This window comes from Anomalospiza imberbis, chromosome 13, assembly GCF_031753505.1.
Source record: "Anomalospiza imberbis isolate Cuckoo-Finch-1a 21T00152 chromosome 13, ASM3175350v1, whole genome shotgun sequence".
Classification (NCBI taxonomy): Eukaryota; Metazoa; Chordata; class Aves; order Passeriformes; family Viduidae; genus Anomalospiza; species Anomalospiza imberbis.
Window position 1 is genome coordinate 359737 of NC_089693.1, and position 218430 is coordinate 578166.

The following is a 218430-nucleotide window of genomic DNA, read 5'->3' on the forward strand; positions in this document are numbered from 1 at the left end:
TGCTGCTGTGCTGCTGCTGCCTGGGGCACAGTCCAGGTCCCCACCTGTGGGACACGCTGGGGCTGCCCTGGGCACAGGGGGTCCCAGCCCACCGGAGTTCGGCCCCAGCCGTGCCCCTCCTGGGGTTTCATGGAGGACAGGGTCCAACCATGCCCACAGCAGCTTGCTTTCCCCTCAGATCTGAGCAGAGCTGGAGCCTGGGTCAGGTTTGTACCTGCTTTAATTGGGACCCTGATTTCACCTGCTGGAAAAATGGGTGTGCTGGAGATTGATCAGCTAGAATCCATTAGTCAGTGACAGCCCTGCCACCTCCTGTGGCCGTGCAGCGCCACACACTGCTGCTCCCTGGCTTTGACCAGGCAGTTGAGCTGGCCATGGTGAGACCTTGTCCAGCATGGCAGCACCTTGGTCAGGCTGGGGGAGCAGCAGCTCACCCCAGCCCGGGGCACCGGGAGTGAGGGATGGAGCAGGTATCTGTGTGACCCCACATCCCGTGGCATTGCCAAGGGCACGGAGGCTGGCACACACCTGTGGGACCAGAGGGGGTGTCCCAGGGGACCTGAAGTGGGTGATGCCATGGGTGATGCAGTGGGTGATGCAGTGGGTGATGCCGTGGGTGATGCAGTGGGTGGTGATGCAGTGGATGATGCAGCAGGTGATGCAGTGGGTGATGCAGTGCTTCTGGAAGAGACTGCATCACCCAAGAGCAGCTGCATCATCACGGGGAGCGGCTCTGATGTCTCTATAGCAACCGGGGGGTAAAAATAGTGCAGCAGCTTTAGGGAACTGTCAGGGCCTGGCAGGGATTGCTGCTGGGATGGGTGCGTGGGGAGCACAGGCCCAGCAGGGAGCAGGGCTTGCCGTGCTGCCAGGAGCTGCTGCCCTGCCAGGGCTGCTCTGGGGCCTTTGACAGCCCAGGGAAGGAGGGAGGAGGGTGCTCCGGGTGTGGGGCTCTGGGTGTGGGGCTCGGGCAGTGAGCACAGCAGCACAGAACCCCTGACTGCTCCTGCACTGACTTCCCTGCGTGTCCCCTGTCCCTGGCTCCTGGCTGAGGGGACAGTGACAGCTGTTTGCACAGCAGGGTCTGTAGGTGCCCGAGAGTGGAGGATTCCCCGTGCCCCGATCACGCTTGCACCCTCACTGCCGTCGTGGTGAACTCGGATCCAAGGCTGGATCTGGGTCAGACTGGCAGCTCTGTAGCTGCACTGGCACCATGGGCCTCACAGGTGGCTGTGCCTGCTGTCCCCTCTTTGAGCTGGGGACTGCCATGCCCGTCTGAGGCTTGAACAGAGTTTCAACCTTTCCTGTAAGCGGTAGGGTTTGGGGATGGGTGGGGTAGGGATCTCTCCAGACTCTGCTCCACAGTGGGGCAGCTGGTTTGACTCAGACTAGCAAATTGTGGAAAGGTCTGAAAATCACACTGTGGTGGTCTGTGTCACTGAGCGGCCAGAGCTGCTCCCCTCGGAGTCACCGGTGCCATTTGCTCAATTGCTGGGCCTTGGAGAGTGGCAGCTTCTGTCCCTTGCTGGGCTCTGGGGATGCTGTGGGGCCCTGAATCATCCTCCCTCACTGGGAGCAGGGCTGGGAGCTGTCCTGGTGGCCAGAGGGGCAGGGTGTTTGTCCTCACCCTTGGCTTCTTGTGCCCCTGTATCCACCACCAGACCCCTGGGCACCCCTGTTCCCCCTCCTTCCCTCTCCCGGTCCTGCAGTTGCTGTTGCCTTGACAACACATCTCTCCCTACATGATTTCCCCTTTGTAATCTGCACATTCTTGCACCTCCACGGTGGGCTTTCCCCCTAGGTGTGCTCCAGAGGGGCAGCAGAGAACCCCTTACGTCAAAAGGCTGGGAATGTCCTTGATAGCAGGGTGGAAATCTCCAGATCCTGACAGGAGGGAACGAATCTCTGTGGGTGGCGGCGGAGGATGAGGCCACTTGTGCTGTCATGGGTGAATCACTGAATCCCAGAACGGGTTGGGTTGGAAGGACTTTAAAGCCCATCTCATTCCACCCCTGCCCTGGCAGGGACACCTCCCACCGCCCCAGGCTGCTCCCAGCCCCATCCAGCCTGGCCTTGGGCACTGCCAGGGGTCCAGGGGCAGCCACAGCTGCTCTGGGCAGGCATAGAAGGGATGGAGTGACAGTGCAATTTGTGTGATTATTTACTAATTAAGGTGAGAGTGTGCTGTGATGGGGCAGGGAGAAAAAAATGCTTGGACTCTCTGGGCACTGTGTTTTTTGCTTGTGGCAATGGGCAATAAATTCCTTGTGGCTGGGGTGGTCTTTCTGGGGGTTTTCTGGGTTTTGCATAGGTGATTCTCTGCTCTGAGCTCCTGGAATCAGTGCTGCAGCTCTGATGCTGGCAGGGCACAGGCACAGAAGTCCAGTATGTGCCTTGCACACACATGGGATGGGGATGCAGTGCTCACCCAGCACTGTCCTGTATTTTCTTAATATTATTAAACTAAGTTTTATAAATGCTCATGGCAAGAAAATCAATGTAAAAAACCTTCCATTATCTTATTTTCCTTTTTTAATTTTAGAAACTCATTTTCTCTTGAGAAGCCATTACAATGCTCTTTGGGTTGTGTTTTACTCCCAATTCTGAGGAATCCCCATGGGAAACAGCAACAGGAAAAAGTCACTGCCTGGTCCCTGGGGATGGCAGAGATGTGGGGCTCCAGACTGAATTGGAGATAAAGCCCAGGATCTGGGCTGCTGGATGCTGACTCAACCAAAACTGAGGGATTAAATGTCTTCAGCCTGGAGAAGAGAAAGCTCTGGGAATACCTTAGAGCTGCTTCCACTGCCTAAAGGGGCTCCAGGAGAGCTGCCGACGGACTGGGGACAAGGGCCTGGAGTGCCAGAACAAGGTGGACATGGAATGGCTTCCACTGCCAGAGGGCAGGGATGGATGAGATATTGGGCAGGAATTGTTCCCTGGGAGGGTGGGCAGGTCCTGGCACAGGGTGCCCAGAGCAGCTGGGGCTGCCCCTGGATCCCTGGCAGTGCCAAGGCCAGGCTGGACAGGGATTAGAGCAGCCTGGGATAATGGAAGGTGTCTCTGCCCGCGGCAGGGGGTTGGAATGAGAAGAGCTTTAAGGTCCCTCCCAACCCGAAGCACATCGCATCCTCTGCCGCCGGGGTGACACAGCCGCCGCTGCTGAGCCGTGCCTGCTGGCAGTGAGGAGAGGCGCTGAGCGGAGGCAGAAGATCCGAGTTTGCACTGCTCGGAGTGCGTGTCGGAAGAGAGCGGATCCGTGTTTGATGACAGAGCAGCGCAATAACCTGCAATTAGCTGTGCTCGGTGCCTGTGGGGGCGGCGCTCCCCGGCAGCGCCGGGGTGAGCGATGCTGCGCTGTGCCCGGGGCCAGTGCCACTGCCCTGCCCTGGGCTGGCAGGGCCCCCACCCAGCGCAGCCCCCCGTGGGACCCTGGCCTGCCGTGTGCCCTGCTGGGGGCTCGGCTGCTGGCCTCTGTGTGTCTCCTGTCCCTGGGCTCACCCTGAGCCCTTGACTCCTGTGCCCCAGTGCCTGTGCAGCCGTTGCTGGGGGCTGAGGCAGGGCTGGCAGGGGCAGGGACACGAGGGACGGTGGAATGTGCACACGCGTGTCCCCGCGGCCTTCCCTCGCCCTGTGCCGTGCTCCGGGTGCTCGGCCCCGGCTGCCCCGAGGGCTGCATCAACTTTAATATCTCTGCTGAGTGAAATTTCCTGGTGCGGCTTTCATGTCCGCTGGGACACTTATGAAATATCCGGCTTCTGTTTTTTTCTCTGAAGAAGTGGAATTTCCTATTCGAGACTTTAATATCAGGGCTACGTGCTCAGGGCGAGAAGCGGCAGCGGTCCCGGTGCTGGCTCAGCCCTCGCCCCCTCTGCCCCGCCCGGCTGTCCCGGCCGGGGCCGGGCCGCGGCCGGCGCGGGGAATTCGGCTGCCTCAGGAGTTTTCCGGTGGCGCTAAGCCGTCTTTTCATGGCTGATCACCCCACCTGCCACCGGGGAAAGCCAAATACACACTGACAACCCGCCGGCGGCTGTTTGCAGAGGGATCACATGAGGTCCCGGCCCCCCGCTGAACCCCTCATGCAGAAGCGGCTGTCAGAACGCATGCACTCACATATGGGGCTCCTGGCGGCTACAGGCGCTCACCCTACACATTTAGGGTTCCCGGTAGCTTCAGGCACTCACCCTGGCCAGTTTGGGGCTCCCGGAAGCTCCTGCTGCTCTCCAGGGAAGGTCCCCGGTGCCGAGGGATGCCATGACCGCTCCAGGTCTGCCCCTCGACCTGCTCACGGCGGGATGGTGGGGACGACCCTCCTCTTCCCTCACTTCGTTTTGTGCGTTTACCGCCACCTCCACACCTCCCTGGGCAACGGGAGCAGCCAGAAGGGCTGCGTGGGCTGTGTGTAGAACAGTCCTGGGACACCCAAGTGCTCCGAGCCCACTGGTGCCAGCCCACTGCGGTGTGTGCCCTGAGCTGTGGCGTGGCAGGGTCACATCCTGTCCCGCTGGCCTGGGTCTGGAGTCACTGGGGGGGACAAAAAGCTATCGACAAGGGGTGACAGAGCCTGTCCCAAATACTGACCCTTCCCCCTCTGCTCCAAGGGGATGCTCGGGTTTCTGGCAGGGACTGGCTGTGGCACAGGGGCACAGCCCAGCTCACCCCAAAGGGCTGCAGCGGGACAAGGGAGCCGTGCCTGGCATGCAGCAGTGTGGCCACCACTGTGGCAATGTGGCAATGAGCCTGGGGGGTCAAGACTCCCACCTTGGGGCTGAGTCAGTGTCTGGGGCCGAGACAGGGGTCAGGATGGGGCCCCAGCTCAGGAGCAGAGGGGCTGGCTTTAGGGGGTGCACCTTTGGGGGTGGGTTTAGGGGTGCATCCCCTCCCCCGGCCAGCCTGTGCATGCAGTGCCTGACATGGAGCTGTGCCTCCACTTTGCTCCCTGCCCTGATGCCTGCACCTGGGAATTCAGGAGATCTCGGGCACCCACCCCTGTGAGGATGGGGATCCCCCCCAAGCCTTTGTCAAGCAGCAGGGTGTGCAGGGAGCTGCAGGGCAGTTCTGTGGGGGTGGCGGTGTTTTGGGGAGCCCCGTGGGGCTGCAGCAGTCGGTGGCTGTGGGGGTCACGGGGGGCCAGGGCAGCCCTGGGGTGTGGGCCGTGCAGCCCAGAGGGTTCAGCCAGGCCAGGCTGTATCCCCTGTGGAAAGAAACCTCCTCCCTGTGCTGGTGCTGGCTCTTTCCTCTCCACCCAGCTACACATCCATGGGCAAGCACCCCAGATTGCCAGCGTGCTGGCACACACTCTGCAGAACACTTCAGTGGAGGCAGGAAAGATCTGACTGGTGGGAATAGCTGGAGAACTGGGAAAAGGAGGATGGACACATGAAGGGATTCTGGGGTGCTTTAGAGCATCGGTTTGTCATGCAGGGGCAGCCCCTGTGGGACCCCAGGCTGGGCAGGACATGGGTTGTGGCACCCCAAGGGGGATGGGAGCACAGACACCCCCTTACCTCATCCTGGGGTTCGCTGCCCTTGTCCCTCTGCAGTGCTCATCATTGCCTCCGTCTGCTGTGCCTGGAGGTGGCTGGCAGGAACTCACCTAGAAACCCAGGGAAATGTTGGGAATAAATAGCTATAAACGGGAACAATTCCAGGCACAGGAAAGCACAGGAGTTTTACACTAATTTCTTACTTTTATAATGATTCTTTACATTGATCCCAAAGAATCCCAAGCTAACTTCGCTGAAACACAAGCAAACAGTAACACATTAAAAAACATTTCAAGACCTTTTCCAAAAAGATGCATTTTCCTGCTGGAGACCTGCTGCAGATGCTGAAAGGGAAAATCCCGGAGTGACGGGACCTGCCAGGTTTTAGTGAAAAAAGGTACTTCTGTATCCCCTGCATTTGATTTGCGGCCGGTTTGTTCTGAGCCCACATCTGGAGCTGCACAGGCACGGATGCCTGCTGCAGCCGGAGCCGGGATAGCCCGGGGGCCACCAAGAGCCAGCGCGTCAGGACGGTCGCTCGTGTCACTCGCATACCCTTATCAGTTCTCCGTCCAACAATCAGAGTGCAGAAGCTGGGCTGGAAAAGTGATAAGGGCACGAGAGCGGCCTCAGGAGACTCCCCTGGAGCTGCGGGGTGTGACCCGCAGGCAGCCGGCCGGTGCGGTGCCGAGGGGACGGAGGTCGGGGTATCACCGAGTGCCTCTTGTCGCGGTCGGCGCTGTCTGCGGGGAGCGGGACGGCGGCGGGAGGCGTCCTGGGGACCTCGGGGTGCCGCAGCCCAGCCTGCCCGCGCTGCCCGCAGCGAGTGCCCCGCGCCCCTGGGCTCCGTCTGCTCCAGCCCCCCGGACACTCCCCACTGACAACTTTCATAACTCAGTCCCCTCCCTGCGGGGAGGGACCGTCCCCCTGGGCCGCGCGCCCGCGGGGCTGAGCCGGCACCCGGCCGGCGGGGCGCGGGTGGGACCTGCCCGCCGCCGGATTAAGCGGAATAAATCGCGGGGGTGCAGCCGGGCGGATTCGTCTGACGCTGCAGAAAGGCACCCACAGCCGCCACGGACCCCAGCCCAGGCAGGAAAACCCCATCGCAGTGGCAGGAAGGGTCTGCTACCGCTGTTCCTGCTCCAGCTGCTCGGAGAGGTGTTGGGGCGCCTGTGCCAGGGGTGATGCCCCGTCCTGTGCCCCAAGGCTGGTCCCCCTGTGTCCCACGCTGTCCTTCACATCCCTCCCGAGTGGTTCCTCCCGTCACACGCTCAAGGAGAGCAGCTGAGCCTGGTCTGTCCTGGGCAGTCATGGGCATTCCTTGCCACGCAGCGGAGCCAAGGATGTCTGGGGGCCCGGCCAGCCCTGGCCACCAGCACCCTCCCTCTGGAGCGCCCCAGACCTCCTGTTCTCAGCTGCAGTGCAGCCGAGTCTGCAGCGAAGCAATGCAGACCTCCACTCCCAGCCTGGGCATGTGTGAGCGTGCCGTGGCACCGGGCCGCTGCATGCGGGCGCTGGCCAGGGCAGGAACGGGCCCACACCAGCAGCGAGGGGCCTTGGGCTGGGCCAGAGACTCTCCCGGTGTGAGTCAGTGGCACACGAACCCCAGAGCTCCGGGGTGTGCCAGGCAGGTTGTCCTGTCCTACAGCCAGGGACTTGCTGTCCTTCGGCCATGGATACATGCGGGGTTTGGCAGCAGCGGTGAGAAGGGTGGAGGTGACAAAGCAACTGTCAACACCAGTGCCTTGGGCTGATTCAGGTGCCCTGCATCCTCCCTTCCTTTCTCCCAGCATCCCCTTCCTCCTCACTCACTGCTTCCCAGGGCTTTGCTGCCCTTTCCTAAGCATGGAGCTAGCACAAGATGACATTTCAGGTGGAAATAGCATTTTTTCCCAAACAAAAACACCTCTATAGTTCCTGTTGGAGGACAATGAGCTGTGGGAACTCCTGCACGTGTGGGACATCAAGGCCTATGTTGGCTGTGGGCTCTGAGTGGCTGTGGCCACCATTCCTTCTGGTCTAGGTTTATTTGCTGCTCAAAGGACAAAAGATGATGATGGGCCCAGTACACCTGGCACAGGTGGAACAGGGAGGCAGCTGGAGCCACTTGGCAGCACTGTGCTTCCTGTGTCCCCGGGGGCTGGGACACTGTCCTTTGCCCCTTGACCCCACAGAGTAAGAGAGAGGGGGAGATGATGACAATCATGTCCCCTCTGTTTTGGATGGTGTGAGATAGAGGAGTTTGACAAACCAGGGCAACAGCAAAGGGCTGTGAGAGCATGCCACTCGTGCAAGGGGTCCGTGTCCAACAAGCACCCCCTGTCCAAACTTCCCCTGGCAAAAGACCCCCAGCCTAAGCCAAGGCATGGCCACAGCCCTTCTCCTCCCAGCTGTGAGGAGTTCCAGGCAGTTTTGGGAAAGCCTCGTGTTCCAGGGACAGCCAGCCCCAGCCCCGCAGCACCGCTGGCGGCTCTTGGGGCGCTCCCGCCTGCCCCAGCATCGCCGAGTCCCTCCGGGCACGGTGGGAACCGCAGCAGCCAGACAGGGCCTGCGGGGCTGGCTGCGGCCGGAGCCAAGGCTTTGATCTCCCGGAGCGGCGCTGGGCGAGCACAAAGACACAGCGCAGCCGCAGGTCCCGTGTTGGTTTAGGTGATTATGTAGCTGAGCGGCTCCCGGGATGTGAACATTCAGTGCAGAGTAAACAAGGCTTGCTCTCGAAACGGGCTGCTTGGCACGGGCTGCTCGTTCCCGTGCTGGCAGAGGGGCTGCTGTGCCCAAGGCAGGGCGGCGATGGGGCCGGGGGGCAGAGCAGGTGGGGCTGTGATATCCCGTCAGGTCCCAGATCTGCAGGGCTAGGATTGTCCCATCATCTCCTGGCTCTGTGGCAGTCACGAGGGGCTGGTGCCCTGTGTGCCAAGCAAACGTCTGCCACTGCTGCTCCCATCAGCAGGTTTATTTGTGCTGCCTGTCCCCCCCACCTCAGTTATTAAAGAGTGAGATCTCTCCCGCTGCCACTGGAGAGCGGGGGGAGGCCTGGCGGGGCGGGGGAATCCCCCTGAGGTGGGAGGAAATTGCAAATACCTCCGAACACATCCCTCTCCCGGCGCTCCCTGCTCAGAGCAGCCGGTTGGGACCCCTGCGGGTACGGAGGGCCCTGGCGTGTCCCACCAGCCTCACAGATAACAGCAGCCTCGTGTCCTGTGGGCACCTCGGGGTGATGTGCCAGGACTGGCAGCAGACTGAGCTTCCCGAAACTCCAGCTTAGGTCTGTGCTCGTCTGCTTGGAAGGGACCCCACACACCATCTCGTTCCAGCCCTCTGACACGAGCAAGATCTAACCCAGACCTTCCACCAGGCCAGGTGGCTCCAAAACCCGTCCGACCTGGCCTTAAACATTTCCAGGGAAGGGGCAGCCACAGCTTGTGCCCTGGCGAGGTGCCCGTGGTGGCGGTGGGGCTGCACTGCTTCCCGCAGCCGCTGGATGTCACCTGCAATATGGGCTGTGCGGGCACGGCTCTGACCCCGCGCGGCTCGGACCCGCACGGCTCTGACCCCATAATCTCTGACCCCACACAGCTCTGACCCCACACAGCTCTGACCCCGCACATCTCACGGCTCTGACCCTGCCGGGCTCTGACCCCACAGAGCTCTGACCCCACAATCTCTGACCCCACACAGCTCTGACCCCGCACAGCTCTGACCCCGCACATCTCACGGCTCTGACCCTGCTGGGCTCTGACCCACACAGCTCTGACCCTGCCGGGCTCTGACCCCACAGAGCTCTGACCCCACAATCTCTGACCCCACACAGTTCTGACCCTGCACAGCTCTGACCCCGCACATCTCACGGCTCTGACCCCACACAGCTCTGACCCTGCCGGGCTCTGACCCCACAATCTCTGACCCCGCACATCTCACGGCTCTGACCCCACTTGCTCTGACCCCCCACGTCTCACTGCTCCTCCCGCTGCTCTTGATACCACAGTCACTCCACGAGGCTCGGCTCCTGCTCGACTGATCCTGGCCCGGAATTGTCTCTCTGGTCCCACTGACATGTTTCCCATCTGATTTCCCACTTGGGGTTTCCCATGTGGGATTCCCACATCCCCCACTGGCCGTGGGGCGGTGGTCGCAGTCTCCTGGGCTCTGTCCCGGTGTCTCAGGGGGTGTTTGCACATGTGGTGGGTGAGACCTGCGACATCAGTGACTATAACAGCATGGGCTGGGAGTACCGCATGCTTCCATTTGGCACTTTCTCCCCTAGAGGGTAAATCATTCCTTATTGAGGTTCATTTTGCCATCCACATTGTTCTGCTGTGCTGGGATGCTGCCTTTTAACACTCAGGTTTAGGAATTGCAAGAGAATCACAGAATCCTGGAATGGTTTGCGTTGGAAAGGACTTCATGGACCACCTCATTCCACCTCTGCCATGGCAGGGTCACCTTCCACTGTCCCAGGCTGCTCCAAGCCCCGTCCAACCTGGCTTTGGACACTTCTGGGGATCCAGGGGCAGCCACAGCTGCTCTGGATAACCTGTGCCAGGGCCTACCCACAGCCACAGGGAAGAATTTTGTGCCAAGATCTGACCCAAACCTGCCCATACCTAGCCCGGTGCCATCCCAGCCCGGTACCCACCAGCTTGAGGGGGCATAGCTAATGCACCCGCAATGCCAAACTTGCTTTTCCCAAGCTCAACCGAAGTAAGCAAAACCCTGCCCCTGCCGGGTTTCCAGCAGGATGAGGCAAACGCTGGCTCGGCACAGCCGGGGCTCCCGGCGGCCGCTGGGGCTGGGGCCGGCTGCCGGTGCCGGCAGGGCGTGGAGGGGCAGCGGCGGCACCGGGAACCGGCTCTGCGGGCACGGGGGCCCTCCCCCGGCACTTGCAGCAGAAACTGTGCGAGGGAAGGGAATGAAACTGGCACCACGATCCTTGGGAGAGAGGAGCAGCGTCGGGCCGTTGCTGAGCTGTGCGATGAGATGCAGGTGGAGCCAGAGCCAAGTGCTGCAGCTGAAAGTGCTGGGATTTGGGAAAACATGTTTTTTCCGTAACCTCCTACTCAGCTGTTGCAGGAGGAGGGTGAGGAGCTGCAGCGTGCCCGACACTCCGACTGCCCCTCTCCCCAGTCAGCCTGAGCATCGTGACTGCAGAGGGGTCGGCTCTGGGAACATCCGGGGAGAAGAAGCCAGGGGCCCTGTGTCCAGAGCCTCGTCCCGGCACTCAGAGCCCGGTCCCGGCAACCAGAGCCGGTCCTGGCACTCACAGACCGGTCCCTGCACTCAGAGCCCCCTGCCCTGCACTCAGAGCCCCATCCCGGCACTCAGAGCCCCCTGCCCTGCACTCAGAACCCGGTCCCTGCACTCAGAGCCCCCTGCCCTGCACTCAGAGCCCCATCCCGGCACTCAGAGCCCCCTGCCCTGCACTCAGAACCCGGTCCCTGCACTCAGAGCCCCCTGCCCTGCACTCAGAACCCGGTCCCTGCACTCAGAGCCCCATCCCGGCACTCAGAGCCCCCTGCCCTGCACTCGCAGCCCCCCGCCCTGCACTCGCAGCCCCCTCCCAGCACAGCCCTGCGCTGGCTGCCTGGGCAGGCGGCGGCGGCGCTGTCTCGGCCTCCTCCCTGCCGCCAGTGTCAGGGCATCCTCCGCGTCTCTGGGCTTTCCAGAAGAATGCAAATTGAATAAAGGATCAAAGGTCAGTGAGCAGGAGAGCAGAGTATTTCTGGAAAGCCCGGGAGCGGCGATTGCTCACAGCCTGGCGCACATGGCCGGTGCTGGCTGGGCACGGCTGGGCTGGCAGAGGGAGGTGACAGCCGAGGGTCCCCACGCCGGCATGGCAACCCGACCTGAGTGCACAGGGTTGTGGGGACAGCCCTGGGTCACACGGGGTCACCCCTGGCCTCGGGTGGGCGTTTGGAAAATGAGGTACAACCTGTTGGAGCAAGACCAGGCGAGGCCATGAAGCTGCTCCAGGGCTGGAGCCCCTCTGCTCTGGAGCCAGGCTGGGGGAGATGGGGATGCTCACCTGGAGAGGAGCAGGATCCAGGGGGAGCTCAGAGCCCCTTCCAGAGCCTAAAGGGGCTCCAGGAGAGTTGGAGAGGGACTGGGGACAAGGCCTGGAGGGATGGGGCACAGGGAATGGCTTCCACTGCCAGAGGGCAGGGATGGATGGGATATTGGGCAGGAATTGTTCCCTGGGAGGGTGGGCAGGTCCTGGCACAGGGTGCCCAGAGCAGCTGGGGCTGCCCCTGGATCCCTGGCAGTGCCAAGGCCAGGCTGGACAGGGCTGGGAGCAGCCTGGGATGGTGGAAGGTGTCCCTGCCATGGCAGGGGGTAGAACAAGGGGGTTTGTGAGATCTCTTCCAAGGCACGCCATTCTGGAATTCTGTGATGTGGCAGCTGTTTTCCCCTCTCCCGAGCTCAGAGTCTCTCACAGGCAGAGCCTGTGCACAGCTGTGCTGCAGGTGTCTCTGAAGCAGAGCTGAGTGAGCTCCAGAACTCTGAACTCCCTGCACTTTTCCAATTACAAACTGGATTAAAGTAGAGCCTAATATTCTATAGGATAAAAGAATATCTTGACAATGGACCCACATCACGAGGAGCTGGTGCAGTCAGACGGTCCCTCCTCATTTCAGAGACGCTCCCTGGCTCATGAGCCAGACTCCATTTCCCAGGCAAAGCCCCCTTGTGCCCCTGCCCCACAGGACAAACACTCCCAGTGCCTCCAGCTGGGCACAGGGCTTGGCCAGTGGCACCCCCAGGATGGGGTGACCGTGAGACCAGCCCTCTCCCCCAGCCCACCTCCACCCCGGTCCCCTGAGGCTCCAGGGACTCCGGCTGCATGTGGGCTCAGCCCACAGGCATTTCTCCCTAGTAGCTTCAGCGGGGGACGGGCTCCTCCTCTTTCCTCATTCCCATTTATTTTTGGCTCCCAAGTTGTCATAAATGATTTGAGCTCAACAGTTTTTAAAATTTGAACTCCAAACAGCTATTTAAAGCCTTGACAGGATGCAAGAGTGTATTAGGAGCTTATTTTTAGAGCCTTTCTTAGGGTGAGAGGCTCACTCAGCATCACTTGCTCCCCAGTGACGGGCTGAGACCAGCATGGGAGCCCCTCTGAGCACCGTGGGGCTGTCAGGGGTGATGTCCTGGGTGGGGGGAACGGCAGAACCCCCGTTTCTCAGTGCCAAGAGAAGCCACGCAGGCACAGAGTGCCCAGTCACCAGCTGCTTGGGATCGAGCATTGCAAAGCCAAATGGATTTGATTGGAGAGGGCTTTGAATGTGTCGGTCCTCAAAGTTCTTGTGATTAATATAGCAATTAATTAGCATGTTGAAGATTTTAAAACTTTTGTTAATTAGAGGTTGATGTTACTCTGTGTCCCAGTGCTTCAGGATGGAGGAATCTTCCCAAGCAACACCATCTCTCTGTGCACTGTTCCATTCTGAGCTTGTGCACATGGATTCTCCTCCCAGTGTGCGCCATTTCTGGTGGCCTCACACATTTTTTCATTTTATTTTATTTTATTTTATTTTATTTTATTATTTTATTTTATTTTATTTTATTTTATTTTATTTTATCCTGACTATTGTTCTGATCTGGGATATTTTTTTGGCCTGCATTTAATTAGTCATAATTCAGAGGTTTTCATAAGTCACACACTGCACATGCTGAAGTGCTAATGAGGCATTTCCATGCTGAATCACCACTAATGATTTACCAGCATGATTTTGTTATTAAATCCCAACCCCTGGCTCTGGCGAGCAGCGCTGGGAGACGCCTGTTTGCTAATACACGGAGACAGTGGAATGCAAGCAGAAAATATTATGAACTCGTCATCAGAGCGCTGACATATTGATGTGGCACCTGCACCTGCCTGCAGGGTTTTCCAAAAAGCGCCGGTGAAGAAGCCTGACAGATTGGTTATCCGCAGAGCCAGGCTCGTGCTCCACGCACCGCAGCCAAGCTCCCGCACAGCTGGGGACACGGCTGTGGGAGGGGAGGCAGTCACGGGCACTCACCCCATCCCCCGTGGGACCCTCGGGCCAAGGGGGCTCGCAGGGGCTGGGCTCTGCCCCACCCTACCTCACCACGGTGCCACTTCCAGGCATGGGGGTAGCCGAGCCTCGGGGTACCCAAGGGCATCCTGGTACCCCAGTGCATCCCAGTACCTGTGGGCATCCGGGTACCCAAGGTCATCCTGGTACCCACGGACATCCTGGCACCCGAGGACATCCTGGCACCCCGGTGCATCCCGCCTGGCTGAGGGGATGGCAGTGAATACTCCCACCAGGTTCTGGCCTGTGCCAGGGTGCCCAGTGCAGCTCAGTGGTGATGGGGCCAGGGTGGGGGCTCAGCCAGGGTGGTGGGGTGGGAAGAGGGCTCCTGCTGCCCCAGGGGTGCTGCCCAGGCTGTGGGCTGGCTAGCTGAACCATATTTCCCAGGGCCATATTTCCCGGTGCTGCCGTGCAGCGGCAACGTCTCGGACGCCGTGCTGTCCCCCACTGGCAGCAGCACGGACACGATGCCACTTGTCTCTTCATCTTCCCCCTGTTGCTGCTGCTCCTTTGGCAGGCTGGGGCTGACTCTGCTCCCAGCACGGGCGCCGGGAGCCAGAGCCATCTTTTGCAGGCTGCAGCACAGCTGGTGCCTGGCGCCGAGCTCCCGCTGCCGCGCCGGGGGAAGGTGAGCGCTCGAGATGGAATTCTGAGCCAATTCGCTCGCTGACACTCGCACGCCGCAGCCCAGCGGTTCCTGCTGGTGGAAACATCTCCACGGGGGATCGGGGAAGTGATGCATTTAGAGGGATTCTAGCAAGAAATTGCAAGAATGCCTCCCTGGGGCCGAGGTAAAGGGTTGTTAGCGGTGGTGTTTATTCATGAGCACAGCCAGCCAGGGAAGGATGAATCTGGGAATTGTTCTGGGAACAGAGCGGAGAGGTGCATCCATTTCTCTCCCTGCTCCACCTGCACTGACAGTTCCATGTCTGGGCGGAGGGCAGGTCCCATCCCAAGGGGCTGAGGGAGAAATTTCCCTGGAGTGACATGAGGGCTGGGACCAGCCAGATATTTTTGTTGCTGCAAGAATCCGTGTGTGCCAGGGAAGTTTGTAAATGGATGGGCAGGGAAGATTCTGATTAAAGACCCAGTTCACAATCAGCTGATCTAGGTGGTGAGAAGGGGTATTTTGTGGATCAGTAGTGCTCTGTTTTGGGCAAAAGGGCAAAGAAGTGACAGAGCCCTGTCATTGTCCCTGGTTTGTGTACAATTGTGCAAGTGAATAAATCTCTGGATCCCAGAACAGTTGGGGCTGGAAAAGACCTTAAAGCTCATTTCATCCCACTCCTGCCATGGGCAGGGACACCTTCCACTCTCCCAGACTGCTCCAAGCCCCATCCAGCCTGGCCCTGGGCACTTCCAGGGATCCAGGGGCAGCCACAGCTTCTCTGGGCACCCTGTGCCAGGGCCTCACCCCCTTCAAGGGGTAGAATTCCTTCCCAAAACCCCATCTAACCCTGCCCTCTGGCAGTGGGAAGCTATTCCCCCTTGTCCTGGTACTCCAGGCCCTTGTAAACAGTCTCTCCGCCCTCCTGTACTCTCCCAGTCCATGGATATTTGGAGAGCAGTGGCTGTGCACGGTATGCCGGTGCCCTGAACTGCTCTTCTCCTGCCCTGGCACCTCCAGCTACACATTCACCTTCTATTTTGGGAGACCATTGTCTCTCCTTTTGCTGTTGCTGTGGTCCTGGGACTGAGGCAGCTCCCAGACCTGTGGCTGTCTGCCAAGCCTGGGTGCTGGCCCCATGGGTGCTGCAGTGGCTTTGGTGGGACCCCGAGCCTCATGGTGACTTTAGTGGCACCGTGAGCATGGCAGTGGTTTTGGGGTGACCCCCATGGTGCACCAGCCCCGGGCTGCATTAACCCTTTCCCACAGCCCGTGCAGCCGGGCAGTGCTGGCACCCTGCGTGTTGCCAAGGCCGGGCAGGGCGTGCGGGAAGCACAGCAGGAATGCAGAATGAGATGAGATGTGACAGCCCGTCTTCCTGGGAACATCGATGTAATCTGCACCAGAATGTGCTCAGCCAGCTGGAATCGCCGTCAGCCAGAGCTCGGTGCCCGGGCGGGACCAGCCCCCGGGCACCCCGGGGGTGGCGGGGCGCGGGCGCGGCCCCTGCGCGGTGCCCGGCTGCCCTCCCGCGTCCGGGACAAGGGCCAGCAGCGCTCCCTGCTCCGAGCTCCGGGGCAGGGCTCCAGGCGGGCCCCGGCCCGGCTCCTTGCAGCCCCAAAAGCAGGTGGGGCCCCTGCCGGGCTGAACCCGGAGTGCACAAACACGGGGCTGTCTGACCACGGCGGCTGCTGCTGCCTCAACTGCTCTGCAGAGACCGAGAGAGCCCTGCCCTGCACTGCAGGGTGGGTGCGCGATGATGGATGGACCCGCTGGGCTCATCTGGGTCAGGGCTGCCCGTCTCCAGCCTCAGGAGCATCTCCGCGGGATGCCGGGGGCGTGGGCTGGCAGGGGGCTGGCAGTGAGGCTGGCAGTGGGCAAGCAGCTCTGCCTGCAGGGCTGGGCTGCCAGGGACTGCTCCAAAGTGTCACTGCCCTCCTCGGCATGTGATCCTGTCAGATCAGGGACAATCCTGGCCTGGGAGCCTGGGCACTGTCCCAGCAGAATTGCTCAGGGCTTGGCTGCAGTCCTTGTTCAGACACATGGCATGAGTTTTCATTCACCACAGAGTAGCTGTGGCTGCCCTGGATCCCTGGCAGTGTCCCAGGCCAGGTTGGACAGGGTTTGGAGCACCCTGGGACAGTGGGAGGTGTCCCTGCCATGGCAGGGGTGGCACTGGATGGGCTTTAAGGCCCCCTCAACCCAAACCAGTCTGGGATTCGATGGAACTTCTCAAGCATTAGTGCTGGAACCTGGGGGTGGAAAGGCTGGGGGCAGCTGAAGGAGAAAAGCCCTTCCTGGCCACACCAGGCTGCTGGTGCCAGCACCGGGGAGAGAAGGATGTACGGGGATGCAGCGGGGAAGTGGACGCGAGTCACCATGGCAACCGGGATGGAAACATCATCAAAATGTGTCAAACGAGGGGAATTACAAAAAATAGAAAGTCAGCGTGGTGTGGGCAAACATTGCAGCTTCATGGGGCTGCTCCTGACAGTACCTTGGCAGCCTCCCCGTGCTGTGGTGGTGGTGCCACCACCGTGCTGTCACCTGGGGCATCTTGTGGCCCCCAGAGCATCCATGAGCGGACCCCCGTACCTCTGGACCAGCCGGCCAGCCCCTGGCTCCTCACGAGCACAGGGACACGAGCCCTACACTGCCAGCTCCAGTGAGGGCACAGCCAGGCACAGACACGGCCGGCACCTCAGCTGGCACCATGGCACCTTGAGTGAATCCCCCAAAAACTAATTAATTTGTAATAATAAGCCATATGCCTGTTTCCAGCTGTTTTGGTTTTGATTTTTTTTTTAAAGTAAATGGATTTGTAACCAATTTGTGCTATTTTATCTGTCACTTATGCTCCCAGGATTTGTAATTTTAACGCATGACATCAGTTAATCACAATTCTCTTCCAGCAATAGTTTTAATTAAAACCACGTTCCCTTTTTTTGGCTCAATCAGTGCTGTCACTGAGGGCTGCAAATGAGATCACAGGCTGGTGGTTGTTGTTGCTGCTGTTTTATATTCATCACTGACGTTAGGAAGTGGGGAGGACCAGGGATGGAGCAGGGATGGGGCAGGGATGGGGCAGGGATGGAGCAGGGATGGAGCAGGGATGGGGCAGGGATGGAGCAGGGATGGAGCAGGGATGGTGCAGGGATGGAGCAGGGATGGGGCAGGGATGGAGCAGGGATGGAACAGGGATGGGGCAGGGATGGAGCAGGGATGGAGCAGGGATGGGGCAGGGATGGAGCAGGGATGGAGCAGGGATGGTGCAGGGATGGAGCAGGGATGGGGCAGGGATGGAGCAGGGATGGAACAGGGATGGAGCAGGGATGGAGCAGGGATGGGGCAGGGATGGAGCAGGGATGGAGCAGGGATGGAGCAGGGATGGAGCAGGAATGGAGCAGGGATGGAGCAGGGATGGGGCAGGGATGGAGCAGGGATGGAACAGGGATGGAACAGGGATGGAGCAGGGATGGAGCAGGGATGGAGCAGGAATGGAGCAGGAATGGAGCAGGGATGGGGCAGGGATGGAGCAGGAATGGAGCAGGAATGGAGCAAGGATGGAACAGGGATGGAACAGGGATGGAGCAGGGATGGAGCAGGGATGGGCAGGAGCCCGCTGGGGTTGCCCATCCAGGACTGCGGGACCCAGTGATGGCCCCGGGGCTGGAAGGTCCCTGCGAGGAGCCTGAGCGTGCCGGCACTGCCATCCCCAGTCGCGGGAAGAGCCTTTACCCGCAGCTCAGTTTTTCAGCTGATTCCTCACCGAGCCAGGAGCCGCCCGCTGCTCCGCAGTGACCCTGCCCTGGCTGAAGGAGTTCGGTGCAAGCGCTGGAGCAGGAGCAGCTTTGTCAAATCATGAGCTATAATTGCCTCAACTTCACGGCCGACATCACACGCTGCTCATTGCAGACACGGCTCCTGATTCCCAAATCCATCCCCAAAACAAACAGCTCCGACACCTGATCTGCTATTCAGATCCACCAGCGCTCCCTGTTCTGACAGGCTGCTAACGAGCTTCCCCAGCAGCCAAGAGCCGGGATGAGCCCTGACAGCCGCTGCTGAACCCGCAGCGGCGCCGGGATCGCAGCGCGGATCCAAACCTGGATTCGCGGCAGCCTGGTGGTGACGGGGACAAGCTGTGTACGGTCCCCTCAGCAAGCGGCCGGGGTGTGCACCAGCTTCGGCGCTCTCCAGCCCACCCTGGACCGAATCCCACCGCTGCCGTGTCCTGGCACGTTCCCGGGGTGCCTGTAGCACGGCCGGGGGTCCCAGAGCGCCGCTCCCGCCGGGTGGGGAGGCATCACCGAGCCCCCCAGACCCTGCTCCTGGGTGGGCAGAGCCTGGACCAGGCGTCCCAGCAGGTCTGCCCGTGTCGTGCTGAGCTTGTCCGGGCATTGAGAGGGGGTCTGACCCTCCGAGCAGCACATCCTGCCCTGGCCACCCTCCCTCCCGCGCAGCTGCTGGGGCTGGCTCCATCCATCACATTCGGGTACTGTAGGGTGCTGCCACCCCGTGCTAACACTGTGACCACCCTCCCAGCTGCCCTTCTCCCGGACTCACTTTCCCAGCGGATATTTAATTTGCTTCACTCTTGGCAGATTAATTTGTTGGGTTTAAAAAAAAAAATCTCCCTTTTTTCTAAACTGCATTTTAGTTAGCCAAAGTGCAGTGATGCTGAGGTCGGATTTACATCTCCCCCAGTCCTGTGCCCGGCCTGGTGTCCCTGCTAATTGTGTGCACACCCAGAGATGGGTCCAACGGGTGGCATTTGGCATCCGGAACATTTTTAACTTGGAAAATGGGAAAAAAAATCAAGCGATGACAAGCGTATTTATTTGTGCAGCCGACGCTGCCAACGGCTGGGGTTTAAAGGCATATTTTTGCCATTTACTGAAGTCAGTTGGAACAGAGAGACCGAATCCAACGTGGTGACAACTCTGACGGCTTGGAAGGGCTCCTTCAGCTGCAGCAAAGCTCAGCAGGTTTGACATTTGAAACTCCCTCATTCCACTGCCAGGCAAAACCTAGGGCCTTTGCACTGTATTTTTCCTGCTGTTCCTCAGTGCAAGAATTCCTGCTTTTTCTGGTTTCACACCATTATGTACACACCAGCTCAGGAAAAAAAAAAAATCTGCTGTAATGATAAAATTGGCTTTGGAATAGCAGAAATCTGGCTTGTTCATGTGGTGCCAGGCTCTGGGGAGCTCTTGGATACCAGGGCTGCAGTCAGTTGTGTCACTGTTCCGAACACAAAACCACCGGGAAAGTGAGATTTTAAAGGATTGTTTGATGTTCGGCTTTTCAGGATTAATTCCTAAACTAAACAACAATCCCTGAGGTGCTGCCACAGGCAGGAGGAGACTGTCCCCTGTACCTGTCCCCCTTCTGTGCTGCTCCTGCTCCCCAGGGCCCGCTGCTGGAGGGGATGGAGATTTGTCCCCCCTCCCTTCAGAGCCGGCAGCTGGGGACCCTCCCTCCCCCGGTCCCTTCCTGCTGGCGCAGAATTCTCCTCTCTGGGTTCAGCCTGGGACAGCGGGAGCGAGGCAGGAAGGATGCGGTGGGGGAGGAATGCAGTGGAAGGGATGTAGGAGGGATGCAGAAGGAGGGAGAGATGCAGAAGGGACGTAGGAGGGGTGCAGCAGGAGGGGTGCAGTGTGCACCCTTGACCCTTTCCAGCACCTCACCCTGCTGCTGCCTCCACTCTCCGGCCACATTGCCTTGGTTTCTCCTCCTGGGGCTGAGACAGGTCCTGCCAGGTCTGAGTGAGGCTGATGGGACCAGTGGGAAACCCTGGGATGGGGGATCAATGGGCAGAGCAGCTCCAAGCTGGGAAGCCACGGGGTGAGAGCTGAAGGCTCATTAGCTCTCATTAGCCCTCATTAGCAATGGACTCCCAGGTGCATGAAAGGCAATTCACCAGGCACAGGCAGCATCACTGCGGGTGTTTCTGGGTCATTTTCAGGCATAAAAAGGCAAACGCTGCCCAGTGTGTGCAGTGGGGTCTGTGGGTCTGGGACATGTTTGTGGGCAGGTAATGCTGCTGCACAGGCACCACCTGAGCCAAGAGCTGGGCATTCCCAGGGGAATCTCCCTCTGCAGCTCCAGCTGTGCATGGAAGCTGATCAGGAGCACAGGATTCCTGTCGGAGGTGATCTCCAGCGCAGCCTGCCCGGGGCCAGGTGAGCTCCGCGCTGCGTGTGCTGCCGGGGGTGCTCGTGCTGGGCGTGTCCGAGGTGCTGGTGCAGCTGGAATGTGCTCCCAGGTGATGCCAGCACCTGCCCTGAGCCGATACCCCGGTGGCACCCACTGCTGTCCTGTTTTGGGTTTTTGATCAGCAGGTTAGAGGGAAACAGGTCGCTGCTGCTGAGGTTCCTGGGTTACATAAATGCTGGTGGAGTGAGCCAGGTTGTGCAAGAGCCTGGCTTGTCTGAACATGTGCTGTGGTTTGGAGAATCCTGAAGGCAGGGATCTGGAAACAGGTCAGTTTAGGTGAGCTCTGAGGAAGAAACTCTTCCCAATGAGGTTGGTGAGACATTGGCACAGGCTGCTCATAGAAGCTGTGGCTGCCCCATCCCAGAACTGTTCCAACCCAGGCTGGATGGGGCTTGGAGTGACCTGGGAGAGCGGGAGGTGTCTGTGCCCATGGCAGGGGTGGAATGGGCCTCAAGGTCCCTTGTGACACAAACCATTCTGTGATTCTATGAAACAAGGCTGCCCGGTAGCAGGAGCAAGGAAAGCACCCCTTAGCAGGGAATGGCAAACCTGCATTCACGGCAGAAGCTGCGGCTGGTGGGAGCTAACACAGCCCTGTGTGTGTAACAGCGTGGCCAAGCTGGGGAGGATCTGGCCTGTGCATGGAGAGCAGCTCTGGCTTTGTGTGCTCTGCCTCGGGAAGGATGCCTGAGAGCAGGAGGGGTCCCAGGACAGAGCCACGGGGTCCTCCAGCCCATCCCCGTGGCAGAGCAGGAGGTGAGGTGGGATCCTGCGGGGCTGCCTGTGGGTCCCAGGGAAGGAAGCAGGGAGGGAGGAACGCCGCTGGCTCTGTCGGATTTGAGCAGGCTCTGCTCTCCCAGAGCTGCATTTTGCTGCCGCGAGTGCTAACTAGGTCAGGCAGGACGAGCCGTACCTGTCCTGCGGCACCGCCCGGCATGGCACGGCACAGCGCAGAGCGCAGCGCTGAACCGGGCATGGCACGGCGCAGAGCACAGCGCTGAACCGGGCACTGCCTGGCACGGCACAGAGCGCAGCGCTGAACCGGGCACTGCCTGGCACGGCGCAGAGCGCAGCGCTGAACCGGGCACGGCGCAGAGCGCAGCGCTGAACCGGGCACTGCCTGGCACGGCACAGAGCGCAGCGCTGAACCGGGCACTGCCTGGCACGGCACAGAGCGCAGCGCTGAACCGGGCACTGCCTGGCACGGCACAGAGCGCAGCGCTGAACCGGGCACGGCACAGCGCAGAGCGCAGCGCTGAACCGGGCACTGCCTGGCACAGCACAGAGCGCAGCGCTGAACCGGGCACTGCCTGGCACGGCACAGAGCGCAGCGCTGAACCGGGCACTGCCTGGCACGGCACAGAGCGCAGCGCTGAACCGGGCACTGCCTGGCACGGCACAGAGCGCAGCGCTGAACCGGGCACGGCACAGCGCAGAGCGCAGCGCTGAACCGGGCACTGCCTGGCACAGCACAGAGCGCAGCGCTGAACCGGGCACGGCGCGGCGCAGAGCGCAGCGCTGAACTGGGCACTGCCTGGCACGGCACAGAGCGCAGCGCTGAACCGGGCACGGCACAGCGCAGAGCGCAGCGCTGAACCGGGCACTGCCTGGCACGGCACAGAGCGCAGCGCTGAACCGGGCACGGCACAGAGCGCAGCGCTGAACCGGGCACTGCCTGGCACAGCACAGAGCGCAGCGCTGAACCGGGCACGGCACAGAGCGCAGCGCTGAACCGGGCACTGCCTGGCACGGCACAGAGCGCAGCGCTGAACCGGGCACGGCGCAGAGCGCAGCGCTGAACCGGGCACTGCCTGGCACGGCACAGAGCGCAGCACTGAACCGGGCACTGCCTGGCACGGCACAGAGTGCAGCGCTGAACCGGGCACGGCGCAGAGCGGGGCGCAGAGCGCAGCGCTTAACCGGACACTGCCTGGCACGGCGCAGAGCGCAGCGCTGAACTGGGCACGGCGCAGAGTGCAGTGCTGAACTGGGCACTGCCTGGCACGGCACAGAGCGCAGCGCTGAACCGGGCACGGCGCAGAGTGCAGCGCTGAACTGGGCACTGCCTGGCACGGCACAGAGCGCAGCGCTGAACCAGGCACCGCCCGGGGTGGCACTGGAGCCGCCAGCGAGTGGCGGCAGCCATGCGGCAGCACTGAGGGGGGCCGGAGGGTACGGCAAAGCCCTCGGGACCCTTGGGCAAAACCTTTGGTGCCTCCATCGTGCCCGGCTGTGCACAGCGAGGCAGCAAGCAGATCCCCTACAGCCTCTTCCTCCTCTTAGGGCTGAGCAATACTCTTGCTAAAAACAGGAATTCTGCTATTTTAAATGCCAGCTTGCGGCATGATTCAGTGTCTGCTCAGGCAGACACAAGGCAATAAGGATGTTGATCTCAAGCCTTATTTTAGGGGGAACCTCTTCCTTCTGTGCTGGGTGTCCCCAGCAACGTGGTGAGATGGAAATCCCCAGGACACGGGACAGGGTCCAGTGGCTCCCCTGGGCTGGGACCATGAGGTGCAGCTTTCCAGGAGCAGGAGAACAGGGATCCCCTGCAGCAGGATCGCCTCTCCAAACCTTCTCTGTCAGCGGTCTGCACAGCCTCTGCTGTCCCTGCAGCTCTGGCAGCTTCCTGTACCTTTGGAGCAGGATCTTCCCTGCCAAATTTTCATTGTCTTGCTGCTTTTCCTTGTGCTATGTCTCCGGCACATCCTCCCTCCTCCAGATGGGGAGGTGAAGGTGCTGGGGTGCTCCAGCCCTGGTCCCTGACCCCCTGCTTTCTGTCCTGGGGTAAAACCCTTCCTCCAGCTGCTGCCAGAGCTCTTACATGGATAATGTGACTGGGAGCAGTAGGCTTTAGTAGAAAATTCCCTCTTTCAGATGTGATTGATTTGGATTCCCCCCAGTCCTGGTTTCCAGGCACCAGCGGCTGCTGAAAATGCTCTCCTGGCGACAGAAAATCCATGGGAAAGCAGGCAGCCTGATGAAGTATTCATGGGGATTTTTATCACTGGTGTTTACCCGCTGCAGGAAAGTCAGCTTTATTTTTAGTGAATGATGGACCCAGCAGAAACACAGGAAAAATACTCCATCTCCCTTGCAGCTGCATGGGGGACATTGGAGAGGGCCTGTGCCTGGGAATGGGAACTAAACAAACCATCTCCTAAGTGTTTCCTGGCTAATTCTGGAACCATCAGAACACCTTAATGAGGCTGTGGCTGATCCTCTGCTGCCCCAAGTGCTGCAGCTGTGGCTCCTGCTGGACCCACGGCCACAGTGCTCCTATGGGCTCCCTAATCCACAACCTGCCTCTGTCCCAGAGAGAGCAGGACAGTGAATCACAGCTGATTAATTTGCCTTATCCAGAAGAACCTCCCTGAATTAGCAAATGTTTTATTTGTTTCTATAATGGACAGGAAAACATCCCTCGGTGCCCGGCAGCTGCCCCCACGGCTGTGCCAGCCCTGCCAGTATGAGCCCCGGGAGTCCTGGTGTCACTGAGCCCTGACGGGACACTCACATCTGGCTTCAAATGATCTTACAACGTATTTCTGAGCCAGCCAAGCCACTGCCTTCCCAGGGTTTTCCCACTGCCTTTTCCCCACGGGCACTGCTTGCTGCCTGGCCGGTGCTGAGATATGCTCTGTCAGCAGCAGATGCTTAATCTGTTTAAAAATAAATCCATCACTCTCCTGTGACTGATGGGAATCTGTTGCAGCAAATCCCACTGTAATGTGGAACCTGGCCACGGCTGCCAGAGTTCAGCACTTTCTTCCCTTCTTTGCTGGGCTCCAGGGGAGGGCTTGGGTCCCTCTGCTGTGGGTCTGGGGCAGCTCTGGAACTCGCCGTTCCCTGCCCGTGTTTGTGCCCATTTACTGACACAGCCACAGGAAACTCCCGGTGGGGACAGAGACCCCTGGGCCCTGTCCTTGCTGTGGCAGGGATGACCTGTCTGTGGCCCGGTGTCCGAGGGATGTGGGCCGGCCGTGCAGTGGCCGTGGGCTCCCCACCGTGCCCTTGGGGCGGATAATCCCAGTGCCCTCTAAGCAGCTCCTGCTGGGAGTGACTGGGAGCCTTTGCCCTGCAGCAAGTGGGGCAAGAGCGGGTTTGGGGAGTGACCCCGTGCGCTGCCCAGGGCCTCCTGTGGCACTGGGTGTGCTGAGTGTCAGCTGCAACTGGGGCCTGCTTCACCCCCCAGAAACAGAATAACATTTCCTGTGCCTTCTGCAGCTCCTTGAGCCATCACCTCATAGCAGGTACCCGAGTGTCTTCCTGTGCTCCCAGCCGGCTGGTGGAGAGACAGGGAGAAAGGATTCCTTGGTGGCAGTAAGGAATGAGTCAGCTCCAGAGACTGGGATATTAAATCCTTAATTAGCAACAGACTTTGGTGTGCAAGAGCCCAGCAGGACTCTTCCCAGGAGTGCTGGCAGAGCTGCAGAGCTGGCCTTGCTCCCCCAGGCCGATCGCAGTGGCCCTGGGGATCACCTGCTTGGACACAGCGTGTCCAGCCCCAGGACAGATTGCCCAAGGTGACCCAGCCGTGCCACCTGCACCTTCCTCTTGGGCACACGTGCCCAGCTTGGAGCCAGGTGATCCAGCCAGGCATGGGGGATGGGGATGGCTGTGCCTGATGACACCTTGTACCTGTAGGGACAGGAAGCAGCTTTAAAATCCCGAAATCTTATCGGAAATCAGGCGACCCCCGACGGGAAGAAATGATGAGATTTGGATTTGGATTAGAAAGTTGAAGAATAGATTTATTAAAACTATACTATATTATATTAATATTCTATTTAAAGAGATAGTATCTTATTCTATATACCTACTTTTTACGTACCTATTTAACTAATTTGTGATTTTGTGTTGAGAGTTTGAGACACAGCTGGATCTGATTGGTCAAACAACCTTCATCAGAATTTAATCAAGTAATCCCTTCAGGTAAACAATCTCCATACCACATTCCATGTGGAGAAAACGAAGGAGCAGGGATAAATATTGTTTTCTCTTCTTCTCTCTGTGCTTCTCTCCTGAGAGACAGAATTATGTCTCTCTGTCCAGAGAATGGGAATGTCACAAAGCCTCGGCACCCGGGGGGTTCAGTGCTGTTCTGCCTGTCGGGGGGCAAACCCCACGTGTGACAGCAGGGACCTCGGCCGGTGGAGTGCAGCATCACATGGTTATTGAAACCCCTCTTGGCTACCACGCCTTCTGAGGGCTTGTAAAACACAGCAGTGCCTAACAATACCTGGCTGCCACATCCCTGCTGCGGCTCTGTGCTCGCAAGGTGTCTGTGCTGCTCGGGTGGCCCCGAGGGGGATGCTCTGGACACACCACCTGCAGAGCTCCCATCCCTGTCCCTGCTCCCCCGTGCCCCTCTGTCCCCCTGTCCCCGCTCAGTGCTGGCCATGGCTCCGTGTGGGGCAGGACACAGCCCGGCTGCTGGTGTGTGCTCTCCATGGAGACGGGAACGACTCGCAGCCAGCCATGCAAACCTGGCTGTGGGCATCCTCCCGCAGCCCTGGGGACACGGCTTGGGGTGACACAGGGCCTTGGGGCGCTGCAGGGGCTCCACAGGGGGTGCTTGGTGTCTCTGGCCTCTGCCTGGCCCTGTCCCGGGTGGAGGTGACTCTCTCTGTGACCGGGCACCAGGTGCTGTTGCTGGGCTGGGCAGGTGCTGTGTCCCTGTCCCAGTGCAGCAGGGTGGCACAGGGACAGCCATGGCCAGGGCAGTGCTGTGTCCCTGTCCCAGTGCAGCAGGGTGGCACAGGGACAGCCGTGGCCAGGGCAGTGCTGTGTCCCTGTCCCAGTGCAGCAGGGTGGCACAGGGACAGCCGTGGCCAGGGCAGTGCTGTGTCCCTGTCCCAGTGCAGCAGGGTGGCACAGGGACAGCCGTGGCCAGGGCAGTGCTGTGTCCCTGTCCCTGTGCAGCAGGGTGGCACAGGGACAGATGCACAGACCTATCAGAAACCCCACCACTGGCCACCCCAGGAGACAGGCAGTCCCCAGCGAGGGGAAGCTGCCCACCAGGGCCAGGGCTGTGTGGAGAGGCTGCCTGAGGCAGGCAGGGTCCCCTTAGTGCCATGGAAGGGCAGGGCTGAGACCCTCGGGGCTGCTGTGCCTCTCTCTGTCCTGTGCCCCTGCCAGGGAGAAGGACCCCAGCAAGCCCTGGCTTGCTGCAGTGTGGGAAGGCAATTCCTCCCCTCCATCTCGCAGGAGAGATAGCTGGCACCCCAGCCAGGAGCTAGGAGTGGTGTCAGAGCCCTCTCCATGGGCTCAGGAGCGAGTGAGAGCTGCTGGCATAAATTACCAGGCTGTCATCCCCGGCGCTGAGATTCCCAGGGAATAGCTTAGCGGTTCAAAGGGCTGCTGGAACAATTTTGCATCGCATGATCACAGCCCCAGAGCTCTGACGTTAAAAAATGTCAGCAGTGAGGTGATTTCTGCAGCGGGGCTGCCCGTGTTCCCAGGGGGCTGGGCACAGCCGGCCCTCCCCGGGCCCAGCAGAGGGTGTGGTGCGAAGTGATAAATTGCCCTAATGAGCAACTTGAGCTGGTGAGGAGCTCTCAGTTCAACATCCCCATGCCCCCAGTGCTGCTGGCAAGTGGAACCGAGCCCGCGCAGCTCCAGTGGGACCCGAGGGACAGGGAGTGACACCCATGCTGGTGGTGACGCTGGTGGCACGTGTCTAGGCTGGCATGGAGAGGATGCGGCTGCCAGCCTCAGGGGGTGTCCCCCACCCTGCCCTGGTGCACCACCAGGATTTGTTTTAGCCCCAAGAGGAGAGAGAGCTCTGGGTGAGAGCACCGAGAGACTCCGTGCCACACTGGGGATCAGGGCAGTGGATCCTGACTGAGACTCTGACACCCCCGGGTCAGCTCCCTGCTCCTGCGCCTCCTCCCTCCTGGTTCAGTGGTTGCTCTGCCCTGGTCCCCTGCCCCCACCACGGAGGGTTCAGAGGTCTCTGATGAGGACTGTGCCACTCCCAGAGCTCCCCTGCAGCCTCCCCTGTCCAGAGCAGCGTCCCAGGCCCCCTGCTCTCCATGCCAGCTGTGCCCTCGGGTGCTGCTCAGTTCCTGCCCCCACTGCCTGGGGACTGTTCAGGTTGTGCACAGCACGGGACCCACAAGAGCCACTTCCATGTTTGTTTAACACCTCAGTGAGGAGCAAAGAAACCACAGCAATTAAAGCACTTGGAAACCCCGGCAATCTTTGCTCTGGGCAAACTCCCTGTCCCACGGCCAGCACGCTGAGGCTGGCTCTGCTGGCACTCAGAGGTGTGAGGAACACTTCCCTTGGCTGCCGGGCCAGGAGGGTCACACTGCAAACCCCGCTGGAATCCACAGCACCTGCAGGAAACACACCAGGGATCAAACTTGTCACAGCTTGAGCCTTGGGAGCTCTCAGTGGTGTTTCCATCACCCTCTGTATCTTCCAGAGGGAGTCTGAACTGAACCAACACCATTGGGAAGTCCAGAGGCTGGGCCTGGTACCAGCCCCAGCACAGTCCAGCGCTGCCTGTCCCCAGTGCTGGAGTGTGCTGTCCTTAGGGCACCCTCACCCCGTGAGCAGTGGGCACACTGGGCCTGTCCCTGGGCACTCTTCATGCCCAGGTACGCCATGTCCCCCAGCACCTTGCCCCTCCAGGCACATCCCCGTGTCTGGTCAGAGGGCTTGGCAGCTCCCATCCATACAATAATTATACAGTTATTATTAATGCCAGCTTCCCGGCTATTATTTCATCCAGGACTTTATCAGGCTGCCACAAAGGGTCTCTTTCTGTGCCACTGAACTGTTCATACGTGACAGCTTTGGCACGGGGAGCACCTTCTGCTTTGTGCTGGGAGCCATCTCTCACCCCAGCGGAGGCTGCAGCAGTGAAATGGGATGTGGGACCTCGCTGATGAGGCTGGAGAAATGGGAAGGGAGAGAGCCCTGGCCATGGAGAGGGGCTGGCCATGCTGCTGGGATAGCCCTGGAACTGCAAATCCACCTGCAGCTGGGCACAGGGGCACACTCAGCCAGGGACAGAAGTGGGAGGGTGAGGGGCAGGGGCCGGGGCAGTGGGTGGCCCCAGTCCTGCTCTGCCCCTCTCTGGCACTGACCCGGTGACAGCAGGCCCTGGGCCGTGTCCCTTGAGGCAGCCATGGGCACGTGTTCCAGCAGTAGCCAGGCCAAGGAGCTTCATCCTGGCAGTGCCAGCACCCTTCCCAATTCCAGCCTGTTCCCTCCCGTTCCCATGGCAACCTGTGACCTCACCGGGTTCCTTGGAGCTCTGCCAGCATTTTCAGCAGAAATTAAGCCAACGACCAGGGTTGTCCTGCTGTCCTCCCTGCTGTAGGGGTCTGTCACACCTGGGGCTCAGGTCAGGGCTGGCTCTGCTGCAGGACTGCTGTGCCACATTGCAGGTGTCACACTCGGTGCCCGTCACTGTGGCATCTGGCTGACGCACCACTCCTGGCTGTAGAAGGCCCTGGGGTAGAGGGGCACCAGAGCACTCCCTTCCCTGCGCAGGCTTCAGCTGCAGCCAGTGCCCAGGTCTCCAAGTGCCCAGTCTTCCCAGTTTTGCCCTGCTCAGCAGAGCACACAAGGTCAGGATGGAGAAGAGGGGTCGAGAGTGAGACAAACGGGAATAAAAACTGGTCCCTCTGCTCTGCCTGCTGGTGCCACTTCTCTCAAGGTCCTACCCTGCCTGTGTCCCTTTTGGCCTGGGATCCATTTCCCCAGGGCTCCCATCTGGTCTAGGGTCCCTCCCTAGGGGCTCTGTCTGTTCCTGGGGTCTCACATGCCCAGGGGTCCCCCTTGCTCTCGGGGTTCTGTGTGTCTGGAGCTGTCTCAGCTCTGGCTGTGCCTGGGGGTCCCTCTCGGGGTTCCAGCCGTGAACAAGATTCTGTGCTGGCCCGAGGGTCCCACATGCCCGGGGTTCCCTCTCGGCCCGGGGGTCTCTCTGGGTGAGGGGTTCCCTCTCGGCCCGGGGGTCCCTCGCGGTGCGGAGCGGTGCTGGCGCTGCTGACGGTGACGGTGCTGGCGGCGGCCCCGGCATACCGCGGCCCGGGGGCGGCCCCGGCGAGCGCAGCGCGGCGCGACCACCCCCGCAGCCGGCGGCAGCGAGGGAGGCACGGGAGAGCGGCAGCGAAGGAGGGCCGCGGCTCCGCTCGGCTCGGCGCGGCTCCGCTCGGCGCTGACGGTCCCCGGTGCCGCCGCCGTCACTCGCCCCGCCCGTCCGCGGCTCCGCGCGGCGGGTGCGGGACGCGGCGCTCACCGGCACAGCCGCGGCCGGGGGCTCGGCGGGGCCGGGCCGCGGGATGAGCGCCCGGCGGCTCCCCGGGGGCAGCGGGGGCCGCTGATGCTGCGGAGACCGCGGGGGCGGCGGGGGTGGCTCGGCGCGGCCCCGCCCGCGGCGGGGGCCATGTGAGCGCGGAGCCGGCAGGATGCAGAAGGGGATGCGGCTCAATGACGGGCACGTCGCCCACCTGGGGCTGCTGGCGAAGAAGGACGGGGCCCGGCGCGGATACCTGAGCAAGCGGAGCGCCGACAACACGAAATGGCACACCAAGTGGTTCGCGCTGCTCCAGAACATGCTCTTCTACTTCGAGACCGACTCCAGCTCCCGGCCCTCGGGGCTCTACCTGCTCGAGGGCTGCGTCTGCGACCGCGCGCCCTCCCCCAAGCCCCCCCTCTCGGCTAAGGACTCCTTGGAGAAGCAGGTGGGCGACACGGGGGGCCCCGCCGAGGGGGAGGGAGGATGCCCCGCGGGGGTCCAGGCCCCGCAGCCCCGGAGCTTCCGGCGCCCGTGACCTGCCCCACGCGTGACCGGGGTGGGGAGGTGAGGATGAGGCCGGTCCGTGCGGGGGAAGGAGGATGATTGCCGGGGCTGCAGTGCCGGAGCAGCGGGCGGGTTCATTGTGGGGGTGTCGGGCTCTCTCCGGGGCACCCCCACTCCCCCTCCCGTGTAATTAACGCCGGTAATTAGCGGGGGGCTGCGGGGCGCCTCCCAGCGGCCGCGCTGGGCGCTGCAGAGCCCCGCGTCCCCCCCGGCCCGGCGGCTTTGGGCTTTGGGGTTTGGGCTTTGGGCTTTGGGGTTCGGGACAGCGGCCCCGGCGGGGCGGGGGCGCCGCGGGGCTCCCGTGGGGCGGCCCCCGGTACACGGCCTCGCTGTTTCTCAAACCCCGTCTGCCCCTTCCGTGCCCCGTGGTTTGCCTGGCAGCTCCTCCGGCCCGGCGGTGCGAGCAGCCTGCGGTGGGTGCGTAGTGCTCGGCGGGGCGAGCTCAGGGCCTTGTTTTCAGGCACATTTCACGCTATTCCCGCTCGCCACGTGTGCGGTTTACACCTCCATCCCCGCTCCTGGCGGGGAGAAAAGCAGAGTGCGGGTGCTCCGAGCCCCCCGTGCTGGCGCTGGGCTCCAGTGTCCTTTGCCACCGCTGATGGCTGCGGGCGATCAGCGCGGAAGCACCAAAGCCCTTGCGAGAGCCGGGGACAATCCAGGTGTCCCCCAGCCCCAGGGCTGCTGTGGTCCCAGCCGTGAGGACCACAGCCCCTGACGGGCTCCGCGGGTGGGTTTCTCCCACCAGCTGTGCTTTTCCTGGCTGGGCAGGGTATTCCTGGAACAGCACGGCGTGGAGGGAGGTTGGCAGCCCCTTGGCGTATTTGTCTGGGGTGGTTTGCTGGAGCTGGGATGTGCCGCAGCGGCCAGGAGAGAGGGGATGGTACCAGGCAGGGGGAGAAGGGCTGGCTTCCAGCTGCGGGGGCAAATCTCCATCCATCGCTTCCAGAGCCACCCCCAGTCTTATCAGCGGGGACGGGAGCCAGCTGGATTCACCCTTTGACTCGCTGGTGGCGTGTGGAGCGTGGACGTGTGCCCTGTGGGTGGCACAGCGGCACCGGGGCCCCTCCGTGGAGCAGCGGGGGGGTCCCGGCAGCACCGTCCCGGGCTGGGCACGTGCGGGAGGCCCCGCACGTTTTGGGTCCGGCTCTGCAGGGCTTGCATAATTACTGCCTGGCAGGCTCTGGGAGGCGCTGGGAGTGCTGCCGGCAGACTGCAGGATGGGGCCCCGGGGCACCCCCGGCACCCCAGGGCATGGGGTGGAAATCGGCCCCCTAATTCTGGCTGTTCCTGGCAGCTGGAAAACCCTGCCAAGAGAACCAGGCATGCAGCACCACTGCTCTCTGGAACATCCCCTCCCTCCTGGCTTGGAGCACAGGAACATTTCCTTGTGAAGAGGAAAATACTGTGGGCTTTGCCCAGCCGGGTCTCCTTGCAGCCCAGCTGGGGGGAGTGGCGGCGAGGGGGGTCTGTAGTTGCAAGAGGTCACAGTGCTGTGGTTGTCACTGCTGTCCCTTCAGTAACAGACCTTGTGTGCTCCTAGTTCAGCTTCCATGAAGTTTACCAACCAGGCTGTAATCAACCCTCCTGGCCAGGCTGGAATCAATCTCGGAATCGGGGCTCTGGGTCCTCATGTTTGCGCAGGAGGGATTTTCCACCATGCAAACACCATGGGGAGGATGTCACATCCCCTCTCCAGTTCCAAACGCACCCAGAGTGTTGATCCTTGCTGTGAGTGAGGGGCTGCTGGCACAGGGAGCTCCTGCCGTGGCAAACGCATCCCCTGCCACGGCTGCGCGTGGATTTGCCGCGGTTCAGCGCCTGCCTGGGATTCTGTGTAATTCCTTAGGCCAAACGGGACTGGAAGCCGAAGTGCTGGATGCCCGCTGCTCTGCAAGCTAATTAATGGCCCAGGGATGAGATAAGCGGCTAATATTGATGGTGCAGATCCGCAGCCCGGCGGGGCGGGAGGAGCAGGTGGCACACACTCTGGGCAGGGTCTGTGCCCCCCACGCCAGGGAGAACCTCGGCGCCAGGCTCACCTGAGAGCCAGCCGTGCCATCAGCCTCCAGAGGGAAGGTGCTGAGGAAATTTCCAGCATTGCCCGTGATCCCAATTAGCTGTGTTCTGAGGGTATTTTTCTACCCATGCAGTTCCAGCTCTGAGGACAGTGTTCCTTGCAGCAGAGGAGCTCCAGGTTTGGATTCCTTCCTTGCTGGAGTGCAACCTGAAAGGTTCCCAGTACTCTGCAAAGGAGAAACTTTAAGAGGTGGGGCTTTCGAACCCCCTTTTTAATGCACACGTATCTTGCTTTGGGGAGATTTTTTTCCCTGGAACACAGTGAATTTTAGCATTGGTATATGTGAGAATAAGGGAGAAAATACATGTGGAAAACTGGAACACCAAAGAGGGTTTGCTGCCTCTGGAAACTTTGTTTTGTTTTTCCAGAAATGAATTTTCCTTCCAACCAGTTGGATGGGGAAGATAATTTCCTGCTGGGTGAGGTCAGGCTGTGGCCTGGGGAAGGGTCTGTGGGGTCGGGCTGGGGCTGGGGAGCTGTGACCGGGCTGCTCAGGGCAGCAGTGCCAGCGGTGCTGGGAGGAGCCGGGCTGGGAGAGAACCCCCTTTCCCCTGCTGTGGTGTCTGGGCTGTGCCACACCCCAGCCCTGCTGCTCCCGGCCCCTGAGGTGTTGGAGATGGGATGTGCTTTCATGGGGTCACCTCTCCCCTCCCTGGGCAGGATGTGGGGTGCCCCAGGTGGGAGGGGCACAGCCAAGGTGAGATCCTGGTAGAGGAGCTGAGCAGGTGCAAGGTCCACAGCTGATCCGACCCCAACCCCAAAGACACCCCAGAGTGGGGTGAGGGCCCCCCTTTGCATGCCGGTTGGGCAGCAGGAATCACGGCTGGGTTTGCTCCATGGATCCAGCCTGGAGCTGGATTTAGAGTCCCAGCATCACTGGGGTTGGAACAGCCCTCTGAGGCCACTCAGTCCAACCGTTCCTCCAGCAGTGCCGAGGCTGCCCCGGCTCCGTGCCCCAAGTGCTGCATCAACGCAGCTTTTGAACATTCCCAGGGATGGGGACTCCACCACTGCCCCGGGCAGTCTGGGCCAGTTTCCAGACCCATATCCCAGTGCCATGGGCTGTTCCTGAGCAGGAGCGCTCAGCCAGAGCCAGCGTGGTGCTGAGTCAGGCAGTGGAGCCCTCGGCTCCAGGCTCTGTGGCTCAGGAGCTGAGCTGTGTTCCCCCAGCTGGGGCTGCTCCTGAGCACGCACTGCCCATGGATGGGATTTCCCTCCCCCTCTCCTTTTCCAGGGATGGGGCCACGGAGCACCGAGATCACCCTGTCCTGTGGCCCCCACTCCTGAGACACTGGCAGTCTGGAATATTTGGATGGCCTGAGGACTTGCAGCAGCCCCTGCCAGCCCGGCAGCTCCAGCTGTCCCAGAGCCCGGGCCTGGCTGCTGGAGCCGTTCCTGGCAGGGCCAGAGCTCGGGCAGCTCTCCGAGGTGCAGCAGTGGGGCCACGGCACCCAGCCGTGCCCGTCCCTGCACGGGGCTCCGCCTTGGAAGCCCACAAGGGCTGTGGAGGGTGCTCAGAGGGGCCAGACCCCGTCAGTGGAGCGGGGCTGAGCAGGTCACCCATGGACATCCTGAGCAGGGCAGCTCCCAGGCTATTCCAAACTTTGGGATTGATGTCCCGGGCACTGGATCCCCAGATGCCAGCGCTGGCTGCAGGTCCATGAGCATCAGCCATCTGGGACAGTGAGAGTCCTTCTACCTGAATGTCATTCCAGGCATTCTGATTTTTTGGAGACTATAAATCATAATTTGTGGACTTAAACCTGAACTATTCTTCAGCGTTGAGGTGACACTGGGTTTTTAATTAATTGGTGTATTGAGTGATGCCATGTGGGGATTTCTGAGGGGGATGCTCATAGTGTTAGTCCCAGCCATGCCTGCATGCCTGCCTGCCAGCATCACCGGATAAAATCAGGGGAAACATTGATTTATTTTAATTATTTTATGAATATTTCTGCGCATGACTCCTGAGCCTCCTCCACAAGGGTGATGCTCACCTCTAGTATCCATTTCCAAATATTCTGACAGCCCATACTGAAACAAAGAGGGGAAATTGCAGCCTCTGGGATATTTTTTCCTTATTGTCAGCACGGAAATGAGCTGCTGGAGCATCCAACTCTGAGGTCCTGTTTTCCCAGAGCACATAGTATGTAGGTCAGGGATGTTAAAAGCTGCCATGGCTGGCTGTGGATTTTTAGACTCATCCATCCAGAGCAGGAAAATTCTCCTCCTCTTGCCCTTTGTGTCAGCTGGAATAACCATCAGCTTCACAAACAGGCGGATGTGGATCTGCCCACCCGGGGAGGGTGGAGGGCGGCAGTTCCGAGGGTGATGGGGGCATCCCTGTGAGGGGAAAGCCCCTGTGATGGCACAACAAAGCCAGGAAAGGATGGCAGCCACTGCTTTGCTATTGCTGGGGTGCCTCTCTCGTGGTCCCCCCACACTCACGCGTGCAGTGACAAGCGTGAGGGTGCTGGGAGAGCACCCACCCCCAACCACCGCAACCCACGGGGTCTGGTGGGTTGTTCCGGCTGAAAAAATGCCCTCCTGCAAATTCTAAAAAATTCTGTGAGAGGTTGATTTTCCACTTTGGAAATAACGTGTCGCTTTAAAGCTTATTTGAATTTATTTCGGAGTCTTTCTGCACACCAGGGGCCTCGGGAACGCCACCCCCCGCAGCAGGCAGGGCCTGCGGGGAGCCGGGTGACGGTCACGGGGCTGCGGTGGCCCGGGGGGAGCCGGGTGACCGTCGCCCGGCGGGGTCACGGTGCTGTGGGTGCCCCTGGAGGTGCTTTCATGTTTCCCGTGGTGACCTGGAACTCTCCCGAGTCATCATTTCGGGCAGAATTTTGCGTCCCCTGGGGCTTCCTGGGGGAAATCCCCAGGTTCGGGTACCTGGGTATCCCCCAGAGGCGGCTGCAGGAGCCGTGTGTCCTGCGGGGCCAGACGGACACACGGCCCACGGCGCCGGGCTCCGGGGGCTCTGCCGCCCGCAGCGGGGGCTCGGCAGGCACCATGGAAACAGGGGAGGCTGGAAAACCCCGCAAGGAGGGATCCTCCAGGAACCGCATCTGCTTATTTTGGCGAGAGCAGAGCGAGGGGGATGGGATGGGATGGGATGGGATGGGATAGGGGGGGTCTGGTCCCGGGGCTGGGAGTTATTGAGGTCATAAATGAACAAAAAACGGGTGTAAGGAGAAGCCGAGCGACGCTGTGTGTGGGCAGCTCGTGCCCTGCCCTGGGCAGCACGAACTGCCCCGGGGACGCTGAGCTGGGGCCGTGGTGGAGCTGGGGGCTCGCACTGGTACTCCCAGCCCTCGGCCTGGTGCCGTGAGCAGCTGGTCCTGTGCCGGGTGTGTCCGTGGCTCTGGTGCCATCCATGGGTCTGGTTCTGTGCGCGGATCTGATCCTCAGGACGCAGCCAGTGCCGGGAAGCGCTCCCGGGCTGTTGGTGCGATGTGTCACTGCGATGGCAGAGAGGGATCATCTTTTAGGCAGAGATAAAAGGTGGTGGGAGTTTTATTATTCAAATATAAAATAACTTCCTCCTTCCCAGCACACTGCACTTCCTGGGAATTGTGTGGGGATAAACCGGAGCAGCACATGCAGGGTGTGTGTGCTGGCAGGAGCCGGGCTGGGCTCGCAGCCGTGGGACAGATGTGGGACAGAGCGGCCCTGGCCACAGCTCTGCCCTGGGGTCTCGCAGCCCTCCCCATGGGCTCTGCTGCCAACAGCCTCTGACAGAGCCCTCAGGAGTCCCTGGGCTGGAACTGGATCACACGGTCAGGTGCTGATGTGCTGGGAGCTGCCTCGAGTGGGTGAAGGGGGCAGAGGCAGTGGGACAGGGGGGCACCTGTCCAGGCCACCTGCTCCAGGTGCCCGCCCCAGGTCCTGTCCTGGGCTCTGCACCCCTTGTTTCACCCTCGGACAGGCCCCGAGGCTTTCCCAGGGTGCTGGGGAGGTCAGGACGCTCCAAGCCAGGCTGTGCTGTGGACACAGGGCTCTCAGTGGGTGCCCTCACCCACAGTGGCACAAAGGGCACCGTGGGAGCACACACGGGTGTCTGCCAAGGACAGGGCTCGCTATCTCCTGCCCTCCTGCTGGGCAGAGACTGGTGTGGGGGCTCCTGGAAGTGTCTCCCTGTGTTTCCAGTCCCAGGGGACTCAGCCAAGCTCGGGCTGCTGGTGTTGGGTCCTGGAGAGGGAATGGGCACACTGTGCTCTTGTTCCTGCGGCACCGAGAGCTGCCGGGGCCACCAGGGCCTAGAAGGGCCCCCCCCACTTCTTGCTGGTGTTTAGGGGGGCATTTCCAGCCTTGCCAAGCTGACAAGCTCCTCTTGATGCAGTTACAAGGGAAGGGATGTCAGGTGGGTGTAAAGCTGGCCTACAGAACACCCCCCATAGGGATCACAGATTTTTGGTGAGTTTTCCCTCGGAGCTGTCTCTTTGCCAGTAAAAGCCTTTGGGAGTGGGAGGGAGGGAAGGGGGGTGGGATGTGAAGGCTGGGGAGCTGCTGCAGCCCCAGAGGTGTCCTGCAGGCAGCCACGGGGCTCTGGGCAGCCTGAGCACGGCAGTGGAAGGGGTGGGCGATGGATGGTGGTGTTTGACATTGGGGTGGGCGATGGATGGTGGCGTTTGACATTGGGGATGGCTCTGTAAGGAGAAAGCTTGTCCACAGGATCAGCAGTAAAGGCTCCTGCGCTCAGAGGATCCATGGCAGAAGTGAAGGGGCTGCATCTTCACCAGGGCCCTGCAGCTGCTGCCCAAGGGCGAAAGCTATTTCTGGAGGAGGGCCCTGCTGTGCCCATGGGCAGTGTGGGCTCCCGGCCCCCCTCTCCTCCTCTGCCGGACCCGGAGGGGCTGGGCAAGTTCCGAGGGTGCCACCCCGAGCCCTCAGCCCTGGGTGGGCACGGGCTGGGGCTGCTGGCTCTGTCTGTGCTGCTGTGCCCTGTCTCCCCATCATTCCGGGCTTGCCCAGAGCCTCCTGTGCCTGTCTGGGGTCCTTCTCCCCAGCACACCTGGGCCTGCTCGGGATGGGAAGGGAAGAGCGTTGTGGTGCCCATCGGTGCTTTTGTGGCACACGTGGCACAGCTGGGGGCTGCCGTGTCCTGCCAGGCTGTGCTCCTTGGGTTTGAGGCAGTTTTTACCTGTGAATTCAGGTCCCTCATGAAACCCAGCAGAGGAGCAGATGATGTCAGGATGAGCTCGTTCCAGTGGGTTTGGTTTAGCCCAGTTATTCCGGGCAGTATCCGGCACTGCAGCGTGGTACCTGTTTCCTTGGAGACTGCAGGGAAGCAGAGGAGCGGCACAAACCCGGCGGCGGCAGCACCGCACACAATTAGCACAAACACTGGAAATGTCAAGGGAGGCTAAAAATAGCCCCGCACCGCGGCCACCCCCCTGGAGCCCCGGGGAGCGGGACACGAGGGACCCGGGCTCTGCCCGAGGGACCCGGGCTTTGCTTGGCATCACCTCCAGGCGGCCGCGGGGCTCCAGCCGTGCCTGAGGGGCTCGCTGGCCACACGGGCAGGGATGCAGGCAGGGAGCACAGGATCAAGGAAGCATTGAGGCTGGAAAGGACCTCTAAGGCCATCAAGTCCGAGCATTAACTGTGGATGTGGGTGGGGATGCGAGGGCAGCTCAGCATCCTCGCTCCTCTGCCCCTTGCCCAGGTGAGGGTGGCCCCAGGGCGGTTGCCACAGGTTCAGCACTGCTGCGCCCTCGCCTTTGGTGGGTTTGGTGGATTTAGGTTCTCCTGGAGCTGGGTCTTTGCCCAGCAGGATTTCCCCCTGGATTTTCCTCGCCAGTGGCATGGCTGTGCTGAGGGCACATCGTGGCCAGGCTCCTGGCGTTCCCAAAGCTGTTTATTTCAGTGACGCAGCCTGTGGTGGGTCAGGAAGCGCTTTCTGCCAGCCCTGTGCAGGGCGTGACGTGTCCCCTGTGCAGGCCGTGACTGTGACCGTGTCCCCTGTATGGGGTGTGACCGTGTCCCCTGTGCAGGGTGTGACCAAGTCCCCTGTGTGGGCCGTGACCGTGACCCCAGTGTGGGATGTGACCATGTCCCCTGTGCAGGGTGTGGCTGTGACCCCTGTGCAGGGCATGACCGTGACCCCTTGTGCAGTGTGTCACCGTGACCATGACCCCTGTGCAGTGTGTCACCGTGACCATGACCCTTGTGCAGTGTGTCACTGTGACCATGACCCCTGTGCAGTGTGTCACTGTGACCATGACCCCTGTGCTCCCCCCCGCAGCACTACTTCACCGTTAACTTCAACCACGAGAACCAGAAGACCCTGGAGCTGAGGACCGAGGATGCCAAGGACTGCGACGAGTGGGTGGCGGCCATAGCTCACGCCAGGTGTGCCCTGTGCCCCGCGGCCGGGGGGTCACGCTCACAGTGACACTGAGGTGAAGCCGTGCTGAGGGTGGCTGGGGGGCAGGGTGAGCTGGACACTGCCAGCAGGCAGAGCAGGACACTTCTGTCCCCCAGCCTCATGCTGGAGACCCCGATGCTGAGTGGGGGCTGTGTTCAGTTGTTCCCCTGTCCCCGTTCCCATCCCAGTCCCATGCCACCGGCCACCCTGGCACTGCCTGTCCCAGCCTGCAACCAGAGGGATTCACCCTCAGGCTGAAAGCCCGTGGGGAAGGGATTCTCCTGGGATGGCAAAACTGCTCAGGACAGGGATTGTCCAGGCTCCTCTCTGTGCCCTGGCAGTGCTGGCACAGCCCAGCTGCCATGGAGAGCAAGCAGGAGCCTCTGGGGAAGGGAGGTGCTGGTCTGTGAGCGAGGTGTGGGATCAGGTGGGATCTGTGTGCAGGGAATGGGAGAAACTCCATCCCCTGCAGCCCCTGCCAGGAGCAGGGCTTCAGAGGAGCTTGTGCCACGGGTGTCCTTCTTAAACTCTGGGAACGTGGCAGGTTACAGAGGTTTGGCCATGGGTGTTTGGGGGTCCTTTTCGACTCCTGGGATTTCATTAAAGTTTGCTCTGTCCTTTCTGTTTGCCCCTTGTGGGAGCCCATATCCTGCCCGGATGGGCCCTTTGGGAGCCGCAGCATTCCCAGCTGCAGGAGCTGCCCCCAGGTGTGCTCCCCTGCCGGGCTGTGAGCCGGGGCCCGGCGAGGAGGAGCCCGAGCCCCACGGCCGGTGCCGGTGCCGGTGCCGGGGCGGGGGCGCGGGGCCGGCTCTGCGGGGGAGGGCCGCTCACGGCCGTGTCTGCTGCAGCTACAGGAACCTGGCGACGGAGCACGAGGCGCTGATGCAGAAGTACCTCCATCTCCTGCAGATCGTGGAGACGGAGAAGACCGTTGCCAAGCAACTCCGGCAGCAGATCGAGGACGGGGAGATCGAGATCGAGCGCCTCAAGGCCGAGGTGAAGCGCCCGGCGCTGCCCCGAGGATGCACCGACGCTCCTGGGGTGGCCCGTGGGGGGCGGGTGGCATCCCCGTGTGGGCAGGGGCCGGCGGTGTCACCGCGGGTGGGGTTCTGCTGCTTTTAGTGACACTGGGCTGGCCCTTCTCCCGCAGGGGGGCGAGGGCAGCGCCTCCCTTGGGGATTTTCCTGGCAGGAGCGGTGCAGCAAGGGGCCGTGGCTGTGCCACCCCAGCACTGAGCCTGTGGGGGGCTCGGAGGACCCCTGGAAGTTGCTGCAACACGGGAGGGCTGAGGCCAGCAAGGAGCACTGGGGAGCGGGCTGGGGAGCCGCTGCTTGCCTCTTGCGGGAGAGGAAAACTCGCTGCATCCCAGAAAGCCAGAACGGTTGGGGCTGGAAGGGATCTCACAGACCCTGTCCCACCCTGCCCTCCCCGTGTCCCCCTCTGGAACCACCCCAGCAGCTCCAGGTCCTGCTGGGGTCCCAGAGCTGGGGCAGCTCTGCAGTGGGGCTCACCCGAGCGGGGCAGAGGGCACCTGGAGCTCCCTGGATGCCAGGGCATTGCTGTGCTCCATGCTGGGACCCCCCAGCTGCTGTGACCCCCCCCAGCTGCTGCTCCGGGCGGTGCTGTGGGACCAGCCCGGGCAGCCCCCGCCTGCTGCGTGCCCCCGAGCCCCGGCAGCAACTCCCTCGGCGTCGGGTGAGGGGAGGGTGACACGAGGCCGGGTACAGACGGCAGCGAGGTGCACAGATGACTCAGCAGGCGGTGCCGAGGGACACGCGTGTCCCTGGGGCACCTGGAGGAGGAGGAGGAGGCTCAGGAGATGCCTGGCAGCGGGGGTGACGCTCCTCGGCGCGGGGGCTGCTCGGCAGGGGGAGAACGCGGAGTGCTCAAGGTGCTGTGGGGGTGCTCCTGGCAGGGGGGGTGCTGGCAGTGGGTATCCCCTGTTTCCTGGCCATCCCCGTGCTGCCCGACTCTGCCTGCAGGACTGTGCCCTCACTGCCTGGGCTCTGCCCACGGGTGGGTGCTGGCACTGCTGGAGTGGGGTGGGCAGTGGGGACAGCGGGTGTGGGGCACCCTGGGGCACCCCGGAGCCAGTGCTGCTGCCAGGCTGTCCTCACGCCTGGCACGGCGTTGGGCAGCGGCCTTGGGGTGCAGGCAGCCAGGAGTGGGCTGGCAGGGCTGAGACCTTGATGCCAAATCACTCAGAACCCCAACATCGCCCCAGGAGGAGCATCTGAGGAGGCAGTGAGGGCAGCTTCACCTGTCCTAATGGTGGGCTTTTCCTTAAGTTTTGAATTTTTGTGTTCAAATGTGCAGGTCAATAACAATCCCTGACCATGTGTTGGGGTGCACAACAGGCTCTAAAACCTCCTCTAATATCTGATCCATATAATGAAATGGAATGAAACAGATGTGTAGAAGCTGGATCAGTGACCATGAGCCTGTGGCCACCAGCTCTGGCATGTTCCTGCTTTTTCTAAACAGTCCAAACTCCACCTTTTTTCCTCCTTTCTGTCCAAAATGGGACATCTTCCCCGTCCCCCCCAGGAAAGTTCTCTTTCCAAGTTTCCTTCTGTTCTCTTCTGTAAAATCAAAATCCAGATCACATTTTCCCGATTTCCCACGTTCTGGACGCACACGTGCTGTTTCTTGCATTTTCCTGTCACTTTCCAAATGGTTTTGGCCGTGGGGGCCGGGACACGCGGTGAGCAGAGGAGGGAGAGAAAGTACAGGGAGAAACAGTGAAACCAAAGCCCGGGAGCTGATGGCTCCGATCCCACATGTGCGGGAAGCGCTGGGGGGGCTGCTCCCCGCCTGCACGTTTTGGGGTCCAAATGCTCAAGATTTTTCTGCCATTTTCTGTCTGAGTTGTGTTCACTGAGTTGCTGTGAAGGCTTTTTTGGGAAACGGGGATGGGGTTTGGATTGGGCACCCATCAGGATTTCCTGGTGCCAGTCCTGGCAGGGCTCAGAGGTACTGAGGAGTCGGTGACAGCTCAGGAGCCCTGGCAGCTCTGCACCTTTCTTCATCTGCTTCATCCACTGATTGAGTGCCCACCCCTGGAGGGGTTTAAAAGCCGTGTGGATGTGGCACTTGGGGACAATGGGGGTTAGTGGCAGTGTTGTGATCGGGTGGACTTTGTGATCTCAGAGGGCTTTTCCAGCCTGCAGCACTCTGTGAGTCTGTGACGCCCATTAGGACAGACCAGCACAACGTGTGCCTGTGTCTGCCATTAGCCCAGAGGCTCACGCTGTTCCCTGGCACAGTGGCAGCCCGGGATGCCCCCGGCCCCTGGGCTGTGCTCAGTCCCTGGGATACCCCTGGGATGCCCTTGGCCCCTGGGATACCCCCAGGATGCCCCTCAGCCCCTGGGATACCCCCAGGATGCCCCTCAGCCCCTGGGATACCCCCGGGATGCCCCTGGCCCCTGGGCTGTGCTCAGCCCCTGGGATACCCCTGGGATGCCCCTCGGCCCCTGGGCTGGCTGTGCTCAGTTCCTGAGATACCCCCAGGATGTGCCCGGCCCCCGGGATGCCCCTGGCCCCTGGGATGCCCCCGGGCAGTGCGGGGCAGCTGCTCACCCCTGTGCCCACAGATCGCGTCCCTGCTCAAGGACCACGAGCGCATCCAGGCCAGCCAGGGCAGCGCACCCAGCGAGGACGACAGTGACATCAAGAAGATCAAGAAGGTGGGTGGTGGTGAGGGTTGGCGCCCGGGGGGCCCAGCAGGCACGGCAGGCGCGCTCCCTGGGGGGCTGAAGGAGGTGTCTGAGCAAGTGCTTCTGTCAGCAGGGTTTTTTAGGAGGATAATGTGTTCTGCCCAGGCGGGAGCCCATCTGTTGGCAGGGCACTCCCAGCATTGCCAGCAGCACGAGGCGTCCTGGCCAGTGCTGGCTCCTGCACCTCCAGCCCCTCTGACTTTTGTTCCCATGGCTGTCGCAGCTTTTATTGTGGCCAAGGAAAAGCCATCACCCCGGCAGCATTCCCACAGGCAGCTGGGCACTCCCGGCCCTGGGTACCCCCTGTCCTGGGGGCCGGAGTGCTGGGCACAGAGCAGGACGTGCTGCAGGTGCCCAGCTACACAAGGAAGGGGTCTGGAACCTTATCTCCTTCCACCCCCTGTCGTGGGCTGGGACACCTTCCACTGTCCCAGGCTGCTCCAAGCCCCAACCTTCCCTTGACCACTCCAGGGATGGGGCAGCCACGGCTGCTGTGGGCAGCCTGTGCCAGGAATTTGAATGAGTTGTTGGATCCCCAGCCTGGAGGGTTCAGAGCAGCACCAGGGAGAGGCAGCAGCACACACACCTGGGTACAGAGCCAGGGACCTCCCGGCTGTCCTGTGCCAAGTCAGGGTCCCTGCCTGGCCCCCAGCCCCGTCCTTAACCGCAGCCACTGCTCCCTCAGGTGCAGAGCTTCCTGCGGGGCTGGCTGTGCCGGAGGAAGTGGAAGACCATCATTCAGGACTACATCAGGTCCCCCCACGCTGACAGCATGCGCAAGAGGAACCAGGTGGTGTTCAGCATGCTGGAGGCCGAGGCTGAGTATGTCCAGCAGCTCCACATCCTCGTCAACAACTTCCTACGCCCGCTGCGGATGGCCGCCAGCTCCAAGAAGCCGCCCATCACCCACGACGACGTCAGCAGCATTTTCCTCAACAGGTGAGCTCTGTCCTGGGCTCCGGGAGCTCTGTGGTGTCTGGACACCCGCTGCCCTCCCTGGTGCTGGCAGTCTGCAGCTCCAGCATTCCCTGTGCCTCCAGGCACCCTCTGCACTGCCTCCAGCAGCTGCCCCGCAGCCAGCCCAAGGGCTGCCCTGCTGCCGCCGGGCTGGGGATTTTGTCTAATTCCTCCTTATTTACCTCTCGTTCTTCTGTCTGTTCTTGGTTTGGCTTAGTCCTCTCTTGGTTCCTCTTCCAGCGAAACGATCATGTTTTTGCACCAAATTTTCTACCAAGGCCTGAAGGCGCGGATCTCCAGCTGGCCCACGCTGGTGCTGGGTGAGTGCTGCTGCCTCCTCATCCTCCTCATCCTCCTGCTGCTGCTCCTTCTCCTTCTCCTTCTGCAGCTCCACAGGCATTTGCCAACCAGCAGCAAAACACGCTGTACACCATGTCCTCGCCTGGTCCCGTCAGCCACAGAGTACAAACCCCAGAGTGACCAAATTCTGGCACTCCTGCTTCTGCAGGGAGGTGGGACTGGAGCGTGCACAGGGAGGCTGGTGCTGGAGAGCATCGCTGTGTCCCTCAGACCCTCTTTAGCTCAAACCGGGCAGAGCTGGGGGGCACGAGGAGCAGGAGACCTCGGGTGGGTGGGGGGTCAGGGGCTGTGCCGGGCTCCCCGGTGGGGCTGGAGCAGCCCACCCACGCCCTGCTCCGCCTGCAGCCGACCTGTTCGACATCCTGCTGCCCATGCTGAACATCTACCAGGAGTTCGTGCGGAACCACCAGTACAGCCTGCAGATCCTGGCCCACTGCAAGCAGAACCGCGACTTCGACAAGCTGCTCAAGCACTATGAGGCCAAGCCTGACTGCGAGGAGAGGACCCTGGAGACCTTCCTCACCTACCCCATGTTCCAGGTGACCGCTGCAGCCAGGGCTGGCCCCAGGGATGCTGGGGGTGATGGGATGGACAGTGCAAACCCCATCCTCAGAGCTGGCATTGCATGGTGGGAGGCAGAGCCTGGGTGAGGGTGGCCTGCGGCCGGACCCTGGTGGTCCCACATGGCTTCCGGGCCTGCTTGGGCCATCACTGCGGGAGGGCTCCGGGTGCTGCTGATTCCCCAGTTATCCCACACCTTTGGGACTGGGACAGGGAACAGCAGGGTCCTGGGCACAGCCCCACGGTGCTCCCCCTCCTCATTCAGCTTTGGCACAAGGAGCTTTGAAGCTTTAGCTGCTCAGGTCAGAATGTCCCTGGCCAGGATGTCCCCAGCCACGGCAGGAGCAGCCCAGGGTGGGCCCCTGCTGTCCCCAGTGCCCCCACTGACCTCTGCTCTCTCCCTCGTGCTGCAGATCCCCAGGTACATCCTGACCTTGCACGAGCTGCTGGCTCACACACCCCACGAACACGTGGAGAGGAACAGCCTGGATTATGCCAAGTCCAAGCTGGAAGAGCTGTCCAGGTGAGAGCTGCTGATCCATCCCTGGGCTGTGGGACGGGTTCTGGCTGCTCTGGCCAGGGGCAGTGTTTCCCAGGGCTCCTGGACAATGAAATGAGGGCTTTGGAGGACTGGGATGGCTCCAAGTGTCTCGTTCTGTCCTCTGTTCAGGGATGGCAGGACTGGTGGGGCTGCCCCATGGGAAGGCACTGAGTGCCTCCAGGATCTCCACATGAGCACTTGGGAGTTGGCCATAATTCCCCTGCTTTTTATCCTCTTCCTCCCCAGCCATGGACTGCTCTGGAGTGTTCTGGATGTCGGTGCCAAACCCACCCGCACACTTTAAGTTCTGTAAAGAGTTTCCATCCCTTTTCCCACTCCCCAAGGAGCAGGGATATCAGAGGGGGCTGGCGATGGGGGGATCTGTCTGCCCTGAATCTGAATTTTGTGATTTCCAAGCACTCACATTTCAGTATTTATCAGCCTGGAGGCACAGTCTGGTACAGGTCACCTCTGGAGCTCCTGGCTCTGTCTGGGTGGATCCTGCTGCAATTCCCTTGATATTCCTTCAGTTTTGGTTTTACCTGCTGCAGCCGCACCACATGTCCAAAGGGGTTGGGAAAACTTGTGCAGATCCCACCCCAGCTCTGATTTTCTCCTCTCCATCCTTCAGGATAATGCACGATGAAGTGAGTGAAACTGAAAACATTCGGAAAAACCTGGCAATAGAGAGGATGATCATCGAGGGCTGTGAGATCCTGCTGGACACCAGCCAGACCTTCGTCAGACAAGGTCTGTGTCAGTGCCAGCGTCCCTCCCCTCTGTGGTGAACGTGAGCCCCGTGGCCCTGTCCCTGTCCTGTGTGCTCTGCTGGCCTGTGAAATTTAAAAATATAACTCAGTTCCGAGTTTTCACTGATCAGAGGCACATCAGGTCCGGGCAGCTCTGGCACTTTTGGGTGGTTTTGTCCCTGCCCTTTCCCTCATCACGGCTTGGGAGGCGCACCTTGGCTGTTAGTGATGCCCCAGCGGGGAGGCAGCAGGAGCACGCTGAGCTCTGGTCCCGGAGCAGCGCCCTGGGCTGGGGGTGCAGGCTGGGCTGGCACCGTGGCTGGTGCCATCTGGCTCTGGGTGGCCCTAACCCGGGGCTGGTGGCAGCCCTGGCTGCCGGGGCACGGGCGCAGCCGCGCCGTGCGGGGCTGACGGCGCGTCCCCCGCAGGCTCCCTGATCCAGGTGCCGATGTCGGAGAAGGGGAAGATCACGCGCGGCCGGCTGGGCTCGCTGTCGCTCAGGAAGGAGGGCGAGCGCCAGTGCTTCCTCTTCTCCAAGCACCTCATCATCTGCACCCGCGGCTCCGGGGGGAAGCTGCACCTCACCAAGGTGAGAGGCCGAGGGCTGGGGGCTGCTGCTGCTCCCTGCCCGTGGGGACGGCCAGAGGGTGGCCCAGCTGTGGCCCGAGCTGGCCGGGCTCTTGGCGACTTAGGGGTCCAGGGACCACCTCGGCCTCCCCTGGCACAGCCCCAGGGGAGCTGGGCTGGGAGCCTGCGGCCACCTGGATTTATTCCACGTGGTCCTTGTCAGAGCTGAGTCACAGGGGAGATGAGAAACTACACGATCTTGATAAAAGCATTTACCCTGATTTGCAGCAGAAACGTTGACAGTCCGTTCTGGAAGAAACTGGAATCACAGCCCGGGCTGTCTGTAGCTCTCCCAGCTCCTCTGGTTGCTCCCTGGGTGCCTGTGTTTATTTGGGGAAGTTTGGCAGTTAATTGAGCAAGAATCTTACAGAAATTGCTTGTTACTGGCATTAAATTATCAGTTTGAAGAATTACAGTCCGTGGCAAAGAGCTGATAATTGCAACAACAGACTTTGGGAAAATTAAATTTAAAGCTCCTATTAAATAATTTATAAACAAATTAGTTGATCAATTTGACAAGGAAAACCCAGAGATCCCAGCAGGCACAGATCATTTTTCCCATGAAAGCAGGCGCTGGGGGTGTGTCCCCTTCCCCTGAGGTGTCCCCTGGGACATTGACCTGTCCCCAGCCCTGGGGTGGGGGACAAGGACGGAGGAGCCGCCAGCCCCGGGGGGGTCCCACTGCTGAGCCCGGACTCCCGGCCTGGTGGGGGCTGTGCTGGGGCGCCGGGGGATGCCCAGCCCCCGGGGTGGCAGTGCTGAGCCCCCTTTGTCCCCTGCAGAACGGTGTGATCTCCCTCATCGACTGCACGCTGGTGGAGGAGCCCGAGAGCACCGACGAGGACGGTGGGTGCTGGGGAGGTGGCTGGGGCGTGGTTGGTGAGTGGGTCAAATTCAGGTGCCAACAGATTCCAGGAATCCATGACTGAGGTTTAATTAGATTAATTATTTACTGCGACTCAAGCAGACCCACACTGAGACAGACTTGACCTTCCTGGGGCAGCCAACAACCCACAACAACCTGAATAAACCCTTCTTGAAACCTGGCTGGGAGAGAGGGGATGGGAAAGGCTTTCCCAATCACTGTGTGGGGTTTTTCTGTTCCAAAGCCAAAACATCAGGACAAGACATTGACCACCTTGACTTCAAAATCGTGGTGGAGCCGAAAGATTCCTCGTCTTTCACCGTTATCCTCGTGGCCTCGTCCAGGCAGGAGAAGGCTGCGTGGACCAGTGATATCAGCCAGGTAGGACCCAGCAGGGAGGGGGTGTGGAGCTCTCAGCACCAGGAGCTGCCACGGGGTCCCTGCTGGGCCGTGGCATCGGCTTGGGCACGCAGGTAACACCGGGTCTGCCGTGCGCCCACCGCCCACCCTGCGCCTGGGTTTGCACCCCGGGAGCTTTCCTGGTGCCCTTGGGCTGTGGGGACCTGCAGCGGGCAGGGATGGGGCTGCCCTGGGGAAAGCCCAGCCCTGACTGCCTCCACCTGCCGCCCGTGTCTCTCGCAGTGCGTGGACAACATCCGCTGCAACGGCCTGATGATGAACGCCTTCGAGGAGAACTCCAAGGTCACCGTGCCCCAGATGATCAAGTGAGTGCGGAGGTGGCCGGGACACAGCTCCTGTGGCAGCCAGGAGCCTCGGGACCACTGGGACCTCCCTGGGACCTCACAGCCTCCCCGTGTGCTCCGGGGGCTGTCCCAGTGCGGTGATTAGCAGCGTTAATTAGCTGCTGAGGGATTCGTGTGTGCTGGGGAGGCGGGAATGCCAAAGGGGAGAGTTCAGAGAAAAATAGCAATAGTCAAGAGGGGGTAAAAGGGCCAGAAGGGAGGGGCACGGGGGCTGTCGTCCCTGTAGGTCCTGGGGTGTGGGATGAGGGGGGCTGTTCCCAGCCGGGGGGATGGGGCAGCACGGGGTGCTCTTGCCCCATTCCCTGCTGCCAGGCAGGGGAGGGGGCTTGGCCTGTGTGCCCCTGGGGATGGCCCATCCACATCCCTTTGCCCGCTGAGCACTGCACCCATTCCAGGAGCCCATCCCAGAGTGTGGATTTCTGGGTTTTCCCCTGGGAGCATTCCCACCGTTTTCCATGGGGACACCCCGTACGAACAGGGCTCCTTCCTGCACCGCTTCCCATGGTCTCTTGGTTTCGTTCCAGGCTGGAACCACAGATATCTTGTTTCTCTGCAGGTCTGATGCCAGCTTGTATTGTGATGATGTTGACATTAGGTTCAGTAAAACGATGAATTCCTGCAAGGTCCTGCAGATCCGCTATGCCAGTGTGGAGCGGCTGCTGGAGAGGCTGACGGACCTGCGCTTTCTGAGCATCGACTTCCTCAACACCTTCCTGCACTCCTACCGCGTCTTCACCACCGCCCTCGTCGTCCTCGACAAGCTCATCACCATCTACAAGAAGCCCATCAGTGCCATCCCTGCACGGTGAGGCTGCCCATCAGTGCTGCCAGGGACCTGTCCTGTCCCTGCTGCCACCCTGGGACTGTCACTGCTCCCTGTGAGCTGGGAAGGAGATCAATCAGGAGATCAATCAGGGGAAGGAGATCAGTCCAAGCTCTGCGGGTGTCCCTGCTCCTGGGAGGGCCAAGTGCTGCCCGTGGGGTGGTGGGGCTCACGTTGGCTCTGCTGTGCCTGGGGGGACGTCCTGGGGTCCCAGTGCCACGGCGGGATCCCCACCTCCTCCTGGGCAGCGCAGGTGCCAGCTCAGCCTCTCCCTGTCTCTGCAAGGTCCCTGGAGCTGCTGTTTGCAAACAGCCAGAACAACAAGCTGCTCTACGGGGAGCCCCCCAAGTCCCCCAGAGCCAACCGCAAGTTCTCGTCGCCGCCGCCGCTGTCCATCACCAAGTCCTCGTCCCCCAGCCGCCGCAGGAAGCTGTCCCTCAACATCCCCATCATCACGGGGGGCAAGGCGCTGGACCTGGCGGCGCTGAGCTGCTCCTCCAACGGCTACGCCGGCGTCTACTCCTCCATGGCCCCCTTCAGCAAGACCACTCTGGACATCAACAAGCTGTACGTGTCCAGTAGCTATCCCAATAAGATCCCGGACGAAGGAGAAGCGGCCTCGGAAAAGCAAGAGGAGCCCCTGCCAGGCAAGCCAAGTGAGTGCCTGTGGGTTTGGGCATGGGGGGCTCTGGCACAGAGGGGCTGGTGTAGGTGCATGCACAGAGAACTCCTGCCTCCTGAAAACTCAGTAATTTTTAATAACAAAACCAAAAGAACACCCAACCCCCCCCCCTCACCTGAAGGAAAAGTCCTGTTCCAAAGTATCCCACAGAAATGGCAGAACTCTGTACCTTTCCCATACATGGTGGCTGCATCCCAAGCTGGAATCGGCCAGACTTGAGGAAAAGGGGGAAGAACTAAAAGGTGGCTGCATTTGTGTGCAGCGGGTGTAAAGGGGTTCCCTGTTGCTCCCAGGCTCAGAGGTGTCTGTCAGGGAGGAGTCAGACACGGATCCCAACCACAGCGATGAAGCAGAAGCTGAAGCTTCCCCAACGAAATCTCCGACGACTCCCAAGTCCATCAAGTGCAAAAATTCATCAGGTAACGAGTGAGGTCTGGGGGGTACTCGTGTATCGGGGAGCTGGCACGTGCGGGGCCCTGTCTGGGCAGCGGCGGTGCCCACAGGGCTGTGGGATTTCTTCTCCCGCAGATTTCTCGCTGTTTTCCTACAACAACGGCATGGTCATGACATCCTGCCGGGACCTGGACAGCACCCGCAGCGCCCTGTCTGCCACCTCCGCCTTCGCCATCGCCACGGCGGGGGCCAACGAGGGGACCCCCACCAAGGAGAAGTACCGCAGGATGTCCCTGGCCAGCGCAGGTACCTGGCCCGAGGGACTGCCTTTGGGGTGCCCTCTGCCACCAGAGGGGCTTCCCTGCAGGCACACTGTGGCCAGGAAGAGCCGTGCCGGGGGAGCCCAGAGCCCCCAGAGCCCAGTGCCTGCTCCAGGCCGTGTCCTGGGAGCCTGGGCACGGCACTGCCCCAGGGCTGTGCAGGACCCGGGGGGCCCCGGCTGTCCCACTGCCTCCTGACACAGCAGCTCAGGGAAGGGGGTGCTCCTCTGGCAGCCCTTCCTGAGGGAGCTGTGCCGTGCTAAGGGCCCACTGGCAGTTTCAGGCTTCCCGACGGACCAGCGGAACGGGGACAAGGAGTTCGTGATCCGGAGAGCGGCCACCAACCGCGTCCTCAACGTGCTGCGGCACTGGGTGTCCAAACACTCCCAGGTGGGCAGCGCCTCCTTCCCTCTCTCCTCCCGCCCTGCCAGCGGATTCTGCTGCGTGCTGGCAGCTCTGCAGCATTTGGCTGAGAAGGCAATTTGGCACGGAGGTTCCCATGAAGCAGAGCAGCGTGGAGGGCGAGGAGCGGGGAGCTAGGGTCCCCGGCAGGGGAACAGGGGTCACATCCAGTGTTTGCACAGCTGGGCTGCAGAGGAGGGGAGCTGGGCCTGCCGCCACCCCCTGGCTGCGTGCAGAGCAAGGGGAGTCTCTGGGTTTGCTGCCTGTTGGGATGCCCAGGATGGCGTCAGGGCTCGGGCACTGGGAGCTGTCCCTGCTGTCCTGTCCCTCCTGCACTGGTGATGGGGCAGTGGTGGTGGTGCTGTACTGGTTGTTACTGGGAGCACACAGCTCTCCCAGGCCTGGTGATGCTGATGCAATGGAACTGAGTGAGCCTGCTGCCCTCCCGTGCTGGGATTTTGGGAAGAGGCAGCCCCTTCCCCAGGCGGGAAGGAAGCAGCTCTGCTGGGATCAGTGTCACTCCCAGCACAGTAATCCCAGGGCTGTGCTGGCTTGGCAGGACTTCGAGACCAACGAGGAGCTGAAGTTCCGGGTGATCGGTTTCCTGGAGGAGGTCATCCACGACCCCGAGCTCCTGACACAGGAGAGGAAAGCGGCCGCCAACATCATCAGGTGAAGGGCTGCGGGCAGGAGGTTTTGTGTCAGGCTTTTCCTGCCACTGCCAGCTGCTGGCTGTTCCTGCTCTCACCTGGGAGCACGGCAGGGCTCAGCAGGCACTGTGCCGGGGGTTGGGAGCGGCCAGGGAGGAAGATGAGGAGGAGGCTGGGTGGTGCTGGCTGCACTCAGCCTCAGGACGCGGTGGGTGTGACCCCCTTGAGGTTCAGAGTCGAGCCCAGAGGGTGCTGGCCCCTGCTGCTGTGTGGCTGCTGAGCCCAGAGGGTGCTGGCCCCTGCTGCTGTGTGGCTGCCGTGTGCCCTGGTGTGGCACCGTGGCTCCAGGGCAGGGGCTGTGCTGAGCAGGGCGGCTCTGGCACTCAGGGTGTGCCCACCCCGTGCTGAGGGCAGGGCACTTGTCTTGCAGCAGGGGTGACACTTGTGGGGCCGTGTGGCCTCGGCTAAGGAGTGTTTTTCTCTTTAAAATGAGAAATGGGACTGAGGGGGTCTCCTGAAACACCGGCTGAGGGTTGTAGCCGTGCAGATGCCCGGGGCCACGCTGCCTTGCTGCAGCTGTGTGGGTCTGGTGCTTTCCCAGCTGCAGTAATCCTGTCTTTGCGTGCCACAGGACCTTGACGCAGGAGGATCCAGGAGACAACCAGATAACCCTGGAGGAGGTTGTGCAGATGGTAAATACTCCTTCCCTGCCTGCCTGCCCCCGCTCCTTGGCTGGTGGAAGGGGAGCAGCCAAAGGTCCTGATGCTCACTCAGGGAAGAGTGAGCCTCCAAGCGCGGTGCCAGGGGTGCAGCTGCAAAGCAGGAAAGGCTTTCTGGGGAGGGGCCAGCTGTGAGCACAGCTGGATCTGTTACGGGCAGGGGCAGCACCAACCAGCCCACAGGCAGATTGTTCTCCCTGCAGTCAGCAGAATGGTGGAGAGGGCACGGAGACACCTGCCTGCTGCTGCCTGTGCCGGCTGCAGGGACATGGGAACGTCCCAGGGGCTCCCATCGTGTCCTCTGTGTCCCCAAGCCTGTTCCAGTTCCAAGTGAGGGGCTCTGGCTCAGCCAGCGTCACTGCTGTTCCCTGGAAAGAGAGCCCTGGGAATGGGCCATGGATTTAGAACACCAGGGTGGCTGCAGAGCACCTGCTGCCCTTCTGCTTTGAAAAAACCCAACCAAACCTGTTCCCAGAAGAACACGAGAGCCACTTGAAACTGGCCTGGAGCACCTGAAACACCCAAGATTCTGTCCCCTGGCTCTGCTGGTGGCTTCTGGGAGGGGCAGAGTTCCTCCTGGGCTTTGTTCGACCTGTTGCCCATAACGGTGTGTTCTGGAAACTTCCTCTGAAGAGGAGAGAACAAAAGAGCCCTGAGGGCTTCGCTGTGCCCCTCAGGCTGAGCTGTAGCGCCCTGCAGTCAAAGGGTGCTGGGAACATGAGGGTGCCCTGGGGTTTGGGGTGCACCTCATGAGCAGGGGGGCTGTGCTGTGCTGCCTGCAGCCCCCTGCCCTGTGCAGGTGCCACTGGTGCCACCTCCCCCAGGCTCTGGTGGGGTGTGCCCCACAGCGGCACCCCCAAGTGCCCCTGCAGCCACTCCAGGGGCCCTGGAGCTGTGGAGGAGCCCAGACAGTGTTTGTTTGCTGGAGCTTTCCCAACCCCTGTCCCAAGGGATTGTGCAAGGGGCTCTTGCTGTGTGCTGGGCTCTTGTGTGTGTTTGTTGATCTTGGGGGGTTCTTCTGTGTCGTCAGGGCTGTTTGGGGTTTATTTGGGCGGGACACTGGTGGGGTTTGTTATTTTTGGTGGCTGATCTTTTCCCTGAAGGCGGCGGGGTGGGGGTGCTGCAGGGAGTGGCCCCAGCCCCGTCTGAGCGCTGTTTGTGGGGTACTCTGGGGTGTGTTGGGTGACCCTGAGCTGTGCCCAAGGACTGCTCTCAGTGACCATGTCTCTGTGACGGATTGAGGACAGCCACCAGCCAGTGACTCCGTGCAGTGTGGACCTCAGGCTTTGGCTGTCACCCCCAGGGTGGCTCCGTGTGGGGGGCAGCCTGAGCCCTGCCTGTGCCTGCAGTGCTGCTTGGCCAGAGCCAGGCAGTGGGCACAGAGCTCATCCCTGTCCCCCTGCTCTTCTGGAAATCCCTTGGCAAAGCCATCTTGCCCCTCCTGAGCAGGGGCAGCGGGGCTCCAGCTGGGATCCCTGGGTGCTTTGTTAATTAAACGGCCAAAAGGCTGTGTGATTAAATCCCCGGGGTTCTCCAGGCTGGCAGGAGCTCGGCACAGGCACGGTGTGGGCTGGGGTGCCTCTGGAGCACTGCACACCCCGGCTCTGCTGGGGAAAATTCTTTGGCTTGGGAGCCTGGCTTGGCTTTGGGCTTGTGTCCATGGCACGTGGGAGTTCTCACTGCGCTCCTGCCTGGTGAGCCCCACTGTTCCTCTGTCCCGCAGGCCGAGGGGGTCAGAGCAGAACCCTTTGAAAACCATTCAGCCCTGGAGATCGCAGAACAGCTGACGCTGCTGGATCACCTGGTCTTCAAGAAGATCCCATATGAGTGAGTGATGCCCGTGGGTCAGGAAAAGGTGGCTCTGGTCAGCCAGGGCCTCACGGGCAGCCTGGCTGGGCTGACCCCAGAGAGTGCAAAGCCTTCCTGGGCTTTGCCAGTAGCCCAGTCTTGGCTCAAGAGCAGATTTGGAGCCCTGTGGCTTCTCTGCTTTTATGGGATGTCCCAAGGTGATCGGCTCAGGGAGACTCTCCCACAACCATCACTTTTTCAGCCACATCCACGTGGTCCCTTTCCAGCGGTGTGGGGGCAAAGACCCTGGGATCCCCATCCTGTGCGGATGCAGTGGAGCTTGCAGGGCTGGGACATCCCACAAAACTGGGAAACAAAAACTGACCTGACCACTGTGGTTTGCAGAGAATTCTTTGGGCAAGGCTGGATGAAGCTGGAGAAGAACGAGAGGACTCCATACATCATGAAGAACACAAAGCACTTCAATGATGTAGGTGCAGCTGAGGGGCACAGGGAGATGGGCACAGGGGGGGCAGCTCAGCCCCCTCCCCAGGGCTGGGGTGTGGGAGGGTCACCTGCCCCACGGGCCCCGCCTGCCCCGGGGAGCCAGTGCAGGTGGAGCATCTCCTGGTGCAGCTGCTCCCTGTGGGGCCGCTGCAGCGCAGGGAGGTCTAAAACCTGCCGTGAGGCTGGAGCACACGGAGCTGTGCCTGAAGCCACGCTGAACCCCGGGCTGGGGGCCGTGTCTGCCCAAGGTCAGCAACCTGATCGCGTCGGAGATCATCCGGAACGAGGAGATCAACGCGCGCGTCAGCGCCATCGAGAAGTGGGTGGCGGTGGCCGACATCTGCCGCTGCCTGCACAACTACAACGCCGTGCTGGAGATCACCTCCTCCCTCAACCGCAGTGCCATCTTCCGCCTCAAGAAAACCTGGCTCAAGGTCTCCAAGCAGGTAGGGGTGGTCCCCTCCCGGGGAGGAGGGCTTCGGTGGGGTGGTGTTGCACGATGAGATGCGTTAAGAAGAGTTAGAAAACGGAGAAAGGTGTTTCAGGTTGTTCTCAGGAGGGAGGTGGTGCGTGGACAGGCAGGCTTTGTCTTGGAGTTGGGTTTATTCATGGAGTCACAGGATTGTTTGGGTTAGAAAAGCTCTCTGAGACTGTGCAAGTCCAACTGTTCCACCACTAAGCCGTGTCCCCAAGTGCCACATCCACATATCTTATAATCCCTCCACTGACTCCACCACTGCCCCGGGCAGCTGTGCCAGGGCTGGACGGCCATTAAGAAATTTTCCCAGTATCCAATCTAAATCTCTCCTGACACAACTCCTTTCCCCTTGTCCTGTCACTTGTTGCCTGTGAGAAGACACTGGCCCCACCCTGCAAGCCAGACGTGCAGTTAAACCTCTCCACCAGGGCCCCTGTAGCTGCACACACGCAGAGTCTCTCTTTAACTGCTTTTCTGGGCTCATCATGGATGAGCAGGATGAATTCCTGTTTGAGGTACGTGGTACAGGAGTAGCTGGCACCGACTGGTGCACAGCCAGACACAGGGAGCTGAGCTGGCACCACTGTGGGCTCCCATCAGCCAGGAGCAGTCGTTTTTGCTATAAAATGATAAAACGGAATGAAAAATGATAAAACGGAATGAAAACAGGCACTGGCGAGGGCAGAGGTGGGAGCAGGGGGAGGCAGCGAGGGAACAGCCTGCTCCCCAGCAGCCAGGTGTGACGGCCAGGGCACACTGCACCTGTGGAGGTGCAGGAACAGCTGGTGGGGTGAGGTGCCCTGGGCAGGGTGGGCTGGAAGCGCCCCTGTGGCTCTGCAGGCTGCCCCCCCGGCCGCAGGGAGTGGGGGCTCTGCCAGGGCCCCAGCCAGCAGCATTCTGGTTTCTTGCAGACGAAGGCTCTCATTGATAAGCTCCAGAAGCTGGTGTCATCGGAGGGCAGGTTCAAGAACCTGAGGGAGGCACTGAAAAAGTGAGTGAATGGTGCTTCTCCTCCTGCTCCTAGCTGTTCTGGGGCCTGCAGGATGGGGAGACCTGAGCTCTGCTCCCAGGATGGTTCAGAGCCTGCACTGAAGGGTGTCCTGTGGAGCCAGCACAGTGGCTGGCAAAGCGATCCCCAGCTGAGCTGCTCCTCTGTGCAGCATGTGGAAAGATGGGAATAAAAGGGACTGCAAAGGGAAAAAATCACTGCCAGACACCAGAGAACAATTTCCCCCAGCACCATCATAGAATCATCAAATCCCAGAATGGTTTAGGTTGGAAATGGCCTTAAAGCTCATCTTGTTCCATACCTCTCTGTGGGCAGGGCCCCCTTCCACTAGACCAGGTTGTCCATGGAAGCTTCCAGAGGTCTTCCTGACCCTCTGTCAAAGCTGTCCCAGCTCATCTCCTGCATGCCACGGCACAGCCACAGGTCCTGCCTGTCCTGCTGTGCTGGTGGGGATGAGGCCCAGGAGAGCAGCAGCCTTCCCTGGTAGAGCCTTCCTATATTAGAGAGAATCCTTCCACCTCTGCTGACTCCAGAGCTGTCCCCTTCTGCCCTACCCTGCCTAAGGCTCCAAAGTGAGAAACTTTTACTCCTCATTTCTTTCTGGTTCACTCCCGAAGTTGTGACCCTCCGTGTGTCCCCTACCTGGGCATGTACCTGACTGACCTGGCGTTCATCGAGGAGGGCACCCCGAACTACACCGAGGATGGCCTGGTGAACTTCTCCAAAATGAGGATGGTGGGTGCTCCAGCCCACTGGCGTGGGCACAGGGGGCTGGGCTGGGGTGATGTGGTTGTGGCCAGGTCTGTGTCCCCTCAGCCTTCACCTGCACGGCACCAGGAGGCCACACATTTCCCCTGCACACACCAGTGTCTGCAAGAGACAAAAAGGCCTTTGCATTGTGCTGTGCTGGGTGCCCCTGCCCTCCTGGGCGCTGGGACGGGTTCTCTGGGTGATGGCAGAGCCATGAGCACCTCCTGTGTTTTATCCCTGCACAGATCTCACACATCATAAGGGAGATCCGCCAGTTCCAGCAAACCTCCTACAAGATCGAGCACCAGCCGAAGGTACAGCCTTGTCCCCAGAGCCACGGGCAGGCTCTGCCCCTCACCTCCCTGTTCCATCACAGCATCTAAGCCTTCAGCACCTGGCAGCTCCGTGCTGGAATCTGTTGGCAGGGGTCAGGGGGTGGAGGGAGGCTGCGGGGCTGCAGCAGGCTCCCCCCGTGGCCCCCACGGGGCAGTTGCAGCAGAGGTTGTCCTCGACGGACCCCCGGAGTGCTCCAAGGGGTGCACCCTGGACGCGCTAGGAAACGGCGATTTAGGGGCAGCACGCCCTCCCCAGGGAGCAGAGCGTGTCCTGCCGCCCCACTGCCAGCACCGGCTGGCCCCTGCCCCACGCTGGCCCCAAGGTGTGACGAGCTGAAAGATCTCAGAGCCCGCTGTGGCGGGTTTGGGTGCTGTCAGGGCTCTGTTCCTCCCGGCCCGCTCACGGCCCCGCTCCGTCCCCAGGTGACGCAGTACCTGCTGGACCAGTCGTGCGTGATGGACGAGGAGTCCCTGTACGAAGCTTCTCTGCGAATAGAGCCCAAGCTGCCTTCGTGAGCGGCGCGGCCGCCGGACACTCGCTGTACCCCCTGTACATAGCCACGCTCCAGGGCGCCCTGGAGCGACCCCCGGTCTGCTTCTCCGGCCCCCGCCCCCGCCCCAGGCCGCGCCTCGCGTAGGATTCCCCGCCCCGTTACGGTTTAACGCGCGACACTTCGCTGGAGTCCCGGGTTCTTTTCCATGATGTTACTTTTGTCATTCGTCCCTCCTGGGGGGCTGGTGGTCGGGCAGGTGAGTCTCTGTGTCCCCGTGGGGCAGGTGAGCCCTGTGTCCCCGTGGGGCAGGTGAGTCCCTATGTCCCCGTGGGGCAGGTGAGTCCTGTGTCCCCGTGGGGCAGGTGAGTCTCTGTGTCCCTGGGGGGCAGGTCATCCCTGTGTCCCCGGGGAACAGGTGAGCCCTGTGTCCCCGGAGGATAGGTGAGTCCTGTATCCCCACTGGACAGGTGAGTCCCTGTGTCACTGCGGGGTCCCCATTGGGCAGGTGAGTCCCGTGTCCCCACGGGGCTCTGGGGCAGCACAGAGCGGCTCTCACTCGGACAGTGGTGGCGGTTACATCCCGACTCTGTAAGGTGGGAGAAGGGAGCACATTAAAGGTTGTCCCTCGGTGTGAGCTGCCCTCTCTGTGTGTGCCACGCTCGTGCTGGCCGGGCACGGGGGGCCCTGGCTGCTGCCCTGGTCCCCCCGAAGTTGGGAAGATGGAAGCATCCCCTCGCCTCTCCTCGCTGCATCCGGCTCCTGTTGATATGCTGTAGATCCGTTCCCTTGTGCCCACTCTGAGTACCATGACGTAGAGTTAGAGATGACGAGTGTTTTTATTACATCTACTGTAATCCTGGCTAACCACCCGCTAGCAGGATATAGTAATGTAGTGCTTATTCTGTGAATAGTACCTGGGTTTTTTACATTGTACAGTCCCTGACACGGTTCCCCGGCAGTGGCAGGCATGCTCCACTCACACAACACTTGCTGTAAGCAATACCTCGTGGTATGGGAATTCTCTTTCAAGCCCTAAAACTATTTCAACTTACAGCTTGTTTGGGAAAAAGAAAAATTTCCATTTTTTTTGTAAAAATATATGTTTCCTGATTACCTCTTGCTAATAAATCTATTCTATCTCAGGGTGAACCGGGGTTTGTGATAGTTTTACGGGCGGGATAACGCCGGACCCGCCGGGCCGCGGGCCCCGCCCGGTGCCGGTGCCACGCCCGGTGCCGGTGCCACGCCCAGTGCCGGTGCCACGCCCAGTGCCGGTGCCACGCCTGGTGCCACGCCCACTGTCTGCCCCGCCCACCCCGCCCCTTGTCCCGCCCCCTGGCAGCGGCTCGGCCCGTTTCGACTCCGTCCGGCCGCGCTCGGCTCGGCTTGGCCCGGTTCGGCTCCGCCGCGCCCCGTCCGTCCCGGTTCGGCCCGGCCCGGCCATGGGCTGGCCCGTGCTGCTGAGCGCGGCCGCGCTCCTGGCCGCCGCCGCCGCCTGGGAGCCCTCGGCCGAAGGTACAGGGGCACCGGGAGGGCAGGAGGCGATTGGCCTGGCCTGGCCCGGCCCGGGCCGGCACGGCTCGGCTCGGCTCGGGCCGGCCCGGCCCGGCCCCGCGGTGCAGCGGGAGGCGGCGGCGGAGGCGCGGCGGTGCCGCCGCTGACGCGCCCGTTCTCTCCCGCAGAGGAGCGGCTGTTCAAGGCCTGGATGCTGCAGGTGAGGCTCGGGCCAGCGGCGCCGCGGGCGGGCACGGCCGGGCCGGGCCGGGCCGGGCCGGGCCGCCCGAGGTCGGGGTGCGCTGACGCGCGGTGTCCCCGCAGAACGACCGGCGGTACGGCCCCGAGGAGTACCCGCGCAGGCTGCGCATCTTCCTGGGCAACAAGCGGCGCATCGAGGAGCACAACGCCGGCAACCACAGCTTCCAGAGTAGGAGCTCCGAGCCCCGCCTGGCCACGGCCCGTGCCGGCTCTGAGCGCCACGCCTCGCTGAGCGAAGTGTCCCCTTTCTCCCCCTTCTAGTGGGCCTGAACCAGTTCTCGGATCTGACCTTCGCGGAGTTTAAAAAGCTGTACCTGTGGAGTGAGCCGCAGGTAAATGCTGGGAGTGCAGGTGGGCAGGGAAGGAGGGGGTGCAGGTGCACCCCTGAGGGGGCTCTGCAGTGACCTGCACCCGCTGCTGGGCCAGCACCGCTGGCGGTGCTGCCTGCAGTCCGCTGGGATCGGGTCACATCGTGTGCCACCAGCACTGGGGTAAGAGCGAGGTGAGCCCTGTTCCCCACCCTCACGGCTTTCCCTGCCTCCACCCTGCCTCCAGCCCAGCTGTCCCTTCTGCTGTCAGCTCCCTGAGCATTGGGCTGCAGGCTGCTGGTGACTCCCTGCCGCAGTGGCCAGTGTGTGTGGGCTGGTCGCCAGCCCTCACCCCGGGAGGGTGGCTGTTGTGGGCCACTGGCCTGGTGGCTCGCCACAGCCCTCCCGCCCCGCTTGCAGAACTGCTCAGCCACCAAGGGGAACTTCCTGCGCAGCTCTGGGCCGTATCCCGACTCCATTGACTGGAGGAAGAAGGGGAATTTCGTGACACCCGTGAAAAACCAGGTGAGGGGCATGTGGCACGGCCAGGGAGGGGCCGATGGCTGCGGGCAGGCGCCGTGCCCGAGGAGCAGTGCTGGGTGCCCGTGCCAGGGGGGCTCCCCCGGAGCTGTGCCGTGCTTGCCGTGTGCCCCGGCAGGGGCTGAGCAAAGGCCAAGCCCAGCTGCTGGCGGGGAGTGGAGGCTCTGCACTGCTGCCATGCCCCAGTGTTTTGGGGAGGCTGGTGAGCTGCAGCACCGGGAGCAGTTCCTCTCCCGTTCCTCATACAGGGTGCCTGCGGGAGCTGCTGGACCTTTTCCACCACGGGCTGCTTGGAGTCTGCCATTGCCATTGCCACGGGAAAGCTGCTCTCTCTGGTGAGAGGTGTTCCTGGTCTTGGGCAGAGCCCTTTGGGGAGCAGCATGGAGCCAGAGGGGCTGGAGGCTGCTGGGAGCAGGCGTGGGGAAAGAAGCCGTGCCTGGCCTTGCCCTCCAGACTCACTGCAGGCAGCACACTGGGACATGTTGATTTTTCAGCTCCCAGAGGATTTATATTGCTGAAGAACTAGAAAGACAGTAGCCACTTGCACAACTTAGCAGAATAACTGAGGGTTGGGTGTGTTAAAAACAAACATGACCTTTGGAAGACATCTCAGCCAGTCCTTCTGGGGGGGGATGGATTCTGGCAGGCATGAGGAGGAATGCCTCTGGCAGCCAGGGCATCCCAGGCTGCTGGCTCCAGGTCTTCCTTGTGTGCCTCCCTGGGACATGGAGTCACTTCCAGGTGACTCCCTCGGGTAAACCTGTGCTGTGGTGGTCGTTACAGCCAGCTGCAACGATCAACCAACTCTCAGTTCCTGCTGTGCAGTTGCTTTTTGTGTCACTGACTCTGAGCACAGCTGTGGGACAATCACTGACTCAAAACCCTTCTCTGCAGGCAGAGCAGCAGTTGGTTGATTGCGCCCAGGCCTTCAACAACCACGGCTGCAGTGGGTAAGTCAGAGAGGGTCAGAAAGAACAGAAATTACAGAAATTACTTGCATGCTGTGGTGGGCAGCCTTCCTCCAGATGTAGTGTCAGGATCCTTCCACATTATGGAATGGCTTTTGTCTTCCCTTAGCTGCAATGTGTCAGGGAAGGCAGCTTTGGATTTGGTTGCTTATTTTAATTTCACCCTCCCGAGAGGTTAGGATGTTTCACTAAATCCCCAGCATTTCCCAACCTCTGTTGCTCCTCATTTGTTAGTTTTTATCTGAGACGTTTCTCACACGGCTCTGATGGGCTCTGGGACAGCAAGGGGACTTCTGGCTGTTGTTCTGCGTCGGGTCACGTGCGCCTCGTGGCACCCTGAAGAACCCACAGAAACTTCAGCTTCCCCTTTGGGAAGTTCCTTGTGGCTTTGCTAGAGAAGGCAGAGAATAGAGCTTTCTGACAACTTCTGTTTTCTGAGAGATAAACTGTCCTAGAGGGACGCTTGGAGCTGAGCAAAGCCACTCTTGGTGCTTTTTATTTTTCTTGTGACTCCTCCTTAGGCGTTTCCACATCAGCACTCCCTGATCATCTCTTTTCTTCCCTCCTGAGATGTGCTTCTGGAAGGTGGCCAGGGAAGGGAGCAGCTGCTTGCTGGAGATGTGGGTGTCTCAATGTCCCCCAGCCAGGCTGGGCAGAGGGCACCAAAAAAGCATGGTGCCTTTCAGCATGCGAGGCTGGTGCTGTGTGGGCCAGCTGACCTCACAGCATCTGGACTCCTGGCGTTCTTCTCCAGGGATCTGGCACCTGGGGAATGAGGCGTGACCATGCCAGACTGCCCAGGCAGGGAGATGCTGCAGGCACAGACTGGAGTTTGTGCCTCTGCAGGCTCTGGGATAGTCACTGCCCTTCCCTGTCTCCCTGGCTGGTGGGAGTGGTGTGCAGAGTGGGGAATGCTGATGGCTTTGCTCTGCAGAAGCTGTGGCGCTACCATCTAAATTCATCATTAGCCTGGGAAAAATCTTTCTCTTTTTCTCCCTGACTGAACTGAGAATATCCACACACCATGACCATCCCAATGAGCTGCTAGCATCCTAACGGAGCTGTTGTCCCGCAGGGGCCTGCCGAGCCAAGCCTTCGAGTACATCCTGTACAACAAAGGGCTCATGGGGGAGGACAGCTACCCGTACCGGGCCAAGGTACTGCAGCACTGCCCGGCGTGGTGGGGGAGCAGGGCCTGGCACAGGCTGCCACAGCTCCTCTCTGTCCCCACAGAACGGCACCTGCAGGTTCCAGCCAGAGAAGGCCATTGCCTTTGTCAAGGACGTGATCAATATCACGCAGGTGAGGCCCCAGGGCTGCGTCTCCAAACTGCCAGGGCTGTGCCACGGGGGGCTGCTGGGATGCCCAAGGCGTGCTGGGCTCAGCAGCTGCAGTCTGTGTGCTCCTGGAGAGAGAGCTGCTGGGCACACTCCTGCTCAGCTGCAGCTGCAGCCTGTGTGCTCCTGGAGAGAGAGCTGCTGGGCACACTCCTGCTCAGCTGCAGCTGCAGCCTGTGTGCTCCTGGAGAGAGAGCTGCTGGGCACACTCCTGCTCTCCTGCAGCTGCAGCCTGTGTGCTCCTGGAGAGAGAGCTGCTGGGCACACTCCTGCTCAGCTGCAGCTGCAGCCTGTGTGCTCCTGGAGAGAGAGCTGCTGGGCACACTCCTGCTCTCCTGCAGCTGCAGCCCGTGTGCTCCTGGGAGGGAGCTGCTGGGCACACTCCTGCTCTCCTGCAGCCTGTGTGCTCCTGGAGAGAGAGCTGCTGGGCACACTCCTGCTCAGCTGCAGCTGCAGCCTGTGTGCTCCTGGAGAGAGAGCTGCTGGGCACACTCCTGCTCTCCTGCAGCTGCAGCCTGTGTGCTCCTGGAGAGAGAGCTGCTGGGCACACTCCTGCTCAGCTGCAGCTGCAGCCTGTGTGCTCCTGGAGAGAGAGCTGCTGGGCACACTCCTGCTCTCCTGCAGCTGCAGCCTGTGTGCTCCTGGAGAGAGAGCTGCTGGGCACACTCCTGCTCTCCTGCACACCTTTTGGAAGGAGGTGCTGGAGCCAAAACACAGGCCCTGGGTTCCTGCCTGCTTCCCACAGTGGGTGCCCCTCCAGGCTGGGACAGAGTCCCAGTTCTCTTACATACAGCTCAGCACTGGGTTCCTTGTCCTGCAGCACACCAGGGTTATCCATCCCCCGTGTCCTGGCTGCTGGGCCTGGACTGTCCCAGCACAGCCAGGAGATGATGAGGAGGATGACCCTGGATCCTCTCTTGCAGTATGATGAGGATGGCATGGTGGAAGCTGTGGGGAAGCACAACCCAGTGAGCTTTGCCTTTGAGGTGACGAGTGACTTCATGCACTACAGGAAAGGAGTGTATTCCAAGTGAGTGTGTGACCCTCATTTGGTGAGGTGAGGGCAAGGGGAACGTGTGGGGCTGGAGTCACTTGTCTCCCTGTTTCTCCTGCTGGATGCAGGAACACTGCACTGCATTCTCACACTTCTTTTGAGTAGAAAATAGGAAAAAAAAAAAAAAGGAGTAAACAGAGCCTTGATTTACTGGTTCCTGAGGGGATGAGAGTGCAGCACAGGGAGGAGGGCTGCAGGCTAGGAACCTGTCCAGCCTGGAGACCAGGGTGAGGTGGAATGAAGGTCAGTGAGTCAGGCAGCTTGGGAGACTCTGCAGCTCCCCATGGGGCTGGGGCTGTCCCAGGGCTGTGTCTGGGCTGGGACAGAGGCAGCTGTAGAACACATCTGGTTGCTTAGGGTAAGCCCCAACCAAGGAGGATTTTCCGTGGTATCAGGGCAGCTCCCGCAGTGCCAGAGCTCAGAGGGGCGGGGGTGAGAAGGGTGGCTGCCCTCACCCTGCCCCGCACCTGAGCTGGCACCTGGGCAGGTGGTGCTTTTCAGCATTGCTGCTCTCCACAGGGCAGCTTCTGCAGCACCTCGCCTCAGTCCTGCCACGTGGTCGGTGGAAAACAGAGAGAAAAGCCAGCTTGGGACACGAAGCAAGTGTCGAGCGTGGGGCCAGCTCCATGGCCAGGGCAGAAAGCCCTTGGAAGGCTGATCAAAGCTGAGAGCTGAGCGAGGCGGCACAGACACTGTTACCCAACAAGGGGGAAAGTGTGTGTTTGCAGAAATAGAAAAATACTGTGGAGTTATGAACCCTCAGACTCGCAGAGCTGCAGGGAAAATGCAGGGGAGAGGCTGAGCCTGAGGGATGTGCCCCAGGGAGCTCTCAGGAAGGAGCAGGTGGTGATTCCAGAGGCTTTGCTGGGCCAATAGCCACTGAAGCCAGCCTGCCCTGTGCCAGCCCTGGGCAGATGTGAGCTGTGAGGGCAGGGACATGGTCAGAGGAACATGCCAGGATAAGTTTTCCTGTGGATTTACAGTCTGAGGTGGATTTGAAATCAGAGTGCATGGAATAATTGGTGCTCCAGTGCTTTCGGCCCAGAGCAGCTGTTAACAGATCGGAAAAAAAAGAAAATCTGAGGTGGATTATTGATCTTTTCCTGTGATGCAGTTTGAAAATGTTTAAAAATAGATGCTCTTGAGGTGGGAGCATGTACCATGAGCTGTCTTCTTTCACACCACAGGCAGCAGCTTTCAGCAAGTGCAGTTTAAAGGTTGAAAATTTAGAGGAAACACATATTTAGACCCAAGAGCTTGCCGTTCCTGTGCAAAACACGAAGCAGTGCCCTTGAATTTCAGGGCAGTACAAACCAGCACTGGGAGGCACTAAGAGCTGCCGGTTCCAAGTGGGAAAATTCCTTTGTAGCTTGTCTTGGTGGGCCAGGAGCTCTAAAGTCCATGGATCCCCTAACTCCAGATATGGCCGGTAACTTCAGAGTGGAAAAACACAGCAGTGTCTCCTTTCCGTGCCTTCCCTCCCTCCTCTCCACAGCTGGGGGTTCAGAGCACCCCCAGTCCTGTCTGCAGAGCGTGGTCAGGACTGCTGGCCCAGCCAGTCCCAGGCTATCTGCAGGCTGCTTCTCACAGCACAGCCGTGTTGTCTCCCCTGCAGCCCCCGCTGCGAGCACACCCCTGACAAGGTGAACCACGCCGTGCTGGCCGTGGGCTACGGAGAGGAGGATGGCACTCCCTACTGGATCGTCAAGAACTCCTGGGGCCGCCTGTGGGGCACGCAGGGGTAAGGGGTCCTGCTGCCCACCACGCTCTGCCTGCGCCTGGGGACAGGCCCCACGGGCTGGGATCTGGGATGCCACCCACCCTCAGCCCCGGGCCACCCTCAGCTCTCCTGCTGAACTCTGGCAGCTGGGAGGACACGGGGAATGGTGCCAGGCTGGGCAGGGACACGGCTCACCAAGCCAGCCCTGGGGTCACTGCTCCAGCAGAGCCTTGGCTCAGTGGAGCTGCCGAGGTGCCCAGGGCTCAGCCAGCCTCTCCAGAGCTGCTGGATCCCTGTGGTGCCCAGGGCTCAGGGCACATTAAGGGTCTCCCGAGCCCCTGGTTCCCTGAGGTACCCAGGGCACATCCAGCCTCTCCAGAGCCCCTGGTTCCCCCGGCTCCTCCCTGCTGGTCACACAGCCAGGGAGCCCAGCTTGCACCAGGAGTGAGATCCCAGCTTCACAGGTGTTCCCAGCTGCAGGCGGGGTTCTCGGGAGTGAGATGTGAATTCTGGTTCGTCCGGGGTGTGAGGGGCAGGGGATGGCATTGCCTGCAGAGCTGAGGGGGAAGGGACCTCACAGCCCAGCCAGTGCCACCCTGCCAGGACAGGGACACCTCCCACTGTCCCAGCTGCTCCCAGCCCCATCCAGCCTGGCCTGGGACATTCCAGGGATCCAGGGGCTGCCCACCCTCACCTGCCACAGCAGGGAACGCTCACGCACAGCCGTTTCCCTCCCTTGCAGGTATTTCCTCATTGAACGAGGCAAGAACATGTGTGGTCTGGCCGCCTGTGCCTCCTACCCCGTTCCCCAGGTGTAGCACAGCGCCGGGGGACGGGGCTGCAGCGGCTGGGGGCCGAGTGCCGGCAGCGGGGAGGCGGAACGCGTGCCACACCCGCCTGCCGGAGCGGTCACCTGCGGAGCTGTCACCTGCTGGAAGTGTCACCTGCGGAGCTGTCACCTGCAGGAAGTGTCACCTGCGGAGGTGTCACCTTCCAGAGCTGTCACCTGCGGAGGTGTCACCTGCCGGAGCGGTCACCTGCGGAGCTGTCACCTGCTGGAAGTGTCACCTGCGGAGGTGTCACCTTCCAGAGCTGTCACCTGCCAGAGCTGTCACCTGCGGAGCTGTCACCTGCTGGAAGTGTCACCTGCGGAGCTGTCACCTGCAGGAAGTGTCACCTGCGGAGGTGTCACCTTCCAGAGCTGTCACCTGCGGAGGTGTCACCTTCCAGAGCTGTTACCTGCCAGAGCTGTCACCTGCCAGAGCTGTCACCTGCGGAGCTGTCACCTGCTGGAAGTGTCACCTGCGGAGCTGTCACCTGCGGAGCTGTCACCTGCCAGAGCTGTCACCTGCGGAGCTGTCACCTGCTGGAAGTGTCACCTGCGGAGGTGTCACCTGCAGGAAGTGTCACCTGCGGAGCTGTCACCTGCCAGAGCTGTCACCTGCGGAGGTGTCACCTTCCAGAGCTGTTACCTGCCAGAGCTGTCACCTGCGGAGCTGTCACCTGCTGGAAGTGTCACCTGCGGAGGTGTCACCTTCCAGAGCTGTCACCTGTGGAGCTGTCACCTGCTGGAAGTGTCACCTGCAGAAGTGTCACCTGCGGAGGTGTCACCTGCCAGAGCTGTCACCTGTGGAGCTGTCACCTGCCAGAGCTGTCACCTGCGGAGCTGTCACCTTCCAGAGCTGTCACCTGCGGAGCTGTCACCTGTGGAGGTGTCACCTGCGGAGGTGTCACCTGCAGGAAGTGTCACCTGCGGAGCTGTCACCTGCTGGAAGTGTCACCTGCGGAGCTGTCACCTGTGGAGGTGTCACCTGTGGAGCTATCACCTGCCAGAGCTATGACCTTCCAGAGCTGTCATCTGCCGGAGCTGTCACCTGCGGAGCTGTCACCTGCCAGAGCTGTCACCTGCGGAGCTGTCACCTGTGGAGGTGTCACCTGTGGAGCTATCACCTGCCAGAGCTATGACCTTCCAGAGCTGTCATCTGCCGGAGCTGTCACCTGCGGAGCTGTCACCTGACAGAGCTGTCACCTGCTGGAGCTGTCACCTGCGGGCGGCTTGGCTCGCACACCCCTCCTGCACCTGCCTGCTCCAGCCAAAGCCCGGCGTGCTGCTGCGCCCCTGCCTGGTTCCCTCCTCCTGCTGCCGTGCCCAGGCGTGCCCAGGTGTGCCCAGATGTGCCTGGGTGTGCCCCGGCATGCCCCGGTGTGCCCAGGCGTGCCCAGATGTGCCCAGGTGTGCCCGGGCGTGCCCAGGCGCGCCCAGGCGTTCCCAGGTGTGCCCAGATGTGCTCGGGTGTGCCCAGGTGTGCCCCGGCGTGCCTCCACCCGCCCGTCCCCACCTGTGGGGAGCAGAGGGACCGCCCGGTGCCGGGACACCCCACAGGGTCCGATGTGGGGCACACGGAGCTCCCCCCGCCCCTCGGGTGGCTTTCTTTTTGTTTTTGTTTTTTTGCAATCACCAGGCGTCGATTTTAGCGATTTTAAAATTTTCTTTAAAGGTAATTTCCCTGTTCTTTAAAGGAAGGATGAATGGGTGCTGTGATTTGTACACTTTTACCGATTTTCATGAAATGCCTGCTATATTTTGTAGTAAAAACCAGAGTGTTTTAATGCACACAGAGAAGAAACGGGTGATTTTTATTTAACCCACCAACGAAGACGCCAGAACCTCGGTGCCGGTTCTGGCCAGGCGCTGGGGAAACGAAGCCGCGTGTCAGCAGGGGCACGTCTGTGCAATTTCACGGTGAAATGCCTCACTGACGGCAAAGCTGCCTCGTCACCGGAGCGCTGAGCCGCGACCTCCGAGCGGGGCGGCTGAGGGGCTCGGGCCCCCGGCGCGGGTATGACCGCGCGGAGCGCTGAGCGCCTCTCGGGGCTCGGGCCCCCGGCGCGGGTATGACCGCGCGGAGCGCTGAGCGCCTCTCGGGGCGGCTGAGGGGCTCGGGCCCCCGGCGCGGGTATGACCGCGCGGAGCGCTGAGCGCCTCTCGGGGCTCGGGCCCCCGGCGCGGGTATGACCGCGCGGAGCGCTGAGCGCCTCTCGGGGCGGCTGAGGGGCTCGGGCCCCCGGCGCGGGTATGACCGCGCGGAGCGCTGAGCGCCTCTCGGGGCCGCGGGGCGGGAGCGGGCCCGGCCTGAGGGCGCCGCCGCCATTTCCGGCGGCACCGCCGTCCCTTCCGCCATGGTGCCCGCCCCTTCGCGCGTCACTTCCGCCCCGTCCCTCCCGGCCAATGGGGGCCGGGGCCGGTTTTGGCGCCGAATGCGAAGCGCGGGCGGGAGGCGGCGGGCGCGCAGCGCGCCCCCTGGCGGCGGGGCGGCCCCGCGATGGCGGCCGTGCCGCAGAACAACCTGCGGGAGCAGCTGCGGCGGCACTCGGCCCGCGGGGCCCTGCGCGCCCCGGGCCCGCCGCGGGACCGCCCGCCGTGAGTACCGCGCCGGGCCGGCGGGGCGGGGCGGCCGCCGCGGCCGGGGAGTGACGGGGGCTCGTCTCCTTGCAGGGGCTTCACCTTCAAGAAGGCGCCCCGGGGCCTGGCCGCCGCCGCGGTGCTGAGGGACAAGGACGTGAACACCTCGCTGGCGCTGCCCGCCCCGGCTCCGCCGGACGCCAAAGCGCCGCCGCGGGGCTGCGTTCCGCCCCCCGGTCCGCGGCCAGCCTGTGCCCCGCCGAGCCCCGCCGGGGCGGCCAAGGGCCCCGCGGCTCCCGGGGCGAGGCCGGCGGGCGCCGCTCCCGCCGGGAAGGCCGGCCCCGGCTCCGCTGCCGGCCCCGGCTCCGCTGCCGGCCCCGTTATCACCATCGGCGATGAGTGGGATGACATCGACGACTTCGACCTGTCGGGCATCGAGAAGAAGTTCTCCCGGCCGCCCGTGGTGTCCCCCAAGGGGCCGCCGGCCCGCCGCCGGGAGTCCCCGCGGCCGAGCCCCGGCCCGGCCCCGCGCGGCTCTCCCGGGGCCGCGGCGCCCGAGGCCGAGCCGCGGCCGTGCTCGCAGCGCTCCGTGGTCTGCCTGGAGGACCCGGCTCCCTGCAGCGGCAGCTCGGCTGCGGAGCTCGGCTGCGGGGAGGAGGCTCCTGCCGAGCCCCCCCGGGATGCGGACAGCGCCGGGGCTCGCCCAGGTAACGGCTGTGGGAGCTGCCGAGCTGGAGGAGCAGCGCTGTCTGCAGCCGGGGCTTGGCTGGGCCGGGCAGCACTCACGGGCAGCTGCGTGCTCGGCACTGGCAAGCAGCCCTGATTCCGTTCTGGGTAGCCGCAGCCTGGGAGCCGGGCAGCGTTCTGCCCGTGCAGGAGCAGCAGCTGCTCATGTCCTGCGGTTACGAGACTTATGGCATTCCTGAAATGGTCAATAATCTATAGGGATGCTATGGAGACAAAAGCACTTAGAAAATTCAGACGGGAGAGACATAAAGTCATCTTACACTTAAATGAAATAGTGAACCAGAAAAAGTGATGGCTCTCCATTTTTAACACAAACATAAACACCACCAAAGAACTCCAACCCTCAGTTATGATCACAAAATTCCTGCTTGTCATTGCTTTGGCACCTCTGTCCCACAGAACTGCTTTATTTTAGATTCCTTACCCGCTGTGTTTTGAAACTTTGGACCATTATTTGGAAAATTAACATGTTTGTGCAACTGAATAATATCAAAGAGTGTTCTGGGATGCTGCCCTTACACTGAGTGGTGAAAAGATTTGTGAACTGTGTTTTTGCTCTTAATATTTTGTTGTCGTTTCCTTTTTCTGTGAAATTAATTTTAATAAGTTAATGATATTGACCTCTCTTCGTAGGATTTGTCCTTTAAGACACAATACATGTTCATTTACCTTCCAATTCCAGTACAGGGATTGTGCCAGCTGATGACTCTGCACTGTTTTAAGGCTAGGATTTAATATAATAGGAGCTTTTTATAGAAACAGGTGTTTGTAGAAATAGTTTTTATAGAAAACTATTGCAGAAAAATAGACCTCTTCAGTGTTTTACTTCTGCCAGGGACAGGTGACTGTAGGTGTAGCTGTATCACTTTTCCACTTAAACGAGGCTTTGTGGGGATTTGTCTGTCTGTTTTAATGGGGGAGAAAAGGGAGCAGCAAGTTCCATCCTTTAAAAGTCAGCAGCTGTATCAAAGGAGTGTTTTGAAATCTGGCTGCTCATCTTCCCCCTCTGTTTGTGGCAGGCTGAGTGTGCAGTGTTGCCCAGCAATATCAGTGCCCTTCTCTTGCAGCTGCTGGTGCTGAAGGGCGTCAGGACCAGGAGCCACCGAGGGCTGGGAACAGCTCCCCAGAACTGGACGAGGCCACCTGGCCGTGGGCAGGTGCTGAGCTCGAGGAGGATGACCTGGACATCATCCCTCCCTCCCCTGAGGAGGAGCTGCCTGCCTTCTCCCCCTCTGTACAAAGCGCCAGGTAATCACAGCTCACTGCTGAAACCGGCTGGTGCGTGAGTAGAAAAGTACCAAAACCAGCCCCAAGCTCCTGCTTGTTAAAGAGGCGCACCTCGGGCTCGTGTCTCTCTGCTGCTCGGCAGGTTGGTGCCTGGCAGCTGCAGTTAATGCTTTATCAAATACTAGTTTTGTGGCCGATGTTTTGGGTGGCTTTCACTCCAGAAAAAAGCAGAGTGACTTTGATAGGGGGATGGGAGGAAATTCCACACGTTGGTACACAGGATGAGTGACTGCTCGGCTCTTGGGTTCTACCTGGGCCTTCAGGAATTTATCTTTTCCACGCATCTTAAATCCCGCTGTTCTGTGGAAGTGCCTCAGTTTACAGAGATCTGTATTTTCAAGGCTTTTTCTTTTGGTGTTAGCAGTGTTTTCAGAGACTCTCCCACTGGTGGAAGGTGCACAGCTGGCAGCTCCGAGACCAGGCAGGAGAAAGTTCCCACAGCACATCCTGGAGGTGACCCCAGTGCAGGGGATTCAGGTACACAAAATGGTTTGGAATTTCATCTGTCTGATTTTGGGGATAGTTTGCAACTATTTATTATCCTGTGTAATGCAAGAACGTTAACTAACAGATGGAGAATGAACATCTGTAGATGGAGAGTTAACATAAATAGTTGGATTATACACAGATAATAAAAGACAAGGTCAAAAATATGTAGATTCATTGGGTTCCTGCACACAGACACAGTTTCTTTATGCACATGGACTAAAGATATTGGAAGTAAATTGTCTAGACTGATTTACTGCAATGCACTGTCCTCTGGGAGAGTGGTATCCTCCTGACACCTGTTCTGATGACAGTGACTGTGCTGAGCTCCCTCCCTGTGGCAGGTGAGGCCGTGCCTGTGGCCCCGCGGCTGTACGGAGTCATGGAAGCCATCTGTGAGCTGGTGGATGCCATCCCCCTGCAGGAGCTGCAGGGCCTGGGCTGTGCCCGAGCCCTGCTGCAGCACAGGGACCTCAGGTAGGCTGGAGCAGCTCCGTGTGGAGCAGGGAGCTGCCTGCAGGTGTCCCCAGCACACTGGAGAGCGAGGCAGGAGGGGCTTTAGGGAGCTTGGAGCACTGGCTGGGCGAGGAACAAAATACTGCCAGTGTTAGGGCTCCCTGTGAGCTGCGGGAGGGAGGATCCAGTTCCACAGGCAGCCTGAGGAGCTGCCTGGCACCGGCTGCTTCTGCACCCACAGGTGATGTGATGTGATGTGATGTGACCTGCCAGGTGTCTCCTCAGGTCTCCTGCCACGGGCATTCAGCTGCTGTTGTCTCCCCTCTCGCTGACTGCAGGGATGGTGATTTCTCCTATTGTCCCTGAACTTGTCACCTTCCAATGGAATTATTGCTGCCACAACCTGCTGCTCTGTCTGCTGCGTCATCTGATGGCACAGTGCATGGACAAAGTATTGGGATTTGGGGTTTTGGTTAGATTCTTCCTGGACTGGGACCATGAGCTTCTGTAAATGTTCTCAGTACAGCAACTTATTTTATTTCTTATTGCCGTAGTCAGACATCATCTTTAGAAAATACCAAAAAACATGATTTGGTTCAGGCATACTTTTAACTTCAGGTTTTGCCTCTAGGGATTTATTTTTTTATATTCTACCTTGCCTGGGTCTGTTCCTTGCTTTTAGGAATTCATTTATTTGTGTCTGTAGGGATGATGTCACAGTTTTGTCATTAGTTTCTTCTGGTGGTAGTCTCTCTTCCATAAATTTGTTTGAAATAATTTTCAAACATGGTGACTCAGAACACGGTGGAACCACCATATGTTTAATAGCAGCGAGACAAAACTGTTTAATGACTGCTGTAGAACTTGGTAAATCATGGCTTGTGACTAAATACATATTTTTTTCGTTCTTCTTTCCCTTATCTCTCCCAGGAGAAAACTGCTGGCTAGTTCTGTCAGTTTGAACCAAAACGGCACGAACACCACGTTTCCTAGAAGCTGGAAGTCTCCCATGGAGCAGGGCCCTCGTGTGTGTCCGGGTGCAGGTCCAGGTTCTGGCCCAAGCTGGAGCTTCTGTTCTGACAGGAACTCCCCCAAATCCACAAACCTCCCATCGGTGCTTTCCGTTCATTCCAGCAACTTTTCTGCCCAAACAAACCAAACCTTGGACAGCTCTTGTGCCTCAGAGCAGAGTGCTGAGGAGATGCCCTGCCCAGGCACTGCGGAGCTGCCTTGTCCCAAGGGAGGTGGCAGGGAGGGAGCTTCCCTCAGGCTCAGCCTCCAGTCCTGCGACAGCAGCTGGGACCAAAGTCCAGGAAGGAGGAATGGGATCCAGCCCCTGAGCAGCACAGCCCTGAAGGCCCGGAGCACAGCTCCCACTGGCAGTCCTGCAGGGAGCAGCTTGGGTGCAAACGATCCCGACTTGGAGCTGGACGCCTTTGACATCGATGACTTGGATGAGGACTGGGAGAGCTCGCTGCCCGCTCCGGCCGCCGCAGCACCGGCCACGCCGCTGTGCCCGCCTGTCCCCAGGGGGCCACCTGCCAAATCCCTCTTGTCCAAGATAATGTCCAGAGCCAAAGGGTCGGCTGTGGGATCCAGTCCTGCTGCTCCAAAGCCAGGCCTCCCGATGGCAACAAAGAACCATCCAGGTGAACTATACTCCTGAGGATTATTGAGATTTTCCATTTTTAAATTCTTATTTGTTTCTTTTTGAATCTAAGACCAAGTAATTACTGCAGATCACATCCATGTATTTTGTTTCTGTGGAGGTTTCTTTTGGTTCATTTTTTGCAAAGTCATCTTGGGGTTTTTTTCCCCACTAAATAATGCCAGACTTGAATATTCCCTTCCTGTGTAGGTTTCAGGCTGCTGGAAGATGAAGCTGCTAAAATTGGAAATGAGGGTATTTCTGTGCTTTAGTTAAATAATGATTCTGCAGCTTTTGATTCAAAGCTGTACAATGGTTTTCACTGCAAAAGGTTCCAAAATGGGTTTGTGGAAGCAAACTCCGTCCCCCTGGGGCCCAGGGTTGGTCAGTGTCATTTCAGGTTAATGTAGGGACAGGCTGGCAAAAGGGGAGGTGAAAATCTGAGTCACAGAATGGTTTGGGGTGGAAGAGACCTTAAATCCCACCCAGTGCCACCCCTGCCATGGCAGGGACACCTCCCACTGTCCCGGGTGCTCCAAACCCTGTCCAGCCTGGCCCTGGGCACTGCCAGGGATCCAGGGGCAGCCACAGCTGCTCTGGGCACCCTGTGCCAGGGCCTGCCCACCCACAGGGAACAATTCCTTCTGTAACTCGATGTCATAACTTATTCTAATTACATTTTTTTTGTCTTCCAGATCCAGTGGTTCATAACCCTGCACTGGAGCGTTTCAGGGGTATGAAATTTCCCCATTCTGCAGAAATGATGAATATATTCCACAAGAAGTTTGGATTGCACTGTTTCCGGACAAACCAGCTGGAGGCCATCAATGCTGCTCTGCTGGGGGAGGATTGTTTCATCCTCATGCCCACAGGTACAGGGTACAGACCTGCAGCTCCTTTTGCAAGCTTTGGGACAAGCTCTTCTCTTCCCCTGAGCTGCTGGAATTCTGTGACTGCAGGATTTCAGGAGTATGGTTGCACTGGGGTATTTTGAGTGAGGGGATTGAATTCCTGCCTTCCTTAATAATTCACACACTAACTGTTTCTTATCCTACAGGTGTCATTTAGTGACAGGCATTGGTAGAAAAGTATTGTTTCCAAAAGTGCTGTAAAATGGGAAATAAGGAGTAGGTTTCCATCCCTTTTCTCTTGCTACCCAGCACTTGCTGTGTTGTGTCTGACCCTCACAGGAGGTGGGAAGAGCCTGTGCTACCAGTTACCAGCCTGTGTCTCTGCCGGGGTCACCATCGTTATTTCTCCGCTGAGGTCGCTGATCATCGATCAGGTTCAGAAGCTGAAGACTTTAGATGTAAGTTCCAGCAGCTTTATTGAGTGAAGCTGCAGGTAACTGGATTAGAAATCTGAAATTTTACAGCAAATCTTGTGTCTCCCAAATATAAACTGCGTAAATAGATTAGATGGACGCTGTGAACGGCACAGGAAGTTGCCTGGGAAGAGCTAAATTGGATGAACTAAAATATCTCTCTAAGAGATCTTAGAGTTCACCTTGTTTCGCCGCTCACCACAGGCAGGGACACCTTCCCCTAGCCCAGGGTGCTCAGATGTGTGTTCCAAACGTGTGTTCCCAAGGCTGACTGCTTAGGAACTGGTTTGTAAGGAGAGATTGAGCTACATTTGGAAGTTCTGTTTTGCATGTAATAAAAATCAATATGTATTTATATGTTTTGTATAGATTGCTGCAACATACCTGACTGGTGACAGAACAGATGCTGATGCCTCAAAAATCTACATGCAGCTGTCAAAGAAAGACCCTGTCATAAAGCTGCTGTATGTCACCCCTGAGAAGGTCTGTACTTCATCTTCAGTTGTAAAACCGTAGGGGCTACGAGGAGGGGATTGCTGTGAGGTGCTAAAAAACTGCACTCAGAGTAGGCTTCTGGGGAAAAAAATGCTGAGTTTTAGATAACTCATTAAGAGTCTATACAGATGTAACTAATTTCGATCAGTAATTAGCCAAGAATAAGAACTGAGTATCTGTAAAATGTAAATTCCTAAAACAAGCTCCCATGCCCAGCTGTTTCAATCTATCTTGATAAATATTAGTGTTAATCACTGTCCAGTAGCTACTAAATCCTCACTGCTCTGAATAGGGTAATACAGGAAAAATGCAGCATTGTCAGGGTGTTAGGAGATTGTCAGAGCTTGCCTTGGGCTGCATTATATACTGCCTTAAAAATATGTTATTGCACAGGAGCTTTGTAAGAGGGGGCTGGTTAGTGTGCTGGTTGTGTTTCTCTCTTCAGCATTATTTTTCTGTGTTTCCTAAGTAATTTAAATTTACTGAAATTTCCTCAGGATGAGGGGCCTTGGGATAGGTGATCCCAGAAGCTGGTGGGAATCCCACAGCAGCTGCTTGGTTAGAACGCAGCTGACTGGGATCACCTCTGTGCCTTGAGGACTCGGCTGCGCAGGGCAGGGCGGTTCTGCAGCGTAGGACAGTTGTTTCTGTACTCTCAGCCAGGCCAGTGACACTTTTAGCCCAGGTATTTTGCTTTCCATTGCCACTGGTGGTGTGTCCCAGGTGTGTGCCAGCAGCCGCCTGATGTCCGCCCTGGAGAACCTCTACGACCGGAAGCTCCTGGCGCGTTTTGTCATTGACGAGGCCCACTGCGTCAGCCAGGTAAAACCTCCCCGTGTTTTCAGGAGTGCCAGAAGACTTGAGTTGCAGCATTTAACTCAGTTGCACTTAAATTGTGTTTTCCAACCAGTGGGGCCATGACTTCCGACAAGACTACAAGCGCCTGAACATGCTCCGCAGGAAGTTCGGCTCCGTGCCCATGATGGCCCTCACTGCCACCGCCAACCCCCGCGTGCAGAAGGACATCCTGAACCAGCTCGAGATGCTCAAGCCACAAGTGTGAGTTGCTCAGCAGGTTTCTGAAACCGTTTGTGCCACAGAAATTTCGAGTGGAAAACTTAGTGAAGTAAAAAAGCCTCACAGGCCCATCTGAAATCCTTGTGTAGCTGTATCTGATTAAATTAAATTAAATGAAATGCATGCATGGAATTTATTAGGAGGTAGATAAAAAATATTAACGTAAGAAACAAGCTTTCCAAGCCCTTCCTTGCATGCTGAAGGAAGCTGTTTAACACAACATAACTGTACCCATAAGGCTGACAAGCACCATGAACTGTCGCATTTCAGGTTTACAATGAGCTTCAACAGGCATAACTTGAAATATGATGTGTTGCCCAAGAAGCCAAAGAAGGTGGCGATGGATTGCTTGGAATGGATTAAAAAATATCACCCCCGTGAGTACTCAGCAGCCTGTTGCCCACAGGCCTTTTCGTGAGCCGCTTCTCAAGGCAGTAAAAGCTTTTATAATGCTGTAATAGTGATATATTTACCAGAAAAGCAAGATGAAGGTAAAGTGATGTTACTGAAAATGGGAATCAGATTTATGTGTGCTCTAAAGTTGAGAATTTAAGATGGAAAAGTAAATTATGGTGATGCTCTTGAATAAACCCTTCTGGAGCTGGCAGAGCTTTTAGGATCATGTCTTCAGAGCATAAAGGTCACCCAATATCTTAATTGTTTAATTGTGTTTGTCTGCTTATCTGTATTTCCCCTTGAAGTTATCTTCAGAGATTCCCATCTTTCTAGGCTCACTTTGGAGTCCTGCAGCTCCTGCTGCTGGAACTGGATTACACCAATCTCCCTCAGAACTTCTCCCATGCTGTACCCTCAGAGAGCATTTACTAGACTGCTGTAACTCTTGAATTATATAGGTTTTGTTCATGTATTCGAAATCCTGACATTGCACAATACTGATGAGGAAAGCATTTATTTATTCCACCTCACCAAAAGCCCAAAAAGACTGTGTAGGAAAAACTGTCAAGACTATCCGATACTAATAAAATAAGTTCTATGGTGGAGCAGTTATATCTTTACTCTTATCTTTATTCCAGCGGGGAGAAGTCGGTGTCTGCTTGGCAGGTTGAGCAGGGAAAGGAAATAAAACTGTATTGTAGTTCAGATTTCTTTTCCCCTCTCTTTGCAGATGACTCTGGGATAATCTATTGCCTTTCCCGGCACGAGTGTGACACCACAGCAGCCATCCTGCAGAAGGAGGGGCTGGCTGCCCTGGCCTACCACGCCGGCCTCACCGATTCCAACAGGGATCTTGTGCAGCAGAAGTGGGTTAATCAGGAGGGATGCCAGGTGAAGAAAAACCGGGAGGAAAAGGGGAGAAAATCTGGGCACTTCTATCCCTCTTGGCCTGGGAAATAATAGGGAAATTGTGCAGTGTTATCACCAAGTGCAGTATTGAATAACTGATCCCAACAGACCTGCTGGGGCACGGCAGCCACCTTTCAGTGGGAATTTTGTGAATTAAAGGTTGTAGCACTGTACCGAGGCGTGGTACTCCAGCAGGGAGGACCTGAGCAGTGCACGGCTTCAGAAACAGCTCCTGGCACGCTGCTGTGCAGAGACTGGAATTTGGGTTTTTCCTGTGTCTGGAGTGGCTCCTCGGAGAGGAGGGGAGGTTGTTGCTGGTTTGTGCTTGTTCTGCACCGTTACAGCTGAAATTCTGGGTCCTCCAGGTTTCCTAATCCAGGTCACTCGTCTGCAGTGTTGCCAGGAGTGATTTCCATAATATGTGACTAGAACTTTATGATCTCCTTCCCAGGTGATATGTGCAACAATTGCCTTTGGAATGGGCATTGACAAGCCCGACGTGCGCTACGTTATCCACGCGTCCCTTCCCAAATCCATCGAAGGTTACTACCAGGAGTCTGGCAGAGCTGGCAGGGATGGAGAGATGTCCCACTGCCTGCTCTTCTACAGCTACAGTGACGTGACCAGGCTGAGAAGGCTCATCCTGAGTGAGTTCTCCTCTGGGAACTTGGAGATGACATTACAGCAGTCACATTGTCACTGGTCTCATTTAGCCTGTGTTTCTTCTCTTTTACAAGTGCTGTGGACAATTCAGTATTGCAGGGAGGGGAGAACTGGGTATCCTTACCTAGATGGTTTTCATTCAGGTGTCAGGAGCAGGACTTTTGTCACTTGTACTTAATTTTGGTCAAAACCACTTTGCCTCACAGAATCATGGAATTGTTAAGGTTGGAAAAACCTTTAAGATCCTCAAATCCAACTGTCAGACCAACTCCACCCCCCTGTTTGCCACTAAAACATGTCCTCAAGTGCCACATCCACAAATTCTTTGAGCACTTCCAAGCATAGTGACTCCATTCAGGGCATTCTGTGCCAGGGCTTTGCTACCCTTTCTATGAAGAAACTGTTCTTGATACCTAATCTGAACCTCTCCTGACACAGCTTGTGGCCACTTCCTCTCATGCTGTCGCGCTTACCCTTCTCTTGACTTTTGTCATCCTAGCCTTATTTCCCTTCTCCAGTTCTCTAAAACTTCAGAGATAAAATCTGTCCTACATGTGTTCTGTGCTATCCCACTCATCTTTTCTTGAGCAAAGCCAATATTGCGTTTTCAGCCAAGCCAGTATTGTGGGTTTTTTAAGCAAAGCCAGTTTTTTCCGCGGTCCATGGAGACGCAGAGGTGCAACTTTAACAAGCACCATTGAATCTGCTGTGTTTCAGTGGAGAAGGATGGGAACAGCCACACGAGGCAGACCCACTTCAACAACCTGTACAGCATGGTGCACTACTGTGAGAACGTGGTCGAGTGCCGCCGCGTCCAGCTGCTCGCCTACTTCGGGGAGACCAACTTCAACCCTACCTTCTGCAAGGATCACCCAGAAGTGATTTGTGACAACTGCAGTAGAAAGAAGGTAAACTGCACAGGTTTTATTTGTAGTGGGTTTAAACTGAATTTGAATTTAGCTGCATCAAGAAGTGCTTACACGACCTTTGGGAAGGCAAATGGAGAAAATGAATAAAAGTCCTGTATTTTTGAGATGCTTCCAGGTATTTTCAGGGTTTAACCATGGACTTGTGATGCTCCTCTTCCTGTCAGAGGCATAAGGATGTTCCCTGTAGGAGGCAGGAGCTCAGATCAGATCCACTGCAGTGACGATGGGGAAATCCCTTCGGCTGCTGTCCTGGTGTTTTCAGGGCAGCTCTGTACTGCCAGAGCAGCATGAGGGCCACATTAGGTGTGCACTGCTGAAGGTGGTCCAAACATATGGGGTTATGCAAACTTAGTAGCAGAAGCAGAAGGGAAGGCGGCTGTGGAGGCCAGTAGGGAAGGGATCCTGATCAGTTTTGTACCTGTGGATATTGTTTCTCAGCTTTGTGTTCGAAGCATTCCCTTATACAGCTGTGATTGTAACCAAATTTGACAAGGATAATGCATATTTAGTCTCATTCTAATGTTCTAGAGCATGGCAAAATAATTACAGGAATGCTTTCCAAATGATTTACCTTGATTCCCAGTATTTACCCAGCAATCTTGCACCTCACTCTACACAAATAACCCCAGGGAGATTATATACAGTCAGCTGGACTGGTTTTGTGTTATCACATCCAGAATCCCTGTGACTGTATCGCTGTAGGTTTCTAACTAGGAAATCACGGTTTCTTTATTTGGAGCAAACTCAATTCACAGCTGAGAAAAGCTCAATAATGAAAACTGAGGTTGCCAGTAACAACTTGGATTAGGGCAGAAGCACGTAGTGGCACGTCCTGATCAGGTCTGACTTAACAGGATTATAAATCACGGAATGTGACCGAGGACGTGAAGGGCATCGTGCAGTTTGTGCGCGAGCACTGCGGGCAGGCAGGGCGGATGAACAGCAGGAGGAATCCAGGCTCTGGCAGGTACACCCTGAACATGATGGTGGACATTTTCCTAGGTGAGTCTGTTCTCCCAGAAACTCCTGAATAACCTGGTGCACAAATCCCTGACCAGGAATCAAGAGGGTTGTGCAATGCCAGCAGGTGTTTAAAAAAACCGTGTATTTTGCAAAGTTAATTTTCCCAAGAATCTCTTGGTGGTAAGTCATCCAAAATAAATGAAACTGAAGATTTAATCTATTTCAGGTTGCTATAGTGATAATATTGGTTTTCCAGTGTTTAAAGGCTTTTTTGACTGTGAATAGACTGCCTTGGGAATCTCCCACAGGTCTGTAAATGCATGTACATGGGCTTTGTGAGCACGGGCTCATCCTATGCTTTCTGTTGCACAGGTTCAACGAGTGCCAAGATTCAGTCTGGAATATTTGGGAAGGGGGCTGCCTATTCGAGGCACAATGCTGAAAGGCTGTTTAGAAAACTGGTCCTGGACAAGATCCTGGATGAGGATTTGTACATCACAGCTAATGACCAGGCAGTGGCATATGTCGTTCTGGGAGAGAGAGCTCAGGCTGTGCTGGATGGGTCACTCCAGGTGTGCAACTATTTAGCTTCTTGAAGGCACTGTTTTAAGGAAGGTGCTGCAGTTTTCCTTTAGCATATCCCCTCGGGTAGCTTAAACACAGTTTGCCTCCAGCTGAACTAACGTCTGGTAGATGTGAGGAACAGAATCCAACGCATGCGATTCCTAGCCCAGTATTCCAGTATTAATGTTGTGGGGCAAAAAGTGAGTTTGAGAGGCTTGGAGAGGTCTAAATCTTTCTCTTCTTCCCCACCCATCTGATTCCTGCTGGACAGCGAAGGAAAGTTCTGACCCCCACAGAAAGATGGCCAAGAAGAGAAAAAGAAGAACCAGCACTCCCTTCTTCATTTTCTAGTCTGTTTTTTCCTAGTCATTGGTGGGATCTGGTGGAATAGGCACTTTGTGAAGGTCATGGAACAGTCCCAGGTTTCTTGAGGCAACACCTCCTCTGCCTTAGTGCTGTGTTTGGAGCAGGACAGAGCCCTCAGCATTACCCCAGTGACCTCTGTTTGAAGCCAGCTCGGAACTGGGCTCTTGGAAGGTTTTCCTTCTCTCTAAACTCTGCCAGCCCTTGGTAGAAGAAATTGGGGTGTGGTTGAGTAGCCTGTAAAAACTTACTTTAAAAATGTGTGCTGGGTGAACAGCTTTTTTTGGTCCACCAGAGGATACTCCCTGTTTCCTGTGCTGTGTTCCTGTGTTACCAGTCAGGGTGTGCAGGAGTTCCCTGGCATCAGTTATGGATGGCTCGTTTTAACAGGTGGAGTTCCACGAGACAGAGAGTGCCAGTGCCATCAGAAGGCAAAGGGCTTCCATGGCAAAGATGTCCCAGCGGGAAGAGGTGGTTAAACAGTGCCTCAGTGAACTTACAGACACCTGCAAAACCCTGGGCAAAGTCTTTGATGTGCATTACTTCAATATTTTCAGTACTTCCACCCTAAAGAAAATAGCAGGTAAGGTCAGCTTTCTCAGAAGTCCTTTTGGGTTGCTACATTGAGGGGCATGGAAAGGAATTTCCTTCAGGGTATCTTTGTAAAAAGTTATTTGTTTGACATGTCTGAGGGGTGCTTTGTTGTGCTGCAGAAACCTTGTCCTCAGACGTGGAGGTGTTGCTGCAGATCGATGGTGTCACAGAAGACAAACTGGAGAAATACGGTGCAGAAATAATTAAAGTGATGGATAAGTACTCAGAACGCTCCATCCCAGGTGTGCTTTGTAGCTCAACGTGTACTTCCTGTTCAGTGCCTGTCTCTCCTCCTCTAGCAGATGGTTGGTTTGAAAGTTACCATGATTTAATCACAAATAACTCATTTTTACAGTTCAATAAATTCAAAAGGGAGCAATCACTTTCAGAATACACCAAAGTCTTTCTGCCTTCCCACTAGAGGTAAATTCAGGGTGTATCCAAAAAACTGGGGATGGGGCAGTGCAGAGGAGGTGAGGAACAGCCAGGACAGATGTTGTGACACCACCAGTGTGTTCTGGTGATACCTGAGTTAATTTTCCCTCTCTGCCGGGGGATGGGGATGGGGCCATGCAGAGGAGGTGAGGAACAGCCAGGACAGATGTTGTGACACCACCAGTGTGTTCTGGTGATACCTGAGTTAATTTTCCCTCTCTGCCTGTGTGCAGAAGATGCTGCCTGCCCAGGGGGGGACACAGCCACGGGGAGCACGGGCTCGCTGGGGAGCGATGGAGAAGCAGAGGATGTAGGCACAACCTCCAGCTATTTTGGCAATAAAACGAACCAGAGGAGGAAAAGGAAGCGGCCGCCGACCTCTAGGGACTCCAAGAGGAAAAAGACGAGTGGTGGTGGCAGCCAGCAGTTCCACCCCAGAGGGTATGTGCCCGGGCTCACTCCTCACTTCTCTTTGCACAGTGATGATCCCAGAACTGCAGTTACCCCGCTGCAGTTTCTTGGGTGTGGGCTTAAATAACGATGATAAAATTATCTGGGTGCCTGGTCAGAACTGCTCTGCTGTGCTTTTCTGCATGCTTGCCTTTTAAAGCTGGTGAGGAAGGATGTTTAACAGTTGTGCTCACACTTGACTGCTGCAGGCTATGCAGGGAACACTACATTTCAGTGCTCTGCCTTAGCTAGCATTAGCAGGCTCACCGGGTTCCTTGCTTGAAATGATAAAGAGGTCTTAAAACTTTGAACATTTGACGGAATGTTTGAACTTCAGCCCCTTGTTGATTCAGATTCTCCTTCTGACTGTATCATGCCAAGCAACACCTGCACCTGCTGTTGGTTGGTCTTGAGCTTCTTGGGCAGATCTGCTACTTCCCAAGGATTTCCCCTTCCCTGCCCCAGTTTTTTGTCATTCTCCTCCCTGTTTTTTGTAGCAAATGGTTTTCCCAGCCCAACAGGTTTTGTCCCACCCTTGGCACTTTCCCATCTACTGGAGTATCTGTCATTAGCTGCTGCTGCCTCTGAAGTGTCACTTGCTGTTGCTGCTCACCCTTGGGTAAATCCCAGAGCAACAGCTGTGCTGTTGGCGTTTCAGAGGTCGTTTCGCAGCCATGTGTGTTAAAAAACAAGTCAATTTTACAAAATGAGTGTGTAGTCCTCTAGAAAACGCAGTGGTGGTGCCAGTGTGAGCGCTGGATGGTGCGGGGGCCAGGGCAGGTGCCACAGGTGTCTCACACACACATTCTCTGATTTTTGCAGTGGCTACAGCAGGTACAGAAGGACCAAGAAGCTGCCGAGTTCGAAGGCTCCAGCTTCCTCTGGTGCCAGCTCCGTGTCCTACAGCATTGGTGGCACACAGGGAGCTGCTGGGAAGCTGGCCATGATGGCACTGCCCAAACCCAAATCCAGGAGCTTCCTTCAGCCTTCGTATTCCATACTTTAGCTGGGAAATGCAATTCCTGGATGAATTTCCCGAAGATGGAATCACTGTTTATTAAATTTTTTGTTTCATTTGCTGCTGCTGAACCTTCTGGGACTTGTGTATTTGTTGAATACAAAAGCTCACATTAAATAAGTATTTTTTAACTTGTCAGTTTATTTGTGCCTTTCTATTCTGAGTGGTTCTGGGAACTCTACCCTGTTGGAGACGCTCTTCCCTGTGACCCTGCTTTACGGCCCCCTTAGGGACATGATCATGACCACAGCTGCTGGGGGCTGCATGTCCCCAAAGCTGTGGCTTGCTCCTGCCTCAGTGCTCCAGAGCTGGGAGCTGGGCTGCTTCTCTGGGAAGAACAGGTTGGGAAGGAAAATGGATGTTTTTAACTTTCCTGTTTGACTCCCCACATCCTGGAACTGGGAGTGTCTAACCCTGCCCCGGGTGTGCTTTTTTCCTCTTCCTCTGGTTTTCTTTTTAAACCGCGATCCTGCCGGTGCCGCGGCACAGGGCGCAGGAGCTGCCCTGGGCCCAGGCGCGGCGGTGCCGGTGTGAGGGCGGCTGTGCAGCGGGCAGGGCAGGGCCAGACGGGCCTTCCCCTGCGCGCCTGGAGCCCAGGATTTCATCCGCTGCTCCCGGGCAACGAGTCCGCACGGCTGGGCTTGGGGGGACCTTAAAGCTCGCCCCAGCCACGGTAGGGACACCTTCCACCATCGCAGGCTGCTGCCAGCCCCCACCTCCAGCCTGGCCTTGGGCACTGCCAGGTGTGCAGGGGCAGCCACAGCTGCTCTGGGCACGCTGTGCCAGCGCCTCACGCCTTGCAGGCGGGGATTTCTCGTCCCCGCGGCCGCGGGTGCCCTGCGGCGGCGGGAGCCGCGCGCTGCCGGCGCTGCCGGCGCTGCCGGCGCTGAGGGCGCTGAGGGCGGGCCCGGCCGCGCCGCCCCGCGCGGGCGGGAAGCGCCGCTCCGCCCCGCGCGCGCCATGGCGCTGTCCCAGCCCGGGCCGCGGCAGCCCCAGGAGCCGTCAGCGCTCAGCCGGCAGCAGCTGCAGGTCCGCGGCCGCGGGGACGAGAGGCGCCGCGATGGGAGGGGACCCGGGGTCTGCCAGGCGAGGGGACACGACAGGAGCTGGGCTGTGAGGGGAGAAACCGGGGGAGGTGAGGAGCGGGGCGGGCCGGGTTCAGGGCCCGGCGGTGCCGGGGGTCCGGCCGCGGGTCCCCGCCGACTGCCGTTCGTCCCCGCAGGAGCACTCCTCGCCGGGCCCCGCCGACTCCCGTTCGTCCCCGCAGGAGCACTCCTCGCCGGACCCCGCCGACTCCCGTGCGTCCCATCAGGAGCACTCCTCGCCGGGCCCCGCCGACTCCCGTGCGTCCCATCAGGAGCACTCCTCGCCGGGCCCCGCCGACTCCCGTGCGTCCCATCAGGAGCACTCCTCGCCGGGCCCCGCCGAGCCCCGTTCTCCCCCGCAGGAGTCGCCCCCGCCGGGCCCCGCCGAGCCCCATTCTGCCCCCCGGGAGTCGCCCCCGCCGGGCCCCGCCGAGCCCCGTTCTGCCCCCCGGGAGTCGCCCCCGACAGGCCCTTCCGAGCCCCGCTCTCCCCCCCGGGATTCGCCCCCGCCGGGCCCCGCCGAGCCCCGTTCTGCCCCCCGGGAGTCGTCCCCGCCGGGCCCCGCCGAGCCCCGCTCTCCCCCCCGGGATTCGCCCCCGACAGGCCCTTCCGAGCCCCGCTCTCCCCCCCGGGAGTCGCCCCCGCCGGGCCCCGCCGAGCCCCGTTCTGCCCCCCGGGAGTCGCCCCCGCCGGGCCCCGCCGAGCCCCGTTCTGCCCCCCGGGAGTCGTCCCCGCCGGGCCCCGCCGAGCGCCAGCCGAGCCCGGCCCCGGGCCTGGGCCGGCAGCTGCGGGTGCTGCTGACGCCGCTGCCCGCGGCGGCCTGGCCGCGGCCCCAGAAGCGGCTGCTGAGCGCCCGCGCCCCGGCCGGCAAGAGGCTGTGCCCGGAGCCCGAGAGCGGCCCCAGAGCCCCTCCCGGCTCCCCGCCCGGGCCCAGCTCGGCTGCCCGCGGCCAGGACGGGCTGCGGGATACGGACAGCGACGTCAGCGACGGGGGAGACGCGGCTCCGGTGAGTACCCGGCCTCCCGTTATCTTTATAGAAGTTAAGCTTTTAAGTGTTTTTCTTTTGCAAGTAAGTTTTATTCCCCCTTTATAACCTCTGGCTGGCAGTGTCCCGCTTCATTTTACCCTTTCACTGAAGTTTTAAATTCTTTATTGAGTCTCTTCATTATTGCTTTCATTATTAAAATTTTTGATACGGTTCTCTCCATAGAGTTAATGCCAGAGTAAGTTTTGTAAACCAAACTGGACATGTATGAACAGATTTCGTTGTTGATACATGACCTGCCCAATTTGTATGGTCTTACATTTTTTACAAATATATCAAACCACTTAAAAATAATTTAATCAGTTTAGAGACTCACTTTCCTGAGCTCTGAACCACTCTTGCAGCCATGTGGCTGTATGATGGAGAGTGACTGTCTTTTCATTCTGTAGGATGGATACTCCCCCCTATCAGCTTATGAAAGGAAAAGACTAAAGAACATCACAGAAAATGCTAAATTCTTTGCTGCTCTAAAGCTGCATGAGGTTTGTACTGGGTCTAAATAGCATCAAAATGCTCTTTCCAAGTGGCATAATTGCACTGTCATCTCTCCTGGTGTGAAACCCTTTCCTCACTGGGGCAGCTGTATACGAGGAAAGCCATGAAAATCACAGAATCCTGGAATGTTTGGAAAGGACCTTAAAGCCCCTCTCATTCCACCTCCTGCCATTGGCAGGGACACCTTCCATAGACTAGGGTGCTCGAAGCCCCATCCAACCTGGCCTGGAACACTGAGAGGGATGGGGCAACCACAGTTTCTTTCTTATTATTAAAAATAATTGCAGTAAGTTCATCGCTGCCTTGAGATAATTGTATTTTGTACAGGTTAATTTTTTACGCTCATTATCTATAACGAATCTCTTTTTTTCTCTTTCAGTCAGCCGCACGGCTTAACCAACTTACCACTAAAAGGCAATCTCGGGTCACTAAAAGGTACAGTTACAGTAGATGAGATTTATATCCTTGATTCTTCATTGTGGGAGGAAAAGAAATGTTGGGAAAAGGTGAGGGGAAAAAAAGGAGTGCATGACCAAGGTGCAAGAGAGAGGGTAAACAGTAAATGTGGAGGAGAATACATTGGCCGTGCCAAAACAGTGCCAGGTCAAGCAGAAAATGAGCTGAAGCCCAAATAAGGAGTAAGCTGTGTGATGGGAGAAGGTGGGAATGGCTGGGATAATGAATGAGGAGAGCTGGGAGGGGATGCATCGTGGGGAAACAGAGGGGTGGCAGCTGCGTGTGCACTGCAGAGTGCTCCTGGTTCTGTTCCTCACTGTCAGGGATGGAAAAGCTGCCCATCCCTCCTGCAGGGCCAGGAGGGGCTGGTGTCAGCCAGCTGTGCCCTTGGGTCTGTCCCTGAACACAGGGACTCTGCTCTGTGACTGAGGTGGTCTCGTTGTTCCAGGGCCAAGCCTAAAAAGGTGGAGGATGAGCCGGCCCGGCGGCGATCCATGCGCCTGCTCAGGGTGGAGCCACCACTGGACATTCCCTTGCTGGAAACGTTTGCCCAGGCAGAAGCAAAGGAATATGTGAGATGGGGAAGGGCTGCAGGGGGAGTGGGTGCGCAGCAGCTTTCTAAAGCCGCTGCTGGTGACACTGGTGGGTGGCACTGGGCGTTGCACCGAGGCATTTGGGAGCTGTGACACCGGGACAGGAAGGAAGGGTCAGCTCTGTCACCCCGAGCAGGTGCCACGGTCTCGCCACGAGCCAGGCAGTGCTCTGTGGCCCAGGCTGATGGCATGGTGCAGTTGGGGATCCACAGAACGGTCCTGAGGTAGAACGTTCCACATCAACAGCCCATGGAGATGAGCAGCCTTAAATCCAAAGGTTTATTACTCTGGTTTTTATTTCATTGTAACTTCTGAGCTGGTTTTATTTTCCTGGGTAATATTTACCATCTCTTTGAAATAGTGGTGGAGCAACAAGTAAAAGGCATGTTGTTCTGAGAGATGGGAATTTAAGTCTTCCATGGAGCTGTAGAATAGATTTGAATCTGTAGTAAAGGTCTTGCTGGAGTATCAGGAGAGAAAGAAACCCAGGGAGGCAGTTGGCCTGTGCTGCCAGTGAAATTCTCTTTATCTTTTTAATAAGGTTATGATATCACCTTCTGGTTTTACTGTTTATTTCCTGTCCTACTGTAGGCGTGTTCTCAGAATGTCTGGTGTGGGGAAAGTACCAATTCACCTTGATGTGGTTTAGTTGGCTTGAGTTACAAAAATTGCCATTGTTCTCCCAGCCTCAGGTTCCAGTCGGACCTTTGCCCATGGTTCCAGAGCATCAGGTGGAGAGCAGTAAACAGACAGAGGCTTTACTGAGCACATGGATGAGGATAAGTGAGGTATTATTTGTTTTATTTGTTATTTTTGGATTATGTAATTTCACTTGGGCTCTGATTTGGATTAGATATCTCCTTTCTGTCTGTAGCTGAAAGTGGATGATGCTGAGCGGGGCACACCTGACATAAAGAGGTAATGTGAAAACAGCAGCCAAAACTGGGGGTTGTCTGGCCCCCTTCCTTCCCTAATGAGCCTTTTGGTGATGGTTGTCATCTTGGTTCTCCAGGTACCAGGAGAGCCTGAGCAGCATGGTGCTGAGCGAGGAGAACATCAGGAAGGTGGTGAAAGCCCGGGTGTGCTCCATGGCCATCCACCCTTCGGAGAGCACCATCCTTGTGGCAGCTGGAGACACCCTGGGGCACGTTGGCCTCTGGAATGTGGTGAGTGGTTGATGTGCTCCTCACCTGAACAGGTGTGTGGTTCAGGACAGCTGCAGGTGGGGCACAGCCTGGGCTGGCATTTTGTTGGGCTCATGAGAGTGTTTTAGGTTTTTTCCATTCTTAGGGATAATACCTGGTGGTTGTCAAGAGTGACTGTCAGATTTAGAGTTGCCAGAACAGCTTTCCCTTTTGCTCTCCCTTTTATTTTTCTGAAGTTTGAAAGCAGAATCATCTTTGTGGGATGAACCAGAACTTGGTCCAAAATTACCTGTTCAGTTTCTTTTAAAATAACAAAATTATGCAAAATTTAGAAGAGAAGACACAGGAGATCCTGCATTCATGCAGTTTGGGTCACTCATTCTGCCTGAGCTCTCAGTAACCCAGTGTGTCCATATTTTGATGTGGGAGCAGACACCAGCTGTGTGGGTGAAAATGAGCCAGGTGCTGCTGTCCAGGCCCAGAGCTGGTGGCTGCAGTGGCACTAATTGCAGCAGGAAGTTTCCATAATTAGGGACCAGAAGCAGTCTCACTGTCCATATCACCTGTGCTGTTGTTTCCTCTCACCCAGCACCCTCTGCTTCCTCCAAAAAACATTCAAAAGACAGAGATTTGGCCTTAAGAGTTGTAGTCATTAACAGAAATAACTGCAGTGATCAGCACCTGTGTCTGTGGGATCTGTCATTTTGCAGAGCTGCGGGACTGAGGAAGGAGCCCACATCTTCATCCCCCACAACTTCCATGTCAACTGCATGCACTTCTCTCCCTGCAACCCTGCTCACTTGCTGTCCCTCAGCAATGACACTCTGCGCTGTGGCGATGTCACCAGGGCTGTCTTTGATGAGGTGAGGCACTGCTGGGAGGGTTTAGTCTGCTTGTACCAACTCATTATTTGGTTGTTTTATTAACAGGAAGGTTCAGGCTCTAGTTCCACAAGGATATGTGAATCAACATTTAATTAACATCACATAAATAGGGAGATGTTTCCTACTCACCCAAACCCAGTGACAGCCTGGATTCTCCCAATTTCCAAGTTTACATTTCTGCACATGATTAAAAGTTTCTGGAGCACTGGAGAAGGAAAAGATATCCTTAATCCTCATTCAGTGTGTGCTTAAGGCCAACAGTCCTTTGATTGCTGGAACACAGAGGTGACAGTGCCTTGTAGGAGCTCTGACAGGGAATTTGGAGCGTGCTGTTGCTGGTCTGGTTTGGATGGTTAATTACCTCCTAATTATTACCCCTGTGGAAAACATCCTTGTTTCACAGAAGGATTACCTGCACAGCTGGGTGAAGCTCTCACATGGGCTGCATGGTTTTTAGTGAATTAAAGAGGGAAAGGATGAAACCCATAGCCCAGGGTGTGTTTGGGTGTTAAAACAACTGCCTGTTTCCTTTAGTTCTGGTGATATTTAACCTTCCCTGGGCTCAGATCTTCAGGAGTGAGGAAGACTTCTCCTGCTTTGACTTCCTGGAAGAGAATGCCTGCACTGCCATAGTGAGTCACTGGGCCGGGCCCGTGGCCGTTGTGGACAGACGGACGCCGGGAGTGTCCTCGGAGCTCTCTGTGGACATTGGCTTCAGGAGGACACGGACAGTCCACGTGCACCCCGTGAACAAACAGTATTTCCTGGCTGCTGGCTCCGTGTACGTAGCCCAGACTGAACAGGCTGTTTTTTCAGTGGTCTCTGTGCTGGGGAGAGCTGAGGCTGAGGAGTTTCTCAGCCTCGATTTACAGTCAGAGCTGTCTCGGTCCTTCTAGAAAACAAGTTTTCAGTCCTTAGCAGGATTTAAGGTGGGATTGGTTTGATTTCCCAGATCAAATGGGGACAGATGGGCCCTGGTGGGCTTTGGCACAGAGGGACTGTATGGAGGGCTGGTTGGGGTGGTTTAGGTGCTCCCAGATCTCTCAGAGCTACCATTTGAGTGGATATTGAAGCTCTGAACCAGCTCCCACACAGCCTACCGTGCTCTGGAGCTTTTCTGGTGAATGAAGGATAATTACTGAAGTGTTTGTCTTACCTGTTGCAGGGATGTTTGTGTTTTTGATGTTCGGTACCTTCGGAACACCAAGGAGAACAAGCCCCTGAGCTCTCTGACAGGACACACCAAAAGTGTGGCCTCAGCCTATTTCTCACCTGTCACTGGTAGCAGGGTGGTGACAGTGTGTGCTGATGACCAGCTGAGGTAAGGCTGTGGAAGGAAGAATCCTCATGGAAAATACCAACTGTTTGGGTGGTTTATTGTCGTCGTCGTCATCATCATCATTATTATTACTTTTCCACATGACCCCATCATCAAGCACCTTCTGTCTTTATCACTTTAAAAAAATGATAAAGACTTACTTGCATTAATATTTTTAATGATTTTTTGGTTTGGTTGGTTTTTTTCCTAATTCTCATTATTCCCTCAGGATATTTAAAAGAAAAAATGTACAGGTACTGTTAATCTTTGAAAAACAAACAAAATCAAAACCCACAAAAACAGCCAGCCAAAACCTGGCTGGTGAACACAAACACAAAATGCTCAAAAGCGAAATTTGTTTGTAGCTGGTACTTGAAATAATGATATCAGCTCTTCTGTAAATAGCCTACCATTTCATCATTTAAGCTGCTGTGAGTTGCTTGTGTTAGAGGTTCTTTTTCTCCTGGTTACTTTGTGACCGTAATTTAGATGGTTTCCTGATTTTGTGTGGGCTGGGCAGTTTATTCCACGAGGAGTGGGACCCCCAGGTTCGTGGGGGTGGAGGAGCAGGTGAGATGCTGGGCTGGCCTTTGGGCTCTGCTGCCCCTCCTCCAGAGCTGCCAGCCAGGGTGGGCTGCAGTTCCAGCTGAAAGCAAATCCAGTTTCCCGAGCACATGCAGTGCTTCCAGCTGGGATGGCTCCAGCTGGGGTGCTGGTGCCTGTGGCCAGGCTGGGTGTCTGCTGCTCCCTGGATGCCACGCTCCTGGGGCCCAGGAGCTGGTGCTCTGTGTGAGGGAAGGGCTGGCTTTATAGCACGGGTTCATGGTGTTAATGTGCTCTTCTGTGCCCAGGGTCTACGACACCACGTCCTTGTCATCCACTGTCACGTTGCTCAGCTCCATCAGGTAAGGACAGCACACCTGGGCCGGGGCAGCGCCGTGGCTGCTCCTGTGGGTCTGGAGGGACAGGATACAGGGAATGGCTGCCCACTGCCAGAGGGCAGGGTTAGATGGGATTTGGGCAAGGAATTATTCCCTCTGAGGGTGCCCAGAGCAGCTGTGGCTGCCTCTGGATCCCTGGCAGTGTCCCAGGCCAGGTTGGACAGGGCTTGGAGCACCCTGGGTAGAGGAAGGTGTCCCTGCCCATGGCAGGGGTGGCACTGGGTCATCTCTAAGGTCTCTCCCAACCCAAACCGTTCTGGTATTCTTGTGCCATCCTGCCCATCCCAGGACAGGGATCCGCTGCGGGGATCTGAGCACTGCAGTGTGAGTGCTGAAGATTTAGAAGGCAAGGGAGCAGACAGGACATAAGTGATGATTTAAAATGCTGGATTCTCAAGGAGGAATGTTCCTCTTCCCCTGCAGGCACAACAACAACACAGGCCGCTGGCTGACCCGCTTCAGGGCCATCTGGGACCCCAAGCAGGAGCACTGCTTCCTGGTGGGCAGCATGGCACAGCCCAGGCAGATCGAGGTCTTCCAGGACACCGGGAAGTTGCTGCACTCCTTCTGCAACGTGGACTGCCTCGGCTCCGTGTGCTCCATCAACGTCGTCCACCCCAGCCAGAACATCCTGGTGGGAGGCAACTCCAGTGGCCGCCTCCATGTGTTCAAATAGAAGTGCCTTAGATCTTTATTTTTTACCTTTCTGCACTGACTTTGTTTATTCTGTATTAAGCAGTTCCGAAGCTGACTGTTGTTTCTCAGGACAGAAATGTACTTTGAAAGTCTTAAAATAAATAGTTTTGACTACCTTTGGCACTCATATCTTCCATGGAAATAAAAGTGATCCTTTAGCCCCCAGCTCCCTCAGCCACTCCTGGGGCTCCAGCCCCTCAGTGCCTTCCTTGTAGTGAGGGGCTCAAAACTCCCAGGTGCATTTGTGAAATTGTGCTCCTGGAGTGCAGAGACGTGCAAGGGACTCACCTGCAGCTCTGGAACTCTCACTCCAGTAAGAAGCTGCTAAAAGACCAAATTTCTCACATAGTTTGAGCTGTTTTCATAAGAAAAATCAGAATCACTCAACAAAGCTCATCCCGACTCTGCTTTTCATGATATTTAAATATTTATTTAAATTTAAAAATACTTTTCATGGCACCAATGATTTTATGCTAACTAAGGGATATGTAGAAAAAGGTACATTTTGAAGGAAAAAAAAGATGTAACTTACAGTATTTGGCACATGAAAGGTTAATCTCTAGGTTTTCTTTATGAAAACTAAGAAATTCACATTTTCAGGTATTTTACTGTCTACTGCTGAAAGATGCAGTACGCTAGGACGAGATTCATGTGTTTCTGATCTCAGAACCTATTGAAACAACATTTTGATAGACGGGTAAAACTAACAGGGCCTGAAGCACACGACAGGATCTGGGACAGACGGGAGAAACGTACGACGGAAAATCAGCAGTTCCCGTGGTTCTGCAGTAAAACGCTGGGTGACAACGGCAGAGGTGACCTGGGGCTGGCACGGAGCGCTACCCGAGGAAAGCCAAGGTGCAGGGGCCCAGCTGGGGGCTCGCAGGACGTGTCCGAGAAGGATGGAGCGCGGGATGGGGCTGTGCTGTCACACGTCACACAGAACATTGCACTGAGGAGAGGAGGAGGAGGAGGAGGAGGAGGAAGGACGACACTGCAGCGTTAACCCGGGGTAAAAAATGTCAGCGTCGGGACGAGCACAACTGCATAGAAACATCAGCGCTATGGGCTGAGGTAGGAACACTACACTAAGAGTTAGTTCTGCTATGTTGCATAAAACAGGATTATCATGTAAAAAAATCGCTCCTCCACCTCCTGGAGCCTCCCCGAGGGCTCCTGGAGCCTTCCCGAGGGCTCCTGCCTTGCTCTGGAGCCGGGGCTGGACCCCACCCCTCCTCGGGCCTCGTGCTGTGAGCGGGCCGTGACCCGGGCAGGGGACTGTGCCCCCGACGCGACCTCTCCCCTTATTGCAGTGACAAGGAGCCCGTGTGGCCCAACGTCACCGTCCCGCCCGGCGGTGGGTGGCGGATGCTCCAAGACAACACACACATCAGGCTTTGTAAAACCGCAGTTATGGCCCCAGCTTACGGGAAAATCTCTCCCTGAGATGAAATTAAATTTGCTCAGCTGTTTTTACCCCTTTTTTTTTTTTTTTTTTTCTGATATGTCCAACTTGTCAGCCCAAGCTAACCAGAACTGGCTGTTATTGCTCCCTGTGGATGGGCTGCTGCTCCTGGTGACCAGCAGTCCGGGGGTTGTCACGATGAGTTGGGTTTATTGACTCGCACTCAACGACGGTCGGGGCTAAAGGTGGCCGTTGGCTTCTTCAGTGCCACCTGTGCTTCTGAACCGGTGTCCTCTTGGGAGGAGTCCCAAAACCAGAGCTCCTTCTCTGTCCCAAACCCAGCAGGGCTCAGCTGGCCTTGGGCTCCCGGCATTTACTCTTAAACCATTGCTCACTGGGAACCGCTCGGTACCGGCACCCACGGTCACCCCATCCGTAAAGTAAAAAAAGACTGGATTAGATTTGATAACAAAATAGCATTTCCTTGTTAAAATAGACCTTGAAATGTCTCTCTTTTTTTGTTTTGTTTTGGTTTGTTTTTTTTGTTCTTTTTTCTTGGTTTTTTTTTTTACAAAACAGGTACAACTGGTGGAGGGTAAAGGTCATCCCAATAAATCTGACACAGTCACTACAGCTCCACGCCGGGTTTGGCCGCGCGTGCCCGGCGTCCCCTGGCTTCCATGCTCCCCTGCCCTCGGGAGCACCGATGCTTCAAGGCTTAAAAAAGTGGCGAAGGGCCGAGTCCGCAGCAGGGCGAGGGCTCCGGATGGCTGCGCTGCGGGGAGGAGGGCACCGGGGCGTCCCGAGAGCTGTGTCACCTCCTAGGAGGCTCCGGTGAGCAGGGAGGGCTCTGCCAAGCGGTTCGTGGAGGGCGGGGGCGGCGGGCACAGTGCGGATTTGATACCGTAACAGTACACGAGTGTTAAATGAAACCTCAGTAGCACCATTGCTAAAGCTCCTGCGGAACGGCCCCGCCAGCCCCGGCCGGGGTGGCAGAGCAGTGAATTCCCCTCTGCTCGGTGCTTCCCAAGTCGTGTGCGTGGGATCGGGGACGGGAGGTGTTGTGCGGGCTCCGGGGGTGGGAGCACGGGGAGGAGGGGGCTCCGGGGGCTGCGCCCACCCTCCTCTTCCTCCCGGAAAGCCGCCTCCTCGGCCGGCCGGGCTCTGGGTCGGGAGGGGAGGGTTAGTGAGTGACGGCGGCAGGTCCAGGCCCCCGTGGTGGCTCCTGCCTTCAGGTGTCAATGAGCAGGTTTACCACGGCGCGGAGCTTGCAGGCAAACCATCGCCTGAGGGGACAAAAGTATTGGTAATGGAACTGCTCGAACTCTGGGGTCTGGCGGATATCGCGGAAAAAGGCAGTGTCAAGGTCGGACTCGGTAAGGACGATCAGGAGGAGGAGCAAAACAAAGAGGAGTCCAACTGTCACAAGGAGCAAACGGAGGACACTTAAAAGAAACTTATTCACCTGTTGGGCCTGTGCTGGCCCCAGGCCGCCGGCGCCCGGGCACAGCGCCCGCAGCTCGCCCTCGGCCTCTGCCGCCGGCGTGCCCGCCTCCGACTCCTTCTCCTCCTCGATGCTGCACGGGGCCCCGTTGGCCTGGCGCGACAGCAGCATCAGCTCCAGGCTGTGCTCGGCCACGGGCGTGGGCAGCACGCTGTCCGCGGGGCTGTAGCTCTCGTCGGCGATCACGGCCACCCGCTCGCTGCTCTCGGCGCGGCCGCTCCGGCCGGGGCCCGCGAAGGCGTCGCCGTGGGAAGCCGAGCGCACCGGGGTCGAGTGGGCGCTGTCACGGAGGGACTCCAGGCCTGGGGAGACAGGAGAGGGGCAAGGGGACGCTCAGCGGGGTGCAGTGGGTCCCTGTGCACAGCCGGGACCCCGCTGTCCCCCGCGGGGACAGGGCGCGGCGGCTGCCCCGGATTGCTGCTTGGTGTTGTTATTGTTGGTCCTTCGGGACCTGCAAGCCCTTCAACAGAACCTGTGACTGCGGCGGTGTCACCTCGACACCCGCCTGGCTTGTCACCGGCACCGCCAGCCGCTGGCTGCTGGCCGGGACCGCGGCAGGGTCTGGGCTGTTCCGCGGGCGATCACACGCACCCGAGGGCTGTAGCTGCCCGGAGGTGACGGTGACAGTCCCCTGGCAGCTGCCCACAGTGCTTGGGGCCCCTCTGCCGCTGCCAGCACCAGCCGTGGCACTGCGGCACCACGGGCGCCTGCCCGGGACAGGGTGACACAGACAGGAACGGGCCACCGCGGGGGACAGGGATGGGTGGCAGTGATGAGAGCCCCGGGTGGCCGGTGCGTGAGCAGAGGGTCGTGCTGGGCTGCTGGAGGTGGGTGTCCCCCAGCAAGTGGGGGAGATGTCCTCATCGTGTGCAGGAGCCCCTGCAGCACAGGCTGCTCTGAGTTCACCGCAAACCAAAAGTTTTACAGTGCTCACAGCCGAGCAGGAGCCGTGGCAGGAGCTGTGTGCCAGCCCCTGTGCCAGCTCCCAGCCCGGTGCCAGGCTGAACTTTGGTCCTTTGTGCCAAGGAACTCCTGCCCCTACCAACATCTCCAAATCCCCAAATTCCAAGAAACCACACACATAAGGGACTTGCTTCACGTAGGTCTGGCAGGCGGCGGGGATAGGAAGGAACTCTGCTGTTGCAGTGGCCCCAGCTCCAGGGAGGGTGTCTGAAGGTCATGGTGGGGACCAGCTGGTCCCCAGGGCCACCCTGCAGGCCGCTGGAGAGGGCCGGGGCTGGATCTGTCGCTGGGGGAAGAGCACAGTGCACTGAAGCACCTCGACATGCTGTCACCACGTCCTGGCTGCCGGAGGGTGAAGGGCAGCACCCGGAGCTCATCCGGCCGCATTCCCTGGGATTTGCAGCCTCTCCTTTGTGAACGCTGCCCAGATGCCTCCAGCTCAGCCTGGGTCAGCGCCGTGCTCCCGGGCAGTGAGGAGGGAACATGCCCTCACCCTGCCAGCTCTGCACTCTCCTCTCTCATGGGAATGTTCCCCGCGGCACCCACTGTGTCCCCGACATGGGCGACAGCCACTGAGAGGGTGCCACTGCTCATCACCAGAGTGACAGCAGTGCTGGCCCCCAGACCCAAACCCTCCTGCCATCTGCTTCCACAAGACTGGCAGCAGAAGCTGGAAAATCCTGGAAATCTGGCCGCACCACCAGACCTGCTCTGTGGTAACAACAACCTGGAGCCCAGCCAGCCTCAGAGACCCCAGCCCACTCCCTGCCACGCATGTCCTGCACCCCACATTCCTGCATCCCACCTGCTCACCAGCTGCCTAGGGGACCACGGTCCAAGGGGAGCCCCGTGGACGCTCCAGGAGATCCCAGACCCCGCGGCGCAGCGTTACCTGGCTCAAGTGGGTCCCCAGGGCCGTACGGAGCACCGTGGCCGAGGCTGGGGACAGCTGGGAGCAGCGGCAGAATCCCCAGGGCCCGGGAGAGCAGCCGCGGGCCCAGGGCCAGCACCCGGACCCGCACCTCCCGGCAGCAGTGGTTGATGAGCCACAGGTGGACGCTGACCCTGGTTTTAATCTTTACCAGGCACTTCACCATGGTGGCACAGGGACACAAGGAGTGCGGGGACGGCTCTGCGAGTGGCACTGCTGCCGGCCCCGGGCTCAGCACTATTTTGGGCACCCGCATTCCCACGGGACCGAGCTGAAGTGAGAGTGAGGAAAAGCAAAGGGGTGGTACCAGCTCGGGGTGATTTATGGTGGGAGGTGATTTAATGCACTGGCTGCTTCCCAGCGGCATGTGGGGGACAGGCTGTCACATGTAACTGGGTGGCAGAGGTGACCCTGTCTGCTTTCATCCCCAAAACTGGCACAGCCACCAACCCGGGGATCCCTGGTTGGAATTAAATCCCGCCCACAGAGCAGACAGTCCCTGTCCCTGCCTGCATTCCGGGAGCAGCACTAGGATCGGGGTGGCTGTGCTGGGGCAGGGCTGGCCCCATCCAGGGGCAGGGAGCAGCCATGTCACTGGGAGTCAGACACTGCTGTCAGCAGCAGTAACGCAGCCACCACCAGCAGCACAGCACAGCCACAGCCCCCGGCATGTCCCCAGCCCTGCGGGGCACCTCTGCTCCCAGTGCTGCTCCCAGTGCTTTGCCTTTTGCCAGACCTTCTTCCCAGTGCATCCTACTCTGACACAGCCCCAGGATGGGGGGGAGCAGCCTCCCCTCTCCAGCCTGGTGGAACACCAGCTTTCCTGAGGACCAGGGGCTGCGTCCTCAGCTGGACATTGTGCATGTGTGTGTGTGCACAGGCACGTGTGTGTCTGTGTGTGTGTGTGTGTGCACAGGCACGTGTGTGTCTGTGTGTGTGTGCACAGGCACGTGTGTGTCTGTGTGTGTGTGTGCACAGGCACGTGTGTGTGTGTGTGTGTGTGTGCACAGGCACGTGTGTGTCTGTGTGTGTGTGCACAGGCACGTGTGTGTCTGTGTGTGTGTGTGCACAGGCACGTGTGTGTGTGTGTGTGTGCACAGGCACATGTGTGTCTGTGTGTGTGTGCACAGGCACGTGTGTGTCTGTGTGTGTGTGCACAGGCACGTGTGTGTCTGTGTGTGTGTGCACAGGCACGTGTGTGTCTGTGTGTGTGTGCACAGGCACGTGTGTGCATGTGTGTGTGTGCACAGGCACGTGTGTGTCTGTGTGTGTGTGCACAGGCACGTGTGTGTGTGTGTGTGTGTGCACAGGCACGTGTGTGTGTGTGTGTGTGTGCACAGGCACGTGTGTGTGTGTGTGTGTGCACAGGCACGTGTGTGTCTGTGTGTGTGTGTGCACAGGCACGTGTGTGTCTGTGTGTGTGTGCACAGGCACGTGTGTGTCTGTGTGTGTGTGCACAGGCACGTGTGTGCATGTGTGTGTGTGCACAGGCACGTGTGTGTCTGTGTGTGCACAGGCACGTGTGTGTGCATGTGTGTGTGTGCACAGGCATGTGTGTGTGCATGTGTGTGTGTGCACAGGCACGTGTGTGTCTGTGTGTGTGTGCACAGGCACGTGTGTGTGTGTGTGTGTGTGCACAGGCACGTGTGTGTGTGTGTGTGTGTGCACAGGCACGTGTGTGCATGTGTGTGTGTGCACAGGCACGTGTGTGTCTGTGTGTGTGTGTGCACAGGCACGTGTGTGTCTGTGTGCACATTATATGTGCATGTATCTGTGTACCTGTGTCCGTGTACCAATGTCTGTGTGCACACCTGTGTCCGTGTGCCCCTGTCTGTGTCCCTGTGTCCGTGTGCCCATGTCTGTGTGTCCCTGTCTGTGTCCCTGTGTCGATGTACGCACCTGTGTCCGTGTGTCCCTGTCCATGTGTCCCTGTGTGTGCAGGTGCCCAGGTGTGCGTGTTCCCATGCCCCGGTGTGTCGGGCAGGGCTGCCCCGTGTCCTACCTTCCATGATGGAGATGTGGACGGCTCTCCGCCGAGTGCGGGGCACGCTGCTCAGCCGGGGGCCGTGCGTGATGGAGGGGCAGCTCCGGCTGGGCACCAGCCCGGCCCTGGGGACAGCAGCGGGGACAGGATCAGGGCCAGGACAGAGCCTGCGCTGCGGGCACATGGCAGTGCCCCGGCCACGCTCCCACCCTGGGCACACGGCAGTGCCCTGGGCACACAGAAGTGCCCCAGCCACACTCCCACCCCAGCCACGCTCCCACCCTGGCCATGCTCCCACCCCGGGCACACGGCAGTGCCCCAGCCACGCGCCCACCCCGGGCTCCTGCCCCTGGGAGCTGCTGCCAGGCTCTCACCGGTGAATCTCGGGGGGCTCCCTCTTGATCTTGGCACTGGACTCCATCACCTCCTTGGCGACGCGGCCGCTGCAGGTGGGTCAAGACCAGCAGAGGTGAGGACAAGAGCACAGCCCTGGCAGCCAGGTGGGCACCCTGTGCACAGCCTGGGCCCCTCCCCACACAGCTCCAGGGGAAAGCAGAAATGTTTTCTCTCCAGGGGAATGGGGGCGATGGAGAAGGCTGAGCTGACACCTCTGCCACCATATTTTGCTGCTTCTTCTGGCATGGGATGCTGGACACCAAGCATCCCATCACCTCCCAGTGAGATCCCATCACCTCCCACACCAGTCACCTCCCCTCAGCTGAGATGGACACAACACGGGCATCCAGGTCCTCCCATGCCAGCGAGGAGGGTGCCAGCACTGTGCACCTCAGTGCTGGGGACACGCTGGGGTGTCTCATCCTGCACACACCAGGTCCCTGTCCAGGCTCTCGCTCCAGCAGCTCAGCACAGGAATTTAGGGATTGTGGTGATTTGTTTCACACCTCGTTGTTCTCAAACCCCAGATCTCCCATCCTCCGCTCCTGTCCCTCCAAAACCTCTCCTGTGAGGCTGGGGTTGGGGTGGCCTGATGGGGTCAGTGCCGCAATGGGGGGGATCTCTGGAAGACCCTGAGATGTCCCTGGGCCGCTGCAGTCCCAAGCTGCTCCCCAGGGAGCACACAGCACACGCCCAGCAGCTCTCCCGCGCCAGGATTTACCTGTAGCGGAAGCGGCTTCCCTTGAAGAACAGGTTGCTGCTGGACACCGTCCGCACTTGGCTCGACTTCTCCAACCTGCAACAGCCCAGGAGCGTTGTGAGAGTCCTGCCGAGCCCTGGGAGCATGGGCAGCGAGGCCAGGTGACAGGAGCAGAGCCCTGGGGGTGTGACCCCGCTGCTGGCAGCGGTGGGTGCCCCTGGCCGGTAGGACACGGCGCCTGCAGCCAGCACAGCCCATCCCTGCCAGCAGTGGGAGCGTGCCCAGGACGGACCCACTGCCAAGGGCTCTGCAGGGGGCTCGGGCCACAGCTCCTGCCGGGCCCCCAGGGCCAGCAGTGACACCCATGTGCAGGGACTGGCGCTCTCCAGGGGGCTGAAAGCTCCCCACGGCCTGGGAACTGCAGGGTGACAGACCCGGCCCCTCCTGGGCAGGTGGGCACTCGCCAGGGTGGGTGAAGCTGCCCAGAGGGACCATCCCATCTCCTCCCCATCCCACAGGAGCTGATCCCTCACCCCGGGAGTGCCCAGCAGCACCTCAGGCCAGCCCATGGTCCACCCGCCGGGTGCACGACCCGGCGGTGATTCACTGCCACGATTAATCACAGAGAGATTTGTAAAGCAATATTGCAATTTCATTTCATGTTCATGTAATGAGCAGTGAAACCTGCTGATTGCAGCTGCTGATTGCAGAATTCCCGGTGGGGATGCATCGAATGCTCTGTCTCGCAGCTTGCTGATTAAAATGAAACTCATTACGAGGCACAAAGTGGCCTGGGTTAAGGATGGCATGAACAGGGTGGTGCTGCTTGGCATTCCGGGCTTCATCCCAAATAATTAGTTATAATTTCCTGATGGGAGTTTGCTGAGGTGGGATGAGCACAGAGGGGCTGAGAAAAGAGGGACCCTGCAGGGCAGAGACCCCATCCAGGGCACAGGTGCTTTTGGTGGCTGGTGGCTCTGCCAGGGCCACTGGGACGAGGTGCCACACAGCCAGTGACCGACCCCAGTGCCTGGCTGGAGCCCACAGGTGGACACCAACCCGTGGGGACACCCCACAAAGCAGCACGTACTTGTAGAAAGCCTGGTTCTCAATCCCACACTTCCAGAGGTGTTTGCAGGCTTCTGGTGTTGGGGCAAAATAGGTGAGAACAATTTTCTTCTCCTAAAGGAGAAAGACAGAGGGTCAGAGGGAGAAGAGGGGGTGGTGCTCATCCCACAGACAAAGAATGGAGTAGACAGAGCTGGAGAATGGCACTGGCATGGACAGATCCTGCTCTGGAGCCACCTGGGATGCAGGGATCAGCCTGGTGCATCCCTCAGCCTGGCATGAGGGATGGGCAGGTGTGCCCACAGCTCCCAGCCTTTGGGAACAGCCAGAAACACAGCGGGGTTTAAAAATTCCTGCTGATGGCTCCTGTGGGAGCCAACGCCAGCCAGAGGAGTTCTGGCTGACTTTGAGGGATGATGGCAGTGAAGAAGCACCTTGGCCTGTGGCCTGGCCTGGGGCTAAGGGGGGTCTGGGGTCCAATGCCCACCTCTGGGCACCAGCAGGAGCAGGGAGGTGACCCCAGCACTGGCACTGGGCTGCAGCTGCTGTCCCCGTGTCCCTGCCCTGCAGGGCCAGGGTGATGCTGCTGCCACAGTCTGCCACAATCGCTGCAGGGAGGAGCACGCTGTGCCCCGGGTGTCCCACGGGAACGGGGAGCACTCACCTCCTTCTGACTTACGTACAGATAGAAAGTCTTCCCTTCGAATTTCATCTTGGTCACCTCGTTCCTGGAGGGACAAGGACAGGCAGGTGGGAGCTGTGCCCACCCAGCCCAGAGCCCATCCAGCCCCAGCAGCTTCCAGAGCCCGTTTTCCATCCCAGGGGGTGCCACAGGCTGCTGAGAGTGGCCCTGGCTCACAAACCAAACGTAGCTGGAGTGGGGGACAGCCCAGGGTGAGGCTGAGGGGCAGCGGGGGCTCGTCCCATGGACACTGGCAGTGTCAGCTGCCAGGGGCACACCAGCCAAAGCTGGACATCCTGCGGTGACCCAGGGACAGCTGAGAAGGCTCTCGGGGGCTGGGGGCTTTGGGATGTGGCTGACATGGGGACAATTGGGGTTTAATGGGGACAAACGTAGAGAGCAATGGGGCAGCAGAGGTCTGGGTGCACCGAGCACCGCCTGGAGCCCACACAGCCGGCCACCCCTCGGCCACCCCAGGGGACACCCAGGGAGCCAGGGGAGCCCGTGGGGGGGAATCACCTCTGGAAGTGAAGTGAGCTCACACTGGAAGAGAACTCACCACTTGATGAAGAGAACTCACCACTTGATGAAGTGAACTCTCTTGTTCCCCTGCAGAACGACGAAGCCGAAGGGGGTGAAGGCCAGGAACGCCGCGTTGCCGGACACGTCCTGCAGGGCAACAGCGAGGGCTCGTGCCGCTGCTGGCCACCAGCCCAGCTGGCACGTCCCTTGTGCCCTCAGCCCCAGGGCTGGGCACTGCACCGCCCCGCCCTGCGTGCCAGCGCTGCCGGCAGCATGTCACAGCGATCTGTTATCGCCTACGTTAAACGTCATACTGACATTGATAGAACTCCTGCTGTTAATGTAATGCCATGTTATAACTGCTGCAATTAATGTGTATTTATGTATATTGTAACTATATTACAAGATGTAAGTATATCTAGTTATTACATAGATATACACTATTTGTCTGGTATATATAATTACTATTATATATAGTTTAATATGGTTATTTATTATATTATCACAGAATATCCTGAGTCACAGATATCTGTTATCGCCTACATTAAATGGCATATTGACATTGATAGAATTCCTGCTGTTAATATAATGCCACATTACAATTGTTGCAATTAATGTGTATTTTTATATATATTTATGTATATATATATAGTAACTATATTACTCCATGTAAGTATATATAATTATTACGCTATATATTTGGCATATATAATTACTATAATATATATAGTTTAATATGGTTATTTATTATATTATCACAGAATATCCTGAGTCAGAAGGGACCCACATGGATCACTGACATCCGAGTCTTAAATATATATATATAAATATATATATTATATATAGCAATTAACCCAGAATGTGATAACCCCCAGCTGTACTGGCCTCCCTCGGAGCCCTGCCCAGCTGGGGACCCGGGTGGCACCGAGCCAGTCCAAACCCACTAATTAGTGTCAGCCCGTTAGCCCAGTCCCTGGACTCCTGAGCCATTCCAAACCCACTAATTAGTGTCAGCCCGTTAGCCCAGTCCCTGGACTCCTGAGCCAGCCCAAACCCACTAATTAGTGTCAGCCCGTTAGCCCATTAGCCCAGTCCCTGGACTCCTGAGCCAGCCCAAACCCACTAATTAGTGTCAGCCCGTTAGCCCAGTCCCTGGACTCCTGAGCCATTCCAAACCCACTAATTAGTGTCAGCCCGTTAGCCCAGTCCCTGGACTCCTGGGGAGGGGCTGGTGACCTCGCTGCGCACGGGAGAGCCAGGGACAGGCTGGTCTGTAAAACCCAAAACAGCTCTGTGTCAGCAGCACTGGCTGGATCCATCCCGGGGCGGTTTTGGCCAGCAGATCCCCAGAGGGCTTTTGAAGGATGCTCAGAACCAAAGTCCATCTCAGCTGTCTGTTGCAGTTCAGTGGGTACCCTGCAGCTGGGCCCCACAGATAGGAATGTCCGAATGACCCTTAACCTTAGCTAGACCCCATTGGCTGAGTGCCAGATAGCTCCAGCCCCCCTAGACCCAGACCTAGATAAAAAACCTTCCCGCCATTGTTCGGTCTCTTTTCCTGCATACCACCAGAGAATAAACACCTGGAAAACGAGCCTCTCTCTCCTGGTTTCTGTGGCACTGCTCCTCTGAAGTCCCCAAGGCTGAGCTAGCAGAACAGTTTGGGGGGGGCTGAAAGAGGGCTCTGCCGCAGGTTGGCGCCCAACGTGGTCTTTTAAGAGTCCACGGACAGCTGGAAGTCCTGATTTCAGGATTTCAAAAGCATTTTGGGCTGTTCAGCTACCTTGTAACTTTTAGCAGCCTTTAAGGGGTTAAAAGTTAGGAGGAGAAGGTCGGGACCTCTTCTCTGCACCTAGAGAAGAGCCGGTCTGAAGCTGGGAACCCTAACTCCACCAGGACGACCCCACAGAGTCCGGGTAAGCCCCCCCGTTCGCGACCCGGGAGCGACCAGGGTGGGGTGGGACTGAAGTTAAAAGCGGCGGCGGGGAGAACGTAGGACCCAGGGCAGCCGCTTGTGGGGAAAAGTGGGCGTGTCTTTGTTCGGACCTCGGACCGGCGGGGAGCCGCTCCGACCCGAATAGCCCGAAAAATCGGGGGTGAACGAAACGGGGACGGGGAACCGAAGCCAGGGAAGGCGGCGGGACACCTCTCCCGAGCCGGGGAGACCGAAAAACCCTGCGGGAGGGACCCCCCGTGGCGGCGCGGCCCCCCCCCACCCCCCTCCCTTCTCCCCCGCGGCGGAGAGAAGGATATAGTCCTGCGTTAAGTTAGGGATAGAGAGTGAACAAAAAGACATCTAAAACAACAAGATGGGTGGAAAAATGTCAATTCTAGAGAAGAAAATAATTAAACACCTTAACGAAATTTTAATCAATGCTAAATTTTCAAAAAAGCTGATATCGGAATTCGTTTGCTGGCTAATAACAGAAATACCAGAATTTAATATTCAAGATATGAACTCAGTTTCCTTTTGGGATGAAATAGGACACACATTGACATTAAAAATTGAAGATGGAGAGGATAGGGCTTCTCAGTTTATTCCGATATTTTTACAAGCCCGAAAACAGCTTTTAGAAGCAGAAAAAAACACACAGTCAGAGGAAAAACCCCAGAGTAAACCAACACCAGATACCTCTGATCCTCCAAAGAAAAAAACAGCATCCAAATTATACCCCTCACTTATAGAGGGTTCTCCTCAGCATTCCAGTGAGCACATGGCAGAGGACAAAGAACACATTCCAACACCCCCCCAAAATTCTGGGAGTTTGCAAAACCCAGTCCTAAACCCTTATCTCTACCCCTATCCTTACCCATATCCCTACCCCTTCGGAGCACCTCCGCCCCTACCTCCCCCACCTCCTCTGTGCTTATCACCGGGTTACCAGGGAAACGGGGGAGGGGGAGGGGAGGGGGAGGCAGCCCGCACCACCGGCAGGGGGAGGGAACACAGGGACACAGGACAGGAGCAGCCTTTGCCCAGGCCCTGGGGGGAAGGTCAGAGCACAGATACCGACCCCGGGGAAGCTGAAACTGGAGATAGCTCAGACCTAGCTGCAGAGATTATTCCATCTGTTGCTCCTGTAGTTTATCTTGGGAGGAGAAACGGTAACAGAACCTACCAGCCACTCTCTTATCAGGATAAAAAAGAAGTCTGCAAAATTCAAAGAGAATTTGGCAGGTCTAGTGAAATTTTCAAAGGCATGATAAGAGCAACTTTTAATTCAAATGAAATGGTTCCCAATGATATTAAAGATTTATTCAGGTGCTTATTAACCCCTTCAGAATATGATTTATGGGATAGTTGGTGGAAAAACACTTTAACAACACTTTTACAGGAACTACAACAAAACCCTAATACAGCAAGTGACAATCAGGGAAATCCTTTGACAATGAGTCACCTGTATGGGGAAGGCGAGTGGCAAACTCCAGAGAAACAAACTAGAGCATTACCTAAGGAAATTCTAAATAGGATTTGCACAGCTGCACAAAAAACGTTTTATCAGTTACCAACCACGGAAGCTAAAAGCAGTTATGTTAAAATTAAACAGTTTCCTTTAGAACCTTTTTTGCAGTTTGTGGATCGTCTCAGAACACAGGTGGAGAGACAGGTATCAGACCCAGGGATACAAGCAGAACTGATCAAGGAGATGGCCTTAAGCAACGCGAATGATACCTGCCGGAGGATTATTTTAAGCTTACCTTTAGAACCACCTCCTACTCTTCCACAAATGATAGACGCTTGTACCAGGAAAGCAGCACTGCTTGGTAATCCTGACAGAAGTACAGGGACAGCGCATACGCAGCCTGCTGCAACAGAGATGCCTCGACAAAGGACGAATCCGAGGGCATCAGACCAACAACAACACCTCATTTGCCACCGGTGCAAGAAACCAGGCCACTTCGCCAGAAATTGTCCACAAAACCAGACACAGAAAAAGTTCAACAAACAAAAAAACTGACTAAACAGCGCGTTCCCGCGAACAATACAACTGCGCGCAAAGATATAAATGTAGCGGGACCCCCACGGGAGAACGCCACTCTCTCAACAGCTAAGGGGGAGGGCGGGACCCAGGGTGGGGGGGGGAGAAAAAAGAAAAATGTAGAAATTAATAAGAAACGGCAGCCGCCAGGCCGATATCACCTAGTAACTACTAAAGGTTTTCATTTCAGATCTACTGATTGGGAAGTCATTATAGTGGACCTGTCTAACAGCTCACAAAACCAGAAGGTTAACTCCATGGACCGTGAGTATTTTGTTCTTGGGGACACAGCACACACACCAATGGAAATTGAGATAGCTCCCATGAACACTAAGGGAAAAACAAAAGGTTTAATGCTTCTAGCCCGTTGTACACACCCACCATTCTACTTAGAAAAGGGGCAAATTATTGCCCAGGCTATTCCTGTTCCAGCAGATATCACTGCAGAAGGGAAGCCACCAGAAATTTACTGGGCAGAAGTGGTGGGAGAAGATAAACCTTCGATGGGATGTAACCTGGCCTGTGGAGCAGACCGCCTCCATGTGGAGGGGGTTTTAGACACAGGCTCAGACGTCACGGTAATACCTAAGACCATGTGGCCATCACAGTGGGAATTGCAACCTGTGGCAGGCAAAATTCAGGGTATAGGAGGTACCACCTTGGCGAAAATTTCAAAAAGCATGGTGCAAATAGAGGGACCGGATGGAAAAGTAGCCAGTGTCCGTCCATTCGTTGTAGATTACAAGGCACCACTGTGGGGGAGAGATACCATGTCCCAGTGGGGAGTCAAATTGGTCATTCCTAAGACACCCCAGGATTTTTAAAAATAGCCACTGTGAGGCGCCCCACTCACAAATTAAAATGGTTGGATAATACTCCGAAATGGGTGGCACAGTGGCCAATGAGTAATGAGAAACTCAAGGCGCTAGAGGAACTTGTGAAGGAACAATTGGCACAAGGGCATATAGAAGAGACAGATAGCCCTTGGAATTTCCCAATCTTTGTAATAAAGAAACCGGGAAAGGACAAATGGAGATTACTCCATGACCTTCGAGAAATAAATAAAATTGTAGAGGACATGGGACCACTCCAACCAGGGATGCCTAATCCAACAATGCTCCCTCGAGATTGGCAATTGGCTGTCCTAGATATCAAGGACTGTTACTTCCAAATTCCACTGCACCCTGAAGATGCCCCAAGGTTTGCATTCTCAGTTCCCACGGGCAATAGAGAGACACCAATGAAACGTTATCACTGGAAAGTTTTGCCTCAAGGTCTAAAAGTGAGTCCTTTCATATGCCAAAAATATGTAGCATCATTACTGTCTCCAGTACGTGCAGAGAGAAGGGATGCTATCATCCTCCACTACATGGATGACATACTTGTGTGTGCCCCCAAGGACTCAATACTCCAACACACGCTTGACCTAGTGGTTAAGGTTTTAACCTCTGCTGGATTTGAAATGCAGGAAGAAAAAGTTCAAAGGATGCCACCTTGGAAGTACCTGGGTTTGGAAATCACTGCAAGGACCGTTGTTCCGCAGAAATTGGTAATCGATTGTAACCCCAAGACACTAGCAGACCTTCATTCCTTGTGTGGGTCTTTGAATTGGGTAAGACCCTGGTTAGGTCTCACAAATGAGGAGTTAGGTCCTCTCTTTAAGTTATTGAAGGGGGAAAGGCGTACGGACTCTCCCAGGGAACTGACCCCAGAGGCAAAGAAGGCACTTGAAAAGGTACAGAAGGCCTTGTCAGAGAGACAGGCTCATAGGTGTGAGCCAAACACACCTTTTCAATTCATAATTCTAGGAAGGCCACCACATCTGCATGGCTTGATTTTTCAGTGGGTTAAGGGACAAAAAGATCCACTCTTGATCATAGAATGGGTTTTCATATCTCACCAAAGATCCAAGACCATCACTGAGCCACAGGAGCTCATGGCACAGCTGATTTGGAAGGCCAGGGTGAGATTGTGTGAATTGGCGGGTTGTGACTTTGCATGTATTCACCTTCCATTCAAAATTGCAGAAGAAGGGAAGGATTCTCCAGAGAAATTGACTAATGAAAAATTCGAGCATTTGCTCCAGAGCAATGCCAGTCTCCAGTTATCTCTGGATAGCTACAAGGGACAAATATCAGTCCATGCCCCGTCTCATAAGCTGTTTAATGAGGAATTTCACCTCCTTCCTCAGCAAAAGAGGAGCTCGAGACCACTCAAGGCTCTCACAGTGTTCACAGACGCATCCGGGGTGTCCCACAAGTCGGTGATGACTTGGAGAAATCCACAGACCCAGTATTGGGAAGCTGATGTGGAGTATGTGGAGGGATCTCCCCAGGTGGCTGAACTGGCTGCAGTGGTAAGAGCTTTTGAGAGATTCTCAGAACCAATTAATCTGATAACAGATTCAGCTTATGTAGCAGGGATAGTATCCAGAGCGGAGCAGGCAGTGCTCAAAGAAATAGACAATGAACAACTCTTTAATTTGCTCACCAAGCTGATTCATTTAATTTCCCACAGGGAGCACCCGTATTTCGTGATGCATGTGAGGTCACACACCGATTTGCCAGGTGAAATAGCAGAGGGGAATCGTCATGCAGACTCCCTTGCTGCACCAGTTGAGAAAGCACGTCTCCCTGATGTCTTCCAACAGGCAAAGCTAAGTCACCAGCATTATCATCAGAATGTGCCTGGCCTGGTTCGACAGTTCCAGCTAACACGGAGCCAGGCTCGAGCCATTGTGGCCAATTGTCCAAACTGCCAGCTTCAGGCTGTGCCATCGATGGGCGTAGGGGTTAACCCCCGAGGCCTTGGCAGCTGTGAGGTGTGGCAAACAGACATCACACACATTCCTAGTTTTGGTCGCCTAAAATATGTTCATGTAAGCATTGACACATATTCAGGCGCAATGTATGCTTCAGCTCATGCAGGAGAAAGGTCAGTGCATGCTAAGCAACATCTATTGCAAGCATTTTCTGTCTTGGGAGTTCCACGCACACTTAAAACTGATAACGGCCCAGCGTATGCTTCCAAGGAATTCCTAGAATTTGTCCAGCAGTGGGGAGTGGAACATAAGACTGGCATTCCCCACTCCCCCACAGGTCAAGCTGTGGTTGAGCGTGCTCACCAAACGCTCAAGAAGGTCTTAGACAGGCAGAGCAACTCCACAGCGTGGATGTCTCCACGGGAGAAGCTCTGTAAAGCCATGTTTACCATCAATTTTCTGAATTGTTCATTTGAAAACATGAGTCCACCAGTGACACGGCATTTTAACAGTGGTGAACAGTTCAAATTGTCTCAGCGTCCACCAGTGTTGATTAGGGATCCAGAAACTTGGGAAACCAAGGGACCCTATGAGCTCTTGACCTGGGGTCGAGGCTATGCATGTGTGACTACTCCCTCAGGCCCTAGGTGGATTCCACAGAAGTGGGTAAAACCTTTTATCCCCAAGAATCCAGGTCAGAAAGAAGGGGATGAGAAGCAAGCAGCCGATGCTGCAAAGAGAAGACGCCGTCGGACGGAGGAAGGAGATTCTTCCTAAGTGAACCTTCCGGCAGAAATAGAAATTTTAACATGTTCTGAAAATGTTTGTGTTTCCTTTTTAGAGAAAACATACCGTCCACTTAATCGTGGGATGAACCCCATCCAAGTTGTCATCTTGCTAATGCTGAACAGTGTGGTAGACACATGGATCATCCCTCAGCCACGCCAAAACGTCTGGGTAACCCTGGCTCAAACACTTCAGCAGGAAAATATATGCTTGTCCACGGCAGCAGCAAAGAATCCTATGTCCACCTGTCTGGTAGGGATTCCATTGCAGGCTGGAGAGTTTCCAGCGGCCTTGGATAAACATAAGTCCAATGAAATTCCAGAATCCACTCCCCGACCTCAACAAGAGCAACAGAAGCAGGTTGAGGAGAAGAGGAGACTCTTAGGGGAGTGGTTGCGGAATTTGCCTAAGGCAGGGCAGGAACCCCAAGAATTAGAGTTATTGGGATCCTCACCTGCAGTTTACTGCATGCATTTTTCAGGTCTCTCTCAAGTTTCTAACACTCATGAGTACCACGTTATAAAACAATATAGAGGAGAGTTTACTGCAAGAAGGTGGTGTCGTAACATAAGCCATATTGCAGTAGACAATCCATCACATTCTAGTCCCAAAAGTCTCCCTAAGGGATTGTTTTTGGTTTGTGGGGACAGAGCATGGGCAGGAATTCCATCTCGGCTTCTAGGAGGGCCATGTACCATAGGGCGGTTGTCTGTATTGACACCCAATCAAACTTTAATAGGGGAATGGACTCACAAGAACAAATCGGCAAATAAAATTCAAAAGAGGAGTGCAGATATTTTGGACCCAAATTGTAATGCAGATATTTTCCATTGGGCAAAGTCAAAAAGAGTTGCTGTATCCCTGTTCCTTCCGTGAGTAGCAGCAGCTAAAGCTCTAGGTGAATTGGGACATCTAGAGTGCTGGGTGGTCAAACAGGCAAATTTAACATCAACTGCCATCAGCTCCCTCCTAGAAGATGAGGAAATTACCAGACAGGCCACTCTGCAAAACCGTGCTGCTATAGATTTCCTTCTGTTACTACACGGACACGAATGCCAGGAATTTGAAGGACTGTGCTGCATGAACCTGACTGCAAAAGCTCCAAACATCCATGCTGCCCTTCGAAACATGAACAAGATGATAGGACAAGTGAAGCAAGAAACTGAGGATTGGTTCAAAGAACTGTTTAAGGGTGGGGGAATCACGGGATGGTGGATTTCTGTATTTAGAACAATTCTGTTATTTGTAATTATCCTTTTCCTTGTAACCATAGCGTTCGGGATATTGCGTCGCGTGATTTTCAGAGCCATCACAAATCTTATTTCTACCTCACAAGTCAATCACATAGAGTTGGCAAACCTAAAAAAGCATACCTACCCCAAGGACCGTAAGTGGTGGGGAAACCCGCGCTTAGGGTCCAAATGAATCAAATGTTCTTATAACCTTTTAAAACAAAAAAGAGGGAGGTGTTGCAGTTCAGTGGGTACCCTGCAGCTGGGCCCCACAGATAGGAATGTCCGAATGACCCTTAACCTTAGCTAGACCCCATTGGCTGAGTGCCAGATAGCTCCAGCCCCCCTAGACCCAGACCTAGATAAAAAACCTTCCCGCCATTGTTCGGTCTCTTTTCCTGCATACCACCAGAGAATAAACACCTGGAAAACGAGCCTCTCTCTCCTGGTTTCTGTGGCACTGCTCCTCTGAAGTCCCCAAGGCTGAGCTAGCAGAACAGTTTGGGGGGGGCTGAAAGAGGGCTCTGCCGCAGCTGTCCAGGCGGAATGGCCAAAGGAAGGCAGAGAGTGCTGACCCTCAGCCCAAGGCAAGGGGGACAGCCCAAACTCATCCGCCCGGCTGGCACAGGAGGGACGTTCCTGGCTGGCACATGAGGGACGTTCCTGTGTGCCTGTGCCCCAGCCAGCCACAGCTCAGGCCTGGGCTGCCCAAAGGGCTTTGGCTCTTTCCCAAATCTGGGAAAACCTCCAGGGAAGGAAGAAGAATCTCGGCAGAAGGATGTATCCTCCTGGGGATGCAGAGGCTTGCTAGAGGGGTGCCAGATGGGGCACAGGTCCCTACACGGGCTCAAAAAAAGTGTGGAAGTGGCACTCAGGGACATGGTTAGCGGTGGCTTTGGCAGTGCTGGGGGATGGCTGGATTCCATGGCCTTTGAGGGCTTTTCCAACCAAAACCATTCCATGGTTCTCTTTGGCCAGGCCAGAAGTTCTGTCCATCACGAGGAACAGAGGGACCCCTGCTATTCTCTCACAGACAAACACGCACATTCCTACAGGGATTTACATACAAAACAAGTACCCAGGACAGCCCAGGACACAGGTGAGCCCTGCTGAAGAGAGGAAGATCTTTCTCTGTTTGTTTTTTGGGGTACTATGAGAGCACCATGAAAACTTCAGACAGTTCAGTCAAAGGACACTGAACTGAGGATGGCTGCTGAGAGGGAACAACCCCTCATCCAAACTTCTCCACAGTCCACTGGGGAAGAGAGAACAGAAGAATCAGATTCATTTAACTTTGGTTTCCAGATCCTTTAAGCACATTAACAGCAGCTCTTGATGAAATAGGCAGAATTCTGCTGATATACACACAAGTGTGTATGTTTGTCCTTATAGGAACATTAATTAGTGTAACTCAAATACGTTCAAAAGGTTATTGAAGTAAAAGGATGGCTTTTATTTTTTTTTTTAATTAAAAAAAAAATTACCTGACTCTAGCAGCAAAGGTCACAAGTGGGTGGCTGCTGGCAAGACCACTGCTTCAGAGGGAATTCAGAGCAAAGCAACCTCTTGGGTACTCAGAAACTGCCCATAAACGGGGAACCCCCCCAGTTTACTGCAACGGTGTGTTTATGTGGCACAATCCAGGGAAAAGCCCCAGCACAGGCACTGCCTGAGAGCAGAATTTTCTGTCTGCTCTGTATCCCACATCCATCTGCATGTGATGGGATTACCAGGGACCAGAGAGCCACATGCAGTGACATCCTCAGTCAATAAAGAGCATTTCCAGCAGCAAACTGGATTATGGGCTGGGCAGGGCAGAGGGATGGGCTGTCCCAGCCAGATTAACGCCTGGTGGCTCCTCAGGCACGTCACTGACCTTGTTCTTGCCTCCCAAGTCCTGCTTCTGCAGAAGGGGATCGACCACCCTGTCACAGCTGTCTGAAAACACTTTCCTACAGCTCCCCTGGGAGCCCTGGGGGGTTTCAGAGCACTCGCCCTCCCCTGTCCCTCGTGCTCTCACGCTGGCCAGGGATGGGGCCAAGGCTGAGCAAGGCTGGTGGCCCCAGCACGGCGCCCTGAGCATGGCCCCAGAGCTGCTGGCAGCTGACAAATGCACTTGGGACAGTCCCCGGCACCTCAGTAGACCAGCAGTGGCCACAGGGAGGAGTCCAACCCCAGCACCAGCCCTAGGAATGGCTGCAGAAACTGTTTTACCTTGCATGGGTGTGGGTCAACCCCGTACGTCTCCAGAGTCTGGGCTTTCCTGAGGAAATTCAGCTCTGAAGTAGCTGGTGTCTGCCCACTGCAGGAGGGAAAAACCAGGGAAAAAAGAATGTTCCATGGCAGGCAGGAAGGTGAAAGGCAGCTACAGGGATTCTGTTAACGATGAAGCATCAGCCTCTGCACATTCCCTTTACATTTTTACAGGATCAGCAGGAGCCCAGCACTGAAGCCTGGCCCATCCTCTCCTGCCAGCCACATCCACAGGAGCCACGCTGAACTGGCAGCACTGGGAAGAGTCAAAGGGCATCTGCCAAATTTAGGGATGAATTCCCTAAATCAGGGGGGAAGGAAAGGGGAGCTCGGTGGCAGAGGGCAGCAGCCCCTGGCACATAAGGACACAGCTTTGATGGGTTTTTGGGAAGTTAAACCCACTTCCCTCCCTGGGAATCCTTCAGGACACAGCTCCAGAGGCACCAGCAGTGCTGTGGGATAATGGGGATTGCTGATGGTCCCTACACCTCGTGTCCCTGGAGAGGGGTGAGGGCAGCAGGGGTTTATGAGGGTCTCTGTCCCTGTGAAGGTCCCCTGGGCTGTGCTGGCTGAGGCAGGAGCAGGTCCCAGCTGGATGTGACACATGAGTGACAACCCCAAACGGGGACAGAAGTGCTCAGGGCGTCACCGACCCTGCAGCTCCCCTACCTCAGCTCCGACTTGTGGATCTCCGCAATTTTCCTCTCCAGCTTCTCCGAGTGTTTGGGGAAGAACTGGAACTTGGAGCTGTAGCCTTCTGGGTGCTTCCCCGGGTCATAGTCCCCAATCTCAGCTGGTGGGAGACAGATCCAGTGGGGAAGAGCAGCAGGAGCAGAGCACAGTGTGCTTCAGCCCCCAGCCCGGGAACGCCGCTCCAACCCCGCTGCCTTCCCCCTGGGAGGGATCCTTTGCCAGGCGTTGACTGCATCCACTTCATTTTGTTGTTTGTGTGGCAGTCACCATCCCAAATTTATTAATTCCTCAAGCTGCAGGAGCAGGCAGGAGGGCAGGGGCTGGATGAGCCCAGGGCTGCCCTTGGGGACACCGTGCCCCCTGTGCAGGTGTGGCCTTGCAGGTGAGAGCCCAGCACCATCCTCACCGTGCCCCAGCCCAGCCCAGCCCAGCCCAGGTGGGTGCTGTTGGCGTGGCAGGTGCAGTGACCTGCTGTCAGTGCGAGAAGGGCAGGGGTCCCTGGCAGGAAAAGGGAATTCCTGCTGTCCCAGAGCCTCACCCTGCAGGATGTAGGCAGCCAGCAAGGCGGCGTCCGACGTCTTGCACAGCAGCCGGCCGTGGTACAGATCCCTCTTGATCTGCAGGAAGACCAAGTACCTGGGCACAGGAGGAGAGTCTCTTTATCAGGCACAATTTAATTTACCCAAACAGCCCATTCAGACATGGAATACCTGCCACCAGACACTTCCTCTGACACGTCTCTCCCAGCAGCCCAACCTGGCACTCACTGGGCTGACCCTGGCCAAGGTCTCATGATCTAGAGCCCACCAGGGCCTGCTGCATTTCCCCTGGGTGTTCAGCTTCCCCATAATGTGATTTTCTCCCTCCCAAACTTTGTGTCCTTCTAGGTCTCGGTGTATGCACCCACGTCCCTCCTCCGTGCTCGCTGCATCACCCAGGCCAGCTGCCTCCTGTGCGCCCCATCCCTGTCTCTGTGCCCAGTAAAGGACAAACTATGTGGGAAAAATTACACATTCCAATAAATTTAAACCTAAGTAACATTTCGGGCTGCGTCATGTGGCGCTTGGGAAAACCTTTAGCTGGTAAAACACAAGTCATGGAGTGAAGGAGCAAAATGGAGTGCTCAGAAATGAATTTAAATAACCAGACTTGCACTCTGCAGTCCTCGGTCACGCCTCATTGCTCAAATCTGAGTTTATGATGAGGTAAACCATTAATTTTCACAGATAAAGCATATTAAAGAGAAATCTTGGTATTAAAGTGGACTCAGTCCAGGGAAAAGTGAATTTTAAGCCCAGGTTCCAGCTGCAGCTGCAGGCACACCTCAAAGGGCAGCGAGCAGGGGCAGCTCACCTGCATGGGGACCTCAGCCTGGACCTGTGGGGGTGACAGAAGGCAGAGTTAGATCAGGTTTTGGGAGGAAATTCTCTGTATTGCACCCCCTGCCATGGGCAGGGACACACCAGACCAGGCTGCCCCAGAGGCAGAGCCTCACCACCCTGGCAGAGAAGAATTTCTTCCCCATAGCCCATCTCAGCCTGCCCCTGGCACTGGGAGGCCATTCCCCCTGGCCTGGCACTGCAGACTCTTGTCCCAGGTCCCTCTCAGATCCCGTGGGAGGGACACTTTGGCCCCGGAGGGCTCCCAGATGTCCCCACAGAAGGTGCCAGCTCAGAACCCTCCGGTGGAGGCTCCAGCCCAGCTGCCCCGGGGGCCAGGGCTGCTGGGGATCCACAGCTCCTTTCCAAAGCTGCTGCGCTGGCTCCGCGGGGCTCTCGTGTCCTTCCTCCTGGCAGGAAGAGCAGCAGAAGAGCCCCTAAAGATAGAAACTCAGGAGAGGCTGTGCTGGCAGCTCCCGCAGCGCCTCTCCCAGCGCTGCTGACGTCAGAGGGACACGGCTGGCTGCTCGCAGGGCATCTCAGGGGGCCTGAGGCACTCAAACCCTTCCTGCAGGCCGAGCACGGGGAGGACACCCCGAGCTGGGGACATGCTCGGGCAGGGCTCCAGTGCCTGCTGCTGAAGTGGAGGAGGCTGAGCAGCAGCGGCTGAGTGACGGAGCTGGGGCCGTGATCGGAGTGCTCTGCTCTGGGATGTGGGTCTGGAACTGACTGCACCCAAAGACCAAGCCTGGGGCTTTGATCATGGAGCCCAGGAGTGGCTCAGGCAGGAAAGGACCTTAAAGCCCATCTCATTCCGCCCCTGCCATGGCAGGGACACCTCCCACTGTCCCAGGCTGCTCCAGCCCCCGTGTCCAGCCTGGCCTTGGGCACTGCCAGGGATCCAGGGGCAGCCCCAGCTGCTCTGGGCACCTGTGCCAGGGCCTGCCCACCCTCAGCCTGTGCTCCCCACCAGGCACGGCGGCTCCAGGTGCTGACCAGCACAGGTGGGGACTCCTGTGCTTTTCCCCCCAGCAGGAACAATCCCAAAGCATCCGGGCTGCTTGGGAAATCCCAGTGGCTGTTGCTGTTTCCTCACTACAAAACGAGCTGTCCGTGTGCTCCTGCCCCGGCCAAACCCCCGCTGCTGGGGCTGGCCAGGCGCCCACGCAGTGCCCGTCCTCACCTGGTGATCTCCTCCTTCAGCGCCGCGGGGTCCGTGGGGTAGAACTTGACACGGAAGCACATGGTGAAGGGGGGCTGGGCTGCAGAGAGCAGGGACAGTGTGTCACCAGAGGGCAGGGCTGTCCCCTTCACCCCTGCACCACCCCTCGAGCCAGGTCCAGCTCGGGTCTCACCTGCCTTGTTCCCCCAGACTGCCCTGGGTGAGGAGGGGGCAGACACTCCTCACTGCAGTGGCCATGGCAAGGGCAGATGTCCCTGACAAAGCCCTGGGGAAGTGCCAGTGGCTCTGGCTACCCACCACCCAACCACTCCCCGCTCCCAAATGTCACTTCCTCACCCCATCACTCCTGCCCCGCTCTCCGTGGAGGCTGCTGCCCTGTGCTGCCTGTGGCTGCCCTGGGGCTGGTGGGGATAATCCTGCTCTCAGCTCACCAGAACGGCTTCTGGGGGAGCTGTTCCTGGGAGAGGGACTGGGAACTGAGCCCCGAGGGGACAGGCTGGAGAAAATGGGAATACATCTAAGATGGAAGGAGCAGAATCTGCCCAGACCTCCTGCAACACTCACCCCGCATCTGCTTCACAACCGACTTGGTAAACTCCAGCCAATGCTGAAAGGAAAAGAAGGCAATTAAAGCCTGACAGCCATGACTGGATAAGGTGGGGAGGATGAGGAAGAGGAGGGTCTTGCTCTGGGTGAGAAAAGCCACCTGACTGTGGGTGAGTGGCCCTGGAAGGGAGCTGGGGGAGCAGCAGGCTCAGGCCGGTCCTGTCCGCAGCGAGGGAGCAGCTCCGTGCCCAGCTCCTGGCTCACATGGGTTGCTCCCTGTGACAGAGAGGCAGAGGAGCCCTGGGAGCAGGAATTGGCCTTTCTGTGGCTGGCGCTGATCGCTGGGGAGCACAGCACAGGCTGCCATCCACAGCTGTGCCTGCGAGCCTCAGGGCCCTAAGGGCAAGGAGGGACTGAAGGGGCCCCGGAGCTCGTTCTGCACCAGCCCTGTTGAGCCCAGGGCAGGGCAGGGGCATTCCCACAGCCCTGGCGTGGGGATCCAGCCCATCCATCCGTGCCTCTGTGCCCATCCACTGCCCGGGGCCGGCAGGATACGGACCCGAGCCGGGAGCTGGGTCAGGCCGGTTCCTGCTCTCACTCTCCATTGCCCAAGGCAGCGCTCGAGCGCTGGATCCTCGGCACGGAGCTGTCCGCACGGTCCAGTCTCGGCGTTGAAACGTGAATCTGTGCTAGAGATGGTCCTGCTGACCCGCTGCCGGGGGACCTGGCTCCTCGCTTCACAACAGCACCGCGTTCTCTCGCTCTGCGGGCTCCGGGATGGCTCAGCCCCGCGCCGGGTCCCGGGAGCGGGGAGAGCCCGTCCAGCGCACACATCCCGGCTCCCGCCGGGGCTCTTGGGGAGCCGGCACACCGGGGCTGCTCCGGGGTGCATCCCAGACCCCTCCCTGGGGGCTCAGGGGGCCGTGAGTAGATCCCTGTCCCCTGGGCAAAGGAATGGCGCCACCGGAGCACCCAGAGCTCACCCAGGGTGGGGGAGAGCTGCTGGGGAGGAGCCCCTCACCACTGCCTGCTCCTGATGTTGTTCCAGGTCTCACTCTGGTTTCCAGCTGCAAGGGCAGGCCTGAGCCCGCTGCCCCCGCCCGGGCAGGGGGGGCTCTCTCTCACCCTTTGCTTGTCGGGGTCCACAAAGCGGATGCCGAAGTAATCCTTCTCCAGCAGGTTCAGGTGGTGGCACAGAAGGTCGAACAGGTACTGGCCCTTGGCATCTCTCTGCAGGACAAAGAGACTCAGTGACAGCACAGGGGGCGGTGGGGCCGAGCTTGGGGGATGTGTGTGAGGGGTCTGGAGCTCGTGGAGTGACACCAAGGACAGCGCAAACCCCACACAGCTCCCTGAGTGACATTTTCGGCTCCGGAGCCATCTCCCATCCCACCTGAGGTGCAGCTGGGTCGGTTATGCCCCATAAGAAGGGATGAAAACCCCCAGGCCCAGGTGAGAACGTTCCGATACCTCCCCGGGAGGAAGTTTCACACCTGAGCCGGCTCTGCAGGAGAGATCATCGCCCTGATTAAAAGCATTATCCCCCTGCAGGATCTGCTTCGCATCGGGCTCTTCTCATCTGTCTCCACACCCAGCTCGTTGCTGAACAAAGGTCGCTTTGTGCGGTCAGCCCCCGGCGGTGGCCGCTCATCCCCTCTGCCCCCGGGCTGCTCCTGTGCAGGGATTTGGCCACCACACCCCCAAAACTCTCCTCCTCCCCTTCGACTGGGGGCTTCAAACCCCTGCTGCTTCGCAAGTGGCCCGTCGTTTGAGTGGTGAGCGCCTCACATCCCGGTTCCCCCCGCCGGAGCTGCCGGTGTTTCACTCGCCGGCAGCCCCGGTGTGCGAGCAGCCGCTGCGCATCTCCGCGGATCAAAGGCTGCTCCTGACAGCCGCGCTGCTCTGCCTTCCCACAAACACCGCGAACACATCGCTTCCTGACAAATACACGGAACGCGCGCCTCATCTGATCAAATACGTGCGTTATCTGATCAAGCGGCGGCTCAGCAGCCACAGACTGCAGGGGGGGAAGCCCACGGGACGCCAGGAGCCCGTGCCGGGGCTCGGTGCCGCACGGGGAGCGTGTTTGTGTGTAAATGAAGAGGGTTTCACGGCGGCGGCGATGCTGGCACCGCGTGCCCCGGGACCCGGGCCGGCAGCACCGGCGGGATGCCAGGCGGGACCCGGCGGGTCTGAGCGGCCCCGGCTCGCAGCCGGGAGCCTGGCCCGTGCCGAAGGCGATCACGGGCACTGAGGATGGAAAAGCCCTCCGAGACCATCGAGGACACCCCCAGTCCATGGCCCAGGTGCCACATCCACACGGCTTTAACTCCCTGCGGGGATGGGCACTCCAGGGCTGCCCTGGACAGTGGAGAGCCCTTAGCACCAAGGAGTTCTCCCATTGTCCAGCCTGAGCCTCCCCTGGCCGTTCCCTCCCCTCCTGTCCCTGTTCCCTGGGGGCAGAAACCCGACCCTTTCGGGGTCCCTCCTTTCAGGGAGCTGGAGGCAGTGAGGAGGGCCCCCCTGAGCCTCCTCTTCTCCAGACCCTTGCCCAGCTCCGGCTCTTCTCTGGACACGGTGCAGCAGCGGCACGTCCTGGAGCGAGCACCGGCGTTTTGGAGCTGCTGCTGCAGCCCAGCCGAGCAGCCCCGCTGCTGGCCCGGCCCTGCAGAGGATCCACGGAGCTCAAACTCCTGAATCATTCCCATCTAGATCCCAAGGAAAGACTGCCAGACCCACCTGGAGCCACTGCTGCAGGAGGGGAGGGGCTGATTCCACATCCCTAGCATCCTGTCCCTCCCCAGAGCAAATCTCACAGTGATGTGCTCGAGGCTCCTCTCCCTTCCCCTGCCCCAGACCAGCACGGAGTCTGCAGAATGCGTTCCTCTGCAATCTTCACAGAGGAATTGCAGGGAAGGACAAGGCAGACACCCCCCCAGTGCCTGGAATCTGGTGAAAGTGTGAAACCACGGATGGCATTACAGGGAAAATGCTCCCTCTTTGATCTCTCTAACTTGAATTAAACATATTCTAAATTAATCATTAGCAGAATGTCTTTCAGGAAATTATCTGAACTGCCTTTACAAATCACGACTTAAAAGAGCCCCCATTGCATAACACTGGCTTAAATATTCCATGTTTGGATCTTTACATGTTCTTATAAAATGAGACTCCTGTCTGTCTGCAGGCTTTTGAGGTCAGCCTTCTGGGGTGCCCAGGCTGATGGAGACCACGGGCAGCTGCTGGCACAAGCTGGGATGCCACGTGCCAGGCTGGCACCGAGGGCTTGCTCCGAATGCCAACACCTGCCAAGTACTGCCAGTGTCTGAAGGTGCCTCCAAGGGAGCCAGGGAGGGACTCTTCATCAGGGACTCTAGTGACAGACCGGGGGGAATGGCTCCCACTGCCAGAGGGCAGGGATGGATGGGATATTGGGAATTGGGAATTGTTCCCTGGCAGGGTGGGCAGGCCCTGGCACAGGGTGCCCAGAGCAGCTGGGGCTGCCCCTGGATCCCTGGAATATCCCAGGCCAGGCTGGACAGAGCTGGGAGCACCTGGGACAGTGGGAGGTGTCCCTGCCGTGGCAGGGGTGGGATGGGAGGAGAGTTAAGGTCCCTTCCCAAACCAGTCTGGGATTCTGTGATTCTGACTTAGGAGCCCCTGAGGAAGTGCAGCGAGCTGAGCCCCACACATCTGGCTGCCCCGCCAGACACATCTGGCTGCCCTAGGGCAGCAGTCACTGCTGATAACCCCAAAGAAGCGAGACTGGAGCACCCCAGGGGTGGGCTGGGCTGCAGGGGACAGCTGGGATGACACCCACCCTGTCACCCTCCCTGCACCCTGGGTGGCACATGTGGAGCTCCTGGGGACCTGCCAGGGCCACTGAGCCCCGGGGCCAGCAAGCCCCAGGGCCACGTCACTGCTCCTACCTGCTGCTCTGGCCAGGCTGGGGGGGCTGAGGGACAAACCCTGCTGAGGGGGACACTGCTGGGGCCAGGGTCCATCATCCCCCTCTGCTTGGCACAGCCCTTCGGAGCCCCGCAGCACCTCCCCAGGTACCTGAGGAGGGTTAACCTGTCTGCAGCAGCTGCACCCTGAGATTCCCTGCGCCAGGGGCTCCCCGATGGCCGTGGGAACGAGCTCTTCCAGGGAAGAGATCCCTTCAGGATCCCTTCCCATGAGGGAAACAGGGCAGGCTCTATGGGCCGCAGGGGGACCCTGCTGGGATTTTCCCGTGGCAAACGCACCTGTGTGATGCAGGTGATGGGAACGCCTGTACCAGGGATGTGGGGTCTCAACACGCTCAAGAGAAATCAGCAAACCCCATCTGGGACCCACCTGGCCCTTGATGTGCATCCCAGTGCTGCCAGCCCAGCATCCCAGTCCCTCCCAGTGCAGAGGAGCCCGAAGCGATCAGCACGCCCAGCAGCACCTCCAGGAGGGTGCACAGGACGTTCCTGCAGGAGCCTGGGGCTCAGCACAGCTCCTGCAGGAGCCTGGGGCTCAGCACAGCTCCTGCAGGACTCTGGGGCTCAGCACAGCTCCTGCAGGAGCCTGGGGTTCAGCACAGCTCCTGCAGGAGCCTGGGGTTCAGCACAGCTCCTGCAGGAGCCTGGGGTTCAGCACAGCTCCTGCAGGAGCCTGGGGTTCAGCACAGTTCCTGCAGGACCCTGGGGCTCAGCACAGCTCCTGCAGGAGCCTGGGGTTCAGCACAGCTCCTGCAGGAGCCTGGGGCTCAGCACAGCTCCTGCAGGAGCCTGGGGTTCAGCACAGCTCCTGCAGGAGCCTGGGGCTCAGCACAGCTCCTGCAGGACCCTGGGGTTCAGTACAGCTCCTGCAGGAGCCTGGGGTTCAGCACAGCTCCTGCAGGAGCCTGGGGCTCAGCACAGCTCCTGCAGGAGCCTGGGGTTCAGCACAGCTCCTGCAGGAGCCTGGGGTTCAGCACAGCTCCTGCAGGAGCCTGGGGTTCAGCACAGCTCCTGCAGGAGCCTGGGGTTCAGCACAGCTCCTGCAGGAGCCTGGGGTTCAGCACAGCTCCTGCAGGAGCCTGGGGTTCAGCACAGCTCCTGCAGGACCCTGGGGTTCAGTACAGCTCCTGCAGGAGCCTGGGGTTCAGCACAGCTCCTGCAGGAGCCTGGGGTTCAGCACAGCTCCTGCAGGAGCCTGGGGTTCAGCACAGTTCCTGCAGGAGCTTGGGGTTCAGCACAGCTCCTGCAGGAGCCTGGGGTTCAGCACAGCTCCTGCAGGAGCCTGGGGTTCAGCACAGCTCCTGCAGGAGCCTGGGGTTCAGCACAGCTCCTGCAGGAGCCTGGGGTTCAGCACAGTTCCTGCAGGAGCCTGGGGTTCAGCACAGCTCCTGCAGGATGCTGGGTGTGAAGCAGAACCAGGTTGTGGGGGCACTGGGCCCTGCAGCTCTGGCACACACAGCAGCCCAGGGGACTGCCAAACTTCAAGAATATTAAAGTAACCTTGCATTCTTTGCTTTTCTAAGCTTCTCAGCCAAAATTAGGGTCATCCACAGATAGAAAAATAAACGGAAAAAAAAAGATATTTAAAAATAGCAGCTCATCTGCAAACGAACAGAGGGCTCAGTTCAGGCAGGAGCCTCCAGTCCCAGCCCAGGGACAGCCCTGCACTGAGGATGAGCTCGGCTCTGTCCCAAGGTCCAGGCTGCAGAGATTGGTGGCACTGCCGTTTCCCAGAGCATTCACCCCGTGCCACGGCGGGGCTGTTTCAGTCCAGCTCTCAGGCAGGTGTGGCACAGCACCAGCCCCAAAGCCTTGGAAACGTCCGCACTTCCCAGCCCGGCCCCAGCCCCGCTGCCACCTCCACAGCACCCAGCCAGCCCCTGCAGCACCCCCGTGCCAGACCCCAGCCCCAGCCCAGCACTGCCGCTCCTGGGGCTCACATGCCACGTTCCCGCCCAGCTGCTCCACGGATTAAGCCCAGGATTTACAGAAGCAATAGAAGCAGCTGAAAGTGGCTCCTTCCTGCGTTATTTGGGTTGGAAATCTCCTTGTGGGCTGCCCACTCGTCCCTGCTTCCTGAGCTTAGGAGGAGATTATTTTTTTAAAGGAAACTGTCAAAAAAAGTCTATTTTACAAAGTGAAGTTTAAGCTTAAGTCTCTTTGGCAGCAACATCTGAGCTGGGAGAGATCAAAGACCCTCCAGTTCCACTGCCAACATGAAGAGATTCTCACCAGCAATTTGACTGCAATATTGTGGTTTAAATGCTTCATTTTCCAAGTTCAGCACCGTGCTGTACGAGCCCAGGATTTATCATCCCTCGGACAAAGTTAATGTTGGCTCTGCAGGCAGGGCCAAGTCCTCCTGACTGACAGCTCTCAGCCCTCACCGTGAGCCAGAGCCTCTGCTAAGCCCTGGAATGAGCAGGAAATGGGCAAAAATAGGCCTGAGAATATTCATTTCCAGGCAGGGTATAAGCAGCCCTGAAATCCACGAGGAGAGCTGGAGCAGGGGGACCCCTTTCCCAGGGCCCCAGGAGGGGCTGGGGGCTCCCCCCAGGGCAGGGGAGGGGTTCCCAAGGGAGAGGACAGGGCTGGGGCTATGCCTGCACCTCCTGGCGAGTGGGGCAGGAGAGAGATCCGGGACTGAGGGGAGTGCAGGTGGGTGGGAAGGGGCCTTAGAGACCCCCCCTGCCATGGCAGGGACACCTCCCACTGTCCCAGGCTGCTCCCAGCCCTGTCCAGCCTGGCCTTGGGCACTGCCAGGGATCCAGGGGCAGCCACAGCTGCTCTGGGCACCTGTGCCAGGGCCTGCCCACCCTGCCAGGGAACAATTCCTAATTCCCAAAATCCCATTGAACACTGCCAGTTTGAAGCCATTGCCCCTTGTCCTGATAGGATGACAAGAAAAGATGCTATGGGAGCCACGGGTGAAGGCAGAACCTCAGGGGATTGCCCACCTGCCCACCAGAGCCCTGGCCACCCGGGGAGACTCGGAGGAAGGCAAAGGGCTTTTACACAACTCAGTGTAATCCTGTTATATTTATAGCATATGCATTTCGGTATTAATTCCCTGTTATCTCTAATCCTTCCTCCTCGCTGACACAGTCATTTCTGTCTTCAAGACTTATCTGGGCAGTTTGATCCAGAAGTTTATAAAGCTCTTGAGGAGGAAAGTTCCTAATGAAGGGACCCACAGAGCCTTAAACTCCAGATTATCGATTCTCCTCTTAATCCTCCGCAGGTTTTCAAACCTTTGACGTGCTTAGAAGGTTCCACACGGCTCTCCATCATGGAATTGCAGCCACTGATGTCCTCATTTAGGAAAGTCTGCAGTGGGACAGCAGTTGAGCACATTTTTGAACCCGTTAATAATCAGGAACTTGTGCCAGGAGCACTCACCCGGCCCCCACAGCACCTGGGGAGGGTTTATCTCCGTTTTTCCTGACAGCTTCCAAGGGCTTTGCAAGGCTTCCTCTGTGCTGTGCCCTGAGCTCGCCCAGCCCAGCCCCGCAGCTCTGGCGCCTCCCAGCCGGGAGCAGGACCCGGCTGGGAGCAGAGCAGAGCCGAGCAGAGCCGAGCAGAGCCGAGCCATGCGTCCTCCCCTCCTGCCTGCCCCGAGGGGCTCCCGCAACCTGTCAGGGGTGCTGCGGGTGGGACTGATGCTGCACAGCTGCTCCCTGCTCCCATCCCCAGGGGCTGGGACATGCCCCGGCAGGGTGAAAGGCCGCTCTGCTGAGCCCCAGCTCCCCCTGGACAGCAGCTCCCACCCTCCATCCAGCAGCGCGAGGCAGGACATCCCCGCCTCCAAACCCTGTCCTGGACAAGCTCCTGGCTGGCACCACCTGGACCCTGCACAGACTCACAGAGGACGCAGGGAACATTCTCCAGCCTCCACAGCACCCAGACCTTCCCTCCCAGTGGCTGAAGACACGTCACCTTCACTCTGCTGCCACGTAGCTTTTATGAATTACATCTAGGATTTATAACTCTATAATTGAGAGGCACAGAAAATCTCTCTCCATAAAGCCAAATTGATTTTTCCAATAACTCAAAGTCCCTTTTTTCATTCATGCAGCCTGGAGTGGCTCCATGTGGCTCTTGTTGAATTTGGCACTCCCCTGCCATTAGCATGCAAAAGGCTCTCGGCACAACCGGCTCTGGTGCGAATTGTTTAGAGGCCGATAAACGCGTTCAGAGAGATCGTCGCGATGAATGCCTCTCCTCAGGAAGTCAGCCCTACCTGCTGCGTGCAAGAGAAGCTCTGCTCCTGCAGGCTGCTGGGCTGGAGCCTGTGGGAACCTGGGACGCTTTGCCAGTGGAGCTGGGGAAGGGGCTGGAGCCCCAGGAGAGGCTGAGGGAGCTGGGAAAGGGCTCAGCCTGGAGAAAAGGAGGCTCAGGGGGCCCTTGTGGCTCTGCACAGCTCCTGCCAGGAGGGCACAGCCGGGGGGCTCGGGCTGGGGACAGGGAACAGGGACAGGAGGAGAGGGAACGGCCTCAGCCTGGGCCGGTGGCAGGCTCAGGGTGGATATTGGGAATATTCCTCCTGGAAAGGGCTCTCCAACCCGGCACAGGTGCCCAGGACAGGGATGGAGTCCCCATCTCCAGGGCAGTTTAAAGGACTATAAAGGTGGCACTTGGGGACGTGGGTTAGTGTGACCTTGATGATCTCAGAGTTATTTTCCAACCTTAACAACTCCGTGCCACAGGGCCGGTGTCAGGTCGTGCCGTAGCTGAGCCTTTGCCTTTGTAGCCAGGGATCTGCAGCCTGTCCAGGAGCTGCAGGGCCTGGGCAAGGGGGAAACTGTTCCGTGGAGCTGAGTTCCACATTCCCCCGGGACCCCAGAGCTGCCAGCCTGGCTCTGCAGATCCCACTCCAGCCCAGCTGGGTCACACCTTCCCAACCAACACGCTGCTGGCAGAGGACAGGCCAGCCACGGGGAGCTGTGCCAGGCAGGGCACGCTCACACCCTCTGCTTCCAGCCCTGTAACCCCCGGAGAGCTCCAGGAGGCCCTGGGGAGGCCCCTGGGGGCAGAGGTTTGCAGGATTCTGGGGGAACCGTGCTGTGGGAGCAGCAGCCCGTTCCAGCCCTGCAGTGGGAGCTCGGTGCGGCCGCACACACGGCGAGGAACAGGACACAAACCAAACAAAGCCTCTGAGTGTGCCCCTGGCACCCAGGGCAGCAGGCAGCCCTGGCTCTCCTGGCAGCACTGCTGCCCAGCCGCTCGCTCCCCTCCAGCAGCGCAGGGCTCAGGGGGTGAGCAGGGAACGAGAAACGCTTCACCAAAGATGTACTGCCCCTGAAAGCCAGGTGCGGTGCTGGAGGAAGCACAGGGCTGAGGGATGCTGGGGCAGGTGGAGCCACAGTCCAGCTCCTCCTTGGCCCTCCCCTGGCAGTGGAGGGGACACAGCTGCTGCCACAAACTGTCCCCAGACAGCCCCGGGCCACATCCTGGGCGTGGGGCCGGAGGGGATGCTGAGCACCCCAGGGTGCCAGCAGGCTGGAATGAGCCCTTTAATCTGCTTAATCTGATCTTAAGTGTCCCCAAAGCTTTGTTTTTGTATTACAAAAACCAGGGAATGATTCAGTATGAGCTGTTAGACTGAAGCCCTGGGCCAGCAGGGTCAGACAAGCAGGTAAATCCCATGTGAGGGGTGCCCTGCACCCCATGCCCCCACCAGAACCAGTGCCACGGATTACAGCTTCCCCCAAATTATTTCCCAGAAGACGTGGATCCCTGCAGGCTCCTGAATGGAGTGGGGGAGTGTGTGGGGTGCTCTGCTCATGCTTCCCAATTTAAAACCAGAGCCAAAATAAGACAACAAAAATAAGAGAAAATCCTGACTGCAAACACAGGGAGGACGCTCAAAACCCCAATTCAGACTCAAAACTAAGAAAAGGTTCAAAAATAATTTATATTTCCATCTCCCAGAATTGCACCTGAAGAATAAAGAGCATCATGCACCAAGAGAGGAGCTTGAGCCTCGTGAGTGAGGCAAACAGCTTTTATTTGTGCTACAAGAATGACCATATGTGGAATCCTTCTGGGAGACTGCAATCAGTCAGATTAACATGATAATGAACTCTGATTTGCCCAGCCACGACAGGATTTTATCCTGGGAGAAGTGGCACTGCTCCCTGAATATTAACAACAGGACTCGGGTTTTTATAGCCAGAGACAGCGCTGGGCTGCAAGAGGGCTCCTGCTCTCGGCAGGTGATTGCCAGGGAGAGGCTGGCGAGCCGGTTTAAGGTGTAAATGATGCACATTAATAGAGGGGCAGAGAGCAGAAGCTTCCCAATGAACCTGGCACACCTGGAGCAGCAGATGAGACACAGACAGCGCTGGGGGATGGAACCCTGCACCACAACAAGGCTCTCTTAACAATAACCCCGGGGGCTCGCTGGATAACACGCTGGGCACTGCGCGGGGAGCACCCGCACAGGTGAGACGGGGACAGCCCCGCCTTGGGGAGAGCAGCCTCACAGGGCTGGAAAACCTCACACGGCAGAAACGCTGCTGCACTGCTCCCAGAGCGGGTCTGGGAGGGCTGTGCCAGCGCCGGGGTGCTCGGGGCAGTCCCTTGCCGGGTGGGGATGCTGTGGGAGCCGGGGATGCTGCCCAGAAATCACAGCGAGAGCCGAGCTGCTCCCTGCTCCCCTTTCCCCCAGGGATGCTGTGCCCCCAGCTCAGTGCAGAGGATGCCAGCCAGGGCTCCTGCTGGCACAGCTGCTGGCAGCACGGCCCCAGGGCTGCCATGCCCAGTGCCACGCCGGTGCCACCACCCCGGTGCCAGTCCCTCCTGGCCGGACCCAGTGTGCTGCTGCCCCCCGCTCCATCGAGGGGCCGTGGCAGTCCTGGCTCTCCCCTCAGCCAGACTAAAAAATCCTCCCAAAGCCCAAGCCAAAAAACTCCACTTTGCTTCCCAGATGACTCAGAGCCAACTTGTTTCCCCCCGCTTTCCAAGCAGATTTTTCTCTCTTAATGAGGATTTAGGTTGAAAGAGAAGCTGACCTGGAGCTGCAGAACGGTGCTGAGATCCCGCACATCACAGCCCCTGCAGGTCCACAGCTCCTCTCATTTGAGGTTCCAGCCGCTCGGGTCCACACTCAGTACTTACAGCAGGCTGTGGTTTTGGGGAAAGGAAGGCAAGAAAAGCTGCTTTGGCTGACGTGGGTTTATTTCCAAAGGCTGCTGCCTTTGGAGATATCGGGAACAGGCACAAGGAGACATGCATTTGTCATCTCGGCAAGGCCCTTGTTTTGCCGCTGGGTTTAACGTCTCAAAATACATATTCATTTAATGCAAATGTCTGCTTTCACCTGGGACCCAACAAGAGCCCTGCAAGTGTACACTGACCTTTCCCGAAGTGAGCACTGACCTTTCCCGTGCCTTTCCATCCCTGCCTGCCTTCCCTGCCCGGCAAAGCCTGTGAGGATGGCCGGGACCCGGGACCTCGCCGGGAAGAAAGCAGAGCCCTGCCGGGAACTGCCCACCGACGGGAACGGCTGACCCACGGGAGCCGCTGACCCACGGGAACTGCCCACCCACAGGAACTGCCCACCCACAGGAACTGCCCACCCACGGGAACGGCTGACCCACGGGAACGGCTGACCCACGGGAACTGCCCACCGACGGGAACTGCCCACCGGCGGGAACGGCTGACCCACGGGAGCTGCCCACCCACAGGAACTGCCCACCCACGGGAACGGCTGACCCACGGGAACGGCTGACCCACGGGAATTGTCCACCCACAGGAACTGCCCACCCACGGGAACGGCTGACCCACGGGAGCCGCTGACCCACGGGAACTGCCCACCGATGGGAACTGCCCACCCATGGGAACTGCCCACCCACGGGAACGGCTGACCCACGGGAGCCGCTGACCCACGGGAGCCGCTGACCCACGGGAACTGCCCACCCACAGGAACTGCCCACCCACGGGAACCTGGGGTGGCCTGGCCTGCAAGGGATGCACAGCCCCCGTCACCCCCCGGCCCCCAGGGAGGGCCGGCGGCTCTGCCGTGGGGAGCTGCAGGATGCCATCCTGCTGCCCCTGTGTCCTGCCCATTCCCTGCAGCCTGGGCATGAGCAGCCCTGGCACAGCGGGAGGAGAGAGCCCACGGACGGTGCCAGCAGGCCCACTCCAGCTGCAGAGGGATGGGCTTTGCTCAGCTGCCCTGCTCTTACAGAAAAGCCCCCAAAAGGCTCTGTCCTTGCAGTCACACGCCAGCGTCACACGTGACCTTTCCAGATGAGCCCGAGAGAGCAGAAGGCATTCTCTGGGTGATGTGGGCTGGCAGCTCCCTGCACACCCACGGGACACAGTGCTGGCATTCTGCAGGAACATGGCAGGAACTCCAGGCCCTTTGGCTCAGAGCAGGCCATGCTGCCCCCAGTGCCACCCCCGGGTGTTCCAGAGGCTCAGCCAGAGGTGCCTGGGCCACGCTGAGCCCAGCTCAGCCCCCAGCTGGGGACGTTCCCTCACAGCACAGGGAGCACCCCAGGGGTTTGGCAGGATTTAGGCAGGATCTGCAGTAACATCTGCAGGAAGGATGTGCCATCCTCCGTGGCAAAGTCTTGCAGGAACAGAAGGAAAGCTGTTATTCCACCCATCTCCCAAACTGTCCAGAAGGATCCAGCTGCCCACAAAAAGCCAGAAGCATGATTGCTTGCTTTGTTGGTTTTTTCAGACAGAAACGAGTGACCTTATTTCTGTGCTCTGTCCTGAGAGCTGGCACGTCCCTGCCTTGGCTGCATCACAGTCCCTGGCAGGGCACACGGGAGGGCTGGGCACTGTCCCCTGCTGCCAGGCACCAGGACACTGGTGTTCTGTGGGAAGATGCTGTTCCAAGCCCGGTGCACGCTGCAGCCCAGCCCAGGGCATGAGAACAGTGACCCCACAGGGCCAAGTTCATTCCAGGTCACCCAGGGCTTCCCCTTCCATCCTCACTTCATGGAAAAGCCAGGTAAGGGAACAAAAGAGCCTCTTGGCACCCCCTGCACCACTCCCTGGTGCTGAATTGGAGGAGCAGCCCACAAAGCTAGCCTGGATTTCTACCAGCAAAGCCCTTTCCCACGTTGCACTCTGTGAGTAAGAGATCCAACCCACAGGCAGAGCTTCCATCGCTCTCAGCAGCCCTGTTCCCTGGGAGCAGCACCCCCATCACCCTGAGCAGCACCCCAAGGCTCTGAGCAGCACCCCCATCACCCTGAGCAGCCCCATTCCCTGGGAACAGCACCCCAAGGCTCTGAGCAGCACCCCAAGGCTCCGAGCAGCACCCCAAGGCTCCAAGCAGCCCTGCTCCCCGGGAGCAGCACCCCAAGGCTCCGAGCAGACCCATTCCCTGGGAGCAGCACCCCAAGGCTCCGAGCAGCACCCCAAGGCTCTGAGCAGCACCCCCATCACCCTGAGCAGCCCCATTCCCTGGGAATAGCACCCCAAGGCTCTGAGCAGCACCCCAAGGCTCCGAGCAGCCCCATTCCCTGGGAGCAGCACCCCAAGGCTCCGAGCAGCACCCCAAGGCTCCGAGCAGCACCCCAAGGCTCCAAGCAGCCCTGCTCCCCGGGAGCAGCACCCCCATCGCTCCGAGGGCTGCGGAGCTGGAGCCAGTTCCTGGAGCAGGAGCCAATTCCCAGGCGCCGCTGGGAAGCTGCCTTGCTGCCTTGATGTTAACGTGTTTACTTTCCACATCAAACCCGGCAGAAGAAAGGATTTCAGCTCCACTCCGCTTCGTGTTCGACAAAGCACCAGGGCTGGAGAGGAGCCAGAGGAGCCACTCGGGGTGGCTGCGGCCCCACAGACACTCAGAGAGGAAGCACGAGTGTCCCCAGGGGAGGGGACCCACCGGAGCCCCCACAGCCCTGTGCCAAACCCGTCCCCTGCCCCACACACGGAAGCCAGGGAGGAACCAAGGGCAATGCCACGCTCCAGTGGCAAAACAGAGGACAAAGCCAGAAGTCCCAGGAGCTCTGGAGGCCCGGGAAGGCCATTCTGAGCCCTCCTTGAAGTGAGGGTGGTGGGCAGAGCTGGAGGCTCCGGCAGCAGCTGCTCCCTGACCCGCACAGCGCCTGCACACCAGTTTATACTCAAATTAAAGCTGCCCTCTCTGGCCCACCTGTGCTGGGCACATCCCAGGCTGGGCACTCTGCCCTGCCAGGTGTGGCTCACCCCAAACCCCAGCCCTGCTTGGCAGGGGTCACAGGGCAGCCAGGGAAAGCTGCCAGGGCACAGCAAACAGAGGGCTCTCAGCTCTCACTGGGCTTTCATTCCAGACTGAAATCCAAACCATGCCCACTCTCCAGATCCCGGGGAGTGACAGGGCAGTCCCTGGGAGCTCCAGGGAGGCCCAAAGCGCAGCCCCCCACCCGGAGCCTGGGGTATTTCTGCTCATGGAAAGAATGTGGAATTGCAGACAGACAAAGTGCCACCAGCCCTGCCAGCTCATTAAACAGACCCCGGCGAGTTCAAATTCCTTTATCACCGTTAAAAATCAGCTCCTGGCAATGCTAAAAATCAGAGGCATGAAAAGAAACTGTCTGAATTCCACATCTGTGTCAGTGTCCCAGACAGCCACCCCAGCCAGGGCAGTGACACTGCTTTAAATGCTGCTTAGAGAGAATTTCATATTTAGAGATAAAAATAATCCTCAGAAACATGGCCCAGGGCTCTCCCAGGGGCCCAGAAGCAGTTGAGCTTGGTCACAACCTGCGTTTCAGGACAGATCTCCGCTGACAGCAGCAGTTCCTGGCCCTGCTGCATCCCCCCAGGACAGGGGCAGCCACCCGAGCCCCCCACCCCTGTCCCCAGAGCAGGACAAGGGCTCTGCCCCTGCCCCGCCAGCAGGAGGGACTGTGCCCAGCAGCAGGAGGGACTGTCCCCCAGCAGGAGGGACTGTGCCCACCAGCAGGAGGGACTGTCCCCAGCAGCAGGAGGGACTGTGCCCAGCAGCAGGAGGGACTGTCCCCAGCAGCAGGAGGGACTGTGCCCAGCAGCAGGAGGGACTGTGCCCTGCCAGCAGAAGGGACTGTGCCCTGCCAGCAGAAGGGACTGTCCCCACCAGCAGGAGGGACTGTGCCCTGCCAGCAGGAGGGACTGTGCCCCAGCAGGAGGGACTGTGCCCTGCCAGCAGGAGGGACTGTCCCCCAGCAGCAGGAGGGACTGTCCCCCAGCAGCAGGAGGGACTGTGCCCACCAGCAGGAGGGACTGTGCCCACCAGCAGGAGGGACTGTGCCCTGCCAGCAGGAGGGACTGTGCCCACCAGCAGGAGGGACTGTCCCCAGCAGCAGGAGGGACTGTCCCCAGCAGGAGGGACTGTGCCCAGCAGCAGGAGGGACTGTGCCCTGCCAGCAGGAGGGACTGTGCCCTGCCAGCAGGAGGGACTGTCTCCACCAGCAGGAGGGACTGTGCCCTGCCAGCAGGAGGGACTGTCCCCACCAGCAGGAGGGACTGTGCCCTGCCAGCAGGAGGGACTGTCCCCAGCAGGAGGGACTGTGCCCAGCAGCAGGAGGGACTGTGCCCACCAGCAGGAGGGACTGTGCCCTGCCAGCAGGAGGGACTGTGCCCTGCCAGCAGGAGGGACTGTGCCCAGCAGCAGGAGGGACTGTGCCCCACCAGCAGGAGGGACTGTGCCCAGCAGCAGGAGGGACTGTGCCCAGCAGCAGGAGGGACTGTGCCCCACCAGCAGGAGGGACTGTGCCCTGCCAGCAGGAGGGACTGTGCCCTGCCAGCAGGAGGGACTGTGCCCAGCAGCAGGAGGGACTGTGCCCAGCAGCAGGAGGGACTGTCCCCAGCAGCAGGAGGGACTGTGCCCAGCAGCAGGAGGGACTGTCCCCAGCAGCAGGAGGGACTGTCCCCAGCAGCAGGAGGGACTGTGCCCAGCAGCAGGAGGGACTGTGCCCCACCAGCAGGAGGGACTGTCCCCTGCCAGCAGGAGGGACTGTCCCCAGCAGGAGGGACTGTCCCCAGCAGCAGGAGGGACTGTCCCCAGCAGCAGGAGCCCTTTGGGCACGCAGCCCCGGCGCTCAGAGCAAGCCCGGATTACAGAGCCCGGCAGGGATTACTCGTGTTGATGGGCAAAGGCTTTGTTCCAGCCCAGATGGCCCCGTAAGCTCCCCCGAGCCCGGCTCAGGGCTGGGCAGGCTGGGCTCAGGGAGGAGGCTGTGCTGGGCACCTGGCTGGCTGATGGGGTTGAGCGTCCCAAAGGGAGCACCGCACACCCCGCAGCTCCACGGGGAGCTCCTCCTGCCCTGCTCCCCCAGAGCTGCTGCTCTCCCTCCTCCCTGCATCAGGGCACACTCCGAGGAGCCAGCCCGGCTGTTTGTGTGCTGAATGTTCCTGCAGAAACCTCTGGAATGAGCCCAGCAGAGGATGGACACTGGAGAGCCAGGGTGGCACCTGGAGATGGCCTGGAAGCCTTGCCAGCAGGTTTTACCTGGTCAGGAGGAACCAAGCTGGGTCACAGGCCTGAGGTGACCCACCCACGGGTCCTGTCCATCCTGCCAGTGCCACAGGGCTCCCTGCTCCTGGGGGAACATTTCCCACCCCTGGAGCCCAAGCCCACACCCCTGGTGTGACCTGGCAGCACCTGGGCCCACCCAGGAACTTGGAGAGAGGCAGGAGCCAGCAGAGCTGGCACTGGTGGCACTGGGCAAAGCTGAACGCTCGGGCCTTTAATACAGTGAAATAAAGGAGATGAAGGTGGTAGAGGCATGCACACACTTGTGTTGGAAAAGCCCTCCAAGAGCACCGAGTCCAACCCTTCCCCCAGTGCTGGGATGGAACTGAATGCTCTGGCTCCTGAGTTTATTTTAAACCAGAGGCCTGCAGAGGCAATAAAAATAATTACACTAATGAAGTCATTGCGCCTGCACTATCACATCGGATTATCTCAGGGCTGACAGAAGATGAGTCCCCAAGGAAAAGTCTCCCTCTAATCAGGAGTCAGGAGTGCTGCCAGGACAGCCTGGGCACTGCCAGGGTCAACAGAGCCCCTCACTGTGGCAGGCACATTTCTCTCTCTCACATGATTTTTTATAGAGGAGCACAGAGACAAGAAAGAGAAAACGATTTCTGTTTCTGCTCCTTGTTTTTCCCACGTGGAATGTGTTTGGAGAATTGTTCACCTGGGGTGATTGCTTGGTTGGGTTCTGGTGAGGATTGTTTGAGCTGATGGCCAATCCAACCCACCTGTGGCTGGACTCAGAGAGGGTCACGAGTTGTGAGGAGTTAGATATGGGAGTTAGAACAAGTAGGTTTGCAGTTTTAGTATCTCCTCTAAATGGTGTATTAATGTATTATAGCATAGTTAAAATAAAGAAATCATTCAGCCTTCTGGACTGGAGTCACACACCAGCATTTCTTCCCACTGGCTTCACCTGCATTTACAATACCTCACCACTGCCAGCACAGCCCAGGCACTGCTGGGCTCACTGCCACCGTGGAATTCCACTAGAAACATCCCTTTCCTCCCTGTGCCCCTCTCCCTGTGCCCCCCAGGGCCAGCCACCTTCTCCCAGCACAGCTCCTGCTCAGAAATGTCCTTTTTGCAGCCCCCTGCTGCCAGCTGCTCCTTTATCCCATCTGCCCCCAAGCCCACAGCGCCTCTGGCTTCTGTCCCAGGGGCTCCGTGGTGGCTGCAGGGCACTCTGCAGCCCCGGCTGTGCTGTGCCAGCTCCTCTGCCCCACACCGCCTGTGTGCCCACTGCAGCTGCCCTGCAGGGACAGGAGCAGTGAGACAGCCCCTCCAGCACGGCTGAGCCAGGACAACTCCTGTCCCGGAGAGCGGGGCTGGGCTGGGGACGAGAGCCATGAGCAGTGACAGCTCTGCCCGAGCGGCTCCACATCACCGTGAGGGATGTGAGGGATGTGAGGGAAGCAGGAGCCCCAGCAAAGGGGACACACCAGAGAAACCCCTCTCCTCTAGGCACAGGGGCTGCTCAGAAGCTTCCCAGCGTGGCTCCATCCTGATGTCTCACACCCGAGACACCTGAGCCCTCCCCAGAGCATGTTCTCCTGAGATAAACCCTCTCCTGGCTGGGACCTGCGCGGCTCAGACCAGCAGCTGGTGATGGATTTTCACCCACTGGAGCAGCCAGAGCAGGGGGAACACCTGAATCCAGCTTGGAGGAGGCTCTGGGGAGACCTTAGAGAGCCTGAGAAGGACTGGGGACAAGGCCTGGAGGGACAGGACACAGGGAATGGCCCCCAGAGCCAGAGGGCAGGGGTGGATGGGATTTTGGGAGCTGGGAATTGTTCCCTGGGAGGGTGGGCAGGCCCTGGCACAGGTGCCCAGAGCAGCTGGGGCTGCCCCTGGATCCCTGGCAGTGTCCCAGGCCAGGCTGGACACTGGGGCTGGGAGCACCTGGGACAGTGGGAAGTGTCCCTGCCCAGGACAAGATGGGCTTTAAGGTCCCTTCCCAGCCACGGCAGTCTGCAGGAAATCTGTAAAAAATCCGATTCCAGCTAAGCTCAACTCCTCCCTCGCTGTCCATTGTAAACAATCACCAGTCCCTGGGGGCAGAGACCCTTTCCCTGCCCAGCTGCCCCATCCCAGAGCAGGAAGAGGCAGCAGGAGCACCCTGGAGCTCCTTCCCCCTCCCACAACATCTTGTGCCACCGATTATTTGTGATTATTCATGTTAAAAAGGGCCCTCAGCCCCCCTCGGCAATATTTACCTCCCTTAATTAAAGATGGCAGCAATAAACATGAAATATGGACAAAAGGAGATATTAATAAATGCTGCCTCAGGGAGCCCAGAGCCAGCCTGGAAACACTTCATGTCTGCTGCTGCATTGTTATGGAATTCAGACAAAATACGGCCACATAAAAGCAATATTTAAAATAATTATCATGAATTAGGCTGGGCTAGGCTGGAAGCCCCCAGGTTGGGGGGGAAGTGCCTTCCCACAGATTTCTGAGGAAAAACCACGAGCCTGGCTCGTACCTGCTCCACCTGACAGGACAGCCCAACGCTGGCACTGCCCTCCAACACAATAAATAACAATAAACACTTTTCTGCCTCCCATTCCCGCTCTCAGTTGTGGATTTCAAGGTGGCCAAACCTGAAATAATTAGTCAGTGCCTAATTAGTTTTCCCCTGCCTTGTGGAGCAAGGACCCAGCTCCCAGTCAGCATCCAGTGGCAGGATTCAAATATTTGCATTCAGGAAGACAAAATTCTTGGCAAAGTCCAGGTTTAAGCATTTAAATTGGAATTTCTTTGGGACAGGGACTCTGGGCACTTCAGGGTTATGCAGAAACTCTTCTTGTTTTGCACCTCTTTGGAGAAGGCTCCAAAAGGCTGATGGAAAACAGGACTCTGGCATTAAATAAGAAGGATGAGTGTCTTCACGGGCAAGCCCCATCCTCTGACCCCGATCCAAGAAGGATCCGCTGATAGCAGAGAACAGGCACCAAAACTGGTGAAAAATGAGCCCTGTCAAATCTGTTTGAGCTTTTGATGAGTTTAAAAATTGGTTAATAAAGGCAACCGTGCCAATTTAATAGATTTAGACTCTGGCAGGCGCTTAACCTGGTATCGCATGACATTTTGATTAAAAATTAGAGTGATACAAGAGCAACATGACACGCACTAACAGGATTAAAAGCTGGCTGCAACGCAACTAGGATGCTGCAACTGCTGGGTGGTTTGACCGGGATTCTTAACAGGGAAAACAGATCCAATTCCCAAGATTTTAAGCAAGAAGCCACAAGGAGCCAAAGCAGTGCTGTGCAGTTGGCAGAGAACACAGAGCAGGGAGCAAGGAGGTGCCAGGTCACCGGTACAGAGCAACTGGAATTGTGAATTAAATGCAAGTTAAAAATCAGCGTCCAAGCTGTGGCTGCCCAAGCCCTGGAACGTTCCAGGCCAGGCTGGACGGGGCTTGGAGCAGCCTGGGGTGCTGGGAGGTGTCCCTGCCCCTGGGCGAGCTTTCAGGTCCTTTCCAGCCCAAACCTTTCTAGGTTCGCTCTGGTGATTTTCTCTGCCAAGCCAAGTGCACGCACCTGGGAATGGAAAGGATGTACATCCATCCCCTCTCTTCCTCAAATGCAGCAGGAATTCCCCCAGACTGAAAATCCCAGCTGGGCTCAGGAGGGGGATGCTTTGGAGAGGAAATTCCAGTGGGAATTCAAGCCGAGGTGGCCCTGCAGCATGTCTCCAGGAGCTGAGAGGTCCCAGCTCCTCGCCTGAGAGCACAGGGGTGGTGACAGCAAGGTGGTGACAGGGGACAGGGCATGGGGTGAGGCAGGAGGGGTCTGCAGGGGCCGTGTCCCTGCTCCCCACGGGCTGAGCCCGCTGCTCAGGGACAGGGCAGGAAAAGCCTCAAGCTGCCTCCACAGACTGAATCTCCCATGCACATCCCCATCAACATCAGGACTTCAGTGTTCTTAAATCCACACCCCAGGTCTGACGCTCTCTGAGGACTTACCAACAGCTTTGGACTTGTAGGATATTTACATCTGCGATGAAATTAAACAACAAAACCGAAATGCAGCAGCCTGTCTCAGCTAAAAGGGATTCACTGCAGCTTCTCCAGTGCCTGGCTCGCAGTTCATACCCAGGGCTGCTCCAGGTGTCGTGGGAGGAAGCATTCATTTCATGCCATTTCTCAGAAATGCATCACCTGGCACCTGCACCCCCCAGGGCTTCTCCACAGGGAGTGACCACACAGCCACAGCCACGGGAGTGACCACAGGGAGTGACCACACAGCCACAGCTACGGGAGTGACCACAGGGAGTGACCACAGCCACAGCCACGGGAGTGACCACAGGGAGTGACCACAGGGAGTGACCACACAGCCACAGCCATGGGAGTGACCACAGGGAGTGACCACAGGGAGTGACCACACAGCCACAGCCACGGGAGTGACCACAGGGAGTGACCACAGGGAGTGACCACACAGCCACAGCCACGGGAGTGACCACAGGGAGTGACCACAGGGAGTGACCACACAGCCACAGCCACGGGAGTGACCACAGGGAGTGACCACAGGGAGTGACCACACAGCCACAGCCACGGGAGTGACCACAGGGAGTGACCGCACAGCCACAGCCACGGGAGTGACCACAGGGAGTGACCACAGGGAGTGACCACACAGCCACAGCCACGGGAGTGACCACAGGGAGTGACCACAGCCACAGAGTCCCACCCCGACTCTGCTATTTTGAAGTCACCAGAGAACTCTGACTTCTGATTTTATCTTTTGAGTTAAACGAGACAAGAAGCCCCACCAAATGACAGGCGTGCATCACCAGCAGCGTGTGACAAAGCAGGCCCGTGGCTTTTGGGGAGCTTCAGTCAGACGAAGAGAGAAAAACCTCCATCTTCTCTCTTAGTAAATTCTTCCCACACCTTTAACGCTTGCTGTTAAAGTAACACTCAGTCCTGCCAACGTTACACCAACGTCACCCCCGTGACCAGATCTGGTGGTATTTTGGGGACTAACTGGGATTAAAACCACATTTAACACCTGGTTTCTCTCCCAAATCCCTCTGCCTACTTCCACCTCAGCTGAACTTGTAAAATCATGGTGTCTAGCCTTCTGTTTTTCATTTTTTGTTGTTTTGTGTAGCAGTCACTCCAGGCTGGATGAACAGCCTGGCTCCAGCAGCCGTCCCAGATCCCTCCAGGTGCCTTAAAACACAAGTGCAAATTTAGGTAGGAAAAAAGGCCGAGGTTTTGCCCATTTTAGCATCAGAGCCCAACACCCCGCTCACCCCTGGCCTTGTCACCACCCCAAAATCTGCAGCAGTGCCCTCCCCGAGCCGTGTGCCTGGAGCAGGAGCAGGAGTGCCAGGGCAGCGCTCGTCACGCCGATGCTTTTTGACTAATTACTGCTATAAAAAGCAAAAAGCTGTCAGAGAGAATTATTCAGCTTCTGCAAGAGTGAAACAGAGACACATCTGAGAGGAAATGGTGCCCCTTCAGACTCCAGTGGTGCCTGCAAGGATTAACTGAAGCCTTGCAGCACCTACCAGTGACATTATTTACTGCACCCATCCCAAAATGCTCCAAACGCAGGGGAAAGGAGGTGGAAGGCAGCTCGTGGTGCAGGAGAGGCTCGGGGAGCCGGAGTCCCAGAGGGAGGGGTTTGACTCCAGAGGTTCTGCTGCCAGAATCACAGGATGGCTTGGGCTGGGTGGGAAGGGACATTGAAGCTCATCCTGTCCCACCCCTGCCATGGCAGGGATGCCTCCCACTGTCCCAGATTGCTCCAAGCTCTGTCCAACCTGGCCTGGGACATTCCAGGGATCCAGGGGCAGCCGCAACTGCTCTGAGCACCCTGTGCCAGGGCCTCACCCTCACAGGGAGGAATTTCTCCAGAATATCCCATCTAACCTTGCCCTTGTTCAGTTTGAAGCCACTGCCCTGGTCCTGTCCCTCCATCCCTTGCCCAAAGCCACTCTCAGGCTCAATCCTGCTGTTCCCGGGGCCATCAGAGCTTGTCCTGCCCGAGGGGGACAAGCCCCTGGGCCATCAGGGGCTGTGCCTGCCCGAGAGGGACCAGCAACAGCCAGACCTGGAGCTGGAGCCTGTCCTGGGCACGGGGCTGGGGAACTGCACAGGCAGCAGGGAAACGCAGCGGGGGCTGCGCCGGGCGTGGGGCACCGAGACCAGGGCGGGCAGCCAGGAGTGCTCCAGGACAAGGTGACATGAGGCACACGAGTGTGACACTGTGACATCACACACAGCACTCAGTGTCCCACTGTCAGTGCTCCAGGACAAGGTGACATCACACACACTGTGTCACACTGCTGCGTGTCACAGTCCTGTCCAGGCAGATCCCACCCCGCTCCCAGGGAAGGCAATCTGCTCCTGCCCGGGGGACACAAATGGCCTCGCGTGGCCCCACGCAGCCCCCAGGGCCAGGGGGTGTGGGAGTTTGCCCGAAAATCTTTGCCCCTGTCCCTCCTGGGGTGCCTGAGGTCTGCAGAGGGTGGTGGCTCGCAGGGGCTGCACCACTCTGCTCCCTCCAGCCTGCTCCTCCACCAGCCCAGACCTGCCACGGCAGCCCCTCGCTAACATCAAAACCTCAAAACTGGGTTCAGAGGGAACAGCATGGGCAGAGTAACCAGAAATCCCCCAAAAACAGAGGGATTAACCATCCATTAATTGTCCTTGGGCAAAATACCACAACGAGCTCGTTTTTGGCTAAGCTGTTTCTGCCCACAAAATCTCTTTCATGTCACGGCCTCTTCCACTTCTTCCACTGGCTTGGGTTTCCAATTTGTTCACTCCAAAGCCTCTCTTTGTGTTTGCATTTAAATTTTCACCTCCACTGATTTCCCGAGCAAAAACCCATTGGGTGAGCAAGGAGCTGAGAAATCCTGCCCAGGCCCACGGGGCTGTGGCACCGGGGCACAGCTGGATCCAGCAGTGCTGCTCCCAGCTCTGAAATCAGCTTCCCACTGCAGGAGCATCCCAGCACCCAGGGCATCTCCTTCCCTGCACCAGGGAAGTGTTCCAGGCCGGGCTGGCCGGGGCTGGGAGCCACCTGCTCTGGCAGATGTTGTCCCTGCCCATGACAGGGGTGCAGTAAGATGGGCTCTAAGGTCCCTTCTGCTGTGCAAACACCCACAGCAACGATGCTCTCCACCCTTTTTCACTCCTCATTTATTCAATTTACCCCATCCGTTATTTTTTCGTCATGGTTTGAAAGTAAATCATTGGTGGGCTGTGATGAAGGAGCTGGTTCTGTGAGCTCCTCTCTGTTCTCCAGCACAGAAAAAATATTGCCATCATATTTTGCTTTACACTGAGCTCTGCCACTCAGGTAATAAAGTGGATTGATTCCAAGGCTCAAGGCAGGCTCCGGGGCAGCTCCCTCAGGCACCAAAGGACTCAGTCAGTCAGGAATTCCTACAAATGGGCATTAATGGCAAACGGCAGCAGAGTCACAGACAGGTGTTGTCAAAATTGGTGGCTGGAAAAACACCGCCCAGAAGGAGCCGGCAGTCAAAGCCCTGCACGTGGGATGTCAGACACATCCAGCCCTGGAGCAGCTCCGGGGCCTGCTCTGCACCCCCCAGCAGCTCCGCCTGTGCTGCTCTTGGGCCCCGGGCTGGGGCAGCTCTGCAGCCGGGCTCTCACCTGAGAGGGGCAGAATGCCCCCTCCCCTGCCGCCCACGCTGGGACCAGCCCCGGGCACGGGGCCGGCTCTGGGCGCAGGAGTTGGCCCTGCTCGCCCCTCGCGGATGGTGCTGAAGGCTCAGCCTGGCCCCGGTGCCTGCATGGGGCGAGGGCGGTGGAAATCCCGGGGATGGGACCGGTGTGGGAGGGAGCAGCTGTCTGGCAGGGAGCGCGAGGAGCTCAGCCTCTCCTCCTCAGAGAGCAGAGTGAGAGGTGACACGGCCACCGTCCCCAACTGCCTTCACAGAGAGAAAATATCAGCTACTAAAGGGCTCTTCAATCAAGTGAAGAGAGGCAGCACAGCCCCAGCCCCCAGGGGCTGCAGCAGACGCGCTTGGATCAGGAACAAGATGCAGTTTTTAAAAACAAGAGCGATTAAGTAGCGGGATGAACTGCCCTGGGGGTGGTGGATCGCTCAGCCCGCGGTGCCATCGAGAGGAGCTCTGCTCCAGCACGGGCTCCAGCCACAGCCCTGGGTGCCTCCGCACTGCTGCCAGCTCCCAGAGCGCCGGGGCAGCACGAGGGGTCCGGGAGCCAGGACACCACCGGGTGGTCCCTGGCACAGCACATGTCCCAGGATAGCTGCCTGCGCTCAGCCTGGGCTCAGTGTCCTGATCTGCACCATGGCTGTGAGCCGGCTTCCATTGGCACCCACTGCCCCATCCCTGGCAGTGCCCAAGGCCAGGCTGGACGGGACTTGGAGTACCCTGGGACAGTGGAAGGTGTCCCTGCCCCTGTGAGGCTCCCTCATGGAACTGGGTGAGCTTTAAGGTCCCTTCCAACCCAAACCATTCCAGGATTCCATGCCCACCCCTGGCACAGGTGATGGCACAATGTGGCTTGTGTGCAAAGAGCTGAAGAGGGGGAGAGGTGAAAAGGTGAGGAGGTGGCCCATGGTACCCAGCTCTCTCCACCACCGATTTCCACAGACACGGATTTCTAAACAAAGCCAAATGATCCAATTTGCAGTAAATTCTCCCTCTGGAGCCAGCTCTCCGTGCCCGGCAGGACGGTGGCAGTGCCAGCACAGGTTTGCCTTGGGGCAGGGTGCTCTGCTCCCAGGATCACAAATGTGGGAAGGGAGGCAGGGATAAATGGGGACACTCTGTGAAAAGGATGGAATGTGGCAGCTGGGGAAGGCACTGCTGATGGTTTCACATGCAAATGCCCCAGCCCCAGGACGTGAGGAGCAGCTGGGAGCATCGCTGGAGGATGCTGTCGCCATGGCAACGGGACCAACACGCTACCGCAGGGATCAAGGACACAATTTCATTGTCCAAGTGCCGAGGATTTTTCAGCCCCGTTCCTAGGGACTGCGTGTTAATAACAGTCGCATCCTATTTATCCTGGGCCTTTATTGTCCCCGTAATGAGCTCTCCAGGAAAACCTGGAGAGCGTTTCCTCGGAGGCGCCGCGCCAGAAACGCGACTCCAAGTTAAGTGGTTTGCTTCGTTGGCAATTCCCTCCCATGCCCACACGCTCTGAAATACAGAGCAGGCTGATTAACTATTAATAACAGGGCACCGACAATCCACACATTCTGCCCCAGTTTGTGCCACTTGTTCCAGAGTTCCCCGAGCTCTCGCCGTGGCTGCGGGGATGCTCCTCACCTGCCGTGGCTGGGACACACGATGGTCACCCCCAGCCCGTTGTGCCCTGTCCTGGCACCGCCTGATGCCCTAGAGCTGCACATTCCGGCGGTTTGGGCGAGGATCAGCTGATGTGGATGATGATGATGATGATGGATGACAGGGCACGGCCGTGTGTGCACACAAATCTAGCCAGTGCCCCTCAAGGATAACGCCACATCCACGTGAGCAAAGCCCGGAATTACTTTCCTACTTGCAGAGGGTTGGACTCAATGATCTTGGTGGTCTTTTCCCACAAAAATGATTCCATGATTCTATTAAATACATTGATATTATTACTGTGAAATTAAATTATTTCCTGCATAGAAGGGACCTTGGCCTTCCCCAGCAAGGTCTGGCTCCAGTGAATCCAATCCCTTGTCCCTCCGGCATCCCTGTGCTACTACAGCTGCTGAAATCTGCCATGAGACCAGGAGCTCCAACGTGCCCACGTCCTGGGAGCCCAGAACAACCCCACGCAGGCTAAGGCAAGGATTCAGCAGCGCTTTGGAAGCTCTGAGCGTCTGAGCACAGAAGCAACACTGGATGGTGTTTATTATGGCCCCGTGCTGTTCCCAGAAACAAGTCTGTGGGATGAACATGGCCAGGCTCCCCTCTCTTCAGTCTTTGGGCACAAATGTCACCCTGCAGCACGGCAGGTGCCCAGCCCTGCTCAGAGGAGGGAAGCTGCTCCTGGATGGGGTGTCAGTTTTTCCTGTGTCAGTTTTTCCTGTGTCAGTTTTCCCTGCAGATCTGCCGCTCACGGCACCTCCCCAGTGTGGGGGCTCGGGTGGGAGGAGAGGAGACGGGGTGAAGGCACGCCCAGCTCAGCTCAGGACTGTGCTGCTGCTGATCTGGGGGTGCTTTCACCCCGTTTCACTCCCTCCCACCCAGTCCTGGCTGAGCTGCAGCTGCGGTCACTCTGTGCTGTCACTTTAAATCCCTGTGGCTGCTGCATCCCCGAGGATGAGGGCTCAGCAAACCAAACCCGCAGGGAGCAGGGGCTGCCAAGCCCAGCTCTGCAGCCACTCTCCCTCTGTGCAGCCCAGCTGCTCCCAAATCCTGGGATTTACCACCTCTGCCAGGGCAGAGCTGCCCTCTCCAGGAAGAAATTCCTCCTGATGCCCAACCCGAATCTCCCCTGGCATAGCTTCAGGCTGTGTCCTCTTGTCCTGTCAAATTTCATCATGTTCAGAGCAGCTCCCCATCCCAGCAATCCCCACATTCCAGTGGGACTCTCCCAGGCACAGGAGCCAGGCAGCAGCCCTGGTTTCCATTCAGCTTCTGCCATGAGTGTCATCCCTCCTCAGCATTCCCAGCTTCCCACTCCCCGAGCAGCCCACGCCAGCCGTGGCAAACAACCCGGCCCTTCAAACACACACAGAAGTTTTTCTTTCTTCTTTAACCAACAACCACTGTCACTAAACCCCCTTTCTGCTTAATGCAGCTCTGCATCAAAACACCTCCGAGGCAATTCGTTTATACCAGGAGAACTTCTGAGGCTGGAATTTTCCCTGATGGCACTGCTGGAAGGCTACAGCAGCCCAGCAGGTCAGAGAGTTGAAAGCAGTATTTCATCTGGCAATTTATTCAAATAAATCTTTCAAAACATGAAATAAGCTATAAAGATGGAGACTGTCAAAGGCTGCAGTAGCCGAGCTCCTGAGTGGAATGACCAAGCAGGAGCAGCAGCTGTGGGACACCAGCCCAGCTCCCTGTGCTGGGGACAGGCTGATCCAGGAGGGGCTCAGCAGGGTGACTCTGGTGGGCCTAACGATGGAAAGGTGGTTCTGCTAACTCTATCATTACATGTGCAATGATCTGGGCACCCAAGAGAAGTGTGGAAAGTCACCAGCACCCGGGGGGGGGGGGAGTTTAGAGGCTTTGAACCCCCCAGGTGTGTTTGAGCTCAGCCCAGACAGCGGAGTCCGGCCCGGAGCCAGCGAGCCGAGGGGAATTCCAGCGCAAAGGAAGGGTTTCTGCCGCTGGCCGGGGGAAGGAGGAGCTGAAACAAGCGGCCAGGCGTGCTCTGGGGGAAGAAGAGCCCCTTTGTGGCGGGCACACGGCGGGCATTGTCCGCTGGCCGCTCGCCCCCACAGCCGTGCCCGGGTCGGCATCGAGAGCTGCCCCGCTCGGGCATCAGCTCCTCTGCCAGCAGCCACAGCCAGGCTCGGCTCCCTCCTCAGCCTCTGCCCACCTCACCAGCTCCACCGAGGAAGAGAAGAAATGGTGGAGACTGAGTAACCACAGAGTCCTGGAACGGTTTGGGTTGGAAGGGGCTTCAAAGCCCCTCTCATGCCAGCCCCTGCCATGGCAGGGACACCTTCCACCATCCCAGGCTGCTCCAAGCTTCATCCAGCCTGGCTTTGGACATTTCCAGGGATCCAGGGGCACCCACAGCTTCTCTGGGCACCCTGTGCCAGGGCCTTACCTCACAATAAACAATTTCTTGCCAATATCCCTCCTAATCCAACCCTCTGCCAGGGAGCACACATCAAATCGTTAATACTTATGTTGGATCCACTGTGCAATTCCAAAATTCTCAACCTCATCCAAATCTGAAGGAAACTGGCTAAAACCAGTCAAGGTTGACCTTGACTGGGCTCCTGTTTCATCAAAAATGCTGAATTTTGGAGGAAAAGAGACCAGGTAGTTGTATTTTGTGCTTGCACTGCATCTCTGCATGCTGCCGGGAATGAAGCTGGCTGCTCAGGGAAAACCAGGAAACAAAGGTTAATCCAGCAGCTGAGGTGCTGATGCTGCTGTGAAGATTACAGGCCTGGCAGGATCTGTGGGCTTGGCTCTTCTTTCACGGATGCCCCAAAATTAAAAGCTGCTTCGAAAATTCTAGAATGGCTGTACCTTAGCCCGGATCTCATTGTGGGGGGATCGGATGGCTCCGACCCATTTCTGCAGCGTCTGGTGCAGCCCCATTCTCCAGGAGCTCTGGGACCTGCATCTCGGGGAAGCTGTGTCCCTTCTTCATGCCCCCTCAGTGGGCATCAACCCCGGCCCACGGCTGGCAGGTCCCTGCAGTGCTATCCCTGCTCCTGCTCGGCACGGCACTGCACGGCACAGCATGGCACGGCTTCTGTGTGCTGGGCACAGCTTCCCTGTGCTGGGCACGGCTTCCCTGTCCTGGGCACAGTTTCCCTGTGCTGGGCATGGCTTCTGTGTGCTGGGCACAGCTTCCCTGTGCTGGGCACAGCTTCTGTGTGCTGGGCATGGCTGCTGTGTGCTGGGCACAGCTTCCCTGTGCAGGGCACGGCTTCCCTGGGCAGGGCACGGCTTCCCTGTGCAGGGCACGGCTTCCCTGTGCTGGGCACGCCTTTCCTGTGCTGGGCACGGCTTCCCTGTGCAGGGCACACCTTCCCTGTGCTGGGCACGGCTTCCCTGTGCAGGGCACGGCTTCCCTGTGCTGGGCACGCCTTTCCTGTGCTGGGCACGGCTTCCCTGTGCAGGGCACACCTTCCCTGTGCTGGGCACGGCTTCCCTGTGCAGGGCACGGCTTCCCTGTGCAGGGCACACCTTCCCTGTGCTGGGCACGCCTTTCCTGTGCTGGGCACGGCTTCTGTGTGCTGGGCACAGCTTCCCTGTGCTGGGCACGGCTTCCCTGTGCAGGGCACGGCTTCCCTGTGCTGGGCACAGCTTCCCTGTGCTGGGCACAGTTTCCCTGTGCTGGGCATGGCTTCTGTGTGCTGGGCACAGCTTCCCTGTGCTGGGCATGGCTTCTGTGTGCTGGGCACAGCTTCCCTGTGCTGGGCATGGCTTCTGTGTGCTGGGCACAGCTTCCCTGTGCTGGCCAGGCAGCTCTGCTGATGCCCATTAGCTGTAAGGGGAAGCTACAGAGCCATTCCTTCCCATCAGGGCTAATGGGCACCGCAGGGATAATGCAGTTACCTTGGCCGAGCCACAGTGGCTTCCCAGCAGCTCAGGAGCCAGCGGGGTCACGAGCCACGGCCCCATTCCCCAGGAGATGGAGCCAAATTAGTCTGTCCATGGACTGGAAGCAGTTCCTTAAAGCAGGATGATGCAGGGTGAGTACTGGGCATCCGCTCCATCCCCAGAGCCCGGAGCGCAGAGACACCTCCCGAGCCACAGCTCTGGGGCAGCTCTGGGGCAGCCTGGCAGGGCCTCCCCCTGGCACCGGCACCGGCAGAGCCGCACGCCGCAGCCTCCCACAGATCAGAGCCACGGGAGTCTCTGGCCCTGGGAGAACCCTCTGGGCAGCTGGAGGGAGGAATGCAGGCAGCAGAGACACGCAGGGAGCACTCTTCCCACTGCAGCATCCTGCTCCAGTACCCACTCCAGTATTCACTCCAGTACCCACTCCAGTGCCCACTCCAGTTCCCACTCCAGTATCCCACTCCAGTATCCCACTCCAGTATCCCCCTCCAGTGCCCACTCCAGAATCCCACTCTGGCCTCCCGCTCTGCTGGACCAGTTCCTTCCCACTGTCCAGGCAGCAGAACGGACACTGTTTGTTCACTTGTTCCACATGATCCACGTTCACTCCCAGTTAATGCCCTGCACCTACTGGGTCAGGAAAGGATTTTCCCTTTTCTCTCGCCTCACAAACACAGGAGCCACTTTCCATCCTCAGGATCGAGCCCCACCAGCTCTCTGGAACACTTTGCAAAGTCTAAATCCTGATCCTCCCCGAACATCTTGGATTCTGAACAGAAACTTGGTTGTTTCTGGGTCTGCTTTGAAGTCCGGGTTCCATAAGAAGCCGTTTGCAGCATGAGAATGAGGATTGTGTAACGATTTCTCCTGGAGATAACGGCTCTGCAGGAGCTGCCAGCCGGGAGCATTGGCACTGGTGGAATTGGCAATGGAGGAGCCCAGCCTTGGGAATTTTTTTTTTTTTGTAAGTGTTAGTATTTCATAATAAAGATTGTGATTATTAATCCTAGGAAAATAAAGCAGCTGAAGAGGCTTCCTGCTCTGCTTTGGGTTCGCAGCAGCCCAGCCTGGCCTGGAGGCTGGCACTGCTGCTTGGCAGGCTGAGCCAGAGTCTGCTCACATCCTGGGGGCACTGGGAAGGGGTCCAGGATGAAAACCCAGGGATGCTTCCTCCTTTTCTTCTCCTTCTCCACACACTCACTCCCATCCCCAGGAATGGGTCCCTTCACTCCCAGCCCTTTTCTTCTCCCCGTCCCCACTCCAGAAGCAAACCCAGACCCTCAGTTTCCCTTCCCCACATTATTTCCCTTTGCTGCCCCGGTTTGCAGAGCCCCTTTTGCTTCTCTTCCGTGAGTTCTGCGGTGTTCCCCGTTCCCGCTGTGCCCCGAGTGCCGTTCTGTGCCCCCCGGCAGTGCCGCCGTGCTGGGGGTGCCGCCGTGCCCGGCCCGGGCGGGACGCGCTGGGCTCGGGGCTGCGCTGCTGAGCCGGGAGCTCTCTGCAGCTGGACGCCGGCAGGGAGCAGCTCCTCTCTCCAGCGTTCCCCGCTCCAGGCCTTCTGCAACTTTCTGGACGGCGGTCGCTGGTTTTGTCCTGGTTTTGGGATCAGCTGCCAGCCCAGCTGTGGTGACAGCTCCCACAACAAACCCCGGCCCCAGCGCGCCAAGGGGTCCGGCTTATATGGGGAGAAACTGGCCAGGAAACGGGCTGGCAGGGCCAGGACCCTGACTCCTGCAGCAGGAAGGAAGGTCCTGGCACAGCCCTCCGAGGGGCTCCGTGGCACGGGGCCTGGCAGAGGAGTGGCACTCCCGTGCCTTGGCTCCCACAGGCGAGCTCTGCCCAGGACTGTGCCCACGGGGCTGTGCCCCCCTCCGGGGGACCCTCCTGGAGCAGAATAACCTCTGCATCCCCGAGCCACCGTGCCAGCGGTGCCACGTCCCCGAGGCACACAGCCCCACGGCAGCGTGCGTTAATTATTGAAGCGTCTCGTTAAGCATTGAGATCGCAGGTGACCGATGGCAGTGCCAGGGAGGAGAACAGACGTCAGCAGCAGCTCTGCGGCTGCACAGCTGCCTGACACTGCCCTTGGGCTCAGCACCGGGGGATCCCAGCAGGCTGGAGGATGGAGCACCACGGCCAGAGCCCCCCCGAGCCTTCCCGGAGGCCAGGGCAGCCCGGAGAGGGGTGGGTGGAGGCACTGGGGCTCCCGGGGACAGACGGCACCATTTTCCCACCGTGCATTGTCCCTTGTTGCCCACACCCTTGTCCCTTGGCATGGGCAGGACGAGTGTGGCCGTGATCCCTCGAAAGCCGCTCGCCAGACGCCCACGGAGAGGGCCCGGCACCGAGGGCAGGGCTGGGGCTGGCGCCACGCTCAGCCTGGCACTGCATCCCTGGCTCCTGTGCCAGCAGCTCCAGCCCACCCTTCCTGCCCCCCCTGAGCTCCCCTCCAGCCCCCGCTCCCCACAAGCCCCCTGCCTTGTCCCCCTCCTGAAATCACTCCCTGCTCCCAGCCCTGCACAGCTCCAAAACCTCACACGGCCCAGAGCACCTCGGGTTTTAACCTTCCAGGACATTGTCCTCTCCCTGTGTCAGGACATGGATCCTTCCCTGGCAGGGTGTGAGGCCCTGGCACAGGTGCCCAGAGCAGCTGGGGCTGCCCTGGATCCCTGGCAGTGTCCCAGGCCAGGCTGGGCAGGGCTGGGATCACCCTGGGACAGTGGGAGGTGTCCCTGCCGTGGCAGGGGTGGCACTGGATGGGATTTAAGGTCCCTTCCCACCCAAACCACTTGAGGATTCTGCAATTCCAGGGTTCTGAAACCACCATCCACTCTCAACAAGGAGTAAGACCACGGAGCAAATGCCAAGTGCTGTTTGTGCACCTGAATCCTCCTCAAACACAGTTAAATCTCTGATGCCCTCTGGGACTTTTCTGTCTACATTTTAAAACACCTCCTGGTTACTCCTGTGCTGGAAGCAAACCGTCCCCAGCCCAGTCAGGCTGTGGCCAGAGGAATTCCCTGTCCTGTTGTAGTCCCCACTAATCCTGCAGCATCCTCCTGGCTCTCCTTAGCCAGGGGACGTGGGATCGGCTGCAAATGCCACCAGGGCGCTCTACTTAAACTGAAATTTTAATGTTTATGTTTTACCTCGCCTCTCTGTGCAGTGACTGCACTGAATCACCTCAGTCTGATTAATTCCTGGCTCGTTTGAAAGACTCCATGTGTTGTCCACATTCCCTGGAAAGCCTGTGTGGGCGAGGGCCACAGATCCACCATCCATTTGCACAGACAAACGGATGATTTTTAATGGGGACACATGGAAAGATTAACTGAATTCTTACCCCCAAATCCCCCTCAGAGCCAGGGGATCTTCCTCCCCAGATTCCCACCTTTGGCCCAAGGGAGCAGGTGTCAGGAGTTTGCCACTGCAATAAACTGGAGAATTCCTGCCGAGGATTAAACCACTTAGGGCTTTCCAAGGGATGTTAATCCACTCCAAGGCAAGAAAATATTTATCTCTCCATCTTCAAACCCAGTTTGGTGCTGAGGTAGGCCCAACACCTCAGGATCCAGAGGCATCTGAAGGCAAGCAGGGCCTCTCCCCTCTCCCCTGCTCTGGTGGCTGGTGGTAGATGAGAAACTGGTCCAGCTCCTCCACGGCACAAAAAAATGTCTTGTGCGTCCTGGGTCCAATTAAAATTATTTCAGGCTTAATGATTCAAGCTGCTGCTGGTGATGGAGAAGCTTGTTGCTGTGTGAGCTCCTCATTTCAGGCTGTCCCTCTGAAGGAAGGCAGAGAGGGAGCGTTCCCTGCTCCAGCAGGGCTGCTGGCCCCAGGTGGAAGCCCCCAGGGGCCTCCCGAATGCTGCCAGGCCCTCAGCAGTCCCGTTTCACCCGAATGCTGCCAGGCCCTCAGCAGTCCCGTTTCACTCGGCTCCGGAGGGCGGTGCTGGCTGCAGAGGTCACTTCTCCATGGGAGCGCCGAGCTCTCCCCAGCGCGGCCCCGCAGAGCCCCGGCTCGGGCAGTGTTTGCCCCACTGGGCTCCTGCGTGGCACAGATGGATGGGCAAGCGGCAGAGGAGGTGGCCCTGTCACTCTGAGCCGCTGAGGAGCCCAGGTGGCCGCAGGGTCAGTGTGGATCCGTTTCTGGAATATGCAGAGGGGATGGAGAGGGAAGACAGCTCTGCCCGGCAGCTGGAGGAATTGGGATCTGCCCTGGCATCGCTGGGGGATGGGGAGCTCAGCTCTGCCAGTGAGAGATGCTCTCCTGGGAGACATTCCCCCACAGCTCCCCAAACCCAGCCCCACACAGGGACACCACGCTCGGGGTGTCACCAGCACCCCGGCCAGTGCCACTGCACACCACAGCTGCAGGTTGTGGTTTTGGGGTGTGGTGTAAACCAAAATGATAAATCAGGGAGAAAACAGCACTGTATGAGAAGCTTTCCTTCTCCAACAGACATGTTCATTAGTATTAATTACAGTGAAAATCCCACACCGGCCAGGGTGATGGAACGAGGCATTAACCAATTAAAAGATAAAAATTGGATGTCCTGGCCCGTGACCCCTCACTCTGGGACATGCACAGGCACGGCACGTCCCCGAGGAGCGAGGACCAGGAGCACCCTCGAGTGCAGGCTGTGCTGCTGCTGGCACCTGCTCGGCGCTGATCTGCCAGCCCCGGCTCAGCTTTCATTGCAGGGGCGATGCTTGCCCTGCACAGGAGCGGCTGCAGCTGCACGAGGGCACTGCTTGGCTCCCGGCAGGGATTTGCACCCTGCTCAGTGCCTGCAGCGGCCTCAGGACAGCACCTCCTCCTCCTCCTCCTCCTCCTCGCTCTGTGGGGCTGGGGGCCTGCCGACCCTGCCACAGGAACACACCAAACACTGCCCAGAGAGGCCCTGCCCCGCAGGGTGTCTGTCTGTCCATCCCAGTGCTCCCACTCCACGGCCCTGCCCCGCAGGGTGTCTGTCTGTCCATCCCAGTGCTCCTGTCACCACGGCCCTGCCCCGCAGGGTGTCTGTCTGTCCTTCCCAGTGCTCCTGTCACCACGGCCCTGCCCCGCAGGGTGTCTGTCTGTCCATCCCAGTGCTCCCACTCCACGGCCCTGCCCTGCAGGGTGTCTGTCTGTCCATCCCAGTGCTCCCACTCCACGGCCCTGCCCTGCAGGGTGTCTGTCTGTCCTTCCCAGTGCTCCCACTCCACGGCCCTGCCCTGCAGGGTGTCTGTCTGTCCTTCCCAGTGCTCCCACTCCACGGCCCTGCCCCGCAGGGTGTCTGTCTGTCCATCCCAGTGCTCCTGTCACCACGGCCCTGCCCCGCAGGGTGTCTGTCTGTCCATCCCAGTGCTCCTGTCACCACGGCCCTGCCCCGCAGGGTGTCTGTCTGTCCATCCCAGTGCTCCCATTCCACGGCCCTGCCCCGCAGGGTGTCTGTCTGTCCATCCCAATGCTCCCACTCCACGGCCCTGCCCTGCAGGGTGTCTGTCTGTCCTTCCCAGTGCTCCTGTCACCACGGCCCTGCCCCGCAGGGTGTCTGTCTGTCCATCCCAGTGCTCCCACTCCACGGCCCTGCCCCGCAGGGTGTCTGTCTGTCCATCCCAGTGCTCCCACTCCACGGCCCTGCCCCGCAGGGTGTCTGTCTGTCCATCCCAGTGCTCCCACTCCACGGCCCTGCCCCGCAGGGTGTCTGTCTGTCCGTGCCGGGGGCAGGGCCAGGGTCCGGCTGCTCCACAGGGATGCCGGAGCTGAGGCTTTGTGCTGGGAGCTGCGGGTGCAGAACCGTTCCCACCTCCCTGGTGGCTCCGTCCCCGCCGGCAGCGCTGCCCCGGGAGCCCCGGCTGCACCGGGGCTGTGACTGCTCAGCCCAGACAGAATTCCTGATCAGGGAAGGGTCGGCAGGGTCCTCCCAGTGCTGACATTCCAGGAGAGCAAATCCCAAAGGAGCGGCGTGTGCAGTGCCACCCGGGACAGGTGACATCCCCTCCTCTGGTGCCATTTCCTGGTGCCAGTGGCAGCTGGCAGGCACAGCCGTGCCGGGCAGATCTGGGAGGGTTTGTGGGGCCCTCAGGGCTGGAGCCAGGTGTGGCAAACAGGGGCAGGTGAGGGAACGCTGCCCGCAGAGCTGGGCCTGGGCTGTGCCCCCTGTGAGCCCAGCCCGGGAACCCCAGGGCTGGAGAGGCCCAGCCCAGCTCAGCACAGCCAGGGAGCTGCCGGGGCACACCTGGCTGCAGGTACATAAACCTGGCTGCAGGTGCACACACCTGGCTGCAGGGGCACACCTGGCTGCAGGGGCACACACCTGGCTAAAGGTACACACACCTGGCTGCAGGTACATAAACCTGGCTGCAGGTACACACACCTGGCTGCAGGTACATAAACCTGGCTGCAGGTACACACCTGGCTAAAGGTACACACACCTGGCTAAAGGTACACACACCTGGCTCCAGGCACACACACCTGGCTCCAGGCACATAAACCTGGCTGCAGGTACACACACCTCCCTGCAGGTACACAGCTGGCTGCAGGTACACACACCTGGCTAAAGGCACACACACCTGGCTGCAGGGGCACACCTGGCTGCAGGTACATAAACCTGGCTGCAGGTACATAAACCTGGCTGCAGTTACACACATCTGGCTGCAGGGGCACACCTGGCTGAAGGTACACACACCTGGCTGCAGGGGCACACCTGGCTGAAGGTACACACACCTGGCTGCAGGGGCACACCTGGCTGCAGGTGCACACACCTGGCTGCAGGCACACACACCTGGCTGTAGGCACACACCTGGCTGAAGGTACACACACCTGGCTGAAGGTGCACACACCTGGCTGAAGGTGCACACACCTGACTGCAGGTACACACACCTGGCTGCAGGTACACACACCTGGCTGAAGGTGCACACACCTGACTGCAGGTACACACACCTGGCTGAAGGTACACACACCTGGCTGCAGGTACACACACCTGGATGCAGGTACACACCTGGCTGCAGGTACATAAACCTGGCTGCAGGTGCACACACCTGGCTGCAGGTACACACACCTGGCTGCCGGGGCACACACCTGGCTACAGGTACACACACCTGGCTGAAGGTACACACACCTGGCTACAGGCACACACACCTGGCTGCAGGGGCACACACCTGACTGCAGGGGCACACACCTGGCTACAGGTACACACACCTGGCTGAAGGTACACACACCTGGCTGCAGGTACACACACCTGGCTGCAGGGGCACACCTGGCTGCAGGTACATACCTGGCTGAAGGTACACACACCTGGCTAAAGGTACACACCTGGCTGTAGGCACACACACCTGGCTCCAGGTACACACACCTGGCTGTAGGCACACACACCTGGCTGCAGGTACACACCTGGCTGCAGGTGCACACACCTGGCTGTAGGCACACACACCTGGCTGCAGGTACACACCTGGCTGCAGGTGCACACACCTGGCTGTAACGGGGGGACATGGCACAGGCTGCAATAAGGAGAAGCCTCGGGAATTAGAGGGGAAGGCTCAGCTCGGGAGATCAGCCCCTCTGCTGCACACAGGCAAATTGAGTCAGACAAAAGCGCTCTCCTGGCTTATATTCCTAAGATGGTATCGAACTCGTTAGGAAGGTGGAACAGCAGGAGATGCAATTTACCTGTTTCATACGAGCACGGGATACTCTGCAGCAGGGTAAATTGATTTTCGGAGCTGGGAGGCAGCGCGGTGCTCCGAGAGATTATTTATTGACCTGCAGAGGGCAAAGCCCCAGCGGGGAAAAGGTGGGTCCAGCCTGCCCCGGCAGCCCCCCAGCACCCAGGCGAGGATGGGCAGAGGATGGGCACCCAGGAGGGGCAGGGAGAGGATGCCCAGGGCAGGGGTGGCTTCCCAGACAGCCTCTGGTAGAGCACAGCTTGGCAGAGGGTGGCGTGTGGCACTTCCTCAGCCCAGACCATAATTCCTGTTAAGATAACCCCCAGCCATGGAACAGCGCTTTAAAATGAGGTTTTGAAGAAATTGAACAGATAAAAACGTTCTTTTACAACAAACTCTTCCCTGTCAGCATAGCGAGGCCCTGGCACAGGGCAAAGGGCCTGCCCACCCTCACGGGAAGGATTCCTGCCCAATACCCCACCCATCCCTGCCCCCAGGCAGCGGGATCCATTCCCTGTGTCCTGTCCCTCCATCCCCTGTCCCAAACCCCTCTCTGGTTTCCCGGGTCTCCCTCAGCCCCTGCTGCCCTTCCCCGGGAGCACAGAGCCATTTCTCAGGAGCGCTCCCTTTGTCAGCCGAGCACGCCCTCTCCAGCTCCTTCCCACCACAGGTAATTACCTTAAGAGCTCATTAAGACCACAGGATGTGCGGCTGCTGCCTGGAAATCGGGCTCTATTTTTATCCCGTCAGAGTAAAACGTGGCAGATTGACAAGAACTGTCCCTCCGGCAGGAAGGCAACTGGCTTGTAACAAACGACTTTCCTTTCGCAAAAAAACCAGTTCCTGTCCCTTCCGAGCGGGTGAGACACCCCTGCCGACCTGGCCCCAGGTCCAGCACTGCCTCTGGAGCATCCTGCCACAATTCCAGCTGTCCCCCAGGGCCCAGCAGCACCCGCAGGGATCCTGCACCCAGCCCTGGGCTGCACGGGCCAGGGGGGCTGTGCAAAGCCCCTCCTCGCACCAAGGAGCTCTCCAGGAACTGACTCCATGGGTCCTTCCCAAACCCCAGCATAAACCTGCCCCCAGACCCTGGTCCCTGCGGCCACCCCCACGGCCGGGCAGATGCTCCCAGAGTTTCTCCACAAGCAGGAGCAGAGCAGGAGGATGTCAAACACGCTCGAAGTGTGTATGGATTACAAGGCCATAAATATTTGAAGGGGCTGAGTGAGTCTGTTCTAGTGCTGTGCAAGCTCCAGTGCCCCTCAGCCCTTCCCTTGGCCAGGATGCCAATCCCTGTGGCTCACTGGCTGTCCAAATAAAGACCAGGATAATTGCAGCACTTACAGAAGTGCTGTGGTGGGGCTTCTGCAGTTCATCAGAGGGCTTTCTTCCCAAGCACACCTGAAAGAAGCCAGAAGCACTCAGCCCTGCCATGCCTGCTCTGTGCAGGGCTCCTGTCCTGCCAGGCTGCTCACCTGGAAGAGTGCAGCTCCTGTAATTCCTCTGCCTGGACCCCGGGAGCAGGGCAGGAGTGGGACTGGCACATCTGTAACTCCTCTGCCTGGACCCCGGGAGCAGGGCAGGAGTGGGACTGGCACATCTGTAACTCCTCTGCCTGGACCCCGGGAGCAGGGCAGGAGTGGGACTGGCACAGCTCCTGTAACTCCTCTGCCTGGACCCCGGGAGCAGGGCAGGAGTGGGACTGGCACATCTGTAACTCCTCTGCCTGGACCCCGGGAGCAGGGCAGGAGTGGGACTGGCACAGCTCCTGTAACTCCTCTGCCTGGACCCCGGGAGCAGGGCAGGAGTGGGACTGGCACAGCTCCTGTGGGAGCTCTGTCACCCTGGCACTTAGCACAGGCTGCACCCAGGACACTGCCACATGTCACGGGGCAGCAGTGGGGACCAGGGCACCTCCTGGGCGGTGGCAGCGTCCCCTGCCTGCCACCGCCCTGTTCCCATGGCAGTGCCCGGCCCTTCCAGCTGCACTCCGCCTTGGCTTCTCCGCTCTCTCCATCCACAGAACCAAGCAGAAGAGCCGGGCCAGGCCGTGTGTGCGGGGCCAGCTGCTCCCCCGGGCTGACCCATGGTGGCCCTGTCCTGCACAGGAGCCAGGGCTGGAGCGTCCCCAAGCGGGTTTAATTAATCCTCGTCTCATGGGGACTGCGCAGGGTGTAAACCCCCAGCCCAGCTGAGCCACCTCCTGACCCTCCCGTGTGTCCCACAGGCACCACGGCCACCGAGCCACTGCCACCCGGGCCGTGCCCGCTGGAGGTGGCTCTTATGGGGCTGAGGAAGACACGCACGGAGGGAATGCACAGTCAGGTGTACGAGCAGCAGTTTAAATCGGGGGAAGCTCCCGCAGCGCTCCCTGCTGCTCCCCAGCGCGTTTGCCCCGGGGCAGGAGCAGCAGCAGCAGCAGAGGCAGGAACAGCAGCAGCAGCCCTCAGCTCCTGCACGGACATTAGCTGTGTCCCAAAAGCTCGTCTGGTCTCGGGAAGAGCCCAGCCCAGCGGAGCCGGGAGTTCCACACCGCCCACAAAGCTCCAAACCGCCCCCGCTGGGGAGCCACCGCTGCCCACTGCACTCGGGGACATCCCGGAACATCCCAGCGCCACTTACTGAGCCCTGTGGAAAGGGGAGCGCTCTGCTCTCGCTGGCGCTGAGGACAGCCCCAGCCCGAGCGCCGTGGCTTTGTTCAGTGCCAGGGGACGCTGCCCTGTGTGGCACAGCTGGCACGGGAGCAGTCACAGCCCCGTCCCAGGGGCCAGGGAGGAGCCCCTGTCTCTGCATTTATTCCCAGCTCGCTCCCTTGGACTCATTTGGAATCGGCACCTTGCTCCTGCCCAGATGGGGAGCTGGGGTTCCACGAAGAGGGGTGCTCCTGCCTGGACCTGTGACTGGGCACAGCCCTGCCGAGCTCCCTCGATGGCCCCGAGCCCCCTCGGCTTCATCCAAGCCCCACATGAAGAAATCTGTCGCCTAAGCAGAAATCACAGGCAGAAAAAAGCCCCGTGGTGTGCTCAAGGAGTCGCTCCCCAGGAGTGGTGACAGGCTGGGGAATCATTCCCTGCTGGTTTGGGGCTTTGTATCAACCTGCACACGGGAACAAGGCCAGCCTGAGATCACACAGGGAATAAATGCTGGGGGAGAAAGGAGGGACAGCAGTGACAAGGGCCAGAGGGAGAAAAGTCCATTCGGGTTTAGGAGAAGAACCTTAATATTGAGAAAGAGCCCAGGATCACTGAGACTTCAGCGGGGACTTGGTCCAAGAGAGCACCTGGGGCAGGAGGTCTGACAGAACCAGGGAGAGGGCTGGAGCCAAGGCTCAGTTCCACGGTGCCACGGGGGCCACCAGTGTCCCTGTGCAGATGGAGGAGGACGGGCTGGCACAGCGGGAATGCTCCCAGTACCCATCACACCTCCACTGCCCGCTCCTGCTCCACTGCCACTGCAACCCCAGCCCTGTCCTCTGCTCCTGTGCTCCTGCTGCCCCCACATCTCTTCTTTTCCAATGGCCCCAGGAGCTCCAGGTTTTCAGGTCCCAAAAACACTCTGTTCTCATTCCACATTTCCTTTGGAAAGCCATTTTTACTTGCAAGCCAGAAATATTAGTCAGCAAACTATACAGTGCAAGGCTAATGAGAACTAGATCGATTCATGAAAAGTACCTGCTCAGCAAATCTATTATTTTTCAAACATAAGTCTATTGGATTCCAGCTTTTTTCCCCCAGTCCCAAAACACTGCCCATTCCACGAGTTAAGTATATAAAGGATAGCTGCAATTGCTACCTGATCCATATATTCTTAAAGCCTCTTTCCAGCTCCAGAATGGCTGACTCAGTTTTTGTCATTTTTTTATTAAAGAAAAATCCCCTATAGGCAGCTGGATGGATATTTCCTTTGGGATCCCAGCCTGTGTTCCAGGGTAAGAGCCAACACGAAACAGCCACTATAAACCCTCTGAAAAACACAAGCCCCTCACCGATGTGACAGATATGCCACTATAATTAAAGTCTTTGGCAACAGACATCATGCAGCCAAAATATTCTATTTTGGGCTGCAGCATTGATCAGATCCTGACATCACACATTAACGAGCTGAGGCCTCGCTGGCTGTGGAAGCTGCCGTTAATTATCATGGAGAAAAACCACCTGGATTGTCTGGTGAGACACCAGCACCTGCCAGGCCCACCTGGGTCCCCCTCCCGAGCCAGCCCGAGGGTTTGTCCCTGCTCAGGAGCCCAGGGCTCATGTTCTTTACTGCCAGGTAGGAAAGATTAAAATAGATGTGAACCTTGAGTTTCCAGTGAGCTGCCCAGGGCAGAGACCTGGCACTCCCAGGACAGGAAAGCGGGACTCAGCCTTGGCTTGGCTGCGGTGGGATTGCGGGAACGGAGGGAGATTCCCGGCTCAACCAGTCAAAGAAAGGATGGCAAAATCATCCTGAAAAAATCATCAGGGTGGAGCCAGCAATGCCTGCACCTCTCCAGGAGGAACCTCCCAACCTTTCCATCTTCCCAACACAAAGTACATGACAAAGAACCAGGAAGGTTTGCAGTCAGTTCCCTCATCTGCAGAGGAGCAGTTTCCATTTACAGCAACTTTCCTGGCCAGCACCAGAGACCGGGCAGCCTGGGAGCACAAACCCTGCCTGGTTTCCATAAGGAGGACTGGGATCATGCAGGAATGGACACACAGAGTTGGTCCCGTGGTTTGAAGCACAGCCCTGCCCCACCCTGGGGTTACATAAACCCGGCCCCGCCGCCGTGGCAGCGCAGCTCTGATGGGGATCGGCCACGGCAGCCGCTGGCTTCGCTGAGGAAAATCAGATTTTCCCGGATTTCACCCCCGAGTCCCTCCCAGATAACAAGCTGGAGGAAGCACAGTGGCATCTTGTACTCTGTGTGTGCACAATTAACCAGGTTCCTCATGAAATTTCAGCCGCCAAGTCGCTTCTGCGGACAAAGAATACGGCACCGGTGAAGGCGATGTGCTTGGAGGGTAATTAATGCCCAAGTGTAATTAAGGGCAGATCAGGGCCTGCAGCTTTAAAAGGACAGTGCAGGAGGGACAAAACGCCCAGCTGATCACCAGGATCCCATTGGATCACTCCTCCACAGTTACAGAAGTCCTGGTTTTGCGCAGATAAAAAAGCTTTTCTCCAGCAGCACCTGAAGCCCATTCCCACACCTGCCCCGGCCCTGCCTGGGAAAACATCAGACTCTCAGGACCAGGCATTGTCTGCAAATAGAATTATCAAATCCCAGAATGGTTTGGGTTGGAAGGATCCTTAATGGTCACCCAGTGCCACCCCTGCCATGGCAGGGACACCTCCCACTGTCCCAGCCTGCTCCAAGCCCTGTCCAGCCTGGCCTTGGGCACTGCCAGGGATCCAGGGGCAGCCTCAGCTGCTCTGGGCACCTGTGCCAGGGCCTGCCCACCCTGACAAGGAACAATTCCTTCCCAATATCTCACCTATCCCTGCACTCTGGAAGGAAGTGCACTTCCAAATGATTTCTTTTCTGAAGAGGAAGGAGCTGATCTCCAGGATCTGGGCAGAAGAGCTGGCACATCTCCTGCCAGCACTGCTCACCTGGCTGCTGCCCCAGCCCCCTCTGGCATCCCGACACAAACCCCATGGGCACACGCCGCTGGGTGACACATTTGATAACGTTTCATCTCGTTTTCCATTTTTTATTTCTGTTTTCCAGGAGTGCCAGTGTTGCACACGCTGACGGAGCTCGGTGACGTGTGGGGACGTTCCCTCTGCCACTCCAGCCTGCTCGGTCCAGCACAATGACAAAAAGGATTTCGAGTCCCTGAGTCCCAGAGAAGGCCTCCCCACACGGAGCTCGCGTGCTCCCACCCCGCTGCCCTTCACGCTCCTCTTCCTCAGTGAGCAGAGAAGCTGTGGCAGGCACAGGGCTCCTGCAGGGTCGTGCTGCTCCTGCTCGAGCGGCTGCTCCCGCCCCGGGCACGGAGCCTGCCCTGCTGCAGGCGCTGCTGTGCTCCGGTGACAGCTCCAGAAACGCTCCAGGTGTGCATTCCTCCCGGTGGTGACCAAGCACGGTGGGTTTGCCTTTCTCCTGGGCCTGGGCAGCAGCTGGCAGAGCTCTGCTGGCTCTCTGAAGCACAAGGAAAATGTCTCTTGTGGTGACAAAGGTGCCACATAAATCAGATTTTAGAGAGTAACCGAATGCCGCAGCGGGTGCAACACGGATGGCAATACAAGGGGAGAACCCACAAATCAGGATGGGATGTATTTTCCTAAGCCTTGAAGCTTCCGACAGGCTGCTAGGAACCACCAAGAGCCAGTAACTGCTAATCCTGCCAGAGGAGGGCATTTAGCCCCAGCCTTGGAGCCACCTGGTCTAGTGGGAGGTGTCCCAGCCCGTGGCAAGGGCTTGGAACAAAATGAACTTTCAGGTCCCTTCAACCCAAACCATTTAATGATTCTATGATTCAGTGATCCCTTCCAGCCATCCCCCAGCCCTGGCATGACAAACTGTGGCCCAAGGCAGCCACAGTGTCCAGCATAACCTGCTGCCATCTCCTGTGCTGTGCAAGAGCCACAGTCCCTGCAGACACTCACTGTGGACACATCGGCCTTACAGCAATTCCAGATCATCAGTGCTCCCCTACTGCTGGAATAATTTACCCTGGAAACATTTCAAAGAAAATAATTTGACCTGAAACCTTTTTATTTGCAGAAACAACCCCAGAGCTTGCTGTAACCAAACAATAATTGGCTTTTCTGCCCACAAACAAGTGGCTGATGGCAGTGGCAGCATTCAGGGCTCTGCCACAGTCCCCAGCCGGACCCCAGGCTGAGGAGGGATTGTCTGCTCCCCACAAAACGGATGGCAAATAAACCCCAGCACTTCCCCCACAGCAAACCATTGTTTGGCTTCTTCCCGGCCTTCTCAGTGACACGAGACAAAAATAAGCACAGGCCATCCTCGAACACGAGGGGCCCATCAAGGAGCCACCCCTAGAGCCAATTGGCAAAACCCTGGCACAGGTGCCCAGAGCAGCTGTGGCTGCCCCTGGATCCCTGGCAGTGCCCAAGGCCAGGCTGGACAGGGCTGGGAGCACCTGGGACAGTGGAAGGTGTCCCTGCCACGGCAGGGGTGGCACTGGGTGGGCTCTGAGGTCCCTCCCAACCCACAGCACTCCAGGATTCTGTGATGCCACACACCCTGCAGAGGACCCCACCCCTGCAGGAGCTGGGGAGGAGTTTCCACAGACTGAGGGCATCTCCAGCAGGGCCCTGCCCACCGCCACTGCCGGCATCTCCGGGAGGGTCTCGATCCCCACACAGTCCTTGTCCACCCCACACACGGCTTCCAGGAGGAGCCAGCTGCGAGGTTTCAGTGACCAAAGAGATGTGCCAGGTCAGAGAGGGCTCTCAGGAGCTGCCAGTGCCTCTGGGCCTGTATGGGGCAGTCCAAGGCATCGTGTGAGTCCTGGCGCTGCCAGCACGTGGCCACCCACATCATCCCCGTGTCCACGACCCCGCTGGGCTCCCGGAGGCTGACTCAAAAATTAAAAATAAGTGGGCTGCTCACGGCACTTCCAGCATTCCCCAGACGCCTCAAAAAAAGCCTCCTGCTGCACATTACCTAATTCAGACACGACAGAAGGATCAAACTCCTTTTTCCTGGTGCTGTGGTACACATCCCTCTGCAGTGGCATCTCTGTGTGTGTGCACGAGCGTGCGGACGTCTACATCTCTATCTGACTCTGTGTCTATATTTGCCTTCAGCATCTTCCACAGGAAAGTGATAAGCAAAGTAGTTCTGTCAGGAAATTGGCTCCTGAGAGGGGAATAGCCGGCGGGTTCACAGCAGGTAACGTTGTAAAACAGGTATGAAAAGTGAACAGAAAACAGACATTTCGGCTGCCGGAGGAAGAACAGCGATAGAAATATTTTCCATGGATTTGCAAAACGACTTGGGGTTTTGCTCCCCCTGAATTGTGAGTGAATATTGTCCCCCATTTTTAGTGGACAGTTAGTGGATGTTTTCCTCAGCTGCCTTCTGTATCTTTTGGACATAGATTTAAGAGGAAAAAGAGATGAAATGCTCTGCTTTGACTGCTGTTTTCCCTTCAAACTCATTGTGCATTTCAGGCAGTTCCCTCCCGAGCCTACAAAACCAAGTGCATGCAAATGCTGGAGCCAGGGGCAAAGGAGCTGCCCCGCCAGCACAACTCACTGAGACACAGCTGAGCCACAGCGACGGGTTTCTGCTGCAAACACATGTCCAAGGCTCTGAATAAAAACATGGCTTTGAGCAGCCAACAGCAAAGCCGTGGTGACGCTTTCAGCCTCCCTGGGACCCGCAGGCCGGAGCACCCCGTGCCCGCTGCCCCAGCCTGGGGCTCTGCGCTGGGGCTGTTCGGGGACTCTGCACGGCCAGGACACCGGGGGATGCTCGGAGCGCCCGAACGGTGCTGGCCCCCAGCCCGGGACCCCCAGCCCGGGACCCCCAGCCCGGGACCCCCAGCCTGCCACACGCCGCATTTCTGACAATGGCTTTGGCCCCGACCCCTGTCCCCGCACTCGGCCTCCAGCTGTGGAGGGAAGGGAGGGCTCTGGGACAGACAGACAGACAGCACAGCTGGGCACACAGCCCCTGGCTTGTGGCGCTGCCGGGAGTGGCCCTGGCCCCCCAGCGCGTCCCCGTGCTCGGGGCTCCGGGCGGAGCCGCCCCTGCAGAAGCAGCGGTCTCCTAACCTACTTCCCGGGAAAAGCAATTGGAAACTCTCAGAAGATAAAAAGATAATGAACAAATAACCTTCACTGCCACAAACCCCCAGCTCCCCTTTGTGCTGCTGCCTGATATTAATGATCCTGTCAGGGCTCCTGAAGAACTTCGTGCTCCAAGTGGGAAGCAGGGGGTTTGTCCCAGAGTGCAGCCAGGAGCTCGCTTTCATTTCTTCCCAATCTTATGCAAGAAAGTTCTTACATTCTGCATCTAAGAAACCATATATTTATTTTCTCACATCTCCACGTTCCTGTCGTTCTACTGGGGTTTAAAACAACACACCACTGTCTTTTCAGGAAAATGCTTGATGCATCGAGCAACGGCAAATCATTAATTATTTCGAGCCTTTTATGCCACCACTGACACCACAGTGAAGAATTTAAAACATTTCCTCAGACAAGCAACTCACTGACAGCAAACCACAGCATTGCTGGGTGTTTCAGAGCTCTTTTCATCCCGAGGGCGCGGCGAGGAGCCTGGCCAGCACGAGGGGTGAAACTCCAGTGAAACACACAGCTAGAGCAGCCTCTCACCACGGAGACGAGCAGAACGCCTTCAGGAATGGCTGCCCCTCTCCGTGAGCCCCCTCTCTCCCTGGGGACACGTCTCAGGGCAGTGACACCCGTGACCAGGGTCCCCACGCCCACAGGTGGCAGCCAGCACATGCCGAGGGATGGGGCAGGGATGGTGCTGCTGCCTTCTCACACCTGATGGACCCCACGCACAAACCACCACCTTTATTGCCTGAGAGGTGCCTCCGTGGCCTGTGGCACTGTTAAACATCAGCGTTTCCCAGCCAAGAGCCCAACATCTTCCTGTTCAGGCAGCTGCTGCAGGTCCCCGAGTGCTGGCAGGGCTGAGGGCCCAGCTCTGCTCACTGGCAGACACAGACTGACCCAGGCAGATGCTGGGACAACATCTTCCCCAAACCAGCAAATACTGGAATTCACAGAAAAACCTCACGACAAAAGGTTCATGGAGGTGCCAACCCCGCTGCCCCGACCCACTGCACCCCACTCCCTGTGCCCATGGCACCTCTGTCCCCTCAACAGCATCTGGGGGGCCCCAGGGATGAGTTCTCCAGGCTCCTCTGCCTGCTTGGATGGGCTGTTGAGGAGTGAAAATTAGGGGAAAAAAAAGAGGAAGGATTCATCCCAGCTCAGACAATGAACTGCTCATTCTACATGGGAATATGAACAAAGCAAACCTTGGAAAATCAAATAAAAAAGGCTTTATTTAGAAGCAGAATGCTCAGGTATTATCTGGCAGCAGCAAACCCCTACTCACACACCTTCATCAGGCACAGCCAGAGGTTAATTTCATGACAGATTTAACCAATGCCATTATCTGACACGTCAATAAACCTTAAAAACCAGCTCTGCCTCCAGTGCTGCTTCCTCCTCCCCAGCAGTGAAGCCAGATGACCCGTCAGACAGGCCACGCTCCAGGGAGGGCACAGAGCCCGTCCTCATCCCTGCTGCCAGGGAGGACACACGGGCACAGCAGCAAAACCAAGCACAGGCACAAACTTGCAGCCCCGGCCCCGCTGCCAGACGGATGGCAGCGCCCGGAGCCCAGCACTGCGCGTGAGAGCCGCGGCCGCTGCTCCGGCCAGCTTCTCCGGATTCCAGCAAAAATAGAAAGACAGCAATTACATCCAACAGGCGCAGAACCAGCCTGGCTGAGGAGACACCGTGGATCTCGGCAAGATGTGAAATCTCTGCGCTCGTGAGGGAATGACCTTCAAAACTCATTCAGCGCTCGCAGCCTGCGCGGTGACGGTTTCCTCACTTGCGAGACATTACACATTCCTGCTATGTTCTCCCTAATTTCGCATGGACTATAAATACTTGGCTTATAAGGCAGCATGGAAGCGAGCGAGAGCAAACATTTAAGTGGGGTAACCTTGCTTGTCAGGGTAGCAGGAGCAAATTCTCCATCCCTCAGGTCGTGTATGCTAAATACCAGGAATCCCTGTTTACTATGCTACACATAAAATATCAACCGGAATATGGGACCGAGTAATATTTTCTCTTTGAAAAAAATTCACATGCAAAATGACGACACCTTGTCAAATTGTCTTAAGGGCAGAAAATCCAGATTTTTCTGATCTGCTCTGCCCACACTTTCTCTCCCAAACTACAGTTTCCCGTTTAATTAGTATTAAAAACAGCCTCTGAGAGACGAATTAGTTTGGCTTATGCAAAATAAACTGGGCTGCTGTTCGAGCCGTTTACTGGGTCACACTTTACAACCCCGGTGGGGGAGGTGAGTGGGGACCGGCAGCACTACCACCATTCTTCAGTGGTATTTGCACAAATCACCCTATTTATCGATTTTAGGCTGTTTAAGCCAAAATGACGGTGCCTCCCATAGCCTGCAGCACCCTTGGTAACCGTCCTTTGGCATTATCACCAGAAGCAGGTTTGTGCCTGGGAATGAAAGGATGTTCACCCCTCCTTGGCATCACAGGCCAGGGAGAACTGGGGGCCCCCGAGGCTGGGCGGGGAGAGCTGTTGCTATTGACGTGTTGAGTCACCTTTACTCAAAACTCTGCCCCGAATTTTCCATCGCCCACGGGCTGGGCTGGGGCCAGCCGCCTCCAGCAGCAATCCCCGCGCGTGCGGCTCCGCACAGGTTTTCGTGAGCTCCCTTGCAAGGATGATGCTGACGGCAGGAATGAGGCGCAGGAGCAGCCGGAGCCAGGGATGCTTCTCTCAGCCCCCGGTCACACGGTCCCGGTACCGGACTCGCTCCAGCGGAGCCCGGGAGTGCGTTTCCCTAGTTTTCAGCAATACGACACATCCCACGACATCTGCGCGCTGAGCGATGTCCCTCGCAGCCCTGGCAGCACAGGGACACCGGCTGAGGGGCGACGGCCCCGATCATGGGTCCCGGTCCCGGTCCCTCCCGGCATGGGGGCGCAGGGGGCGGCAGATGCGCGCCCGTCCCCGCCGCTCCGGACGATTACAAAACCCGAGCGCTCATCACGGCCAGCCGGGCGCTAACGGGGGAGGCAGAGCGGGCACCCGGCCGCGGTGGGGCCGGGAGGGTCTGTCCCTGCCAGCAGCACCCCCGCGCATCCCTGCCCCGCAGCATCGCTGCCCCGCGAGTCTCTGTGCCGCCCTGCCGCGCTGCATCCCCCGTACTCCACATCGCACCCACGTCCCCCCCGCGCTGCGCGCAGCCCCCGCGCCCGGCGGCGGAGGGCTCGCCCCGAGCGGCTCCGCGGGGCACGGGCACGGCTCTCCCGGCCCGGGCCGGCCGTGCCGGGCTGCCCCTGCCCCGCTCCGGCTCCGGCTGCGCTCCTGGGGCTGCGGGCATCGCCGCGCCGGGGGCAGGCGGGCGGCTCTCCGCGCCATCCCCGCACCCCTCCGCGGTTGCGGGGGGGGTCGCAGGCGGCGGGGCTCAGCCCCGGGGCTCTTTCCGCCGCCGGCAGCCACGGCTCCGGTGGCCGCCCGAGAGCCGGGGGCCGGCGGGCGGCGGGAGCGGGGGGGGGCGCCTTTGTTGGCGGCGCGGGGCAGCACCGGGCCGCCCCCGCCGCTCCGCTCCTTTTGTCTGCCGGGGCCGGGCGGCAGCGCGGCGGCTGCGGGGGCAGCGCGGCCCCGGTGCCGGTGCCGCGGAGGCTGACCTGGATGGTGCAGGTGTACTCGCTGTCGTCCAGCAGCCGCACGGTGCAGTTGTACTCGCGGTCCAGGTTCCTGCTGCTGCCACTCATCCACCTGCTCAGCATCTTCCCGGGGCGCGGGGCGGCGGGCGCTGCCGGAGCCTGGGCTCACATCCCGGTGCGGGGCGGCGCGGGGCGGCGCGGGGCGGGGCTGTGGGCGCGCCCCCCGCCCGGCTCGGCCCGGCCCTGCCCCCGCTGCGGGCGGCGCGGAGCGGAGCGCGGTGCCCGTGCCCTGCCCGGGCCGCGGCGCTCGGCGGGCGGGGAGGAGGCCGGGCCCGGGGGTCGCCCGGCGCCGGCTGCGGGGGCCAATCTCGGCGCGGCGGCGGTGACGGGCTCCGCCGCAAACCAATGCGGCACGGGCGGCACGGCCCCGCCGCCTCCGCCGGGAGCCCCGCGCGGGAGGGGAGCGGCGGGGAGCGGGGGCCGGCACCGCGGGCACCGGGCACCCGGCGCTCCGCCCGCTGCCCGGCGCCCCCCGAGGGGCTCCCCCGCAGCGGGGGCAGCGGGTCAGGGCAGAGCGGGGTGCCCCCAGCTCGGGCAGCACGGTGGCACCGAGCATTGCCGGTGATGCCGAGCGGGGTCGGACATGTGGCAGGGAGTACCCGAACCCAGAGCCCCGATCGGAGGGGCGGGGGCTGCCCCAGGGACTCTGCGTCCCCAAGGACAGCAGGTGACTGGGCGTGACCCAGCTGGCCCACGGTCCCTGCCAAAGGACCAACCTGTGCCCAGCTCTCTTGCCAGAGCCCAGTTCCATTACTCGGCTGGGATCCCCATGCAGGGTTGGCAGCTGCCGTGGTCCTTCCAGCAGAGCCAGCCAAAGTGCCAACGTGCCCCCCAGGATGTGAGCTTGTCCCTCGGTGTTCATTTGTCATGGAAGGAAAGCTTTAAATCTCTGGCTTTCGGACAAAATGGACTTCAAGAGCCATCAGTGCTGATGGGATGCAGCTGGTGCTGCTCTGGGGCAGTGAAATACCTGGTGGCAGCATCAGCATCACCCAGGGAGGATGGGAATCCTGCGGCTCCAGCCATTCCCCTGCCTGGGTGTCACACTCCCCAGAGCCATGGCCCCACCGAGAGGTTCAGCAGTGCTCCCCACACCACCCTGGCTCCACACACACCCACAAATACCCCGATCAAGCAGGGCACAGTGAGGACCCGTTAAGCTGTCCCCAGTCTGTCTCTGCACCACAGGCCCTGTTCCCTCTGCACCTTCCTGGCTCGGCTCTCCTTTGCCTGGAGCCTCACCTTTGTCCCCCCGCTGCATTCAGGCCAGTGGCTCTCCAGGCTCTTCCATCCCTGACCCTCCAGTGTGGGGGATTGGGATCCTTCAGGATCCTGTGGTTCAAGGGTTACCTCCTGATGGGTGAGGAGAGATGAGTCTCTCCCAGCCTGCGGCCCCATGCCCAGCCAGGCTGGCTGTGCGAGGGCTGCCTGCCAGGCTGGGCACCCTTCTGTGACCCCTGTGCCCATGGAGGCACCGCCGAGGCCGAGGCTTGCTTATCTCAGTGTCCAGCAGGCCCTAAATCCAAATGTCCAGTTAAGACAAAGGACAGAGTGGGAACACAATGCTGCAGGCAGCAGTGCTGCAGCAGTGGGAACAGCCTGGGAAGGACATCATCCTGCAGAAAACATGTCAGCAGAGCCAGGCGCTCGGCCTGTGTTGGGAGGCTGGATCCTGCAGCTCCCAGGACCACGGGCTGTGCCGGGCACGTTGTCAGGGGCGTGCTGCCGAGCCCGGAACAACAACGGCGCTTTTCACAGCCACGGCCCCGCTCCTGAACCATCTGGGCACTTGACAAAGATGCTTGTATTCACCAAAGTAGCTGCTACTTTGTCATGGATCCCACTCTGCATAAATGGTTCATCTGCCTCCGAGCTCCCCTCTGAACCAGCTGAGCTGCTGCAGAAGAATGGGATCCTGGGCGCTGGCAGGTGCTGCTTTCAGCGAGCAGCCGGGGCTGAGCCAGCTGAGCAGTTTAATGAGCGCACATTGACGGCAGCCCGGCTGTGCCGAGCCTCTGCCGAGCCTCTGCCGAGCCACGGCCCCGCCGCAACTTTGTTCCTCCACGGGGGGATCGCTTTTGCTGAGGTTCCCGTTTTCTGCATTTGACTCCTGAGGCCGCTCGCTGAGGCAGCGCAGGAGCCCCTCGGCTGAGCTCACCCCCCTCTGCTGCCTCTGACTTGTCCTCAAAACAGGGAACAGCACCGGAGCCCGACAGCTCCACGTTCCACTCTCAAAATACCTGACAGGGTTTCCACAGAGCGTATCAAAGGCTGGCAGATGCCTTTACAAAAGTACTCTCTGTTTGCAGCTTTGATCGACAAGAATGCACTTTTCATGAGCAAGGTCTTTTTCTTTCCCTTTTAATAATTTATACTGTAAATCCTACAAATTCTCCCAATTTGGATTGTCTGTTACTCGCAGTTTTGAGCTAAAAAATTCCAAATGCAGCTTTCCAAATGTAAAGTGAGTTCTTAGCTGTGTTTGTTTTCCAGCAGGTAAAATTTCACTAAGACAGTTGCTCAGGCTGCCCAGAGAAGTTGTGGCTGCTGGATCCCTTGAAATGTTCCAGCTCTTGGACAGGGCTTGGAACAACCTGGGATAGTGGAAGGTGTCCCTGCCCATGGCAGGAGGTAGGATGAGAGGAGATTGAAGGTCCCTTCCAACCCAAACCCTTCTAGGATTCTGTCATTCTGTGCTTTCAATAGGAAATATCACTCATTATCTATTCTGTACACAATCCATGCATTTCTCCTCCATTACAACATGTCACCCACAGGCAGCTGGAGCTTTGAGAGCAGAGCAGCTGTGTTTGAGGTGTGCAGAACAACATCTGGGTGCTGCCCAGGTAAGGCTGGAGCAGGGCCTGGGGACGCCGAGTGCTGGCTCAGGGGCCTGGCTGGAGACCCCAGCCAGCAGCCACAGGGGTACAGGATGGCTGTTCATCTTCAAATGACGCAAATGTTGTAAGCAGTAACGACTTGCTGTGCTGAAATGACAGAAGCACAGCCCTCTGCTCTGGGGGCACTCCCTGTGTGAGGGCAGCCTGCTCTGTTTGGGCAGATTCAGCGTTTCCCGGAGCCGGGAGCGGGGCTGTCAGCTCTGCTCTGCCTTTCTCAGCTACCTGCATCTGAAATTATATAAGCCCACTGTAGTCAGCTCTGAGCTCTGGCACGGGCCAGCGCTGGCTGGACGAGATGTCACAGTGGGGCCCAGCTCTCAGGGCTTGCCTGTAATTCAAGTGGTCAACAGTGCTGTCAGCATTCCCACAGCCTTCCAAAGCAGCTGGGTTCATCCCTGGGCAGTTCTCCAGGCTGCCTCCCCCATCACTCACCACCTCACGTTTGCTCTCAGCCTCCTGTGCACTGAGAATCAACAGAAACAAAGCCCAAATTCTATCTTATTCCTTAATTACCTTTTTTTTTTTAATTGATGAAAAGGTTTGGAAAAGAAGAGCGAACCTCTTCTCGAGAGAGGCTCACCTGGCTACTGCAACCAGCCGCTGAGCTCCTCCCCATCTACCTGCTCTGATCTGGAATCAATGTCTGTCACCTCTTTGTGCAATATTTTCCTACAATAATGAATAGTTATAACACCATGGCAACAGTCGAGGCACTCACCACTGGCCCCAGGCCAGTTTAGCACTGCAGCCTGCTTCCAGACAGGAGATCTTTCCAGGGGGCGCAGCAGCAGGAGTTCTGCCATCAGTTTCTGTTTGGGGAGTGTGGGAGCCCTTCAGAGAGTGTTTGTGCATCCTTCACCTCAGCTGGGCACTGATGGCCACGGGGAACGCCTGGACCAGCAGCTGAGTTGTCTCCTCCTGCCAAATGAGGTCAATAAGCTGCAGTTATTTAGGCCCAGACGCTGCCCCTCAGACACAGAAAATGAGGCAAGGAAAGGAGGAGACAAAGTGAGAGAAAAAGAAAGAGAGAAGAGAAGAAGAGGGTGATGAGGATGGAAGTCAAGTGTAAGAGGGCCAGGAGTGAAAGGAGAGGCTGGAACCATCTTAGCAACATCCCCACGTGTACCCACAGGGGAATAAGCTGGAGCATCCAGCTTCTCGACTTCCAGGCATGTAAAATTTTAACCATAATTTGCAATTATAACCAGAGGATAAAATTTCAGCCTATTAAGAGGAGGTGGGAACCTGCAGGGCGATGCACATTAATTACTGCTGACATCCAGGGACAAGCTCATTAGACAGAGGCTCCTTCCGTTCCGGCACACAACTTCTGGCTTGAGACAGATATTCCAGGGAGTAATTACAGAGCCTGTGCTGCTGGGCAGGTCAGAGGAGCTGACCGCATCCACCTCTGCACTCCCCTGGAGCTGCAGGGATCAGACAGGCTCTCGGGATGGGGAAGGGGCTGGGGAGAGCCAACAAGGAGCAGGGGCAGAGCTCAGGGCCTGGAGGGACAGGACAGAGGGAATGGCTTCTGTGCCAGAGGGCAGGGATGGATGGGATACTGGGAGGGAATTGTTCCCTGGGAGGGTTGTGAGGCCCTGGCACAGGGTGCCCAGAGCAGCTGTGACTGCCCCTGGATCCCTGGCAGTGTCCCAGGCCAGGCTGGGCAGGGCCTGGAGCAGCCTGGGATAGAGGAAGGTGCCCCTGCCCATGGCAGGGGTGGCACTGGATGAGCCTTAAGGTCCTTTCCAACCCAAAGAGTTCTGGGATTCTGTCATTCCATTATTGCACCAAGTAACTCCAGAGTAAGACTCATAATTGTCTATTTGTACTCTGAAATACAGCATAGACACTTAGGCCTGACTGTGTTACTGTTCAGGTCAGGAATTCCCAGCAAACCTTCACCCAGGCCCCTTTCCCTGCTGGCAGAGCTGATCAGGGGTGCAGGTCCAGCTTTGCTCTGTGTGCTGATCAGGTGAGGCAGGTCCAGCTTTGCTCCGTGTACTGATCAGGGGTGCAGGTCCAGCTTTGCTCCGTGTGCTGATCAGGGGTGCAGGACCAGCTTTGCTCCGTGTGCTGATCAGGTGAGGCAGGACCAGCTTTGCTCCGTGTGCTGATCAGGTGAGGCAGGACCAGCTTTGCTCCGTGTGCTGATCAGGTGAGGCAGGTCCAGCTTTGCTCCGTGTGCTGATCAGGTGAGGCAGGTCCAGCTTTGCTCCATGCGCTGATCAGGGGTGCAGGACCAGCTTTGCTCTGTGTGCTGATCAGGGGTGCAGGACCAGCTTTGCTCCGTGTGCTGATCAGGGGTGCAGGACCAGCTTTGCTCCGTGTGCTGATCAGGGGTGCAGGACCAGCTTTGCTCCATGTGCTGATCAGGGGTGCAGGTCCAGCTTTGCTCCATGCGCTGATCAGGGGTGCAGGACCAGCTTTGCTCCGTGTGCTGATCAGGGGTGCAGGACCAGCTTTGCTCCGTGTGCTGATCAGGGGTGCAGGACCAGCTTTGCTCCATGTGCTGATCAGGGGTGCAGGACCAGCTTTGCTCCGTGTGCTGATCAGGTGAGGCAGGACCAGCTTTGCTCCGTGTGCTGATCAGGTGAGGCAGGTCCAGCTTTGCTCCGTGTGCTGATCAGGTGAGGCAGGTCCAGCTTTGCTCCGTGTGCTGATCAGGTGAGGCAGGACCAGCTTTGCTCCGTGTGCTCACGGCAGTCTCCCCTTTGGAGGCTCCATACCTGTGCCTGCCTGGATGGGGCACAGGGTCTCCTCCTCTCCCTGAGTCCCTCCCCGAGTTGCAGTTGTACCTCAGCAGTCCCTAAAAAGTGCAAATCCAACTTCCAGCCTCCTCGGTGCTCACAGAGGTAACTGAAAGACGCTCTGGCAGTTTTGTGCCAGCAAGATAAGCTCTGGTTTATATTTAGGGAATGCAGCTAGGGAATAGTTCTGAATCCAGCTCAGAAATCCATTTAAAACACTCCCATAATTCTATTTACAGACTGTTTCTGTAAATGTTGTAACAGGCAGAGAGGAGGGTATCTCTGTATTTCTCTGCCTCTGGGGACTCCGCTGTGGACCAGGGAGTCATAAAAGCACATTACTGGGGTCGTGTGTCCCCAGCACAGCCAGGGAAGCTCTGCCACGGCCCACGACCATGACTGGCACCAACATCCAGCACTTGTGTTTTCTTCATGATTCTTGTGATATTTAGTGGTGTTTTCCTGAAAGTCTCACTTCCTGTTCTTCATGAAAAGTAATCACAGACTCTGTATAAAAAAACCAAAAAAACTCTCTGCTGATTGTCAAAGAAGGCTGGTAAATGTGAGAGGCAGATGGCCCAAAGGGTGCTCAGCAGGGCTCGCAGATAAGACAGCAGGAGAAGCAGCAGCCCTGGGGTTTTCACTCTCCATCCCAGGCTTTGCACCCCTGGCTCCTGGTTTTCAGGCTTGGATTTGCTAATGCTGTCCCTGATGTGTGTGCAGAGGAATCTAACTGTAAGTAAACACTTCATTTACACTGATGCTTGAAGGGTGCTTGGAGGACTTGGGCACCTAATCCTACACGATCTGGCAGGGTGGGGCAGGGCAGGACTCGGGGCCAGCGCTGCCCCACCCACCAGCCACCAGCCGGAGCACCGGGCACCCACCTCGGTGCTCAGATCTGAGGGATGTCCAAACAGTGTTTGATGGGGAGGCCCATCACCCTCAGCATCCCAAACCCAGTGCTCAGGCAGCACAGGAAATGCATGTGCCTGGGAGGTGTTCCAGGCAATGGGCACTGCTTTCCTTAACTTGCTTTTATTTTTCTCTTAAATATGTTTAAAATTACTTTCTTCAAAATATTTCTCATAGAACCCTGTTGTCTGAGCCAGTGGACTCCCGGGATGCTGCTACAGCTACAACTTCCAGAGCCTGGGCTGGATATTTACTGCTCTATTATCTTCATTCTGTATCCAGACTTACGGGCAATCGTAGCCACGAGAGAACAGCAAAGACAATAATTTGGGCATTTGCAGACACGTCGTGAGGCTGCCAGCAGGGAGTGGATAATCCCTGGCATTTTGGAGGGATGAGCATTCACGGCACATTTCGGGTGGAAGGGGGTGAGGGTGTGGGAGGGCTGTGCAGGGACCCCTGGCAGGGCAGGGGTGCACTGGGACACTCACCTTGGATGTCACCCAATGCTCCTTGTCCCTCTGCCCTTTTGGGAACACATGGACCATGGAGCCCCCTTCCTCTGAGCCCAACGAGGCCATCCAGGCACCAGCCACGGCTCCCAGTCCGCCCCAGTCACCTCAGACTGTTTTATGGCAGGATCCTAGAAAGCCGGCACAGAGATGATGGCCACTTGTCGCCCAGGGAATGGCCTTTTCTGCTGCAAACACGATTTGTACAGGATAAGGAATTAGAAGGAAAGAGATGCATTCCAAAGGGTTCTCCTCGTGGGAGAGGAGGAGGAATGAAAGCTGTGGTGCTGCAGCAGGGCTGACCTCAGGCGTGAGGTAACAAATGAGACCTTCCCTTCCTCGTAGGAACCCTGGGATTTTGGCTTCTGCTTTGTTTGGATGTTTTTTCCTCTGCACAACACTACCCTTTATTTAGAGTCAATATGAAATCCTCTCATCCCCATGGATTCCTGAGAGCTGTCTGGGACACGGAGCCTCTGCCGAGCTGCAGACAAGAAATTAAAAAGTAGGGATGTGCAGGAGAGCTGCGAGAGCTCCTGCAACTGAGAGCACCCCGGTGGGAGCACACTCAGGAAAGCAACTGGCATCTGCATGAACTGGAAGGAAAGCAGCCCCTTTAAAGCCACCACCAAACACAGGGATTCAATGGGCAGGTTCGTTAACAGAGGTCAGGATTTTATACACTTCTTGTTCCTAATGAGCTGAATCAGGAACAAAGAGACTGGGGAGAAAACAGACAGGGAAGAAAACTGATGAAAAAAGCCATTGATGTGAAATAGCCACAATCAGGAACGCCAGAGTCTAAAAAGAGGGAGCTGACCCAGTGGTGTTGATTTTGAATACACCTTTGAATGCAGGGGGGAATCAGAGAGAAAGTGCTGATGCTGTAGTGAAAATCAAATAGACTGGCAGATTTCCAGACAGGAAAAGTAATGGAAAAACTGGACAGAGTTAAGGGACAAAAATACAGCTGCTGCTAATACAGTTTTATAGGAAGTAGATTCTGTCAAATAAATGTGCTTCCACTGCTTGATAAGATCACAGGTCAGCGAAATTCATGGAATCAAGGAAACCCAGAATAGTTTGGGCTGCAAGGGACCTCAAAGCCTGTCCAGATCCACCCTTGTCATGGCAGGGACACCTCCCAGTGTCCCAGGGTGCTCCCAGCCCCAGTGTCCAGGGGCATTGGGCACTGCCAGGGATCCAGGGGCAGCCACAGCTGCTCTGGGCACCTCTGCCAGGGCCTGCCCACCCTGCCAGGGAGGAATCTCATCCCAATATCCCATCTCACCCTGCCCTCTGGCAGTTTGTGGTGCAGATGTGCCCCAACACGGGGTTGGCAGGATGAGATCAGCCCCAGGCTGAGGTGGGGTGGCACTGGCAGCTGGCAGGGCTGTGCCATGCCTGTGGCACAGCACCATCAGCACACCCAGCCTGTGCAGGGGCTCGCCAGGGACTGGGGATAATTTTTTTCTAATCTGCAGATTGTTAGCAAATGCAAGATCACTGCTGATAAAACATATGGGTGATTAAGAGCCTGGCAGGAGAGTCACTAACAAGGAAGAGCAGCTGAGGCACACAGTGCTCCCAAACACTGCACTCATCCACACACAGAGGCTTTAATGATCCTGGGAATAAAACTGGAGACGTGAGTGCAAGACCCTGGCCATGCCCAGGCACTGGGCCATGCTGAGGGTGCTGGGGGCTGCTCCTAGAAAGCCCTGGGAGAGCATGGGGGGAAAAACAACGCTCCGGGAGCATCCAGGGTGTGCCCTGGCAAACAAAGCCAGCAGCCAGAAGAGCAGGGCAGTGAACTTGCCCATGGAAAATTCAATTACCCAGTGTTTAGACTTACCCTGGAGATCTGCATTCGGGTTTGGTGTCTGAGTGCTTAACAGAGATGTGCAGCAAGTGCAGAGAGAATGAGTAAAATCCCTGAGAGGTTGCAACAACACCCCACGAGCTCCATCTGCTTAACTCCATGGAATGCTGAGAGGTGCCTTTATTGAAGTGTGTAAATATCTTCATGGTAAGGAAAGCACCTGATGGTGCTTTTGTTTCACACAGAAAGGCAGAGATAGTGCCAGCAGAGAAGCTGAGACTCGGGGCTCACAGGCCAGGCTACCCTTGGGATTGGTGACTCCCCACACCCCCAAGTCCTGCTCCTACAAAATGTGACTCAGGAGCACAGGATCCTGCCCACGGACCACCACAGCCTGCAGAGGAGCCTCCTCTGCTAATTCTCCCTGGCCCTGAACCTGCAGCTGCTTTGGAGCCTGGAAACAGATCTCTAAAAGTGGTTCTTCAAAAAGCAGAGAGGGAAGATGAAAGCGAGAGGAGTTAAAAACGAGATAAAGGCTTGGAAAGCAAATAGCAATTAACCTTCCTGCTCTGAAATCCTGCCTTCCAGAGCTTGGAACATCGCACTGGGAGGGGAGCAGCCCCTGCTGCAGCACAGTCCTGCTGGGATGGGGCTGAGGGGCACCAGGGATGGCACCAGGGATGGCACAGCCCTGCTGGGACGGGGCTGGGGGACAGGGCTCGGGTCTGGCTGGGACAGAAGGCAGCTGGGAAGAGCAGGGTGGGAGTGCAGCCTCAGAACATCCCGGGTGCGACCCTGGCCTCAGGGTCACTTCTCAGCTCCCACCACCCCTGACCCACCAGGCACGGACAGAGCTGTGGCCACATTCCCCCTGCCCAGCACAAACAGGGCACAGCCCCTGGCCCGAGACACCAGCAATGCAGGGAAGAGCTGCCAGCATCCTTCAGGAGTGGGAATACTCATAAATATGGAGTGGAAATTAGCTCAGGCGATAGCAGAGCAGCTCCTGGCACAGCCATTGCCATGGTACCTGTCAGCAGCTCGGCATTGTTTCACACGTCCCACTGCTCTGAAAGGAGCTTTTTTGAGCAGCAGCATTTGAAAACTGAGCAATGAAGGTAACGGTTGTGGCACCCCTAACCCCAGTGAACTCAGCGTGTTTGGGAACTGACTTAATTCATTCCAGAGTGTCCCCTCGGGAGCACTGACCACGCAAGCACCCCTGCTGCTGCTGCTGTTTACCACTTCACAAATTATTTCAGAAGCAAATGGCTGTCCTCTAACCTGGAGCTTTGTAACAGTGGCAAAATCAGGTTTTTACACCAAGAATGTGAGTTTCACCATCAGCACAGTGCTTGTGTACCTGCCAGGCTCCCTCCACACTGGGGACATCCCTTGCTCTCCCATGAGCTCACTGGGTGCTTCGGAAAACACAGAATTCCAGATTCACTGAGGTTGGAAAATCCCTCCCAGCCCATGCAGTCCCAGCTGTGCCTGATGCCCACCTTGTCCCCAGTCCAGAGCGCTGAGGGCCACACCCAGGAGACACCTGCAGGGATGGGCACTGCAAAGCTCCCTGGGCAGCTCCTGCCAAGGCCTGAACATCCTTTCCATGGGGAAATTCCTCCTGATGTCCACCCTGAGCCTGCCCTGGCACAGCCTGAGGCTGTTCCCTGTTATCCCTTGTTCCCTGGGACCAGAGCCTGACCTCACGTGGCTACAGAGAGTTAGAATAATTAGAATAATTGTACTAAGAGATTACAGTCAGGCCCATAAGAGTTTTTACCACCAGCCTGTGAGCCCTCGTCTCAGTTACGCCGTGGCTGAGGCTGTTCCTGGAAGCCCAGAGCTGCTTGGCACGGCCTCACTTGGGGTCTGGAGGGGTGGGACCCCCGGGGAAGGGCTGGGGACCATCCCCCTGTGCTGGCCAGGGGCCAGGGACGGCTGGCACACACTTCCAGCAGCACCACAGCCCCGGCAGCTCTCCGCGCAACAACGTGCCAAGGGAAAAGGCAGGGTTCCCATGGGAACGGAAAGTGCTGACATTTCCAAACTAAAAAAAGAAAGAAGAAGCAAACTACGTGCTCAGCAGGATGCCGTGGACACGGCTGAGGGGGATCTGTGTTGCCTCTCCCCTCTCCTGGGCTCCAAGGTAAGATACCTCTAAACCAGCTCACGGCAGAGCCCTGGCTCGGCTCAGAGCCACGAGGCAAAGTTCTGTCTACCTGCTCTGGGTGTTTTAGTTCAGGCCAATTGACTGCAAGATTAGTTTTTGTGCAGGGATGTATCGTGCAGCCTTTACCTGAAACCACATTAAAGGAGTCGGAGTGTCCACGTGAACTCCTGCTGAGGCATTTATCTCCCTCATGCAAAATGATTGAGATAAATAAGGCAAATTAAACTGCCATATCGTTGTAGCTAAATTATTTGTAACGGCACCATGAAATGTACTGGCTGCATGGTAATTAAGTGTCCTGGAGAACGGGGTGGAAGAGCCTTGGCTCAGAGAGATGTTTCTCTCTCTGTCAGATCGAAGTGACGTTAGCAGCGGATGGGGAGGCTGGCGTTGGACACCCATTTCCCCAGCTCTGCCCCGGATGCAGCCGGTCCCTGACAGCCTGGCAGAGGTGCTGCCATCCCAGCTCTTCTCTGTGGCACAGCCTTGCCATTTAAAACCTGGTTTTTTGCAGAATGAAGAAGAGAAGCTCGTGGAGATGTTGGTTGTTCACTCTGCTCACTCCCATCCATCCCACAACACGGAACCTGGGAGGGGAGAGAGGAGAATCCCAGTCCAGGGGAAGGGGCTGTGAGTGCCTGGAAAGCAGCCTGGGGAGGGGAAGAGAAACAAAGAGGCTTTACCAAATGTTTCTGACAGAGTGAACAGAAATAGCAAATGATTAATGTCATGGTTTAGGAATATCAAAAAGTGCCAGTTCTTGTGATCAGGGAGCAATTTCAAAGGGAAGGTTGTGCTGCCAGCTGGAAGAATGACCTGCAGGACCCAAAGGCTCCCACGATGAACTACCACCACTCCACTTGAAAATCTCAACCCTGGAAAAGCCACATCTAATGCCCTGGTGAGCAGAGGGGGATCTCCCAGGAAAAGGCAAAGAAAATTCGACTGAAATGTCCATTTTTTTTTCCTTGAGGACACACAGGACAGCTGAAGCTCAGACTCTGAAAGCTGTGGGGTCAGAATTTCATCTTCAGAGCCCAGCAGACTCTGGCCTGGAGCAGACTGCAGCCTGGAGCACACCCCCACACCACTCCAAGTCTGTTTCCCTGGATGTTGCACGTGAAAACACAAACATTTTTAGGTACTTGATCTCACAAAACATTCAGGAATATTTCCACCCCTTCCCTGTGCTTTCTTTTGTACCTCTGCTGTCTCTGGGGCTGCTCCCTCGCGACATTGCCTTCTGCAAGGCAGAGCCACTCCATGGAAAAAGCCGAAGAGGAGGGAGTGGTTTCCCAAGCAACAGTATCCAGGTGAGAGCAGGGCCCTCCCGCCTCATCCTGCTCGGGGTGGGGCTCCGGGCACAGGCTGGGCGGCCGGGACCCCTCCCGCTGCCGGGGAGATGCTGCGGGGGCAAACTACTCATCCACTGGGGAGCGGAAAAGGCTCAGCAGCCTTTGTGGGTGGCATCTGAGAGTGCTGCTGTCAGCCAGGTGAGCCCGTGCTTAGAGCAGGCCCGCGTGGACCCCTGAGCGCTCCTGAGCCGGCTGCGGAGCTGTTCGCTCCATCCGCTCATGCCCGGCCGCCAGCCGGCCCGCCCGGCCGGGCTCCGTGACTGCTGAGCCACAGCCGCGGCTCCATCGGTGCCGGCCCGAGAAAAAGCATCGGAGAAGGGCGGGAGCATCCCCTGCCTCTCGTGGCCCAGGCAGCAGCGGCACGGCGCCCTGCTCCGGGGGGCTCCGGGGCTCACGGACAGAGCGGACCCCGGGAGCGCGGGGACGGCAGCGGCAGCGGGGCCCCGCTCCCGCAGGAACCGCAGCTGGATCTCCGCAGCGCTTGTGATGTGCATGGTGAGTCAGGAGCGGGCAGCTTCCCTCCCTGCGAGACACTGACTCATCCCGCAGCTCCACGCACTCCTGGCCACCGAGAGCTGCCCCGGCTCTCCCTGAGGAAGGGAGCAAACAGAGCAGGAATTCGGCACTTGCGGTATTTCAGGGGGTTCAGCAGCATAAAGAGGGAGGGTAAAGCCCCTCATGCCCGTTTCAAGCCCGTTGCTGGCGGCACTCCAATGGAACTCAGAGCAAGGAGCTCCAGCGCTGCCCTGTCCATTCTGGGATGATGTTCACTCAGCCAGGAGGCTCTAGAACCACCCTCTGGTACAGCAGAGGCACCGAGCAGCCTCCTGCCTCCTCACCCTGGGACTGCACCGTGACCCTGGCCAGCCCCTCCCACAGCACAGCAATTCGTGGCAGCCTCCAGGAAGAATTAGAGACAGTCCTGGCCTCCAGGCACTGCCGGGTGAGGAAGTTTCCATCCCACTCCTGAGTGTTTCAGGGACAGGAGGGTGAAACCTCCTGCAGTGCCTGCCGTGGGGCTGCTCAGGGCCCCTTCGGGGCAGGTGGGTGCCCGGAGCACCAGAGCTCCAGCGTGGCCAAAGGAAATGGTTGGCCATGGATTTGCTGGCCGTGTTGATGGTGCTGGAGGAGACTGGATGAGTTCTTTTGTCTTCATCCTTCGGGTGCCCACAGCCTGTGAGAGGGGCACCTCCCCGCTCTGGCAGCAGGGGATGGGTGCCCAGCAAACAGCATTCCTGAGGCACAGTCCCTGGGCTGCTTCCCTGGGCCACTCTCATTAAACCACTGTCTCGTTTGTTTGATTGGCTTCGTCTGTAACCCTCTTCTATTTCCAGAAGAACACAGGGAGCTGTTTTCTGACATTGCTTTCATGGCTCAGGGGCAGAGTTTTCAATCTGGAGTTGGAGAAGCAGATCCATTCCTCCTTCAGGAGGCTGAGGACAATCTGTTGAAGACAAATTGTTGAAGGCAATCTGTTCTTACCAAGGATGGCTTCCCAATGACAGGGAACATGCTTGTCACTGACAGTGTTTGCTCCACTGTTGGGTGTGTATTGGAAAAACCAGGAATATAGGCAGGTCATGGGGATACATGTCAGTCACAGGAGCAGACTGCAAGTCCTGATTCAGTTCTCTTAACTGCAGTATGAATATTTCATAACAAGGCCCAAAAAAACCCTATGCCAAACGATATGAAACTATTTTAAATTCCTCCACACAAAACCAGCCACAAAGGGGATTATAAAGGCAATTCCCCCCCTAACTGTGAGCATTCTGCTCCTCGGAGTTTAACGAACTGTGCTATTTTAATGCACTTTTGAAGCACGTCGTCTGTATTCTAGCCACTGACCTTTTCCTAATGCCCTTCAGACATCCAGCAAATAGGTTACATCTGTTCCTCCCGAAGCGAGGCGAGACGTGGGGACCAGCATCTCCCGGGTTTGGAGCGGCACGGCCTCGCCTCGCTGTCCTACACAGTGAGGCACAACGCCAGCAGGCAGAGCCCGAGCCACGGAGCCCTCCTGCTCCGGCCGTGCCTGCCCGCTCACCCTGGCTGGTGGCACAGCTCCCGCCACATTGTGCCACCTGCTCTGGCCCTTGTCTGTCCCGTGCACGCGGGGGTGAGAGCTGGTGAGGTGGGAACCCCAAGAGAGGGCTCCAGGGACCCCCACTGAATCCGCTTCCCAGATGGTTTACTGACTCCCACAAGGAGAAAAAGCTTTCTTATTCCAGTTTTGTGAGTGAGCCCCCTGAAAGGCTGCCTCCTCTGACATGGGATGGGGCTGAACTCTGGTGTGTCACCGCTCATCGCTCTCCATATGACTCGATGGCTGGAAACACGCGTGACCAGGAACAAACCCGAGATGCCCTCTTTTTGTGTGGCCTTTTGTTTTGCAAAGAAAGCTCCTTGCACAGGGTTAGGGTTATTTTTCCTCACTTTCACAGATGCATCAAACCATTAATTACAGTATAACAGAAACAGGCAATGGGAAATGTTTGCTGTTCATCAACCAAAGGAATGAAAGCATTTATCAGTCTTGCTTTCACTCATGCTTGGATTTTTCTCACACCATTTAAGAGCATTAAAAAACCATGAAAAATTGTCAAATAGATGCAAGAAGGGAAATAATTCTGTTCTCATTTTTCACTGGAGATTGGAAATGCCTTGAATCTTCCATGTCCATCTCAGCCAGCAGAGGAAAACTCCAGGCTGGAGTTCAAGCCCTGGCATTGTCTTGTCACCATCCAGGGCTGTTTATTGTGGTCCCAAACTAGGCAAGGACACGCAGCCCAAGAGGCTGGGACAAACCTCGTCTGCAGGTCAGAGAGGAGGCTGGAGCACAGCTTTACCCTCACGCACACAAACCCCACACATCCTGCAACTCTGCCAAATTTCATAAATGTGCTGTGACACAATGGTTACATCTGGGAGCTATTTCTGTAAAAAGCACGGTGCTGATGTGACCCTGTCTGCTCCAGAAACACGCTGGGCTGATGCACACAGCATCCACAGGCCACCCCAAAACACCGTCCTTGAAAAGCAACTGAGGTTCCAGCTCAGTGTCACCAGAGCTGCAGGGTTCCTCGTGAGGCTCCAGAAGGGTTCTGGTTCCAGAGGTGATGCTCTGGCTTAGCCTGATTGGGATGGGGAATAAGATAAGCCTGGCCCAAGTCCTGTATATCCCTTCCACTGCCTCTCTCCTTTGCTAAAGCAAGTCCTCATAAAGAAGGGCAGGCATGTGCTGCCAGACTCCAAAAGTAAAATGAATATATCAATATTCATATAATAAATTATAGAAATGGATATATTAATATTATATAATAAATTTTGTATACTATTTTATATTTACTGTATTTTATATGAATGTAAATGAATATATTCACTTGCCAAGGAAGTCAGTGGGAATGAAGTGAGCTCATGGGATCAGGCCCATTAACAAGAGCTTGTTGCTGTTTCCAGGAAATCACAGTGTTTGGACATGAAGGGTGTTGAGCCATGAAAAGGATGGATTTTCTCACAAAGCTTGTGCTCTGGGCAGCTCAGTTTGTCCATATTGGCGGGGACCAGGTAAGAGAGGCAGAGGCAGGGCCTGGGGTGTGGGAAAAGCAGAACCTACAGGTTCAGGGAGAGAAGCCAGCAGGGAGGGCAGTCAGCAGGAATTGTCCCCAGGACTCTGTAATTTGATTTACCCTCTGTGTGGTGCAGTGCAGGCCTGCTCCCACCAGGCACGGCCAGCTCTAACCCAGCTCAGTGACTAAATAAAGTGCTTATTTCTGAGCACTCTGCTCAGCACTTTCCCAGATCACAGGTGAGGAGCTCAGCACTTGAGGGACAGGTCTGTAAGAACCAGCCCATAATAAATACAGCACAATCAGATGCTGGAGGCACAGACAGGGTGACAAGAGGGCAGGTGACAGGCAGTGTCCCACGGGAGCCCCGCAGTGCCCTGGGCACAGTCCCAGCCTGAATCCAAGCTTGGAGCTGCCTCTGCTCTCCCCTCCCAGAAGGCCTTGGCATCCTCAGTGGGACGCAGTAATTAAGCTGACACAGAAGAACACAACCCTTCTTCAAAGGGCTGGCAGATTGTTTGGGGATTTCTCCTGTAGCTGCACTGTTGCACTCGGGGGCAATATGAATACTGGATAAGAAAAAAGGGAAAGGAAGGAGCCAGTAGAAATGGGAATGGCAGAAAAGAGGAAGCACAGAGGAGCGGGATAGAGACAGCATCCAGGAGAGATAAAACCAAGACAGGAGGAAAGTGTGTTGTCTTTGCACGAAGTGAAGCAGAGAAAGGACTGATGGAGCACTCCCTGCCCTGCCCCTGTGCCAACACAGGCCTTCAGGGGAACGCAGCTGGCACCACACTGGGTTGGGCTGGACTCTGAAGTCTTTCCAGAGGCTGTGCCAAGGGCTGGAACGTGCAGATCCCCAGCTGTCCTCCCCAGCACCCTGCCTGTGGAAGAAACGAGTGCTATCAGGCACGAGCAGCCCTTGCTGTGGATCAGGCACGAGCAGCCCTTGCTGTGGCTCTGGTCAGAGCAGCCACCTCCTGCCAGCAGCCAGGGACAGCACAGAGCCCGGGTGGGGAGGCACCCAGCCACTGCACTGCTCGAAACGGGGCTGGAGGCAGTGACAGAGTGCCGGCAGCTGCTGCCTGGCTGCACGGGGAGGCAGGTGAGGAAAACAGATCCTCTCCCTTCGGGGATGGATCCACTCCACCGGCGACCCACCAGTGTGTGCTGGGCTCACTGAATTACCCATATTTACCCACAGGTTTATTGCCATGGTTCGCTTTGTTTCCTGCATAACAAACACATTCCCAGAAAAACACAAAGAAGGAAAAAATCCTCTGAGGTAAGGAGCAGTAGAGAGATAAGTCTGATTAGGAAGACAACTATTAATAGCAATTATGCTTTAATTACTGTGCCTAATCTTTTTGAAGCAGCAGTTTCTAGCATGTCCTCTACCAAACAAAGAACTTAACACTTCTGACTCCACATTTCATGAGCTGTAGGATGAATATGTGTGTGGATGTACTTCCAGTAGATTCACTAGCAGCTGGATATAAAATGGCTTTGAGGATATTTACATCAACTGTGCCTGAGAGCAGATGCCATGAGAAAGGCAGGAGTTGCTCTGTGTAGGCACAACGCTGCACAAGAGCACAAACAACCCCAACACTGCTCTTGTCTTGAAGGCTGTTTCTCCAGGGCAAGGGAATTATGCTGCCATAAAGCTCTAGGCATAAAAAAGGCACTGAGAAGGACACAAACTAGTCTAGACAGAAGGAAGCACTTCAGTAGTGCTGGAAGGGAACAGGGCCGTGGCTCGGAGCCATGGCTCAGGCAGCGCTGATGTTCTGCTGTCCGGCAATGCAGGCACGCAGCCCAGCCCAGCCCAGCCCAGCCCAGCCCAGCCCAGCCAAGGAGGATGTTCAGCTCCTCTGCACACTGACCCTCTCCAGGGGCAACGGGGTGCATGGACAGAGCCCTCCCCAGGGGCCCCCCTCACCTTACTCTGAACCAGGACAGAACAGCCAAGAAGTCAAAAAAACCCATTTCCACTGATCCCTGCGGGTCATGGTCAGGTGCAGAACGAACCTGGAATAGTTTGGGTCGGAAGGGACCTTAAAGATCATCTAATTTCAATCCTCACTGATGTTTGCAGCGATTATTAAGCTTCAGCTGTCCTGTGGGTAGGTACTGAAGTGAGGATTCACTTGTGGGATGAAGACAACTGTATTGTGACTGCAATTAAGTGGATATAAAATTCCCCATTGAGAAATCACATTTTCTGGCATAATCTCATATGTCCAATACCACGTGGGAGCGTTTTCCCCACTGTCTTTGGAGTAAATAATTTTTAAAAGCAAACTTTAGTAGTGTTAATTTTTGAAAAATACAAAAGTATAGCAAAAGCAATTTGGTAAAACCTTCCTAATAGTACATGTCAAAGCACATGACAAAGGCTCTGGGAGGGAAGTGTGCAGGCAGCCAGATGGTGTGACTGCAATGCTTCATCCTGGGGAAAACTGGGCTAAAAATGTAGATCACTGTAACAGACACAGTCTTGAGGTGCAGGCTTAAGAGGCTGCACTAAAACCATCTGAGGATGACCTTTGTCAGGAGGTCCCCAGGAATAATTACTCCTCTCTGGGCACCTGCTGCTTGCTCCTCCCTTTATCCAGGCAGGTTCATGCCCTTGGTGGCTGTGTTGGCTGAAGGCACATGGAGCTCCTCATGGGACCCTGCACAGCCCTGCCTGCACACAGCCCTGCTGCACATCTTCACACACCCTGACTACTGGGCTGCTGTGAACTGAAGGGTTTGTTATGAAATCACTCACTCTGGAGTAACTGAATTATCCAAGTTTTAGCTGAACCAATTAACTGATATAATACATGGCTCTTGCTCTCGTAGATAAGGAGAAGCATCTTGCTTTCTGCTCATGCCTCACTGTGAAAGTGATTTTTTAAAACACTTTAATCTAATTAACTTGTTGAGACTGAGAATCTGTTGAAGGCGCTCAGGTGATGAGGATGGGATTGTTGCTGTGTGTGGTGCTAAGCAGGGAGAGAAGTCTCAGTGAGGGAGAGTGGGCTTGGAAAAATTATGCTCTTAGGACAGTTCAAAGTGCAGGAGGTCCCGATGGCTGACCTGCTGTCCTGCTAAAATGCAGCTGGGAAGGGAAAGCAATCAGGAAGAAGCACTTTCCGAGTGCACTGGCTATGGTCTCCTCCAGAGAGCAAAGCTAAGTAAAGCTAAATAAAGGGGTGCATGTGACTGGGGGCCTCAGAAATCCAGCTAAAACAGGGAAGCCAAGGATGCACACTGATGTGTTCAGGCAGGCCCAGCCCTTCCCCATCCCAAACTCTTCCCCACGGAAGTACAGCGTTCCCTCAGGGGTTTCCCCGCTTTGCAGGGATGCAGCACAAAAGGATTGCCCTGACCACGGGCGTGCTGCCCACACAGGTGTTCCACACTGGAACTGGAACATGCCCAAAGTGCAGCTCGACGCTGCAGAGCTCTGCAGGAGCAGGGAGCAGCATCCCGGGGAGCCTGGCATGGCTGGCGTGAGCCATCCCCACAGCAGCGACCTTGCCCTGCTTGTTACAGGAAATCACAGCAGTGCAGACACGGATGAGCTCCCTGGAATCCACCAGCCCTTGGATCGTGGAGCAGGCAGGCCTGGAGGCAGCACTACATACAAAAGGGAAGGACTGTGCTGACCCACCAGGCCAGGTGATAAGGAACACGGTCCAAAGTGGTAAAGGACACCTTTATTGAATGTAAATTACCTTCCAGGGTTTCTATCTAGAAATGAATCAGAGGGAAGCATCACGGATTAATTCTGGTTGGCCTTTGCAATGTGACTATAAATGTTACACAGGATGAGGTATTATGAATGATACTCAAAATGAAATAAATAAAATAAGATACAGTTTAAGTTACACATTTGTCACTAACGTTTACAAACATGAACTGAATCTTCCAACCTACACACTTTGGCTGAGTTTAAAATAGGACAAAAAAAAGGTTTTCTTCTTTTCCTTTTTGTGGCATTTGAGCTCCTGTGGCTGCACAAGGACACCAGTCAGAGCAGATTCCCTGGAGCAGCCTGGCTGACACTGCTGGTGGGGACAAGGAGCCACCGATGGAGGCCAGCCCAAGGTTTTGGAGGACACACACACACGTGTGATTCCCCTGAACACCCATGATGGGGATACGAGCAATCTGAAGTGGCACTGAGGCTCTAAGCCCACAAGCCTCCACCACAGCCCTCAGAATCATGGAATGGTTTGGGCGGGAAGGGACCTAAAAGCTCATCTCATTCCACCCCCTGCCATGGACAGGGACACCTTCCATGAGATGTGTCCTCAGAAGTGACTTCACTCCTGCTCAATCCTGTCCCACCGAATGCCTTGCAGAGGAGGAGATGAAAGGAGAGGCATGAGGGGTGGTCACGCCAAATGCAGATGGAATTTTCTCTCCCCTGGGATCTGGAGACACTGTCTGGATGCAGGGATGAGATGAGGGCATTGAGGGCATCTCAGTCTCTCAGCTGCTGCATAAGCAGATTAACTTTACGTGCAGCTGATCCATGGAGAAATGGATCGGCAGGAGTCCCTGACAGAGACAGATTTCTGCCCGACTCACATTCTGCTTGCTCACAGCAAACACACTGCATGATGTTATTTACGTGACCTCTCCTCTCTTCTCCGACTTGCATCACTTCCCTACTCAAACCCCAGCCTGGGTTGCAGCCATCCCATTAAATTAGGCCCATTGCTGAAGCAGCCCTGACAATCACTCCCCTTCCTGATCTCTCTGTTCCCACAGGAATGCTCTTGTTGTCAACCGCTATCCTGTGGAAAAAGCATCTAGAAGGCATGAAAGGAAACCAATTGCTGTGAAAAGCTCCATCACTGTGGTCTGGTTGACAAGGTTGGGGTTGGTCACAGGGTGGACTCCGTGGTCTTGGAGGTCTTTTCCAACCTCAGTGATTCTGAGATTCTGTGACACTGTGATGTCCCGAGAGGGAAAGCAGCCATGGCCACTGAGGATGTTCCCTATGCCCGCCCAGCCTGCTCTCCCTCTCCCAGAGCCCCACACGACAGCAGAACTCCCAAGGACACCCCGGGATGAGGCAGCCTGGCTGCCTCCCAGCTATCTCCTTTCTCATTCCCATGCAGTGTAGCAGCTCCCCGTGGTAATGGATTGTCTTTGGTGCCCTCCTGACGCTCTGGAGGTTTGAGTCAGCTCCCCCTGAGCTGCCCGGCGGAAAAGCTCTGCCCAGGCTCATGGAAATTTACTGCAGCATTCCGCACAGTTACTCTGGGCTCGCACCATGGAAGTGGGAGCACAATTGACCCCCTTGTTCTGCACATCTTGGCTCCAAGGCCTTAATTAGACTGAACATTAGAAAAAATCGAGTGACGGGAGGGAAGCAATTTGGCACTTAGAAAACAACAAAAATTCTGTAGCGGGTGTGTGGCAGAGGACAGGAGCAAAAGCAAGAAAAGGAAGAGCCACAGTCAGGGGGACAAGGAAATACAAATTTTCTCTGGAAGCATTGTTTAAATGATTTGCAACCTAATTTAGCACATCAAGGCCTGCTCAGTTTTTGAGTGCCCTGGATGGACACAGTACTTAAGGCCATCTCTGACTTCCAAGGACACAAGTGCTCCCCTGGACTTAATGGAACCATTTGTTCTTGAAAACGTATCCCATTTCTGCCCTATGTCAGCTTTTTCTTAAGCTGGCTCAATATTCTTTTTGCCTTTGCAGGAGCATCTACACAATGTCTCCTTCCATTTCCTTTAAGGTTGGAGCCCAAGATTTCACTGCAGTCATTCGTGGCTAACAGACCTGCAATGGACTTGGGAATTCACCGAGTCCACACGAAAGTACACAGCTGGTACATTGTCCTGCTGAGGAAGGACCCAGCACATCCAGGTGCTGGCTGCTGTAAGCCATGTCCCTGACCCACACCCAGCACTGGACTGGGACACTGCTCAGGATGCCTCCTCTCATCCCTCCTGTGCCCTGCACTGGCTGCCTGAGTTCTCTGCATTCTCTGGAAGCTTCCCAGAGAAGTCCTAGGGAAGATGATTCCTGTTGATGTGATGAGCATATTGGGAGTGGGGTTGGGTTCAGCTCTGTGCTGGAGAGCCCATAAATATCCACTGTTCAATGGCTGCTGTTTCACTGACACCTAAATTGAATTAGAAATGCACACTTTATATATAATTGAAACTATGCTAATGCACAATGCACACAGAGAGCTCTCCTAGTTCTCAGCTCAATCTGCTGTTTTTCCTACACTGAAATGCCAATTCCTCTAGAGCAATAAAGGAAATCTGCCCAAATTGTGACCAGGAGTTTACTAATCAAATCCTGGGGTTCTACTCTGAAGGCAGAAAAAAACCACAGGAGATTCCCAAGTATGATAAAAAAGTGCTTTCAATCCAGGTGTTGCAATAATAATTTGTTTTCCTTTTATTCTTCTTAAAATATACTTGGGAATACAAAAGCATGCTCATGGTTTGACACACACACCAGCTATCTCTGATGCTCAATTTGTGGCTTTCTTAGTCTACAAGAATAAAACCAAAAGCCACCTAGGCCAGGAATTGTAACTGTGACCTAACCAGCAGGCACAAACAGCACAAGGAATTGGGCTATTGAGACAGCAGATTCCTGCACTCACATACAGAAATCATCATCACCTGCTTGCAACAAATTACTCGGCCTTTTAGAGCTCTTCCCATGGAATTGCCATTCCCAATTGTCTCCTGGAGCAAACAGCAGCAGCCATTTGTTTGTAAGCTGGGAAAAGCAGAAGAATCAGCTGGGCTCCAGCACCGCTGCTCACGGCCCAGTGAGCTCTCATTGAATCTCTCAATCCTTAATAAGCACTTGGCCTTAATTGCTGATTTTATCGTAGCCCAGTACTTATGCCATAATTGATGAGCATTGTTTGCAGCGGAGTTTTATGGCTCTGCCTCGCTCCAGTGCCTGGGCAATTGGATCTGCCATCCCTCACCATGGCACTGCGGTGCCTGGCACCATCTAGTGCTGGGATATTCTTGTTTCCTGCAGGCTTCCCGAGGACTCAGCAAGGAGCACCTCTCCCAAGAGAGGGTGCTGGGTGAAGCACATTTCCCAGCCAGTCCCCTGGCCTGAGCTCTGACCCCCAAATATCCACCCCCTCCTTGTGGAAACATCTCACCCCCGAGGAGCAGAGTCCCTCAGCGTGATGAGCTTTGACTTGTTGCTTTAATGCGAGCTTGAGGACATTTAATTATTAAAATAAAAGCATCAGTTCCCAGCTGTGAATCCAGAGCACAACCAGGACAAGGTGAGATTTTGTCCTGTGACACTGCACATAAACCCTTCTACATTATGGCAAAACTGTTGGGGGTTTTGGTGGATGGAGCAGAAAATTCCCTCATGGAGCTGGGAATGCTTAAATGCCTTAAAATCTTGGCCTCAAGCTGTTATCAAATTTAGAATAGGCAGCAACATAAAACTGCCACCATCCCTACCAGTTTGGAAATCAATTATTTTAGCAGCACTCACATTACCAAATTAAGGTTTTTAAAAAGATGTTTTGTGCAACCAGTTCCCATTTATCAGAAAGTGCCTCAGAATAATACCATGCACCAGACTGAAGATTTTTTAAATAAGTCATGTTTATTGGAGAATTGTCTACTCCCTGTTTGACCCATGAAATGTAGTTAACTTAGATCTACTGTAACTGGCATCATGTGGCAGCTGGAGTCTTTATTATAAGGCACTTTCAGCAACAGGAGTTGAGGAAGGGCTTCACTGTCCTGGGGAGAGTGAAAATACAGAGTCCCTGCCCTTGGAGTATCTGAATGTGTATACTGTGGCCATAATCATCCGAGGAAAATGAGGCCAGACATACATTTTTAAACATTTTCTTTACATTTCAAGGGCATGATCTGCAAGTTGTATCATCCTGGACTCCAGCACCACACAGATATACTTGGTGTGACTTCCAGAGCAATCCCATACACTCCTGGAGGCAATGGCTGTATTTGTGTTGCCTAAAAAAATGTTATAAAAATGCTTCCAACTAAGCTGTTCCAAGAATGTTATTGGCTGTAGTAGAGCCTCTGAAATCTGGCACAGCAACACCCCCTCAAGCTACAGAAGTCTTTTCTTTGTCCCAGGAAATCTCATGTATATTTAGCAGAGTTAAATTTAAATTATTATTTTCCTCCTCTGCTTGTGCTCCCCAGCAACAAAGAAACAGTAATTGAGGTGGATGTTTTGTGAAACCCCAACACGAGACAACAGAACCTCAACTCCCTGTGTAAAAACACTTGTCTGCATTCCAGCTGAGCTCCTTCCCAGCACACAAAACCTTTCCTTCTAGGAGCAGGGAATCAGCACAGGCTTCCTGCCCCACTCTGGGGCCACGGCTACCTCGTCTCCAGGGATATTTTTCTTTTTGTCCCACTTCTGTTTCCCCAGGCCACCTTCTTCAGCAGCTGCTCTGAGGACCTGGCTGCAGCTCTGCTCCTCTGCAGCTCATCTCTTCCCAGGGAAATCCACAGCAATGCCTTCCCCTTCCTGCAGCCACTCCTGCTGGAGGGAACAGGGGAATTTTGATCCCCCCACGCCCACTCTGGGCATTTCCAGCCAGGTTTGCATCCCCAGGAGCTCCATGAGCCCTGAGCTGTCAGCTCCTCTCTGAATCTCAGACAAAACCATTCCCAGAGCACCATTCACTCTTCATTCCCTCACAGATGCTTCCCTGCAAGAATCACTCCAAAATCAATGCTTTGCCTTTTCAGTGATTATCCACAATAACCTATGGGAGCTCCTGCCAGCAGCTGTGGCTTTATCCTTGCTGGAAATGTCATTTGCTGTTACAGGAATTCCACCAGCTCCTCGGAGCTGCTACTAAAAACGAAAACAAACCTTCTTCCGTGGAATACTATTGAGAGAAAGCACCTTTTTCCGAAATGCCAGACTGCATTGAGCCTCCCCAGCTGCTTCCCAGGAACAGATGTGCTCCCTGCTCCTGGCCTGGGATGCAGCTTCAAGCCAATCACAATTCCCTGGATACAGGTCTGCTCTTTGGGCTGCCATTTGGTGAGCCAGTCCCAGATGTTCCTGGGTTTGTTTTCATAAAGCAACATGTTCCAAGAGATTGACTCTGATACCTCACTCCAAAGCACTTATTCTCACAAAGATTTCCAAATCTCAGGTGCCCGTAAATAAACACGACCCCATTTCAGCTCCAAACCCCAGTTCTGATTCCATTCAAGCCCTTCTCCAGCTGCTCAAGTGCCATCTTCAGAGATGGCAAACATTTCAGAGATACAGCAAACATTTTCCTGAGAAGTCAACAGGCCTTACCTGGCTTCTGCAGCCCAAGTTACATTTTATTAGAGATGGGAGAGAGATGCCCTCAGAGCACTGAGGGCCACTTGTGGGTACTCATCAAATGTGCTGAAATGGGAAGGAAATATTTTTACCATTGTTCCTGCAAGTGAGCAGAGTGTTCACAGACACAGCCCTGGGTGAGGAGGTCCTGGACACGTTGCAGGACAACAGCACTTTAAGCATCAACCTCACCCGCCAGTGCAACAACCACATTCCAATAAAACCCCTCCAATGCCATCCCCCTGCTAGAGCTGTTTTCCTACTTTAACCGGAGCTTTACAAATCTCCATGGAAATGCTGCTCATTTGGACAGTTGCTTGCCATACCAACAGATGGAGTATGTTAATCAGCTTTTAAGGATATGCTAAAAGTCTGGGATAATTTGAGTTCTGCGTTCAGAATGTTTGTAAAAAACCACAAATTTGTAATGGATTTAAAAAAAGGTTTATTCTGCTACAGTGGAAGGAAACAGAATCTTAGAATCTTTAATCAGTGGCTTTTAAAATCACCAATTTTCTGTAATGCTGAATAGATTATTAAATCAGACTGTCTTCTTATCTTTGAGTTAAATTATGCACGAAAAATAAATATGGCTAAATTTATCTTTCATTTAAAAACCTGCTCCGGATTCTGAAGGGATCAAAATACATGGCTGGAACAACACCTCAGATTTTTTATTGCTTTAACTGATAAAAGTGCCATGGCAGTAACAATACAACACTGGTTCTAAAAATACCACATGTGGGGCTCCTAAACTTTCCAATCTCACAGCAGGAAAAAAGAAAAAAAAAAAAAAAAAAAGAAAAAAAAAAAAAAAAAAAAAAGGAAGCAAATAATCAGCAATTCCTTTGCAAAGTGGAATGTCTGAAGGGAAGAAGAAAATCAAACGTATATGATGGATTTCATCAGCAAGACCAAGCCAGGAGGATGCCCTGTCCTGGGCTGTAACAGTACAAGGGTTGAAGCAGCAGTTTTTGATGTTCTTTTGCATGTTTTCTCTGCTGATAAGGGCTCTCATGCTGTTGCTTACACTCCTCTGCAGCACCACCAGTCCTAAGCATTCGTCCTTGGAAAATGTTAACACCTTCCAGAACCACTGTAATTTTGTATTATCAAACTTCTGCACATTTTTATGACATCCTGGTAATGCTAATAGAAAAGTCATTCAATTACATCAGTTTTTGTTCTCTGTGATGTAGAAAAAAGTCCATAAATGCTGGCTGGGTTACTTCTTCTTGATTACATTAGTGGATATAAGAGTTTGCTGGTTTGTTACTATTTTGTTAGATAACCTTTGTGTATATTAATCTGGTTAGTGGCAGACAAATGGAAAAGACCCATGGAAAGATCTGGAAGGTTTTGATACAACACCAAATAATCTTTCTTCTTTGGATCCTTCACTTTCTCCATGATAAGTACAGGGATTAAGGCTTAGTTCTTGTGTTTGCCCTGTTTCAGGATGAAACACCTCGAGTGCCCCCGGGGGTGATCTCCCCATTCACACCAGATCTCGGGCAGAGAAGCCAAGGATCAGCCAAGACCTTGTCAGAAGCTGAGCTGCACATGCCATGGGATACATCATTCCAAAACACAGTGCAAGATTATAGCCAGGGAGATGCAGCAGGAACACCTTTTCAACCAGGAAAAGAACAGACTAGAACAGGATCACAGGGAGTGCAACACAGGTGACATTAAATGGCAAGTTAATTGGAAAAAGAGAACTGCCTGGTATTGCCTCAGTTCCCAGATAGCCAAAGGAAACCACAAAAAAGCGTGCAAGGGCAGATTCTAACCCTGAACTCTAAGGAGCTGGGAAATCAAACAAATTCCAACAGGAAGAGCTGAAACGGGAGAGGGGCCAGCACTACTGAGCACTACGTGGAGAGATTTTTGAGCTGACTCTTATAGGTTAGTACAAAACCAAAGTGTGCGAAACCTACGTCTAGATTTAAAAAAAATAAACCCAGGTATAGTTCTGAGCTCAAATCTGTCACATTTATATTGTACTTCCATTATTTAGACAAACATTTCCTGGCTCGCAGCAGTCAGGCTGGCACAGAGTAAATGCAGCCAGAAGGAACAAGCTGAACAGGGCAGACTTAAACCGTGGAAGTTTCACAAGGAGGGAAAATTTGCAGTGTTGGATTTGGAATGTGAATCTGCACTGCCATCTGCAGAGAGTAGGCTGGTAAATTAATGGGCCATCAGCATAGCAGCAATTAAATTGCCAAAGTGCAAATATTGGTATGTAAAGTATGGAATCGGGTGGGAAGGAGAAAGCTGTGACACCATTGTGACAGCTGACAATTCGGCACAATGTATGCTGTATCTCAGGAAGGTATTTTATACTTTATTGCTTAAATATTGTTCTTTTTGCTTCTTTCAGGAGGAAAACTCATCCCGTTCTGTTTCTCCCACATCCTCCCCACACCATTTGCAGCTGGAGATACGGGGATTGTGCCCAGAAGCGCACTGTGACCCTCTGCTGCCCTGAGGTGCTTGGTCACAGCAGAACTCTTACTAAATCCCATCACAGGGAGTAAAGCCAAGCCCAAAGTCTCTCTGTGGGTGAACACCTGCACACCTGACTTCACTGGGATCTCTGTCCCCTCACACCGAACCCCGACTTTGCTGGGATCTCTCTCTCCTCACATTGAACCCTGACTTTGAGGGGATCTCTGTCTCCTCACACCAAACCCTGACTTTGCTGGGATCTCTCTCTCTCCTCACATTGAACCCTGACTTTGAGGGGATTTCTCTCCCCTCACACTGAACCCCGACTTTGCTGGGATCTCTCTCTCCCCTCACACCGAACCCTGACTTTGCTGGGATCTCTCTCCCCTCACACTGAACCCCGACTTTGCTGGGATCTCTCTCTCCCCTCACACTGAACCCTGACTTTGCTGGGATCTCTCTCTCTCCTCACACCAAACCCTGACTTTGCTGGGATCTCTCTCCCCTCACACCAAACCCTGACTTTGAGAGGATCTCTGTCCCCTCACACCAAGCCCTGACTTTGCTGGGATCTCTCTCCCCTCACATCAAGCCCTGACTTTGAGGGGATTTCTCTCTCCCCTCACATCAAGCCCTGACTTTGAGGGGATTTCTCTCTCCCCTCACACCAAGCCCTGACTTTGAGGGGATTTCTCTCTCCCCTCACACCAAGCCCTTACTTTGCTGGGGTTTCTCTCTCCCCTCACACCAAGCCCTCACTTTGCTGGGGTTTCTCTCTCCCCTCACACCAAGCCCTCACTTTGCTGGGGTTTCTCTCTCCCCTCACACCGAGGGAACGGTTGCAGCCACAGCCAGAGCTGGTTCCATGTTCCAGCCCAGCTGTGTCCCGTTTTCCCCGGTGAGAACCAGCAGCACAGCGACATTAACGCGGTGTGAAGGAATCTGCCCAGGAATACATGCATTATCTGAGTGTTTCTTATAAAATAAATGATCCACACCCTCACGTCATTCCGAGGGCATGCTTTGCTCCCTCGGCAAACCCCTCTCAGGTGAGGGGCTGAGAAGCCCGTGACGCTCCTGCCGCAGTGCCCTGGAGCCAGGCTGGGGGGGCTCACCTGGAGAAGGCTCCAGAGACCCTTCCAGGGCCGAAAGGGGCTCCAAGAGAGCTGGAAACGGAATTTAGGACAAGGGCCTGGAGGTACAGGACAAGACAGAAAGGCGTCCCACGGCCAGAGGGCGGGGACGGATGGGACACTGGGATGGGACCTTGGGCGCCCTGTGAGGGCGGGGAGGCCCTGGCACAGGGTGCCCAGAGCAGCTGTGGTTGCCCGTGGATCGCTGGCAGTGTCCAAGGCCAGGCTGGACGGGGCTGTGATTGTGAAGCGATTCCCCGGTGTGACACCGGCAGGTTTTTAACGCCGTTTAGCGTGACCCCGCCGCGCCGCCCGCCCAGCCGCGCCGCCGCCTCAGGGCAGGCGGGCCCCGGCTCTCGCGAGCGCTCCGCGGGCTCCTCTCGCGAGAGCCGCAAGGGGCGGGCGGCGGGCGGGGCGCCGCGGTGGCGGCTCGGCCGGTCGGACCCGCACGGCCCGGCGGCGGCGGCGGCTCGGCTCGGACCGGACCGGCACCGGCACAGCCCTGCCGGCCACCGCCCGCTCCCCTCGGGCTCTTCCCTCCCGCCGTTCTCTCCCAGCTCCCCTAGCCCGCTGCCCTCAGGGCCTCTTCCCTTCTCTCACCACCCCCCCACTTCACCCTCCCTCCCCGCGGACCCCCAGCTCCCCCCGGTCATTCCCGACTCCGCCTTCCCCTCGCATCCCCCCGCACTCAGGGACCCCTGAGCGCCTTCCCCGCGACGCCTGAAGCCCCCGCCCTCGGCCTGCCCCATGGTGGGGTTCGGGGCGAACCGCCGGGGCGGCCGCCTGCCCTCGCTGGTGCTCGTGGCGCTGCTGGCCGTGATCGCCGTGCTCGCCTTCCACTGCTGGAACGCGGCGTCGCGGCAGGCCCTGCTGCGGGAGGAGCTGGCCGAGCTGCAGAGCCAGGCCCAGCGCACCGAGGTGGCGCGGGGCCGCCTGGAGCGGCGCAACTCGGACCTCCTGGGCAAGGTGGACTCGCACAGGAAGCAGCTGGAGCAGAAGGAGGCGGACTACACCCAGCTGAGCAGCCAGCTGCAGGCCAGGGACGGCCAGGTGAAGAGGTGCGAGGACGGCAAGGTGAGGGCAGGGGTTGGCGGGGGGTCCCGCTGCCCTGCGGGGCGGCTCGGCTCGGCCCGGGGCACTGTCAGTCCTCGCTTGCCCGTGGTGTCCCCGCAGCCTCTGCAGCCCGGGAGGGGACCGAGGCCCCGAGGCTCAGGCTTGGTGCAGCTGGGACAACTGCAGCGCTCTCTGTTTTCTGAAAACGGCCCCAAAAAGAGCTAAAGGTGTCCTGTGAATAATGGAAATCCAGAGAGATCGCTCGTTTCCAGACTGCTGTTTCAAGTTTACTTATTGTTTTTTAGCTTTCTGTCTCTGCTGAGAATGTTTGATCTTTTGTGATCATTCAAGATCATTCAGATGCAAAAACTACAGTTTAAAGGGAAATGAAACCAGTGTGGTGTTCAGCAGCACCCTGAACTTGCCTCTTGAAATGCCTGGTACAGCACACTCTGATTTTTATGCTGCGTGTACTTGAGGGAAAAAAAAAAAAAAACCAAAACCAAACAACCCTGCTGCTGACTAACGTGTCATTTTCCTTGGCTTGGAGAAGCCGAGCTCATTGAAAATTCAATTGGCCCTTTCAGTAGGGGTGGCCTGGGGATTTCTTTTGTTGTGGAAGATGAGTGAATGGTTCAATTTTCACTGTTGTGCTTTCATAACTGAACTGGGAAGTTCACGGGGCTCAGCACACAAGTCCTGCTCAGGGGGCGTGTGGGGTGTATTTGCATGCAGGTCATCACTCTGCTGATTGAAAACTGTTCTCACAGTGGGATTTATGGAAATGTCACACTCTTCAGGGTTGTTACTGGCTAGGTTTGTTTTTCTGACCCTTTCTTATTGCACATGGGATGAGCAGCCTCAGAAAATGCATTGAGCTGTCACAGAAAAAGCCAAATATGTACAGGTCACATTCCAGACTTAGGCTCCCTCAAACTGATTAAGTTTGTATTAATGTTTCCTACTGAACCGTTAAAATTAAGCCCTTTGTGTGTTCAGCAAACATCTTTTTAATTGTTGTCTCTCCTTAGACTGCAATAAAGACTCAAATTAGATATGACATGGACTCCATGATCTTAAAGGTGTTTTCCAGCCTCAGTGATTCAGTGATTCTAAAGCAGTTGGGGTTTAGCCAAGATACTTCCCCTTCTGTCTGCAAAAGGGCAGTCAGCTTGTTTGGTGTGTTAGTATCACTGCCTGTGGGTGTAAAACTCCCCTGGCAGGATTCAGGTAAGCTGTCAGGTACACTTCAGGAAGAATTTCTTCCTGGAAGGGGTGGTCAGGCACTGGAACTGCCCAGGGAGGTTTGGAGTCCCCATCCCTGGAGGTGTCCAGGGAATTCCTGGATGTGGCACTCAGTGCTCTGGGTGGTGACAAGGTGGGGATTGGGCACAAGTTGGGCTGGATGGTCTGGGAGGGATTTTCCAGCCTCAGGGATTCTGGGATCAGTTACTGGGCTGCATGACAGGGGGTGCTTTTGATGCAAGGGATTGGTATTATTTTGGAAATCCGTGATGTGCTCCTGTAGGACACCAGGGGAGGAGATGTAGGTGTGAGCTGGGCAGTGCAGCACTGGTTACTGGAGGCATGGGGCACAAACAGCTGCTGCTGGCTGCCCCTGCCTGCCCACCCCTCTGCTGTTCCCTGAGGTCTGCCTGGGCTTCAGCCGCTCTGAGTGTGACACTGCACAGGGCAGAGCCCGAGGGCAGCAAGAGGAACCTGCCCAGTAAACCTGCCAAATTAAATTTAGTGTTAATTGTCTGCAGTGTGTGTTCTGAGTCTTCCTTCTTTGTTCCAGAAGCTGCCAGTTAAGGCCGTGTGAGCTTGTAGCTTTTGAACATCCTCTCTTGTGTTCAAAATGTTCAGAGTGCCCTAAGAGGCCAGAAGGGTAGGATTTTATCAAAAAACAGTCGCTGGCCTTTCTTCCTCCCATGTAAATGTAAGCCACTGTCTTTTCTCAGTGGCAACAATTTTTTTTTTCTAAAACCCTTTAAGTGACTTTATGTAAGGACTATTGCTTCTCTGAGAGTAGAGAATAAAGCTTTGTTTTAGAGAATGAAAGTCTGTCACAAGGAAACAGTAGTAGATAGGAAGTGTCTGACCAAAAAAGGTTTGAATTATAATTTTTTTTTCTCTCAAAATAGAATTTGGCAAGTCTGTCTGACCAAACTGCTCGTTACCTGTGATCTTAGTCTGTTTGTGAAATGCAGGAACTGAAATAAAACCCCAACACTGATATCAAGTGATCACAACAAATTCATTCTAATTTTAAGGAAAAGTCATTTGAAGAGTCTCAGTGTCAGTTCTGCTTTGTGCTCCTTTGTCCTCGGCTGAGGTTCTTTGCCTTGTGGTCACATAAATCAAGTGCCTTTCCCAGTGCTGAGGCAACTCCAGTTTCTGCAGCAGCCTCCTCTTGGCTCAGGGATTTCTGGAGTCAAGGCCAAACCCTTGGCTCTCCTCTCTGTCCCCTGCTTGTGGAACGAGCCCGTCACACTGCACCAGGATGTTGTTTGCTTTGGGGAGCATATATGGGAGTGTGACCCAGTGTGTTGTGTTTAAAAAGAAACAGGAAAACATGAATTCTTGGGAATTCTCCCTCCTGTGGTGAGCTCCTGAGGGTCTGTTGGACCTGGGGCAAACAAGGAGGTCTCTTTTGAAGCACCCCATGAGAGGCAAGCAGGGGTAATGCCTGCCTTGGAATTTGGGCAGGTGCTGCATGCACAGGTAGGATCAGCTTCCTGAGTGTTCCATGGGTTTTTGGCAGCACGCCGTTGGGTTCTGGGGTTTTTCCGTAGCTTAGCGCATCCGCTCGCCGTAAGCGCAGCGAAACGTGGGACTGGCAGGAGTCTGTGGTGGAGAGGCTCCAGGTGGCAGGCGGCCAGCCTGCAGGGAGCACCTCTCTTTCCCTACCTGCTGCTGGCCGTGCCAGGTGTGGAACACTGCCCTGCCCTTACCTGCTGCCCAGAAATGCTTGGGATGAACTGTTTAGTCAAACATCCCCAGCAGCAGCTGGGTCTGTTCTTTGTTGCCAAAACTTGGTAACTCCCCAGTTTGCAAAGCTGTAGCTTGACAGCAGCCATGTGGAGTTGTTACATGGCAAGATTCACAACTCAAGATTCACTGGAGGGTTGCCACATGACCGTGCATAGGATTTCTGGTGGGTTTTTTTCCTGTGCAGGGCTCATTGGGCTGCAGAGGGTTTATTTTCTCCGTCCCAAATGCTTGGAAAGGCCCTGAGAGCTCAGCAATGCAAACAGGTCTAGACCGAAGGGGGATGGGGCCCAGGAAGAGCTGGACCTGTGCCATGGCTCATGGATTGTGGGTTTTGCATGTGTAGGTGGAACAGATCCCATGAATCATAAAAAAGCTTCCTCCTTTTCTGTCCTTCAGATGAGGGATATTTGCTGTCAGCTGAGCTGGTTTGGATATAAATTCTGTCACTTCTCTCTGAAACTCAAAATCACCAAAAGGAAAGATTGTGTGATTAAAGTGCTGCATGTTCCCATGCAGCTCCTGCTCACAACAGCAGCCCTCCCCCAGCCAGGCACATGGGTTATGGGATAAGCAAGAGCAAGGGGAAAGGGTTTGTGTGTGAGGAATTTTCATAGATGAGGGTCTGAAAACAGACCCCACTACTTGCCAGGATCTCCTTTGTTCACAGATTTATTGGGTTCTGGGAAACAACTGCATTAGATTGCATACAGGAAAATATGATTATTGCCTGTAGTTTTGCAAAAGAGGGGGAGATACTTGTTCATTCACACAACAAATCTCTGGGTGTACCTGCTCTCCTGCCCCTTTTGGAGGGGGAGCTGACACGGTGGGTGCCCAGTGGATGGAGAGGCTTAGTGGTGACTTGTGTCTTCTGCTTCCCTGTGTGTCCCCACTGCAGGGCCAGCTGTGCATTTGGAGTGAAGCTCTGCAAGTCCTACCCAGGCTGGCCCTGATGGGAGGTTGCTTGGTGCATCCTGTAAGGGGGCCTTCAATGCCTCGGTGGGCAGAGCATGAGACAAACGTGGCTCTGACGTGCCAGGAGGCTCCTTGAGTGTCCCTGTGAGGAGTAATTTTGTCCCTCTTTCAGAGCACTGTGGTCAGAGGGCTCAGGTTACCTGAAGATCACGTTCCTGGGGGAATTAATAAATGCTGACAGATAACTGTGGAGCTGGACTTTTCGGTTGTGTTCCAGGGTTTGGAGGAAATATGTTCAAGACCATTTTGTTTATTTTACTGTTTTTTCTGCTCTGTCCCTAGAATTTTCCAGTTCTGCTTGCTTTCTTTTTTTGGGAAAAGCCTTGTGAAGCAGTGCTGTGTCCTGTCACAGCTGGGAGCCGTGGTGGTGCCTCTCCAGACCCTAGAGCCCTCTTGGCTTTTATTTTGGGCATGGGTCAGGATTTGCCTGCGCTCTGTGTGCCCTGCTCCAGGGGTGAGGCAGGGTCTTGCAGTGCTCTGCTGGCAGGGACAGCCAGGATCCTGCAGGCTGGCACAAAAGCTCTGCTGCCCAAGGAACCTCTGCTGTGTGCCCGGAGCTGTGGGATGCTCTGTGTGCACTGTGCTGCAGGAAAGCACCATCTCTGCAGTTCCTGCATGGCTGAGGTCCCAAGGCAGGAATGCCTGATCACACCCACACAGGACAAAGGGATCAGCTTGCTCAGAGTGCCTCTTGTAACAGCAAAACCACGATGGGAAATACATTTAAAGAATGAAGAATTTGATAGAAGGGAAGGCTCAGGTGCAGGGAGGAAGTCCTAAAGGCAGGCCAGATGTGTTCTGGGGTTTTTTGAGAGGAAACAGGTGACTGACACAGACACTTCAGGGACTGGGGGGGGAACTGAAACAGCCCCTGTGTCCAGGTGTGTGTCCCTTTGTATGTCCCAGCATGTCCTGGCTGAGTGGCTGTGCTGGCACTGCAGTGTGCTGTTCCCAGAGGTGATGCTGACCTTGTCACCCACGCGTGACAGCCCTGCTCAGCACCTTCCTGCAGTTACCCTTTGTATCACTGTGAAACTGCAAGAAAAACAGCCACAGCACCCGAGGTGCCTGAGGGCAGGCGGGGATTTTTACCTGCTTTTGCAGAATATTCCACACTTAATCTTTCTCTTCGTTCCTGCTGGTTTTTGTCTTTATGTAATGACAAAACAAAGCATCTTTACTTCAGGACTTTGTGTACATTCTTACTTATTGTAACTATTTCTTACTTATTGTAACTATTTTTTCCTTACTAAAAATGCCAAATTAAAAGCTGTTGTTTACTGGTGTGAGATTCCCTCTCAAAATAAAATGTGTGTTAGGATGTTAGATAGCAACACATAAAAGATCTATTTAAATATAACAATTCTATTATATATCTTAGGTAACAATTGGTTTTGCTGTTGATGCTGTATTTATTTTTATCCACCTGTGCTTTGACATTGGCTGTTTACTGTCCCTCTTGCAATATCAGGATGCAGCATGTTTATTTTAGTCGAGACAATCTAGTTTTTTTGATATAAATATGTTCTGGAATTAAAATTTAAGCCTTTGTTAGCAAAGCCTGAACACAGTGTTTAGTTTGGTGATGTCACTTACACTCAGTAAATACACATTTCTTAGATTTACAGGAACTTTGTGCACGTCACTCCGATAATCCTGTCCATATGTTGCTTCACCAAGCAAACAGACACACCTGAGTCTTCACAGCCCAAACCCTCCCCAGTCTGCTGATCACCTGTATTTATCCAAACTTTTCTTCCTTCCAGATGAAGCTGCAGAACAACATCTCGTATCAGATGGCGGACATACATCGGCTAAAGGGTGAGAGGTCCATGGGCAAACTCATTTGGTGGGCTGAAGGTGTGCATTTTAACTGCCCAGGTGCTGCAGAATGCAGTATAAATGAAGGATCTGGTGATGCTGGAACTCATAATTTCACATTTCTCATAATGTGAAATCTCATTGTGTTTGTTACCTGGTGTGGGTAAGTGCAGAGCTGGCTCTCACTTTGCTGCAGAAAGGATGTGTGTTCTGGCACTGCTGAGTTACAAGACAGTAGAATCATTTTCATGGCCAAACATGCAGTTTAGCAGAGTTTGATCAGAAACACTGTGATGGTTATGCTGGGTTAGAAAAGGTCCAGGGCACATCTGCAGTTCTGTACAGACATGATTACAATGCCTGGGGTGTTGCTGTATTGAGAAGCACTTTGGAGTGAGCGAGAACGTGATGAGATGTGAACATGCCTGCACACAACACACATGGGTTCTGCCTGTATCCATGTAGCTGCAGCTTAAAATAGTAGGGAGCTTCATTATTCCTAGCCTGAGGAGCAGGGAGAACTTCTAGAGCAGTGGTGAAGACAGGAAATCCGTGTTGGCTTTACGGGTAGCGGGAAGGTGCCTCCTTTTGTACACTCACTGCCACAAACAGTGTTTGAGCATCCTGCCTGGAGTAACCTGGCAGCACTTCCGTGTTACTCAGAGTGACGGGACCGTTCAGGAAATTATGGAGGTTTCCAGCAGATAAGTGAAATAGTGTTGTGCAAGGTTTCTGAATGCAAAGGTGCAGAAACGTTTAGGGAGATTGGCATAGTACCAGAAGACTTTGTCTCTAATTCATGCTGCCGTCTGGCACACATGAGTAAAGTGGCATCTTCTTCAAATTGGTTTAAGAATCTTTAATCTATGTCTAGACATGAAACTTGAGCAATTTCTTTCTTACTTAGCAATACTGGGAATTGTATCTGCCATGGGGCATTTTTTCTTATCTTTCTGTATTCATGTTGGTTTTGCTTTTTTGACCTAGAACAACTGGCAGAGTTACGGCAGGAATTCATCCGCCAGGAAGATCAGCTGCACGAGTACAAGAAGAACAACACGTACCTGACAAGGAGGCTGGAATATGACAGGTATGTCCTCAGGAGTGTTGGTAGCTGCAGGTTGGTGTGTGTGAGGGGGATGTGTATTTATTAAAAAGTGCTAATTAATCTCGTGTCTGCTAATTCTCAAACGCGAGTGTGCTCACTTGGTGATGCACCTGAGCTGACTGTTTGACTTTCAAGTTCTTTGTGGTGTTGTAGTCCTTCCCCCAGCATGAGATAGGAGCTAAGGAAGGTCTTGACTTAGTGGAATCGTTCTGCATTTTTAAGTCAATGTATTTTTTATAACATGGAGATTTAGTTCACTAGCACATGAAGGAGTCTAAAGGACACAGTCCTGTGTCACCAGCATTGTTAATTGCTGCCTTTCTAGCAGAGTAGCTTCATTTGTTTCAGCTGAAGCTGAAAGCACCTTGTGTAGATTGAAATTTTAAGTTGACTTTAGCCCTTTCAGTTGATGATAGAGAAACAGGGAGAACAAATACTCCTGCTTTGAGGAGTGAGGAAGACTTAACTCTTGAGAAAGTGTTTGAAACTTTTACCCACAAAAAGTTCTGTGCTGTGCTGAGAGTTTGTGGGACATGGGAGTTTTGGTGATTGGGCTGATGTCGTGGCTTGCTGGGGAAGTTGGGGCAGCTGGCTGTGTATTCAGATGGTGTTATTTGAGTTGGGAGCAGTAACTGATAGTGGCACTCGTGCACCTTCTCTGTTGACAGCCAGGAGAGACACGTTGCTTTCCCAGCGGAATTAATATTTGTGGACAGATTAACTGTGGAGCTTGGCCTTTTGGTTGCATTCCAGCTTCTGGAGGAAATATATTCAAGGCCATTCTATTTATTTTACTGTTTTTTCGGCTCTGTGCCCATTTTTTTTCCAGCTCTGCTTTCTTACTGTACTCAGTCAATTCCCACTCCATATACATGCCAGGATCAGGCTTCTTGGACAGACTATTCTAGTTATATCTCAGGTTTGGCTTTTTGTGCCACTTCATATTTTTCCCCTTATTTTATTTGTGGGAGAGCAGATCCAACAAATGAAGTGTAACTAATGGTGTGTTTCTCCTCAAGCCTGCAGTGTGGGCAGCAGATCAAGGAAATGAGACTGCAGCATGAAGAGACCATCAAGAAATTAATGGACCAACTTGCACGGGAACAAAAGGTAATGCCAAAGAAGTTTGTGTTGAATGAGAAGAGCCCAGAGCCTGCTGTTTGCCTGAGACATGAGGAGGCCTGGGACATTTCTTCCCTAACTTGGTGTTCAGTATCCCCCTGAGCAGCCCTAAGTGGGTGTTAGTGTAGGAAATCTGCCTACTGTCTCACCCAGTGGACTGAGCTCGAAGCTGAGGCCAAATTCTTTGCTGTGCTCCAGCCTTCCCCCACGATGTCATTGCTGAGGATTTCAGTCCTTTCCTGTAACATGGATATTGCTGTTCAGCTCTCCAGGGTGGGATCTGTGTTCTCACAGCCTTGCCCAGGTTACTGCAGAGGGAGCCTGAGCTCTGCAAGGCCTCAGGTGCTAATGTGATGCAAATTGTGATGGTACTGGAATGGTATCAAGGGTGTGATTACATCAAGCAGGCTGCCAGTAGAATGTGGGACTCTTTCCTGCAAACAGATGCTTAAAATTTTGTTTCCTTACTTCATCTATAAACATGTCCTGCACCTGTGCTGTGTTGAACATTTTCTGTCCAGTTGTGTTTCCAGGTCCCCAGGGTCCAGCTTTTGTGCACAGAGTGCTCTGCTCTTTGCTTTGGCGATCACTGAATTCATCAATGCAGTTTTGCTGACCCAAAGTAATCTTGAATTTGAGGATGTGTATTTTGTAATTTCCAGGGAAGTGTTTAATGTTGTCTCCTTATTTTTTCTAGCAGGCCACACAAAAAGTTCAGTCTAGTAAAGACACTGCAGTCCGCCCCAGCAATGGTGACCAGGCCATACCTGAGGCCGCTGCAGAGGTGGAAGATAAAGACATAGTGAAGAATGAGGAGCCTTCAGAACATGTTGCAAACAGCAAAGGTATTTCCTTTTTTGGGCATTCGTGGTAGAGAACGGGCCAGTTAGGTTGCATCCTTTGCCAGCCTCCAGACTGTGCTTTTCTCTGAAGCAGAAGAAGGAATTGTTTGGCTCAGGTACATTGATTAGCTGCAGTGATTGTTCTAAGTTAGAACATTCCACAAGAGGGAAATTCACAATTCAGGCTGAAGTGTAGTAAGGCAGAATATCCTTTTCTTGTCTTGCAGAGAAAATCAAACCAGGAGGAGATGCAGGCATGCCTGAAATAGAAGATAATGACCCTGCTAAAGCTGAAGATACTCCCACTGGTTAGGAGAAATGCTCTTCATTCTTTCACCTTTGGGTTTTGGTGATGTAGATGTTGTGTGTGAACACCATGTGGTTCACAGTGAGTGCAGACTTTTAAAACCGCCCTGTGGTAATAAAATTCAAGTGAGGTGTAAAATCAGATCATTTCTACTGTGCCTTAGAGGTTTGAATTCTCAGAATAGAATGTTTTGGATAATGCCCCTCCTGAAATCTTACCTTTTATAGTTTCATTAAGGAAATAATTAAAAAATAGAAGTTTACAGGACTGTTAGAGCAAGAGCAGGTAAATAGTGTGTTTGGCTCATGTTATGCTTTTTTCCCTGTGTTTTGTTTTAGCTTTAAAGAGGCCACTTATTTCAGCTCCTAAAAGTGAAGGTCATCAGCCTGTTATCAATCTTCCAACTGAACAGCCCCATGCTCCAAACCTGGCACCAGGTAAAATTCCTGTTAGCAGGTGACGAGGCAATATTTTGGTAACAAGAAGAAAACTAAGGATAAATTTCTGCAGGATCCAAGGCTGTGTTTTTACCTGGCTGAGGCACTTGGGCTACTATTATATGATCTCTTCTTGTACCCGCCAAACCAATAATTTCTGAGCCTTTTGACCAATCGCAGCTAAATTTGAGTTAGAAGTTTCAAAGATAAGCGCTTCAAGTGGACAGAATAATTGCAATGAGTGTTCCTATTTAGGGTACTAATTAGGGCTGCACCACCCCCTCAGGGGTTGGTTGTGGATCTCTTGGTAGCCACAATCAGATGTTCCTGTCACCTGCTCAGTGTCCTCCTGTCCCTGGGAACAGGTCACTTGAGGGTGACACTGGGAATGTTTAGGACATGAGAACTTAAAAGTCCTGCAGTGAAAGGGTTTGGAAGAACTGCAGTTAGAAGAGAGACAAACCCAAAGAAAATAAACTCCGTGCTCGATCAAGTCACTTTAAGATCAGAGAATATCAGGTGATGCCTGCACTGCAGGTGGCTTGTTCCAGTCCTGTCCTGCTAAAATTCTGAGTGTAACTTCCCGTTTCAACGTTGTAGGTTTGCCCAGTGACAGTGATGGAAACGCTGACATTGCCAAGCAGATCCCTCCAAATCCTCTCCAGCACTTGAATTTTGAAGAAAATGTGGAAGCCCAGAAAGAGCACAAGATTGAGCCAGACCAGATAAAAATCCCAAAGAGCCGAGTTAGCGACTTGCAGAAGATTAAGCAAAGTAAGTTAGCCGATATCACACACTTCAATATATTTAAAAAATCACTTCATTTTTTTTCTGTGTAAGTGCCTGTCTGGAAAATAGGGACCATTGCAGACGGTGGCTTTGGAGAGGGAGCCTGAGAAGGAATATGATGTGTTCCTGGGTAAAAGATAGGCTTTAATGTGTTATTTTTCACATGTACATTCGGTTATTTAAAAAAAAATATTTCGTTATTGGAATTTAAGATGTTTTTGGAAATTACTGCACAGTTGAATTGGTTAAGTCAGAACTTTGATACATGCAAGGTGCTGAGTTACTTACTTTGTTACTTGACTTCAGTACACTTTCTGGACAATATTGTAAGAATTCAGTCAAAACTGAGAAAGTTTTGATTGTTTTAATATCACTCATAGAACTTTGTGATGGAGCAAGGACAAGTGTATTACAAATTGTCACAGAACCTGGGCAGGCCTGGCTTCCACTCTGTGTATCCTGAGGTGTGCAAGACTCGTTATTTTATCAAAGCAGCTTCTGGAAGAAACTTCTGGAGTGAGAAAGCTTCTCATTTAATTTGTTGGGTTTGTTAATGGATTGTCTCTCTTCCCTGGTCACAGATTAAATGATGGGGGTAGTTGTGTAGGCAGGAGCTGGGAAGGAAATGTCTCCATTGTAGGCTGTGAGGGGGTACCTGAGAGTCAGGAATTGTCCCCAGTTAGTCTCTCCTCTTTGCTCCTTCATACTTGGAATAACTCTGGTTGTAGGTTTTAACGGTGCAGTGAGGGAGAGACTTTGTCATGGAAGGAAATAGCTAATCCAGGTTTGTGTAAGGGTCTGTCCTCGTGGTCAGTGGCTGCTCAGAAAGGTCCACTGGTGACAAACTCACACCTGGTACGGAGGAGCCCAGCTCTGGTCCAGCTGTGGCACGGCTCTGCAGCTCCCACCGTGGGCAGGTGCCTGGCTGGTGTTGGCAACTGAGAGCTGTGAAGCAGAGGGTGCAGAGTGGGACTGTTCAGCCTGGAGGAGAGAAGAGTCTGGGGAGACCTTAGGGTGCCTAAAGGGGCTCCGAGAGAACTGGAGAGGGACTGGGACAAGGGATGGAGGGACAGAACACGGAATGGCTTCCCACTGCCAGAGGGCAGGGCTGGATGGGATATTGGGAAGGAATTGTTCCCTGGGAGGGTGACAGGGGCTGGGATAGAATTCCCAGAGCAGCTGTGGCTGCCCCTGGATCCTTGGCAGTGTCCAAGGCCAGGTTGGACAGGGCCTGGAGCAGCCTGGGACAGTGGGAGGTGTCCCTGCTGTGGCAGGGGTGGCACTGGGTGGGCTCACTGGACTGTGGTCCCTGAGCTCGGTCTGTAGCCTTTGTGGGCCTGCTGCATTTCCTGGGATCTCTTTCTACACTTCAACCTTTCCTTCTGTCAGCTTCAATTCATTTAGTGCTTGTTTGTCACAGTGTCTCTGGCTGTCCATGGGCTGGTTTTGCTGGAAGCTGGGTACATGCCCTTGTCTTCCGTGGCTCAGTTTGGGTTTAGCATGTGCAGATCCCGCTGTCCTACTTGGGTTTTGTATATGATGCAGTGTCAAAAATACCAACAGGATCACTCCACTCAGACGTGAACAGGCAATTAATAATGTATGGAACTTTGGATTTCTAAACACATCATGGGTGTTTTCCTTGCTTGTTTTATGAAAATACCCCCAACTGGTGTTGCTGTACGTTTGAGCTGTGCTAGGTGTGATTCTGCTGCTTTTCCCCCATACAGAGAAGCAGGATGGTACTGCTTCTGTCCTGCCTTTTATATACACTTTTACATCTGTCCATTTTTAATCCTGATGTTGAAATCATTCTCCAGTTTTACTTCTCCATTAGTTGCTTGCACTGGGAATCATCACCTGCCCTGGCAGCCTTGGTGCCCAGCGTGTAAGAATTGTATCACACTTTAATCCCATTTTTCCCGTTTATACACAGTCTTCCAGGCCAGTGACGTCTGCAGACTCAGAGCTGCTTCCCCAGCACTGGGCTGGAGGAGATCTCCCTGTGTCCCATTAAACACCAGCTCTGAGGTGACATCACACCAGTAATCTCTCACCTGGGTGAGAGTGCCTGGGTGATTGCCTGCTCATTCTGTACTTCCAGCTACTTCCCGTTTTCCTCGTGCATTGCTTCAGGATCTGAAACCACTCTTAGTTTTTCTTGGGAGATGAAAATACTGGATTTGGGGCATTTTGGAAATGGTTAGAGCTTGCTAGGGAAGCAGAGTGTAAAGCCAGCAGGACGAGTGTCCAAGCCGAGCGGTGAGGGCCGGCCTCTGCTGGGCTCCCTGCTGTGCCAGCAGGGCACCTTCTGCAGGCACTGCCGGGCACCAGGGCAGCACTGGGGTGTGCAAAATGCCAGCCAGAGTGGGTACTGACCCTTCCAAGAGTGAGTGCTCTTGTGCTTTTTGAGAAATCTTGTGTTGGTGCCTGTGGGCAATCCAAGGTGGAGCTGTTTGGGTACTCACTCAGCCCTTCCCGTGGAGAGAGGAGTGCGGGACGGTCAGGTGTCACGAGGGTGACACGGACGTGTCACCTGCATGGAGGTGTTCCATGAGCCTTGTTCAACCCCTGCCCCAGCCCTCTCCCTTCTCCCCCCTTTCTCTCCAGCTGGATCTACCACAGAGCCCGACTGCCTCCACCTGCGATCTGCTCTCGTGCAGGATCTCCCTGTTTCTTTCCTCTCTGCTGCTGACTCACTCCTTTCCTACTCCACAGGCCGGTTCTTTGATGAGAATGAATCCCCTGTGGACCCGCAGCAGGGTTCTAAACTGGCAGATTATAATGGGGATGATGGGAATGTGGGTGAGTATGAGGCAGACAAACAGGCCGAGCTGGCTTACAATGAGGAAGAGGATGGTGATGGTGGAGAAGAAGACGTCCAAGGTGAGCTTGGGCCTTACCTCCATCCCATTGTGATAAATCCATGCTGAGTTACTTGTTGAATTTGTGTAAAGCCTCTCTGGTTTAGCTGATCACAAATTGCTCAGACAGAACAAACAAGCTTGAAATTTGGTCTCACTCTCTGTGGGACAGCAATGATGCAACAGTCTTGAGAGAGAGGGTTTTGGCACCTTACTGGAGTTGTCTAGAATTCCTGCTAGGAAAAGCAAGACTCTAAATTCCAGACATGGTTTTACCCAGACCCCCAGCTCTGGCCCCTGGCTGGGAGGGCTTTGGGCCTTGACATTCCTAAATTGTCAAATAGAGGAATGAAGTGGTTCGACTCCTGCTCTTGTCACACCTGCCTGGAGCTCAGGTGATTCCAGGTGTCACTTTTGTGCATTATACACAGATTCAACAGGCTTGTGGTGTTCTGCTAACCCACCTCGGAGCTCCTGATCCAGTGCTGCCTAACACCTGTGTGTGCATGGCCATTCCCTGTCCTGCATGCAGCTCCTGCATTGCCTCCCTCGCTTGCCTCTGCCTGCCTTGTCTGCCTTCTCCATCCAGCTGTTGGGGGATATCTGGGACAGGCCTGCATGTCTGTAGGGCGAGAATGTTGGGTAACCATAGAGAGTATTTCCAGTTAAATGGAAGTGTAAAATAAAGAGGAGGGAAAAAAATAGGAAATGGGACAAAAATCCTACAGACCCCCTGATCTTTGATCCTCATAAGTTATGTAAGTTAATAAGTTTTTAGCTGCAGGTTTCTCAGGCACCATATTTAAGTGGCATCTAAACAAAATGAATGGGCAAAGCCAGTAGAAAGCAGCTGACTGTGTGGGCTAAGTGCAGTGTCAGCAGGCTGGGCTGGGCTGGCAGTTTGAAACTCGTGCACAAGGGAAGGAGTAGGGTGGACCAGAACCTGTGACAATGAATTAACTTGATAATGGACTGCAGTGCCTGCTGCTCCAGCTGCAGCCTGTTGTGTGCCCCTCGTGCTCAGGACTGGCAGGGGGTTTGTGTGTCATGCCTGCCCCTCTGGCAGGTGGTCCCTGGGCTGGCAGCTGCTCATCCAGGCTGGCAGCTGCACAAAGGCACAGGGGCATGCAGAGCAGCCTGGCCCAGTAGCAAGTGTCCCTTCCCGTGGCACTTTCCTGTCCATGCTGGGGCTGTGGGAGCCATGCCTCGATGGTGCTGGGCTGCTGTGGGCAGGGAAGGGAGTGCAGGGTGTCCTGTGTGTCCCTGAGCCCTGCAAACGCTGGCAGTCCTGTGGGTGGGGGTTTCATCGTTCAGTCCCGTTCCCCTCAGTCAGCAGTGGGTGCTGCCCAGCTCCTCGCTGCAGTGGTTCCTTACCTGAGCTTCAGGATGCAACTCTGGAGGTTGTAACTGCAGCTGAGTCTGTGCTGGCTGGTGCCATCTGCCTCGCTCAGCCTGGGGTGCTCTGGACAACCCTTGCTGTGAAGAAATGTTCCCAATATCCAACCTGACCTTCCCCTGGCACAGCCTGAGGTCTTTCCTCTTGTCCTGTCCCTTGTTCCCTGGGAGAGGAGCCAGACTGCCGGTGGCTGCCACACGGTGCAGGGATGCAGCACCCTGTCCCTGTCCCCGTCCCATCCCACAGAGCTCTCGTTGCCCCTCAGAGCTCTGTGCTGCTCCATCAGTGTGAGGTCCTGGCTGTGGGGACCTTCCTGGGGGAGCTGATGGCTCAGGCAGCAGGGGTGCCATGAACAGCTGCAGTGACAAGGGCAGCATTCCCCAGTGCCATTTGGGAAGGGGTTCAGCTCTAAGTGGTGGGAAAATGTTAAACCCCAGAGACTGGGCTTGTGTAACTTGCAGTGTGAGTGGTGTTTGAAAAAACAGAGCTCTGACTGACAGTGACCCCATCAAACATTTCCCTTCCAGGTGGGGTCCCTGCGAGGTCCCTGCTCTGGTGGCTTGGAATTGGAACTTGGGGAAGATCCTTCTCCTGATGAACTCCTCTTTGTCTCTGTATAGACAGACTGGATTAAGAGCTGGTAGTTAAGGTTAAAGGGTGACTTCTGGAAGGTACTTCCTGAGAGATGGTCTGAGCAGAGTGTGTTAGTACCTCAAACCACATTTCCCAAGCTTTGTTCTGTTGTTCCTTAATAACTTGTCATGTTGGCTTGAGCTGTGATTAAGTGTGGCCAGTGGAGCTTCCAGGGGCAGTATTCCAGAAAAAGTGGCTGCTTCAGGCTTTATACTGATTTGTCTGCAGGGCAGGAGAGGGCAGAATGGGGGGGTTGAAGGGAGGGTGGTTATAATTGTTTAGGGAGGGGGAAAAAGGGATGAGAATTTCTATCTAAAAACTGTTAGGAAAACATCACCCAGGTCTGCATCAGGCTGAGCAAAGCCTGTGGCATGTGCTACATAGCGACTGGATCCCACGTGGTTTCTCCTGTCTCTAGGAAAGTGCAGGCTTAGATTGAAATTGTCCAGGGGAAATACCCAGTTTGGGGGGTGTTCCTTGGGGCAGGGCAGCACCCAGCCTGGTTCCTCCCCTCAAGCACCTGCTGAAGGACAAGGGGATGTTCGAAGGTGGCAGCTTCTAAAATGTCTGTTAGTGGTGGCTGGATGGTGGAGTAACTCCAGGACGTCCAGGTGCTGTGGTGGCACTTCCTTATGGAACAAACCTGTGTCGTGCAGGTGAGCTCCAGCCTCCTGCTGCTCCTCAGGCCCCTGCCTGGCTCATGGGGTGCTGGGTGTGCAGGTGTGGAGAGCTCCAGGCAGCTCGGCAGCGGGTGGAGGATGGGGGAGCTCAGCTTGGATTTCCTTTGCTGTGAACAAGAGTCTTTCCTGATGTAAAGGAATAGCTCTGAGGTGCAGGAAAAGCTTCTTAGCTGGAACAAACAGAAGCTTTAGGGGTTTTCACGTTTTGAGGGAAAAGGTATGGAAGGTATGCCCCTTGGTATGGAAGGGGTCCCAGTGACTTCCCTCTGCTAGTCCCTGAGGTTCCCACCCTCTGTGAATGGTGTCAGCTCTGGGCATGGGACTTTCAGCAGGAGCTGGGTTTTAGTGGGGGAGTTTGAAAGCTTGACAGGCAGTCTCAAAGCCCAGCAGCTGGTGTGACAGTGCTGCAGTGTCTGCAGTCAGGCAGTCTGTGAGGTGGGGCTGCCCTGCAGCCAGAGTTCCCCTGGAGCACTGACAGATGGGCTGGACACATCCTGTCACCAGCCCTGGTCAGTTCAGGACTGTGCCCTTTAGCAGCATGTCCTGGGAACTGTACTTTGATATTTTTTCAGTGATACCACATCAGATCTGGTCCGAGCATTTTAATTGTAATCTAATTACAATCTGTAATTGCAGATGATGAGGAGCGAGAGCTGCAGAACGACCTGGGGGACTACAGCAAGTCCCGCCTCAGCGAGGGGGTCCTGTAGGCCCCGGTCACAGAGAGCTCAACCCAGGAACCTGAGGTGCTGCAAAACTGGACCTGTTTTACTCCAGTGTTTCCTACTTCCAGGGAAGCTGAGGATCAAGTGCCGGGAGTGCTCAGCAGCAGGAGGAGAGGGCCCCCTCTGTACATATGTACATATTTGTACTGTTGCAGGTTGTATTAAACCCACATCTTTGCTGTTACATGGAGCTGGTTACTCAGCCTGGTCCTTCCCTGTAATAATCTCTACACTTAAACCCAGTCTATAAACACAGGCTGAACTGTTTCTGCCACTTAGAACACTTGGAACCTGGAGAACTTGTACAGTTTGTACCTGATGTAACAAAACCACTGTGGAAGCCATGTACAGCCAAGAACTCCTTTTCTACAGTCCCACCTGTGTGGCAGAACTGCTGCTCCCGAGAGCTGGGATTTGTACAGCAGTGAGAATGGAATGTCAGAGGGACTGGGAACTGAATGGTTCAATAACTGCTCCTTCCTCACTGCAACCCAGCACCACATCCCACTGAACTCCTGTAGAGTGACCACATCTCATATCTAGAGGTGCAAATCTGTAGTAGGATTTGAATAATTCAATACATCCCAAAAAAGCTGTGCAACTAATAGCTCTATTTAAAAGGTGATATAAATAATTTGCAGCTTGTAGGAAGTCTTGGGTGTGTCAGTGAGAGACATCTCCAGCAGCTGTGTCAGCCCCTCGATGGAAGGACCAGCCCTTACCCAGCTGAACACGCTGTGGGTGCTGGTGTGCTGTCCCAGTGTCCATCCCAGCTCCAGCCACTCCAGTTCATTTCCAGTTCGATGCCCTGATCCTGAACACCCACCACGTCCCACGGTTTAGTTTTCTCCATCAGATCTGTAAGTCAGACCCTTTTCTGTATTTTGTATTCAAGCACTTTCAGAATTGATGGAGATGATTCCATTGCTCTGCAGCAGTGGGAATGAAGGGGATTGTCCCCCCTGCTCCCCAAGGGCTCCCGTGGACACAGACTGTAGGCCCTGATGAGGGTGATGGAACTCATCCCCGTGCTCTGGTGCTGGGCTGAAGTGATGGGTCAGGCTTGCTCCTTGCCAGCTCAGTGAACCTCTTAAATAAAGTTCAATGCTTGTACAATTATGTTATGGGTTTTTAAGACAGTTTATTATTACTTCAAGTGTCAATGGCAAAAAAAAAAATCCCCCCAGTTTCTGCATTTAAAAAGTGGAACTCCAGCTCAGCGCCGTGTCCCAGTTCCAGCTGAACCCCACATTCTCCAAAGTAGTGCAGCATCACACGGCACAGCTGGGGGAGACCCCTGAATAGAGGGGTGCTTCTGAAATGTTGAGATTAAACCATTCTGTACTCAAGCTTCAGCTGCTTTTCCCTTCCCTGCCCATCAGCAGGACCATCCCTCTTGGGCTTCTGTGCTGAAGGTGGGTTGCTCCATGTTCCTCCCCCTCTGCCTTTTCTTTTTCTTGCATTCCATGTTTTCTCTTTTTTCCCTCTTTCCATCTGAGTGATTACTCTGCTTCGCCCTTGTGTGGCCACACCTGGACTATTGTGTTCAATCCTGGGCTCCACAGCTCAGGAAAGACAAGGGGCTACTGGTGAGGGTCCAGGAGGCCACCAAGATGATGAGGGGTCTGGAGCACCTCTCCAAGCAGGAGATGCAGAGTCGTGGGCTCACAGCTGCCCCTGCAGCCGGGCAGTGCAGCACGCCCCGGGCTCCCAGAGTGACAAACCAGCTCGGGTTTGTTTTGAAAATGCAGCTCCGACATCCCTGTGCCGTTTGTGTGGAGCCGGCTCCCGTTGCCATGGCAATGGCACACAGACAACGCTGACAGATCCCGAGCAGCTACTTCCCTCAGCACCCAGCGAGACTGGGAATCAAACCGGCTCTCACGTTCCAGGTGCACCGCAGAAATCCAGCAAAGCCTCTTCCCACCACGGCCAGCCCACATGTGAACCAGCACGCCCACTCCTGGGTCTGAGGCTCCAGTTCTAAATCCCTTTGGATCCACGTGGCAATGCTTTTCATACAAGGAGCTGACATTCGACTGCCAGGGCTCAGGGATGAGTTCAGGCAGTGTCAGAAATGCAGGCACCTCCACCCAACAGCCAGAGAAACAACTCCAGCCAGTCCTAGCTGCCCGGTTTTGGAGGTTTTCAGCAAACAGACTCTGCCAAAGCTTTCCCGACGTCACATGGATCCCACAAAACCAAAGACTCACTGGTGAACCCATTTTAATTTCAAAATGAGGAAAACCAAACTGATGGGCAGGATTTTGCCAAAAGGTCAAACCCAGCTCTGGATGAAACAAACCCCCATATTTTTCAGCATTTTAATAGCCATGAAGAGCTAAAGATACTTTGAAGTGACAAGAAACAAACAGACACGAGATAATGGTTTGTGGATTTATTAAATGTTATCATTTTACATTTTCATCTGTGCACACCCAGCAACAGTGGGAAATCCAAAGGCTGTAGGACAGAAGAGCTGGTGAGTGTTTAGCAGTAGTACATACAGAAAGTACAAAAGGTTTTCTTCTCTATAAAACTATTTGCTGCCCCTGTTTACAGTTTGCACACTGGATTGAACAATGCTCATTCATGTGGTGGTTTTGGAGGTCCTGAGCTCTCAGCAGGACCCATTTCCTGTACACACACATCTCTGAAGAAATTCTCTATCTGAAAACTTTAGCCCTATTAAGGAGAATTTCCACATGCCATAAATCTGTCTGCAATCCCTGCTCCAGGAGATAGAGAGAGCTTTCAGTAACCTGGCACCCAGGTAGGGAACTTCCAGATGAAGTGACCTGGGACCCTTTCTTTGAGGAGACTGACCAAAATACTTGATAGGATCAAATCCTGCTGCAATGAACTGGAAAATGTGAGATTAGGCACTTTATAAGGAGGAGCAGTGTCTGGCTGTTCCAGCTGGTTCCAGCACTGAGGAGACCAGATTCCTGTAGTTTAAATAAAACAGGAAAACAAACCCACAAAACCAACCGGGGCCACCTCTCCCTGTTTATGAGAGTGCAGTGGAATTTTCAAGCCAGCCAGAAAGAGAGTAATGATACTTATGCCTGAACATTTTTATGTCAATATGGAAACCATAATACTCCCATTCCTCAACCTGTATGAAACCCCGTGTAGCCACACTGGGATTACTGGGATGGATAATCTACAGTTCAACTTCCCAAAGCTGGGTTTGACTGCTGGTGGCTGTGCATTTCCATCCCTGGAGGAATGCCTCATGCCACTCTCCAGTGCTGCACTGTGCCAGATCAAACACAAGGCTCGTTCCCGTGTGTTTCTGCGGGGACTGGGAGCAGATGAGTCCCTGTTGCTGTCAGCTGCAGTGTCTGCAGTGAGAACGGCGAGTCTGGAGCTGCTCCTGGACAGCCAGATTGGCTCCCAGACGCCGGGGATGGAGCAGCAGCATGGCCTGGGAGCTGCTTCTCTCAACTCTGGTCAGCTGTCCAATGGAACTGATCCCCTTTGGAAAGGCAACAGGAACAGCAAACACTGGAAATGGGCAATAGTAACACAGAAACCCAAAGAAGACTCCTGAATTTGCTGAGAAGTGCCAGATGCTGAAGTTAAACTGAAACTGGAGCTGGAATAAACCCCACCCAGCCCTGAGCTGCAGATGCTGCAAAAACCTGCCCCACACGGGCTCTGCACCATCAGGGAGCTCAGTCTGGAGCACGATGGTTTATATTATGTATAAACACAGAGCTAAGGGCTCTGCAAGGCTCAGGGGACAGAGCTGGGAAGAAATCCTAAACCCTGAGGAATGGCCTTCAAGGAGCAGTCGGGATCCCACTGCAGGAATGGGCAGTGTTCTGACAAGTGCACATTTCCCCTTCAGTTTCTCTGTGAAGCAAACAAGTAAAGCTCCACAAATGTCTCAGGAGCCCAGATGCCCTGGCCAGGGGAAGCCCAGTGCTGCCAGCTCAGCCTTTTCCTTGGCCCAAACACGCATTCCGAGCTCCGAAGGCTCCGTGTGCCGGCACAGGGTTTTCACACTGCCCACACGGGGCTGAGGCTGTGCTCCACGGGGAGCAGGGGACCTCTGAACAGCACAGCAACACCATCAGCAAGATGATTTTCCATATTGCCTTTCCTGCCAGTCCAGCCCCTTCTCCCTAATTCAGCACCAGGGAAGTCGAAGAGAGCACAAGGCACTGTGAAAAACAAATGTTGATATCCTGTTACCCAGAAAAGGGCAGTTCTCATTGCCATAAAGATCAGTTTGAACCCTGAGTCACACGTTTAATCTCTTGTCAGAGTGTTTTTGGCCGTGCTGGTACTCACACAAATTCCTGCTTGTTTTGAATCTTGCTGGATCAGCTCCTCTGGCCGCTCGTTTCATTTTAATTACATGGCTTGAGAGAGTATTTCCACCCACCATTTCCCAAAACTCCCACTTTCTAAGTATCAGTGACTGTCCTTTTGGGGTAACAGTGTGAGACATCACGCAGTTATCCTGCCATACAGGTTCCTCCTCAGGCACTGCCAAACCATCTTAATGAGGCTCTAACATGCCCAAACGAACCTTTTTTGATCATTCACAAAATATTCACAGGAAATACTTGAATGCTCTAAAGGAATATGGTTCCCTGTTCTGAATGAGTTTCCACTGCCTTCTTACTACCTCTTTTCAATGGTAAAATCAGCTTTATAGTGTCTTCTGTTAAAGACTGAGTAGTAGAGTCCTGTGGCAGAATTCTAAAACAAATCTTGGCTTCACAGCAGCAGATGTGCTTCTCTTTAACAAGCCAATAAATATTTTAGATGACTAGAGAGCTGGGACTTCTATAATCTGATCCAAGTTCAAAAGCTAAGCAGGGAGTCAACAGGTACCAGGAAACACAACACCCGTGTAGGTTTCTTTACTGCTAAATTAGAGAATGCCAGACACTCCTGTAAAAACCTTTCCGTTCTGGGCACCTTGAGATGTTATCCTGTCATAACACAGGTGAACCTGAGAGCTGATTTCTGCTACAAAGACTGGCAAGTAGAAGTGATCATCAAGAGAAAAATTAAGATATCTAAATTCAGTAGCATTGAGATGAGAAATGTAACCTCACCACATCCTCCTATACTGCAAGAGGTGGCCAAGCTGCTTCATTAAGCCCTTTAAACAGTAAAGCAGACAGCATCCTCAGCATTTCCCACACAAAGAGGCTGCCTAGAAAAGAAAACAGAAAGCGGAAATAAAACTTCACAACAGACTCCACGGGCGACTTAAAACAGCAACCGAAACCGCAAGCCAGCAGTGCCCTGCGCTTCGGGAATGGCACGGAGGGCGAGCCAGCAGGGCCGGGAGCCGGAGCCGGGGAGCGTCCGGCGGTGCCCGGGGGAGCGCGGGGAGGTGGCGGCCGAAGCCGCG

General features: G+C 56.5%; 6 protein-coding genes across 11 annotated transcripts; 5 read left to right on the forward strand and 1 right to left on the reverse strand.

The window, feature by feature from the left end:
- The first annotated feature begins 29475 nt into the window (after positions 1 to 29475).
- On the forward strand, positions 29476 to 57199 carry RASGRF1 (Ras protein specific guanine nucleotide releasing factor 1). Of its 2 annotated transcripts, none has more exons than XM_068203438.1 (27): positions 29476 to 30067; positions 38514 to 38620; positions 39485 to 39632; positions 42232 to 42324; positions 43040 to 43293; positions 43552 to 43631; positions 44017 to 44210; positions 44646 to 44755; positions 45405 to 45523; positions 45951 to 46111; positions 46932 to 46995; positions 47259 to 47395; positions 47657 to 47739; positions 48335 to 48583; positions 48887 to 49257; positions 49577 to 49702; positions 49812 to 49982; positions 50274 to 50386; positions 50958 to 51070; positions 51680 to 51740; positions 53491 to 53594; positions 53961 to 54045; positions 54311 to 54508; positions 55452 to 55531; positions 56167 to 56284; positions 56545 to 56613; positions 57058 to 57199. In XM_068203438.1, exons 1-27 carry the CDS (start codon positions 29792 to 29794, stop codon positions 57148 to 57150), a joined length of 3777 nt encoding a protein of 1258 aa, XP_068059539.1. In that variant the 5' UTR covers positions 29476 to 29791; the 3' UTR covers positions 57151 to 57199. The 2 variants fall into 2 exon arrangements, with proteins under 2 accessions (XP_068059539.1, XP_068059540.1); XM_068203439.1 differs by having other exon boundaries at positions 48374 to 48583.
- A 1264-nt stretch (positions 57200 to 58463) lies between these two features.
- CTSH (cathepsin H) lies at positions 58464 to 67594 on the forward strand. Its single transcript, XM_068203449.1, has 12 exons — positions 58464 to 58643; positions 58811 to 58842; positions 58947 to 59052; positions 59145 to 59215; positions 59612 to 59716; positions 59980 to 60066; positions 60626 to 60681; positions 61775 to 61856; positions 61933 to 62001; positions 62960 to 63066; positions 64706 to 64831; positions 65553 to 67594. Exons 1-12 carry the CDS (start codon positions 58571 to 58573, stop codon positions 65626 to 65628), a joined length of 990 nt encoding a protein of 329 aa, XP_068059550.1. The 5' UTR covers positions 58464 to 58570; the 3' UTR covers positions 65629 to 67594.
- A 1310-nt stretch (positions 67595 to 68904) lies between these two features.
- Positions 68905 to 83160, forward strand: BLM (BLM RecQ like helicase). 2 transcript variants are annotated; one of them, XM_068203450.1, is made up of 20 exons: positions 68905 to 68920; positions 70028 to 70208; positions 70609 to 70724; positions 71078 to 71210; positions 72120 to 72838; positions 73533 to 73709; positions 74028 to 74146; positions 74531 to 74644; positions 75380 to 75478; positions 75567 to 75715; positions 76004 to 76110; positions 76860 to 77020; positions 77490 to 77685; positions 78419 to 78609; positions 79485 to 79632; positions 79966 to 80165; positions 80911 to 81103; positions 81234 to 81356; positions 81783 to 81990; positions 82822 to 83160. In XM_068203450.1, the coding sequence occupies exons 4-20, from the start codon at positions 71116 to 71118 to the stop codon at positions 83003 to 83005; spliced, it is 3183 nt and encodes a 1060-aa protein (XP_068059551.1). In that variant the 5' UTR covers positions 68905 to 68920; positions 70028 to 70208; positions 70609 to 70724; positions 71078 to 71115; the 3' UTR covers positions 83006 to 83160. The 2 variants fall into 2 exon arrangements, with proteins under 2 accessions (XP_068059551.1, XP_068059552.1); XM_068203451.1 differs by having other exon boundaries at positions 70612 to 70724.
- An 802-nt stretch (positions 83161 to 83962) lies between these two features.
- On the forward strand, positions 83963 to 91789 carry WDR76 (WD repeat domain 76). 2 transcript variants are annotated; one of them, XM_068203453.1, is made up of 13 exons: positions 83963 to 84046; positions 84330 to 85109; positions 85538 to 85630; positions 86023 to 86078; positions 86548 to 86671; positions 87379 to 87480; positions 87567 to 87610; positions 87705 to 87858; positions 88548 to 88700; positions 89288 to 89502; positions 89887 to 90042; positions 90891 to 90944; positions 91404 to 91789. In XM_068203453.1, the coding sequence occupies exons 1-13, from the start codon at positions 83978 to 83980 to the stop codon at positions 91654 to 91656; spliced, it is 2253 nt and encodes a 750-aa protein (XP_068059554.1). In that variant the 5' UTR covers positions 83963 to 83977; the 3' UTR covers positions 91657 to 91789. The 2 variants fall into 2 exon arrangements, with proteins under 2 accessions (XP_068059554.1, XP_068059555.1); XM_068203454.1 differs by having other exon boundaries at positions 84375 to 85109.
- A 295-nt stretch (positions 91790 to 92084) lies between these two features.
- On the reverse strand, positions 92085 to 166576 carry FRMD5 (FERM domain containing 5). Of its 2 annotated transcripts, XM_068203456.1 has the most exons (15): positions 166326 to 166576; positions 117770 to 117874; positions 116663 to 116705; positions 116099 to 116177; positions 114075 to 114172; positions 113513 to 113636; positions 112805 to 112892; positions 101890 to 101978; positions 101292 to 101355; positions 100650 to 100741; positions 99581 to 99655; positions 98838 to 98906; positions 98482 to 98588; positions 94547 to 94887; positions 92085 to 94367 (listed from the first exon to the last, which is right to left on the reverse strand). In XM_068203456.1, the coding sequence occupies exons 1-15, from the start codon at positions 166425 to 166427 to the stop codon at positions 94320 to 94322; spliced, it is 1524 nt and encodes a 507-aa protein (XP_068059557.1). In that variant the 5' UTR covers positions 166428 to 166576; the 3' UTR covers positions 92085 to 94319. The 2 variants fall into 2 exon arrangements, with proteins under 2 accessions (XP_068059557.1, XP_068059556.1); XM_068203455.1 differs by having other exon boundaries at positions 92085 to 94887; positions 166326 to 166574.
- Positions 166577 to 195945: 29369 nt separating this feature from the next.
- Positions 195946 to 214169, forward strand: GOLM2 (golgi membrane protein 2). Of its 2 annotated transcripts, XM_068203468.1 has the most exons (10): positions 195946 to 196378; positions 202093 to 202147; positions 203135 to 203237; positions 204275 to 204365; positions 205078 to 205222; positions 205447 to 205527; positions 205865 to 205963; positions 206564 to 206737; positions 209471 to 209638; positions 212962 to 214169. In XM_068203468.1, the coding sequence occupies exons 1-10, from the start codon at positions 196052 to 196054 to the stop codon at positions 213033 to 213035; spliced, it is 1317 nt and encodes a 438-aa protein (XP_068059569.1). In that variant the 5' UTR covers positions 195946 to 196051; the 3' UTR covers positions 213036 to 214169. The 2 variants fall into 2 exon arrangements, with proteins under 2 accessions (XP_068059569.1, XP_068059570.1); XM_068203469.1 differs by lacking the exon at positions 209471 to 209638.
- The last annotated feature ends 4261 nt before the right edge of the window (positions 214170 to 218430 follow it).

Excerpts from the sequence above, each read along its gene's own strand:
- RASGRF1 (XM_068203438.1), top strand. The coding sequence starts at position 29,792 with ATGCAGAAGGGGATGCGGCTCAATGACGGGCACGTCGCCCACCTGGGG. Across the intron at positions 49,258-49,576 it reads GCCCCTGCCAGGCAAGCCAA|GCTCAGAGGTGTCTGTCAGG; the intron begins GTGAGTGCCTGT and ends TGTTGCTCCCAG. Across the intron at positions 55,532-56,166 it reads CTGAGGGAGGCACTGAAAAA|TTGTGACCCTCCGTGTGTCC; the intron begins GTGAGTGAATGG and ends TCACTCCCGAAG.
- CTSH (XM_068203449.1), top strand. The coding sequence starts at position 58,571 with ATGGGCTGGCCCGTGCTGCTGAGCGCGGCCGCGCTCCTGGCCGCCGCC. Across the intron at positions 59,216-59,611 it reads ACCTGTGGAGTGAGCCGCAG|AACTGCTCAGCCACCAAGGG; the intron begins GTAAATGCTGGG and ends CCCCGCTTGCAG. Across the intron at positions 60,682-61,774 it reads AACAACCACGGCTGCAGTGG|GGGCCTGCCGAGCCAAGCCT; the intron begins GTAAGTCAGAGA and ends GTTGTCCCGCAG.
- BLM (XM_068203450.1), top strand. The coding sequence starts at position 71,116 with ATGGAAGCCATCTGTGAGCTGGTGGATGCCATCCCCCTGCAGGAGCTG. Across the intron at positions 74,147-74,530 it reads AGAAGCTGAAGACTTTAGAT|ATTGCTGCAACATACCTGAC; the intron begins GTAAGTTCCAGC and ends TGTTTTGTATAG. Across the intron at positions 74,645-75,379 it reads TGTATGTCACCCCTGAGAAG|GTGTGTGCCAGCAGCCGCCT; the intron begins GTCTGTACTTCA and ends GGTGTGTCCCAG.
- WDR76 (XM_068203453.1), top strand. The coding sequence starts at position 83,978 with ATGGCGCTGTCCCAGCCCGGGCCGCGGCAGCCCCAGGAGCCGTCAGCG. Across the intron at positions 86,672-87,378 it reads AGGCAGAAGCAAAGGAATAT|CCTCAGGTTCCAGTCGGACC; the intron begins GTGAGATGGGGA and ends TTGTTCTCCCAG. Across the intron at positions 90,043-90,890 it reads TGTGCTGATGACCAGCTGAG|GGTCTACGACACCACGTCCT; the intron begins GTAAGGCTGTGG and ends TTCTGTGCCCAG.
- FRMD5 (XM_068203455.1), bottom strand. The coding sequence starts at position 166,427 with ATGCTGAGCAGGTGGATGAGTGGCAGCAGCAGGAACCTGGACCGCGAG. Across the intron at positions 116,706-117,769 it reads TGGACCCCGACAAGCAAAGG|CATTGGCTGGAGTTTACCAA; the intron begins GTGAGAGAGAGC and ends TTTTCCTTTCAG. Across the intron at positions 113,637-114,074 it reads GGCTGCCTACATCCTGCAGG|CTGAGATTGGGGACTATGAC; the intron begins GTGAGGCTCTGG and ends GTCTCCCACCAG.
- GOLM2 (XM_068203468.1), top strand. The coding sequence starts at position 196,052 with ATGGTGGGGTTCGGGGCGAACCGCCGGGGCGGCCGCCTGCCCTCGCTG. Across the intron at positions 205,223-205,446 it reads ACATGTTGCAAACAGCAAAG|AGAAAATCAAACCAGGAGGA; the intron begins GTATTTCCTTTT and ends CTTGTCTTGCAG. Across the intron at positions 206,738-209,470 it reads CTTGCAGAAGATTAAGCAAA|GCCGGTTCTTTGATGAGAAT; the intron begins GTAAGTTAGCCG and ends CCTACTCCACAG.